Source organism: Sorex fumeus, unplaced genomic scaffold, assembly GCF_029834395.1.
Source record: "Sorex fumeus unplaced genomic scaffold, SorFum_2.1 ptg000072l, whole genome shotgun sequence".
NCBI lineage: Eukaryota > Metazoa > Chordata > Mammalia > Eulipotyphla > Soricidae > Sorex > Sorex fumeus.
This window is the reverse complement of record NW_026606129.1, coordinates 45,680,202-45,968,559: the sequence shown is the minus strand read 5'-3', so window position 1 is coordinate 45,968,559 and position 288,358 is coordinate 45,680,202. Positions and strand designations below refer to the sequence as shown.

The 288,358-nt window shown below is 44.7% G+C and overlaps 1 long non-coding RNA gene across 1 annotated transcript; it reads right to left on the bottom strand.

Annotated features, from left to right (window-relative positions):
- Positions 1-79,348: 79,348 nt before the first annotated feature.
- LOC130037806 (uncharacterized) lies at positions 79,349-195,690 on the bottom strand. The gene is made up of 4 exons (XR_008794496.1): positions 195,627-195,690; positions 191,534-191,591; positions 102,731-102,852; positions 79,349-79,420 (listed from the first exon to the last, which is right to left on the bottom strand). It is a non-coding gene; the product is annotated as an uncharacterized LOC130037806 (long non-coding RNA).
- Between the last annotated feature and the right edge of the window lie 92,668 nt (positions 195,691-288,358).

Genomic DNA, 288,358 nt, shown 5'->3' with positions numbered 1-288,358 from the left:
ATACTGCTTAGGTTTCTGCACTAATAAGTAAAAGACATTAATAAAAATCCAGGCCTGGAGAGATAGTACCACTTGCCTTGTACATAGTTGATGCAGCTTGGATCCCTGATACCCCATATGGTTCCCCAAGCCTGCCAGGAGTGATCCCTGAGTACAAGCCCTGAGCACAGCTAGATGTTTAACTCTCTCCTCCCCACCCCCAAATGAAAATCCCAACCACTGTGGTCTTAAACAACAACAACAACAAACTGATCAGACATAGAACATTTAGAAATATAAATGAAATCTTAATTTGTTACTGAGAATGTATAAAATCTCTTACCCAGCATGGCAGAGCCTGGCAAGCTACCCATGGCATATTCGATATGCCAAAAACAGTCACAATCATGGGCCTCATTCCCCTGACTCTGAAAGAGCCCCCAATATGCTATTGAGCTAAGTTAGCACCCGACAGGGATGAATGGAGTCGTTACTGGTGCTCGCTTGAGCAAATCAATGATCAACGGGATGACAAGTGGTAAGACAAGTGAATTGCCCAACAAGTTGGGCTGAACTGAATATAAGTAGAAGTTAAAAATCCTGCCATCTTCATTTTAAAAATTAGGCTACTGTGGCTGTCATTTACAAATCTCTGTAAGTCAAATCGATAATGTGTTATATCTTAATTGTATTGTGTTGTATGTCACTAAATCTCAGTCAAATTGGAAAAACACTTTTTCTCCCTAAAAATTAACTTCGAGATATCAAAAATATAAATGAGTGGTGCCATACTGAACATTAGGCTGTGAACTAGTTTCACTGAGTCCAAGGACTGAGAAACAGGTGGTTAGACAACTGCCAGTTCATAGCAACTTCCTTTGATAGTTTTTATTCCTCTTGCATCTAAATTAAATTTTTTGTTATTTCTTTTTCTATGAAATTGATGTAGCATTGCATTGTAGCACAAGTTTCAGATGTGGATTATTATAAACCAGTGTCTATAGTTATATATGATATTGTTTACCACTAAAATGTAATTCTTTTCTTCACAGTGCAATCGATGTATTTTCTTCAATTTAGCCATCTCCTTTCTCCCTCACCTTTTGGTGAACAATAATTGGCTCCAAAGATCTAGAAGTTTATTTTTGTTGCATTTAGTGTATTTGTTTGTTTTCTCTATAAACAACACAAGAATGAAATGATGCATTCTTCTCTGACTTGTTTCACTAAATTCAATACTTTCTAGGTATATATATGTTGCTACAAGTGGCAGAATTTTATGGTCATTTTTCCTATAGTTAGTAGTATTTGATTATGTGTACATATATGACACCTTTTTATTATTTTCCCTATCAATGGACACTTATTATTCATTGGCTTTTGTAAATACCACTGTAATAAATACAGAGTGCATGCACGCCTTTAAATAAGTGCTTTTGTAGCTTTGAGGTAAGTTCTCTGTCGTGACATAAATGGATCATGTGAAATTCCTATTTTTAATTCTTTTAAAAGACTTATACATTTCTTTGTTAAAATTTTTTAATTGAAGTACTGTGAATTACAAAGTTAAAAAATTATTCATGGTAGAGTTTCAGGCGGGCTGGAGCGATAGCACGGCAGGTAGGGCGTTTGCCTTGCTCAAGGCCAACCCGGGCTCGATTCCTCCACCCCTCTTGGAGAGCCCCGCAAGCTAGGAGAGTATCCCACCACCACGGCAAAGCCTTGCAAACTCCCCGTGAGGTATTCCATATGCCAAAAAACAGTAACAAGTCTCACAATGGAAATGTTACTTGTGCTCGCTCAAGCAAATCCATGAACAACGGAGGACAGTGCTACAGTGCAGAGTTTCAGGCATATGATGTTCTAACACCAATCCCTTCACCAGTGTTCACTTCCCTCTACCAATGTCCCCAATTTCTTTCCTTCCATTGCAGGCACTTCCCTACACTGCCCCTCCAACCCCCCACCCCACCACTTAGGCACTGTGGTTTACAATATTGTTGCTGATAGGGTATTATGCACATCATTTTACCTCCTTTCAGCCTCTCAGCACACAGTCCTTGTCCTGAGTGACCACTTTCTTCTAACATTGTCATTGTGGCCACTTTCCTGATCTATCTCCCCCAATACCCCACTGTGGCCTATTTTTAACGTTTGGAGGACTCTCCACACAGTTTTTCATAGGGACTGCACCAACTTTCATTCCCAACAGCAGGATGCTAGGATTCCTATGTCTTCACGTCTCCTACACTAATCATTTCTTGTCCTTTGTATGCTAGTTTTCCTGACAGGTGTATGGTGATCTCCTGTTGATTGATGCTTTCTTAATAAGAAACAAAGAACATATTTTTGTGTGCTTATTGGCTTTTGTATGTCTTCTTTGGAGCAGTGTCTTTAAAGGTCCTATTTTTTTTAACATTTTTTTAAAACATTTTTATTGAATCACTGTGAGATAGACCATTACAAAGCTGTTCATGATTGAATTCCAGTCATACAGTATTATGACTCCCAATCCTCCACCAGTGTACGTTTCCTAGCACCAGTGTCCCCAGGTTCCCTCCCATCATCCTCCACCTTCCACCCCCTGCCTGCCTCTATGGCAGGCATCTCTCTCTCTCTCTCTCTCTCTCTCTCTCTCTCTCTCTCTCTCTCTCCTCTTCCTCTCTCTCCCTTCCTTTTTCTCTCTCTTTCTCTCTCTCTCCCCCATCCCCCCTCTGGGCATTGTGGAAAAAACATTTTTTAATTGATTGAGATTCTGTGATTTACAATACTGTTGATGATGGCTTCCCATGTAGATAATTTCAACACCACACCTATCACCAGTGTACTTGCCTCCCTGCCCCCGAGAATCCCAATGCCCCTGCCTTTCAGTTGTGTGGGTCAATAGTGTGGATTAGTTCTCCAGCTGTGTTTCCTTTGACCCTTTGTTGTTACCTTGTTGTGTATCATTAAGTCCTATATATTAGAGAAATCATTCTGTGCCTATCCATTTCTTTCTGATCCACTTTATTCAGCATGATATCTTCTAGTTCCATCTATGTTGTTGCTTGACTTTGTTCTTTCTTACACCTGCATAGTGTGTGTATATATAAATATATACACACACACCACAATATATATATATATATATATATATATATATATATATATACCATTTGTGTGTACCACAATCTTTTGTTCTATATATACATTGCTGGGCATTGGGTTCATTTTTCAATTAGCTGTTTTTTTGTTTTATATATATATTATTTTCATAAAAGTAGTTCACAATAGTTCATTACAGATAATATTCAAACATCAATCCCACCACCAATAAAAGGGAAGTGTGTGAATATTGTTGTATTTCATTCTGGAGCCATTTAAGCCCGAATATAAGAGAATGCAAGCAAGCATATTAAAAACAAACAAATGTGTGCTACTTTTGATAAGTAGGTGAGATAGAGTATAAGAGGTCATGTGGCCATGAGTGCTTCAGGATATCCTGTGTCGTTCTCTTCCAGGAGCTTTAGTTTATAGTCTCTGGGTCTTGGCCGATGATGAGATTACATGGTGCTGGGGCAGTTTGTGGGTGTGATTGCCAAGCTATTGGAAAACTGGGGAACGGAACTGGGGGGGGGAGGCCCAACAATTAGTTGATTTTATATTTTGTTTTTCATTGACCTTCTGAGTTGTCATATATGTTGAATGTTAACCCCTTTTCTGATGTATGATGTACAGATTTATTCCCCATTTAGTTGTCTTTCATTTTTATGGAAATTTATACCACTGTGTAAAAGTTTTTGTTTGATGTTCCATTTGCTTATTTTTGCTTTTGTTTTTCTTGTGATTGGAGCTGAGTTCTCAAACCACCTCTAAGGCTGATGTCAAGGAGTGTCTTGCTTATGTTTTCCTCCATATATTCTCTGGTTTCAAATCTTCTATCCAATTCTTTAATTCATTTTGAATCAATTTAATTCTTTTTATTTTAGTTTTATGGAGTGCAATCGACATACAGCGCTAGATAACTTTAAAGTGTATGGCATAATGACTTACATATGCTGTGAAATGATTAGCACAGTAAGTTTAGTTAGCATCCACCATCCCCATATAGATATAAAAAAAAGTGACTTTCCTTGAAATGAGAACTTTCAGGATTTATTCTTAGCAACTTTCAAATATACCATACAGCAATGGCATGCTAGTTTGTCTTTATATATTCATCTTGTAAAGCTTGCAGTAGGGGCTGAAGAGATTCTTATTAGTTGAAAATCCATGTTATTTCTATTGGAAATCTATTAATTCTCCAGTACTGATCTGATGATTTAGGGAAGTCAGCGCAGAGGCCCCGAAAAAAGAGTGTGTGTGTAGGACAAAGAAGAGTGTAAATGGCAGATGAGGGAACAAGTGACAGGAGATCAAATAGAGAGAGCAGGAGACTGTAAAATCATAACAGCAAGTGGTCAAATTATGGGTTTGTCACAGGATTGCTATTTGCTCTGGCTCAATCTAAATGAGCTTGACTTCCTTCCAGCCTATTCTGCACATTGGAACTGCATAAGACTCAAAGCTCACCTTTGAGAATCTTTGATCCAGCAACCCCCTTCACCCCCCCTTTTTTTTTCTTTTTTGGGATAGCACAGCGGTAGAGTGTTTGCCTTGCGCACAACCGACCCGACCAACCTGGGTTCAATTCCTCCACACCCCTCTCAGAGAGCCCAGCAAGCTACTGAGATTATCTCACCCGCGGCAAGCCCTGGCAAGCTAGCCGTGATGTATTCAATATGCCAAACACAGTAACAACAAGTCTCACAATGGAGATGTTATTGGGCCCACTCGAGCACATTGATACACAACGGGAGGATAGTGACAGTGATAATGCTTTTTTGGGTTACACCTGGCGATGCACAGGGGTTACTTCTGGCTCTGCACTCAGGAATTATTCCTGGCAGTGCTCAGGGGACCCTATGGGATGCTGGGAGTCGAACCCAGGCTGGAGCAATAGCACAGTGGGTAGGGCATTTGCCTTGCACGCGGTCAACCTGGGTTCGTTTCCCAGCATCCCATAGGGTCCCCTGAGCACTGCCAGGAGTAATTCCTGAGTGCAGAGCCAGTAGTAACCCCTGTGCATTGCCAGGTGTTACCCAAAAAAAGAAAAAAATAAAAGAGAATCTTTGATCCCCAGCAGGGCCTCTGATTGGAGGCCACAGGAAGCTCAGCAAGTAGTTCAAGGTCATAGCCAGCAGCAGTCCGGACCTCAATCTCCAGGCACAGAACTCCATCTCAACTCTCTAGGGATGACCTTTGCCTCACCGACTATCAACCTTCCTAGGGAAGACCAGAGCCTCCAGAATGGAGGGGGCTTTCCCCTGGCCCTTGCTGGCTTTATCAAAGCAAGCCCCCACTTGTTAACAACCAATTTTCTTGATTCTTAAACCCTAAGCTTCCTTCTGCTTGGGTTTCTGTGCCTTCTGGCTTCTGCTCACGACTTCCCTCTCTGTCTAGAATGGCTTTAGTACAGAGCCAGTTTGACTTTGGGAGCTGTTTTGCAGAATTAAGAGCCTGCTTTGACATGCCGTCAAGGAACACCCCACGAGCCTCAGAGCCAGCAGTCGCTTCATTCAATCCCGGGATACAACAAATGCTTCAAATTGAGCCGGGCACACGCCTAGCATGGCAGCCCTTCCTCACAGCCACCCAGCAAGTGGCCATTTAATCTCAATTGCTCCCTACTGTGTGGGCCAATTAAAGAGGGAGCCAGCAGGGCAGGGATCACTGGTGAATCTTTTGAGGGAAGGAGACCCAGGACTGCCCTGCCAGAGGCGCTCCCCCTGCATTCACACTCTGTGTAAGAATGCAAATCGTGGGGCTGCCCCAGAAACCCGAGCTGCTGGGACTCGTACAGATGGCAGGGAGAGTGGCAGCAACACAGAATAGTATCCCCAGAGCTCAAAACTTCCAAAATGAGATTTACAGTCCTGGCCCGCCCTCTTTCGGGAGGAAACACCTGCTCCAGCAGCTTTGGGAAGGGCCTCTTATTATCAACTTCTGTGCAGGGATCAGATTTCTGCAGCTAACTAGCGCCTGGTGTGAAAGAAAAGCTATTTTGAGGTGGGAGGAGTTCTCAACCTTTTCCTCTCTGCATTTTTTGTTTCCCCGATTAATTTCTTTCACCCTTTATTTTCAAGTCTCCTTTCTTCCTTCTCTAGCTTCCTCTCTTTCTTTCCCTCTCAGTTTTCACAATCAGTGCTTGGAAAATCATCTCAGCTTTCTCTCTGCCCATCAGAGTCACCTGGAACCCCAAAATAGAGTCCCCTAGGCCACTTTCCAGACCATTTGAACCAGAATCTCTTGGATGTATAGAAATGTAAATTCCCCAGCTGATTCTAACTTGCTGCCAAGGTTGCTGGCCTTACAAAAGGTGCTAAGAAATAAGGCAAATTTGACCTTGTCCTCTTCTGCCCACATGTGAGTCCCTAGAAACAGGATTCATTTCCAAAGATAAGCTTTAATGAATCCTTATTTTTTTCATGGCTCTTCTAAGTATACATTTTTAGGAGAGAAAATTTATAAATTAGAGATCAAATATATACAAAACTCAGAGCCACCATTATTATTTTTATATGCAAGTGTATATTTCTTTCAATGTATATGTACAGATAATTTATTGAATAAAAATAGACTATACTCTTGAATAAAAATAAAAAATGTAGCCTACTTCTACTATTAATACTTCTACTACTAATAAACTCCATGTCAGCAAGTACATTATAGAAGAAAAATTTAATCAATGGCATCATATTATTTAGTTAATCTATTAATAGATTTCAGGATACTTTGGAAGGGGGTATTGGAAATACATGCAATGGTGCTTAGGACTTACTCCTGGCTAGGAGCTCAAGGACCACTCCTGGTGATGCTGGAGGATCACTCGAAGTGCTGGCACTCAAACCAGGGCCAACCATGGTCAAAGCAAGTCCTCTGACTTGCTTTGTACTATCTCTCTGCCCCTATTTTTTTTAATTTAAAACACCATTTCATTCTTGTAACCAAATCTTTGCCCATATCTGTGGTATTTTTTTCATATTCATTCAGTGGGTCTTATCTAGGCACATACCTTTTAATTATGCCTCAATACTAATACTCCTAAACTTGCATACACTTCAAGTCACAGTTTTGTTTTTTCTTTTTAAAGGAGCTCTTATAATACTGCTCTGGTTGCCCAAACCTCATTTCCTATCCACCCACCTCTTGAATGATTTTTCTTCAAGCCAAATCCACTCTCTGTGTTTCCCTTGCTATAGGCATAGAGCCATTCCCACCAATCCATATGCAAGACTTGGTTCAAATCCATGTTGTCTAGAATCTACCTACATCTTTCTATCTTCCTTTTGCCTTCTAATCAATCTGTCTTCACCTCTCATTTGAACTAAACTTTTCACTCTTGGCTTCCTTTCTTTTTCTTTCCACAGTACAGTCAGGACAATTTTCAGGTATAAAGCAGATTTATAGCATTTCCTGTCTTCAAGAATGAAACACAGACCTTCTTACCATGATCTACAAACCCTGAAAATCTGATCTGTGTTTACCTTGCTAATCCCTTCAGTATGCTTCTTCTCTCCAGCCATACAGATTTATTCTTGTTTATTCTTGTCATTCTTGTTTGCATACATATGCAAATGCATTTCCCATTTCTCATCCTGAGAGTTTGATCTGGCAGTGCAGTATTCACCTGGTTGGGGGGGCATGCAATCCAGGAACTTGTGTTTCTTGTTAGTCCCCGATTAATGAACCATTTTGTTCTAAGAGTCTTGTGCTTCACAGGCTATTTCTTATGTTAATCTTGCAAATTAGGACAAAATCTCAGACCCTTTGCAATGACTTGCATTTTACCATTTCAATGTTTTTGGGACGAAAATCAACCTCAAGAGAGATCAAATGTGCTTGGTCACTTATTAGACACATCGCAATTAGAGTGGGCAGACCTAGCCATTCACTTCGTGTACTTTCCATTCTTACTGCCCACCATACGCACATTAAACTGAATATTAAAGGATACTGCATCATGGGAAGTCATTAAATAATTTCAGCTTTAATAATTGGAAGAGCAGAAATGATCATCTCTCTGTCAAAAAATAGTTCTTTTCAGGCTGAGAAGTGAAGCAAGAAGCTCCTGGAGAATAAACATTAACTATCATGGCTATTAACTGAGGTAGACATAGTGAAACCTATTCAGGGAGACCCCATATATATATATTTTTTTAAATTTTTATTAGTGAAACACCATGAGGTACAGTTGTAGACTTACAAATTTTTCTGCTTGGATTTGTTATACAATGACGAGTATCCATTCCTCCATCAGTGCCCATTTTCCACCATCAGTGATCCCAGTATCCCTCCCACCCCTGTCATCCCTCCCTATCCCACCCTGCTCCTGTGGCAGGGCATTCCCTTTTGTTCTCTCTCTCCTTTTGGTTGCTATGGTTTGCAAAAGAGGCATTGAGTGGCAATCATGTTTGGTCTATAGTCTACTTTCAGCATGCGTCTCCCATCCTGGGAGGATCCTCCCAACACCCTTTGCTTGGTGCTCCATTCTCTATCTGAGTTGCCTTTTCCCCTAGCACGTGCGACTGGTCTCCAAGCCACGGAGTGAACCTCCTGGTACTTATCTCGGCTATTCTTGGTGTTAGTCTCCTATTTTGTTACTTTATATTCCCTAGATGAATGCAATCTTTCTGTGTCTGTCCCTCTCTTTCTGACTCATTTCACTTAGCATGATATTTTCCATGTAGTACCACTTGTATGTAAATTTTATGACTTCATCTTTTCTAACAGCTGCATAGTACTCCATTGTGTAGATGTACCAAAGTTTCTTCAACCAGTCATCTGTTCTTGGGCACTTGGGCTTTTTCCAGATTTTGGCTATTGTGAACAGTGCAGCGATAGCACAGCGGTAGGGCGTTTGCCTTTCAGGCAGCCAACATGGCCGACCCGAGTTCGATTCCTCCACCCCTCTCAGAGAGCCCGGCAAGCTACCAAGAGTATCTCATCTGCACGGCAGAGCCTGGCAAGCTATCCGTGATGTATTCGATATGCCAAACACAGTAACAAGTGTCACAATGGAGACATTACTGGGCCCGCTCGAGCAAATCGATGAACAACGGGAGGACTGTGACCGTGAACAGTGCAGCAATGAACATAGAAGTACAGATGTCATTTTGACTGTACTTTCTTGCCTTTTTTGGGATATATTCCCAGGAGTAGTATTGCTGGGTCAAATGGGAGCTCAATTTCTAGTTTTTTGAGAATCGTCCATACTGTTTTCCAAAAAGGCTGAACCAGTTGGCATTCCCATCAGCAATTAAGGAAGGTTCCTTAAAAAAATTGTTCCGGCAAAACTGGACAGCTACATGCAAAAAAATGGGCTCAGATCTCTACCTAACACCATGTACAAAAGTAAAATCAAAATGGATTAAAGACCTCAACATCAGACTGGAATCCATAAGTTTGGCAAAACCCTCCACGACATTCAAGGTATCTTCAAAGATGATATGCCACTGGCTAAGCAAGTGAATACAGATATAGACAAATGGGACTATCTTAAACTAAGTAGCTTCTGCACCTCAAAAGAAACAGTGACCAAAATACAAAGACAGTCTACAGAATGGGAAAGGATATTCACCCAATATCCATCTGACAAAGTGTTGATATCAAGGATATTAAAAGGATTGGTTGAACTTCACATCCAACCCCATCAAAAAATGGGGTGACAAAATGAACAGAAACTTTCTCAAAGAAGAAATCCGAATGACAAAAAGGCACAAGAGAAAATACTCTACATCATTAATCATCAGGGAGATGCAGATCAAAACAACAATGAGATATCATCTCACACCACAGAGATTGGCCCACATCCAAAAGAACAAAAGAGACCCCATATTTTTAAACATTTGACAGACTTAGCTAAGACTTATTCTTTTCTATATGAATTTTGGTTCATTTTCTTATGGGAGGGATGAAGGTATTCACTCTCTCAAGAGTGTTCATTATATATGCTCACAGTCTGGTGAAAAGGGATTTGGATGGAAGACCATAAAAAGGACTTGTTTTTTCATATCACTGATATTAGGATGGTTTCCTTTTCAGAAAAAGCAGCCAGAGATTAGAGAACTCCAACAATGGCCAATTCACCTGACTAAAATGTAGGGCCCAACAAGGACAGAGATGAAGTAGAGTGGGCAGGACGCTTGCTTTTGCATACAACCAGCCTGGGTTCTATCTCGTGTACCTCATAAAGTCCCCGAAACACTTCTAGGAATGATCCCCAAGTATTGGGACAGGAATAAGTCCTGACCACCATCAAATATGATCCCCAACTGAAAACCAAATTAAACCAAACCAAAAACTGCACGATTTGATAAGTTCAGTTTTTGGGAATAACTTTGATCAAGACTATGGATTCAAGAGACAGTGATTGTCTTGGAATTTGTGCTTTTGTTCTCTAAAGGTAGCAAGTACTGGGTAGTGACTGAATTTCATGTCTATTCTAGTACTGAATTTCAATGATGCAGTTAACTGTTGATTCTTTTATTTTTCTTTGTTTTTTTAATTGCAGGAGAGACATCATTATTTCAATAGTGTTTATATTCACACTTGTGGTATACAAAATTACTGCCTCTCCATACCTCAGATTGCCTAGGATCCTTTACTTCTGTTCTGGTTTTACTTCCAGATCTTGACTATTGTTAATAGCCCAACAATGAACATAGGTGCGCATATATCTTTTTAGAATCAATGTTTTTGTGTCTTGTAATAAAGGCCAAGGATTGGGACTGCTGGATTATATGAAAGTAGTATTTTTAATTTTTTGAGAAGTTTCCATAGAGGCTGAACCAGTTCACATTCCCATCACTAGTGAATGAGGATTTCCTTTTCATTGTACTTCTGCCAACACTGCCTATTTCTAGCCTTTATTATATAGGCTAGTCTCACTTTTGTGAGCTGTTTATCTAATTTACATTCCCCTGATAATAAATGACAGTGAACAGTTTTTATATGTCTATTGAAAATAAGAAAATTCCTTTAATGTGTATGAAGGTTGTTTTTGTTTTTGGGCCACACTCATCAGTGCTTGGGGCTAATTCCTGGCTGTGCACCCAGGGATCACTTCTGCTGGGTTTCCAGAGGACCATGTTGGGTGCTGAGGATTGAACTCAGGTCAGTCACATGCAAGGCAAAGTGCCATAACCATTGTACTAGTTCTTTGGCCCCATATGAAGGAGGTTTTAGTAAATTTAGAGATGTGAATTAAAAGCAAGGACTTAGTGTTTTGTTTTCTCTAGCATCATTGATATCTTAAGATTTGGTTCTTGGTTTTACCTCTTTGCAACATAATTTTTTGGTTTGATTTTGGGGCCGTACCTGTTGGTGCTTAAGGGTTACTTCTGGCTCTGCACTCAGGAATTACTCCTGGTGGTGCTCAGGGGGACCATATGGGACCTTGGGGATTGAACTTGGGTTGACTACATGCAAGGCAACCACCTTACCCACTGTACTATCTCTCCCATCCATAACATAATTTTTTTTAAAGTCAGGATCAGAACCCACTAATTAAACAGTAGTCAGTTGAGAATTATATAAAGTTACTAAATCTTATAAACATTGTCAAAACTGGTTATTGAGTAATGAGTAATTGACTTTGGTGAGATGCAGTTGCTCTGAAGAATGAGGGGGTCATTTGCATGTCTTCAAGGTTACTTGGTTAACTGGCATAGTGTTGTAGGGGACTTAGAGATGTTGGATTTCTGGGTCAGAGGTCAGCTGCCAATAGTGAGTCTCTTTTGACAACACATATGCCAAAGGAAGAATGATGGTGCCCAGGAGTAACAGCACTGCTCTGTATGCTAGGATATTGCATGCTTTCTAGTAAACTTTGTGCTAAGTGAATTCTCTTGTGTCATGTAAATCTATTGTCTATTTGAACCTAAGCCCACTGTGGTTAGTAGAACAGACTAGTCAATTACCTTAACCATTATATATTTTATTATTTTTAAAACTAATTTATTTTTTGATCATTACATATTTTAAATTGCTTTTTAAAGTCATAGAGTTTAATTTATAGCCATAATGAACATTTAATGGAAGGTAGAAAATCTGAAGAACTTTGATATTGAAATATACATCTAAGAAAACAAATTCTTCAAATATTCCTCAAACTGTTCTGTAAGTTAAAAGATCCATAAGTCACATTTATCTGAGTGAGATCTTTATATAGCAGATCAATATGTCTCTCTTAAGCAGTTCTAAAGACAAAATATGATGAAATTACTCCAATTTGGCTTTCTCTGTATTGGGAATAAGTACTATCCACATCTGTAATGTGTTATTTGTAGAGAAAGCTTGCAAAAGGCAGCCTAAAACTTTCTCTTTAAATTTATTTTTAAAAGCCTCATGATTAAGTCACTGACTTTTCACTTCAAAATACAAAAATTCTAAATATCCAAGATATTGCCTTCTATTTGTCACCAGTTAAGACCATTCAAATGCACTTGGAAAATTCAATGTAAGTTAGGAAACATTTTGCTATAGCAAAAGTGATTTTATTCAAGTTTGGCTCAGTTGAAACCTCCATGGGTCCTGCTTAACTACTGTCTTCCCCTTTGGAATGCTGTACCCTGCTCAGGTTTTCTGTTACTCTCTCTCTCTCTCTCTCTCTCTTTTTTTTTTTTTTGCATGCTACCATATTCTCCCTTAGAATGTGAGCTCCATCTGGGCAAAGTCTGTCAGTCTTGTTTTACCACTGTGTCCCTCAGACCCTGCGAACATTGCTTGGAACATATCAGCAACTCATTTTTAACATATTAAAGATAGTTTGATTTTCCCTCTAGATTAGCAAAAATGGAGCTTAGTATGCAATTTTCCTAAAACATGATACCAAGACAAATGCACAATGTCAAGTGCTTAAGAGTCAGAGTACTCCTACCATACCTTGCAGTGGTTCTGCTCCAGTGATTTAAATATATATTAAAATTTAAAGGCACTGGAGAGATACAACAACAGGCAGGGTGCATGCCTCTCATGTGGCTGACCTTGGTTTAATTGATTGCCAGTAGCTCATATAGTCCCCCTGAGCATGGCCAGGAGTGATCTCTGAGGGCAGAGATCAAGAGTAAGTTATGAGCATAACTGGTCCACAAATTTAAAAACAAAACAAAACAGAATCCCCAAACAAACAAAAAACAAATGATAGGAGAAAGGAAGAAGGAAGGAAGGAAGGAAGGAAGGAAGGAAGGAAGGAAGGAAGGAAGGAAGTTTAACCGCCAAGGTAGTGACTATGGAAATGCACTGCTCAGCTCCCCTGCAGAGGGGAATATAGTTGACTGACAGCTCCAGCTGCTGCTTCTCTGGATTCACTACCATGTTTGCATTGAAATGATGCTTCCCCTGGGTTGCTTCCAGCCAATGATCAAGCAAGCAAGGTATGATCCTAATGGAAAGTGAGACTCCTAACTGACAGCTTTTGCTTGAGGATTCCTCATCACTGGGTTGAACATTTCTTGGAACCAAACTGCAATCTTCTTAGATTTTTAAAAATTTAATCTTCCTTTCTTCTTGAGTCAATGGGAGGCTTTGACAAGAGACTAGAGAAAGAGTGAAAGTGAAAGCCCAGGTTCTTTGATTCCTCTCTTTGCTTCCTGTGGCACCACTAAGCAACATGTATCTGTGCCTTTAAGTCTCCATATCCCTTCACATAATATACGCCTTCGTCTGGGTGTCCAGGCTATCCCACTGGGCCTCTAATCCCATCCAGTGACCATTAAAATTATTTCTATTATTTTAGGAATTGACAAATGCACAAATTCTCTCTGTTCCAGAAGAGAATTTGGAAAGAATCTGATTTTTCAAACAAACAAACAAAAAACTGATTCAATATTTTGTTTGTTTGTTTTTTGGGTCACACCGGCAATGCTCAGGGGTTACTCCTGGCTCTGCACTCAGAAATTACTCCTGGCAGTGCTCGGGGAACCATACGGGATGTTGAGAATCTGGGTCAGTCACATGCAAGGCAAATGCCTTACCCGCTGTGCTATCACTCCAGCCCCTAAAGCAGTTTATATGGGGGTTGAGGGCTGGCCCAGTGGCTGAAGAACCTGCTTTGTAACAATAGTGTGACCTGGGGTTCCATTCCCAGTGCTGCCACCCACGCCACATGCAGTTCTGGAAGATCTGCTGTGTGTGCCTAACAGCCCTGCTGTCTGTGATCCCTGATGTTTTCTAATAGCACAAAAGCCAGGTTTGTGTGAATATGGCAACTGAAAGGTGTTGCAGTGGCTGTGACCCCTGGTTAGCGCCAAAACAAAAATAAAGATGTGTGAGTACTGTGTTCAGGAGTAAGAACCCCAGCAAACTCATGTGGGAGCATTGGAGTGACCTCTGGAACTCATTATAGCTAGACTGTGTGAGAGCAGCACAGGTAAAGACTATGACCCCCTGCAATCAGGGGCATGAGCACTACAATGGAAGAATTTGGGTACAAGCACCACAACCTGATGTGCCACCCCCCCACCCCCCGCACCCAGTGAACACTACCACTACCATATGTGCTACCCATGGCTCCTACACTTTGTTTTCCACTAAGGTACTACGAACCAGCAAAATAATTCCTTGGGTAGCTGAGTCATCAATATTCCCCACTTATGAAACATAGGACCCACCTGAAATTATAAAAACAAAAACACATGGGGAAGAGGTGCTTTCCTTGCATCCTTGGCCAACATGGCTGGCCAAGATGATCCCTGGCACCACAAAGGTTCTCCAAGCTTTGGTACTGGATATCAAACTCTGGGCCTCATATATGTGAACCATGTTATTTTCCAACGAGCTAACTCCCTGATTCAGAAGGTGATACAGTAAAATTGTTTCTTTTCATGGAAGAAGTGAAGTTATAGGGCACCATGAAGGAAACTTCTAAAGTGGAAGGAGGCAGTGGAGATAGGGGATACAAACTTGAGATGGTGACTCTTGTGTATATGTGTGATGCCAGAGATTAAATGCAGGGCTTCATACCTGTGAGACAGATATTATACTACTGTGTCATAATCCTGGCCTATGATGGTGATCTATGAGCTAAGACTTGAAGTAAGTATATGAGATGATTGGAATTACAGTATTATAGAAAGGAAAGAGTACCATTCTGGCTGCTCCTTTTAGAAAGATAGCAGGCCTAGAGCACACTGCAGTGTGAAGGACCAGTCATGTGGCTTGAGAGGATTGGTGCCAGCTTACACTGGCATTTAAGAAGTGTGACTTTTACTCTAAGTAAAATCAGGAGACCTTGCATGGTTTAAATCAGAAGAGGAATATTTGAATATGTGGTTTAAATGTAGACTTTTCTAAGCATATAGATTTAAAGCATACCACCCACAGACTGTTTCTGAAAAGACAACTAGAGGCTGTAATTCAGCTAGAAGAAAAATTAGTTCAGGAGGAAATGGAAAGAGGCAATGGTGAGTAAAACCTAGAGCTGTCTAAGTAAGTGCTAATTGAGGAAGTGTTTTAAAAGAATAATCTGAAATTAGAATTCCAGATGATTTCAAATTGGAGGTGGGATAGCAGGTAGAGTGCAGAGTAGAAAGGTATAAAAACACATTTTGCTTCTTTCCCTGTCTTGGGGGATAATACAGAGAGAGTAAGCTTACTAGAAAAATGAGTGCAAATTAAACATTTAAAGCTTAAAATGAAAGATTCAAAGTTTAAGGGTAAATTATTTAAAGAACTCGACTATAGTTTTCTAATAAAAGAAAAACAGGAATTTAGGAGACATAACTCAGTAAAAAGCAAGCAAAAACATATGGGTTGCAGCCGCGTGACATCTCATACTTTATGCCACTGATGTACCAAGTGTAGCACACCACATTTGATGGGGTGTTAAAGTAGAAGGCAACTAATCTTTTTAAGTATATATATATATAATATATATTTATAAAGTTTAGCACACAAGGCTCAACCTGTAACATGTTAGTAACGTCTTATACAAGGGTTTAATGACCCAAAGGGTGACGTACAACAATTTTCACACACTTTCCTCTAAGGAAACCTTTTGAATCATTTTTAACGGATTATTCATAGCAAGCAATACAAAATAAATTATTTAGGATCTGCCTTTGGGGAAGGCTTGGGTGGTAGTGGGAAAATTTGAAATAATGGTGATGAGAAGGTATAATAGTGGTGGGATTGGTGTTGGAATATTGAATGTGATAAATTATTTTGAAAAACTTTATAAAAATAAAATTTAAAAAATGTATGGGAGGTAGTACTATATAAGAAACAGCTTTTGAAAGACTAAAAATTAGTAGGAGTAGGTTTTTTATTTTTATTTATTTCTTAAAATAAATAAAATACCGTATTTTGGTCCTGAACTCCAAACCCTGTACCCAAAGCAGAACCAAAATAATTTATTTTGTATGCTTGTTGTGAATAATCCACTAAATATAAGATAAAGATTTCTTACAGAAAAGTGTGTGAAGATTGTTGTATTTCACTCAGGAGCCATTAAGCCCTTCTATAAGAGTTTAGTAACATATTGTTAAAGGTTGAGCCTTGTGTGCTTATTATGTCTGTAGCACTGTAGCGCTGTCCTCCTATGTTCATCAATTTGCTCGAGCGGGTACCAGTAACGTTTCACAACAAATTGTGAGACTTGTAACTGCTTTTGGTATGTCGAATACATCATGCGTAGCTTGCCAGGCTTTGCTGTGTGGGCGAGATACTCCCAGTAGCTTACCGGGCTCTCCAAGAGGGGGAGAGGAATTGAATCTGGGTCAGCCACATGCAAGGCAAATGCCCTATTCGCTGTGCTATCGTTCCAGTTCATCTATCTATCTATCTATCTATCTATCTATCTATCTATCTATCTATGCTTATATCTATATCTGCGTAAATATATTTCCCCCTAAGATTAGTTGCTTTCCCAATCAAATGCAGTGTGCTACTCTTGGTATATTTGTGGTGTAAAGTATGAGATGTCCAGGAATGGATTCACTCATAGGTGATGCTCATCTGAGCATGGCAATGGTTGAGTTCTGGAGGTTTTCAGCTGTTGGGGCTGGCTCCATTGTGTCAGGATGAGGGGGGGAAGTCCCCCCTCCATGTTTGCCCTGAATGAAACAGCCTGCCATGGGGTCTGGAAGTATGGCTATGGCGTATTGTAGCAGGACTATGTTAAAGATGACCAGTAGATAAAAACATTATTGACACATAAACAGTTAATCTAGAAGTTTTGGGTCAAGATATTTACCTTGAACTGAAAACAAATGTCTACAGAAAGCTGTACAAAAATATTTATTCATAATAATCAGGAAATTAAAAAAAACAAATATCCAAAAGATAAATTGATAAACAAAATTTTTTGCATCTATGTTTTGGATTATTATTTGGCCATAAAAAGAGATAGCATTTAGATACACTATAACATGAATGAAACTTGAACACAGTGATATGTTAAAGAAGGCAGTCACAAGGGATAGGATATTACTTGATCCATTTATATTGAAATTCAGAAAAGGCAAATATATACAGAAAACCAATTTGTGGTTGCTTGGGGGAGTAGATGAGGAATGATATGGAAGTGATATCTAAAGGGAATAATTAGAGAGAAACAAAAAATCCACAGTAGTGAAGGAATGGTTAATTTCTCTGTAAACTTCTCTTACTGGATATGGTGGATCCTCTGAGTTCTTCATAAGACCTGAAAGAGTAATGGGCAATTGCTAAGTGCTCAAATATTGATAGAGTACCAAGAAGTTCTGAGCACCAGTGATGATGCAGTGAATGTGAGGAACCCAGGTCTGTTCTCATGGAACAGTGGATTGGCAAATGTTCACTGACTGAACCCAAAGGGAAATGTGAAATCAGAATAGCCCTCCCATGCATAAAGAAAATCAGGTTTTTACCTCAACACTGGTGAGCAGGTACAAATTATCTTCATTATCTGTAGCAATACTGCAGTGCAATTCTGTCTTTTGTTTTACATTTCTTGAAATATAGCCATTTCCACAATTACTTTGAAAATGCTTTTTTTGGTGTGGTGCTCAGGGCTGACTCCTTGTTCTGGGGTCACTCTTGGTGAGGTTTGGGGGACCATATGAGGTGCCAGGGATTGAACCTGGGTTGGTCTTGTACAAGGCAAGTGCCCCACTTACTGTACTATCTCTCCAGCCCTTATTGCAAAATGTTTATGAACAAGGGTTACAATGTACTGGAGAGACAAAGACAATGAAGATTTTCCAAGTTGGATTAGGACTATACTTGACCAATGTTTGGTTTTGTCTAGTTATCTATGCTTTTAGTTTCACCTCAAATTTATACAAATATTAATACATAACATATAGTTTAAAGTGTGCAGTGGATAATTAGATTCCCATATATCTTATAAAATTATAATTTGATTTTTATTTGAAAGGTGAATTCAAGTGTCTGCAGATTTAGTATTTATTCTGTCTCTGATTTAATTTGTTACTTTGCAAAGGTGAATTAATCATCCCTGGGTGTTTAAGGCTATGTCAGCTGCCAGCATCTTTCATAGTAAGCTGGCATCCCTTCAAAAGGAGAAAATGTAAAACAACCCCACATTTTATATAAAAAAGTCAACAGATTACTTTTCATTATGCCTAGTCCAAAGTTCATAACTTGACCATGAAAATGCATCTAGGTCAAACCATTTTTTTTTAGCAAATTTGCTGAGTGCTGATTGTTTTTTGCAGAGATATGTATCCATGTGGGTTTGGGGGTCTTTCTTTCCCTCCTGCTATGGAAGAGAAGATCACTATAACCGCTGAGGGGGTAAATGGGCATCTGTCATATTTGTATCCTCTGATCTTTGTTCCCTTTGACCTTACATCTCAGGCCATGGCTGTCAATATAATGAGTGAAATGTCTTCCCAAGGGGAAGTCCAACATACATTAGTCATTATTCAAGTGGCCTGATCTGAAAGCATTCATAATGCCAATCAGATTTCTTTTAAGGAATGCATAATTAGCCAGCAGAAACCTAGCAGACCGGAGGAGGAAGAAAGAAGCGAGAAAATGCTATCAAGCTGAATAGGGGTCATGAGGAGCCCTTGGCAAGAAAGTGGAGCAAAGGAGGCATTAAAGCAAAGTGTGAGAAGATGCCAGTCACCAACCTGAGTCAGTCTGGTGAAGGTCAAGGTGTGTGGGGGTGACACTGTCACACTTGGCAGGCTTACTGCTTCCTTGGTCCCCAACCAGATTTGACCAAGAGGACCGACTGTGCTAACAGATGTCGCCCAGCCTATCTGGAGTGGGAAGAAGTTGTGGTTTGCTCTCTCTCTTGCTTTCTCCTGGCAGGTCTACCAGCATTTACATGAAAGGAACTCTCCCAAGCAGATGGGACATCTTAAGGTTGGGAGGCGGCAGTACTTTTCTTTACACAAAGAAACCCCAGGGGAAAGTCTGCTATACACCAAGATGATCCTGGAGGCATAGGCAGTAGTTCATTCTGATTTTAAGCGCTTTTATCATGCAAGAGTGGAAGTGTCTCATGGATTCCTTTAAATCTGTCACCTTTAAAACACTGCCATTTCACAGCTGGAATAGAGAAGGGATCACTAAATCAATGATGGTGGAAAGAATCGTTTGGGATGGGAGATGTGTGCTGAAAGATAAAGGATAAAAGACCAAACCTGATAACTTCTCAGTATTTGTATTGCAAACCATAATGCCCAAAGCTAGAGGGAGAGTATGGGGGAAATTATCTGCCATAGAGGCAGGGGGAGGGGTAGGATGGGGGGGGTACTGGGGACATTGGTGGTGGAAAATGTACACTGATGGAGGAATAGGTGTTCTATCATTGTATGACTGAAACTCAAACATGAAAGTTTGTAACTGTATCTCACAGTGATTCGATTAAAAAAAAAACACTGCCATTCCAGTTAGAATAGAGAAAGGACCAGTATGACAATAGCTGGAAATGATGACTTTGGACAGGAACTGAATGTTGAAAGTAGGTAAAGGGATATACCTGATAACCTTTCAGTATCACAAAGCATAATACCCAAAAGGAGAGAGAGACAGAGAGAGGAAGTATGGGGGAGAAGAAAAGTGCATGCCACAGAGGCAGGCAGGGGTGGGGGTGAGGGAAACTGGGGATATTGGTGGTGGGAATGTACATTGGTGAAGGGACGGATGTTAGAACAATATATGACTGAAACCCAATCATGAAAAATTTTGTAACTGTATATCTCCCTGTGATCCTATTAAAAATTTAATTAAAATATAAACACTACCAATCAAAACCACTCCTATTGGCTTATTAATAAGGCCAAACCTAGTGTGTAAATAAAGATGAGGATGAATTTGGTTATAAGCACTTCACAATTATATTGCTTTTACATTGTAAAGTCACTGTCACAGGCACAAGAACCCTTGCAGGAAGGTCATTTCAGAGTGATGTTATATTCATATAGTCAGGGAGAATCTGAAATGCTGCTCCTCATGACCTTTTTTAGTGTCTGAGTTAGGTGTTAGAGAGATGTTGTACACATTAGCTCTGATGACAAATATCTGTGCATTTGGTCTCTTATCCCAACCTCATCATTATGGAGGAAGGCAGAGTTTGGAGGACATGTTTAATAAAGTTCCTTCATAATTTATGGAACTGGTGTGGAAGTCAAGGGCTACTGTAATGGGGATTCAGAAATCACTTATCAAATACGAGAGAGAGCTTCCAGGTGTTGGGTGATTTCTAGGGCTCCGTATACAGCAGTGAAGAAGACACATGAAGTGTACATTCACACAAATCCTTCCTACAGAAAGACAGTGAATGTGTAACCAAGCATGAGTGAAATACTTTCCTTGTTGTTGAAGTCAGTTGAGTTAGTTTTCTATTACCTACAGTTTTGGGTGTCCTGCTTGGAAAAGTGGGGGTGAGGGTGAATCCTGGAATTTTGGAGATTTTGGGTAACTGAAAGCTTTAAAATGCAAAGGACTGGCTGAGGAGATAACTTGAGTGGCAGAGCACATGGCTGGTATGCAAGATCCTGAGTTTGACCCCCCAACCCTGGGTCTCCTGCCCCAACACTGGAAGTGGTTCTGCTGACCCAGAAGCACAAATGGGCCTAGAAGTACTGTTGTCAATATCCAACTGTCAGACTTACACTGTCAAACCAGGCATCATTGGGAGTGACCCTATTTAAAAGGTAAACAGTAAAATTCAGTGAAATAAACATAGTGCGGAGGACTCAATCCTACTGAGAAATAATTTCATACAAAACTAGTGCATTTGGAGCTGGAGCAATATCATGCCATATGATCCCTTGAGATCTGTTCCTGCAGTGATCCCTAAGCACAGAGTCAGGAATAAGCACCACCAGACACTCCCATACCCTTCCCACCCAACAGAATTAGTGAATTTTTGTGTCTGCTTTCTTTTCCATTTCACAAGCAACTTCTAGGGCACCCTGGAAGCACTGGACTCTGTTCAGTGGTACTGTCATGAAGGGTCCTGAAAGTTCTTCCACAGAACACTGTCTTCTAAAACTCACTGTTTATTGGTGGCTTTTGTTTTCTGATTGCATAAGCTTTACACATTAGTAGTAGAGAACAGCAGAAAGTAATAAAAATGATTTCTTATCCCAGCATTGAACTATTTTGGTTAATACATGAGGTTTATGTGTTTAATTTTTTTCTCTTTCAAAAATGTGCTTATTATTTTGTATAAATTGTTTTCTATATCATTATTTGAACTCAAAACTATAACTTGAGATTATTTTCTATATCTCAAGTATATATTTAAAACTTTTAATGATTGCACATTAATTTATTGCATGCATATGTGATAAGTTATAAATTGGTTTTATTTTACATAAAGGATGCATTTATGACAATCTTGCATAATTCAGCTTTGCATAATTCAGGACTCTTTTTTTATAAATTGAAACACTCAAGTGACTTAATTCTGTATTAATAATAAATGCCACTGCCACTCAGCTCACCAGCTTTGTACTATGATTTTCTTTTTCCAGTTGAGATATAGTTGGCATATAACATTAGTTTCAGGTTAAATGTAATGATTCAGTAATTTTAAGGGCTTTTTTTGGTATTTTTGTTTTGTGTTTTGTTAGATCATATGATAGTTATTCAAAAAAATATATGTATACATTTTTGCTTTTTGGGTCACGCCTTGGTGATGCACAGGGGTTACTCCTGGCTCATGCACTCAGGAGTTACTACTGGTGGTGCTCAGGGGACCATATGGGATGCTGGGAATCGAATTCGGGTCGGCCACGTGCAAGGCAAACGCCCTACCCGCTATGCTATCTCTCCAGCCCCTATTTAAAAATATTTTTAAGGAACCTCTGTAATGTTTTCCATAGCCACTCCAAACAACAGCATATATGAGTTTTTTTTAAAATATAACTACCCCCTCAAATTAGCACTAGCTATTTCTTGACTTATTGATAATAGTTTCGGAGAGCCCGGCAAGCTACCGAGAGTATTTGATATGCCAAACACAGTAACAACAAAGTCTCCAATGGAGACATTACTGGGCCCGCTCGAGCAAATTGACGATCAACGGGAGGGAAAAAAAAATTGATAATAGTTATTTTAACAGGTATTAAGTGACGTATATTAAATTATAGCTTTAGGGTTTTTTTATAGTTTTGGTTTTTAGTTCCCTGATAGTGAGTGATTTTTGAGCATGTTTTCATGTACATGTTGACCATCTGTATGTCATCTTTGAAAAAGTATCTATTCAGATCCTTGCCCATTAAAAATGTCAGATAGTTTGGTTGTTTTGCTATTGTTTGAGTTCTTTGTATATTTATTTATATAAACATTTTATATAAATGGGGATTAGGTATTTTTCCTTATCAGATGTAGGATTTCCAAATATCTTCTCAACCATCTGGTAGGTTGCCTTTTCTTTTTTCTTTTGTTTGTTTTTTATTTGCTTATTATTTAGGACACACCTGGCTGTTCTCAGGGTTAACTCTTGACTCTGCACTCAAGGATCACTCCTGGTGATGCTCAGGGGTTTTTATGTGGTGCTGGGGATCTGACCCAGGTTGGCCATGTGCAAGATAATAGCTGTACCTGTTATACTATCTTTCTGATCCACCTTTTAACTTTGTTGACTTTTTACTATATGGAAAATGCAGAAGACTTTCAGTTTGTAGTTCTCTTGTTTTGGGCTTATGTTGTGCTCACTTTTGGTTCTAGATAAAAAAAAATCTTTACCAATATCCTTGTCCAAGAACTTACTATATTTTAGGAGTTTTATTATTTCAAATATTTAATTAATTTTAAATTAGATTTTATATGCAATAGTAAAGTAAAGTAAAGGCCCTCCCGTTGATCATTGATTTGCTCGAGCAGGCCCAGTAACGTCTCCATTGGAGACTTTGTTGTTACTGTGTCTGGCATATCGAATACTCTCGGTAGCTTTTTTATGTTGCTGACCAGCTTTTCCAGAATCCTTTATTTGGAAGACTATTATTTCCCCATTGTGTGTGCTTTACTTCTTTGCTGTAAATCAACTATATATGTGTGATTTTATTTCTGGGCTCTCTATTACATCCCACTGATATTTGTATCTGTTCCTATGCCAATGTCACACTGTTTTTATTACCATAGCTTTTTGTTTGTTTTGGACCACACCCAGCGATACTCAGGGCTTACTTCTGGCCGTGTTCAGACATCACTCCTGGTGGTCTTGGTGGACCATATGGGGTTTCAGGGATTGATCCAGGGTTGGCTACATACAAAGCAAATTTCCTACCTGTTGTAATCAGAGGTCCATCTCTGATTACCATAATTTTATAAATAGTTTTTATTTGGGGGACTCATCCAGCAGTGCTCAGTGCTTAATACTGGCTTTGTACTCAGGGATCATTCCTGGTGGTGCTCATGGTTCCATATGGGATGCTGGGGTCAAACCTGGGTCAGTCACACCTTGTCCTCGGTACTATATCCTTGGCTTTGTAATACAATTTTAAATAAGAAAGAGTAATACCTTCTGCTCTTTTCATCTTTTTTTTCAAGTTGTTTTGGCTATTTATGCCATTTGTCATTCTATAAAAATTGGGAATTGTTCTATTCCAAAGAAGCCTTGAAATTTTGATAGGTATTGTTTGTATATATAGATTTCTTTGGATCATGTGGCTATTTTATCAATGTTAATTTTTGCAACCCACAAGTATGGGCTACCTTTCCATTTCTGTCTTAGTTCTTAGGATTTGTGTATGCGAATCTATACTCAGAAATACATACAAAATAAAATGTCACCTTGCACGTGTTAGAATGCCTGTTATCAAAAAGAGAAGAAACAGCAAGTGTTAAGAAGGTGGATAAAAGATAATCCTGTATATTACTAGTGAGAATATGAATTTCAACCACTATGCATAATAGCATGGAGCTTTCTTTAAATATTAAAATGTAGCTACTGTATGATCCAACACTTCCATTTCTTAAGTATATATATATATATAGTATATATATATACATAGATCAATTAACAAATGATAAAATACATGAACTCATAGCTCACAAAAAGATAATAGGATGGCAAATAAATGCATGAATAAAAGATGTTAAACATTATCAGTTATTAGGTAAATGAAAATTTGATCCAAAATGAGATATCACCACACACCTATCAGAATTGCTAAAATTAAAATAACTAGTGAAATGTAAAACTTGAAACAAGAAAACTAGATCACTCAAATTTCTGATGGGAATGAAATAAAGGTAGATATATTTAGCAGCTTTTTGATCGACAGTTTTTTATGAAGTTAAACATGCAGTTACCATATAGCCTATGAATTGTACTAGTGAGGATTTTTAAAATTGATTTTAGGGGGGTTATTTTTATTTTATTTATTTATTTATTTATTTGCTTTTTGGGTCACACCCGGCAATGCACAGGGGTTACTCCTGGCTCTGTGCTCAGGAATTACCCCTGGCAGTCGTGCTCAGGGGACCATATGGGATGCTGGGAATTGAAGCCGGGTTGGCCGCGTGCAAGGCAAACGCCCTACCCGCTGTGCTATTGCTCCAGCCCCAGGGGGGGTTATTTTTAAAATGAAGACTATGTTTACACAAAATATGTACTTAAATGTTCATTTAGGTGTATCTGTAATAGCTAAAAGATAAAAATTATCCGAATGTGATTTAGGTGAGCAATTAATCAAAATGTAATCACATTATACCATAGACAACTATTTAGCAGTGAAAAGGAATGCACTATTAATACCAGTAACAATTTGGATGAATCTCAAGGACACTATTCTGAGGAGGGGAATGTCAATCTCAAAAAGTTGATTAGTGTATGTTTGCATCTATGTGGCATTCTTGAAATAATGTTACAAAATGGAAAAGAGAATAGAGATTGCCAAGGTGTAGCTGAGAGAAAGGTATGCATGTAGCTATTGAGGGACTGCATAAGAGGTTATATAAGGGAACACTGGGGTGATGGAATTTTAAAAATTAATTAAAACTAAACATAAATATATAAAAAAACTACTCAAATATGAGTAAACTCTATACATTTTTATCAAAGTCAATATACTTATTTTGGTATTGTGCTACATTTATGTTTTTATTTATTGGAAATTGGGTGAATGATACCTAAAATTCCTTTCTTTTCTTTTTTCTTTTCTAGTTTTCTGGGAATATATTTCAAAATAAGAGCTAACAGACAATAATAAGAACTATAGACAGGATCATAGATCTCTTATGTTTATAATGCATTTAGGGTTTTTCACTGCTCTCAAAAATAAGTTCACTGTGCCACACAAGGTCTGCTGCCTCCTGTCTCTAGCTTACCATTCTTCTAATGACAAAGCCATTTGTGAAATCCTTGAATTTTCCAATTACAGGACCATGTCTGTTTACTAACACCTTTGCATCATCTTTCACATGGTTTCTTTTTTTTTTTTCAGATGAACTTCAACCTAATTATCTCCTCATAGAGTCCTTCCTTGTCATTATATTTCTTATGGCACATGATGTTGATTTCATTCATTATGCTTATTACTATTTGAGTTATGTATCTTTTTATTGACTTTTTGTCTTTTACTAAACCAGATTGTAAATTTCTCAAGAGCTGGAAACTTCTTTGTCATGTCCTTTGTGTTCTCCAACATCTGATACTCTGCCCAGCATATGGTTCCAGCTGAATGAATCAACAAATTAATGACTAAGTTGAAATAAACAAACTGGTTTTCTATCTCTTAATGAATACACTAGCTGCAGTCCCCCTTGTTTCACTTCTCGCTATGTAGAGACGTTGGCAGCATCATTTAGTTCTCATAAACTTAGTGACTCGGAACAACACAAATACGTTACCTTACCAGTTGTAGAATTCAGCAATCAGAAAATGTCAATATGCTAAAAATCTATGTGAGAACAGGACTGTTCCTTTCTCCAGAGTCCACGGAGAATCCACTCTATCAACTTTTGTGATGTTTGCAGGCTGCTGTATTTCTTGCTCACAGCCCCTTTCTACCATCAAAACCAACAATGACTGGTTGTACTTTTCCCACATTATATCATTCTAACACTTTTTCAGATTTAGAGAGATGGCGGTGGTTACCTTGGTTCAGGACCATTTTAAATATTTTAACATGCCTTGATTCCACATGACATTTTAATTCTCCTTTTACACAAAACATATTCATTGTGTGGATTAGGCTGTGAGCACATAGCACTGTAGCACTGTCCTCCTGTTGTTCGTTGATTTGCTCGAGCGGGCACCAGTAACGTCTTCATTGTGAGACTTGTTGTTACTGTTTTTGGCATATCGAATATGTCATGGGTAGCTTGCCAGGCTTTGCCGTGCAGGCGGGATACTCTTGGTAGCTTGCCGGGCTCTCTGAGAGGGGTGGAGGAATCGAACCCGGGTCGGCCATGTGCAAGGCAAGCGCCCTACCCGCTGTACTATTGCTCCAGCACATAAAGACACTATTATTCTATCACACCACTATATTATAATTTCCGAAAAGAAAGTGACTCTAATGTTTCTAATTGGATCTCCAGGGCCCAGTATGTGGTACTTTTCCCAGTATGTGTACTTTCCCCACGTTATGTCATTGAAATATCATTGAAATTCAGCAATCACTGAATAGATTGCTGAAACAAAGTTAACTAAACATAACTCTTGGAGAGTATGGTACCTAGCACATGGCAGACACCTTTACCTTTACCATATCAGTTGCATACAACACAGGCAGCGTGCTCTTCAAAGTTTGGCTTAAAGCATTGAACCAGTTTTTCTTTTTTCCTATGAACAAAATTATGGGTTCCCTTGCAAACATCTCTTATTAAAGAGTTACTAAAGTATTTTTCCTTTAGTAGGTTTTGGATGACCTAATAATCTCTTCTATTTCTCAGTTCTTTACTATTTCTAGTTTGTGGAGAGCACTTGACTAGTTAAGAGAGAGTGAAAATCTAGAGCAGGAAAGCAGATGGGAGTGCAAGAATTGATGAGACTACCCCTCTTTGAGTCTTCCATTTCCTCTGACCGAAGATGGCCAGAGTGCTGACTCTAGTGAACAAATTTGTGGTAAAAATTGTAGACACCCTTTTCCTTAGATATCATCCCCTCAGAACCTCACGATCCGACATCCATCCCTTTACTAAGAATGATTATTCTGCTTTAGATTTGATCTCATGCTGATGACTCTGCCTTCTCAGTTGGCCACTTATTCTATGATCTCTACAGTGTTTGAGGGAATCTATCATTTTCCTTTGCTGCCCTGTTGCCTTTACCATCCAACTGATATACAGAGTACTGCCCCTTGCCTGTTTTGAAGGTTGTACCCAAAAGTCTATAACTTGGCTGAATATTTTTTCCTTTCCAGAAAAAGAAGAAGGTGGCTTCCATGTAGTTATAAAAGATGGATGTGCTTTTATTTTCCTTTTTTCTTCAAAGACACTTTAAACTCTTTGGTCAACATTTTTTCATCATTTCCCTTTTAGTTACCCAAGGTCAAGTACTATTTTTAGCCATTGTTCTCCTCAATGGGGTTCTCCTTAGAGCATCCTGGCTACTGGGGCTGCACTTTTATAAGCTTCTTCAAGGGATAATACACAGGTAGATACATCTCATTTCTCCCTCTTTTAAGTGGGTTAAATTTTCCACAGATCATTTGCCTATTCCATGTTTAGGTATTCTTAAATAACTTGGATTACTACTTGCCTGGTTATAATTAAATAAAAATGATGATTTTGGTAAGAATCAATTACTAGAAGTGTAAAAAGCGAAATACATCACTGTGTTTTCTCTGAGAGAGAATATTCTTTTCTAGAGAACACTGAATGCCTTTGAAAGAAGTACTGTTAGGACATTAGGAAACAAGTAAGAACCTTAGAGGTTGAGTAATAATAGAATGATCTGTGAAAGAATAGACAAATGATTTGTGGGATGACTTGGATAGGGAAGAAGGGAGTAGAAGTGAATGGAGGAGAGAGAACAAAGGAGAATCTCCAGGAAGAAAGGTGAAGGTCAGATGTTCTCAGATATAACCTTTCAGATGGCTCTTCTAATCCTTGGTGAAGTTTTTATTAAATCACCAAATTCTTGATATAAACTAGTTCTGGTGGGAATTGGTAAAGCCAGGTTGATGCAATAGAAACTTGGGACAACTCAGGTTTCCAGATTGAACTGTGAGAAACGGGGAAATGTAAGTAATAGTAACTCATAGACACTGTGGAGAAAGCAAACTAAAATTGAAAATCACCTTCATTGGCACCAAGCCCACAGTGAGAAATATTATTTCAGAAATATTGTTATACCTCAGTTGTACAACAATAGTTGACTTGTACAATCCTCCCACTGAGATCTTACATGAAGACCCAGCTCTGTCCACATTCTCAGAAGAGCCTTCTCTCAAAAATCCAAGTTGTCAATGGTACTCTCTCCTTCTAAATTGTATTGCTTTGGACTGGGAATGTGGTAGTACAATACTGAGTTTACATGAGGCACTGATTTTGACCTCTGGCACTACCACATGGATAGCAAGTATTGCCCTTGGGGTCCTGGAGCTCTATTTCGTGTGAGCCTATGAAAAGAAAGTAGAAAAATTCTATTGCCTTTATTATGGTTGCTATGTGACTTGGTGCTTAAAATTAAAACCTTGTATTCGTAAAAAGAAATTTGAAAACACAAAGGCTTCAGTGCTCTTGTAGGAATATTTTAGAGGAGTCTATCAATGTGCCAGAAGGTCGCTTTCAAGGGGAAACTTCAGAGAGCTGTCCTGAGCTAAAATGAGAGAGGCAGAAAGAACAACTTTCTGGAGGCAGCAATGGCAACAGCTAGAATGGTTAAAAGTGATCAGAGTCCTGTGCAAAGTTGGGTAGTGTAAGGCCTCATTACAAATAGTTTGAGCATTGTTCTGAGTAACATAAATTCTCAGGAGAATTTTCCATCTTTCCTGAAATATAAAATATTTTATTTAAAAACCATGATTGTATTACAAAGCTATTGATAGTCAAGTTTCAGGCATATAATATTTCAACCCTCACCCCATCACCAGTGTCAACTTCTCTCCATCAGTGTCCCAATTTTCCACCCTCCAACTCTATTTCCCTCCCCACATCCTGCCCCATCTGTCACCCTTACAGGCATATTACAAAGTACGTGGTGGCTGCAGCGTAAGTCTCATGTTTTCAGTTCTGTTGAGTCTGTGCTTTGGATATATAGCTATGAGTCGTATGCTTACTCCATCTCACACAGAACCTAAAAACCAGATTGATGGGGGATCCTGGGGAAATAATCAAAGGTGTGAGCAGAGAATGTATATAGGTATGAACATAGAATCCCCTGAATTCTCTCCTTTTCTGTCCTTCTCCCTATAGGCTGGGCTAGACACCTCACTTTTTATTTTCTTTTGGGTCACACCCAGCAAGGCACAGGGGTTACTCCTGGCTCTGCACTCAGGAATTACTACTGGCGGTGCTCAGGGGACCATATGGGATGCTGGGAATCGAAACTGGGTTGGCCGTGTGCAAGGCAAAAACGCCCTAAATGCTGTGCTATAGCTCCAGCCCCAAGACAACTCACTTTACTACAGTTCATTTCCTCATTTTTCTGGCATCTTAAAAGTCACTCAAAATCCCTTTGAAATGCAATTTCTGCTTAAATGGGCCAGATTTAATCAAAACAACTATGTCTTGTTGCTTGGAGAAAAGAAACAGTCTACATACACTCTGACCACTGCTGCTATGAAGATCCTTGAATACACATTCTCTGCTCACACCTTTGATTATTTTCCCAGGATCCCCCGGCAATCTGGTTTTCAGGTTCTGTTGTTAGGGCGCGGATTGTGATCTCCCTTTAACGACAAAGAGACTCCAGAGACTGCAAACAGCAAGCAAGGTTTATTGTAAGACTGGCTAGCCAGGGTCAAGACGCCTACACAGACACGCAGGTCAGTTAGGTGAGGCAACACCCCAAACTTCTTCAAACGGGATCTTATATAGGCCTTCACTGGCCGTTACAGCAAAGCCCGCGTATTTCATAGCCAATAGATTTGTAACAACATATACTTTCTTAACCAATCCATTTAAAAGTACATCACTCCTTAGCCTATAGATTCAAAGGTCAGCATTTATGTACATAGGCATTGTGGCTAGTGGGCATCTGGTAACTCGGACATTTGGTTATCACCTGGCTTCCTTTGATTCTCAGCCCTGCATTCCGGAGGTGGATAAGGGAAGAGTTCCTAAGGGAGGTAACAGATAAGGAGGGACCAACAAATGGTTCCCGAATTTACATCCCAACAGGGAAGAGTTTCACTCTAAAGCTCTGCTAGGGAGAGGGCAGGAAAGGGAGAGTTACTAATTTATAGAGTTTTAACTCTGGAATCTCCCTCAGGGTCCCTAGGGACCTAACACTGTGTGTGAGATGGAGTAAGCATAGGACTCATCATTCTCAAAGAATATGACTCTAAAACTCGGAGAGAGAGAAGAGAACAACTATTAAAAATATTTGAAAAGTAAGTGATAACTGACAGTTTGGGGAAGAATATACACCAGACTCCAGAAATCCTCAGGGACTGAATCTTGTTTCTTGTTCTCTCATATCCCAGATCTCTGGCAATTCTAAAGTAAAGTTGATCTTAAAATCAGGATCGTGAGACCAACCCTGATAGATTTTTTTTTCCTCTGTCTACCTCCACTTGAGACCAGTTGTAGTTACTGGTTTTGGCATATCGAATACACAGCGGATAGCTTGCCAGGCTCTTCCGTGCGGGCGGAATACTCTCGGTAGCTTGCCAGTCTTTCCGAGAGGGATAGAGGCTTTTGGGGCGACCTCTAATCACCCTTGTAGGTGTTACCATATTTGAACCCTATCAAATATGGTACGACAAATCCGGAAGATGGGTATTTAGTGTCTTATGATCAGGATCCTCCGTGAGCTGTATTGCGGATTCACTACCAGGATCTCACCATTCTACAAAGAAGTGATCGTTGATGTCAAGAGAGGGGTGCGGCAGGGTGATCCCATTTCACCGAAACTCTTCAGTGCCACCCTCGAGAACATCATGCGACGACTGGAATGGGAAGGAATGGGAGTGAAGATAGATGGTCGGCAACTACACCACCTCCACTTTGCTGATGACATTGTTTTAATAACACCAAACATCAGCCAAGCGGCACAAATGCTGGCCGACTTTGACCGTGAGTGTGGAAAGGTAGGACTACAGCTGAATCTTACGAAGACAATGTTTATGAGAAACAGCCTCGTTCCTGATGCCCCATTTGCTCTCAATGGAATTACCATCTCCGAATGCAACAGCTATGTGTACCTAGGTCGAGAGGTCAACATGACAAATGACCTGGCACCTGAGCTGCGCAGGAGGAAGAGAGCGGCTTGGAACGCCTTCAAGAACGTCGAAGCAATAGCTAAGAGGACGAAGAACCTCCGGCTCCGGGCACATCTCTTTGATTCCACTGTTCTTCCTGCATTAACATATGCCTCAGAGACCTGGGCCCTATGCAAACAAGATGAGAACGCTATTCAGGTCTCCCAAAGAAGAATAGAAAGAGCTATGCTTGGAATATCACGTTTCACTCAAATGAGAGAAAGAATCCGGAGTTCTGACATCCATCGACGATCAAGAATCAGGGACGCTGTCTCGTTTGCCAAGGTGTCGAAAATCAGATGGGCTGGTCACGTAATGAGATTTAAAGATAACCGCTGGACTAGAGCTGTTACCGACTGGATTCCATGGGATGTCAAAAGACCGCGTGGCCGCCCACCTACCAGATGGTCAGACTTCTTCGTGAAGATCATGAACGATCGGTTTGAGGCTCTTCATGATCCCAGAGCGAAGAGATGCCATTGGGCTACACTAGCACGCGACAGGGACAAATGGAGACGTTACTGGCGCCCGCTCGAGCAAATCGCCGACTAACGGGAAGTTAAGTGATTAAGTGATTAAGTGTGACCTCCATTTGACCTGAATGAAAATCTAGTCATGGAAGGGCAGATCTAAGAAATCAGAAAGTACCAGGGAAACTGCAGAGGTTCAGAAAAGTGTTTGGACACTGAGCTGTAAGGAATAGTGGTTTATAGGCCCGAGGATTTCTAAGCCATGGAATGTGTGTATCAGTTATCACATCAAAGACTTTCAGAGAGCTGATGGCTAGACTGTATTACTGATGTCAGTGGGCCCCACGGGTGACTTATGTGAAATGGGGAGGAGAAAGACGGTCACTTTCTCCCCACCCGCCCCTGCCACCCGGGACCCAGGGTTTCTGGGTTCTTGTCTTGCCTCGCAGAAAGGAATTTCAGGAGTAGACAAGCAGTGAAGTAAATAGATTTTATTTGGAGGATTTTTAGGTATGGAGGGAGATAGAGTGAGAGAGTAATGTACTCAAGAGAGAACACGGGCTTCTCCAAGGGCACAGAGAGCCCCTACACACATCCTAGCATTAGACACGAAAGCATGAAAGTACACATCTCAAGAGGGGAGATGTGGGCGACACATGTGCTCGGCCACGTGGGCGCAAGCAGCACATGGGCTCGGGCAGCATATGCGCGCCCTTCCTTTGTTCAAGGTGGTTTTTATAGGGTTTCTCCCACCTGCCCCCATGTGGGACTTCTTCCCAGGTAAAAGTCCATTGCTAAGGAGGTTACCAGGGAGGATGGGAGTGGTGATGGTCTTCTTTGAAATTCCTTTCCTGGCCTTTTGTTCCTGCTGGAGCTTCTTTGGGTCTGTTGCTGTAGCCAGGTGAGGTGCTTATTAAGCCTTAGTTCCTGTTTTCCTATTTTCTGCAAGGCTGGCCTTTGTCATTGCTTCGGAGGGGGCCTTCCCTGTATACCTGCCTACATCATTACTGTCAAAACTCTGAGTTCTAGATTAAGTGGATACATATTCATAATATTAGCGCCTGGTAAGACTTTCACCTGGTGCAAGTTATGGGGGCTTGAAAGATAGTACAGTGAGCAGGGCTCTTGTCTTGTATGAAAGATCAAACCTAGATTTGATCTCCAGCACCACATATGGTCCTTTGTGCACTGCCAGGAATAATTTCTGAGTGCAGTACCAGGAATAATTCTTGAGCATCTATGGGTTTTGCCCAAAATAAAACAAAAACAAAAATAGTATTTCAAGTTTTAATAGTTGAACTAACATTAGAAACAATATCCTAGTTGAAGCTATCAGCTTGGGTGAGTGAGTTCTCAAACAAAAAATATTCATACTCTCAGTAAAGTCTAAACAAGATCCAGAGCCTCTTAACATAATACTTAGGATGTCATAATCGCTGTAGCACTGTCCTCCCCTAGTTCATCAATTTGCTCGAGCGGGCCCAGTAACATCTCCATTGTGAGACTTGTTGTTACTGTGTTTGGCATATCCAATACATCACGGGTAGCTTGCCACGCTTTGCCGTGGGGCGAATTACTCTCGGTAGCTTGCCGGGCTCTCCGAGAGGGGCGGAGAAATTGAACCTGGCTCGGCCAGGCCTGTTGCGCGCAAGGCAAATGCCCTACCGATGTCATAATAAAATTCCAAATTACTCAACATATGAAGAACCACAAAAATTTCAACATGCATCGGAAAGGACAATCTATAGATTTCAACACGGTTAACAGCACAGATGACAGAATTACCTGATGAGTCAGTTATTATAGAATGTTCAAGCAAGCAATTATTAACCCTCAAGAAAACACTAAAGACTCAGCAAAGAATAGGTGATCCAAAAATGACCCACGTGTAAGTTTTAGAACTGAAAAGCAAAATAACCAACATGAAAAATTCACTGGATAGACTCATTAGGAAACAGAAAAAAGGGTCAGTGAATTTTGATTCAGATAGAAAGAACTTACTCAATTTGAGAACAAAAAGATTGGGGAAAAAGGTAAACAGAATCCTAGTAATCCTGTAGATTCAGGTAAATAGAAAAGGGCCCCTCATGGCAATGCTATTTTTAGGGAATAGTAAAACCACCTAGCCCTAAGGCCTGATAAGACTTTTAGCTGATGCTAAGAGACCCAGAGAAGGCTGGAGCCCCCCTCTGAGAGAAGCTGTAGCAGGAACAAAGGTCAGGAAAGAAATTTCAAAGACGATAATGGACCACTCACAACTCTTCCCCTTTGACAACTACCCTAGCAATGGATTAGGTAGAAGCCCCTCCTGAGGGCACGGTGAAGTTGGAGAAACCCTATAAAAGTCACCTTGAACAAAGGAAGGGTGCACCTGTGCTGATTGTGCCCATGTGGCCAAGCACAGGTGGTGCCCGAGCATCTATGTCAAATGTACTTCCCCCTCTTGAGATGTGTACTGTTCTCTCCATCTTTGGTGAAGCCCACATTCTCCTCTGATTGTTTCTCTCTCTCTCTCTCTCTCTCTCTCTCTCTCTCTCTCTCTCTCTTTCACTAGCTCTCCCTCTTACTTTCTCTCTCTCCTTCTCTCACTTCCTCTCCCTCTTTCCCTTTTCTAAAAGCCTCCAAGTAAAATCCGTTTTTTCCTTCATTGCTCATTTCTTACTGAAATTTTTTTCTGTGAGATAGGACAAAATACCTGGAAACCCTGGGTAAGGCCTGGGACTGGCGCTCCTTTTCTGCAAAGAGGAATTCATTGTTCTAGTCTGAGTCAGTCTGTGACTCCTGGAGAAATCATGTGGTGGAAATTAACTCCCATGCCAAGAAGACTAAGCAGAAGACAAGTGCAGCTTGACAGCCACCTTGTGGGACTGGTGGGACTCGGAGTCCATGTTGTGCAGAGGCTTATCACAGACTTTGTCAGTCCTAGCCTTCCCAGCTGGTCCCTGGGTTGCAGAGGTGGATTGGGAGAAAGTAACCTTCTCGCTCCTCCCAGTCTCACATAAGCCACCTGTGGGGGCCCACTGACTTCACCTGTATTGTTCTACAACTATGAAAGAAATTAATCTTGCAGTTAAATTCCTTTCAAAGCTATCTTCAGGAGATGGTTGTGTTATCACAAAACTGGCTCCCTCCCTGGTGGGTCCTTGAATTTTTGTGTAAAATTAGCACATCAAACTCCAGGTGTTTATGCAGTTATAGTTATTTAACAGCTTTTACAAGGTAGTTTGGATTCCCTGAAGTACTATGTGCAGGCCTCATGCTGGTTTTTCTCTGGTTTCCATATAAATTATTCGTGGTCCATGCTGATATCTCTCTGATTTTGTCCCTTGAAATTATATGATGGTCTCCTGGTATATACTTAGACTTTGTGGCCTGCCTCTCCTTGCAGGTGCCTGCTTCTCTTTGTCTCTGACATTCCTTGATTCTCCAAACACATGCTGCCTTCCCTGGAGTTCACCCAAGAATGACTGTCCATCTGGGTCAAAGAGAGGGTCAAGAGAGAATTTCAACCCTGTAAATGTTCTTGTTCCTGCTTCTTAGCTAGTACCATTATTTTCCTGACTATCACTCAGCTTGGAGAGATTTAAAATGACTAATTTAAAATGCTTTCATCTGGCACCCCTTTTCATCTCCATCAAAACAGTTTTATGGGCAAATTCTACCAAATACTGGTTCTAAAAGGATATATTTTCTAATTCATTCCATGAGTCCAGCATTGCCATGAAACCAAAACCGAGGTAATACCAAAAATAAAGTACATACCAATATTATTAATGAATTTAGCTATAAAATGCTTAAGAAAATATCAAATTTAAAAAGTAATACATAAAAATGATAATAGACTGTGACCAAATGGGGTTTTGGGACTATAAGGTAGATTCAATATTCAGAAATTGATCCATGTATCTCACTGTATTAAGAGTCTAAAGAAAAAAGCCCTCACATATTAATAGAAGCAGAGAGAACATTTGACAAATTTCAACATCAATTCCTGATAAAAATTTTTTAACAAAGAATAGAAGGTGTTTTGTTGCAATTTATAATAAGAAAGACTTATTTGGTCTTGGCACAGAACTCCTGAAACCCTTAAATTTTTTTGTGATGAGAATAATAAGGGTGTCTTTGTTATGTTAATGAGGCAACATTTAGAAAGCACCTGAGGGGTTGGGGGGTGGGTGGGTGGATGCATGGAGAACCAACTTTTGATTAAAGTATTGCAAATTTCTTTGGGGGAGTGGAAGGTCTAGAAATAGGGTTCAGTCATCAATGGTCAATAATTTGATAATCATGGCTATGTAATGAAATCTCTAAAAAATCTCCAAAAGGGTGGATAGGTATTCAGAAATATTCTGGGTTGGTAAACAGGAGATGATCCATCACAAACAACAAGGCCATTTCCACACACCTTACCTTATTTATCCTTTTTGCATCTGTTTCTGAGTTGTGCTCTTTCATAACAAACCGGTAGCTAGTAAGTCAAACATTTTCCTGAATTCTGTGAGCTATGCTAGCAAATTAACTGAACCCAAGGAAATGACCTTTGAAACTTCCATCTGTTGGTTGTTTGGTCATTCAGAAGCACAAGAGACAACAGGGGCTTGCAGCTGATATCTGAATGGCGGTGGGGGTGGGGAGGACTGTTTTGTTAAACTTAATCTGTGGGATCTATCTCCAGGTAGTATGAAAATTGTGGGGAGTTATTGGACACCCAGCTAGTGTCAGAGAATTGCCTGGTGGTGTAGAAAGAACACACAGCAGAACTGGATGCAAAATTGTAGAAGTGAGGTTGGCATCCAGCTAGGGGCTCCTTTGGCAGTAAATTTCAGGGAGAGATGAAAAGCATAAAATAATAAATGTTTGAAGATACAAGATATACTATGAAAAGGGGGCACCTTCCACGGGGCCCAAGTGATAGTACAACGGGAAAGGCATTTGACTTACATGTGACTAATCTGGCCTTGATCTCTGACACCCCATAAAAACCCCTGAGTTTACCAAGAGTGATATCTGAGCACAGAGCCAGGAGTAAGCACTGAGCACTGCCAAATGTGCCTCCTAACACTACTTCAGAAGGGACATCCTTCTGCCAGCTCAAGATCCTCCCTGGAGATCATGGATGGCCAGTCATTTAACCCCAACCCATCACCAGTTTTTCTTAAGGATTTTTTTCTAATCAAAAGGCACCATGACAACTTAGATATTTTGATTGAAATCTACCCTGAGATTGTCTCTTTTCTCTTTATCCCAACACAGGAATTTATGGTCCTATTGTACTCTAAGTATCTGCATTATTTAGAATCTTGGTTTGATTTTTTTAAACCTCAAATAACTTGTTTCACATATACAGACAGATCTTTCTATTCATGAAATAGTCTGAAAAATTCCTTAATGTTGAGAACCTGGATTCTCAACAATAATAATGTTGTTTTCCCTCTATTCCTCAGGTGTGGTTTTCATCTACATAATCTAGAATGACTTCCATCATATCCACACAGGGGAAAGAGGTGTTGTGAAAATCACTTGTGTTCTAACACTATTTGGTTAAAACTGTTACAGAATCACATGGAACTGGAATGGAGGCTGGTATCCAGATTACAAATGGGGCTCCATGATTATGAGGGAGAAGGGAGAATTCACTTTGAAATAGCTCATGGCTTTTGTCATGGGTGTAATGATGTGTTATCTATGTCTACCTGTGTGAATCATGTTCTCTACTTCTTTTGTTTCATCTCCATATAGATCCACATGGCAAGCAATGAGGTCATCTGTAAAGCATTTGCTTTTTTTTAAAAAAAAAATAATTTGGTCCTTTTCAGAAAATTAGAGTTGACCTAATTTTATTATTACCTAAAACTATAAGACATACCTTTCTTGAGATAGCATAACCAGGGCACACTGGTATTAGTTGGTTTTACACAGAAGTGGTGATTATTGGTTTACATTCTTTTAAAATTTATTTTTATAAAGTTGTTCATGATGATTTATTACATTCACTACTCCAATACCAATCCCACCATCATTACATCTTCCCACCACCATTATTTCCAAGTTCCCCAACCACCACTCGAACCTGCCCCACAGTAGGCCCTAAATAATTTATTTTGTGTTGTTTGTGGATGAATAATTTTCTAAAAATGTTCAAAAATTTTTCCTTGGAAGAAATTGTGTGAAGATTGCAGTATCTCATCCTGGAGCAATTAAGCCCGTGTATAAAAGAGTAGTAACATGTTGCTATAGGCTAAGCCTTCATGGTCATGGTCCTCCCGTTGTTCATTGATTTGCTGGAGCGGGCCCAGTAACTTCTTCATTTTGAGACTTGTTGTTACTGAGTTTGGCATATTGAATACGTCAAGGGTGGCTTGCCAGGCTTTGCCGTGTGGACAAGATACTCTCGGTAGCTTGCCAGGCTCTCCGAGTGGGGCAGAGGAATCAAACCTGGCTTGACCGGGCTGGCTGCATGCAAGGCAAATGCCCTACCACTGTGCTATCGCTCCAGCCCAAATTATATGTATATATAATAAATATTTCTCTCACTCCTCTCTGCTTTGCCCTCTTGGTCACTTAACTTCATAGGAGACATCCAACATCAGCACATAGATGTCTGTATTCTTTCTTAAAATCAGCATAGCATTGCTGTCTGTGCAGCCTATCCCTTTCCAGAAGTTCATCATAATTTCATCTTATCACCTGGACATACATTTAGGGAATTTTATTTCTTTCTTCCCCTTAAAAAAAAGTTACATTATATGCCTGTATGTGGACTTTTGTCAGTTGGATGAATATCGGTCACAGTCACGGTCTTCCCGTTGTTCATTGCTTTGCTCGAGCGGGCCCAGTAACGTTTCCATCATGAGACTTGTTGTTACTGTTTTTGGCATATCGAGTACATCACAGGTAGCTTGCCAGGCTCTGCCGTGCGGGTGAGATACTCTCGGTAGCTTGCCGGGCTCTCCAAGAGGGGCAGAGGAATCGAACTCGGATGGGCCATGTTGGCTGCGTGCAAGGCAAACGCTTTTCCGCTGTGCTATCACTCCAGCCCTATGAATATCAATCCCTACAAAAGAGAGTTGATTTTTACTTCTGAAACTGAGAAGCATTAATAACTCAGGTGTTAACTCATCCGACAACTGGGGAAATAAATCTCCCTTACTGGTCCTGTTCCCTACCCCGGACCTCCCTTTTATTGCCATCTTTTGACAGCAGACCACGTGGTGCAGGGGCTGGAACCCTTGGCTCTTACATACAAAGCAAATGCTCTATCCCTTTAAACTGTCTCCCCAGCCCCAAACTATATAGACTTTGGTTTTCATTTTTTCACTTTGATTTTTTGTTTATTGATTGAGATTCTGTGATTTATAGTACTGTCACTAATGGTTTCTTATGCACTTAATTCCAACACCACACCCATGAAACTAGATGAATTTTTAGAAGATACAATTTAACTTGTAAAACTTTTTTTTTTTTTTTTTGCTTTTTGGGTCACACCCGGTATGCTCAGGGGTTATTCCTGCCTCTGCACTCAGGAATTACTCCTGGCAGTGCTTGGGGAACCATATGGGATGCTGGGACTCACACCCACATTGACCGTGAGCAAGGCAAACACCCTACCTGCTGTGCTATTGCTCCAACCCCCAACTTGTAAAATAATTTTTAAAAGTACGATTTAAAACACAGTTTAAGTGTAGTGTAGTCAGAGGGGGTGGTTTGCCAAGTTGTTTGGGTCAAGTGAATAATTGCTGAAATTCTAAAATTGTACTTGATTTTCCCCCCTCTTTTTCAGTTTTGTAGTTCCCCTCTCTCCTTTTGCTGTTGCTGCGAAGACTGGGGGTTGCACATAAGCTTCTCTGTGTTGTTTGCGCACTCGGCTGAGGTGCTCACGGAGGTTGAACACATTGAGCTGTAGTGCTCGCGTGGCTGCAGAGAGCCTATGTATTTTCAGTTGTGGCATCTGCCAGGGGTCACACATTCTTGCTGCCATGCTTGCACAGTCTGTATGCTGGAGATCACTCTGTTGTGACCCTGGGGATCTTCCACAGTGTAGATTGGGTTCTCAACTGGCACAGGTGGAGGGCACCCGGGATCAAACATGAGGCCTCATCATACTGTTGTGGCACTGGGGATCTTACACAGCAGAGCCTCTGGGTCCACAGTTGGCATCTGTGGAGGTCACCAGGGATCCAGCGTGAGGCCCACTGCAAAGCAGGCACTCTCTTCACTGAGCCATCTCTGGGCCCCGTTCTTTGTTTTTAGCGTCTGTGTGGTGAGGGATCTGATCCACTCATCCTGTCAGGCTAAGACTTATGTATTAATATTTTCTTAATAGATATTGGTTGCCTTCTACTTAACATCCCAATATAATGTGTTACTCCTTGTATATCAGTAGTATAGAGTATGAGATGTCATGTGGCTGTAAATGTGGTCACATGCTTCAGAATTCTAAAATTTTGAATGGGGTGCTAAAACCGGAGTTAAATTTTTAACTGGATCGTGACTTTGGGGTCCAAACTGCAACAATTTCTGCAGCTTGTGGATCTCTTTTGAGATCTATTTGTGAGGCCTGGATCATGGCTGGTTAATGAGATTATATAGTGCTGGAGGCATTTCATGGGTATGACTGCCAGCCACCCCCCAAAACAGGAAGATGCAGGGAGATTGTCCATCCCCCACTCCCACTCCGTGAGAGCCTCTAGATTTTGGTCACAAAACACGCATATCTGAGCTTTTTAATAGATTCATTCCTGGGTGAAGATTGTCCTGAGTCTGGCTATGAGCATGGCAGCAGTTGGAGTACGAAGGGTTTAAGCTGTGTGGGGTCTGTTTTGGAGGTGTTGTGTTGGATAATATTGGGTTGCCCTTGTTCCTCCCACAGGGAGCTTAGGTTTATTGAGCTACTCCCACAACAGTGCCCCTGAGGTACACTCTATTCCATCATGCACTAATAATCCTATATTGCTCTTCTCTTTCCCTTATGTCCTCTGCATGGTTTATTTAGCAGTGTCCTTTTTGTACAGACACAGGAAGATAGTTGATGCTATGCTTTTGTAGCATGGGAGTTAATTAACTCCAAATAATATTTAATCCTGAGCATCAATCATACTTACTTGACTTAAGCCTCAGTTGCCCTTACTTACTAACACTCGTAAAAGGAGGGTCCTGATGAACGGACTGGATAGATCAAGAACAAACTATAAGATACTCTGGCATTGGAAGGGAACAAGATAAGCACCATAAGTATAAAAAGTTAAGAGCATGGTTATGGGACAAACTCTATCATGACCCAAAAAGAAGTAACTGAATACGGATCCTGCTGGGGTTAGGAAAGACTAACCTGGACTGAGGATTGTAGTCTGGGATATATAGCAAGATGTCCTCAGAAAAAGTCAACCTTTTAAGCTTAAATATATATATTACTGTGTTCATACAAAATGACTAGAAATATTATAAGAAGTAAATTTACTATGGTGGTTTACGAGCTGAGGAAAGGATAAAGCAATACACTCTGGATGGAATCCCATCCTTGAGCAGATCTCCTAGTAATCTGGAGTGCTGAACCCTCAGATGAGATATTATCCTTGAGTAATCTCCTAGAACTTCCCCTGGAGTACTTTACCTCTGTTTGTTGTTATGACATAGTTTGACCCCACCTATATGTACCCCTTCATAATTTCTATATGCTGTAAGGGGAAAGAGGAAACTAGAAAGATGATGACTACAATAAATATAAGGATTAAACAAGAAAGATAAAACTAGACAAGGACTAGAAAGAGGAGGACTAAGAGGACGAGGATGAGGGAACTATGGTGACTGGGACTATGACCAAAACTATGACTACGATTGTGCTGTAAGGGAGAGATCAAACCATGCTGGGGATGAGAGAAATAAACTATCAACCAGCCCAGGCCTTGTTTCTCCATTCCCCCGGTCCTTCGTCTGTCCATCGCCATGGGCCATCCAGAGGAATGGTTCTCAACCATCAAATGCTTGAGTCACGCACCTCCGCAGATTTTCACTTGAAACTCACAGTGTGGGGCTCACTCACCCCCCTCCAGGTTACCCCAGATATGAGACTCAGCTGGACACGGGACTCTGGAGGCATCTCTCAGTCGTGATTATTTTAGAGGATGGATTTCCAGAGAAATCAGTAAGAAAATAGCGGAAATTATTGACAAAGGAGAAAAGGCTGCTGAGAAGGGGGCAACTTGAGGCAAAGTCATAGACTTGACTGGATTCCAGAAGAGTGCAGCAGCCTCAATATGCTTGCTTCGGATTCTTCCTTTGACCCGGCTCTGACTCCAGGCTGCACAGAGGACTAACTCTCAGTGTCTGTAGATAAAGTCTTAACACAATTTTTCCAAGAGAGTTATGGGAGCAGACACGAAGAAGCTCAGGAAGACACACAGAACCACTCAAAGGAGCTGGGTTGAGGGCTCTGACATCCCCTGCAGTTGAGCCATGAGCCCAGCTGCTGGCTGCATTTTTAGGATTATTGCCTTGAAAGGGAAGTTTTCCAAGTTACCTGGGCATGGAACTCAGACTTTGTGTTGTCTACATCAGTGTTTTTCAACTTTTTTATACCTACAGTCTGGCCCTTGTCCAGCATACCAGTCTACAAAATGGAAGTTAGAATAAAAATGGCAGACAAATGGTTTTCAACCCTTGTACACATGTGGCCTGTCGCTAGTCTGTGGACTAGTTGTGGTTGAAGACCACTGACCTAGACAGACCTACTTTTTTCAGCCCCAGATGAGTGTCAACTTTTGGGTCCCTCTTGCTCATTTGGGGGTGGGGCACAAAAGTAATTGATATGAATTCATAACAATCAGAGCCGTGCAGGTTCCATGCGATGGCTGACTTCTTTTTCTACTTACATGGAAAAAGCAAATGTCATGACATTGGGGCTCCCACCCCAGGCAAAGCCCATCAAAACAAGGCGGGTGGTTGATACTTAAGTGATTCTCCCATCTAGCAGTTTCTAGGTACATCTTTTAAAATTAGTTGTGCTTAAATTAGCAGTGCTTTACTTTTAATATTCCTCTCTTGAAGCAGCTACCACAGTTTCAATCAGGAAGCTGATTAATATGCAAAAAATGATTTGTTTTGATTTCAGTCTAGTGGGTTTTTCTTTGCCAGGCAACTTCTTTATCAAATTTCTCTGCTTTTAAGGAATGAGAACAAATGTATTTCCATAGAGTCAGAGGGCACTGTTTCCTTGAAATTGGAGGTAGAAAGTGTCTCTGGGAATAGGCCTGAAATCTTCAGTGTAATTTTGCCAGTGGCAAAACCTTTCTTCGTAATTTTTGGTTTGCCTTCAGGTGTCTGCAATCCCCTGCCATGCAAAGTCTTGTCCATGGGTAGTATAAATCAATAGACTTGTTTTATCAAAGCGTATAATATTCTGTTACTTATTATGTGACCTTAGGCAAGATATTTAACATCTCTAACTCTGTCTTATATCCTTGAAATGAAGAAAATACCCTTTGGGATTTTGTGCAATATAAATCTGTAAAAAACTCTTCTATATTTCTGAATTCAGAATTTGGGGAGTTCTTTTTTTTTAAGGAAGGTAATCCAGCACATAATCCTATTATTTACACCCCCAGTGAAGTGTAGGGAAGCACCCTGTAATCAAACACATTAATATTTCTGTAGCCAAATCTATGAATATTCACACTGTGTAGCATAAAGACTAAAAATAAACCCTCATCAGTCCAGGGCAAGATCTGTAACTGAGATATAAATAAATCTTTCTGTTTTCAGCAGAACCTTTATATTGGGGATTGGGGAGCAGAGGCTGTGGTTGTGTTATGAAACAATCTCTCTCCATCTACCCATTTCTCCACTGGTTCCAAGACAGAAAGCAGTGCAGCGAGGCATGTGTGAACATTGGCTCTGGAACAGCTCCGGGTCTCTGCCTGTGATGTGGGTGGGCTCTGGTGAGTCTTCTTTGACATTTTTAAGACTAATTTGCTTCTCCCTGGGGTGTGATTTCAGGCATAACTCTATTCTTTTGACATGAATAAAAGAGGATGTGCTTTTAAAAAAAGATTTGAGAGAGGGAAAAACAACAATGCAAACACTTAATTAGTAGGCTCATTAAGCAATAAATCAAATTGTCTAAAAATTGATAGAAAGTTCTAAAAAGATTTTCCAGGTGACAAACTTCAGGAAGGTCAGAACTAAGTAGTTTTGTTTGTTTGTTTGTTTGTGCCACACCCAGTTAAACAAAGGGTTTACTCCTGGCTAGTCTCAGGGAATATAATCTGGGTCAGACATGTGCAAGGCCAGTACCATACCCACTGTACTTTTGCTTAAGCCCATCAGAATAGAATGAACAGAGAATTTGTCAGTATACACAAAAGCCAAGACCCTGTCACAAACCCTCAAAAGTACCATGGTACCCTCTGCTCTAACTGTGCTGTGACAATGTTTAATTTTTTACTTGTGATGTAAAAATATATAATTATGATAATAAACTTAATGTGTCACATCTACAAAATGTATTTTCACCATATACATGCCTAGAATTTTCTGGCAAACATTTAAGTGGGGTAGAATTTTTGCCAAAGAGATCTTAAATCAGCAGCTTTGATTACTTTAGGAATTTTTCTTCTTTTACTATACTTGTATTTCTCATAATATAAAATATTAATAGTTCACATTTATTGAGCAGTTACTATATGTTAGGGATCAGCATTGGTTTTAGAAGGGTAATGATTTCTACTAAGCCTTTCATTGGTAGACAATGATTTCAATTATTAACATCCAACCAGGGTGGTTTATGGCATCATCATCCAAATAACACAGTAATACCTCCAAATAAAAATAAATAAAGGACCAAGGAGCTAGCTCAATGGGATGGAGCACATGCTTTGTCTGCAGAAGGCTGGGCTTGATCTTTAGCACCACATAGTCCCCTAAGTACTATCAAAGCGCAATCCCTAAGTACACAGCTCAGTACTATCATCATCATATTTGGCCTCCAAACAAGCAAAATTCCACTGAGATTTTAGAAAAACATAAAGAAAGCCTCATTTAAATTTTTACTTCATTAAACTCATGAGAAAATTTCAGCTTTCAGAGCATTCATTGTTTGGAATTGCATAGGCAGGATGGTAAAATTGGGTAATTTCATTTAATTCTCATAACAAGCCCATGAAATACATGCTATTACTATCCCCTGTGCAGTGAAGAATTAACCTTACCCCAAAGAGCGGTTTGCCTTTTGTTCTTGGCTAGAAGCTGATCTGTAAGCTCCTAGAATGTCTTTGCCTATAGAATGTGTCTTTATCTGGGGGCATAGTCTCCGGATCGTCTAACACTGTGATCCATGATGGAGCTTGGGGCCACACATGATCAGTTATGACTTCTGGAGGATCCAGAGACCAGAGGCTTCAGCTGTCCTCTGGAAGAGACTGGAACTGAAAGCCAGCCCCCTGGGCAGTGTGTGATTCATCCCAGTAAATACTATGGACACCAATGGCCTGAGTGACCTCTTCTGGCAGTCAGTCTTTTGCTTATTGTCACACATTGTAGCTGAGAGTGGGTACCATCACTCAGAACACCATGGGAGAGGACTGTTAGAGACTCTGCATTTGGGCCCTCTAAGCTCTTCCCACTGAGTCTCTTTCTTTGGCTAATTTTCACCTGTATTTCTTCTGTAATAAACTGCTGTGACTTGCATGAGAACTTCAGTGAATGATTGACTCTGAGTGGTCAAGGGTATTCCTCTAACTTGCAGTTAGGTTCGTTATCGGTGAGGGAAGTTTTGTGTGGAGATCTGTTTCCTCAGACTGTGCAGCTAATTTTACTCATTGCTTCTCCATTTATTTGGTATGTGAATAAACTGAGGCCAAGAAGATAAGTAACTTCCTCCAGACCACAAGGCTCAAATCCAGGCCATTTAACTCCTGACTCAAGCCTGTCCTTAGCTATAGTGTGACACTTTACACAAGCAAAGTGACTGAGGTGGAAGACAGGACCAGTATACTAGAAGAGGCATAAACTCTTGTGGAAAAAAAGGATGGACAAAAGATTGTAAATTCTATCAGAGTAGTTAGAAATGAGAGAAATTTTATCATGATGCGACACTCTGGTAGGGAGTTAGTTTCACTCAGGCAAAAGTAATTCTGACTCTAAAACAGACTAGCAAATTCTTATACTTACACCACGATTTGCATTTTTGTAAACTATTTTTGTATCTATGGTTTCATTTCTTCCTTATATTGCTCTAAAATTGGCAGGCAGAGGCTTAAAAAAAGATATTTGAATATGATGGATAGCAAGACAGTTGCAGGCTGAGTGATGTGTGTCGCTTAGCTTTGAACTTCAGCTTCCTCAGCTACAAAGTTGGGTTTTGAAGTGGCCTTCTGTTGGAGTACACGGAGCTTAGGTTTATCAGATTGTACCCATCACAGTGCTCCTGAGCCACTCCCATTACTTTGTCTGTCTGTAACCTCTTCTATGCTCTCTTCCCCAACCAATTTGTAAGGTCTCATCCTTCTTAGACACTGAAGCTGTACTGTAAGTTAATATTGTCTTTCTCCTCTCCTTATGTCTTTTGAGCAGTTTACTTTAATGCAATGTCCTTTTGTATAGATACAGGAAGACAATTAATTAATATGCTCCGTAACTTAGGAATTGATTGGCTTTGAATATTATTCACTCCTGGGCATCTGCCTTCTCAACTTAAGCCTCAGTTGCCCTCACTTCCTAGCACCCCAAGGGCAGGGTCCCGACGTGGGACTGGATGGAACCAGGGCAAGCCGGTAAGTTAGGTGCTACCCTGGCATCGCAATGGGCCAGGCCAAGGTGCCACGATTCTTAACTATAAGTTAAGAGGTTGATCATAGGCATTATGTCATGATCCAAAAGTAACGACAAGACTAGCGCCCTGCTGCTAGGAATAGGAAAGATATCTGGCCTGAGCACTGCAGTCTGAGATCGAGATGGCCCTAGGAGAGCAATTCTATAAGCTCAAAGTATTTCTTACTGTGTCCATACGAAATGATTAATATTATGTATGCTTATATGTTGGTTGGACAAGGAGAGGAGAAACACGTCCTAGAAGCAGTTTCCTGTGTGTCCTGACTAGCTTGGATGAGACTGCTTTTTTGGAGATGTAGATTCCAAGCTCTAGAAGACTGGTCTTTGTTGTGCTAATCTAAGTGCTTGTAGCTTGTGAAAAGGTGAGGCCAGGATTACTGGCCTGCGGATGTAAGGAAACAATGTATGTTTGCCGCCTCAATGTTCTTTCTGTAACTCCTTTCGATGACATCATTATATTGCGCCCTTTAGAGATACTATGATCTATATAAGGGAGATTTCAGGGCTCTCTGGGGGGACACGTGCATCAGAGAATCTGGGAAGATGGGGCTGAGGACAGAAGCTGAGAGAACAAAGGTGCACATGCTCGAGGATTCCTGAGGCCTCCATGACATACATCTCTTCCATGTAATAAACGGCTGCTAAGACTAACCAGCTTGGCCTCGTTTCCTTCCTTCGCCTGACCATCGCCATCGACCTCCCTGGAGTGGGGAAACGGCCAGACTGCCGGCCGTTTTATTTTTCGTGTGTTTACACAGCCTTCTTGAGGGATGCAGTGGAGTAGGTGTAGAGACCACTGGACACATCAGAAGTCTTCATTTACTAATGAATTCACTATTTTATGGATATGAAAAAGAGGGTCTGAGATATCAGGTGGCTTCTGAAAGTCTCACACTTCTTATGTTGCAGGACGCAAATTTTGATTGAGTACCTACAGACTTATTAATAATAAGGATAGGAAAGATTTTAAAGATTATTTATGGGCATCAGACAATAAAATGTTTATTTTTGGCTTTAGATAAAATTTCTAAAGTGAGATAAAAGGTAAGGTTAGGGTTACTTTAATCCAGTGGGACCCGGCCTTCTCTCCCCTCTGAAATTACTGTGTTACCCTACCCTGAGAGACTGTGGTACCTGGGTTTCCATTGAGCTATGTGCTGGTAACATATCAACTTTTTACAGGAGGATTTTTTCATGATTGGGTTTCAGTCACATACGTTACAACATCCATCCTTTCTTTCACCAGTTCACATTTCCCACCGCCAACGTCTCCAGTTTCCCTACCACTTCCTACCTCCTGCCTGCCTCTCTGTCTCTCTCTCTCTGTCTCTCTCTCTCTTTATCTTACTCTCAGAAACTTGCCTAATGTCACACTGCAGGTCTTGACTAGGGTGGGGCCTTACTGATAGAATGCATAATTGGTGCTTCTTCTTCGTTTCACTCCCCCTGTGTGGCTAAGATGTGACAAAGACATCAATGATACTAAGGACAAGATGTTCCCTTTCTATGAATTGTCCGAGTCCTCAGTTCATTCGTATCTCCAGAACTTTTCTTTTTGTACCACTCTGTGAGAGCTGAGTGTGTAGAGCTGGATTTCTAGTGAATCTTGCCTATTGGGTTCCTGTCAGACTTTGCTAATGTGTAAGGCATTTTCAAGAGATTGAAAAGCAGTAGATCACAAGTAACCCTACACTTGGTTGTAGAGCTGTGAACAATTAAGGGTGATTTTTGTCAGCTTTTTATTTCCAGGAGCAGCACCTATCGAAACTACTTTTATAGGCTTGGAGCAATCTCATCTGCCCCTTGCCCATATCACCCCTTCCCTCCAGATATAATTTATAGATGTCTTTTAAAAGCACCACTACTTGGGCCGGAGAGATATCACAGTGGGTAGGGCATTTGCCTTGCATGTGGCCGACCCGGGTTCAATCCCCGGCATCCCATATGGTCCCCCCAAGCACCGCCAGGAGTAATTCCTGAGTGCAAAGCCAGGAGTAACCCCTGAGCATTGCTGGGTGTGACCCAAAAAGAAAAAAAAGCAACACTACTTATCCTGACCGAGGAGAACCAAAGGAAAATTGAGCACGACTTAATAGTTAATCAGGAAGGGAGACTACAGGCAGATTCTATTCCTGCATTACATTTCCATAGCCTATTTCTGATTTCAGCACCAAAATGTTGGACAGTTCCGTATTAGCAGTTAGTGTCCAGCAAGCTTTGACTACTTCAAATATTCCTAGAGGCAGATGGATAAAATAAACAAGTGACTTCTTAGGGGGGATTTCTGCAAAGGAGAAAGAGGTGAAGGAGAAAAAGTAGGTGGGGAGAGCCTCAGACAATAAATGTTCTTATTTTTTAAAAAATAAATTTAATTCTTGGGTCACACTGGGCAGGGCTTAGGTATTAACTCCTAGCTTTGTGCTCAGGAATTACTCCTGGAAAGGCTCAAGGGGACATATGGGGTACCAGGATCGAACCCAGGTTGGCCACAGGCAAAGCATGCACCTTTCTCTGCTCTCCAGTCCCCATATAATCTGGTTTTTAAAATGTAAAAAAAGGTAAAGGTAAAGGCCCTCCCGTTGATCGTCGATTTGCTCGAGCGGGCCCAGTAACATCTCCATTGGAGACTTTGTTGTTACTGTGTCTGGCATATCAAATACTCTCGGTAGCTTGCCGGGCTCTCCGATAGGGGCGGAGGAATCGAACTCGGGTTGGCCATGTTGGCCGCTTGTAAGGCGAATGCCCTACCCGCTGTGCTATCGCTCCAGCCTTTAAAATGTAATTACTTTTTATAAAGGATACACCCAGAACTGATCAAGGACTCTGGGTCACCCAAGGCAATGCTTGACCCAGACGTGCTGGCCTGAGATTTGTTATTTAGATCAGTGATACATGGCACCAGGGGCACCTCAGGGGACCATGTGGTGCTGGGGATTGAACTCAGAGCCTCAGACATGCTAGGCATGTGCTCTACCACTTGAGCTATCTCCCTGGCCTGCATTCTACTTTGTTGTCATTTTGTCCACTTACTGTTCCATTGCTCTTTCATCAGGAGATCATTCTAAAAATAAATGACCTTTACATAAAGTAAGCCCTTCCTTATCACAGAATCTGCTTTGAGGGAAGCCTATGATAGTGTGTCTGAGAAGCTGTGCCATCCTAGGGGGTGGTCAGTGATTATGATCAGAATGAGAGCACCTAAGAGCACTGGCTTTCTAGGGCTGAGGTTCCCTCCAGGGGGAAACTTGAATGGTACTAGGCTGGTTTTAAAGGAAGCTGGTTTGCTCCATTCATTTGATTTTAAAGTATCTCAACATTTTAATGACAAATTGGCTCCCATTCTCTTCCCTTGCTCCTACCCACATAATGTTTAACCTCCTGGGTTCACTCATGCTGACAGTGTTTCCCAACCATTTCAAACCCATGCTCTTCCACCCAACTTCTCAGGACCTGCCACCAGTCCTAGGAGGCTATTGACTGACTTAGGGCTGGGGATAGCAAATGGAATATTTTCTTAAACTTATTTTTTCTTACTTAAAAAAAGACCATAGGGATCAGAGAGTGGGTTCAAAGGGCGGGAGCACATGTTTTTTGTATGTAGAAACTCCAGGTTCTATCTCTTAGCTCTGGCAGATAGCAACTTTCCTCACCCACCACAGCAGTGATCCAGGAATGGTCCCCAAACCAGAATGAAATAAGAATAAAAGGACGTCTTTCTCTGCCCTGGTGAAATTACGTCACAATATTTCATGCCAGTGTCTTCTTCTAAAAATCATCCCCTTTCTTCGACTTGAGAATTTCTTCCTTAGAATTCAACTTGAGAATGTCTTAGAATTCAGGAGATGAGAATGAGTTATTTGCCTCTCACTTCCTTCTTTCCGATAGTCTCACTACTGACAGAAAGTTGTCTTTGGTGAGATGGTAAAGAGGCAGAGCAGAGCATTCTTTGCCTAATTCTCAGGTCCCTTTGCTAGAACCCACATTCTATCTTCACTCCTGGCCTTACCACTGTCAGACTTTCTGGTGCCTGCACCTGCATTTTGTCATGTCAGTATTGGTTCTGGCAACAGAAGACATTTTCCCCAACCATGGACATTAACCAGTCTCCAGGGAATTTACAACCCCCAGGGATAGACATCAGCTAACAAATACCCCACTTCCTTGAGGTGTTTTTTTCTCTACTAACTCCCAGAATATTCCTCTGGGTAGGTGGTATTAAACTCTAGTGGCTCCCGGGGATAACTGACTTAAAAGTAAAAGTCCTTCTCATCTCATGTTTTCATTCCCCAATAATATTTCCCAGGAAATGTCTGAATGTTTCCAGAAGTTTTCCAAATAAAATTTCTTACACTCAATAATATATGCTTCATCCAAGCTCTGCTCTGAAGGGAGTTGAGTCATTTGGAGGGAATAGCTTTTTATTACCCAGAACTGGAACTTCCTGCAGTGTCATGCTCTGTTTCCAGGTAGAGTGAGGACCAGGAGAGAAAAAAAAAACAATGGGGGCTGTGGAAGTTGAGACAGGGAGTAAGGGGGCTAGTGGAGACTTGGTGACAAATTACTCCTGGAAAGCCAGGTGATGGGAACTGAGGGAGATGTGATTTACAAGTAATGTGATGCACTCAAGTCTTCTAACTATAGGAGTGACCCTGAGCTCGGAGATGGCTGAAAGCACTTGCTTGGCAAACACAGGTGGTGAGTTCAAAGCCCACACGGGCTGAAATGATCAGGACAGTCCCACAGATTGTGATCCACAGTGAGAAAATTCTCAAAATAGCTTAGTAATTTAGGAAGTGCCCGGGGCAAGCAGTATGCCATGAACTTAATCTCTGGTCCTAGCTCTGGTTGGGGAAATAACCTTCTTCCCAGTAATGGTTTAATGTGAGCTTATCCTCAGCGCCTGTGGATGGGTCTCTGCTCCCTTCACAACTCTGACTGCGGCTCTTTATTCAACTGGAATTTCAATGCTTGCTGCCTCCAGGCCCATCTTTTCCATTTTGGATAAATCAGAAACATAGTATAAAACAAGTGTAAGGGGGCTGGGAAGGGAGCCAAGAGGCCTGGAGGGCATGCCTTGCATGCTTGAGGCTCTTGAATTAAAACCCTGGCACTGGATGCCTTGCCTAAGCACTCCCTGCATGTGGCCCTGAACATTGCCAGACCCAAGCTCTGTACCATCTGACCTGCACTGCCAGGCCAAATATTGCCAGGAGTAGCCCCTGGGTCCTTGTGTTCCACTGGGGGGGGGGGGGGGGGTCTAATGGAAACTAAAACGAAGACGACAAGAACCCAGAAGAGGAAAATTTTATGTCCTGGAGACCCCACCTTGATCCGGTGTGAACAGGTGAGCTTTGGCTCAGATGCCCCCTTGGGAGCTGGTAGAACAGCCTGTCTGTGGGGGTGGTGCTGGGCTCGGGTACACTGGAAGGTGATCCACTGCTGCATCTCTCTCAGCAGAGTGAACCTCACTGTATCTGAATATCTCTGATATCTCTTTTAGCACTTGATGTTGTTCAAGGGAGGGGGCATGCCTTGCTGTGGTGGGAGGGGGCATACAGAATGGCCTTGAAACATGAGCTCAACCACTCAAACCACATCATTGGTCCCTGGAGCTATTTTTTTTCTTTCCTGAATCTTGTTTAAAATTGAGATGACTGTGTATCAAACAAGAAGTCTATGCCATGGGCAGGTGGACTGCTCCTGAGAAAAATTAATAGAGAATATGGAATGGAGATGGAGCGGCTGGATGTCAGGGAACTCTGACGACTCACTGCAGGCATGTCCCTGCCAGAGTCTTGCCTATCCCTCCCAGGGTGTATTTTCTGTTACTCTTAGAAATTATCAGTGCCTATTTTAGGGGGCTGTCCATTATAGTTAGCTCATAGTTTGGCTACATCTAAACAATAGTCACGTATAAAAAAAATCTATCTATGCAATAGAATAGATTAGAAATGAATCAACTGATTTATTTACAGACTTTTCATCTTTGAGGTCTGAGTCTTTGTGAAGATTTTCAAACTGTTTGTTCATCATTTCCAGGAAAAGCAGCAGCATTTTCTGATCTGCTTACATGTCTGAGAGCTTAGGTGGGCATGGGGGTGTCCTGGGGACGCTTCTCTTAGAGAAACACTGACTTAAAGGAACAAAGATGACCTGTCTTGGAAGGACCAGCATCCCCATTTAGAAAAGAATCTCAAACTTTCAGTCAGCCTCCTGGAGCGGGGCTAAGGAGCAGCCTTTATAAAGCTGTTTCCTTTCCCCTTCCTTTCTTGCCTAAACGTAAGTCTGAGCCTCTGGGCTCTAAACAGGAGAGGAGGGGGCTGTAGGTGGGGAAGGTATACTCTCTTTGAGTTTTTTTTTATTTCAATATCCTATTACATGTGTTCTGATTTCTTGACTGAGTAAAACACAAAGCAGCCCGTGGAATTAGACACAAAAGCCAGCAGATTAAACAAAATCAAGAGGCTTCATTTTCGGGGTCAGAAAGTGTGACTCATATTCAACAGGTTGGGCAGGTATGTAGCCCTGATTCTATTATTTAAAGCTATGGATCCATTATGGAGTAGAGTTCAAAAAGCACATGAAAGCTTCAGCTGAAACAAGCTATTCAAGAAAATGCTAGAGGGGGGGGGGGGAGGAGCAGGTCGGGGCGGGGGCAAGGGTCCATGTTCCTCAATCTGTGGTCCCTCGGTTTGGGGTTCCAGACCTGCCTTAGCACCTCTATTCACAGAAGAGCCTTATTTCCAGTAGCAAAGGTGGTGGGAATCTGTGGACATTGAGGAGGTGGTCAGATCTGTGGGCACCAAGGTTCTGCCAAGGACAGGGCAGAACTTCTTAAACTTTCCTACTCGTTACCCATTTTCACATGTGAAACGTAGCACAGATCTGTGTTGCCACACCTCAGCAATGACATGGCATTGTGGGCCTGAAGGTGTAGAGTGCAGCAATTGGGGGACACCAGGGCCACACCTCTGATTTATGATGAGGCTGGTTTTGAGTTTATTTTTGGTCGTCACATGTTCAGAAACCTTTCGCTGTGGCCAAGTTTTTCACCACCTGCACATTCAGTTCTGTGACCCCCAATGGAGCTGTGGCCTTCAGTTTAAGAATCAAAGGTTTCTTTCTCTTTTTCTCTGTACTGAAAGAGGCCCTGGGAGCCTGGGGGTGAAGGAAAAGGAACGCTGACTGCACTCTGGTGTCAGAATCTGCCCTGCACAGTGCAACCTCTTCTGGACTGTAGAGCAATGCTATGGGAAAAGCCCAATCAGAGTCCAGCTTCTCAATTGTGCTTATGACCCCACATAGGGTTGTGTGACTAGATGGCAGGGTTAGAAAAGATTTCCTTTCTTTCTTTCTTTCTTTCTTTCTTTCTTCCTTCCTTCCTTCCTTCCTTCCTTCCTTCCTTCCTTCCTTCCTTCCTTCCTTCCTTCCTTCCTTTTGCCACAATCAGCTTGCTCAGGGCTTATTCCTGGCTCTGTGCTCAGTGATCACTCCTGGCAGGGTTCAGAGGACCATATGGATTGCTGGGGATCGAACCCAGGTCAGCCATGTGTAAGGAAAATAACCTACTTTCTCCAGCCCCCATGAAAGATTTATTTTAAAATAAATTTCTGCCTTGCTATCAGTAAAATGTTTGATTTGTATGCTGATTTTATATATCCAGGGTCAAAAATAAATGTCTTGGGTGAGAAGGAATTGTGAATGGAGAAGACCAAAAACTCCCAATCTAGAAAATAGCCCTTCTTAATGATCTATGTGAAGAACAAGAAATTGATAGGTTGGGTTAGGGAGATGGTGACTCAAGTGGTGGAATATACACGTAGCATGTGTGATGGCCTGAGTGCCACCCCCAGAACAATATGAACTCCCTCCTTAGGACTGCCAAATGTGACTCTGGTGTCCCCAGCAGCTGCACTATACATTCAGGCCTGTGCTGCCAGTTCAGCAGAGATGCTTGGCTCCATTCCCACAACCCCCAGCCCTGCTTGGTATGGCACCTACAAAAAAAAAAAAAGGATTGGTTGGATGATCATTCAGAGCCATAGTTAAGCCCAGATTAGAGGCTTTCTAGCTCAGGGAAGGCAGAGTCCCACAATGACCGGAGTAAGCGCACAGCTAAATTCCACTCCATCCTCCAGTTTGAAGTGTGTGCAATGAGAGAGTCTGAATCACAGAGAGCTTGACATGCTTCCTCATTCATTGCCCCCCATCCTTATCGGGTGGTTTTCGAGGTTGAGGTGTCTCCTAACCAGCCTAGAGACAAAGACTCAGGTTTGTTGACTCAGGTTAGTTTGGGAGGTGAACCCAGGAACCTTGGGAGAGCAAGTAAGAGGGAGAGGAAGGGTGCAGTGGTACAAGGTCCAGTTCCACAGTGGGCACCATCTTCCGGGGGCCTTCTGAAAGAGCTGATGGGGTACATTTGAGAATCACCTTACCTAGGAACATGGGAGCTAGAGTTTCTTCCCTGACCCCCAACCACACTGCTTGAAGCTTGTTTTATAGTGTCTACACTGGGGTGCTGTGACTAGAGGAACTTGTGAGGCAGGAAGCTCTGAACTGTCTGTGACATTTTTAGCAAACCTCTTCAGGAAGTAATACATCTATGGTGGGCTCTAACAGCTACTGCTATGGAAGTTAGGGCATCATTTCCATTTGAAACATGAGAAAACATATTTGAAGATATTACTAAAGTCAAAGACTTCCCATCTGCCCAGATCTACTGGACCGAGATATGGTTTTCATCTCCTGGAAGGGATTACACTCAGAAGAAGTGATCTTGGATCTCTGCACTCTTGAATTCATGTCCACCTTCAAGGTGATACCAATGGCTCTCAGAGCAAGGAAGAGCAGCCATGACTGCCATGGTTCTGCTGTGGTTCTGGACCTCCTCACCTCTGGATCATTCCTGGTCATGGTACCCATAGACAGCAGTCATTCCATACAGTCCTCCCTGCCCCACAGGTTCTGGAGCTTAGATGGACACTCACTATTTGGACTCCATTTCTGATGCAGTCAAAGGTCTTGGCCATATTGTAGGGTGCATCTTTTAAGTTGTACCCATTCCTCTCTCTCGGGTTTTAGCAGAACTAGGGAAGAGGGTTGTAGCACTGTAGCACTGTCCTCCCATTGTTCATCGATTTGCTTGAGTGGGCACCAGTATTGTCTCCATTGTGAGACTTGTTACTGTGTTTGGCATATCGAATACATCACAGGTAGCTTGCCAGGCTTTGTCGTGCAGGTGAGAGACTCTCAGTAGCTTGCTGGGTTATGTCTACCAAATCTAGCCTGGGGGATGATGACGAAGAGACAATGAAAGTCAAGAAAAGATTTGTGACTAATAGATTCCTCCTCTACTACCTGCAAAGACAGAACTGCACATAGCACCCACTCTCCCTCTAACCCAGCTTCTGTGTGCACCACCACCAGAACACCCCCCTTACCCCGACCCAGGTGACCACTTCCATAGTGTGACATCTAAAACCACAAATCCAGAGTCAAGACATATCTGTGTCAAGGTCCCAGCTCTACAGTGTGCCGGCTGCTTGGGTGGGTCACTCCATCCAGTGCTGAGGAAACCAGAGTCTCTTGAGATGCAGTTCCTCCCAGGGTCATTGAGAGACTCAGAACAAGTTAGCTGTCCCATTCAAGAAGTGTTCAGTCGATGAAGCGATTATTATTATTGTAACCATTAGGGTTCCATGGAGTCTTTGGGGAATGATGAGGGGCAGTATGAATCATCCATTTAGGTCCACACCCACTCCCCAGGTATAAAGTTCTCAGCAGCTAATTATTAATTATGCTGAGTCACACTGTACATGACCTCTGCCCATCTCCTTGTGGGTCTCTTGGGGACACACAGGGATCCTTCAAGTCACTGAATGCCTCATGTGAAGAATCAGCCCTGTGCTTTATGCTTACTAGGAAGTGTCAGAGCCACAGTTGAGGGGCAGATACTGAATCCCAACACAGGTTTGGAGAATGAGTGCTGGGTGGGTGGAAATTGCTAGGAGGACTTCATTTGCTGTGAAATCCAACTCCTTTTCAATGTTTTCTTTTCCTGTTCAGAGATGCTGTTCAGGTGGCTTGTTCCAGTTCACCTTCCCTGGTTTCTGCAGCAGGTCCAGGGTCGTGGGCCTGGGACCTGGGGCCTGGGCTTTGCACAGCCTGTGGTATAAAGTAGAAAAGGGCTTCCTATTGCCCTCAACACTCCTCACCACCCTATCTATGTTGGAGCTAAACTCTTGATTCAGGGAGGAGACACTCCCCAGGAAACTTCTGGCCTCTCAGTGGTCAGTGGTCGCTTGCAAGACCACCGGAGCAGAGAGCATATCACCTCTCACACAGCCTAAGGACACCTCTGAGTCTTCCTCTGCATGTAAATTAAAAGCCCTGGAAGGCTTCGGCAGGTGTGGGTAGCAGTGCAGACACCCGCGGCGTGAGACTTCTCTTCCAGGAGTAGCTGAGCTTGCGGCTGGATTCCCAGGACTGAACTCTCGTGGGATTTCTCTCTATCCCTTCCCAAGGGTATTTTCTGTTCGACTTAGAATAAGTGGATATTACCATGGCAACCGGTATTTTAAATAAAAATAGTCCTACACCCCCGGTAGCCTGTCAGTGTGAAATGCGCCTATAGGCAGTGAAAGGCTGTTGGCATCTGCATCCCAGCAGCTCCCAGCAGCCTCCTGGCACCCGCAGGCCCAGAGGGCAGAACCTGCAGCTCCTAGTGTACAGGGGCAGGACTCCTGGGGAGGTTTGGAAGAAGGTGGGTAACTTGCAATGGGCTGCTCACCCCGCTGGCTGGCCAGGGCACTCTGCCTGTACCTTGCCTGCAGCAGAGGGATGCTGCTGTTTTCAAAGTCTCTCTGGCAAGGAACTTAAACTGGATCAAGATGGGCTTTCTCTTGAGGTCTAGTTCTGAGGGACACAGTGGCAACAAGGATTTGTGTACAAGTAATTGAGGCAGGAGATGAAATAAGCAGAGTAGAAAATGCTCTGGAAAGGCATGGACTTCCTAAAGTGGTGCTGCGGGCAAAGGATGTTCCCAAGGAGCAAGAAAGAAGGTGTGTTGCACTGGAAATCTTCCCCTCTTTGGGTTTTGGTGCCTCTGGGTGGCTTTAACGCTGTACTCCCAGTTGAACTTGTAAGCAATCAGAACAAAACCAACAAACCCTGAGCAAGTGCTGGGGCAGTCACAGGAAAGCTCTCTGCATGGAAAGGGGAATGAATGAATGAATGAATGAATGAAAGCAGGCATGCGCACAGCTTTCTGCATGGGAAGGGGAATGAATTCCTGCCAGGAGCTGTGCACAGGCATGGCCTTGCCTGCCGCGCCCTGCCCCTCTCTCAGCCTACTCTCAGCCTTCCGTGTCAGGGAATTGCCCCAACTCTTGAAATGACTCTCAGGATTAGTTGCTTCCTAAGAAGACTTAAAATGAGAAGCAGTTTTAAGGATGTCAATTAATCTGGAGGCTTCTGAAATAAATGTCTCCTAAATCCCAGAGGGGCCTGATGATGCCTTGGGAAGGGGCAGGTGCATCATCCTCCTTCACAGTGGCAAGCAGAGAGCTGCTCCTCATTGGAGGAAAGAAGGGCAAGATTTTGGTTTTGTTTTGGGGCCACATCCAGTGGTGTGCAGGAGTTACTCCTGGCAGGGCTGGGGGAACCATATGAGTGTCGGGAAATTGAATGCAGGTGGGACAGGTGCAAGGCAAACACCCGACCTGCTGTACCATCTCTCAAACCTTGCAAGCAAGAATTTTGGAGGGAATTTGAGTTTGTCCATCTTGGTTCCATGTCAGAGACTTTGGGGGACTAAAACCATTCAGATTAGACGTCATGATATTGTACAAGGGACAACCACCTGGGAAGGGGTTGGTGGCTGGTGGTTTAGGTGGAGAGCCGGGGAACACAGACTGGGCATATGGTGCTTTGAGTTCCTGGCACAAACTGGGACAGGGCGGGAAGCTTTCCTTCTGCTTGTGCTAGTTCCTATTGAATTTCACAGCCATCCAGCTGCTCCCTCCTGTCTGATGACCTCAATGTTCTTTGGATGAAGAACTGGTGAGTCCAACGGAAGGAAGAATTGCTTCCCAAAGGGCCCCACCACCTCCTGGGCCAATTAGACACCCTCTGGTTTAGAATTTGATCCCTGAGTGTTCTAAGGAATAAAATTGGACTGAGGCTTATTGATGTCTAGAGTGATGGTTTAAAAAGAGCGCAGTGAATTTTAGAAGATTGTGAGCTCTTAGTTCCTTAACCTTTAGGAGTCAAGTGCTTGAGCTTGCCCTTCAATTCTGAGAATTCCACAGTGTTCCAGTAAATCCTTGCTCCTTTTCCCATGAGTACATCAAAAACCAGCACTGCACTTTGTGTTAATTAAGCCACATTCAAGTGTGAGCCATGGGTGGTACATATTGGAGTCAGTATGGTTAAATCAACCAGAGTCTATTTCTATTGCTTGCAGTGGAAGGGCATGGACTGATTCCTTGGAAGAATCCCAGTGGGATTAGGTGTCAGATGCCCTCAGATGCAGCCTGGTGACAGCCTCTCTCTGGTGCTGTCTTGTAGCTCAGCAGGTCTATTCAGAAAGAGGGGGAAGGAGGGAAGGATGGCTTTGCCTCATCTTTCCAGAGGACCCACCCAAGAAGAAAGTGGGAGTGGGAGAGGTTTGCTTTGTTGGGGGCTGGGGAGCAGAGGAGCAGCCTGTTGGAAAGAACAGAGGAGAGGAAGTAGGGCAGGGTGCAGGATGATCCTCAGAAGTCATGTTGGTCTGTGGGAGAGTTGGCCCATTCTGTGGGGGCTTCCCACATGACAGTTTCCCATCCCAGAAGCTCTCCTCCAGAGCACAGTGCTCGGTCATCAGCTGGGCTGCTCCCAGAGGACATGGTGCATATGAGGCTTCTGCATTAGGGTTTGATAGGTCGTAGACCTCACCTGGTGCAGACAGAGACGAGTTGAGTAAATTGAGGAAATAGAAGGTCATAGTACTTCTGGGCAGGACCCCAGTAACCTCTGGCAAGGTGGGGGCAAGGTTGTGCCCTGGGAAAGACTAAGGAGGCTTTTAAGTTGTCTTGGGCTGGAAAAGGGAATAGAGAAAAGAGAGCAATGGGATGGTATGTTTGGCTTGGCCTTCTGTTATCTGTAGGGGGTCGATATGAGGAAGCACTGAATGCAGACTGGTGGCTTCAGGGCCCTAGGTGGGCCATAAGTCCTGACCTCCTCCCTGCAGGGGGCGGGGGTGGGGCAGGGTGCTCTTTGATCTGCTGCCTTTTAGTCTTGAGCAAACCTTACAGGGTGGGGGTGCTGTCAACTTAACCATGTGCAGCTGAATCATCAGTTCTTTCCTGAAGGGAAATCTTAGTGGCTTAGCTTTCAGGGCTGCCTCAGAAAGGGCAATTAGGGGGCCTTTCGGCTAGACCCCCACTGTGCTGGGCACTCTCCAATTTCTCTTCCTCAGACCCCTCCTGGCTTCCTCAGGAAAGTGTTATTTTCATTCCCATAGTGCATGAAGCAGAGACCTGACAAGTTATTTGTTGCGCCTGGGAGTGACCCATAGTGATCAGCAATCCTGGGTTTTGAGCTCCTGCTTGGGTGTCCTGTGGCCACAGCCAAGACTTTAGCAAGCCCTGGCCCTGGCCCCGTGATAAGGCCCCTCGTGACTGCTCATTGTCCTGAAAGCACATGCTCTGCTGGGGTGGGAGGTGGTGTTTCGTAGACCCACAGGATCTGTTGTGGGTTCACACCATGGCTCCCTTCTCCATGAGCCTTTGAGCTTCCTCAAAGACAGTGTCAGGATGCAGGAGTTGGGTGGGAGTGGGAATCAGAATCAGGAGGAGCGGGAGCACCTACAGTGCGATTGGTGAGCCACTCAGCTTGGGCCTGGGGCCCTGGAGCTGCTTCTCAGTTTCTGTGCAGGACATCGGGATGGTTTCAGCTTCCTTTGTACCTGTGGAAGGTGCCCCCGGGGAGTGCTGGTCCCCTGCATCCCCTGGTAGGTGTGGCCTGCACCAGGCTGAGAGGAGGGTGATGGGGAGCAGCAGCGCCAGATTCCCATCGCCCTGCAGGGAGCAGACTGCAAAGCGCATGGCAAGCGTTCACTTCTTGTTTTGGGGGTAGGTGCTGCCAATGGTTCAGGATGGAGGAGCAGCAGAGATGGCCCCACAGTAGCTAAGGCATCACGTTGCCCCGAACTGTCATAGTGACATAACCACTGTCAGCGGGGGCTCAGGAAACAGACATTTGCCCTCTCCCTGTTCTGGAGATCAATGTCACTCAAGACACTGTTGACACGTTCCCTTGCTTGCAGAAGCCTCTCTCCCTGGCCCGTAAAAGGCTGCCTTCTCAGCAGCTGGAATAGAGAGGGGATCACTAAGTCAATGATGGTTGGAGGAATTGTTCGGGATGGGAGATGTGTGCTGAAAGCAGATAAAGGTCAAACGTGATAGCCTCTCAGTATCTACTTTGCAAACCATAATGCCCAAAAGTAGAGAGAGAGTATGGGGGAAATAGTATGCCATAGAAGCAGGGGGAGGGTTGGAAAAGGGGGAATATTGGGGACACTGGTGGTGGAGAATGTGCACTGGTGGAGGGATCAATCATTGTATGACTGAAACTCAAACACGTATGTTTTGTAACTGTATCTCATGGTGATTCAATAAAAAAAATAAGTGGAAAAATAAAATAAAGGCTGCCTTCCCGTCTCCACAGGCAGCGGCCCTTTCCTTATGCTTGCAATACCACCAGCCTGCCGATGGCAGCTCAGACTTTTTGTTTGGGGGCCACAGGTGGCAGTGCTCAGGGCTTACTCCTGACTTTATGCTCAGGGATTATGAGTGGCAGAGCTCTGGGGGTCCATATGGGATGTCAGGGATCGAACCTAGATTGGTTGCATGCTAGGTCAGTGCCCCTACCTGCTGTACTTTTTTTTATTTGCTTTTTGGGAGTTACTCCTGGCTCCACACTCAGGAATCACCCTTGGTGATGCTCAGGGGACCATATGGGATGCTGGGAATGGAACCCGGGTCTGCCGTGTGCAAGACAAACGCCTTACCCACTGTGCTATTGCTCCAGCCCTTGTACTATCCTTTCAGCCCAGACTTTGGCCTTACTGATCATCAATCACCTTTTTTTTTTTTTTTTTTTTGCTTTTTGGGTCACACCTGGAAATGCTCAGGGGTTACTCCTGGCTTTGCACTTAGGAATTACTCCTGGCGGTGCTCAGGGGACCATATGGGATGCTGGAACTTGAACCCGGGTTGGCCGCGTGCAAGGCAAACGCCCTACCTGCTGTGCTATCACTCCAGCTCCATTATCAATCACCTCTTTAAAGATGAAGTCACCCCTCTAAATTCAGTCTCATTCTAGGCTATTGGAAATCGGGGCTTCCACATGAACTTCAGGGCACGCAGTTCAGTTCATAACAAGTCTCAATGGTCAGAGGGCCTGGATCTGAGCCTTGTTTACTGCTGCCTAGAATGGTGGGATGCAGGACCCTGTAACTGTGAGTCAGAGACAAACCTTCCCTGAGTGGCTCCCAGATGGGGAAGTAGGGCCCTTTTCCAGGACACACAGGAGCATCATGCCTCCAAGATCTTGTGACCTTGTCCTCTCTCCATAGAAGCCCTGATACTTCTCTCTACCCTACTGCTGCCTGATATGGTACCCAGGGATCTGGCCTGTGGTCCTGGGGTCTGTGTTTCATAGCTGACCAGGTGCGAGTGCCCCTCACCTTTGAAAGGTGGGTACTGTTTTGTGCCCCCGACCTAGCTTCTCTGCAGTGCTGGTGAACACCCTGGCACATGTATCTGCCATAGGGATTGCCTGTTGGAACTGCCGAGCCAGAGCTGTGAGGTGATTCACTCTGTGCTGGGCTCATGTCACTCTTACACACATGGAAATGCCCAATTGCAGGGGACTGAGCCAGCAACTCGGCTCCCTAATCCAGGGACACATGCAGGCACAGAGGCGAAACACAGTGTTGGAAAGAACATTTAATGACTTAGAAATATTTTTCACCAGACCCAGGAAAAAATGCAAAATGCTAACAGCAGAGCAATTTTATAGCTGCTTTATCTATGCTAAAGAATACAAATATCTGAAATAATAAAGAAAAAGTATTTTCTGATGGGATTGTAGAGACTTTTCTTTTTCTCAAGCGACCGTGTATAGTCACTGCTTTTGTGATAAGAAAACCCACAAAAGCAAGTGATATTAAAAAAGAATCAGAAAAAAAAAAGAATCAGCATCCTTTGGGCAGGTACCACTTGCTGGCTGTTCACACTGCTGCCCTCCCGGTCCCAGCCTCCTCATTGTGTCAGCATTTATGCTCTCTTCAAATTGAGTCTTTACCTTTCCAGTCAGGATGACCAATAGATGGTGTATGTGGGTGAGATGTGAATAGAGGCTGGTTGACTGGAGGCGGAAAGGTTGCTGGGAAAATTGTTAGCTATTTAAAGAAGGGGATTAACACAGGTCCCTCTACCTCTTTCTTTTTCCCTGGAACACAGAAGTGATGCCTGGAACAGCAGCAACCCTCTGTAACCATCAGGCAACAAAGGTGGTGGGGCGGAGTGGCAATGCCTGTGATTTTGGTGGTATCTTTGAATGAATGCAGTCACCCTGAACTGCCCACTTGCAGGTGTCATATTGTGGATGATAACTGATATATCTCTGGCAACGGGAGTTACGGATGCTCTGGGGCCCAAGTCACAGAGCTTAGGTCTCTCCTTTTGGTCTTGAGCGCTTATACCCCATTTGCCCTGACTCCATGGAAGAAAGCAAGATATTCTCACCAAGGGACTTGTAGTAGACATAAGTCTTTGGTTTTATTTGATGGCTCTGGGAGGAGTAGGGCACTAAAGTCTTTTGTAGGAGGGGCGCGGGGTACAGTGATGTGCTTTTGTGTACCAAAACAGAGCAAGACACTGGATGATGTCAACTCCCCTCAAAGCACCTACAATGTGCTGGGCATTGTGCCAGGTACTGGGGAGGCCAAGACCCAACCTGTGCTTTTGGAAAAACAGGATATTGCAAAGTCTTAACCTATCATACTCATGAAGTACATGAGCTGCCATGAATGGGGGTGAGAGAGGCGGACCTGGACCGGGGCTCCAGGAAGGCAGCGTACAAGCATTTCCTGTGTCCTTAAACTCAGCAAGGTGTATGCAAAATTCCTTGGCCCTCCCCTACCAACCCCCTCCTCCCATCAGAGTACCCCACAGGGGCCCTCCATGTGTCAAGAGGGGGTGACACAGAAACTGGAGGTTGTTCAATTCCCAATTATGACACCGTGGACCCCACGATCCACAATTCTCTGTGCTAAGCAGCATCTAGGTGCCTGGAACAGAGCAATGAACAAAGCAGCCTATAATGCCTGCTTTCTGGAGTCACCATCCTTTGCAGGACAGGGAGATGGTGGCACAGAGGAGGAGGGGGAGGAAGTGTTGGGGGAACCAAGTTTCTCCCTGGGGGAGAGACTGGAGAAGAAGTCTCTGCAAGAGGAGACATGGCAAGGCCTGAGGGATAGCAGGAAGTGAGGCCAGTGAGACAGGGCTGGGGGATTCTGGGTGACAAGGAACAATGAAGTCAGGACCCTGGGATCTGGCACCTATTTCCCGAGGTTTCCAGGCCAGCCTGTGTTCCTTGCATTTGAGTTCAGAATCTTGGGGCAAAGCATTGGAGACCTGGTCTGCCACGTGCTGGACTGCTCTGATGCATGTGGTTTCAGAACCTGCTCCTGCCAATGGGGCACTGGCTTCCTTTGAAGCTGCTGGCAGGTATCTTTAAATGAGCACAGCTCTGTAAGAAAAAACTGACTCATTACAAAGAGAAAATACACAAAAACAAGATAGCAGGTATCTGCAGGGATAGAAACATAAGGACTTTCATATTCTATTCTGCACATCCACAAGCTCTGTGCTTTTTGAATAGCTCTGGACCAGTATTTCTAGAAACCCCTCCCCATCCCCCATCTCACTGATTTGTTTTGTATCTCTTAAGGTTGATGGGTATTCCTCTAGGCAGTAAAACAGTATTGGCAAAGACAGAAGAGAATAAAGTTTCTGTTGTACACACACACACACACACACTCACACACACACACACACACACACACACACACACACTACCTACTATCTCTACCACTTGAATCAGATCCCAGAAACAACTTTGGGGTTCACCCCAGGGTGACATGAATTCGAGCTGAAGGGAGAGAATTTTGAAGGTGGCTGGTTGTTTTTTTGACTTTCCCTCAAACTTTGGAACGATGTTGCTGCCCCTTCAAGGTTGCTCCATGCCTGGCTGAGATGACCCAGGCCTAATGCCCATTGGGTGGTGAAAAACAGCAGGGTAGCAAATGGGGCCACTGTCTTCATTCTAGAGCAGCGACCTGCTTCTTCAGGTCAGAAATAAAGAGTCAAACTGGATGGCTAAATGCAGGTGACTTGGCCTTTCTTGAGCTTCCTATTCCCCAACTGGAATATGGATTTGTCCTGGGGACAGGCCTGCGGTGGCCTTTCTATGCCAGTGGCAGCTCCCTCACAGCCCCAAGAGCATCTCTGCTGTTCCTGGTGGCCCTGCCTCAATTGCATTTAGCTGACACAGTGACGGAAGAAGTGCTGGCAGGTGTCTAGCCTTGGGCTTTCCCTGAACCCCGAATCTGGTTTGCCAGGTTGGAGCATTCAAGCTTCTCAAGCTGGAGGCTCTGTCAGTCTAAGGCCTTACTGCTTACTTACTTTGATCCATTTTTCCTGGTGAAATCTTATTTACTGTTTGTGTTGCTGTTGTTTGCTTTTTTTAAAATAGGAGCCTCAGCCGACAGTGGGCCTGAGGTGACTCCTAGCAATGCTGAGGGACTGAACGCAGTCATCTGATGTGCCCAGCCTGTGTTCCATCACTGGGACCACATCCCTGACCCCATTATCTTTATTATTCATTTATTTTAATGAATCACCATGAGATACAGTAACATACTTACAAATTTTCGTGATTACATTTCAATCAACAATGTTCGAGTACCCATCCACCAGTGCCCATTCTCCACCACCAATGTTCCCAGTGTCCCTCCTGCCACCCCTATCCCTTACCTCCCCCTGCCTCTGTTGCAGACACATTCCCTCTCACTCTCTTTCTCCTTTTGGGTGTTACAGTTTGCAATGTAGGCACTAAGCAGCCATCGTGTTTGTTCATAGTTTACTTTAGGCATGCATTTACCATCACGAGCGATCGCTCCAATCATCATTTAGTTAGTGATCTCTTCTCCCTCTCACTCCCCTTTACCCCAGCACATGAGATCTGCTTCGAACTCGTGGGGTGATCCTCCTGGCCCTTATCTCTACTATCCTTAGGTGTTATTCTCCTATTATGTTACTTTATATTCCACAAATGAGACCCCATTATCTTTAAAAGTTGCAATTTTCAACTCGTATGCAGTGTTTCACGAGTGTTTATTTTGTAGGGGACACAAGGAATGACAGAATAGGTTTTTGCTACCCTTTAAACATTCACTGAAAAATCAGCACTAAGGGGACATTCTTGCCTTCAGCTATGTCTGGGAGGCCACAATTGTCCTGACTTTTAGCCAAGTGTAAGTGCAGAGCTCTCTAAAGTGTCACTGCAGGAGGCCACATGGAGTGCTTGGAAACCACAAGATGAAAAGAAAGTCTCAAATTACTGTGCTTTCATTTTTGTTTGTTTTTGGGCCACACTTGGTAGTGCTCTGAGATCACTCCTGGTGGTGTTTGGGGGACCACATGTGGCGCCAGGAATTGGGTTGGCCACATGTAAGGCAAATCCCTTATTCCCATACTAACTCTCTGGTCTCTTATTATACTGTCTTTAAAAAATAGAGGAACCACTTCCTGGGGCCGGTATCTACCAAGAGACAGGAGAGTGGGAAATGAAAATTCCCATCTTGTGGTGTGCACAAGGAATGCATGAAAAGATCATTTATAAGTTTTAAGGTGAATTGTCATGAGGATCACAAGCAAAATGAAACAAGAAAATCAACCTTTCTCCTAATTATCAAAAAGGAAATCCAATTCAAGACAGAAAAGCGACATTTTTCAAATGTTTAGTTTTTATGGCATTCCATTTGAGAATCAGGGTTTCTTCAGGTTAGCTACCAATCAGGAATGGCTTTCTCAGTGCTTAGAAGTACTCCGAGCTGGTTGGTGAACCCCTTCACTCATGGGGGCCCGTGACTGAACCTCCTGTTTGTTGCTTTGGATGGAACAGGATTCACATAAGAAAAGATATGCTCTACCATTGAGCCACATCCCTGGCCCCTTAACAAAAAATTTTTAATCTCTATTATTATTTTTCAATGGGGATTGTAAGATTGAACAGATATTACAGTGAGTAGGCACTTGTCTTGTATGTGGCTGACCCGGGTTTGATCCCCAACATCCCATATGATTCTCTGAGCACTGCTAGGAGTAATTTCTGAGTACAGAGCCAGTAGTAATCCCTGAGCATCGCCAGGTGTGTCCCCAAAGCAAATCACTGTCACCACCACCACTAAAATAAAATGGGGATGTAGTGAACTCAGATGAAAAAAATACCATGTCCTGAAATGTAACAGGGTTTGGGCAGGGGGAGAGGGGAGGGCACTGTGTTCATTTAACCTGATGCAAAATAACTTACCTTTCAGTGTTCCTGTTAGGAGAGAGAAAAGGATGCTCTGGTATATTTATTCAAGTAAGGAAGGAAGTATCAGGATGCCACAACCCAGAACTGCAGGGGATTTACTTTTAAAATTTAGAAAGCGAGTCTTAAGTTAAGTTAAGCCCTAAACTTTCTATACTTGCTGTAAAAAGCCAGCAAGGGGCCCCTTGATCAGCTGGTTCTAAAGGTATCTTTCTCCCACTAGTCTATTTTGATTCTTGTTTAGTGGTTCTCAACTTGAGGCATCTCCAGGATCAAATTGAGGCATCTTAACATCCCCTGGAGAGCTGATTAATGCAGCATCCTGTGCCTCACCCTGGAGTGTCCAATTCAGCAGAGCTGGGAGAGGAGACCTGGAGGCTTTGGATGTCTAACAAGTTCCAAGAAGTCACACGTGGAGAACTACCTCTCATTCTGATATTAAATACAGGTTTCCCTGCTCTTGGGAAAGCAGAGAATTGCTGTAAAAGAGTCTGCTTGTGTGAAGGGCATAAAGCAAAGAATGAATCACTATGAATTTATGTGGAAACATTCTGGAGCTATCACAGACCCCTCAAGTAACCTAGCAAATCATACCACACCCTCCACCCCATACACACAATAATACACAGTCAAAATAGGTAGTGACAATGAAGACACAGTACATGAAAAGCAGTTCCTGGGAAGGGACTTGGTTGGGTTTTGTTCATGGTGTAGACTGCCTTGAAAACAGCTGCTGCAAAAACAAACTCTGGATGCAAAATTCACTTCTGTTATTCACAAGGGCAATCCTCTTTGGATTTCTTTCAGTTAGCAGAAAAAACAGGCACTAGTGTAGGTCTACCATAAGAGCAATGACGCACAAACAGTGCTTCCGAAAAGGGAGAGATATCCACTCTCACTCAGGAAGCTGTTTCTAAACCCAGCCTGTGGTGATGAGTTTGAGAGGACAAGATGGCCCATGTTAAGAGTGTGTGTCTGGCAAGACCCTTGCAGCATAAAGACTTTTGAGAGAACCCCACAATTTAGAATTGAGTCAGGTATAAATGTAGAGGCCCCAAGGTACTTATAATAGATGCAATATAGATTCTGAAAGCTCAGGGTTTCAGATAGATAGATAAGCTCACCAAAGTTCTAGAAAGGGGCTGGGGGTGGATAGTGGGGTTTCTCTCAGATGAGGGGGTACTAAGGCTACCTAAGAGGAGCATTTGGAATGCTAGGATGATCTGGAGGAGGGCAGTTGTTCTTAGTGTGGCAGGATACATGTGGGGAATGTCATCTCCAAACCCTGGGAAGGTGTGCGGGCCAGGTCTGGTGGGGCTGAGACCCAGGTCAGCAGGCCCGAGGTAGTGCTTCCCCAGGCTGGTCCTCAGAAGTGACTCAGTTCTAGGGGCCTCCACTGCCTTTGCAGACTCTGACCTCTGAAGATAGTACAAACCTCCAATAAATTCATCAGCTTAACAGCAGAATTAGGTAGAGTGTCCTCTGGCTCTGAAACCCCCCTTCTCTCTCTCTCTCTCTGGACTTGACCCCATTTCACATTTCATTAGGATTTTAATCAGGTTCCATTATGTAGTGCTTTAAACAAGGTTAGACACATCCCTTTCAGAAAGGTGCCCAGGGTATTTACCTGGTCTACCTGTTTCGAGAAACCAGGCTGAGGCCATCAAGAATAGAAGCTCCAGAGACCTACAGATTCAGTCCTGTCACCTCTACGTCCCCTAGGAAGTACACAGTAGCAACTCGGGGCATGGACTCTGGGGCCAGATGGCCCAGGTTTGAAAAGCTGTGCCACCATCGACCTGTCCCCGTCCTGTGTGGGGGCATGTATCAGAGAGCTGCAGGCTCTCCCATCCAAAGGCCCTTGCATCCCAGGACGGTCTGGAGGTACAGACAGCTCCAAGGTGACAGAGGGCTGTCCTCTTTCTAGGAACATACCCAAAGCCACCGGTCCTAAACCCTATATCCCATCCCCTGCACCTGGCTTTGTCTGAAGCTACAACAAAGGCCTTGGCTCTGGCATGCTGCGGTGTGTCGCTGGGACGTAGGAGGACATACTGGGTTTGGGGGATGCTTTAACCCTCCGGTGGCCCAGGCTTCTGTTCTACAGCTGGAGGTCGGCACTGCCAGGAGCACTTGCAAGCGCTGGTGTGTGGGATCCAGCAGAACAGGCTGCTTGGGAGCAGACGTGGAAAGCCACAGATCCCAAGTTCTGGAGGTCCTTGGTGGTGTCCAGCGTGGACCCGATGGACGTGGGGAGCTGGCGGAGCTGCTGCCCGGGGTGCTGCATGTGGTGGGGTGCGACCCTGGTGTTGTGAAGTAGCCGTTCTCTGACGGGCAACGGCCTGATTCACAACACCAGCTGCCCCGCCCCACCCTTTGGGTCAGGTACTCTCCAGGCGGCCAAGGGTCATGGGGTCACGCTGCTTCTGCATGAGGAAAAGGTAGGGGGGCTGGAGACAGCAAACAGTCACAGGTTAGAAGCCAAAGTAAAGCAGAGTCTACACTTGATCTCCCCTCTCTCCCTCCCTTTGTTTTGACTTTTCTGAGGTTCTTTTGCCCACCCTCCAAGACCCTTGGGTGGGCTGGAGTGTCAGTGGATCCAGGAGCCCTCTGCAGTGCGCCTCACTGTTTTCAACTAAACTTCAAAGGAAAACATAACCCGGCAAAGTTTGCAGGCTAATGACCTGGAAAGTATGATGGTTCCCAAACATTTTATATTTTAGGTGTGTTTGTATGTGTGTGTGAGGGGGGATTGGGGTGAACTCCTAAATAGTGCTCAGGAAGCCTGGGGCCCTCCTGGCGGCTCTCAGCCTACAGATGTGGTACTTCTCGAGCCCTGCAGTGCTAGAGACACCCAGACAACCCAGTAGGTCACAATGGTCCTGGGTATTGAATCTGGCTCAGTTACATGCAAGGCATGTGCCTTAACCTGTATATGATCTCTCTGCCCCCACAAACATTTCAAGGCCCACATCAGTCCAGGGACAACTAGGGTCAGAATGGACTCACTCCTTAAAGGATGGGGTGCAATTCTCTAATTCAGTCCTCCCAAGGCAGTGGGGAGAACGTTCCAAACACAAATGTCAGGGTGATGCCTGAGAGTCTGGTCCCGTCATGCATACCAGCCGGAGCAGAGGGTGGCTGAAAGGGACTTGAGCTGTCACTGTTCCCTGCCTGGGCCAGAGAAAGTTGTGGGAGCACCACCTAGAAGCTCCTCTTTGGGGAGCTGCCTAGATTCTATGGCCGCTATAAAATCATGACACATACACTAACACAAATAAATGCACATGTGAAGCTTAATCCCATTTCCAGGTGCTGATAAATGCTGGAAATGAAGGACTCTTGAGTCCCACAAGGCGCCTGCCTGCTGCGGGGTTCAGCGACCCAATAGGAAAAGACGCATTCTCCACTCTCCGCCATATCTCAGGGAATTGGCCGCGAAGTTGGCAAATTTTTCATATTGGATGTGGCACAGGAGTTCTGCCAAAGTTCTCGCTTTTGGAGCAAATGGTGGGGGAGGCAGAAGTTTGGAGTAATTCGTTAATCATAGGTCAGTGCCGTGGCGCAGTGCCCCGTGGCCGTGGAGTTCAGAGATGGCTGCATTCTCCTGCCTGCTGGGATGTGGGATCATCCTCTCCACTGCCAAGTGGGGTGCTGCCACCACATGTGCGCGGCTCACGCCTGGCAGCTCTCTCTGTGCCAGGGCAGGAGGATGTGGACACCGGTTTCGAGACTGAGACACGCCCCAGGCTGAGCCTTGAATCCTCGGCGCATCCTGGTGAGCATCTTGGTCTGTCATTTCCTGCTCGGTCAGGAATGACTGGGAAGAGCGTGAAGGGATGAATGAAGCAACTGTGGCTGGGGAGCAGCTAGGTGAGTCAGGGTAAAGGGGTATCTGCTCCAGCTCAGCAGCCAGCTTCCCAGGATAGTCTTGGCAGAGGCTGGGTGCTTCTCCCTGTTTAGATGCCTCGTCTGTTGAAGGGGCTGGGGGCAAAGCAGAGGATCGTTAGGTGCCGCAGCTCTGCAGGTGGGGTGTCAGTTCTCTGGAATGTGGTATGGAGTAGGATGTGTCTGTGTGGTACTGGTGGAACCCTAGGGCTTCGCAAACAGGTTGGATGGGGGTACACTGTGCCTCTGTCTCTTGCTGCCATTGTTCCCGGGGCAAGATCTTTTCTTTTCTTTTTTTTTTTTTTGGTGTGTGTGAAGCATGAAAGCATTTACTGAAACTTATTTAGAATGATGTGAAAGGAGAGGAAGGGAGAAGTTTGTATTCAAGAGAGAACACAGGCTTCTCTAGAGTGGAAATAAGCAAGCAAAGAAAAGAGAGATAAGAAAGCAAGACATGTGTTCAAGGGAGAACGCGGGATTGAGATACTGTTTAAGGGAGAACATGGGATTGAAGAGCAAGCCTCCAGGGCAAGTCATTGAACCGTCTGCGTCTTTGTTTCAGTATCTGCAAAACAAAGTCGTACAAAAATGGGAAGGCTCACAGGCGCAGGCGGCATAGCCTGCTGTGTGTGTCTCTGCAGTGGGAGCTGGGTTTTCCTGGTTGGCTCTCTGGGCGTGGCAGAGACCTCAACCTTTCACTTTCCTGTGTGGCTGAAACTACTGCAAACTTGCCAAGTTCCAGAAAATGGCACTTAGCTCCTGGTAAAGAAAGTGGGGTGCCTCAATGACCACAGGCGAGGGCTCAGGTGTGTGGCAAAGTTAGGAACTCTGGGGTCCCAGGCTGGGAAGGTGGTGCAAGTGAAACACAAACCAACTCAGAAAGTCACGGCCTATGGACTGGCACTGCCTGTATGCCCCAAGCCCTCATCAGGGTGTCCATGCATCTGACCTGTGTCTCTGGGATCCAGTCTTCACATTGCAAGGTGCATGAGCCTTTCCAAACAGGAGTATGGGCCAGTCACAGGCTGACTCCAAGCACACATTCAACCCCTCTCCTTCCCAAATAAAAAAAAAACCCAGTACACGCTGCAAAAACCTGGCCCAGTGGTCCACCCGGCTCTGCGTGGTCTTAGCGACCCTACTTTTCACACCGGGAAACTCAGGGCTAGACTCTAGGTTTAGACTCTAGCGTTTATTGAACCCTAGGTGCTGCTGGCAATGTTCAAGGTCAGGCCTTTCCTATAGGAGCAGTCTCCTGTAAAGTCCCGAAGGTGCTCTTCCCTGGGGTCATATGTCCCTATCCCAGCAGGCATGAGCTGGAGAGTGGGCTCTGGCTGGATTAAATCCTCAACCTGATCCCAAGTGGGCGCCTGCATTATTCTTCCACCTGAATGACTTTGCTGGAACCCACCTCATTCCCTCCCACCTCAGGCTGTTGCCCCCGAGGCCCTCAGCGACTCCAGAGGCAATTTCTAGAAGAAAGTTAGATTCCTGAGCCCATTCTTGCAGGAGCTGGACTGAAAGTGAATTTCCTCCTGAAATTCTGTGTCTTGGGCATCTGGCTTGCTCACCCTGGTGCCACCCTGTCTTCTGGGGATTCAGAAGACATAAATCAGACTAAATAACCCATTCCATGTAGTGAGTTATACCTGTGCTTCTTCAGTGCTTCTTTAATGCTATTTCATGGATAATCACCTGCTCAATGGATGACCTCATGGCACCTACGCCCTGCAGGGATGCATGCCATTCTGCTTGGTTGTGGTCACACGAGCTGTGACAGTCATTCGGGACCACGTGTGTACTCTGAGATGATGGGCACAAACAATAACCGCAAAGGCAACCTGGGAGGCCTGCTTGCTTTAGACCGTCTTGACCGATACCTTCTAAGCAGCCTTTAAAATGAGACCCCCCTGGTTCAAAGATGCCTGCCTCGTCTGTTGAGGCTGGCCCGGAGTTTACTGGCACAGTTAATATCGCATGCAAATAGATTTCTCTGCTTCGGTCATGCCAGTCCATTAATTCAGCCTCTTGTCTGCTACATCTTTATCTTTGGCAGGTTAATCCTGCCAAATGCCTTTGCTGTAGCACATGTCACGCTGTGCCTATGCCCAACAAGGCAATTTTGCTAATCCTGTTGTATCAGCTTTGTGGTCCTGTCTGGTCAAGCCAATGAGGGAGAAAGTACATAGAAGGCTTGTGCCACTCCTATTCTGGCACCCTCCCCTCCCCACTCTTAAAAAAAAAAGGTTCAATTAGATGGCTTGAAAGTCCACCACAGTGTTTGGACAGCTGCCAGTGCCAATGTCTTTGAGTCCAACGAGCCTTCCAACGCTGTCCAGCAGCTTGGCCCAGCCCTCAGATGAATAGACAAAACGAGAAGGGCTGAAACCGGACAAGCCGCACAGCATCTCTTTATTTCAGCCATTATCTTTGATCCCATCCTCTTTGGAATTTATGGAATCATTAAGGGGCAACTAGTAAAAGCGCATCCCCAGGGCTGGAGAGGTACTCCAGGGGGGTAAGGCACTTGCCTTGATGCTGCTGGTCTGGATTCAATCTGGAACTGCAGGTGGTCCCCTGGGAACCACTGCCAGGTCTGAGCTTCAAGCACAGAGCCTGGAGTAGCCCCTGAGTACCATCAGGTGGGACCCCACTACACACCCCACCATCCCCTCTGCCTTTAAGAATACATCCCTTTCTGTAGAAGAATCTTCAAGTTCCTACCTGAGAAGCATCTTTGGGCCCTCCAGGGGATGTGTATTGCTCCTCTAGCCTGTGGCCCAGCAAGGGGCAGAGCATAGACCCTGTAGCCAGGTTTGCCCAGGTTCAGGTCTCAGCTGGATCACCCTATGGCCTCTCAGGCAAGTTCTCTATACCTCTCTGGCCTCACTTTAACTCATCGGCAGAATGGGCATGCAACCACCATGCCAGCCACAGACGTAACAGCTTCAAGGATTCATGAGTTGGTACACGAGTTACCATGAGTTAGTACAGAGTAAGCATGCAGATGTGGTGAGGTGGTGACATGCAGAGCTACCCTGGGTCAGTGAAAGCTAGTATTCGCACACAATGTAAAATTTATCAGAACTGTCAGTTGAGACTTGCAGTAGCACAAATGCAAAGTGTGTGGTCAGATTCCCCAATGGTGGGTCTTTTAGGGGCTTTATCTGTGAACGGCAATTTCTCGCCTGCTGAGTCAAGAAATGGGGCTCTGAGGACCCTGTTCTAGTTTTCCCACCACAGGTCTCTGGCATCCTTTGGAGGACTAGAGGAGGTGTTCCAGGGCAGATGAGCATGGGGAACTGTGTTTAGATCAGCCCTAGAGATTGTGTCCTGGGCCTGCTACTGTGTGGCTCTGGGCAAGAGGCACCACTTCTGAGACCCTGACAATCCCCACGTCAGACTTGGCTCTATGTGGTGGGGTTGTTATGACGATTAAGTGAAAAGGCACACGTGAGGTGCTTGGCTCACAGCTGAGAACTCAGTAATTGCCCCATAAATAAGGGCTATTATGGTTATGGAGTTTCCTGCAAGGCACCAGGGCTTCCCTCTCCAATCCTCCATCCATCTGCCTCCTAATCTTTCCGCAGTCTTCCTGGAGGTGTTATGAGAGCTACGTGGGATCCTGTGGGTAAAGCTGCCAGCACCTGGCCTGACCTCCGGTGCAGGCTCGGGAGATGCGGGCTCGCTTACCCGCTGCCATAAAGCCACTTCACCCCTGCAGGCTCTTTGCTCCTCAGAGTCTGTGCATGCCTCTGAGCCCAGCCCAGACCCATGTGCGGCTCTTAAGGTGTGTGTGCACAGATCTGAAACTGCCCCAAGCTGGTGCGGACAGCTGAGTTACATTCTGCTGCAAGCATATAGGCACTTTCACAATAACTACAAGGACGAAATCTGTTTGGTATTCAAGATGTCAGAGCAGGATTTTGCCCTCCACACGAGAGACCATCTTGTTCCTGGAAAGGGCCGTGTGCCTCCTTGGCAATCCAGCCACCACCTATCCCTCATTCCTCTCAGGTCCTTCTAGATCTCCTAATAACCCAAGCCCTTCTGTTAGTAGGGAACCTTCCATATCTTCCTTGGCCGGCTATACACTTGACATTTGTTATCTCACTGATGAGAGTTGATGAGTTATAACTGATGAGTTATCTCACCGTTGAGGCGAGAGAGTATTGCTCTATCTAAATTCCCACTTTCAGAGAAATAAAAATGTAAAAGTTAAGTGGAAAAAGAAAAAAAAAACTAGTTGCAGCTGGAAAGTGGCTATAATGCAGTGGGGTGAGGCCAAGCCTCTGGTTTTCTGGCCACCAGGCTATATTGTTGATATTTGGTTCTGCCTGGCATCAGAATCAGGGGTGAGCCTCCAGAACTAGCTCTCCCTTCAGCATTTATTCGTTCCAAGTTACAGCTCTGCCAAATACAATATTTTCATTTTCCTTAACACACACACACACACACACACACACACACACACACACACACACACCCCCCTAGCACTTACTCTGCTTGCCTGCCTGCCTTCCTTTTATTCATTTGTTTTGTTTGTTTGTTTTATGAACTATACCTGGCAACGTTCAGGGGTTACTCTTGGCTCCGCACTCAAAGATCATTCCTGATGGGCTCGGGGGGAAGGGGGACACATGGGATGCCAGGGATTGGATCCGAGTCAGTTGCAGGCAAGGCAAAAGCCTCCCTGCTGTACTATTTCTCCGGCTCCGCACTTTGCTCTTCTTGAAAGAGGAAGGCAATAGAGCAACCCCTGCACAAATTCACCAACCCAATACTTCTTTTTCTGTAAAAGTTAAGAAATTCTAGCATGTAGCCTTCTCCATAAATGAGAAAAACTCCGGAAAACCCACGTCTACTGCCCGCTCTTAATCTAGTTTGCCTCTGCCAAGCTCTTGGCTAGAATGGGTTTGCGATGCTTCTGTGCTAATTAACACAGGATGGAACCAAGTGCGTAGCAAACTGAGCAGCAGTTCGGTGCTCTGGCCTCCTTTTGCAGACCTGTGCACGGAGTCACCCCCTTGTATGGCCTCAGCCAGAATCCCTGCCGAGAGCTGGTCCAACTGGCATGAGGCTGGTGAGAGCCGTGCTTCCCTGGCAGAATGAAAACGTCTCTGAACTGTGCTTGCAGGGAAAGTGGCAACCTTAGCTTCCCATCGCCCTCCCCGTGGCAGGCAGGATTCTGCAGGAGAGGCGGCACCCCTCCTCCATGTGGATTGCTGGATCTGCCTGCAGCCTTCTGGGGCGAGGGGTGGGCGGAAAATAAAGGCTGGGAACGGAGTAATAAGCACCCCTGCAGACAGCCTTTTTGAACGGTTGATTCACTGTCAGAAATTCTGTTTTCACTTTGGAGGCCCTGGAACTTCTTGGAGGGGTTTACTTTCTTCTTTTCTATAGAGGTGAGTGTGGTGCTTTAGTTTGTTCTCATTGTGTTGTTCTTCAGCCACACCAGATCTAGACAAATCCTTTTCTGGTGGCTTGACAGACATGCTCAGTGCTCAAGTCCCTTCAGAGGGATAGAAGGTGCTAAGAGTTCCTCTTCACAGAAGGGCTAAATGGGACTAGTTTCATACAATTGGACGAGACACACTTTTGACTTCGCTCTCAGAGTTCTGCTTTCTGAAGTCTTCAGTGAATTTGAAAAACCGCTCGAAGGTCGTTGAATTTTCTTTCTTTCTAAAAAATTGCAGTCATGGCAGCCACTCCACTTTTGGGAGGCGCAGAGAAGGGGGAGTGAGCGCAGGGAAGTAACAATCCCACAAGCATTTATCAGAAGTGGCTGAGCCTGGAGGTGCTAAGAGCTTTTAAAAGGGCTGTTGGGCTCCTTGCTTTTCCTCCCCTTAAAGCTGTTGGGGCTATTTTAGGAACCACGCAAAATGCAGTGAAACCTTGTTTTAAAGAAACCCACCATACGTAAGCCTTGGTTTGTACAAAAGGCCTCAAGGGATCGAGGATGGCATGAAAACCAAGGTTTCTTTGGTACACTGACCTTCATGGACAAGAGGGGAAGTACCTGTCAGGGGGACAGAGTTGTAGAAAGAGGGCATATGTGCACCGATGTCTGAAAAGGGATTTCTTCTGAAAGAGCCTCTGCCTCCCCTGCCAGCCCGGATCCATATTGACAACAGGAGGATTAAGACTTGTTGACAATGGGAGGATTACTTCCTACCGAGGTGTGTGACAGGAGCCTATTACTAAGGAACAGACAGTTCCCCTGGGCGGTTTCTCTCCAACATCAAGCCCCCTCACACACATGCCCAGAGCAATTCATGGCATTCCTGATCTAGCTGACCTGAGGGCATATGCAGCTGGGGTTCTGGGCAGAGCCCCACTTTTCCTCAGCGATGGATGTCTTTCGCTTTCCCCCAGAGCTGGGCTACAGTCATGAGCAGCTCTCAGCTGCCTCTCCTCAGTGCTGTTCACAAGAACTGGTTTTAAAGACGGTGATGACAGGTCGTTCGTCCAGGGGGGGAGAGAGAGAGAGCCTTGGAGCTTCTATGGAGGTCACTGCCTGTCAGGCTCAGAGAAGGACGGTGAGGGGCCGACATCAGGGAGAGGGTGAGTCCCACCCTCTGCTGCTGGCTTTCTGAATATGGGAGCTGCCTCCTTGCACCCGGGATCCTGACTGACCGCTGCATCTCCCTGCAGGGCCCTGTGGAGCAGAATAAGCCAGAGTCTCCCAACGTGGATGATGACAGCACCTCAGGGGGTGGGGTAGCCTTTGACAGTCCCCTAATTTGGCCCATTGCCTCCTTTTGCTCCTCCCAAATCAAAGCACCCCTCCATCTACCTCTTTAAGTGAACAAACAGCATCCCTCCGACTGCACCTGAGGTCACTACCCTAATCCCCCTCGGGTCATTTCAGGCCTCCCAAGAATGGGGGTGACAGAGCCCACTTTGGGAAACACTGATTTAGGGAAATGAGTAGGAAGATCACAAGTCAGAATCCTTGGGTGGTTTTTAAAGAGCTTTTTGGGGGCTTTGAGCAGAAGCCTCCTGTTGTGGGGGGTCTCTCCCCATACTCTAGACTCCTGTCCCCCCTCATTACAGCAGCTCAGGAACCCAGCTCTATCAACTGCTATAGGAGATGCGGGTTAGCAGGGACTGTGAACTTCTCCGGGTCATAGACCTCGAGCTGGGGGTTGCTATCCTGCAAAAGGAGGTGCCGTCCAGCCATGGGGAAGGGGTGGCTAGTTATTCAGAGGACTGGGAGGTGGTGTTCCTGCAGGTTCCTTAGTACTCCTATTTCAAAAATGTCTGTGCAATTGTTGACTGATAAAATGGAATAAGGAAGACTTCAACAAGGATCCCCCTGTGCTTTTGCTCAGAGTTTGGCTCAATGTTGGAAGATTGTGTTTTCCAACAAGCGTTTAAAGCCAGCACTGTGAGAAGTCCACAACGAGAAAAGGTCAAGACCCTCTCACCCATGTCACTGTGTGGGAGGGTGTGGATCAGCGTGCGTGCCACGACACAGGTGCTCTCTGACCTGTGGGTATATTCGAGCCGGCTGCCTTGGGAAGCCTGATAATGCTGTCTCCATGCTCCAGCTTCAGTTTTCTTATTGATTAAAAAAAACACCCTTGAACCTCCAAACTAGATTATGTCATGTTAGGCCCACAGCCACAGCAGCAGGCAACTAACTCAGCACCCCATTATAAGGCTCAGAAAAAGACCACTGACCTGTAGGTATGACTAGACTCGTTCTGACCTTGTCCTGGACACAAAAGAGGATATTCTGTTTCGTTCTTCATTCTATAAAAAAATTTCCAGAAAACACTCATTAGTCATGGTCACTCTAGTTTCAGACACAGCTGATCAGCAGGGAGGTAATATGCCCCTTGGATGCCCCCCACCCTTTCCCAGTGCCCTACTGTCTTAAACCTGGTGGGAATATGGCAGGTGTGCTCAGGTGGGGTGGGCACAATGAGAGGTTGGTGACTCTGGGTGTTGCTCCATCTTCTCCGGCACTTGCATATTTTAATAGCCAAAATGACAGAGCACAGTTAACATGAGCACCACACTTTTATGGGCTTCTTAGCTCTTAGTTGACTCGATGCTTCTGAGTGGCGTGCTTTCAGAGGTCTAAGTGTAGGCAGAGGGACAAGCAAGAGCTTCCTGTTTGGGCGCTGAGGTGTTCTCAGTCTTCCTCCCACCCTCCCCTCCGGTCCACACCCTTAGAAAGAAAAAGCAGATGGAACAATGGTGCGGGACTCTTGACAAAGCATCAAGTCCTCAGTCTCCCCTGTATCATTCTTGCATCCCTCACTCCTGCTGATTCAGGGTGTGAAGTTCGGGAAAGAGGGCAGAGGAGAAAGAGGGCGTGAGAAAGCTTGTCTTCAACTGAAGATGCTCTGGACTAATTTCTCCCCCTTGTCCTTGAGAGGCACGATAAAAGGACATGAGAAGATGGGGAAACGCACCACAGTTTTGTCTCCATTTTGAACAGGGGGTGAGAAACTGAGGCCACCAGGCTTATGCGTTTCTGACGGGCAATCTCTGAGATTTTCTATCAATCACAGATTGAGAGGGTTCAGGCAGGTTTTGTAAATGTTTTTAACTTCACTTTGATATTTTGTTTTATTTATTTCAGGGTGCTTTTCATCATTTGAGTGGTTTTATTTTTAAAATTTTTTAAAAAGTTTTTAATTGAATCACCTCGAGATAGAGCATTACAAAGCTGTTTATGATTGCATTTCAGTCACACAATTTTCCAATACCCATCCCTCCACCAGTATAATTTCCTAGCACTAGTGTCCCCAGTTTTCCTCTTATTGCTTCAAGCCACCCCCACCCCTGCCTGCCTCTATGGCAGGCACCTCTCTTCTCTCTCTCCCTCTCATTTTAGGCAGTGTGGTTTGCAAGATAGAAGCTACAAGGTTATCATGTATATTCCTTTACCTACGTTCAACACTCAGTTCTTGTCCAGAGTGATAATTTCCAACTAATAGTTAAGATGGACTCTCCTTTATCTTAACTACCATCCATCCCCCACACCCTGTGGTAATTCCCAGTCATTGACCAGTCCTCCTGGCCCCATTTTACCTAGCCTTGGATATTAGTTTTGTACTTTTTTTTTTTTGTATTTGGTCCACCCAGCAGTGTTCAGAGTTCACTTCTGGCTTTGTGCTCAGGGATCACCTCTAGTGGGGTTCAGGGACCTTAACTCCAATACTCTCTCTCTGACACCTTAAATAAGTTTTATTCCATAGTTAATGCTTTTCATTTTCTTGACTCCTTTGAAGGGCTCAGACCAGTCAAGTGAAAGGTGATGCAGTAGGTGGCTGTTCATAGCACTGAGCTGGGGGTGGCAGGAGTGTGGAGATCAGGTGAGTGGGCTTAGAACAGAGAGCAGAGAAGGAAGGTTCCTTCCCATGATACCAGAGGCAGCCAGAGCCTTTTATAGGCTGAATGACTGAATGACAGGTGGTTTGAAACCAGGAAGTCAGCGTCTCAATGAGTGGGGTGGGGCTCTGCATGGGGAAAACAGCAAATGCTTCTCCCTGCTGGACCCCAAACACAGAATTCTAACCCACTGCTCCTTTTGGGTCTGATTTGGAATTTATGACCACCCTGTCCTCCTCAGGTGGAGGTCACTGTGATGAAAGGTCTGAGGGACTCCCGTGGTGATGGTGGAAGAGTCATGTCAGTGAGACAGACTGCTGATAAATGGTGGACAGAGGCTTCTATATGTCAGGTGGGGACACAAACAAGCACCTCTTCTCCTGGGCTGTCAGAGGGAAGAAAAAGAGATCAGTTGTGGGCTCAAGTCATAGCTTGCTATCACCATTGCTTTCATCCTTGGGACTCGCCAACAGAAGTTCCTGTAACCACAGAAATAAGCTCAATAACTGCACGGGGGTATTCTCAGAGCTCACTGTGTCTTGGTGAAGGAGGTTGCCACCATTTGGAACATTCTTTCCAAATAATGCCTCTGAGATGGGTTCATTATCCTTAAAAAGATGATATGGTCATAGAGGTTCTTAGGTGCATTTTTTTCTAATATGTAAAGATTAGAAAGAGTTTTTCTTGAAGGATAAAACTAGAGGCATCTGGGACCTGAGAGATAATACAACAGGTAGGGCATTTGCTCTATTTGTTTTGTAGGTGGTTGATGCTGCTGGTTTGATCTTCAGCACCCAATATGGTCCTCTGAGTCTGCTAGGAATGATCCCTGAGCACAGAGCCAGAAGTAAGCCCCAAGTACAGCCAGGTGTGGCCCATCCCCACCCCACCCACTCCAATAGAGGCATCTGGTTGATTTGTAGCCAGGGATTGGGGGAAGATACTGTTTAGGCATGGATGGTAAGAGCAAAGGAAAATAACAGAGAAAGGATGCAACAGAATTCCTGTTGGTAGGAAAGTTAGACTGCAATGGACGGTATCCCCATTATTCCAAAGCAGAAGCTTCCGAAATGGTCGGAGTTGGGTAGTTATCTTAGGGAGTCTGGGAAAGATATTTACCATGAATTTACATGGAAAATATTTTGAGCATCCTCAGCCCTCGGACCTAATCAGTCATAGCAGATAGTGAGGAAAGACTGTAGTGAGAAAACCTTTTGATGATTATTTAGGACCTAGACTCACCTTGTCCCTGGAGGGGAAGTGCTCTAGGTTTCAGCCTAGAGGAGAGCTTCCCACCTTTCAAACTGTGATTCCTGGGGCCAAGGATATGGCTCAAGTGGCAGAGCACATGCCTTATGTGAGGCTCCAGACAGTAGGTCAAATGTTTGCTATGGCCCCATAGCAATAAAATAAAAGTCAGGGACAAGTGGGACTGTCCAGTCAAAGCCAACCTCCAGTTCCTGAGCCAGGGTGAAGGAAGGTCACAGGAGTCCTGAGCCATGTGACAAAGCAAGTGGGGCAGGAACCACAGAGCCATGAAAGAGCTCGGTGATGGCTTGTAGGTAGGTTGGCAGCTGCAGCGGGTCTGGTCATCCCCCATCCCCAACTCAACATCAGACCCCCTGGCTTCCTTATCCTACTGGCCATAGGTCAAGTTTGGCTGCAGGGTGAGTCCCTGACCTCAGCCATGCAGGGACCCTCTCTCCCTGATGAAATCAGAGTCCACTGGATACCCCTATGCCCACTCTTGACACTCAGACACCCAGAGCTCTCTCAGGCAGCAGATGTGGACTCATGGATATTTTTCTCAGGATGTTAGCAGGGGGGAGGGTCCTCAGAGGCTGCTCAGGGACAGACACACTGAGCATCCATGGGAAATCCACTCCCTTTGAACATGCCACCCTCACCCTGTCTTCCACATTGTTCAGAGGGAAGGTCAAAATGCTCACGGAACGCAGAACCTGAGTGCAACTTGCAACCAACCAACAGAGCTATTGCTCAGAGCCACTTCCATCAGTCTGAGCTAACTCATGAGATCCAGGGCTCTCTCTATGAGATCCCTGCTAGGCCACTCTCCCAAAGCTCTATTCCCTCCACATTTGTCAGGTTTTACTAAGAAAAAAATGGCAAAACTTGCCATCCTTTGGGATCAAGTTTCCTTTGCAGTTCTCTCCACTCCTGTCCCCCGAGTCCTATGGCCTGGAGATCTGACACGACCTGTTCACCCTAAGGGGCCAGGGATAGAGGCTGAGGCTGGGCTCCTGGATCGTTCTGCTCCCCTAGTTAACATCTGTTTCTTCCTGTGCCGACTGTTCCCAGAGAGATGAAATCTGCTGACAGAGATACTCAGCTCTATTGGGGTGTGTTGCTCAAGATTTTCCTTTGATTTAAAAATGGAAGAATCCTTCTGATCACAAAAGTGTCCCTGAGGAATGAGCATGAGGAAATGCCCCGGCATGGCCTGACCCAGAAGTGTCCTGACTTGCAGAAATGCTTCTCAAATAGGCTTTGTAGGCAGTGCTCAACACTTCCCTGCTGGAGCCGGGGGAAAGCCTCAAATGACTTGGGTGCCTCCTTTGCCTGCTGGAACCCAGAGTTACATCCCTGGCACCTTATGAACCCTGAACACTAATGGGTAAGATCCCCTAAGTCAAAACATTTACCTATTTAAAAAGGAAAAGAGTCACTTCCCCAGCATAGCAGACAGCCAGCTTCCCACTCCCTTCAAGTGCCAGAAGCGCCTGCAAAAGAACAAAAGTAGCCTATGAACTCAGAGACCCTTGGGTGCCACAGAGATGTCTGGTAGCATCTGGGGTGCACCCATGGCAGGAACTTCCCTTTGATTCCTGGGAGCCTGAAAGGAACTAAGGAAAGAACACCTGTGTATAAGGCAATGGAAATTCAGTTTATCCCAGGGATAGCAATGACAAGGAGGCTGATCCTGCGTCTCCAGATGCTCACTAAGTGTGTCCCTGGATTATGGAGGTAAGGGCAGGAAGAGTGGGCTCAGGGGCAGCCTGAGGCAGGGGGTGACTTGGACTAGGTCACTGTCTTCTAGTTCCCAGAGAAGGCCAGGAAGTTGGCAAGTTGCCAGGTCTCCGCTGTCTTCCCAAAGTACCAGACTCAGAAAAAAGGATGAGCTCAAAGATATTCTATTTTACTCCTGCTACAAAGCACCTCCTTAGCCACTGGCTTTTAAAAACGCCTGGAATTGGTAGCAAAATGAACTGCTCTAATTATCTAGGAATTTGATAAACTCGTCTCACATTTATCTGAAAGAATTTAAGTTGCTTCTGAAATGCACATGAGCCTATATATGGATCCTACATGCCAAACAAGCCTCAGTCGGGTTGATGCTGCTCTCAGAAGCCTTGTCAGAGACTAAGTATTGATTCAAAGGAATCAAAGCTCAAAAATTTAAGATAGTGCAACACCAGCTAGGAAGATAATGAGAACTACCTGTCCCAACCATTTTTTTTAAAGCAAGTAGGCTCAATTCATGGATTATAATTGGTAAATTTCTTTTTCTCTCCCCTCCCCTGGTTTTGTTTTTAGCCCACACCTGGCTATGCACAGGGGAAACAGATGGGTGCTTTAGGGATTGAACCCGGCTAGGCTGTGTTCAAGGCAGGTGCCTTACCTGTACTATCTCTCCAGTCTAGAGTTGGAAAATCTCTGAAAGCTAAAGCTTTGGTGAGAAAATTGGGGTTTAGTCAAACATAACCCTAAGGCTGATTCCTCACTCAGTGGGTTTCTGGGAAGATGGGGATGGTGGCCCCTCTGAGGGAGTCCAATCAGACAAGCGCAGGACATAAATGCTGGTAATTAGTGGTGAGAACAGTTGGGCCCAGCATAGCTCACTTGTATCTTACTGATGCTTGATACCCATTTTGGTCACCAGGAGATTAATTTTTTCACATGCCCCAATAATTCCTGCCAAAGTTTCTTTCTGCTTCAACATCTAAGAAAACTGGGCTGGTAACTACAAAATGGAACCAAGAATTCAAGAAGCCAACATGATGCTTGGAAGTGCTGAGATCTAATTCATAGGTGGGTACATGCTGCCCTGAAGGGGAGGCCAGTTTAATTCACTGGGCTTTATACAGAGTCTCTCTGCAGAGGAGGGCTGGATGGAAACAAGCGTTATCACCTACACTACCATCACATTAACCAGAAACACCCAGTTAAAGTTTTGGTCCAGGGCCTAGAGAGAGTGTATAGGGGATAAGTTGCAGGCCTTGAATGTACCCAACCCTGGCTCTGTCCCTGACACATGTCCTTTGAGCAGTTCTGGATGCTGTGGAGGTCCTTGAACACTACGGAGGTGACCTGGGCAATCTCTAGTGCCACAGGTCCCAGGCACCACTCCACCTTTGCACCCTAGAACTGAACCACTGGCCCGATTGGCCAAGAAACATGAGGAGTGTCCCCTGGGTCTCCTGATCAATTTGTGGGAGACTCCCTACTCTTTGCAAAACCAAAAACAAAGCTCTTGCTCCAAACAATGAGCTTCCCAACAGACTAAAGAAGAGGAAGAGAGAAAGGAGTCTATTACATCTGCTTATGCTGAGGAAGTGAAGATTTAAATCCTTGGGCAAACAAACTCTGCTAGCATATCCTATTCTTCAAATGCACCCCACAAAGGGACTTCAAAATGCCAAGTTGCTAAAGTGGGGGGTAAGAGAAAGAAAGAGAGAGAGAGAGAGAGAGGTGCATGTGTGAGCACGTGCATGCGAGTGTGTGTGGGGTGTGTGTATGTATGTGTGTGTGTTTCGAGGGTAGATGAGATAACTGGCTCAGCCTGGGGTCTTTTCAGGGCGCACTTTCTGTTGGGATGGAAAGAAGGGAAGAGTAGGCAGGGCACAATTGTTCAGAGACTTGCAGCAAATATCCCTGAGCATTGAAAGCTCAGATCCCAGCCATGCAGCTGGGCCTCTTTCCTTCCACGGAAATAGAATCTGCCTGACAAAGCATACTGAGCCCAGAGAAATCCTCCTACAAGTGGACTCAGCTCTTGGAAATCACAGTTTATGCTTAGAGCTTAATGAACAACAAAGGGTCATCTTGTCTTGGCATCCTGATTTTGTCTTTGGTTCACTTCCAATCTGGGTGATGAGGAATGGATGGGTTGGAAAGGGATTATGGAGCAATCCGTGCCCTCCCCTGCCCCTCAGGAAGAAAGCCCCCTCCACTCTTCCCCCACGCCTCAGTCCTGGCTGTGGGACTGAAACTACAAGCCTGCAAGTGCCATTAACTGACATTCATCAAAACATTCGCCATTGTTCGCAGACATGAGCAGCCAAGAGGTGGAAATTACTTGGCATTTCATTTTAATCTGTATTGAAGACTTGCCTGACAAAACATATTAGGTCTAAGAATTGTTGGCTAGGGAGTAAAGCTATGTTTATGGCTTGCCCCGTATTTTTCTGTGCTATAGGAAAGGAAATGACACTTTTGCTCGCCTTCCCACCCTCTGCCCCTTCCCAGTCCCATCTCACGGTCTCCTTACATGCCACCACACTGAATTTTCCCTCATGAGCGAAGCATTGGTTTCACAGGGTCTATACAAATGATAATAAACATTCTGTGTCTGTGCACCAGCATCTGAGATTGAAACAACAAAGCCAACCACCAACAAAACCCTGACAAGGTCTGCCTTTAATAGGGTGTTCTCACCCTGATCTTCCTGGGGCAGCACTTGGCATCTAACTGCAGGCCCACAGGAACTGTGTGCTTCTCTGGAGAGAGACCAAGGGAGAATGCCATGCTAATGGATGCACATAATTACCAGGCTCCATTGCTGCTCCCTGCTGAATTCTGACAGTGGCTTAGTAGATCCTGCACAGGAAGAACTTGCCATTACACTTTTTTTCTTTGGCTTCCCAAGAGTGCACTTTTATCTTTCAGGACACTTTCAGAGTATAAAAAAGTAATATATAAAAAAGTAATAATACGGGCCTGCTGTAATAATACAGCAGGTACGGTGCTTGCTTTGCATGGGGACAAACCAGGTTTGAGACCTGGTACCCCATATGGTCCCCCAAGCCACCAGAAGTGATGTCTGGCATAGTGAGGAGGAAGCCCTGAGCTCCACTGGGGACTCCAACACCAATAATAATAATAATAATAATAATAATAATAATAATAATAACAACAATAATGTAAAAAAGTAATTGCAGGTCAGCACAGAGAGAAAATGGTTTATTCTTCTTTTCTTGGTTCTCTCTAGGTTAGGAGGGGGTGCTGAAGGTAGGGCATGAGGATTGTGGTCCTTTAGGGTGTTGCAACTGCCCAACTGGGGAGCAGAGTTGCAGGAGAAATGGTGGTGGGCCTGGAGTAGGGTATCAGCAAGTACTTGCAGGGACACCTGGGTTTTGCCAAGTTTATGATTGTGGGCGTTGCACACTGTTGCTGTCATAGAAGGCAGAAGAGACGGGGTCAAATCTGTGCACTGAGCCATTCAAGGGTCTGGTTATTTAATTAACTTTAGTTTTTGAAGGTCTCCCACTCCCACGTGGTACTCAGGAGGCGCAGGGGCCCTTCCTAAAGATTCTTTTTAACTGGCTTGTGGTTTATTGTGAATATGGGAGAGGTGTTACTTGGGCACTTTGGTACCAGGGATAACCCAGCCACCCAAGCAGTGTTTGGGGGTCTATAGAGCAGCACCTAAAGTTGCTTGGGGAACCATGTGGTACCAGGGATTGAATAAGGCTCTGCCACATGCAAGGATGACCCCAACCTCTTATCCAATAAACTTTATTTCTAAGCTCTGAGGCATTGCAAAGCAGGAAGGTTGACAGTCACATGACCAGTCTTTCCACAGAAGCCTCTGCAGTCCCCGCTTAGAAGTACCAAAGCAGGGCTTATTCCAGTACTTTCACCAGGCCTTTGTCATCTGTCTGATTTCTGGAATCAAGTGTTGAGAGGAAAGAAAAGAACAAAGGTGCTTGGTATAGGTTCCTATGGAAGGTTCCAGCCCAGAGGGAAGCTTCCAACCTTTCAAACTGTGATTCCCGGGGCCAAGGATACGGCTCAAGTGGCAGAGCACATGCCTTATGTGAGGCCTCAGACAGTAGGTCAAATGACTGCTATGGCCCCATGTCAATAAAATAAAAGTCAGGGACAAGTGGGACTGTCCAGTCAAAGCCAACCTCCAGTTCTTGAGCCAGAGTGAAGGAAGGCCACAGGAGTCCTGAGCCATGTGACAAAGCAAGTGGGGAAGGAACCACAGAACCATGAAAGAGCTCGGTGATAGTAGGTTGGTGGCTTCAGTGGGTCTGACCTCCCTCCTCCCCCCTTGCTTCCTTACCCTACTGGCCTTAGGTCAAGTTTGGCTGAAGGCCTGGGAGTGTGCTGAAGAGTGTGTGGGAGCTGCTCTGTAGCAGAGACAATAAATAATCTACATCATAAAGCAGCCTCAACAGGCTGGTCCCTGAGGAAAATAATCCATGGGGGTGGGTTTGGGGGTGGGAGGGGTGTCTGAGGTCATTAGTCAAGTCCTGGACAGGTGCAGAGCTCCTTTCTCAGTGTCTCAGTGTCTCAGTGCCCTGATGTATTCAAAGCTCACAACTTCTTAGCCTCAGGACATGACGTTTTGATGAGAGGAAAACTAACACCTACACTGTTTTCAGTCATCATTTCAGTGTTACCTTTTGACTTGAAAGATAAGGGATATGAAGAGAAACTTACATATGGCCTGATTTTAGGAGCAGATGTGAAGGGAATGGTAATCACTTGCTAAAAGTTACAATCACTTGTGTTAAGTACACGGCACAGTTACATCTTGTCTAGAAAGCATAAGCATGGCTACACCCATTCTAAATTTGTAGATAATGTTGATTCTTTTTCATAAAAATTTTTGATTAAACAGATAATCAGGCTCTATTAGCTTTCCCTTGAATGAAGTGTCCCACTACCCCTATCTACACCAGAAATTAATTTCTGATTATCAAATGAAATTATTCTTCAGTTTCAGTCTCCAAGTTGAGAAGGCAAGATGTAAGTGACTTGTCACCAAGAAATCCCAAATAACATTTCCTTTATATCTTCAGTACAGGTCCAGGTAGCCAACTGGTCTCTCCCACATACCCCTCCTGAGTCAAAGGGAAAAAACAGAAACACCAGAGTCAGAGAGGGCATCTCCTCCCCCCAGAGGACAGTCCGGGGTAGTGGGGTGAAACCAGAATCTTTTCCCATTTTCTTTCCTACAAGCCCCTTAGTTTCTCACAGGCACGTTCCCATTTGTATTCTTCCTGTCTTCACTCACGGAGTATCACAGGATTCTCCACTGGTGAAGCCTGTGATAGTGGGAATCGGATCTGACTTCCTCAGCTCAGTATCGCTAGCTCTATGAGACAGAGAGTAGATACTCAAGATGTGCTTGGCAGGAAGGAAGGAAGGAAGGAAGGAATGAGAAGCAATATCTTTGTTCTACAGAACTGCTCTTCCTCACCTTCCTCTTGACAATTCCTTGGCTTTGCACAGAACAGGAGCATGAGAAAGCTCCTTGTGGAAGTCCAAGGAGAGCAAGACAGAATGTAGCTCAGAATTACAGCCGAATTATTTATCAGAAGGATGTCCTACATTTCATGGCAAAAAGGCTGAGGACCGCAGCATCATAGCCTAGAATAATTTCTGTGATGTTTCTGGACTGCATTTTTGTGAGAATAACTTATGAAAAAAACTGTAAGTAACTGCAGAAAGATAGGAAAGGGAGAGGAGAAAGTATGACTTGTAGAAATGCATGCGATCGGGCACTAAGAACAGGCTTGCAAAAGACAGGCCAAGCGGAACTGCATTTTGCTGTCCAGAATTCTAATGTGTGTGTGCCTGTGAGTCAAGCAGCAGAAAAATCAGCCGGAGAAGGCTTAGACATGAACCTCCTCAATTCCAAGGACAGGGGACAGTTCTGTGAATATTTCTTCCCAATTCAACCAAGCGTAAACATAAATTCTGTCTTAGAATTACACTGTTCCCACCCAAACATTTTCCTAACCCAACTCATCAATGAAAACCTATGTGTGGAGTAAGAATTCACTTGAAGCTGAGCCGGCAATAAATTTAATTCATTGACTAAAAAGTGAACTTCCCTTTTCAAAGTTTTGCTTACTAATTTATTTGCATTCCCAGGGAGCTGACTCATAATTCTCAGTCCTTAGCCTTTCAAGCATTTAAGTCAGCCTTTCCTTAGTCAAGAGCTAAAGTTGGTATCAGTCAATATACTCAACTTGCTGAATATTATAATAAAGGTAGATTATTTAAAATGTTATAATACAATTTTGCTAAAGTCTGTGGCCTTTTCTGAGTTTTGCATCTCTTATATTAAAAAAATAGAGGAGATGGGGGGTGGGAGGGATACTGGGATCCGTGGTGGTGGGAAATGGGCACTGGTGGAGGGATGGGTATTTGATCATTGTATAATTGAAACCCAAGCACAAAATTTGTAAGTCTACAATTGTACCTCATGGTGTCTCACTAATAAAATAAAATAAAATAAAATAAAAATAGAGGAGAAAAACATGGGTTTCAGACTCAAGTATTGGCTTTATGATTTGGGTGTGAGTTGCCAGACACTGTGATAGAAAATGCCTACTATGTGCTGGATGGTGACGTGATAGGGGGTTGAGGGTTCCTTGGAACAGAGTACTTGGGGTGGCAGACTTCCCCTGCTCCCAAGAGCTACACATGATGCTACCATATTTTGAGGTGACTGCACTTTGGAGTTTGCTGTCTTCTAATGGATGAGACTCTTTCGCTCTAGATTATCCAAAAGAATGTTGCATTTAATGATTAAAAGTTGTTTTCATGTGAGAACCTGAGTGATAGTACAGTGGGTAGGGCACTTGCCTTGTACTCAGCTGACCTGAATTCACTACCTGGCACTCTGTACAGTCCCCTGAAGCCTTCAGGAGTGATGCCTGAGCACTGCTGGGTATGGCCCAACACTGCCCTCACCTCCCAAACTGTCTTCATGTAATCATGAGGAAACATCAGAAAAACCCAGATGAGAGAGATTCTTTGTTCCTTAAGAACTATCAATTTACTGAAAAGAAAAAAGGTTGGGGAATTTAATGATCCCACTATTGGGACAAATGACAAAATAAAATTATTGATCATGATGCTGCACCAATACAATAAATAAAACTAATAAAATTCATCAATACAATGATTTTTTAAAAATATGCCATTACATTGTTGTCTGCTTTGGATAAATGTATATACTTGGTTATGTTTTCAGGAAATATAGTTTAGGAAGAATGTGTACATATGAATATATATTTGCCTACATATACACACATATATGCATGTGTTTATTTTATATTTTGTATTATTGTATTTGGGGGGGTGATTTTATATTTTTGTTCTTCATTTTAGAAATATGCCACCTGAAATGTATAAAATTGTGCTTCTTTTTTCCAAGGAGAACATAGAGTAATATTTGAGGTAACTGACAACATATTTAATGACCACTTACCAAAGTATTTCTTGAAACTCTAGTATTACATGATACTAGTAATCACATTGTGTGGTTCATAGTTGTGAACCATTTCATATTTGTCAGTTTTTTTTTCTGAAAAGCCTCATTGGTGATTATTTTATAATCACTTTTATAAAACACATTTCATAAGAAAATGAGTAAAAACCGATGATTTATACATTTCTTCCACGAGTACAATATGGGTACATTTTTCATTTACTTACATAATGCCCTTTGTCTTTTTAATCAAGTCAGAAAAATTAATTCTTGGTTGTTAACAGACATTCCTCATATTCCTGCTCCTACTGGCAATTTTGGAGGCTTCTGAGACTTAAGTACTTGGGCAGCCTACCTATCACTTATATCTGGTCAGTCATCTAGAGGTTCGCACTCTTAGCAAGCACTGTCAACACAAATATTGTCTATTTGACAGGAAAACACTCTCTTCCATTCAAGTGGCAGATGATCAAAAGGATGCAAGCAAGAATATTTTGCTTGGCATGTGGCCTAAAAGTTCTAAATTTATGTATTCTATTTCTGCTTCTTTCTCAGATTGGATGAGTTACTAGGCAACTGAAGTATTTAATTTCATTTGCTAATAGTTACATTTTCATAGAAGCATCTAGTGTGTATGACCAGAGCTGCCAATACGAGCGCTCAGCCTCTGGGGGCCTGCAGGCCTCACTACTTCTGTCTTGTTACAAACAAGTTAATACTCACCCTCTTGTACTTGATTTACTTGGTGGAAAATGAATGTTTCCTTTGGAGTCATTTTCAGAGAAAAGTGGTTTAAAAAATTTTTTTATAAATACATTTTTATTTAGTTTTTTTAATCCAAATTACCAAATACGGCTTATTTACAGGAGGTAAAAGAATTCTTGCATTCTATTGTTCAGTGAAAAACACTGTAAACTGTTGACTCTCACAGGCACACGGAGGAGTGAGAGGAGAGAGCTGGCAAACAACCCTTGGCTTGCCCATCTCGACAGAGAAAATATTTTTGTTCTTTGTTTTCCTTACTCAAAAAAATAAAAAAAAGACTTGTTAGAACATCCTCAACCTAGATCCTAAAGCCAGACTTCTGGTGGGAGGTAGAGGACTAAGCACATACATTTTTTCTCTCTCTCACTAAGAAAAAAAAGAAATGCTTAGCAGTCCTGGAAAGGCACTTTCAGTGCTCCAGATAGACTCTAATGAATGCTTTGGAGACCAATACAGGTAGGTCAAGGGGTAGAAAAAGTAGAAAAGTGGAAACAGCTACTCAAAATAAGACCAGAACTCTACGTGGCATCAGTCTGCATTTTTCAAATGGTGTGCCCTAAAACCTCCGTATTTATACGGAGAAACGACAGGTCCTGGGCACTCACAGGGGACTCAGTTACAAGGTTTATTCCATACACTTGACCAGACCTGTCCACGCCTCTCCCAGGACACAGGCCAGTTGCTCTGTGCAGGCTTGACCCTGTGTATGGGGTGGAATGGGCTGTCCTCTGGGCTGGCTGAGTTAAAAGTGCACAAGCTCCCTCAGCAGACAGAGCTAAGGCAAGAAGAGGAAAAGAAAAACAACACCTCTCAGAAATGAGCTGTGGGAGCTGCTTCCACCTGGGCCCTGGGGAGCCCCTGAAGGTCCCTGTTGGTCCGTGGCTTTCTTCCCAGGAAACCTGCTGCCACACACCCACTGGACACATGGTTCTTAGGGCCCCTTTCCCATTTGGAAGGGATATCTGCAGGGGACCCTGCTGAGGACTGCTGAGCAGACATGTGGTAGTTAAGAGACATGTGTGGAACTATCTGACACGATAAAGAGGAAAGAACCCAAACTGGAATCCAATGTGGAGAACAGAACATGCACCCAGGCATACCCATGATCCCTATCTTCAATGAGAGAGTGAATCTATCAACCCTAAAAGTGCAGTGACCGCAGAGCCAGAGTCTCTGAAAGTCAAAACACGTTACCACATGCCAACAAGTTTGTCTAGCTGCAAGTTACATGTTAACCTAGTTAAAATTTTATTTAAAATATAATTTAAACTTTAATATATACTTATATATTATATCATATAATTCATATAGATATCCACTATTATATATTTATAATGGATATAAATTATATCACCTATTATTGTACTTTGGGCTGGAGCAATAGCACAGCAGGTATGGCATTTGCCTTGCACGCAGCTGACCCGGGTTTGATTCCTCCACCCCTCTCAGAAAGCCCAGCAAGCTACCGAGAGTATCTCGTCCGCATGGCAAAGCCTGGCAAGCTACCCGTGATGAGTTCGATATGCCAAAAACAGTAACAACAAGTCTCACAATTTGTTGTGAGATGTTACTGGTGCCCGCTTGAGCAAATCAATGAACGACGAGAGGACAGTGCTACAGTGCTATTATTATACTTTAATTCTCATTGTATACTCTGCTTTAAACAACTTAATAGGAACAGGGAACAACCCAATATTACTGACCCCAAGGCCCCATAGGAAGTCTGAATTTCCAGCAATACCCAATAATAAGGACTCCCATTTCTTCCTTTACATTGGGGTAGTGTGTGGGGAGGTCACCTGGAGAGTTAGGAATCTCAACAGTTGTAATGAGGCAAGACACATCCTCACATTTAGGTGTGGGCATAGAGTGTGTAGAGAGCTGTGCCAAGTACTCGAAACTTTGCAGCAGGCAGCATCAGGCTCAGTGGGGAGCTGGAACCCACTTATATGCTGCAATAATAACTGCCCCAAGGCATACATAGAGATTGAATGGGCAACCTGGACTTCTATATTCATTTGACTACATCAAGTCAGTGCCATCTTTTTTCCTACTAGAGCAACACTAGAGAAAGCTGCCTTTCATATCCCTAAGTACCCAGGTTTCAGTCAAGTCTCTTACCCAGAAGTAGAAAAATCTTCAATCAAGGCAACCAATCTATGCCAGCTCTAAGATGTCTGACACCAATTTTAAGGCTGCCATTCTAGAAGCTACCACTGCTTCAATAAACAATCAGAAACATCTTTGAAACAAATGAAGACACACAAAGTCTCAGCAAAGTAATAAAAACAAATTGAACCCAAGAGAAAGTTAAGGACTCTATTATATATTTACAGAGATGACAAAAGTCAATGGGTTCAGCTGAAGAGTAGGACAGAAGAAAGAAACTTGTAGACAGAACAACAGAAATGACCCTAGCTGAAGGACAGAGAGTACAGATGGGGATAAAAAGAAATGGAAAGGGACTTGTGGGGTCGTGACAAAAGTCTCAACAGTCAGGTCTGTGGAGTCAGAGAATGAAAGGAGAAAAGGCAGAGTGGAAATGTACCCAGAGAAATAAAAAAAATGAGAACTACCATCGTTTGATGAAACAAATAAAATACATTTACTGAGACAAAAAAAGAGTAAATCTCAAATGGGATAAATCCAAATAAATTTAGAGACTGGAGAGATAGTATAGAGGTAAAAGCATTTGATTCCTAGCACCCCAGATGGTCTCCAGCACAGCCAAGAGTGATGGTTGAGTACAGAGCCAGGAGTAAGTTCGGAGCCCTGCCAGGTGCGGTCCTCAAAACAAAAAAACAAAAACACAAAAACAGCCAAATAAGACAGCATAGTTAAACTTCTGGAAATGAGAGATTTAAAAATCTTGAATGCACTGATGTTGAAATAGCACTTTTTTGGGGGTAATTTCCAAGAGCTCAGGGGGGCTGGGAGTGAACTCATGGTGACACTCAGCCTGGTTATATGGTTCAGAGATTTAGTGCTTAGGCACAGCAATGTGGTTTTGCTCAGATTAAGTGGTGCTAAGGGTCACCGGAACCATCCCAGTGGTCCGGAGGGGCCACGTTGACTATACCTGGTGGTGCTCAGGGGATCTTTCAGTGACGGAGATCAAACCTGGGGCCATGTGCATGCTAGGTATTTGTGTCCACCCTTTGAGCCACCTCTCCAACCCCTAACACATTATTTTATAAGGGAAAATGATGGGAAGGAAAGCAGGTTGCATACTGGAACCATGGAGGTCAAATTAAAACATATTCTGATGAAAGAAAACTAAGAGAATTTGTTACCAAGACCAATCCTACAAGAATGGGTATAAAAAGTTCTAAATGTACAAAGGAAACAGGAAAAAAAATGAAGGACCTTGGAACAGCAGAGGAAGTACAATGAACAGCAAGTTAGAAGGCTCTGGGGAAGGTTCAGTGGCAGAGTGTCAGGCCTTGCAAGCATGAGACCATGAATTCTACCCCAACTGCGGAGTACAATCCTGCTGGCACCGGTGCTTGGCATCTCCAGCACACAGCAATCAAGTGCGTACAAGCAATAAAGTGTGCCACCTGCTGAGCACTACACCAAGTGTGGAAGCTCTGCCACCCTTGTGTGCGACTCCTCACCTCCCTCAGTCAATGCAACAGTAAAAACAAATGGAAGGAAAGAGAGAGTAGAAGATCGAATGAAAATAAGGGTATCCTCTGAAAACTATCATTATGAATTCAAACATTTTTGGGTTTTTTTTTTTTCAAGCACACATTCACCCTGTTGTGCATGGTAAGCCTAGGCCAATCCAGTGAAAGATGGATCTGGGATGTAAAGAGTCCTCACATGCTGCGGGAAAAGGCAGCTCAGATAGACTACCAAGTAAAGGGTGCTAGGAGGACTAACTCGGGATGGGAGATGTGGGCTGAAAGTAGACTACAGACCAAACATGATCGCCACTTAATACCTCTATTGCAAACCACAACACCCAAAAGGAGAGAGAGAGAGAGCAAAGGGGAATGTCTTGCCACAGAGGCGGAGTAGGGTGGAGGGGATGGGGTGGGGGTGGTGGGAGGGATGCTGGGACCATTGGTGATAGAAAATGGGCACTGGAGGAAGGATGGGTACTTGATCATTGTATGACTGAATCACAAGCATGAAAGTCTGTAAGCCTGTAACTGTATCTCACGCTGATTCACTAATAAAAAAATAAGAAATTAAAAAAAGAAAATAAGGGTATACTGGGCCAGAGAGAAAACTGAATGGGCCGGGCAAAGTTTTGCATGTGGGAGGCCCAGGTTCAATTCTTGGCACCACACAGACCCTGGAGCACATTGAGGGTGGAGCCCTGAGCACTGAGCTGGGAGTAGCTCTAAAGTACTGCTCTGTGTGAGCCAAAGACCTCCTCCAGGTGTTGGGGGGGGGAATCCCTCTCTTTTTAAGTTTCCTATATTGTATTTTATCATTGAAATAAAATAACATTTTCTGATGTGGTTCTAAATGCAAAGAGAGAAAAGAATTAAGATAATTATAACTTATGGGAGGTATAACAACAAAAAGAGAAGTATGTTTTTTTATAAATGCAAGCATGTAGAATGTTATACCAATAAAATTATGAATTATGGAATTATGCATACATGTTTACAAAAAGGAACATTCAAAAACACTGGATAAAATGGAATTCTAAAACACTGGGTAAAATGGAATTCTAAAACAATGGAAAGAAGAAAAAGAAAGCTTTTTTTTAAGAGCACACAAACAGGAAGGACAAAGAAAATAGGCAACTTAAGGTTTGACCAGTCCGAAAGTAGTGAGTGGTCGCAAGGTCAACCTAAAGTCAACCTGCAGCAAACTATCAATAATTTCATTAAGTATATATTAAGTATACCAATTAAGAGACCAATTAATATGCCAATTAAAAGAATTGACTGGACTAGGGAGACAGTTCAAATGGTAAAGCAGAAGCCTCACATGGGTAAGATCCTGAGCTTGACCACTGGAGTTTGATGCCCTGCCCACCACTGGCACACCAGGAGCGACTCTTAGGCCCCTGAGCACTGCTGAGTGTGATCTCTATTAAAACATTGTCACAGCAGAGATAAAGATATGACCCAAGTATAATCTGTCTATAAGAAACTCACTTCAAGTATGTTAAAGACCGATTAAAATTAAATGGATGGGAAAAGGCATGTCACGGTCAAGGTCCTCCCGTTGTTCATCGATTTGCTCGAGCGGGCCCAGTAACGTCTCCATCGTGAGACTTGTTGTTACTGTGTTTGGCATATTAAATACGTCACGGGTAGCTTGTCAGGTTTTGCTGTGCGGGCGAGATACTCTTGGTAGCTTGCCAGGCTCTCCGAGAGGGGCAGAGCAATTGAACCCGGCTCGGCGGGGCTGGCTGCGCACAAGGCAAACGCCTTATCACTGTGCTAAAGGCATATTTGAAGCAAAACAGAGAGTACAGCAAGTACACTTGCTTGCACACAACAGATCCCATTTCAATCTCTGGCATCACATATGGTCCTCTGAACACTTCCAGGAGTGACCTCAGAGCTCTGAACCAGAGTAAGCTCTGAGCATAGTTGGGTGTGGTACCCCCCCAAAAATGTGATTATTACTCAAATGCTTGTATGAATGATTATATTGATATCAGATAAAGTAGTCACCAGCAAGTTACCAGATACAAGGATATTACACAGTGATGGAAAAGTCAACCAATTAAGAAAGTACAGCAGATCCTAAATGTGTGGACACCACCAGCAAAACAACAAATGGGAACAAAAAACCTGATGAAACTGAAAGAACAGATAAATCCATGATTATAGTTGGGAGACTTTAACATAGCTCTCTCACAAGTTTGCAGAAAAATGACAGAAAATCAACAGAAGTAAAGCTTCAGTATCATCCACTTGAGAATCTAATCACCATTTATAGAAAATTTCACTTGACTTATGAGAATATACATTCTTTTCAAATACCTATGAAATGTATGCCAAAAAATAAGAATGAAAAACGAAAATGAATTAAAAAAGAAAGCATGAAGAATCCAAAGGAAAAGATAAAGTTGCCTGTTTCTGGATGACATGAGATTACACAGAAAACCGCAAGAATCTAAAACAAAGCGAAAATGAACAATTAGAGTTTGTAAGGAAGTTCAGGAAGTTTCATAATACTAGAGAAAAATAATAAACACGGAACGATCAATCAAGAAACATGCAGCACTTGGGTGCTAAAAGCTACAAACTGCTAAAAAATGTAAATCAAAGCTCCAAATAATGGAGAGACAAACTATTGATGTAAAAATTCTATACAGAAAAGATGTCACTCTATCCAAACTGGCAGTTTTGATGGAATTTTTGTTTGGGGTCACAGATGATGGGTGCTCAGGAGCTACCTCTGGCTTGGTGCCTGGGAGTTACTCTTCGTGGTATTCAAAGAACCATGCCAGAATGAAGGTCATACCCGGGCCTTCCACATGACAAACAGTGCTAAGTCCTTTGGGCCATCTCCCAGGCCCTTTCATGCAATTAAAATAATTTAAATTTCATTTTAGGCATCACGATTTACAAAACTATTATTAGCAAAGTTTCATACATGAAACATTCCAACAACACATCCTCTATCAAAGTGTCCACTTCCCTCCACCATTCTCTAGTGTCCCTGCCCCATGCTTTAAGCTTCCTAGTGAAGACCAGTAATTGGTTTCTATTGCCTTTGGTATTAGTGCCTACCCTATGACTGTTTATGTTTCACATAGGAGAGAGATCATTTTGTATCTGTTCCTTTCTTTCTAACCAACACCAGTAGGCATGATACTCTCCAGATTCATCCACGCAGCAGCAAATTGCATGATTTCATTTTCTCTCACCACTGAGTAGTATTTCACTGTGTATAACATATATTCCATGTGTTTATGTACCAGTTTCTTTATCCAGACATCTGTCTTGGACATTTGAATTGTTTCCAGATCTTGGGTTATCGTGAATAGTGCTAATGAACGTAGAAGGTAGAATTCCAATGTCTTTTCTGAATAGAGTTTTTGGGCCCTTGGAATAGATGCTTTAGCTTTAGGTGGCTTTAGGCCCTCCCGTTGATCATCGATTTGCTCGAGCGGGCCCAGTAACGTCTCCATTGGAGACTTTGTTGTTACTGTGTTTGGCATATTGAATACGTCACGGGGAGCTTGCCAGGTTCTTCCGTGCGGGCTAGATAGATGCTAAGAAGTGGAATTGCTGGGTCATGTGGAAGCTCAATTCCTAGCTTTTTGAGAAGTGTTTAGATTTGATTCAAATTTTAACAACAATTCACTTATTTTATAAATTCAGACAAGATCATTCTAAAAGATTCATCTGAAAATAAAAATATTAGAAATCTAAAATAATTCTGAAAAAAGAAATAAAAACAGAGGAATTCATCTTTTGGATTTCAAGACTTATTATAGAGCCCTAGTAACCAAGAGTGAGTGGTACTGGTGGAAGAAGAGACACGGATCAATAAAAAGAATAGAAAACTCAGAAATAATTTCACATTATTGCTCAACTGATCTTCCACAAAGGTGCAAAAAGATAATTTAGTGGAAGAAAGATTGTCTTTCTGATAAATGGTGGTGCTGGAACAACTGGACAGACATAGATCAGATTCTCTCCCACCAGATTCCAATTTAATCCTCACACACTTTGAAATAATTAAATGTAGGGCTGGAGCAATAGCACAGTGCATAGGGCACTTGCCTTGCACGCAGTCGACCTGGGTTCGATTCCCAGCATCTCATATGGTCCCCTGAGCACCGCTAGGGGTAATACCTGAGTGCAGAGCCAGGAGTAACCCCCGTGCATCACCAGGTGTGGCCCAAAAACCAAAAAAAAAATTAAATGTAAAACTAGAAAACACAAGAGGGTATATGGAGCAAGCCAAGGAATTCTTAGCTGTTGCTATCAAAGAAAAAAAAATCTGTTCATTGTGCTTTAATAAAATTAAAACCTTTGTTTCAGAGGCTAATAAAAATATCTGGAAGCTCCATGTCCCACAAAGGTTTATTATCTAAAATATACAAAGGGCTATCTAAACTCAATATTATAACAATAATCCAATTAGAAAATGGGCAAAAGATATGAACAGACGACCCTTTCAGTGAAGAGGACTTAGGGACAGCAAATGCATACATGAGCCATTGTTTAGCACAACTATCCATTAGGGAGGTGCTCCACTGAGACCATGAGGAGCACCAACTACATACCTATTAGCACTGATAGACTGAATGTCACAGACTGAGACAGTATAGCATGTGGAAAAACACATGTGGTGAAATCTCTCTGATGATGCCCACGGGAATGCAGGAGGGCAAGGCCACTCTGGAAGAAAACTTGGAAGCTTCTTTAAAAAATAAACATATGTTCCACAACTAATCTCAAAAAGAAGCCAAGATGATAAATTGTCCCAGATAGATGGATCTTCAACTGAAAAAACTCTGAGATCTTCTCAGAGTGGGGATGGGCAAATCTCTCTCTTCCACAGAGGCCCAACAGCCACCACATCTGGCCTCCTCTGACACAGACAAGACCCACAGCTCCTGGAGCATGTGGCCTCATATGTAGCCATGTGACACCTCATCCATTTACAGTAGGGGAAGGAGAAGCCAACTGACAGCCCAGTGGGAGCACAGCAAATTTGATGGGGAAGTTGCAGTAGGATCCCACCAAACTCAGGGAGTGATAACATTAACACAAAAGGCTCAACCAGTACCAACTTGTCAGTTAATCCTCCATGATTTTAGTAATACCACTGTGAGATAGAACAATGATCACAAATTGACTTTTACTGATCATTTTCTGATAATTTCATTTGCCATTTTGTTGTAATAAGCAATCTGAAGTAAATTTGTTTGTGCTTAATAAAGGGGCAAGCTTGGAGGGTAGATGGGACACTGGGGACATTGGTGAGGGGAAGGCCACATTGGTGTTGGGACTGGTGTTGAAATATTGAATGCCTGAACTCCTGAAACAACTTTATTATGAACAGATTTGTAAATCATGGTGTTTAAATTAAAAAAAAAAAAAGAACAACATATACTTATTTGATGACTCAGCAATTGTACTCCTGGGCATTTGTCCCAGAAAAAATGAAAACTTATGCTCATAAGCAAACCTGCAGACAGTTGCTCACAAAAACTTTACTTATAGGAATTCCAAACTGCTGGCAACAACCAAATGACCCCCCATATGCGAATGATGAAACACATCTTGGGCCATGACTACCACGGAATACAACTCAACAATAAAAGGAATAAACAATTGTTACAATAACTTGCATATATATATATATATATATATATATATATCAGAAAAGGAACGAGAAAAAAGGAACCAGAAAAATATGGTACCATTCCCTTTATATAGCTTTCTCAAAATGCCAAGAGTTTAGAGGTGAATGGGAGACTAAGGTCAAGGGTTAGCGTTCGTGAGGGAATGTTCATCATTATAGAGGGCTAACATAAAGATTGCTGTGATGAGAAGTACTTCTGCATTCTGACTGTGGTAACAGTTATACAATCTATACAGCTGATATTACAGAATTGGTTTTGAAAATGGACTACAGTGACATGTTTTCATCCAGGGAACTGAATAACGGCAGATAGGACCCCTCTGTAGTCTCTCTGCAATTTCCTGGGAATCTATCTTTATTCTGAAATGAAAGGGGTTTTTAAAAGGTCACTAAAAGTTCTAATATCAGCTATCTAAAACCCTGAAGGGACATTATTGATTCTTCCATGTTCCCATCATGGCACCGAAACAATGCCTTAGCTCTCGTAGTAGGTATTTAATATTTAGGAACTAGATGAACATGTGACAGGATTTGGGGTTTTTGATTCTAAAAGTCCCAGGATTATTAATGGCAAATACCTGGAAACAAACACTGCATGGTGATCAGTAGTTATTTCCAATGATGGGACAGAGATGGGGATGGAAAAGGTTGGGAGGAGAGGAGGAAAAGCAAAAATATATACAATGCAGAAGTGCAGAGTAAAAATCACTGTCACTGTCCTCCCATTGTTCATCGATTTGCTCGAGCGGGCCCAGTAATGTCTCCATTGGAGACTTTGTTGTTTTTGTGTTTGGCATATTGAATACATCACGGGTAGCTTGCCAGGCTCTGCCGTGCGGGCGAGATACGCCCGGCAGCTTGCCGGGCTCTCCGAGAGCAGCGGAGGAATCGAACTCGTGTTGGCCATGTTGGCTGCGTGCAAGGCAAATGCCCTACCGCTGTGTTATTGCTCTAGCAGAGTAAAAAAGCTATTTTCTTTCACACATTGATAACTGTGCATCCCCAAAGAGTCTCATTTTTCCATAAGCATGATTTTAAAACACTGTATTATGTGTTTATCCTTAAGAAAGCAAGTAGATAGACAATGAAGGGAATGCTACTTCCCGTGTGTTTATTCCACTGCCCTGAAAGAACTTTAGGCAGAGAAGGAAGGCAGGAAGATGTCTTCAGAGGAATCATACCTGAGACCTTCCCAGTCCTGCTTGCTCCTCCTTTTGAGGTCGCCTCTGAGTAGATACAAATCCGTCTCCAGTTGGAAAATGCATCTTATTATGTGAAGCAAGTCCACATGACTTTAAACATTCTGAAAATAATTCATAAAAATTATATTATGTACTATCTGCCTGAGAGTCCCTTTTTCTTCCCAACTCCCCTTGCCTTGCTGTCATGCTGCACAGTGTGAGACATTTTTAAAGCATCTCCTTGAATAATAGTGGTGTTTCAGCCAATTAATTGCCCTCTGCAGGTGGCGTTGTAAATTTCCTTTGCCATTAGGGGAAAAGCACTGAAAAGTCCTCTGTTATATTATTAATCTTCTTGTTCATTTCTGCTCTGCTCGATCATGTCTTCAAGGTACCTATTTTAAGGCAGACTTCAACTCGTGGACCAAAAGGCCACATCAGACAGTGAAACCTTAATTAATAACATTTTAATTTTACATGATATCAGATGGTGCTTGAGGCTTTTCAGGGTGCTTTTCCCTGTATCTTTTCAAAACCACATAATGGCCCTGCGAGGTAGGTCATAAAAACCATCTCAAGGAATGAAATATTAAGCCTATCATTTCATGTTTATGAAGCAGATGAGTCAGACACGGAACCAAGACGTCTGCTGCCCATGGTATTGGCCATGTATGTGTTGTAGAAGATGGGGAAACAGACATGATTTCCTTATAGGAAAGAAGCCTAACTGCAGGAGGCCTGTTCCCTCTGTTCTTCCTGCTGCACAAAATGCCTCAACTGTGTACCTTTTTTTCTCCTTAAAAGTAAACGAAAGAACTTGGCAGATGTCTAGAAAGCACCACTGTAATAGTTTAGAGACCCAACAATTCAGTGGTAGGAGGGCTTTACTCACTTTCTAAAGAAATTCTGCTGAGGTATTTCTAGAATAAAGGAATCTTTTGGCTCCTCAAACACCTATGATTGAATATACATATATTTGAATATATATCATTAAAAATATATATTATATATGTGAAATGTGAAACCCAAACACATCCTTGCTTTTAGGGAAAAAAATACCTGGAGAAGTACAACAAAATTACTATATTTTACCACCATTGTAAAAAACCAGCCAAGAAGCTAGAGAGATAATACATAATACAGTGGGTAGGGCACTTGCCTTGCATGTGACTGACTGGGTTCAGTCCTTTACCCTAAATGATTCCCCTGAGCCTGCCAGGATGAGCCCTGATCACTGCCTAGTGTGACCCTCCTCTCCTCCTCCCAAAATAAAAGCCAGAAGATTTACTAAGTTGGACAAAGGTTTTAAAAACCCACATAGCTTTGTGTTATTTATACCAGCTTCTTGGTGGGAAACATGACTACTGACAGGTGTGCTGGCTGGGGATGAAAATGGAACTATAAAATGAAATGTGTCACACACACACACACACACACACACACACACACACACACACACACATACATCCCTCCTTTAAAAAAAAAGAGCCAAAAGGAAAGGAATAAGTCATGAGAAAAAGTATGAAAAACATGGAGATTTTATCAAATAAATGGGGACTAAGACACAGATAAGTGTTATTCGGAATGAGACCTTCCCCAGAACTGTTTCAGGGGCCCACCTGAGTTCTGTGGTTCTCCAGTGTGGCTGCATTGTGCTCTCTTGTGGGCTTCCGCAAAGAATGACCTGCAGTTGCCCCCAGGAAGGCATTTAACTGGTGCAGGGAAGCCTGGGAAGAGAGTTTCTTGAGGACCCCCCTCCCTGGCAATCCCCATGAGCAGCAAGGTTAGAGACATCCCGCTGCCCTGCAGACTTCAAGAACAGCGTTCCTCACCCTTTCTATACTAAGGCCCCTGTCCCACATACCCATCTATAAAAAAGGCAGCTACAACTAAAGAAGGAGAGAAGTGGTCTTCAACCTTTCTACTCCTGCAGACTGGCACTGGGTCCACAGGCCAGTGGTTGAAGACCACCACTATAGATTAAAAAAAAAAACTCAGGGTGCTCTCTGTGCCCAGTCCCCAGATCACCGCAAATTTGGAACCTGGAGAGTTGGTAAGGTAGGAGATGAAAGGCCAGTACGTAAACTACACGTGGAATATGTAAAACACATGTGCACTGGACTCCACATTGGTGGCCCTGAGACCAAGTGAAGACAGGAAGGAGTCTTCCATGTGTTGGAGAAGATGAGGGTCGGCAAATGTGCCCAAGGCATCCTTTCAGTCTGGGAAACACATCTTTTATTTTAAGGAAAAATGATAGCCTTGAGGAAATGTGGGCCAACAGGGTCACACCCTCAGAGCTTGGGGGGCCACAAGCTGCGAGAAATCAAGTCAGGGTCAGGTGTATGCCCAGCATGCACCTTAGTCCTGTACTATCTCCTGGGTCCCTGCTTCAAATGTTTTAGGCCCTGCCCAATGGGAGCAAGAGATGCAGGTAAAGACAGAAGGCAAGAGTTTTATCCTAGGGATCAACATCATCAAACTGAATTATCCAAGGAGGAGAAATTCAACTTCTAGTGATCTTAAAAAAATATTTTTCTTTTTTGGCCTTTTGGGTCACACCCAGCGACGCTCAGGGATTACTCTTGGCACTGCACTCAGGAATTACTATTGGAAATGCTTGGGGACCATATGGGATGCATGGGATCAAACCCAGGTCAGCCACGTGCAAGGCAAATGTACCTGCTATACTATTGCTCTGGCCCGATCTTTAAATATTATGGAAAAATCCAAGTTTTCATCACTCTCAAACCCCTCCCCCCATTATTTGCATACTCATAAAAATAAAAAACCAAGAAACAGCTGGCACCTAAGATCACGACTGTACTTATTTCACAGGGTCACAGAGAGCACCCTCGGTTCCACTTGTGTCAGTTCCAAGGGGCGTCCTGACACTTGCTTTGCTTTTTCAAAGGTAACTATGTACTTTGCTGCCATGGATTTTACCTTTTCCAGTTATGACTATTGTCACGTCTTCTGTGCTGCATTATTCATGGAGCATTAATCTCCTTAAAAATGGATCTTTGTGGGAAGACTTTACTTTTTAAAAACTGGTATGTATTTTATAAAGGGACTTTGGTCCCGGTGTGGCTGAAGGGCAAGTGGCTTCATCAAGGCAAAGCCGGGGCCAGCCCCTGCCCTCCTGCCACTTGGTGAAATCCATTTTCTGCTTCTCTTTGCTAATAGACTCTCTTCAAAAATGGAACTTAATCCTTGGGCAATGCAACATTAAAGCGTCCAAGGAAGAATTAAATATTTCAAGAGAGAACACGGTGAAAAATGGAACTGCTATTTTAGATTCTTTGAAAATTTAAGTACAAGAGTGGAAAAATAGTCAGTCGGACTTGATAAAATGGGTCTAAGTTCACTCTGAGGAAAAGATTCATGTGCAGGGAACCAATGCACACCTGATGTCTGAACACAGAGCCTTGGGCTGCCAGCCCACCAAGGCAGAACCTCATCCCCCTCTAGACAGAGGGAACCAATGTTTGAGTTTTTGGGGTCCACGGACTGTTTAAATCTCAAAGGTGTGACAAGAACATGTTATAGAAAAAATGAAAATTGACCCCTTTTTCCTTCCCCACACATTAACACAACAGGAAGCAAATTCTCCTTGGAGGAAGAGATAGTACAGTGGGTAGGGAGCTTGCTTTGTATGTGGTCAACCTGGGTTCCCCAGAGCCAGGATGATACCTGAGGACAGAGCCAGGAGTAAGGCCTGAGCACCTCTGGGTATGGCCCCAAAACTGAGAGAGAGAGAGAGAGAGAGAGAGAGAGAGAGAGAGAGAGAGAGAGAAGGAGAGAGAGAGAGAGTGAGAGAGAGAGAGAGCGAGCCAACGAGACAAAAAAACTTTTCTCCAGGGGTACGAGCAGGCTGTGGAGCTGGGTGCTTCAGATGGGGGTCCACAGCTCCCACAGCACTCAGTCCTAGGATGGATGAGGTTCCCTCAGCCTTGCTGTCCCTTAGTTGCCTGAGGGTAGGGGAGGGCAGTGTGAGAGGGGAGGGGACAGAGTTCAGTTCCATCCATGGTCAGTAATGCTCCCATCAATTTGGGCCATATGATGATATAATCGTGAGATAAAATTAACCTGAGCCCCCCCCCTTTTTTTTATCGCCAAAACCTGAGGTAAAAGTGCGCTCTTTCCTCTGTGGGTCAGAGAAAATCAGGTTATTGTAAAAATGCTGCAATCACATTTCTAGCCTGTGCTTTTACCGTCCAATTTATTGCTCAGCTCCTCACAGCTGCTTTCCAGAGACCACAGAAGGTGGTTACAACAGATTAGCTCAGTCCCAATAACAGGTCTAAGTATTTACATATTTATGGCTCGCCTCCAAGAGGCAGGAGATGGGAGTGTTGGGATTCCGATTGTTTTAATTTGCTGGGCCTTGTCTTCCTCTGCCTGGGTGCCCTGAGAGCCAGGCTCTCCATCTCCGGGGAACAAAAGAGACTGTGGCAAGAATGACTTGTCCCCAAGATACCTCTATCTCTGAAACACCCGAGTTTATATTGGCCTGGGCAGGTCTCAGCACTCCCAACCCTGCAGCTGGGGCAAGGGGAAATGTTTCTAATTCCTGAGGACAGGGTTCCCTGAGAGGGGTATAGGGGTATGGGACAAGTGAGGGAAGGGACACCCAGGAAGGAGGCTGCTTCAGGTTCTTGCCTTGAGCAGGTGCCTCAGACTCTATGGGTCGCAGTTTTTTTTCATCTGTGAAATGAGCTAATACACATCTCTCCATTGGTAAGAGGGAAAATGGAAGAAGGATGGCTCTGAGGGGCTAGGAGGTTTAAGATTCAAAGTCTTCCTCCTGGTAGAGAGCTTAGATGTTCTCTTCAAGCCACATGATAATACAGCTCATGACCCTGAAATGCCAGCCCTGTAGAAGGAAGCTTCAAAGTCGGACGGGAGACCCGTCTGCTTCCATCGACAATATCTCACCTCTCATCAGAACCCTGCTGCTCCCTTCCAGCCTGCCTCATTGGATGCCGTCTCCAGCAACCTTCCTCTCCTTCCCTGACCTCATGCTGCTGAGCACAAGAAAGCCACAAGGCCCACCCTGTGGATTGGCATGGTCTAACACTGCTGGCCCCAGGATGAGTGTGTGGTATGTGTCTGAGTATGAGTGTGTGTGTGTGTGTGTGAGTGTATGTGGTGTGTATGAGTGTGTGTGTGTGTTGTGTGTTGAGTGTATATGGTGTGTGAGAGTGTGTGAGTATATGTGGTGAGTGTGTGTAGTGTGCGAGTGTATGTGGTGTGTGTGATGTGTGTGGTGTGTGAGTGTGTGTGATGTGTGTGACTGTATGTGTGTGGTGTGTGGTGTGTGTAGTGTGTGTGATGTGTGTGAGTGTATGTGTGTGGTGTGTGTGTAGTGTGTGGGGTGTGTGTGAGTGTATGTGTGTGTGAGTGTGTGTGTGGTGTGTGTGTGTTTATGCTGTGTGTTATTATGTTATTATCCCTCTATCTGGCCTCGATATGATTCTGTATTTGTGGTTTGCACTCGGAAAATATCAACATCCTGGCTGAACCTCTAGCTTGTTCACCCACACTGAATAGCCCTGTTTTTAGAGATTCCTGGGTGTGGCCTCAAACAGGCTCCACAAAGTTCTACTGCGAGGGTACTGGGGAAGGGTCCCCAGCCTTGTCCAGGCAAGGTGGTGACTCTTCATTGAAGGATGGTATCCTAACAAAAGCTCATGGGAAAGGCCACACGATCTCCAATTCTGCGTCAGCCTCTGTTAGATGATAAGACTCTAGTCCTCATCACAGACTCTGCACATGAGTTTATCTCCCCACAGCTCCCCCTATGCCCCACGTCACCCCAACACATAAACACAAAGGTGTCTGGGCATGGCAGACAGCCACACCAAAGATCCAGGGGAAGCCCCTGGTATGAGCCCCCCATCAGGCTCACTCCAACTAGAATTCGGCAGTTGTGCCTGCATCCCTGAGCTGAGGGCATGATTCTGTTGGGAGAGAGTGCCGGCTCTGTTATCCAGCACGAACAGGGAATGTGTTTTGCTGGGTAAACTTAAGTGGAGAGGAGAAAACAATTTGGAAAGAGGAATGGGAATGAGCATGGGAACAAGGATATTTGGATGAGTGTTTCTCAGTCTTTTGGTATTTCCCCTACATTCTTTGAGCCTGCACCCTAGTCTCATGTTATAGATCCCCATGTATGCATGCAATATTCACGTGTGGCTCCCTTAGCAGCTGTATGGCCCTGGCTGACAAATAATGATCTAGACCAAGTATGCTGACAAATAATTTTTTTTAAAAAATAAAGAAGATGCAGCAGAAAAACGCAGGGATTGAAAATGGAATCAGAGAGAGGACTCCAAATGGAATTTTTTTACATCATGACCTTAATTTTCAGCTCATCACCCAAAGATTAGCACTAGCTGGGCTGGAGCGATAGTACGATAGTAGCAAGGTAGAGCATTTACCTTGCATGTGGCCAGCCCTGATTCGATCTGCAGCATCCCATATGGCCCCCGGAGCCCTGCCAGGAGTGATACCTGAGTGCAGAGCCAGGGATAACCCTTGAGCATCACCAGGTGTGACCCAAGAGCAAAAAAAAAAAAAAGAAGAAGAAGAACTAAGAAGAACCAAGAACTAAGTAGCAGGTAAAGGGCACAGCTTAGAACTATCAGGAGCTGAAAAGCCAGAAAGACAAGAACTGGATTTTTTTTTTGTGTGTGGACTTTTAGTGAGGGGGTGGGGCGGGAGAGGTGGATAAGATAGGGATCTGGAAAATCTCCAGAGCCCTGGGCTTTTCAGATCTAGGAGAACTACAAATGCCCACATGGTTAAGGAATGAAACCTACACAGATCTGCTTTTTCTGAAACTGTGGGGCCATCAGAAGGGCAGGAAGTGATATTACAGAGGCCGTGAAAGGAGCTCAGGAACCCTCAGCCTCCATTCTTTGGACTCAAGTGACTCCGGGAGAAGCTGAAGAGGAAGAAGAAAATAAGTACTCCAATGTGTGCAGGGGACAGGGTGAAAAAGAAAAAGGATGAGATGAGAGGAGAGAGAATCATTTTAAGAAGGAAATCAGCAAACCACTGGGACCATCTATTTCCAGTGCCCCTGCTATTTACAGGTAATTTACAATGTAAAGGAGGGGTTCTTCCTCCAAAAGCATCTTTGGAGGAGGGGTTCTTCCTCCAAAAGCATCTGCTTTTAAGTAGCACCGGGAGTGTGCTGGTAAAGAATATCTCCTGAAGAGGCAGGGCTTTCAGGATTCAGAAAGGATGTCAAAGGCTGGGGTAGGAGTGAGTGCATCGCTTTGAAATGTAACCTTAGTTTCTTTTTTGGTGTAGAAGTTCACCTTGGGTTCTCATATCTCTGATCTTCCAGCCGCAGTTGCTGCTTCTTCCCCCATCCTACCCTCGTCATCACTGGAGAAGGTCCCTGAGACCTCATCCCTCACAGTGGCTGCAGAGACAAGCAGCACCTCGGCAGGGAGCTGATGGAGCACAGATCCTTGAGCAGCCCCTGGACCTGCTGGGTTAGACTCTGCACTTAACAAGCTCCCTGTATGTGTGCGTACAAGAAAGCGTGAGGAGTCCAGATCTGGGGTAAACCTTGCTGACATGCAGATTCTGGTATCCTGAAGAGGTATGGGAACCCCGCTGCTTTCCCTTTCAAGAATATTGTTTACAAGCACCATTTTCGTCAGACTTCCAGGGAAAGTAAATGAAGACTGGGTCGAGTTTGTACAAATTCCAAAGGAAAAAAGAAGCAGATTCGAGTACAGAAAGACTCACAGATTCCTGGGTGCTCATGTCCTTCATTCTTGCCCCACCTTTGTGGATTATGAAACCACTCTTTTCTTGTTAACGATGCTTCTTTTTCTGGAGAGCGAATTGATCTGTGACATAGCCATGTCCCTGATTACAGGGTGACGAGGTTCACACTCACCCAGCTCGCATCCTAGTTGCCCTCTGGCTGTCTCTCATCTCTTCCCTTGATCACAAATATCCAGATTTGCTTCTAAACAATGGCCATGGTGGGCTCAGTCTGCCCAGGGCTGTGGGTGTGTAATGTCTCTTGCCTGCCTGTCTGGCCGTCACCCAACATGGGGATTCCAGAAGCTTGCACATGGGAAGGTCTTCACCCAGGTTCCCTTCTGCAGTGAGCTCACTGTCTGCAGACCTCTCAACACTCACACTAGCCCTTCAGCCTTGGTCCTGGTGACAGTTTTCTCTGGTCCCTCATGCCAGCTGCCACCCTTGGGGACCATGCCAACTTCCTGGCCCCCAACTGCCACCTCTGTCCTTTGATACAATGCTTCCCAAATTACCCAAAATGAGTATGCCATCTGTCTCCTGCTGGGCTCTGACTACTGACGCTGAGTTCTGGGTGGACCTCATGACCTTCTCAAGGAGACCTCCATTGGTGCTCACTTTCTCTTTCATCCTCATTCTTCTGCAACTGATAGTTCCTCTTGGTAAATGCATCCCAATGCATCCCATCCAGAATGTCTGAAATGGCTTATTTTGCTCCCCGAATTTTCCTTCCCGCCACCTTCCGGGGGCATCTTCCCACGGTAAATTCCCTGCTGCTCTTCCTCCAGAATCACCACCCTGGCCAGAGGTCTCAGGGCTGTCAAGAAGCTGGGGATGGCCTGGGACGTCCAGGTTCAATGCTATGAGGACACTGAAGCTGGCAAACCATCTGTTCATGGTCCCTCAGGTGCCCTAAGACAAAGGTCCTCTGATGAAAGGATCAGGGTCCTTCCACCCTTCATTCATGCCCTGGGTGTTTCTGAGTGGTACGGACCCCAGACTGGTGATACACTCAGTCCATCTCAGGTCTGGATACCTCCACACCCACCCCCCATTAAGTACATGCATGCATGTGCATGTGTGCGCGCACGCGCGCGCGCACACACACACACACACACAGTCTCACTGGCTCCCTGAGGGAACCTTTATTTCACGGAGCTATTCACTCACCAGGACAACTTGGCTCCAAAATGTCATTGTGAGCCCAGCACTCACCAGTGCAAGCTGTTGCTGGCTTGTGCTCTCCCATAAGCCTCTTGCCTGGACATAGATTCTAGTGTCCTCAACTTTTCCAGCTCTAGGTCAAGCCCTATCTCACTCGTGGAAATTCTGTCATGCCCCCTTGTTGCTTTGGCACTGGTGCCTGGGCAGATTTCTTCTACAGTTCACATCTAGCTTGGGAAACCCTGGAGAGCTCTCCCTAGCCCCCACAGTCTATCCCATTTCTCACTGAATCATGAATCACATCGTACCTGGGGTTGCCTTGACTGGCTACAAAACACATGTTTAACTTTTCAGCTGCCCAGACATGTCCTTGCAGATGTGACTGCCTGCATTTCTCTTAGCCTCTAGCAGAGGGTGATAGTCAGGGAAGGTTCCAGAAAGAAAGAGCACAGTCCTCCATTTTGTGATATTTTCAGATAAATACAAAGTGGTAAAGGTACGCGCGCGCATGTGTGTGTGTGTGTGTGTGTGTGTGTGTGTGTGTGTGTGTGTTGGGGGGTGGGGGAGATCTGAGTGCCCTGTGAGCCAGAGGCAATGCACTGACACGCCAAATTCTCGTCTTCCAAATAGCCTAAAGTGGGCTTTTCAATTTCTAGTTTCTATATAAATCTGGCCTCATTGCAACTGATGAATTACATTGCAAATACAACTGGAATATAGGTTATGATTTACAGGGTATTTTTCTCCAGAGAGGCTGAAATGTCTCCTTCTGATGCTTGTGTAAGGCTGGTGATACCACCCTACCCCAGTCTAATCCCTGCTCTCCAGAGCAGTGAAAGAATGGCAAGAAAATATCAAAGAAATCATGTCTTTCCCTACCTCTTCAACCTCACACTTGCTCCCAGGCTGTCCCCGAGAGTCTGCTTAATCCTTCCTCCGTCTACTAGCACTTTTGAATTCAGCCGATGCATTTTCTGCTCCACCATGTCGCTCAATCTCCCCCCAAAAACAGACGATGAGGACAAGAGCTGTTCTTCTCCTCAGCAGCTGGTAATGCCCACTCATAGTCAGTCCTCAAAGGGTCACCTCTGTTTTCCTTCAGGGAAAACTAACCCCTGGAATACAGAGTGACACGTGGCATCCCAAGGATTCATCCCTCGACAAGCCAAAAGATTCATTCTTGTCTCAAAGTCCTCGGAGTTATGACATCCAAGAGAGACCTCTGTCCCCACCCTGGGCAGACTGCTGAGGAACAGACCTGCTCTGCCTTCCCCGCCAGGCAGGCTGCTGAGAGCTCTGATACTGGCAGTGTCTGCAGATGTGTCTCGGGCTACCCATGGGGTCCCCGGAGATTGCTGACCACAGGGAAGTAACACTGATGTTGGAACTGGGTTTACCTTCTTTGAAAAAAATAAATACGGATAAGGGCTGGCACTACAGAACAGTGGGTAAGGCACTTGCCTTGCACACAGCCGACCCAAATTTAATCCCCAGATCCCCTGAGCCTGTCAGGAATAAGCCCTTAGCACTGCTGAGTGTGGCCCCATTTTTTTTTTTACAAAGTAAAAAATAGAGGTAATACTGGAGTTAAGGTACTTGGCTGACATGCAGTTGATCTCAATTTGATGCCTGACATTGGATAGTCCCCCAGGCCCGATCAGGAGAGGTCCCTGACCACAGTGCCAAAAGTAGCTCCTGTATATTGCTAGGTATGGTTCAACACCTACCATTCCAAAATAGCAGTATAACATGCACAATATAAAAACTGCGATTAAATTTTTTTTTGGGGGGGCACACAGTGGTAGGGCGTTTGCCTTGCACACAGCCAACATGGCCGACCCGAGTTCGATTCCTCCACCCCTCTTGGAGAGCCCGGCAAGCTACCGAGAGTATCTCGCCCGCACAGCAGAGCCTGGCAAGCTCCCCGTGACGTATTCAATATGCCAGACACAGTAACAACAAAGTCTCCAATGGAGACATTACTGGGCCCGCTCGAGCAAATCGACGATCAACGGGAGGGCCTTTACCTTTACCTTTGGGGGGGGGGGGGGCACATCCAGCAGTGCTCAGGGCTTACTCCTGGCTTTGTGTCAGGGATCACTCCTGGTGTGCCCCTCGGAATCATATGTGGTGCCTAGGATCCAACTCAGGTTGGATGCAAGTGAAGTGCCCTATCCACTGTACTGTTTCTCTGGTCTCTGACCATTAACCACTTTTTAAGTGTGAGTCCTATCACTCTCAAGTACCATACCCTGGATGAGGCTCACACTACCATCCGTCTCTGGAACTTTTTTCATTTCCTCAAAGAAAAACTCCCTGTCTCTAAACCCCTCAGCCCCATTCTCCATTCTGTGCCTAGGATTCAGGAACCCTCTTAGGAGGAATCATTTCCCTTTATCTTCTGTGACGAGCCTCAATCAGGTTGTAACGTTGTCAAGACTCATTCATGTGGTGGTGGGGATCAGAAGTTCCTTTTACTTGGAGGAGGAGATTCCAGAGCAGTTCTTGGAGGCCCTGGGGGCTCCTCTGTGTAGGTGATTCTTGGCCAACCTGGTGGAAGGTTCAATGTGAGGGCCTGAGGATGGGCTGCTGCTCGGGGCCTGGGTTGCCAGGGGCCACTTGGACCACCCCAGTGATGGTGGGGGCTGGAGGGCATATGGTGCTGGGGACTAAACCAGGTTCAGGCACCCCAATGTCTGTACAATCTTCCCGGCCCCAGAAAGTTCTTCTAAAGGCAGAGTCCATGTGTACTGTGCAGTCCCATCTCGTTCTGTTTGTCTGTCCATCTGCCCTGGGAACGTGACTTGCTTCTGCCTTTGGTTTTTCTGTCTGGTTAATTTACTCTGCCTCAGTGACAATACAAATCGCCCTGCTGCAGCAGCCTAGACCCCAGAGGCGGCCAGGCCCCTTCACACATCTCATTTTTCTTATCTTTCCTTTTTTTTTTTGCTTTTTGGGTCACATCCGGCGATGCACAGGGGTTACTCCTGGCTCCTGCACCCAGGAATTACTCCTGGCGGTGCTCAGGGGACCATATGGGATGTTGGGAATTGAACCCAGGCCGGCCGCATGCAAGGCAAACACCCTATCCACTGTGCTATTGCTCCAGCGCCTTGCAAAAGGGCTCTGTTGGCCCTGTGTCAGTACCCGAAGAGGCACCCCATCTCTCTATGTCTGGGGAGCCAGTGGAGACACATGGGCGCAGAAGGTTGGGTCCTGCCCATGCTGCCACAATGGCCAGGTGACCCCCATAGCACCCTGCCCTCCCAGCCCTATTCCTACCTTCCCCAAAGAGAGGGCCCAAAATCAAGCTCCACACCTGGGCATCCAAATGTAGGTCTCTCCCCACTGCCAGCCGTTCTCCTCCTAGTGCCAAGGGGCTTCCTGTCACCTCCCCTGCAATGTGTGACCATCCCCGTATTAGACACAGGCACGGCTCTGTAGCAGCACAAAGACGGGCCGGAGTGAGCTCCTCAACAGGAAGGGCTGGTGTCATGCCAGCCTATCGCCCTCCTTGTTCTCAGTGACTAATGAACTGTGGGTCATCTTCCCCATCCCTCTGCCATGGTAGGCACAAGCCCCCCTTCCAGCTGCAGCTCCTTCCCTTGCTGAGTGAGACCTACTGTGGCCACTGGGCTGGCAGTTGTTAGGCAGTTTGGCTTGTGTGTGTGTGTGTCTCCCAAGTATTGCTCTGGGAACCGGAGGTCACCCGTAGTGATTCTTGGTCAACTGGGCAGGGGGTGGGGTTCAATGTGAAGGCTCTGGATGCAGCGCTGCTTAGCCCTGCTGATTGATTACATGCACCCATTGGTGCTCTGGGTACCATGGGGTGCTGGAGATCCAACCTGGGTCAGGTACATGCAAGCTGTATCCCTTAGCCTCCCTTGAAGGAACCATTCCTGACCAGACAGCAGCACTCATTTGATTGCATGAAGACAAAGCGCACCTCTACTTCATCTGCTGACAGCGAGTTCCAGCTGCCCCCTGAGGCTTCATGGTCACTTACTGAATGGCCTGTGAGGATCTGTGCTGGGGTCTGGGAGCACCCAGAGAGGGTTGAGTCCTGGGAGACCTGCACTCTGGAAGCCTCTAGTCTTGCAATGACCCAGAGGCAGTGAGCACTGACGAAAGATGTATTGTGACATTCACACCCAAACATTGCTCTGCTCCAAATACCTCGCCTTCTAAAATCTGGTTCATCCTCTTGCAGGGCCAAGGTGAAGGAACAATTGGATCGCATTGCTTCAGTTTGCAAAGTCACCTGGTTATCAAGAGGCAAGCTGGGCTTCTGTCCTCCTCCCTTGAGAGCTGGACTCAGCAGTCAACGCGCCTCATTACCTACCACACAACACTGAGTTCTGAGGGACAGGGCACTGGGCTGGCACCTGAAGCCCCCTGGTTGGACGTGCTCCTGTCTCCCACTGTCACAGGAAGCCACTTGGAAATATGAATGTCTCACCTCTCCTTATATGCTGCGCTCTGCTGAGCCCCATTCAGACCAGTTTCATGTGAATGATGACTTCTGTCGGGATTTTGATAGAAAGACACAAATCCACGGGCATCTTAGGAAACGTGAATCAGGGAATGGGAGGCTCTGAGTTTTGATGGAGGCTTTCCCTGCCACTGACTAGAGGCAGCCCCCACCCCAATAGCCTTGACCCCTTTGCAAAGTTACAAATGTTTTAAGGTGGGATCATAAAGAATATGGCATATGTGTGGAGAAACAACCACACACGTGGGCACCTCCCCTTGGCATCATTCTAAAGTGAATGCCACACATCTCAGGTATTAGCCAGGATACAGAGGTCTCTGACCTGACATTCTCAGAGTCTAATGAGGAAGACAGATGCTGGCGAACAAATTCGCTTTGAGACACTGTAAGAGGTGGTTATATAAAGAAAGGGGCCACTGAGCTTTCATCAAGGCGGGGCGATCTAGAATCAGGGCCAGACTCCAGAAGGAAGGGAAAGGCAACAAGGAAAGACTGGGGCATCAACTGGGTATCATTAGCAGATTTACAGGAAAAGTACTCAAGGCAAAGGGCTGAAGGGAAAAGGGAACTGTGTGTTAATGCAAAGGCTTCAGATTGCTGCTTAGGACTGCTGATTACCTGCTCACCCGAAAGTTAGAAATGTGAGACAGGAGCTCAGATGGTAAGTGAGGGAGGAAGAGGCCTGACTATGAACCCTTAACCCCACTTGCTGGGCCCAGGACCTTGCACAATTACTTTCTTTGTCTCCTTACTCACAGGACACTGAATGCAAACTCTTAACAGTGCAAACTCATACCTGTCGGATAGTGAGTGCTCATATCATCCTCAGGACATGAAGCTTAGCCTACAGGTACCTGTTTAAGAAAATGCTTTTTAAAGGGCAAGAGATGATGCTACGCACATGTGATTACCGCATGATACTCTGGAACACTGTTGGGGGGCTGGCTCAAAACCAAACTAAAAATTAAAAAGAAAGAAGGAAAAGAAAGGAAAATGTCTCGTGGACGGACTGAGCAGACACTGCAGACTTATTTATCATGCCTTTGGTCAAGGGAAGATTGGGAAGATCTCCTAAGCCACTATCTGAGTTCTGCAGAGTCTCTGGCACCCCAAACAGACCTTGAGGTATGAAGACAAGGTGACCCTTTGTTTTTTATACCCTAAACTGCCCACACAGCGGGTAGGGCGTCTGCCTTGCACGCAGCCAACACGGCCGACCCGAGTTCGATTCCTCCGCCCCTCTCGGAGAGCCCGGCAAGCTACCGAGAGTATTCGATATGCCAGACACAGTAACAACAAAGTCTCCAATGGAGACGTTACTGGGCCCGCTCGAGCAAATCGACGATCAACGGGAGGGCCTTTACTTTACTTTACTAAACTGCCCACACTCCCTGGCCAAAGATGATATATGAGGATGCATAATTGCTGACAGGCTATCTGCAGAAAGCAGTTATGGTAAGTCTAGCAGGCTGCATGCTGGGCAGGACAAGCTTGTTCTCTGAGCTTTGGGGCCCATGATTTACATGCAGGCATAGAGTGCCGGAATGGGTTGGGGAGCAAGACTTGAGGAAATGGGTCATTGTTACCAAACCACTATGACTGATTGCAGAGAGTAGCAGAGAAGCAAGAAGAGAAATCGGTTTCCAAAAACAATTCACAAATAAACTACCAACTGCCGCAGCTCCTCCTCTACAGCAAAGGAAAAGAGCTCGGGAAATACAGCATCTCTTTTCCTGGGCACACATCAGGCTAGATTTTTGACAAGCACTAATGGAAAATAGGTTTCCCACATGCTTCCATTTCTCCTTGCTGTTGATTCTCAATTGTACCTTTTGCTCCTTGCTGCTCTCCAAATGTTCAATCTAGTTTGTGATCCTGACATGTCTAGTGACCCAGACCGGCATGCAGCCAGCTCAGAACTTTAACCACTGTTCTCTTCTGGACTCTTCATGGCTCATGAGCTTCTTGGGTTTTGCTGGCCTTTGGTCCTTGGCACAAAGAACCAGGAAGTTCTTAGACTATGGTCCTGGTAGTGAGCAGTAGGCATGACTGGCAAGACCAGGGGCCAGAACTGTCTTCAAGATAGGCTTCCACAAAAGGAACTGGGGGTGGGGGGTCAATCATGGGAAAGTTATAACAGAATAACACTTGTTTCAAAAGGACTCAATTTGAGGTGCTTAGGAGGTCCTTTGATAAAACATTAGTTTCTATTAAGAAAAAAAGAAAAAAACATTAGAAAAAAATTAGTTTCTAGTAAGAAAAAACATTAGTTTCTAGTAAGAAAAAAACATTAGTTTCTATTAAGAAAAAAATGCAATGTCAGAGAGCCCAGCCTCTCCCAATCAATAGTTAAGATCAATAGGCAGATATACAGGAACAAAAACAGCTCTGAGAGAAAAACTCTAAAGGCTACATAAGAAACAACAGCTAGTAGGAGAGAGACAAAAACCAGCCAACCAACCAACCAACCAAACAACCAAACAAACAAACAAAAACCCCCAAAAAACAAAAACCCCAAGAACAAAGCCTTGCATGATAAGAGAAGGAAGACATGGTTTTGCCTGCACTGTCCAATCATCCAATTCCCCAAGCCAGCACTGCCCACAACCCAGGGAACTTCCCAGCTACAACTGCAGGAAGAGCGGATGACATGGCCAACTTCTCCAGCCTTTGAGCCAACACCTGAAGGTCCTGCATCACTGTCACCCTACAGAGAACTTCACAGAACAGTGCTTTTCATATGCTGATGAAATAGCTACAGATTCTGATTCAGCAGGGGCTGGAGTCTCAAATTCTGTATTTCTTAGCAGATGCTCATGGACCATGCACTGTGTGCAGGGCTCTAGAGAACCTTTCAAAATCATCTCAATCTCAGATGAAGACTGAGGTGCCAAGGGAAGAGAGGGTGCAAAGGAGGATGACTAGGTCAGAGTACAAAATGAGTTCCGGGGTCAGAGCAATAACACCACAGGTAGGGTGCTTGCTTTAGACGCAGCCATCCCGGGTTCAACCCTCAGCATTCCACATGTTCCCCCGAATATGTGGAATAATTCCTGAGTGTACCAACATGAGTAGATGCTGAGCATCACCAGGTGTGGCTTCAAAACAAAAACAAAAGAACAACAACAACAACAACAAAGAAATGAGTTCAAATTTGGATCTTTGAGTCATGACCCTGGGCCCTTCCAAGAGAATCATATAATTAGTCATAGAATAGGCAAGGTGCTCCCCCCTCCTCATTGTTGTCCTGGGTAGGACTTTACTTGGAAATAAGGACCAGTCCTGAACAGAAGTATATATGTAAAAAACCTAAAGCAGGTAATAGAAATTTGGAAAAACAAATTTTCCAAATCAAACTTCTTTTTCTTGGGGAAGGAGGGCATGTAGGTAGGAGGGTAGGGGTTCTTGAATAAATAAAAGAACAGATTTTACAAGCCAACACTCTTAAGGCCACAGAAAGAGAATGATTCCTGTTTTTCATACTCACACAGGGACTCGAGGATTCAGATTTCGTAGGCATGCAAGCGACCTGTATTCATAAGATGATGTTTGATGATGCTCTAAGCACTCCCTAATGTCATTGTGCCTGCCTGATCAGGGTCACTAGTCATCAGAGGAATAGCAAGCATCAGTTTCTGGACCAGTCTGATGGGACACCAAGTGGAGGTGGGACAGTAAATGGGGTGACAAATCAGAGCTTTCCAAAGGACTTCATCTGTACCCTCTGCATCCTCCCCCCTCATCTAGTCCCAGGTTCCCAGTGCAACTCCCCTGCTGGTTCAAACAACCAACTGCCTTCAGGCACCAATAGATTAAATAGATCACTCCCTGTTCTCGTCCCCCAAACTCCCTTTCAGCAGGAGACCAGCTGGTCTTCCATAGGTGATCACAAAGTGAGGAGGGAGGTGTCATTTAAACAACAACAACAACTACAACTTTTAAACTGTTTTGGGGAATCATACTAAAAATGTCTGATAGGAGACGGGTTTTTTCTAATGGTTCACCCCGCAAGGAGGCTTGGCGCTGGATGAGAGCATGGCTTAGAGGAGAGGGTTTTGGGGAGGTGGGGGTAGAAAGTGGTGGTGGACATCGTGCCCCAACCACCAGGATGAAAGGCCGTGGAAGGGATGCTGTTAACCCTGATTCTTATCCTCCATGCCTACTGTTGCCTCTGAGGAGTGAGGGGGCTCTACTCTGTGACCCCTGCTCTTGGAGGTTTGTGGCGACTTGCTTTGGTCTGTGGAAAGCAATCAGAGGGAACGTATATTCAATGCTTGGACAGTAAAGGGCCTGATGATGCTTGCCCCTGGCCTCAGGCTGCTCTACCACCACCTTAGGCAGAAATGGCTGGTGATACTGTCAGTCTATCCAGAAAGAGAAACTTGAAGAGAAGAGCACGGCTCCCCAGCAGCCTCAGCCTAAAGCACCCACAGACTCACCCAGCCTGCACTGCATGAGGGCCCCTGAACCCCGACCCCAGCAGCCCAGTACACACTGGAGAACATGTGAATACTGCTGGTGCCATTGGCACCTCACCAGGATGGGGTGATGGGATGGGGCTCATTGGGTCTGGGAGGCTGATCTCTGTATATGGGTGAGGAGGATCAGGCAACCTTAGGAAGGGGTCGTGGTAGGTTCACCTCTGTACTGCATCCTTTTGCTCCTAATTCCTATACATCATGAAAAGAGAAACCAGACTTGTAATCCCAGAGGTTGGCAAGGAAGAGGGAGACTTAGGCTAATGAAACACAAGTGATCATTACCACTTTCCTATGTCACGTGCCTTTCGCTCAGGTCTCCTGGGGCTTCAGATCCTCTTACTCATTCATCATTTGGAGGCTGGAGGCTTCTGCTCATTCCCATAGCAAACACGGGTTGCCCCTTCCTGGCTGCGGGGACTTTCCCTGGATTCTGAGTTAATAGGTTTCTTTGGGGGAAGCAACACAAGGAATTACCTGTGGCCTTGTTACCAAAGCAAGGCACTGAGATAAGTAATTTCCCGTTCACAGAACTGCCTGCCATGTTAGAGACTGGCTGGAGTCTTAATCTGCTTCAGGTGACTGTTATTTGGGGGAATCACATTTTCCCTGCCTCCCATTTACCAGGGAACATAATGTGTGGCTGTTAGGGTTCCAGATCATTATGTAATGAAGTGGCTCCAATGGTAAATCCTCTTAGATCTCCCCTTTACCCTCACCCCCACCCCTGCACCACTCAAGCCTTCCCAGAACCTCAGGGTGTTACCCCAAGCTCTTCTACTGCCACCAAGATCTCACCTGACACATACTACTCACAGAGGTCCTTGGGGTTAGTTTAAAATTTTTTCATTTTCTAACCTAAGCACACCCTAGGCTCTACAGTCCAAGTCATGTCTCCTGTGTGGCCTATTGCTGTCCAGAAGGTGGAAATCCGTCTTCTAATTTTCAAAAAGGGTCTGTGGTTGCTCTGAGGGAAAGCCTAGGGCCCTGAAAGTTGAAGAAATATTTGTGCTGACCCTTCTCTAAAAGAAAGCAAAAAAAATCCCAACATTTAATTGAATGACTTGCAAATAATGATACAGCTTTAGCAGGAGAAAAAAATAAATAAAGAGGGAATACGGCAGTTTTCCCCTTCATTCTGGAGAACTGGGTTCAGTCCTTGTGGGAAGAGGTGGAGTTTCTCTCTCTCTCTCTCTCTCTCTCTCTCTCTCTCTCTCTCTCTCTCACACACACACACACACACACACACACACACACACACTGAAGGACCACTAGGAAGCTTCCTTGACCCAGGTCTGGACTCCAAATGTCGGTGAGACAAGTAAACACACAGGAAACAATCTCAGGTACTGAAATCTCAGGGTCAAAAGTCTAGGGAGAAGCCGTGTCTTGTTAACAGGCATTTTAGTGAGCTAAGGCCTCCCAGCGGCTGAGGGAGGAGGGGGACGCCGGGCAGGGAGTGGGCCAGGGGCACAGCGTGGGAGGTGGCCTGGGCTCTGACAAGCAGCCTCTGATGCCGTAATGATAGGAGGGAGCTTGGCCACTGCAGGCAATTACAGAGGATGAGACATCACACAAGCCAGTGAGTCGGGGGAATCAGGGGGATCTTATTATCTCTCTGTCTTGCTTAATAGGAGCTAATAGTTGGAAGGGAATAAAAGAATGGTGTGTGAAGTTCAGTGCCAATACAGTCTAATATGCATGCTATGTTTTTATTTCAAAGAGGATAAAGGCTCAAATTTTATACTGAAAACAAATGTTAAAAATTAATTATAAAGAAGACACCAGAGGGCCTCGAGCGTTATTCCCCGGGTGACTGATTAAATGCCTGCCTCGTTTAGACTGGTATAAACCCAATCTTTTGGAAGAAGGCCAAAACTATTTGCCAACGTCCACAGAGACTCTCCAAGAAAATGGTCCTGGTGCCAGGAAAGAGAAAAACAGTCACCACCACCATCCCGAGCCCTCTTCTGCCACCGGATGGCACTCAGACATGGTAAGAGTGTGGTATGGTTGGGCCTGGCTACCAGGACCACACACTTCCTCAGCCCTTGGAATGGATCATTCCTGTCGATGACCTAAACATACAGGAGGTCACAGCCCCTGGGAGGACAGCATCCGGGGGGAGGGGGGACCCCATCCTCTGCATGCTTGGAGCTGGAAGGGGCTTATGTTTCTCTTTCATTCCTGAATCTTGCTTGATTTCAGAGAATATCTTTCCAGTGCTCTGAATGTGCAAGCTCCATGTAAAAATTTTAGAGCTAAAAAGACAAGGATCCCTGACCATAATCTTTTTGAATTTTAAAATTGGGCTTTAATAACAAGATATAATTGTCCTTGTTAAAATAAAACCAAAAGCTTACCCCAAATGCCCGAGTCTCTCTTCAGCACTCTCCATACACCTCCACACCCTACACATCTGCCCCCCCACCCCCAACCATGGATCTTTTTCATTTTTTGCCCCGAAGACTATTAGCAAGCAGTCCGGTGTGTTCCTTCCAGATCCCAGTAGAGTTGTTGGGTCTAGTATTTTTCCACTGGTGATATCATGCTGAGTCTATTCGTCTGCACTCTGCATTTCTCCTTGAACAACAGGTCTCGGAAATTGATTCACATTGGTACATATGCTAACTGCGGCGTATTATCCCAATATGCGGATACAATTACTCATCTTACGGAGGCTGGTGTCTGTTCTTAATAAGGCCCCAACCTACATTTCCTGTTCTATTTCTCACAGGTCTCCGGCCTTATTCTCTTCAAGAAAGCCCCATACAAACCAGATGAAGCATTTGCAGCTCCCCACAAGAGAGGGGTGGCATTTCAATGGAGATGGCCAGCCAGTGTGAACAGTTTCCAGCAGATGGCCCTGGGCCTCCCGCAAGGACATCTAGCCAAGTCTCTGTAGCCTTTAGTATGGCTCTAGCACTCTCTGGGCAGTCCAAAACCTCTCATCGTCTCTTCAGTAGTGAATTCTAGATAGCAGACATTGAGTACATTTGGATTGAACTTCTAAAAAAAGAGTACATCTTGGCTGCATTTTAAATAAAAATTAAAAAATAAACTTAGAAGTCTTATTGATGATCTGCCTGGAGGGAGGAGCAGAATCTCAGCTGGAAGTTGGATTGCAGAGACAGTATTTTCTTGCCTTTGTCATAATACCTTCCTTCCTTCCTTCCTTTCTTTTTTTTTCTTCCTTCCTTTCTTACCTCGAGCTCCACATCTACCCTTTGGGGGCACATGCACCCAGGCCCCTCAGACCTGGGCTGACCTGCACAGGGCAGCAGAGCTGGGCCAATCCATGTAAAGCAGAGACGGTGCCCACTGAGAAGGGGGGTGTTCAACACACCCCTGTATGGTATGACTGTGGTAACAATCAGAGCTGGTGTGTCTGGGGGTTCCTACTTGGGCTATACCCCAAGAAAGCCCATTTTCCAACTTCTCATTCAGGAAGGTCTGATATACCAATTCATCCTAAGCACTCTGGGAGATGCTGCACGTTTTCTCTTCTAAGCTAGTTTTCTTGACTTATATTCTGTGATGTACAATACTGCTAATGATGATTCCTCAGGCACATACTTCCGGGATGCTGCTGTTTCAAACTAGATGATGCTACTCAGGAAAGATGGGCTCCCACCCTCCTCTGAAGTCTTAGATTCTGAGCTGTCAGCGTGTCCTTGGCCTCTTTTCCATTTTAGCCAAGTGCTTATGGCCACAGGTCTGATCCGGGCTAAGAGATAATGGGGTACAATCTCCTTCTCATCTCATTGTCAACAGTGTTTCTTGACGAGGAAAGTGAGATGATACCTCAATCTTTGCCTTCAGTCACCCCAGGTGTCCCCTCCCTTATATCTGAATGTAGCTCCCTCTTCCTCCTTCCCTTCTGGCCTGTCTCCTAGAGGAAAGAGAAGCTCCCATGGTCCGTAGGCAGGCGGAGCACCATCATAAAGGGGATGCAAGACAATGTGTCTGATGCCCACTGGGAAGTTGGGCTGCAAGTTGCTAAGAAGCAGATGGACTGAAGAACAAGGCACCCTCTCTGGCACACTACACCCCCACTTCCACGCTCAGACAGAAGCAACCACCCGCAGTATCTGCTGACCCCTCGGGTTGTCGGATGCCTGTTGCTCAGGTTTCTTCCATGTCTGCTTTTGGGAAAAGTGTTGAAATGAATTCCTGTTCATCAGCACCCATCAGCCCCATTTCTGGCTGGCTGCTTCCTGCTTTTCTAGTTCCATTCCTTTTTCTGTGTCAGAGACTCTATCACCAGGACTGCGGAGTCCTCTGGTGTATCACCTCTGTTCCTTCTAAGTCTCTCGTTGTCATCTCTGCACTTTCTTGGTTTCAGACTTTTATTCATTCCTGGGGGAGGGGTGCCCAAGCAGTTTTCAGGGGGCTCAGGGGCCATCTCTAGCATCTCTTGGTCAACTGGGCATGTGGTTCAATGCAGAGACCCAAGCATGTGATGCTGTGCAGGCCCTGTGGTGCTGGGGATCACCCAGTCCACTCCTGTGTTGCTTGGGAGGCCTCCAAGGCCCCACCTGGTGATGCTAGGGGACATGTGCAATGCTGGGGGGGGGGGCAGAATGGAACTGGGTCAGCTACATGCAGGGCATGAGTCTCAACCCCTGTATATATGATACCTCTGTACATTAGACTTTTACTCTTAATTCTTCTCAGTGACCAGGCCCTGGGGTCAGTGCACTGCTGCCTGTCCAGGTGTCCACGCTGTTGGGGTCCCTTTCATTATGAACTGGCTCCAGATCTGCCTGAGCATCAAAGCGTATCCCAGGCAGTTCTGAGCTTTGTCAGTTTCCCGGCTGCACTTGGCATATTTTGGTGAACAAGAGCCTGAGAGCCAGCTTGAGAGTTATTGGGCAGGAACCAGCAGTTTGGAAGGACTGAAACGAACACAAACGAGATCTACCCCGAGAGCTGTAGTGAGTGAATTGGCAAATGAAGGGATGGGGTCTGGGGGAGGGTAAGAAGAAACCATTTTCATGAAGTTTGTTTTTTCACACGCTAACAGATGAACAAACGGGTAAGGGCCATAGTGTGAACAACGATACAAAATAAATGAAAGTCAAAGTGATAAAGTCAGAAGCATAGGGGCCTAGAGTGGGTAGGACACTTGCCTTACATGCAGGCAACCTGGATTCGATCCCAGGCACCTTCATATTTCCCTATCTCCAAGAGTGATCCCTGAGCATAGAGCCAGGAGTATAGCCCACCAGGTATAGCCCACCTCACCCCAAAGTCAGAAGTATATTAAATATCTAGAATTTAGCATTGAAGAGAAAATCTGAAAGTAAATAGTCCTCTGTGATGCTTTCTGAAAGAAAAAGGCAAAAAGAACCATATATATGTGTACATATATATATATATATATGATATGCCAAACACAGTAATAAGTCTCACAATGTTACTGGGCCCGCTCGAGCAAATCGATGAACAACATCACTGTATCACTGTCACTGTCCTCCCGTTGTTCATCGATTTGCTCCAGCAGGCGCCAGTTATGTCTCAATTCATCCCAGCCCTGAGATTTTAGCAGCATCTCCTTACACTGCCATATTGGAGGCTCTTTCAGGGTCAGGGGAATGAGACTTGTTATTACTGTTTTTGGCATATCGAATACGCCACAGGTAGCTTGCCAGGCTCTGCCGTGCAATATATACCTATATATCTATATGTATATATTTAAAATTCCCTGAATTCTAGTTACCTAATACAAAACAGAATATTAACTATTTTAATTAATATCCAAAGAATATTTTCAATTTCAATAGTAATATAATGTTCACCTTTCTATTTTTTATTTCAAAATGTAAAGAAACATAAAATAGTTATTCTGATCTTGAGGTGGCAAAAGAAAGAGATTATGTTGATTTTGGCTTGTTTTCCGTATTTGTTTTGTAATGAAGCAAGATAATAAAATTTATTTAGGAAGACATGAGGATAGAAAAATAGAGAAAACACACATTCAAGACAGAACATGGAGCACTACTGAGTGGGGGTAGGAAGGGGAAGAGAGAGAGAGAGAGAGAGAGAGACAGAGACAGAGAGAGACAGGGATACAGAGATACAGAGAGAGACAGAGACAGCAAGAGAGAGACACAGAGAGAGAGAGAGAGAGCAGGGAGAACATGGACTTGAAGAGCAAGCCTGCTTTGCCTTTCAGATCACTGCAGAAGTCCATCAATAATGTGGGCTGTGCGGTGCAGCCCTCCTTCACACTCACTCCCATCCCCACCTCTGATTTTATTCTGCGCTGAGGAGACTAAGACATCACAGAATCCCCGGAGGAAGAGAAGATGACAGCTACATTTGCCCTTGCCCTTCCATCATTATCATTCCAAAGTGACTGCATTTCAAATGAGACTTGCCCTGTCAGTGGAGTAGGAATCCCGACTTCTCCTACCCGGTGAGAAGATTATACTGGAGCAACTCCAAAGTATGTTCTAGAAGCCTCTTGCACAGAACCTTGGCTGAGTGGGATCTAGCAAATACCCGTCTTTTCACTTTACAGACAAAACCAAACTGGTTATCCTTGAAACATGTCAAGTCTGCTGATAATTAATCTGGCAAGTTCGAACACCCCGCCTCTCAGAGAGACAGAGAGAAGAAAAGTGTCTGCCATAGAGACAGGCTGGGGGTGGGGGGTGAGATATGTGGTGGGAGGGAAACTGGGGACATTGGTGGTGGGAAATGTGCAGTGGTGAACGGATGGGTGCTGGAACACAGTATGACTGAAACCCCATCATGAAAAACTATGTAACTGTGTATCTCACACTGATTCAATTTGAAAAATTAAAAAAATAAAAAAGGACACCCCCTTCTCCCAGGCTGCCAACTATTAGGGCAGTCCACTCTCTTCCTTCCATTAAGTGACGTCCCACCAAAGGGCTGGTGATTTTAATAGTGTGTTTCATGGGGAGAGACACCCCCCGCCCCATCGCCACTTTCCCTAGGACTGTGTGCTATGAACCTCTCAAAAAAGGGGTGCCAGACTCCCCTGTTCATGCTAGAAAGTCAGGGCTTTCAGGATGCACAAACCTTAGCTCCTGTGTACCTCTTTCAGGCCACATGGGTTTTCAGGGCTGAAATGATAACCATGGTACTGCACATGAAGGGAGCCCCAGTGCCATCTCGGGCGTACACTGAATCACCTTCGATGCAGGTCTCTAATCGTGTTATCTCTGCGTTCCCTGTTCCAGGCATCTATAATTTAACCTGAGCGCTTTTCCCCAAAGTATGAATCAGGTCCCTCCACTATCTCTCTCAACTTCCTTTGTGCTTCTAAATTAGAAAACCTGCACATCACTTTTCTCAGATATGAAACAGGCTCAAGGTCAATGTAAAAGAAGAAGGCAATTAACTTCCTTGGTAAATTTCAGTACAGTGGGGAGGCAAACAGCAGACCCCCCAAAAGTGGTTAAAGATGAAAACCCTTTCTACCATGGCCTTGCTTGTTTAAGACCAAAATGATGAATGCAGCTCCCGAGGTGCCTGTCAAATGAACAAGGTCCTGAGGAGCTGGCTTGCCCCTCTGCTGCCAGCCAGCTCCAGGAAGGGGCTGTTTTTATGCTGCTGGGCACACTGATTGGCTGTTTGATGAGGCTGATCCGTGCTGGTTCCTTTGCTTTCATTCCCCCCACCCCCCACCCCGACCTCCTCTTTGATACCGTCTTTCAAGTTTTCTAATACCACAAGTTCCACTTGTGAATTTCCAGTGGGGCCATTATGGTCTGCAAATAACGTGAACCCTGGGCACGGACTAAATTCACAGCATTCTGTGAGTAAATCTAGTAATTAAGAAGGAACAGCCCTATTACTGAAACGAAACGATGGAGGAAAGACTCCAAAGCAGTTGCCCAAGCCTTAATGCATTCCCCACATGAATCAAATGGGGGTCTAAAACATGCTGACTCCTGCTTCTGCAGAAATGGAGAATGTGCTTCTCCCACCCCCCCCCCCATCCCGCACATTTTCTTACCAATAGACAAATTGTACCTTGGGAGGATCGAGGTGATCTGCTTCTTATGTTGTTGTGAATTTCCAATCACAGTCTGGTGGGTGCTGGGCTGAGCCCAGGACAGGTGGGGGGTGGGATGGAAAACTTTGCATCCATCTCTTTTAACTCAATTTACTAAAACCTGAGCAAGGATCCACACTTTTCCAGAGGACTTTGATGTCACACACAAGACAGCTGGGGAGCCCAGCTGCACCTGGCACACCCGGTGCCCTCCATGCCGGCAGATCCCCCCACCCCCCAAGCTGTTTCTATCAAGGCACTGACGGGGGTCGGATTGCTGGAACACCACAGAGATGACTTCAGATCTCCCCAGATCTCCCCTCCCTGTGCCATTTCTTCTCATGCCACCATCATTCTCATTAGACTTTGGGGGAAGGAGAAAACTGTGCTTCAGAATCTCCACAAGGAGAACAACAAAGGCCCTTGAAAAGCTGCTGATGGCCCCATGCAGGGGAGCCATGGGCACCACCCCCTGGCTTTGTGTCAGCATCCAGGGGGGTTCCAAGAGCTCACAGCTGGTTCCTACCCTCTCCAGAGTTTCCTCACCTGTTCTCATTCCTCTCTGAACTGCTCCTCCCCTGCCCCAAAGATCTAGGTATGCTCCCACAAACAATACTTGCATCCTTGCATTCCAATTTCCCTGGGGAGCCCTTCATTTCCCAAGTTATCTTTTTTTTTTTCTTGTTGGGCCACACCCGGTGATGCACAGGGACTACTCCTGGCTCTGCACTCAGGAATTACTCCTGGCGGTGCTCGGGGGACCATATGGGATGCTAGGAATCAAACCTGGGTCAGCCGCGTGCAAGGCAAATGCCCTACCTGCTGTGCGATCTCTCCAGCCCCTCATTTCCCAAGTTATCTTGAAGCATCGCCGAAAGACTTCCAACATCCTCCCCGATCCTGCCGCTGCAACGCCCTCATCCCCAGCCCCACCAAGGCCTGTGCTGGGGTCTGCTTCCGGTTCCCCCTAGGGGCAAGAGGACTTTGGAGACACTGCAGTAAGGGAGGTGTGGCCGTAAGAGGTGGCTACCTGGTGCCAAGGACAAGGGGCACTGGCTATGGGGTCTAATCATAGGCAGAGGTGCTACCTGGCAGGCTGGTCCCCTGAGTTCCCCCTTTCCTGAGTACCCCAGGTACTGGCCATGTGGCAGGCGCTTTTGCCACCCCTCCAACCTGGGCAGCCTGCAGCTTTCCTGGGCTGTGATGAGCCCTGAGCAGACTCATCATTTCTCTCCTGCCTCCTTCTCAGACGGTGGAGCAAAGCAGCCCAGGGCCAAATCAAACCTTGGGGATTCAGAGGCACCCAGCGGGGCCTGCAGTGCAGCGGGCCAGCCCCCACTGAGTGTGGTGGGGAAGGTGTGTGTGTGTGTGTGTGTGTGTGTGTGTAGCTGATGAGGGAGGGGGATGATCACACCCGCCCTGCGTGCGAGGTACAAGAAAACGAGGACAAAGATGCAGGCGTGGAGCGCTGCGCCCGCTGTTCTCAGAGGTTCTGGCAAGCTGGGTCTCCTGTGAGTCATCCTGCTTCACTCTCAGGACTTCCTAATGCCTTTTATCTGCCACAAATGTTCTCCTGGTTGGGGAGCTGGTAGGTGTTAAGATACTCAGGCAGGCTCAGCGGTGTGAGTGCACATAGACACGTGGCATCTTTTGAAAAGCACATTCGTCTCACTTGGAAAACAAGGACCACACACCTGCCTGCCTTAATGCACATCTCTGGGAATGAGCCAGCGGCCCATGACGCCGGTGCCCCCATTCTGCTACAGAAAGGGGCTGAGGCCCTTCGCCTCCCAAGGCAGGTCCTTAGCCTAGCGACTCTGGCCTTCAGCCCTGCTGCTGCAGCAGCCCACTGGAAACGGGGGGAATCACACCTGACTCAGGGCCCCGAGGAATGGGGAACTACCAGAACTTTCTTCAGAGAGGGTGAAACTTTTGTGATGACCAAACCCGTCAAGAGGATGCGCTGAGTTCCAAGTCGCATCAACAAACTCTGTGAAGTCCCTGACCAAAAAAGGCCCCACGTCATAGGCCTTTCCCATGTCATAGGCGTTCCCCACGCAGAAGCGAGAAGCCAGCCGCAAAGGGCAGATGCGGAGAGAGCGGAAAAGGCTGCTCCCTTTAGGGAACCGGGAGCTGCAGGCAGGCAAATGTGGGAGAGCACAGACTAAGGGGCTAAAGAAAACAGGAACACAGGGGGACTTTCTCACAGCAGAACCCACGGGGAGCCTGACAGTACCAAAGCAGCAGGGGGGGGGGGAGAAGGAGGGGGAGGGTGGGGGCGGGGAGCAAGAGGAACCTGTTGGGGAGGGCAGGCAGAGAGCTGGGCTGGCCAGTGCGGGTCAGCTCCAGGCAGGTGGGGGTGGGGGAGGCAAAGTGGAGACCCTCCAGTAGCTGACAGGGCAGTCAGAGGATGCTGGGCCCATGCGGGTATCTGCAGTGGGGCAGTGCTAGTGGGTTCCCTGGGACCCGCTTTGGAGGAACTAACTGGTCACTTCCAGAGGTGTTCTAAGGAAGGGGAGGCTGACCAGTGGGGGGCGGAGTAGGGCACTTGGGGTGAAGGAGTAGGAGTTGGAAAGGAATAGTGAAAGCTGAGGGATAATACAAAGGCAGAATTGATGAGCGAGGGATGCCAGGGAAGTACGCGAGAGGAAAGACCTATTTGCTGAGAAAGGCTGAGAATCGGTGCTCAGACTCAGGGTCTGAGGAACTGTGGGAGACAGGGGTGAAACTAGGGCAGGAAATGCGAAGGCAAGAGAAGCATCATGGGGAAAAAAATCAAACTGTCCTAATTTCAGTCCCCTGGAGAGCAAGCAGGCCACGTGCTTTTCGGGCTGGAGCGGTAGCACAGCAGGTAGGGAATTTGCTTTACACGCGGCTGACCTGGGTTCGATTCCTCCACCCCTCTCGAAGTGCCCGGCAAGCTACTGAGAGTATCTCGCCCTCACGGCAAAGCCTGGCAAGCTACCTGTGATATATTCGATATGCCAAAAACAGTAATAACAAGTTTCACAATTTGTTGTGAGGCATTACTGGGCCCACTCGAGCAAATCGATGAATAATGGGAGGACAGTGCTACAGTGCTACCCTACACCCCTCAGTGCTGTGTCAAGGGCCCAGGAGGTGTGAGAGCCAGCTTGTGGCCATTACAGACACCCTAGCACCATGCAGTGGGAAAACACAGGAGGAAAAGGAGACTGCACACCAGGACCTGGCAATGGGTGAAATGAAAACAAGGTCTCAAGATGTACCTCTGAAGGACAGAGTGAGCCGGGACTCTGCCAGCTTCCTGCCTCAGGTTGGGCATTTCCAGCCACCTTCAGGAGAGGCGGTCACAGCACAGAACAGAGCTGCAGCTTGTGGCTCTGGTCCTGGCAAGACCAGAGAGCCATAAGGAAACAGACTCAGTCTCCAGGAAGTAGCCGGTCCTATGCAGATCTTAGTTTTAGACAAATGTCCTGATGCTATTATGAGCACTGGATTCCAAGCAAGAAGGGGCTACGGACAGAGGAGCACCTGCAGTCTGCTGGTTCCCGTTAGCCTGGGATCCCTAACCCTGGCTGCCTCTCACTGGGCCTCATGCCTTTGGTTTACAGCCTCATCGCCACCAATCATCCAGACCCAGGGTCTCGGGCCCACCCCTCAGCTCCCTACCCTCCTCTAGTATATGACCCTGAATTTCATACACATTTTGGTGGAATTCTGTGGTCAGGTGATTGTTAAATGACCGCCCTTCTGACCTCATGTTGCAAATAGTACTTAAAAACGGGGAAAAGTCAAGAAAAAGCCCACGAACACTAGTCACCGTGTGGCCTGGGCTTCTGGTGGACTCATTCTGTTTGTCCTCTTTCTGCAGAATGAAGAAGCAAAAGTGAGGGAAGACCACACTCTTGCTTCATAAAGACAATGAGTCTTCTTACACACACACACACACACACAACACATCACACACTGATTTCCCTCTGGATTTTTAGCTCATCACATCAGTGCCACTACTAAAGGATCTCAGGTTCCTGCAGTGAGGTAAATACCACTAGTTTGAAGACACTAAAAGATGAAAGCGAGTAGAGTCAATCCCCAATTTTGCAGGATACTGCTGTCTCCACCCAAGCCAGAAGTTTCAGAAAACATCCATGTAGTATTCTAGAGGTGTCATCAAAATTCTAGATATTAAATTTTTTGTTGACCCTTTAAGAGCTTTTCTTACCTTGCTTATGCAGAAACATGGCTTTCTGAGGGAAAAAGTCTTTTTAACAAAACCAAAGCAAACAAAGAAGACCTATAAACTATCAGGTTTTCAATGAAGAATAGCTACAAGATCAAGACACCCAAATTCCACATTTGTTTCCCTTTAGGTCGACTGGTATTGTCTTGGTATTATAATCAGTGGCTGCTTGTTTTGTAATCAATTATACTTTTGTTCCATCTCTGTAGCTACAAGGGGAGGAACATGAAGTTCCTTTTCTCCAAGAAAGGTGCTGCCAGGCATCTTCTCTTTTTCCCTTCAGTTCATGGGGATTGAACCAAGGAGTTTGCACATGCAAGGCCTGTGCTCTACTGCTGAGTCACAGCCCCAGCCCACACCCAGAGTCTCTTACACAAGCAATAACTTTCCCAACAAACAACAAATGATGAAATACCTGAGTAAGCCAGCTTAGTGCAATTCAGTATGTTCTCCTTTTCCTACATTTATTGAAAACCTTCTCAGGAGGGGGGGAGAAAGTGGATGGGAGGTTTCGGGAAAGAGTGGTCAGGAGAGATGGGAAATGGCTGGCACTGAAGTCCATTCTCCTTCCTGTGCCCTTGGCAGACATTAATAATCAATCACAGGACTCTTGCTGAGTGTTGATTAGGTCTCAGATTTCATCTCAGATGCCAAGTCTAATCAATTGGCAGTACCACCCTAAGTGTTATGGAGAGAAGAATCTATTTGCCTGCTCTGTGTTTGATCCAGATTTTTAAAAGCAACTCTTTACTAAAAAGAAAAAAAAAGACAGGGTTACTTCTCTGGTTTTAATGTCACCTCTTTATTTTTAAACCCCTCCTTCCTTCCTGCACCACTTTTTTCCCTCTTGATATTCTACCTCATCCTGTTTGGTTAGAATCATGTATGATAATTCAGATGACTTTCCTTGCAGATATTCTTTAGCCTAATACCAGTGCCTCTTACATATGGGTCTCATTATATCCTTAGTATCCCCTATACTGGTGGAACCCCATCAGTGGGAGCTGGGTTTTAACAACAAAAACACCAGATCATTTTCCTCAATCTATAAATGACCATATTTGCCCTAAGCTCTCATTCTAGTGCCCCAGGTGAGATCCTCCACACAAAAGATATTCCCTTCATTTATTAGAGTTTAGGGCTGGAGCGATAGCACAGCGGGTAGAGCGTCTGCCTTGCACGCAGCCAACATGGCCGACCCGAGTTCGATTCCTCCGCCCCTCTCGGAGAGCCCGGCAAGCTACTGAGAGTATTCGATATGCCAGACACAGTAACAACAAAGTCTCCAATGGAGACGTTACTGGGCCCGCTCGAGCAAATCAATGATCAACAGGAGGGCCTTACTTATTAGAGTTTGGGGAGCCACATACTCCTCAGTTGAACCCTTCATCAGTGCCACTTTGAAAGTTGAGCCCCGACTGCCACCAACTGTCTACCTTTAGCCAGGGGTCAGGATGCCTCATCAGGCAATTGGAAGTTGTTTGTGATAGGGACATACCAGAAGATTCCTGCACATAAGTGGATGCAGACAATGGGGTCTCTCAGCCAGGGATGCTAGGAGATATGCAGGTGAGTTGAAGGAACTAAAATAAGATACTGTGGAGCCAATGAGGCAAACTGTGTCATGGGAAGACTGAACTAAAGCATTAACAGAATCACCTTCTCTGCCAGCTAAAGATCAGAAAAGTATGAGCGATTGGGGGGTCCTGACTTTGCTCATGGGAACTAGCTAGCTGGGAAGAAGATCTGAGGTTTCTTTGGTATCTGGAAGAAATTAAAAGGGTTTATAAAGAGGTTTTCTGATTAGTATGATTTTCAAAACCAAGACAGAAAATGCTCGGTGGGAGGGTGGTGGACTTCCAAAGGCCCGAATGCACCACAGAGAGGCTGAGAGAAGGGTTCAATAGTTGGCAGGGACAAGTTGCCAGTGAGGACTCCTGGGTGGCAGTGGACGGGCTGCTGGAGATCCCAGGGCTGCTTCTCTGGGGGTTGAAGGCCAGGTTGTCTTCAGCTATGACCTACCAGCTTCTGTGGTTCAGCTCACATAAAAGATTAAGTGAAACAGGACTATTCCCCCACGTCCTGCTATTCAAGTATGGGGCTGGACTGCTCTGAGGAGGCCCATGTCTGCCCTGGCCGCAGCCTTTCCTCTCCCATTGCATTCATGCCCACTGGTAGCCATATGTCCCCCAGTCATAGGAAAGGAGCTGAGGGGAAACTGGACTCCAGAACACGAAGGCACATGGCATGTGCTCAGCTGTGTAGCTGGGACTCGCTGAATCTGGCTCCAGGATGTGGCTTCTTTTCCACCTCACAGGAATGCTTCCGGCTTCTAAGTGGTGTCAAGGGTAAATGTTCACGGGAGGATCTTGGAGGAAATCTCCTTATCTAGATAAGCACCTGGCCAGACAGGGTGGAGGGCTCACAGCGATGTGTGAGGCAGGTTCAAGTCTGGCCACATCTCCTACTTGCCATGTGACAGATTGTGGTTTCTTAAACTGAGGCTCATGACTCCAGTGTGTGTGTGTGTGTGGGGGGGGGGGGTAATGTAACTTAAAAAAATTGTTTGAAAAGAAAGTTCTTTAGACTTTATTATTAGTAACTGTTTGACTGTGTAGACCTATTTTATGTTCCTACAGACCTGGGGCTGCACAAAACTTTCTTGGGTGAAAAGGAGTCAAGATTAAAAAAATACTTAAGAATCCCCGTGCTAGAGGTTTCTAGAACTGGAGCATAGTTCTTGGCAGTAAGGCAGGGGGAGGCTGGTTCTTAGAGCTTGTAGTCGGCTCAGGAACCAGAACTGTGCTCATGAAGAACAGGCAGCAGGAACTGGCAGTATTTGTGCTGGTATCAAAAGCAATGAGGACCATCACACCTGTCTTTCTGTTAGCTGAAGATCTGGGTGGCAGGTGGAGTGGCATTTCTGCTTCCTTTGCCAAGCCTGACCTGAGGCTGCCTCCCAGAACACGGGTGCCAGCCAGCTCGGGCGGGGAGACTGCTGTGCTTGCAGATACTCCAAAGGACTGGGGAAGGACAGCTAACCAAGGCCCGGGCTGACCAACGGCACCTCTTGGGAGTCCTGGACTTCAGGCTTTGCTTGCAAATTTGCTGCTCTCCTGGGTCGGATGGCCAACCGACCTGGCTTCAGAATTACTCCAGCCCTTTGAGACTTCAGGACCCTGAGCTGGGGAGGAGTGGAAAGTGATGGGAGTTTTCGGGCTCAAAGGTCCTTCCAAGAGCCAAGTGTTGTGGTGCACCTACCTGGTGAGGACAAGAGGTGAGGCGAGCCTGCTGTCAGGAAAGGGGGTTCACGGAGCAGGTGTTCACCTCACACCAGCAGAGTGGGGAGCAGGAAGTGAAGCCTCAAAAGGGGAAGCCCTTGGATTGGGGTCTGGCTCCCCTTTCTGTGACGGGCCACTCAACCGCTAAGCTGGGTTGCAGGGCCCAGGGCAGGCTAACTTCAGCTGTGATCCCAGAAAGGGGGTGAAGGGTTGGGAGGAGGCTGTGTTCCCACTCCCCAGGCCTGTAGGATCAGGCTGGGCGTGGCAGCAGACCCAGGCAGCACAGGCACCGGAGATGCCTTAGTGCTTCCTCTCAGCCCTGTGTTTCAGAGCCACCCGGCTGGAATAGTGGAGAATGGGGAGTCTTTGAAGATATGAGCTCTTGGTTGTTCCCCAGGCTGGCAGGATGCTCGGAGCAATTACTCGTTACAACTGCTGCCCATTTCCAGCACTTGTGGGCACAAGAGACTCTGGGATCTGATATCTAACAGAGGAGGAGAAGCCCACCCTAAACTGGGGGCTCTCCCGATCCCCCACATGCCCCAGGCACCCTGAACCACAAATGCAAACATCTTGGCCTGAGAACACTTAATCGCAGACTAAACTCATTTGGCTAAACCAAAGTCTCCAGTTTCTCCCTCTGTGGGTGTTCTGTGGTCACTGTTTCCTCGCCTCTCCCTGGTGGTGGGACTGTGTGGGGCGGGGAAACCCACTAGTCCATTAACCTAGGCCTCCTTGTCCCAACACTCCAGAGCTTGGCCCTGCCTGGGGGAGGTCGCAGTTTCTTGGTGGGCCACTCTCCAGCCCCTCCACCTTATGATGACCCAAGATCACCTTCCTCTGCATTTGAAAAAATAGGCCTGGTCTACCCCCCCCCCCCCTCCCAACTATAAAGCTCCCAGTCTTCTCTCTGCCTGGCTTCCCTACAGGGCAGGGGTAAACCCAATAAAGGATTCCAGAAAGTGCTATCCTGGGGAGCGAGTTGCCTTGGTTTGGTTTCTTTGAAAGTCAGAAAGCAGAGTCTTTATCCTTTAAACCAAATCTAATTTCATTTCGGATCATGCTTCTGTTTGCTTCTCTGTTGAGCAAGGATTCAGGAAAGTCGAGGAGAGAGCCGACAGTTCTGAAACTGCTTTCATAACCCACACGCCGCTGAGGCTGATGAAAAAATAAAAGAAGAGGGAGCCTGAACTAAACGTGCTTCTGCAGATGCACGGGGTTCATGCCACAGCCGCAGCAAGCACACAGCAGCGGTTTGTTGGGCAAAGTTCTGTCAGACTCTGACCAGGGCCCCCCGGCCACCCCATCCCCTGCTCTGTCCTTTGTGCCAGCCACGGGTGCAGATGTGCTCCCTGGCGAGGGGTGGGGTAAGCAGTCACAGCAATGCTGGAGATGTCTGAGGAGGTGCTAAGGACCGATTCAGAGCCATCAATGGCCCCATGTCCTCTTTGTGCCAGCCCTACCCAGGGGCAGGGCTCTCCAGGAGCAGGGATGAAGGACTTATTTCAACGCAACAAAAATGCACTGAGGTCCCACCCCAGGTGCAAGGCACTGTGAGAGGCTGGCAGCGAGGGACAGAGACAGATGGCCGTGTCAGAGCCACAGCACCACACAGCTAAGTCAGCCGAGCCCCTGGCATCGCGCTGCACCGATTCAACAGCAGAACTCTTTGCTTCCATTGTTCACCCACATACTCAGAGTTGGGGGTGGGGAGGGGGGAGCTGTGCACTTTGACAGTCACGGAGAAACAGATGGGCTCACTTTGGTTCTCTGTCCAGGGTGGCCCACTCTCACTCAGTATCTGAGGGGATGGTCCACCCCTCTGCAGGTGGCAACTGCATGTCATGAAAATCTGAAGCCACGTGCTCTCCTCGACACACATGGGCAGTCTTCACACCGGAAGGGGCTGCAGAGGGGTTTTCTGGATGCCCTCATCCCACCCACCCTTATATTTCCACACACAGAGCTCAGCAGTTTAACGATATATTGATATCTGAAGGACCAAAAGTTGATTTTTGAAATTGGATTAAGCATTTCAACCCTCTATAGAGTGAAATCATCCTTGAAATGTGAAGGCTGAGAAATGATATCTCAGGATTCTGGAAATGAAATTCTACTTGAAAGTAGGAACAAACTTTCTGCTCTCTGCCCAAGCAGACTCTTTTACACAGGTGCATTCAAATACCCAGGGTGAGAAAATAAAATTTTAAAAATATCTATTTAGGTGTTTGGAATCATATGCAGAAATGGACTGAAATCTAAGTTTTATCCCCAAATTCTCTTACAAAGACTGTTAGAAGATCTCTGTTTAGCATCACTGAAGCCCAACCAATATTTTGATGACATCATGTTCAAGTATAAGAAACGGCCACTGATGATGGTCTCTTGGAAGTTAGGTGCTATGCAATTTAATCTGTATTAAAAATTCTAATCTCTGATCAGGAGATTTGTGCAGGAAGCCTGACCAAATCAGACAATTTTGCCTACGGAAGAGCAATCAACTCTTGTGTTGAAGGCAAATTCACAGAATCAGTCTTTCTCTGCTGAAAAGACCATGGAAATGCAGTATAAACAGACTTCAGGTAGAAATTTGCTTTTCTCTTGGAAGAGTACTGCTTTGATCAGAGAGTGCTCAGAGTCAAGAGGTTGAGCTTGGGCCTTTCAGGGAAATTCTATGCACTGAAAGGACCCCTTTCCTAGGATTGTGAAACTGAGGCGGGGGGGTTAGGACCATATACTGTAGGTTCACTCTGGGGCCACCATGAGAGCAGGTTCCTCACCTGTGCCAGAAAAGACAGTTTGAATCAACCACAGACAAACTTGAACTTCATCACCGAATTCCTGTCTGCATACCTCAGTAAAAGTCTCTGGATAGTAACCAAAAAACACCCCCCCACCCCCTTCCAAATCCAGAGTACAAGTCCAGGGTCACTGCTAAGAAAATGAGTTGCAAACACTTTGTGTTTAAAGATAGTATTCAGATGTCTACCAGCAGGCATGTTTAGAATTCCAAGAATGGATGGGTATGAAAGGAGCTGGCTCAACAAACTTGGTGGAAAAAAAAAGAAAACTAAAGCCAATACAACGACCCTTTGTTTATCTGGACTGTTCACAGAGAAGTGTCCCAATTCAGAAGTATTTACAAAGAGCTGAAATGACCATTCACCAAAGACCTCTTGGGTTGCTGTGTACTGCTTAGCTATGGAGAGCCGGCCACTAGAGAGAACTGATAACACCTGAATTTATTTTGAAGCCAGAACCTGCCTGTCAAACTGCATTCCAAAGATAAGGAAGGAAGTAACACAGGCTATGAAATTATCTTAGTATTGACTGGATCAAGTCCTCACCTTCCAACACAGCCTCCCTCATAGGTTACTGAAGGTGGAATCCAGAGACCACTTAAAAATGGTGCAAAGACTCCTGCTTCTTTGGTGCTGGGGCCAAGGTGCTCAACAGAGGCCCAGGAATCCATGACTTTTCACAAACATGCCCACGCTATTAACATAAAGGTGTGGAAGCAATATTGACGCTGTGGTTGTAGGTGTGGTTTAAGTGGTAGCACATGTAATTCAATTGTGAGCACCACTGGAAGTGGCCTCCACAACAATAAAACAGACAAACAAAAAAAGAAATGTGTATTCTTTTAAGACACTCTGGGACCTTGGTTAGGCTGAGACCACTGAGGTCCCTCCAGTTCCTAAGTTGCCCCATTACAGAGGTGGAGGGGGTTTCACTAGACATCAGCAGTGGAAATTGGTGACCGGAAGAAAGCTCGCCATACCCATGATTTAAGGGGCTGTATCACAGTGTCCTGAAATTAATGAGTTCATTAAGTTTTAATGGGCTGGAGCAATAGCACTGTGGGTAGGGTGTTTACCTTGCATGCAGCCGACCCAGGTTCGATTCCTCCGCCCCTCTCAGAGAGCCTGGCAAGCTACAAAGAGTATCTTGCCACCATGGCAAAGCCTGGCAAACAACCCATGACATATTCAATATGCCAAAAACAGTAACAATAAGTTTCACAATTTGTTGTGAGACGTTACTGGTGCCCGCTCGAGCAAACTAATGGTCAGCGGGAGGACAGTGCTACAGATTAAAAGGTAAAGGTAAAGGCCCTCCCGTAGATCGTCGATTTGCTCGCGCGGGCCCAGTAACGTCTCCATTGGAGACTTTGTTGTTACTGTGTTTGGCATATTGAATACTCTTGGTAGCTTGCCGGGCTCTCCAAGAGGGGCGGAGGAATCGAACTCGGGTCGACCATGCTGGCCGCTTGTAAGGCGAACGCCCTACCGCTGTGCTACAGATTAAGTATTAAAATTGGAAGTCTAAGATTAGTTATTTGAAAGAACCTTTTTGAGAGCTCTATCTCTATAATCACATCCTTTGTATTTCACTGAGCCGCTGACATGGGAAGAGGGGGGGTGACTTTTGGTGACTGAGGATCCACTTATGGCTGCAGATGGCACTGTCTCTGCTGTCAACCTCAGCAAGCACTTGCTCATCTCATCCTGTGGGTTGTGGTGGCAATTACCAATACTTTGGTGCTTTCTTTCCCAGCTGGGGATGTTTAGAGTCTGAGGATATCGCAGAAGGAGAGTTCACACATCCCTAATTACCTAATGTCCGTGTTACAGGCAGGGAGAAAGGATGAAAATGTTCTCTGAAATGATCAGAAATCTTTTTCCTTTAGTTTTTATTTTGGACCACATCTGGCTGTACTCAGGGCTTACTCCTGGTTCTGTGAAGAGAAATCATACCTAGCAGGGCCTGAGGCACCATACAGGGTGCTGGGGTTGAAGCAGGGTGGCAAGGCACACTCTCTACTCCCCTACCGTATCTCTTCAGTCACAGAAATCAGGGATCTTTTGACAGAGAACTTGAAACTGGACACAGAAGGTTGCTGCTTGCAGTGGAGACTATAGCTCAGTATAGGAGTCTCAGGTCCTGCATGGCTGGAAGGGATTTCAGGTTCAGGTGAGTGTAAGCATCTGGCAAAGCCATCTTAGTGCAATGTGGCTTTCTGAAGTGCTTCTAAGGGGTTGGGAAGAGAAGGCACACCCTCATGTACCTGAATAGTACATACATAAGAAGGCTGTTCTTTACTGCAAAGTCCTGGATAGTTTGTTTTGTTTTTCATTTTTGGACCACACTCGTGCTCAAGAATCAGTCCTGATTCTGTGCTCAAGGATCACTCCTGGCGGTGTGTGAGGACCATATGCAGTGCTGGGGATCTAACCCAGGTTAGCTGCATGCGAGGCAAGCACCTTACCACTGTACTATCTCTTTAATTCATGAGGGTGGGTTATTTAATTTATAAGGAAAGTATAAGCCACAAGGGCGGATTTTTCAGATCCTGAGAATCAAGAAATCAAATGACCTTCCCTGTCATTATGCCACCCCAAGTAGTCTTATTATGTTTCCCCTTTCCCCCGATATAACACATTAAGTGAAAAATTTGGGTCATCAAACATTGTTTGACATAATCATAATTAGGTATGCTGAAATGTATGCATATACTTATAGGAAAAATAACACTGAAACATGCATCAAAACCATCTGCTGCTGTCATTCTCCGCCATCTATCACGCAGAACAAGAGCCCTGTCTGTGCTTGCCCGTTCTAGAAAGTTCTCCATTCTATTATGCACACTCAGAAGCTAGCAATATATCTGACTTGACACCTCACACATTGAAATCTCTATTGGAAACAACCCAAGTGCACACCAACACAACATAAGGTGCTGTGAGAGAAATGGCCACACATGATTTCCATAATCGACGCTTCATTTGAAATCTCTTAACATGCACCCATTTAATGGAAAACTGCCCCTCTCTAGGCTAGATTAATGGTCATAAGCTCACATAGTAGTATCCAACTTTTCTGAGCACACAGCCTTTTAGTCAAAGAAAATGTGATCATGCCTCTCATAATTGTATATTTATATATAAAGTAGGATCATAAATTTTGGCCATACCTGGGGTGCTCAGGGGCTACACCTGACTGCTTTCAGAGGTCACTCCTGGCAGTGCTTAGGAGGGGACTCTTGTGGTGCCAGGGATCCAACTGGGGTTGCCATGTGCAGAGCAAGCACCTTGACCCCTCTACTGTCTCTCTGGCTCCTAGAACACACACCTTCCACTAACTCACCAGGCCCACAGTCAAACACATGAAAAGGGATCTGTTCTAGTGCAACGTGCAGACCCACAGATTGTGTGTACCACACTTAACAGAACTCAGGCTTCCACACTGAGAACAGAAAACGGTCAGTGAGACAAAGCAGATGTTAGTTTGCTACCTCAAGACTTCCAGGGTAGGGGTTCTAGCAAGCCCTTCTTATGTGCAGCTGGGTTCTGCTGGCCACCCTGGGAAAACTCCTGGCCAGATAAAGAGTGACTTCAGCCACATGGGTAAGACACCAGCAGGACTCCCCCTCTGGGGCTGAAAGTCCCTTCCCACAGGGGGGGCTCTGGCTAGGGACCTCTGTGCAGCTGGCTGAGATCTGGGGAACCTCTGAGAATAAAACACTTCCTTTTTTTTTTTAAGATGACTTGTCTAAAAGATGATTAAATAACAAAGCTTCCATGACTTTTGCCGCTCAGAGATCCAAAAATATAAGTAGAAAGCTGTCAGCAGAGTGCTATCAGAGGTCTCTAAATGTTTTGATAAAACCTGATGTCAATTAGGACATTAAGGAAGGTCAAAACACTTTTGTACAAGACTGCATCCAGATTTGTGTTTAAAATAGTCAATAATATGGGGCTGCAGCAATAGCACAGCTGGTAGGGCGTTTGCTTTTCACGCAGCCAGCCCAGGTTCGATTCCCATCATCCCATATGGTCCCCTGATCACTTCCAGGAATAATTGCCGAGTGCAGAGCCAGGAGTAATCCCTGTGCAATGCCGAGTATGACCCAAAAAGCAAATAAAATAAAATAAAATAGTCAATAAGAAATGCTGAGAATAGGCCTAGTTTTCCATTTCCTCCCAACACCTACTGAATGGAAGAACTCTCTGAAGTCCAAGTCGTGGGTGGGAAGGTTTGATGGAGATTAAAAATTATAAAGAATTTTTCCTCAAGGTCTCAAACCAATGTTTGTTAATATCCAGGATGCAACAGGAAGTCAGGATTCAGCACTTCTGCTGGGGCATGCAGAAAGGAACGAAGTCTCCCTTAGCATCCTAGCACCTCTATGTCCTCTGCTGAGATGGAACTAGGGGCCTGTGTGTGTGTGCTCTGATTTGGTTTACACTGATTAGTCAGATGCCAGAAGGCAGAGAGATGTAAGGAAAGGCTCCTGGGACCCCTTAGATCAGGGAAGATGCGAGAGGAGGTCAATTTCAGGGATTCTCCTGGGATTCTTCAGGGGGTCTCAACCAGCTCAAGGAGGTTGTAAAGGAGAAAAGCAGAAAGGCTTCAGGGAGGAGCTGGCCTCCAGGCCAGAAGGTGTGAAGCCAGGGTAGGAGTGGGGGTTCCCAGCACAGAGACACCACAAGGAGTGGGCCTGTGCACCTGGGGACCATGTTTAAAATGCTTAGGCCTGGAGAAGTTCCACGACAGCCTGAGAAGTGCCTTACAGACAAAGAAGGTGCTTTCATGTCATCTGGAAGACAATGTAGACACAGCTTGGTTTCACAAAGTACACGCATTTCCTGTAGAGTTTGCAAATTTTACCAGCCTTGAAAGAAAGGAAGAGAATTCTAATACTCTGAAAAGGAAAAAAATAGTCAAGAATGGTGTATCAACTTAGGTATGTTTAAGTATTGTTTCTACTCTTCTCTATTAAGATCTCAAGTTCCAGGTCATGGATGAGACACAGCCTCCTTTGCATGGGGGGGGGGGGGGGGGGGCGGAGGGGCAGGAGACCTGTCTGGTGTGGTGCATGTCATATGAGTGCCTGTAGAATGAACAACGTGAGGTTAAGGTTCAGAAAGAACCAAACCTAAGGGGCCCCAACTTGAGAAATTTATCACCTAAAAAAACATGATCTGAATGATGGTTTTGGGGGCTAGGAGGGGATTTCAAGCAGTGCTCAGGAGTCTGTCAACTATTCAAAGATACTTGGCATGGATATAGGGGGTGAGGGGCAAAGGATTTCACGTTTGAGTCCAACAGTGCTAGCGGCCACAAGGGTCACACAAGAGTGCTTGGGGGTCATGTGGTACTGGGGATCAAAATTAGGCTATGTATGCAGAGCATGTGCTCCAGTCTTTTGAGCATCTCCCTGGCCCCCTGAATGATATTTTAATGGCAACAACTACTAGCTAAGTATGACTTCACTTTTCCAAGAAGGATAAAGAATCGATATGACACGTCTTTTTTTTTGTCAAAAAAGAGAAAACTATCAACACATCCATGAAACATCACAAAAATGACTTCTCTGCCTCAATCCTTCTGAGCCACCAAAGGAAAGGCAGCAAGTTCCTGAGGAGGGAGGGATGTACAGAAATGCTGCTGCCCGTGGGCTGGAAAAATGCCACCGAGCCTGGGTGGCACTGGGGATACTGGTGTACAGCCTGTAGGGCTGGCAGATACTGGAATTCATGGACTGGGTGGTACTGGAATTCTCCACAAGCTCCAGTCTGGAGGATGGGGGCAGGGGGCAGCTTGAAGGAGCTATGTTCACATTATCAAGAGGTGGGACTGTGTCTGGGAGCTTCGAGGAGGTTGGCAGCAGAGGCTGCCCCGGGTGGGATTAGGCCATCAGTGAATACTCTGTGGGGACTCAACCAAGGGCACCGAGTGAGTGCCTGAGCTCTGCTGCTCTCTGCTTTTGCACGCTCAGAAGGGTCAAGGTTGCCTTCTCCTCCTCACTCCTACCCCTCAGAACTCTCACCCGGCTGACTTTCACAGCCCACATGTTCACTGTGCAGATGTTAACAAGAAAAATGCCAAGTGATTTTTTTTTTAATCCTCATATGCTATCAGACTTCTTCCAAAATCTGGGAGTCAACACAAGTAAACCAGTGAAAGCTTGTTATTAAACAAACAAATAAACAAATCAGGAAGGACATAGGTGTCCCAATGGGCCACCATTTCGTCTGACAGATCTCAGAGACATTTGAGAGGTGGTCCATTCCCTCCCATCATGAGAACGCAGGCAGACGCCCACGCTACTGAACCACTGCTGTGTGGTGGCCATGGCGGAATGGAACATGGAGCCTCTCTGTGCATGAGGTCACCTGGCAAGGCTAGGTACTACTCATCACTCCCTATTCTCTGGGCTCACCAGAGGAGCACCAGCACCATAGGGTAGAGGACAGTACCCCCTTAGCTTTATGTCAAGGGCTGCTCTCCACAGCAAAGATTCAAGAGCCTACTTGTAATTGAGGTCGAGCCCACTGGCCTGGATCCTGAACATTTCCATTGTAACTACCCTGCCAATGTTCCTTAGGAAAAGGCGCACTTTGGATAAGTCATTTTGATTTGAATGAACAGAAAGACACATGGCTGAGAATCACCTGCTTCCATTTGTTTTGGGGTGACACCTGTGGCCTTTCCCCACCTCTCCTACATAGGTGTGAAACTGAAGTCTTGCTGTTCTACCATCCAACAATGGTCCTGCTGTCAGGCATTGCTTTTTGATAGGGCTGCTTTGAAAAGAAATCAAGGCCTGGTTTGTTTCCACAAGTTCCCACCTGTACCCGGGCAGAAGCAACTCAGAACAGAATGGGAGAATTGGAACATGCTGAGGAATCCAGGATGGGACTATAACCCAACAGAATGAACTGTAATTGAATTTCCCCCAAAGCCTGGAAAAGGTAGCTTTCAGTCGCAGATGTGGCCTTATGCAGTGAGGAAATCATTGCAAAGCAGGAGAGGTGGGCAGAGGAGACTTGACCTCCTGGTGAGTCAAGAGAAGACACAGGTTCTCCAATTCTTTCCCTCTATATGTAGGCATGCATACTTTTATATAAATGTGGCCCTTTCATATCATCTATAGGTAAGCTACCTTTCCTTCTCTGGGTCTCAGTTTCCCTAATGAGAACCCACAGACAAGTTACTGGGATAGAGTGGCCAAAAATCTTGCTTGTTGAGCAATTTTTATTACTAACCCACCAAAGCAAGTTATTTCCAAAAATTATAATCACTTCCGTTTGCTCAGAGAATGCCCTGAAACAGTAAAATCCTTTTCAGTCTAAAAGCTTGGTGATATCAAACTTGATTTTGGCAAATAAGAAGAATAAACAGTTCACAGAAGAGCACATTCAATCCGTCAGTAAACACAAGGAAGATGTCCAACCTCAGGAATGGTCAGAAATGCAAATCACAGCGACAATCCATTATTGCTTATCACTCTTTTTAAATGCTACCAATTAGATAGGTGAGAAATCCTTGTGCTTGGTGGGGCAGATAGGGGATGGTTCAGTACCACTGGTGGAAAAGTAAATTCATTCATATTAGAAAGAAATATGACAATCTAACTTTCAGCTTAAAGTACATATTCCCTTATACTTATACTCCAACCTCACTCCTGGCCATCTTTTCTTTGGAACAAAAACTTGGAATGGGTCCTTATTTAGAATCTATTTCTTCCTCCTCTTTCTCCTCTTCCTTTTTAAAAAACAGAATGACAGGTTTCCTCCAATATGTACTTCTGTCTTTCTGTCCCCACACAACTCAACTAATCTTTCCAACACTTCCTTCAAGGACCTATTAGGTTTAATGCAATCCTGTGTTCCTTTCTCCGGACCGGCTCAGCAACCTAAACCGACACATCCTTGGTTCAGGATTGGACATGCCTCCTACACTGGATCAGTGGAACTGAAACAGAAGTTCTTGAGGGACTCCTGGGAAAGCTGGTTTCTCACTCTTAGGACTGTCTTTCTAACCTTTGGCTGTTGTCACCTGCAGTGGCCTGGCCAGAAATAACCTCAGTCATCTTGTTTTGGGTCTGAGAAGCAGGTGCAAACATGGGAGGAAGAACACTGTGCTTGAACTGCACCTGCCCCTGACTTTCTGCCAATGAACCCTTTTTGTTCGATGATGGTCTTTGTACTTTACGAAAGATTTCATAAGCACAGAGAGAGGTACTGAGAATAAGGTGGAAAACAGCTAAGTACCCACAACCTAGTTTTCACAAATGTTCACAGTATTCCATATGCTTCATTTAAGTATAAGCTTAAAGTAGACTGACACAACCAAAGCTCCCCTTCTAGGTCTTCTGCCTGTTTCTCCTCCTCTCCAAACACAATCACAACCATGAAGCTGACAGGTAACTTTCCCTCCATCTCTGATATTGACACTATGTATGCATTAAACTATGTGAATTAGTATCAACCATCTTCTGCTTACAACTGTTTTGCATCATTCAATCTAATATGTATGTGTGTACATATACACATATATTTATAAATGTCAAGACCATATGTAGTTTAGCATCTCCTGACACCAATATACTTTTGAGGTTTATCCACATCAACCCCTGAAACTTTAACTGCCACTCAAATTGCACTAACTGAATGTGCCAGAAAGTAATTTTCCACCTCCCATAAAGAGATAAAACCATTTACCATTTTTTTTCTCTCACAGGAGCTGCATCTCCTGTGCCCATGAGGAATCTTTCCAGATAGGACACGGAAGTGGTTTGCTGGCTAGGAGCTCAGCTTGAGATTTACGAGGTATTCTACAATGACAATCCCACTATCTACTTGTATGACCAACTCAACTTCACTGCTAGGTCTTATCAGACTTCAACTTTCAACCTCATTTTTGGCTATGAAACAGCGACTTCTTAAAGGTCTAATGCGTATTTTCTTAATTACTAACTAATATCTTTTCATATGGTTAGACTGTTCTTTGCTGGCAAACAAATCTTTCCAATACTGTGACTATCTATAAGCCTGCAATATTTCTTTTCATCGACTTCTAAGAGTTTCTCGGATAGTCTCAGTTTATTGTTCCCCAAAAGATTGCAAAGATCTTCTCCCACAAGAGGGGCTTGTTTTGTTACCTTCTAAAAGTGGTTTCTATTTTCATTCATCAGTTTGATTATCTGTGTCTTGAAATCATCAATCTTCTTTTATAGTTTGTGTTTTTTTTTTCTTGTCTAAGAAATCTTTCCCTCCCTGAGGTCATAAACTTACTTGCCTATTTTTCTTCTAAATATTTTTTTAAAAACTTTGTTTCACATTTAGGCCTTCGTCCATCTGGAATTTATTTTTATGTGAGATGTGAGAAATCTATGTTCATAGTTCCTGATACAAAAAAAGCAGGCATTCAAGCACAATTTAGTGACTTGACTTCCTTTTCCCACTGATTGATAATGTCATCTCTGAAATATAACTGACAAACACCCAGGTTAAAGAGGCAGGTTAGAGAATCCAAATATAACATCTCTGCAATATCACTGCCTTAAACAATACAATAAGGGCCACATGAAGGCATTTATGTGAAACCCCATATCATGGAACTGAGAATGAAGTATACTTTGACTCTCCAAGAAATGGAATTTTAAACCAGTCAATTAGGAATCACTTGATTAGAACCAGCTGCCTGATAGAGTCATCATTCCCTAAGGAAAGTAACCCTGAAATAACCAATTGCTTTTCAACCAGGTATAGCTTCCTTGTTTCAGCTTCCCCTGTGGTTAAAAAAAAATTAGTTCATGTAGCTCTTTAGAGTTCCTTTCTATATGCTATATTAGAGACTGCCCAATTTGAATCAACTCATAAAGTTTTTAGTATTTCTCGGTTTATCTTTTAATACATTATCTTAACTATTTTCACACTTAATCCTATTTCATCAGGCAAGATTACTTTTGATTATCTATCTTGGTTTTCTTAACACCTCTTCACATGAATTTTAGGGTCTGTTCATTAAAATCTGAGAAGAGTTTTATCAGAGATTTCATTAAAATTACACTTACTATTAATCTGGAGAAATCTGCTGACTTTACCAGTTTGTTTTATGCCTCCTTTTCATATTTCTTTCTTCTTCAACAAAGTTTTATTTAAATATTTAAAGACACATTTCATGCTTTTGTCATTAATTTCTGAATTAGTTTCTGTAGTTAATAGAATCTTTCCCATTTCATTTTCTACTTAGAAGTTGTGTGTGATTAGGAATAATTTTGAAATGTATTCCAGCAAGTTTTCCAAACGCATGGAACTGTTCTAACCACACACTGTATTTTGGTTTTCTAAGTAAATTATCAAGTGGGTTTCAAAATATGGTAAAGTTCTCCCCCTTTTGGAGAGGTAAGGCACCCCCAAGTTATACTTCTGATTCTGTATTCAGAAAGCACTTCTGGTGGTCTCAGGGGACCTTATGGATTGCTGGGGATTGAACCTGGGTTGGCTGCATGCAAGGCAAGCACCTAACCCAATGCATCATCATTCCGGCCCCAAAGTTCTTCCTTTTCAATTCTTTTAGACATACTTTCTTTTTTCTTTTGTGTTTTAGTGGTTACGATTGCCAGTCCAAATGGTAAAGAAAAATGGTGGGGTTAGGAGTCTTTTGTGCATATCTTCACTTTGCTGTACTTCATTTTGTAATAGTAAATTTAACTATTTAATATTCACTACAGAGTTTTGATAGATGCTCTTGATCAAGACTTCTACTCACAATATTCATCAATTAAAACTTTTTATAAGCTACCTTTTATGTGGGGCTAGAGAGATAGCACAGTGGGTAGGGCGTTTTGCCTTGCACGTAGTTGACACAGCCGACCCGAGTTTGATTCCTCTGCTCCTCTCAGAGAGCCCGGCAAGCTACCAAGAGTATCTCGCCCGCACGGCAAAGCCTGGCAAGCTACCCATGACGTATTCAATATGCCAAACACAGTAACAAGTCTCACAATGTTACTGGGCCAGCTCAAGCAAACTGATGAACAACGGGAGAACAGTGACAGTGACAGTGACCTTTTATGTGTTTATTGAGATGACTGAATATTTTATTCCTCCTCTAATCTGTGACTGTGGTCAATTCTGTGAACAGATATTCATAGAGCATTTCCTTGGCATGATGTACTGGTAGATTTATTTCATTAAGATTTGTGTAACACTTTCAGTGTTTATTAGTCCCTTATTTTTATTTATTTGCGGGAGGAGGGTAACATGGGTTCTACTAGGTGCCATAGATTGAACCCAGGGCTCTCACATGCAAAACCTGTACTCTTACCTTCTCAACCATCTCCCCAGTGCTAAGCCCTGACTTTTTATAGCTAGCTGGAGGCAAGTCTTCTTCCACTTTACAGCAGAAAAGGTTCTAGCTGGCATTATCTCACAGAAATAAAGCAGGTGGCACTTCCTGGTGCTCATGCATGTCCATTCTAGTGGTCTTTGGGAGATGAAAGGAAGGCCCTCATGGAGACATGCTGATTGCATTGTGGTATGTCCATTCTGCAGGATCTGCTGCCCCTGACAAGGCCAGGTAGGGGTGCTTGCAGCAGCTGATGCGTAGGAACTGGTCCCATTCAATCAGTGGAAGGCAAAATGCAGAGAAGCACATGGACTATGATATTACTTGTACAGTAAACGCCTAAAATATGTTTTATCTGTGATACACACGTGAACATACGTCCATGGAGAAAAGTCCAGAAGGAGACTCCTGGGGTATTAAAACCAATTGCCTTTGTGAAAGTGGTGGAAATAAACATGGCAAAAGGAAGTTCTAAAAAAAGGTCTTTGGGTTTGTTTGGCTCTGCATTCAGGGATCACTCCTGCAGGAGATGGAGGACAATATGCGCTGTCAGTGACTGAACCTGGGTGGGCTCTGTGTAAGGCCAAGTGCCTTATCTTACTATCTCTCTAGTCCTTAAAAAAAAAAAACACTGTACTCTATCCTCCCGCTGTTCATCAATTTGCTCAAGCGGGCCCAGTAATGTCTCCATTGTGAAACTTGTCGTTACTGTGTTTGGCATATCGAATATGTCACGGGTTGCTTGCCAGGGTTTGCCGTGCAGGCAAGATACTCTCAGTAGCTTGCCGGGCTCTCGGAGAGGGGCAGAGGAATCAACCCTGGGTCAGCTGCGTGCAAGGAAAATGCCCTACCCTTGCAATTAAAAAGATAACAGCATGTAAGATAGGATTTTTTTAAATAAAAAAACTCCACAACCAACAATGCTCAGGAATGAAACTCAGGGCCTTGTGTATGCTAGGCCCATGCTCTATCACAAGTCATATCTCAGTTCCTGATATGAATCCTTTTATATAACATTGGCTTAGGCTTTTTTAAGGAGCATCAGAAATTTTTACAGAGGATATTATTTGTGCAATGAAGAAATGCATTTAAACTGTTTTCATAAAGTTTTAAAAATCTATATAAAAAGATAATCCTAGAAAGAAGCATTTCTTTGCTTCTGTCTGAAAATACCATTTGGGTGTGACTGACCACTGATCCTCTGCCTTCCGGGATTCTCACACTAATCAGTCCAGCCAACACAACCGCATTTCAGTCACCGCTGCCCACTCAAGGGCCAAGGTGACAGGAGGTGGTGAGAGCTGTCCGGGACTTCTGTGGACGTGGGCCTGACCCTCATTCTAAGCAGCCAGGTCCAGGTCAACAAACAAGAACTCCCGAATAGTCCTTCCGTTTCTTGGGGATGCCACAAAGCAGAAGGGAAAAAAAACCCAAGTGGGTGTTTCACACCTCCAGGGCCTAGGCAGGAAACAGGAACCAGAAGCTCTCCTGGACCACACTGCTCCCAGCACCCTCTCCTCACCTTGCCTTTAAAGCAAAGGACCAGAGGCAATGGATGAGGAACCATGTCCAAGACCGTGATTCTTTCTACTTTCTCCAGAGGTCAGTCCCTTCTGTTGAGAATAGGACCCAAGCAAGCAGGCAAGGCCAAGCAGAGAAGGCTGCACTCCACAACTCTGTGCATGACCTAGTGGAAGTCCTTGGCCAGTTCTGCCTCTTAATGGCTTCTCTGCATAGCAGCCCCTGCCTGCCAGGAGCTCAGAGCTGACCGTGAGACTCAACAATGACACCAATCACAGAAAACTGTGGGGTACTGTGGGAAACAACACACAGAAAGGAACATGGCTTATTCCTAATTGAGGTAAGTCAAAACAAATATTACCCAGCAGCATGCTTGAAGTCTTCTGTCAAGAATACTGGAGCAGGGTCTACTACTCTGGAAGGTGTCGGAGAGAGAAAGGAAAGGGAAAAAAATGTTGAAGAGACGGTAGAGACAGGAAGAGGAAGATGAAACCCTTTCGCTGTCCTCTCTGGGCTAGGCTGACAGCGATGCTGCATGTCTCTCTTCATTAGTTGGGTGTCTACTCGAACCCTGTGATGGTTTTAGTCTTATTATCTTCAGCCCACCAAGAAGATAAGCACCTGCTGAGAGGCACGAGAGGTCCAGCCTCTTAACACCAGCTCTGCTTCCCCAAGAAAAAGCAACACTCTCCTGCAGTTGCCTTGTTAAAATGAGGGGCTGGAGATGAGGCATGTCAGTGAGCCTGGGCGAGCTGATAAATTCTCACCTGCATATATCAAGTATTAGGTATTATTTAGGTATTAGTTGACGTTTTCCTTAAATGTCTTTCAGCAAAGAAACCTGCTATCTCAAGGGCATTTTGCAGAGGATGCAAACCCCCAAGGGAGCAGTAGCATTACCTTCCTCATCGCTGTCACCAGTACCACCACCACCACCACCCCATCAGTAGTGATCCAGATATGGACCGCTCATTTCCACTGTGCCAAATGCCACTTTCAAGCATTTCCCTCATCATCCTTGCATGTGAATTACTGTTATCCTTTCTCGTTTACTGATACGCCCCTCAAGGAGAAATTAATCACCCAGGCTTATGACCAGGATTCAAGCCCACCTACTCAGTGAATTACTAGGTATAAATGACCCCTCATGAGGTACAGACAGTTCCTTTCTAGGTGCAAACAAAAGTGTACAACCCACACAGCAAACCATAGCCCCGGAGATTAACTGCCTTGCCCACTTTGGACCACAGTTCATCAATTATCTATCATTATTCTTGCCTGCTCTTTGAGAGTGCTAGAGGTCCTTATTTAACCTACCCCAAATGACTTTCTGAATTGCTCTCTCTGTCTTTCTGTCTGTCTCTGACTCTCTGTCTTTCTCTCTCTCTCTCTCTCTCTCTCTCTCTCTCTCTCTCTCTCTCTCTCTCTCTCTCTCTTTATCTCTATCTCTCTCCAAATTTTTCCATCTTGTAAAACTCCTGTATGAGGGAAACCTTGGAGTCCTGTTGACCCCCCCCCCCCCCCTTAACCTGGCCTTATCATAGGCTCGAACTGCTGTTGTGCCTCCCCAAACATGTGCCCACCCACCCCATGAGGTGCATGTACCCTATGCTTGAGGTGCCCGGGCCACCCTTCGCAGGCTAGCTGCCTAGGAAGACGACTCTAAGCTCAGTGACATCTTCAAAACCTGGACAGGTCGAACGAGAAGGAATGGAAATTCCTCTCACCACCCAAATGTAAAATGTGCCTTAAGCGAGGCTCCAACTCTCCATGCTTTGGCAACCACGCCTGAGCAAATGTGTTAACTGTCTCCTCTAAACGCCTGTCCTCAGAGTTGCTCCTCTTCTTGGTTACAGAACTGGGGAAAGCCTGAGCTGCGGGGAGGGGGGTGCGTGGGCGCGTTATGGCTTGTAGCTGGATGAAAGCCACCGGCACTTTCCAGCCCAGAGCAAAATGTACGAACAAAACGCGACCCAAATAGAGAACAGGGAAGGCAGTTCTGTGCCAATCTGAAATGAGAGGCACAACCAAGAGAATGAGTATGGTCACTAATTCCCTGCTGCACCCACTTTTGCTTGAAAGAGAAAAACGCAATCCAACTGATCATTCCTGTCCTTGCAAAGGTTGTTGGCTTTTTACTTATCTGAGAGAAAATATCAGAGGTTGCTCATGCTCTGGGCGCAGTCAAGTGGGGTATCCAGTTCTACCTCCATCCACCCTCACTTGCTCTGAGACCTGGGGCAACCTCCTTAGTGGAGTCTCTGTTTTCTCAACCTGAAAACCAGAATAGCAGCTTCTCCCTCACACAGCGGCCGAGGGCGGTCAATGAAATCATATGTGAAAAGTCCTTGGGAACTGTCAGTGTTTGAATACTTGCAAATACACCAGCCAAATGCAGAATTAAGGTCTAGAGAAACACAAAAGGTGTTTTAAAATGTGACATCACACCGGTGTATCCACAATTAAAAATGTTCACCAAGGAGCTGTGTTTTCGCGTCTCTTCAATATATGCCAATTACAAACATTTCAGGAGCAGAAGTGCAGGGCCGAGATGTGCGTGAAGATTTATTAATAATGAGCTTTAAAGAGTCACTGTTCATTCTAGAGGGAAAAAAAGAAAAACACACAAAACAACAGAAACCCCCAGTAGCAGGTGAACAATGAAATAAAAGCAAATACTTCCACATGGCAGACTATTGTTTATCTATGAAAATTATGTTTCTAGAGAACACTTAATGTCATGAGAAGATGCGCAACATAAAATGAAAAGTGGGACAAAAACAGGATATGAAGCTGTGTGTCTAGGTGGATTCCAATTTCTAGCCGGTAGCAGGCGCAGACCACGACAAGGAGAGGCACTGGATACTGATGTTATCAGCTGTCAGCCCTCGGGGTACAACCATGGGTGGTATTTGCTTTGCTTTTATACTTTGCTGCATTTTCTAAATAGCCTCAACTGAACATATATTATTTTAGAGTCACAGAAAAAGCATAATAAGAAATGAATGTGTGCCATATAGCATTTATAAGCAGCAGTGGTCTTATGGAAATAAGGCATCCACTAAGGTACTGCACTTCCCCAAAGGGGGTGGGGGTGATCGGAGAGAGGAACAATTCCTTGCATCTCATCACTGGACAAAACAGAGCCCCTGATTCCAATCCTTCAGTGGAAAAGCTCGGGAAAAAACAGGGTTCTTGAGAGGGTCAAAACCATGAACTGCTGGGGGTGGGGGCGATATTATCCATGGTGGTGGAAAATGGGCACTGGTGGAGGGATGGGTATCTGATCATTGTATAATTGAAACCAAAGCACAAAAAATTGTAAATCTACAACTGTACCTCATGGTGTTTCACTAATAAAAAAAAATTTAAAAAAATTAAAACAACAACAACAACAACAAAAAAAAAAACCATGAACTGCAAGTCTATTGTGTTGCTTCAAACACTGATCAGGAAAGAGGGAAAACCTTTCAGGATTATTCTAGAATATTAATCCTCAAGGCACAAGAGAAGTTTCTCAATAAGCTTATTGCTAAATAATAATAATAATAATAATTTTAATAGGGGCTACTCCCAGGAATGCTTAGTACTGGTGAAGTGTGCAATAGCATGAGGCAGATGGGTATAAAGCTTCACCCATCAGTGCACAGGGGCCCATGGTGCCAAGGATCAAACTCAGGCTTGTTAGGATTGTGTTCTACCACTTGAGCCATATCCCTGGCCCTGAAACAATTACTTTTATGTGACATACTTAAGAGACACACTCAGGGATTGCCTTGTTATTGTTTTATTATCACAATCCTGACTATAACATTATTCTGTAGTTCTGTAAGGTGTCCAAAATGTGAGGAGGACCTTAGGTTATTTTTAATTTAAATGATGAGATTCTGGAGTTCATCGCCAAAGAAAGAAAATATTAAACCCTCTCAGCAATGAGTTCCTTTTACAGTGTAAGACTGTATACTCACAACCTTTCTCTTCTAGAAAATTAAAAAAAAAAAAGGTTGAAAATAAAACGTCATCTTAGATTTTTTGTTTTTATCTCAAGCTGTCTAATATTTATGAAGGGGCAACATGAAAGAAGGCCCCAGTGTGAGTCTCCTCTTATCCCAGCAGCAGCACCACGTGATACCTGTGGGAGGACTAGTGAACGACTGAGGAGGTGTGAGATTAGAACCAGAATCACTGCCAGGGACCATGTGCCTTACAGTTCCCAAGCCCCTGAGCCCACTGGGCAAGGCTCCCCAGGCTGCCCACAACTACCGAGTGCCGACCAGCCCTTCTCATAGGACTCTGCAGGTGCTGCGCTCAGGGCGGGAACTTACTCCCAGGGAGGAGGGCAGTGCTCGCTGGATGAGGATGGAAAAGCAGGAACAACTGGGCAGCAGGGGCCTAGAATTCCAAGGAAGGGGAAGGGCAGGGACAGCAGTAGAAGGGGCCAATGTGCAAGATGATGCCCTGGGGATAACCATCTGTGCAGGTAACAGAAGGAGGTCTGAAGAAGGGGCGTAGGTGAGATGAGGACTTGAATGTTGAAACGGTTAGAGCAAGTGGGAAGGACAAGGTAAAAGGCATGGTGGAAATTTCCTGGCATCTTACTTTGGAATTACTGACATGACACAAAATGGTCATCTGAATCTAACTGATTCAGATTGACTGGTTATGTTTCCTGCTCCCTCCCTTCCTTCATTCCTCCCAGTTATCATATACTGAGCATGTCACACTGATAGTACTATATGTGGGGCAATGCTGAGGATTCCTGGGTGGAAAGAAAGTATCTTGCCTTTATGGAACATTGTCTTTCACCAGACTATTTTAAATGGTGACACAAAGAAGGCGTTCTTAAAGAAGTGCCTTTTCTCTGATCAGAAAGACCTGAGATTACCAGTGCTGGCAAGGTGTGGGTATAAGGGAGCCCTTAGGTACTGCAAGATATAAACTGGTGCAACAATGATGAAAAACATTGTGGTAGTTCCTCAAAAATTAAAACTAGAGGGGCTGGAAAGATAGTGCAGGGGTTAAGGGGCTTGTCTGGCACACAGCCAACTCTGATTCGATCCCCAGCATTGCATATGGTTCTCTGAGCACCACCAAGAGTGATCCTTGAGCACAGAGTCAGGAGAAATCCCTGAGCACCACTGGGTGTGACCCAACCACCCACCCTAATTAAAAACAGAACTACCAGATGATCTAGCAATTCCACTTCTGGGTATACATCTGATATATATATATATATGTATATATACATCTGATATATATGTGTATATATATGTGTGTATGTGTGTGTGTATATATATATATATATATATATATATATATATATATCTGGGCTGGAGAAATAGCACAGTGATAGGGCATTTGCCTTACAAGCGGCCAACATGGCCGACCCAAGTTCCATTCCTTCGCCCCTCTCGGAGAACCCGGCTAGCTACCGAGAGTATCTCACCCGCACGGCAGAGCCTGGCAAGCTACCCGTGACGTCTTCGATATGCCAAAAACAGTAACAACATGTCTCATGATGGAGACGTTACTGGGCCCACTCAAACAAATCGATGAACAACAGGAGGACCGTGACTGTGACCGTATATATATATCTGGGTATATATTTTGAATCCTCTCGGAGAGCCTGGCAAGCTACCGAGAGTATTCGATATGCCAAACACAGTAACAACAAAGTCTCCAATGGAGACGTTACTGGGCCCGCTCGAGCAAATCGACGATCAACGGGAGGGCCTTATATTTTGAATCACTGTCTATACCTCAATGATCACTGCAGCATTACTCATAATACCGAAACAGAAAAACAATTTACATGTTCATTGATGAAGGGGGCAAAGATGTGTGTGTGTGTGTGTGTGTGTGTGTGTATGTGTAATGGAAATCTGTCCAGCCATTGAATGTGACAATATGAATGGTCCTTGAGGGCATTATACTAAGTGAAAATCAGCCAGCTGAGAAGGAAAGATGCTGAGTGCTCTCACTTATATATGAGATTTTATAAAGTTGAACTCATAGAAATAAAATGGTGGTTGCCAGAGCTCCGGGTGCAGGCTGGGGGAAAGGGTTAAGATGTTTATCAAAGAATAACAATGTCTAGCTATAAGCTGAATGAGTTCTGGCGTCTAAAATACAGCACAATGACTATATTTAACAATGCTGTATTTTTGGTTTGGTTTCAGTTTTGGACCACATCTGCTTGTACTTAGGGTTTACTCTTGGCTCTGGGCTCAGAGCTCAGAGCTCCGGTGGGGCGTGGGGACCCTATGTGGTGCTGGGGAATTGAACCAGTCAGTCTGAATACAGGGCAAGTGCCTTAACCACTGAACTATATTTCCAGTTCTCCAAAGAAGTATTTTTTTTTAAATCTAAGATATGAAGGAGGAAAGAAAGGATGGGAGGGTTTAAGGTAAGAGCACCTGATTGTGGGAAGCAAGGCTCGTTCAAGAAAATGAAGATAGGCGCATATGCTGCCCGAAACCATGTGCTGCTTGTGCCCACGTGGCTGAGCACATGTGGCGCCCGAGCACATGTGGCGCCTATATCTCCCCTCTTGAGATGTGTATTTTCATGCTTCCACGTCTAAATGCTATAGGATGTGTGTAGGGACTCTCTCCGCCCTTGGAGAAGCCTGGGCTCTCTCTTTAGTGCATTACTCACTCTCTCTCTCTCTCTCTCTCTCTCTCTCTCTCTCACTCACTCTCTTCCCCTCCACACTTTAAAAATCCTCCAAATAAAATCTATTTATTTAAAAAAAATAGAAAAAGAAAATGAAGACAGACCAGGGTCCTAGGAGGTAAGTTCCCCTAGAGCAGTGGGGCTTCCTTTTAAAGGCAATGGAAAGTTTTGATATTGGGAACTGTTTTTCTCAGTTCTCTCAAAAATGGTTCTTGATGGGTACCAGCTTGGATGCACAGGTGAATGAGTAATTCATTTCATGACAGATGCGTTAAAGAAACTAAGAAAAGCTGGAACAGACTGTGTTTTAGCAAACCCCTTTGGTTTTACTGTGTGGCAACTCCACCCTTCATTCCAGGGGATCTAGGGCACTATCTGCTAAACACAAAGTTTCACTATCTGTTTTGGTGAACACAGAGGAAGCAGAGGAGTTTAATACACTCAGGCTGCAATCCCACCTCTACCACTTGTAAGCCCCAGCACCCAGGGCACACTTCTCAGCTCCCTCACTAATTTTCAGTCCTCCCAACAATCCTTACGGGTTGCTTGCCATCAAAAACTTGGCATATGCATTCTTCTGTTGACTACGCATCTATCGAGATTACAACCAAGTATGTGCAAAAGAGCTTGTTCAGGTCATGTGAGATGAACTACACTCCAGTCTTCCACAATGGTTGAGAAGTCAATTAATATCATTCCTGGGTTCTTCTTGGTTATCCTAGCTGCAGTTTCTTGGAAGTTAAAACATCTTAGGCTTCTTCCTCAAGGATTATTGGTAACCTTAAAGTTTTCTCTGCATTCTGATGGAGGAGACGTGAGGAGGTTTCCAACTCTGAAAGCAGCAGTGGATGGCCCAGACCAGGAGTCTCAGGGCTATCTAGGAAGCAACTTAGGAAGATACTGTTTCACATCCAGGGACAGTGCTGGTAGACAAGTTCTAAGGCTTGTATTATCTCATAAGAAATATTTTTGGAAATAATGGCAGATATGTTTATTACTTCTTAGGGGGGGAGAGTGAGAGCCACACCCAGCAGTGGTCAGGCTTTACTCCTGGCTCTGTTCTCAGCGATCACTCCTGGCAGGGTTCAGGGGACCATATGTAGTCCCCAGGGATCAAACTGTGTACAAGGCAAGCACCCCACCTGCTATTAATATATCTCTAGTCCAAAATCAATACTATCTTAAGGGTGATCTGAAAAAACAGTCAAAATCAGACATTCTTTTCTTCACGAACCAAATCACAATGCATCAAAGTCTACCCTGGGTCAAAAGGGACAGGAAAACATGCGTGTATTATTTTCAATAGGTGTTCAATACATGTCGGTTAAGTGAGTTAACCCTAGAAGGCCTTGCCTGGGCCTCTGATACAGAACAATGAAGACTGAAAATGGGCTTTTCCTGGGAACAGAATACTTTGCTACACTCTGGGATCTGTGGGCCAGGCCAACCTCTTGGCTGGAGAGTACAAACTCCTTTCCCAGAGGTTGAGAGTTAGATCCACCGATTTGGTAAGTCTTCCTCTTCTCACTTCATGGTTCCCAGGGTCTTTCCCCACACACTCTTTCAGTTCCTGTCAGCAATTTAGTGAAATAAATGTTATTACTCTCTTCTGAGGCATGTGGAAAGTGAAGTTAAGAGAAGTACCCCAATGAGATTGCTACAGTAACTTGTTAAGATGCAGAATTCCAAGACTCAGCCTCAAATCCACCGAATCAGAACCTCAGGTTTGAGGTATTCAGATCCCTTTTCCAGAAATCTGAACGATCCTTTAGTACTTTGGGTGGTGGTGTCAGGGGTGGAGGGCTACCAAGCAGTGCTCAGGGGGCCACTTGTAGTGATACTTGCCAATGGGGTCAGGCAGCTAAATGCAGGATCTGGATGAGGTGGTGCTGCTTAGGCCCGGTGTTGCAGCAGGAAGAAGGGGCGGGGAGTACATGTGGGGTCAGGAATCAAACTTGGGGTCTTGCCCATGCAGGTATATTCCCTTGACCCATGAGTTACAGCCCCAGCCCTTAGTTATTTTAAATAATCATCTTTACTTCAGTAACACTTCGGTGTCCCTGAGTGATCACAGTGCTGGGAAGTTCATCTGATTCTCTGTCCATACGTCTCTGTATATCCTAGCACCCTTTTCTGGACCGATCATAAACTACCCTTCTCTGGTAACTGGATTGGGACCAAATTTAAACTGCTGTGCTGGCAACTGAGTTAGCAGATGTGTATTCATGGAGTTCGTGTGAGGCACCTACAGCCAGATTGCTTTATTTCTTCCATTCCACTGCAAATTTGTGTGGTATTTACTTCATTCACATTATTCTGATGTTGTTATGCATCTTAAAATCAATAACCAAGAGGAACCAATGGATTTTTAGAGTGGTATTGTGCACAAATCAAATGGAAAAAGACAAGAAAGTCAACCACGTCACATGCAAAGTGCCTTCCAGTTGAAGGCACAGGGAATAATGAAGAAAGCATTTGAATCAATTATGTATGGCCCAATTATGTAAGGCTGCATAACAGTTGCTCTATATGTTTACACTGTCTTACGTTCTTGGTAACTTTACACTTCTAATCTGATGGCCAGTTAATAATTTCACCTTTCCAATTCCTGCTGCTTCTTATTTGTAGGTTTTTAGAGATAAGCAAAAGATGGTTTGCAAAAAAAAAAAAAACAACCAAATGAGGCTGAAAAATGCAAATATCTGACATAGCTCTCCCATGGGGCTTGAAAACACAGGGACATTTCCAAATATAAGATAGATGATAAAATAACATTTTAAAAAAAAACCCTAGAACTATAAAATCTAGAAAAAAAAATATGGCGCTGGCCTGATCTGCAAAAGCTCTTTCATCTACATGCATATTTTCACTGAGTAAGATGGTGAGGGTTTTACCTCCTAGCTGTCAACAAAAACATACAGTGTTGTGAATGACACACGGGCCTGGCAGAAGAAATTGGGGGATAAGATTTGCCTTTGAAAAACACAACTAGATGTGTTTTAATAAGAAAAACCATGAATGCAAGATCTTTAAGGACAGGAATGAAAGGAAAAAACATGAAAGGAAAAAAAGCTCAGAAAATAGTGAACTGGGGGCTGGAGCAATAGCACAGCAGGTAGGGCGTTTGCCTTGCACATGGCTGACCCAGGTTCAATTCCCAGCATCCCATATGGTCCCCCGAGTACCGCCAGGAGTAATTCCTGAGTGCAAAGCCAGGAGTAACCCCTGAGCATTGCCGGGTGTGACCCAAAAAGCAAAAAAAAAAAAAAAGAGTAGTGAACAGAGCTGGAGCAATAGTGAAGCAGTTAGGGCACTTGCCTTGCAGGAGGCCAAACTGGATTTGGCCTCCAGAATCTCATATGGTCCCCTGAACCCTTGCCAGGAGTGATCCCTGAGTGTAAGCCAGAAGTAAGCCCTGAGCACCACCGGGAACGGCCCAAAAATGAAGGAAGGAAGGAAGGAAGGAAGGAAGGAAGGAAGGAAGGAAGGGAGGGAGGGAGGAAGGGAGGAAGGGAGGAAGGGAGGGCGGGCGGGCAAACAAAGAAAAAAGAAAGAGCAAGAGAAAGAGAGAAAGAACAAAAGAAAAAAGAAAGAAAAAAGCAAAAAAAAGGAAAAGAAAGGAGGAAAGAAAGAAGAACAAAGGAAGGAAGGAAGGAAGGAAGGAAGGAAGGAAGGAAGGAAGGAAGGAAGGAAAGAAGGCCAGCCAACAAACAGGCTACCACTGGGTCATGGACCAGTTAGTTCTGGAGGATTTGCAGAGACCCTGGTGGAAAAGGTGGAAAGCTATGGATGGGGACTCTTATTTGAGAACGATTAAAAAAAAAAAAAGTCCACTCTGGTTCCCTGTGCTCAATAGCCACTCTAGTTCTATTTCTCACAGTTTGAGGACAAAGATTTGAAGATTCATTTTTCAAAGCGCAACTGGGTTTTGCATATAAAATCCAAAGTAGTAAGAGTGACAAAGACGATTTATTCCAGGCCTATTCAAAGGTTCAGATTCTTCCCACGGGAAGATAAGACAAGAAAAGCAGCCTACTTTTCCACCTCAATTCCGCCTCAGGGTGGATGGCTGCAGTGTGTAAATATCATCCACCGCCTAGAACTTAGAGCCACATCTGAAATTGCTCTGCGCTTCCACACACTCCTGCCTGCGTGTGTGGACAGGAAGTGCTGTCTCCGTCAAGCTGAGTGCATGGAGGGAATCTGCAGGTGCGATCCTTGCCAACGATGCAAAAGTGGGCACCCCCAAGGGCGCCATCTGTCAAAGTCACCCGCTCCTGTGTGCTTACCCATTACGGGGTGTGCCCGGGGAAAGGAGACAGCTTTTGCAACTTCGAAAATCTAACAGGCAGTCTCTGCAATTCTGGGTGGGCGACACTCTCAGCATAAAATCCAGCATCACCTCTCATAAAGAAACATGCGGCAAGCCTCCAACCGCGCAGATGCTGAGTGGGAAGGGGAAAGTTAGGTGTTCTGGGTTTCCCCTTCATGGGTGCGGGAGGTGAGCCTGACTACCCAGAGAGGATGGACTGCCTACGGGGGATCAGGGTGACCCAGAGTGTGGGAGTCTGCCCCCACAGGCAGCAGGGAAGGGGCTCTGGAAGTACTCCCGAGACCGTGCATACAGCAACAGGGAATGACTCCTGGTCTTGCTGGCCAAATCCGTGTACAGTTGGCGACTGGACCAGGCAGTAACTCCCCAAGCCAAAGCCAAGGCACTGCAGATGGGCAGTATTTGAGCTTTCTGCTCCATGAGCAGAAGCAGCACCTCTTTGCCAGCTGGGCGGAGGACTGTGGGATGAGAGTGGCCAGTGCCTAGGGTTCTGGAGTGAAAGGAAATTCATAGCAGGCACAGGTAGGGCTGTGGGCGGGTATTTGGGCCAGGCGGTAGCAGTTCCAGCCTTTGGGACTCCTTGTGAGGTAAGAGAAGGTGAAAGGCATTTCCTCCATCCTAAGGGACTTAGAGGCGGCCATTTTCCTCCATCCGAAGAGACGGCCCTTCCTTGGATCTGCTTCACCCCACTTCCCGGTTCACCTCCTAGCAACTACCATAAATAGGGCCCTCACACCTGACACCTTTCAGGAGCTTCCTGGGTCAAGAGAGGTGTTCTTGGCACATTGCAAACACTATCTCATTTAATTCTTAGAATAACCTTGGGGGCCGGCACTGTGATGTCAGCGCAGGAACCACAGGGCTGCAGGGGACCCTGGCATTTGCCCCGTCCCCAGGACTGCCAGGGAAGTTCCAACCACTTGCACTGACTTGAGCAGTGACCACAGAGGCAGAATCCCAAGGAAGGTGAGTGAGTCCACCAGCTTCTCCGAATTCAAGGGCTTTACGGGGGCTCCTACTTGCCCCTTTATAAAGAACATGGCTGGCATCAGGGCTACATGGTGGTCTGCCAGCCCCACTCAGGGCCCATGCCACTGAGAGACTTGAGAATTCAGGGAGGGTGAGAGAGAGAGAATTCAGGGACTTAGCAGGATGTGGATGGGCTGGCAAAAGTCAATGGCAGCAGGAGAAATGGGAGAGTGTGACTGTGTGGGGAGGGACAGAGCCAGTCCTGGGTGGGGTACACTGCTACTGCCTGCTGTGCGCCCCCAAGTCAGGGCCTCTGTGTCACTGTGTCCCTGTCTCATGCTCACGGCAACCACCACCCAGGGCTGCCACAAGGATTCACCATTTGAGACTCTCAGCAGTCGTTCCTGTTTACTCTTTCCAAATCCACCACATAACACAACTTACAGGAGGAGGTTTACTTAAAACAAACAAACAAAAAACCTCAATCTAATTTCTGATAATTCCATTTACCTTTTTTCGTGATGAGCAATATGAAGTAAGTTTAGTCATGCCTGCAAAGGAGACATGTTTGTGGGGAGAGGGGTGGTGAGTGGGAAACTGGGGGAAACAGGGCGGGGGGGGAGGAGGTCGTGCTGACGGTGGGACTGGTGTTGGAACACTGAATGCCAGAAACAACTGTCTTTGAACAACTTTATAAATCAACTTTTAAAACTTATCGCAAGACCCGCTGCACTGTCAGAAGCTAAGTCCCCTCTACGAGCACAGCTGGCGACAAGGCATTGCAGGTAGCTAGCTCGGCAGTGGGGACAGGGAGCAGGTGGCAGGGCAACAAACATAGTAACCTGTCTGGGCAGTTCCAGAAGCTCAAGAAGCAAATGGAGGTCTGCGGTGGAGCCAGAGTCGAGGGAGCACTGGAGAAGGCAGTGCCCTGGGCAGCCTCCCACCATGCCCTGCCGGCTGTGCCTGCACTGGCAGTGACACCCCCAAGGTGTCTCCTTCCGTCCCCACACGGCTCTTGCCATATGCCAGGGAGGCACAGCAGAGATCACTGAGGAACAAGCCAGACTGGCACCATCCTTCACTGGCATGAAGGAATAAGCAGAAGCAAGTCAGGAAGTTTTAGAAAGGGATCAAGTACTTGGAAGAAAATGAAATGGGTTAATGGGGTGAGCAGGGGATAACTTCCTCCAGACATAAGGATGGAGACAGCCTCTACTAGGGGGTGAAGTCTGAAGGACAAGGGCTACAAGGGGCTGCTGCAAAGACCCTCTCGACCCTGCAGGACCTGAGAATCCTAGGAACTGGGCACAGGGACGGGGTTTGGTGGGGAGGGCGGTGGCAGGGCAGCAGATACAGGCTGGGTCCTGGAGGATCTCAGAGCAGGCCGAGGTAAAGAGGTTGGTTTATTCTGGGCGCTCCAAAGAAGCTGTGGGACACTTGCAGGCAGGGGAATTACATGATCTGGTTGCTTGTACAAAAGTAGAGCAAGATTAGAAAGAGGAAAATGAGGAACCGCTCTTTTTATAGGTCAGAAATGGCCGAAAAACCAACAACTTCATGAGGTTCAACCTGATTCCTATCCCGTGAGACTGTCATTGAGAAAGAGATGAGATTGGAATAGGATTATAAACCTTCGGCTATGGTCATAATCTCTTCAGAGAGAGCCCTGGGAGAAGCCTCCTGAACCAGGAGGCACCTGTGCAGGTGAGGGGGGCTCCCCATTCTCCCCCATCCCCTTACTATTCCCTCTACCCCATAGGAAATGATTTCTCAGCTCATTTCCCCTTGAACAGCTTCCTCAGTGTTAGGTTACTCATGTTCTATCAACACATAGCAAATTCCCCACCCAAGTCTCTGACATTGCTCTTATCTGCTTAATCGGAGACACTAGCAGGGAAGAAGAGCCACTGCAACCGTTTCCTTCTCCTGTTTCTCCTACTGCCGCTTGCTAGCTTGGAGGAAGAAGTATTCTGTGCTGGAAGTGACCGTGGCATCTGAGCAGCACTGCTTTGGACAGCGAATACCTGCCTCCGTGTGCACCATGATGGGTCCCTGTCTCAAAAATCCTGTGCTGCAGGAGTTCAGACCGGTATACTGCCAAGCCCGATTTTGTATCTGGACTTGGGTTACACACATGCCTGATTTTCTGCCATCAGCATTTTCCTTAGGTGCACATGACACTGGTTTCCACAATGATGTGATGGGACACTTCAAAATATGTGTGATAATATGTAACAAAACTGTACCTTTGGGTTGTGCGGCTGTATCTTGGGTCCAGTATTTGCCATGTGTGTTTGGATTTTTCATAACTTTCTTCCTTCTCTTAGCTTCAGAAAACCACAACTTCCTTAGTAATTAACCAATACCTCAATACCATCAGACACTTCAATGTTCACATCGTTAACCCTGAAATACAGAGGGGAAACTCTTGTGTGAGGACTCAGTCACCTGGATTACCATTCTGGAGGAATCCTTGAGTTAAACCGAAACTTCAATGTAAATCAAATTTCACATGAATCATTACCAGCCAATAGGGCACAGCACAAATTTGAAGACAGGGCCAGAATCTTTTTCTCTTTGAATCTATTAGAAACTAGTTACTGAAAGCCTTGAGGGCTGCCCATAGTCATTCTTAGTTTATTTTTACGAAGATACAATGGCTGTGTTAACATTGGCCAAATCATTGAGAGGAACAAAATAGGCCACCGACCTGAAATAAAGAGCTTAAAATATGTAAATTACATAAAGACAAAACCACTAAGGTATTTTACTGTCTCCTTGGAACTAGGTTCTACAAAACAATCTCAGATCAAGTCCTTTTCAAGTTCACAGAAAGTGTAGTTCCTTGGGGGAGGAGGAATTACTATGACCCCAAAATGATAATGATAAAGTGAGCCTAAAGACAGCTTGACAAAAAGGAAGCTAGAAGTCAAACATTGGTCACTGGAGGCCTCGATACCCTGGAGAAGGGCTACCCCACTCCGTCTCCTTGCTCTGGGGATTAGAGACAGACATCCTTGTGGGCAAATGGAATGCCCCCGAGCCTGAGGCCACCACAATAGTCACTCCAAAATTCCATCCCACTATTAGCCACATTTGAAACTACAGAAGACTATAAAGGACAGAGAAGACAATGCTGGTAAACATTTGCACAAATAATCTTGAATACATCCGAGAAATGTCCTACCGACCATCATGGTTGAGAAAACAAAGCAAATCAACAGTATCTTCCCTGGTTCTGGATTCAAACACATTAAACCATGATACAAAATCATTCTGCCTAGGTACTAACATTTATATTTCAACAATTTATCAAAATGACTACATTAGCGAATATATATATCAATGAAATATATATATATATATATATATATATATATACACCTCCATGAATTACATCAAATAGGATATTTGCCTTGGCAGAGCGATAGCACAACGGGTAGGGCGTTTGCCTTGCATGCGGCCGACCTAGGTTCGATTCCTCTGTTCCTCTCAGAGAGCCCGGCAAGCTACCGAGAGTATCCCGCCTGCACAGCAAAGCCTGGCAAGCTACCTGTGGCATATTTGACATGCTAAAAACAGTAACAATAAGTCTCACAATGGAGACGTTACTGGTACCCACTCGAGCAAATTGATGAACAATGGAGGACAGTGCTACAGACAGTGCTACAGGATACTGGTCTCAAATATTTCTGCTACTGAGTGATAATCCACTTGCAATTTCTTCTTAGGACAGAATCCTAAACAATTACTCAAACTAATAAATAAAAACTCTTTTGAATGACAATGAATTTCTGGTAAATAAATTTCCTAGGTTAACGCGCGCGCACACACACACACACACACACACACACACACACACAACTAGAAGGGCAATAGAGTGGAGTTTAAAAAAAATTCTTCAAAGCCTTGGAAAAGAATTTAAGGAGGTTTGCATAAATACACATATGTAGAGATGACTAATGAATTTGAACTTGCGTGTATCAATTTTGGAGGAGCGTGATGAACTCAGATCATCAGTAAAAACAATATACACCATAAATCCTCCCTGTGGACTTAGTGCCACCTCTGCCTAGAATAAACAGAAAGCCACAAAGAGATAGTGGCATTTAAGGGGTCAGGGAGGGGCTTTCACTGCCTGCTCACCTGGATACCCAGCTCACAAGAGACAATCCTCAGTGGCTCAGAGGGAGTCAGGCCGGCTCCCTTCAAATCTGTCTTTCCTCACATTCTCTGTGCTAAGTTTCTGCTCTACCTAAGACCTCCAAAAGAGCCATGTACTGCTTACTCCGCTAAACGTATTATCACTGTGCTAAGTGGTTGCACATTCATGCCGTGTCCCTTGCCTTGGCGCTGCAGCTCAGACACCGTGAATGTGTGTCCTGAGAACAGGCACAAAGATATACCAAACACGCCCCGTGTCCACATGCCAGATTCTTCCCCTTTCGCCCAACCAGCCCAACCCAACTGCTCTCTGCTGGCGCTTGTGCCAACGCGGCCTCGCGTGGTTGTCAGAATATCAATTCTGTGATTATTTTCAGCAGACAATAAAAGGCATTCCCCAAACTCTATAGTAAATATATAAAATAAAAATAACATATTGCTTAGCAAGCATTCTGCCTTCCTTTTTTAAGGAAACCCCTCCAATATGAATCTGATGCTGCCGGGATAAGCTTCTTCAAGAACTGAAGTGAAAAGAAAAGCTTTTCTGGCCCCCTTTCATGATTACTTAGAAGATATTGATCTGGGGTGATTTCTCTCATCCTTCTCAGGCAGACACTTCATTATTCTCTCCCTGATAGCTATGTCGTTTCTACACATGGATTAAATAATATATCCCTATATGCACAATGTATTCATCTGTTTTAGGCATTATACAAATTATCAGTATATTGAATTTTATTAGTGATATAAGCATACAAAAATGGACAAACAGCTTATATAAAGCCCAAAAAATGTGCCTATGCTTTGGTTATTCATGAGTACATGATCCTTAACCCTTAAAAATATAATAAATACATCCTTTTCCCAGAGTTCAAAATCAGAGCAATATTTTGTGTGGTGAAATTTCTATTGTTAGATCAGATACTTCCGCAAAGGAAACTTATAATTATTTTGCCATTAACCATAAAAACATTTCTTTTGTTAGAAGCACATTTTGCATTGATTCAAACTGTTTGAGTTACACAATCTTTTAAAGTACTGAATCTGAACACTGGTCTAGCAGGATCTGTAAAGACCTTTGTGCTAAGTGTTCACCAGTTTAAAAATATTTTTTAAAAACAATTTAGATAACAGGGGCGAAGGGTTTCAAATGCACATACCTACCCATAGGTTGTTAGTTCCTGTATAACAGAATAACCCCCCTAACTTAGTGACACAATCTAGGTCAAGTTTAGAAGCATAACAGAGTTCCTAGAAAACATAACCTATCCCTGGGGACAATTTATTTTTTCAAACTCTGGATTGTGGATCAGGATGAGAGGCGGATGCACAGAGAGATGAAAACCAACTTTGAGTAATAAAATCAGGACATAGGAAATACAGTCGAGGCCATTTCTCCCTGCAGTTTCCTTTGTAATGAGATGCATCACTTATTTCCATGTACCTGGGTGGGAAGGTTCAGCTCGCCAGCAGAACAGCAAAGGCTTACAACATACCACACAATCCAATCTTCACCACACACCCCAGAAGTAGTTACTTATCCAGTGCTTTAAAAATAAACAAAATAAAATAAAACCTGCCTGCTTTACTCTAGAAACGCTACCATGCAATTCAGCAGCGCAGCCTCTGGAAAACATCCCTGCCATTCCTAGCTGGCTTTCCAGAAAACAACAAAAGTCGATGGTCACTAAGTATCGGCAGAGGCAGAGGCTGAGGGAGGCGGGACCACCACCTTTGTCTTTCCAGCCTAGCAATGAGCGTGCACGGGACGTGCGGGCGGTGCGGAGAATGCAGGATCGCCTAATTACTGCCGGGAGACACACTTGATACATTCATCTATAAATCAGCCCGGAACGCGCGAGCGGGCGGCGGGTTCCTAGACGAAATAAATATGCATGGGCCCCACCTCCGAGGACAGCTTCTGCGGCGGGGCAGGGGCACACAGCCCAGAGGACTGGTCCTGCCTGGGAGGCTGGCAGCCAGGTCCCGGGAGAAATGACATGCAACTCACCAGGCGGAGCAAATGCCCCCCCCAACCCCCCCCCCCCAAGACGGCTGGGGGAGGGGGCACGTTCCCTGCAGGGGGGCTCTGGTGAGTGTGAGCACGACCCTTACCTTGGGGCAGGGGAGGAGCAGGCTGGCAGCAGCTTTCTGCGTGCGCAGGGGCGGCCCCCGGCATCCCTCACCAGAGACCAGTGACTCTGCCACTTACTCCATCGGCAGCGACGGCGTTAATAACAGAGGCGAATGGCTCCGTGAGATCGAGGCGAAACCTTTCTTTTTTGTCAGATGGAAATTCCAAGTTTAAAAAAAAAAAATCCCCCCCGCCCCCCTTCGCAGCAGCAGTGGGTTCCGGGTTCCGCGCGCGGCGCGCTCAGTGTATGCCAGTCCGCACCCCGCCCCCAGCCGCCTGCACACTCCTTGCCAACCCCCAACTTGCTGCAGCGGGGGCCAAAAATCAATCCCAAGCCGGAGCGATGGGGCAGGCGTGCAGGCAGACAAAGACTCACTCCAGGCAGGGCCCGAGTCTGGCTTTGCTGTGCACGCTTGTAACCTGCGAGTGTTTTTGCAGAAAGGAGGTCCAGACTATCGTTGTTTCTCCAGAGCATTCTCTTAGGACATCCTGGAACAAGAAAAGTCCCAAACACGGCCCCAGGATTCTCTACTCACCCCTTTGTGCCAGAGCAGAACATACTGGTCCCCTTGCTGCAGGAACCCAGGTTCTTTCCTTATATGCACAACCCCTACCCCCCAATATCACCTCATCCCACAAGACTTATCTCAGTTATGCACAGATGGGCTTTCAAAGGTCCCTTGGCTTTGAGGATGAAGGCATGAGGGAGGGAAAGCAGAGAGGGAGGAAAGAAGGAAGGGGGGAGGGAGGAAAAGAAGGGAAGGGAAGGAAGAGAAAGAGAAGGGAAGGAAGAGAGAGGGGAGGGAAGGAAGAGAGAAGGAAGCGAGGAGAAGGAAAGGAGGGGAAGGAAGAGAGAAAAGAAGGAAGCAAGGCAGGGGATGGACGGGCAGGAGAGACTAAGTAGGGAGGAAGTAGGTTGAACCCATTTGAGGTGCCAAAGGTAATATCAATTCTCTATTGTGGCTTTTAGTTCTAAGACAAAGTTGTTTTGTTAAATGGGTGGGTAAAATTTATTTTAGACTTGGATCAGATTTGGTCTGAACACTCCACAGCAGGAAAAATATAGAATGGTGCTTGCTGTATGGGGCTCCTTGGCTGGGCTTCTCTACCATCCTGTAGCTAGTACTTGCTGTAAAAGGATGTAGCTCATCTCAATTAATAATGCACTGATTTTGAAATTTGTGTGCTTGGGGAATTGTTGATTTCTGATTTTGACAGTCAAGATTCACATTGTGTGTGTGTGTGTGTGTGTGTGTGTGTGTGTTAGGAGGGTAATGGGGGCATCTAAAGGGCCTTTGTTGGGGCTGGAGCGTTTGCCTTGCACACGGCCGGCCCAGATTCGATCACCAGCATCCCATAAGATCCCTCGAGCACCGCCAGGAGTAATTCCTGAGTGCAGAGCCAGGAGTAACCCCTGAGCATTCCTGGGTATGACCCAAAAAGCAAAAAAATAAAAAAAAAAATAAAGGGCCTTTGTTTCCTCAATGTCTTCTAGTTCTTAGTCCAGAAATGTTAAAGGACCTCTGTAATCAATACATAATCATATTAAACATGCCTGTTGTGCATTTTAATTATTTTAATTAAGTTACCTATGTCTTAGGATTCATTCATGACTATGTGTTATTCTCAAAAGTAATAAGACTCCTTTACTACAAATACTTTATTTCAATAAATCAGATTGGCCTTCTCACCACGATTCTCAATCAATTGTGAGAATTAATGACATAATAACTACAGATATTCTAACTGATGATACAAGAGAAAAAAAATGGGAATTTCATTAAAACCTCGGACTCATTCTTCTAGTTTTTTAGTCTTTTTGCTCTTTATCCTTAAGCACCCCACCAAAGGTGAGGTTAAAATATAATACATTTCAGAATAATGAATATTTATAGAGGTAAACATGTATTCATGTATTTCCCGACAACCAATTTTTCTTTTTTTCTTAATTGATTTTTAATGACCAGCTACAAAAGTTTGACCATAAGCTATTAGTAACTACAGGGCCTACTTTATGAGAAATGGGATCTGTCTGCACAATCCAGAGCCCTACAAATCCCAGAAAACTCAGGAGAATATGATTTCTAAAATGAATCAACACACCTGACAACTTTGAGTCCTGAGGGGAGGCAAGGCTCGTGGAGAGAGGAAGGTGAGTTGTGAAGCACCTTCTCATATGCAGATAAAGAATGGAAGCAGTTGTTTTCCAGGTTTTACCAAAAGAAGAAAAGATGAAGTCTTTCAAGACAAATGCAGGCAACTGGCTTTGTTGCTGTTTCTCCCTCCTTCCCTCCCTCCCTCTCTCCCTCCCTCCCTCTCTCCCTCCCTTCCCCCCACCCCCTTTTTTCTCTCTCTGCTGCGGTAGAGAAAGGCGGCAGGAAGCCTGTAGTAGCAATGGAATCACAGGCACAGGGCTTGGTTATATTAGCAGAATCAGGACAGAACTAGGGTGATGCCTTCGCTCTCCAGCTCTCTAATTATTTACCCAGATCAAGCCTGACTGCTGGAAAATCAGCTCTCTCCAGGAGGTAAACCGAGCTGAAAGGTTCTTTTCACTGAGAAATGATGGGCTGGTGGCTGGCATCCAACCTGCAGGCCAGTGCGCCCTTGTGGGCAGTGTCAAGAAATAAATACCCAGGAGCACACCATTTTCCTCCTCCATTCCCAAGAAAGTATGGGTCCGCTTAAGAAAATTAGGTAAGAAGTGCCTATCTGTGGTGCAGAAAACACACAATGATTGACTCCCGAGAAGACACTCTACTTAACATTAATTTTGTGAAACAAGGAAGGGAATCGTGCTGAGATTGTTGGTATTTGATAGCTGCTGGTCCCTTTAAAGTCCCTATATGCAGACAAAGCAGATTGCTTCATTGTTCTCACTTACTGGTGCTGTTTTCTCCTGCAGGTCTCCTGAAAACAGTGTTCAGAAGGCAACATTTATGTTCTAATTTGCTTGGCTCCTCTGAAAGCACAGAAAGCCCTTGGTCAGCTCACAAGATCCCCCCAAGCTTTGGGATACTCACTTGAATGCACAGAACTCCACCCCCACCCCCCAAAAGGTTGAAAAAAATCTATTTGAACTAATCCATGTTATTTATTTTATCTTTATCTCAAAGCTTTGTTCAAAACATGCCTTCATGTAAATGCTTTACCACTTGCTTATTCGCTTTCCAAGGACTGCAAAACTATTGTCACACATACAATTTTTTAACTGATCAGGCCCACTACGGGGACAAATCACCTTCTTCAGATTCCTTTATTTTTCACCACTCAGACGAACATGGCTGCCAGCGAGATCTGTGGGGAGTGTGGACTAACTGAGAGCCAGACACTGGCATTCCACCACTCACCTACCCCCTCGAAAGGCACCACCATGGCTCAGCCAACAAAGATGCCAAAGATTTGGGGAGACAGTCTATGTATTTTTGACTGGCATTTCAAATTCAAGCTGCATTTAGTCTGACATTAAAATCAATTTGTATTTTCCACATATACAGCCGCCTCTTAATAGCACATTTGAGGATTCTTTTGCCTGCTTCCCAGTCAAGACTGAAATTCGAAATCTGCCGTGGCTGATTAGCTTGCTAATTTTTAAAAGCTCATTTCCCTTTTTAAAAATCCCTCTCTTTGGGGGAAACTGACATCCTAACTCAGAGCTTGCGAAGAGGTGGCATTTTTCTTCCTGTGTTCAAGATCTAAGAGAAACTACTTCCTTCAGTTTCTGCAGGGATTTCTCCAGTCTTCCTCACATTTTCCACATGCACCATTTGCATCTGTATTCGAGCTTCCGTGTTCCAGAGACGGGACTCAATGCATTCATTTTTCAGAAAGTTATGAGAACGGCTTTGCTAATAGCCTGCCTCAAGCTCGTACTCTTGACTCTGTGGCAGCACATGAAGTATTCCACAGAGCAATGCATTAAAAGAATTTTCAAGAGGCGATTAATTTCACCAGGTGGGAAAATAGGGTCCTTCTTATTTCCTGCATAAAAATTACTGCCTCTGGTGTCTTGTGATACAATTTAAAAATAGAAAAATCATTCTAGAGGAGGAAAGTGGAATAAGATCTCACTCTTCTTCAAATCATTTAATAGGGGGAGAGGGATTAGGCTCATCCTGTATCATTCATCACAAGTGTAAATAATAACTCTAAACAATTTTCACCTTGGCATTTAATAATATTTTTCGAAGGAATGTAGAGGAATTCCCTCTAATCCTCAAGGGAAACAAAAACCTCATAATTCTCCCAACCATCTCACTGAATATTGACTAAGTATTTAAATACAGTGCTTGCTATCTTCTATAGAAAAATGTTTGTTGAAATGACTAGAGTTACACACAAAGAAGATCTTTTTCAAAAATAAAATCTTAGGGTACTGAGGATAGCCACCTTGCTTAAAAAAGGCTTGCAACAACTTCAACATTTTGAGTTTGGGGGGCAGGTATTGGGGAAGTCTCAAATACATTTGACCCTAATTAGACTAAAATCGCAGTTTGTACACTGCACTGCAAACCAGGTTCCAGTTTTTCTTCTTGGGGCTTGTTCATGATCCCAGAGCTAGACTTTCCCTCTTTTACATCCAACACTATCAGGTATATAGTTACTGGAAATGAAGGACTGAGGCAGGAGCAGCCCAGCCTGAAGAAAAGCCAGTTGAATTTCTTTATGGCCAAGTGATGCAGGATCAAAAGGAGACAGGCATTGGGGTGGGAGATTTCTGCTACTGTCAATTTGGGGCGTGCCAGGAAGAATGGGACAGCTGTCACAGCTTGTATGCTGGTTGAGGGTCCCTCAGCTGTTCCTTACCTTGGTATTAGCTGTGTGTGATTTGCTTGTTTGCACAGCCACAGTCCGGGTGGCCTGCAAGTGCTCTGAGTTACTCCAGAGAACTCACAAGCTAGTAATTATCAAAACCAACACTACCCTATACAGGGTTACAGGGTCAGAGTAGCTGGAGCTATTAAAGCATTTGAGCTGGAAAGGAAAATACAGGAGACTAAAGGGAGGTTCGCATTTATACAAAGTTGACATTTGCAGCAGTAGGGCCTGCTGCAGGGGACAGGTGGTGGTTCTCTTTTGCAGAAGAGGCAAAGTGGAATAAGAGGACACACCAGACGAATGTCCCAATCCAGGGTTCTGTCTCTTGATTTCAGGCTGTTCTCCCTCAGGAGCCTGGCTGATATTGGGATGGGCTTGTCCAGGCTTCCTTCTGGAAAGCAAGTCAGCTCATTGCTAGGGTCTCTCATTACTCTTGACCTCCACTTGGGGGTGTGGGGGTCACCAGGGTGGAAAGTCAGGCCTCACACATGCAGGGCATGCAGTCTACCATTGAATGACACACCCTGTCCCTCCCCCCCCGCCCCCCCCCCCCGCCCCAGCCCCTTATCTTCACTGTCTTTCAGACCCAGTGCTACACACTTTCGCCCTAATGGCCATTCATTCCCAACTTTAGTAAGGGATGATGCTGAGCCACTTTATCTAAAACACAAGTGAAGGTGACCCCTGGGTAATGCCATTACTCCCTGGACTCCACCTGTGTAGAAAACGGCCCTTGCATCTGTCTGACCCACCTCTGGAATAGGAGTCTACCATGAGCAAGGGCCGAGACAGGTGAGTGGATGATCTCGGACTGAGGGAAAAGCCTGGAACCACCTCTAATGTCTTCTCCGTTCGTTGTTTGGGTTTTCTCCTCTGAATGTGTTTCCATTGGCCCCTGTCTGAGCCCTATCCTCATGGCCAGCTTACCCCACCTGTCCCGGCAGAAACACTGTTTCCTCCCACCCACTCCCTGTTCAGCTCTCTCAAAATCCGCAGCTGCTGAGAAGGCCCCAAGCTGAGCCGGATGGTTTATCCTGCCTCCCCTCCCACTTCCACCACTCTTGGTTTTCCTGACCTACTTATGCACCACCTGGAGGTTGGCAACACCCTCCCTTGTCTGAGCGCCAGAGTTCCAAACGAAGTATGTCTTTATCCCAGTTATATGCACTGACAAAAATCGAACAATTCCTTCCTGGACAGACTCAGACAGCACTCAGATTCTGTGGTTAAAAACTGTCCCGCCCAGGAACTGTAGAGACAGCTCAAGACCAGGCAGGATTGCACAGTCTGAGTTCAAATCCCAAAAAGTGAGGTAGGAGTAGCACCCGAGCACTGCCAGGTGTTTCTCTCCCCACAAAAACAAACAAACAACAACAAAAAACCCACACATGCACACACACACACACACACACACACACACATACAAAACCACCAAAATCCCACTGTCCGCATGGCTTACTAGACCATCATCATCAGCTCTGAGTCTTCCTGTGTGGCCTCATCTTGGCTGATTCCTGGAGAGAAAGTGATTTGGTCTGATTCAGGCAGACCCAAGAGTTCGAGCACTGGCTTCTCTCTAGTCATGGATCCCGCTCGAGTTTGGCTGAGAGACCAGGAGAAGGGAGGACAGCCACTAACTCAATGTCCTCCATCTGTTCAATGAGAAGTTAGACGAGCAATCTCCCAGAGTGGGTAGAGATAATGTGTCAGAAATCTGGCACCAAAAGTTCTCAGTCAATCTTCATTCATCTTCTCTAACCTATTCAGCCTTTCACTCACCAGGTCCCCACCTTTTCCCGCAGTGAGAGAGAACCCCTCCTCCAGGATCTCAGCAGCCACCAGACTGAGGGAGCAGGAGCCCCAGGATGCTGTCAGAGGTAGGAGAGGCAGGTGGGAGAGGGCGTGTGGGATGGGGGTAGTTTTTAACACCACCTGCCAGCACCAGTCCCGTTACCGACAATAGGTCCTCCCGAATTCTCAGCAGATGGGTTTCCAGACATTTCTGTCCTCTCTTGCTTGTCTTTCTCCACCTCAAAGTCATAACTGACAGGCCATGCTAGATGCTGGTAGATAGAGATGAGATGCACACACGAGTCTGTCCCATAATCCTTACCTTCGATGGGGGACAAGAAGAATAAAGCCACGGCTCCCCTCCAGAGTATCTACGACTGAGATGGCAACTACAGTGATTTGAACTGACAAAGCGCAAGTCCATGGCGGGGAAGAGTGGGAATGGAGGCATGAGAGAATCAGATAGATGTTTCCAAAGATTATTCTGGGGGCTGGAGTCAGGAATACCAGAGGGCTATCGGGGTGGGGGCTTCCAAGAAGGCAATCATGGCAGCTCCAGAGATGCGGTCACTGTGGGCATGAGTCAGAAGAAGGTGCCAAGGATGCCAGCATAGCTGGGGCTTGTACAGATGGTTTGCTGAGCTTCCTCATGCCTGGCCCCTAAGGGGGAGATTTTTGTTCCCATGAAATGCCATGAGGTGAAGAATATCCCATAAGGAGGGCTGCAGTGGCAGTAGAAGAGTTTGGGTGCTTGCCCTGACCATGGCCGACTGGGGTTCAATCCCTGATGCCACGCAGAGAAATCCCTGAACACTGAGTCAGGAGTAAGCCCTGATTAGAGTTGGTGTGACACCCCTCTCAAAAAAAAAAAAAACAACCAAAACAGTCCCAAAAGGGAACAACCAAGACAGAATAGGCTGGACAGGGTCCCTGAAGCACATTCACTGTAAAAGTGGTCTGAACCCTCAACTATCCTCTATGTATCTGCTTCGTGCCTGGCATTTGCTGTAGCAGAAATCTCTGTGGTACCCAACTGCCACCAGCTGCCCCTCAGAGGACTGCATTGCTGGAGGGGCCGCAGTGAAGCTTTCTGAAGCAAGAGACGGAGGAGCTGATTTGCCGAGGAGCCCTGCACTGCCCCACTCCGCCAGGAAGGCCAAGGCAATGAATCAAGTGTGGACACAACAGAGGCGGGAGATGCAGAGAGGACCCGAGCGGCTTCCAGAACGGGGCCCAATTCCTGGCCTAATCTCATCACCGTGAAACAGCAGCCCATACGGACAGAAGACAGCTCAGACAGCGGCATGGAACTAAGCCTGGCTCTCTCAATGAAATAAACCACACATCACAACATCTCCCAGAGTCCTGGAGGCGGCTGGTGCAGCCGCTTCTGACCTCAGGTGATGAGGGAGTCTTGGTCTGGGCTCGCTGACAAATGTTCAGAGTCATTCTCTCGGAGCGGCTGCTGCCAGGAACCAGTCTGATCTCAAGCCATGACACGAACACCCCCTCCTAGCCTTGCAGGAGACATTCGGCTGAGCCACTCGGCCCTCAATTACTATTCCTTCTCAAACTCGGAAACCAGGGCACAGAGAAGCAACCAGTTTGGAGTCACCTGGAAAGCACAGCATAGCAAGTAAGTGGCTTAGCCAGGCTGGGCCTGCTCTACTGCTGTCCAAGGGTGAGCCTGTGCTCTAAGGATAGGCTTAGGCTGACTGTCCATGGTGGCCCTTCAGTCCTTCAGCCTGCTCACATAGCCCCAGCCCCTTCAAGCCAGTATTCTCCACCTCTGTTTCCCTTCTTGCCAAGCTATATATACACTGGGGCATTAGGGGTGACAGATAACAGGCACCCCTGAACAGGAACCCAGATTTCATTCTCTCAGCTCTTCTAGTGCCCTGAGACAGAACGTTTCATTATTATCTGTGATAAAAAAAATCAATTTTTAAGGGGGATGCTCTATGGCACTTGGTTATCTATTTTGTAGGAACTGAAAGTTTTAATATTTACGTAAAGGGAATTCTGAGTGTTTGGGACAAGGCAAGGCAAGGCAAGGCAAGAAAAGAAAAGAAAAGAAAAGAAAAGAAAAGAAAAGAAAAGAAAGGAAAGGAAAGGAAGATAGATCTGTCCAGACAGCTATGTATCAGGAGAGAAATGTTTTCTCTTGCAACCAGAATTAAAACTCTGAGAAAAATGAGCCAAGGAACATCTTCACTGATGTACATGGGGGCGACGGAGAGTGGGTCCAGGGTCCAGGGTCTAGGGCGAGAGGGACCCTGAACCCCAGAGGCCCAACCGGGAGGAAGAACTGGGGAAGGAGGTAATGGAGCTGCTCACTTCTTATTCAGCTTGCGCAGTTTGTGACTCAAACCCTTGGGCTCGGTGGGGAGCTAGGTCCACCAACCTGGGCTGAGGCAGCTCCAAGACCCAGGCTGCAACACAGCCCACATCCATGTCTTTCTAGCTGTATGACCTTGCACACTGGTCAACCTTTGCCAGCTAATCTGCACATCTATTAGATGGTGACAATGCTATCAGCTACCCAGTTGGTGAAAAAGATAAAATAAAAATATCCACAGCAGGTGCTTCAGAGAGAGGCAACCAAAAGGGCTGGTTAGTGATGGCTGCAATAGGGGTGATCGGGTGGGGTATGGGGAGTCTGGCTCTGTGACAGAGCACATGCCTTGCAAATGGGAGGTCCTGGGTTCAATCCCCAGCAGCATAAACAAAGGAAGTCATGAAAATGGGGCAGGTGGAGAACATGACATGTTCCTCTGCATCTGGGTGGGTCATGCCTCCCTCGGGGCTGGTCCCAGAGCAGTGGTGTCCATGCCAGAATGTTCCAATTTGAATGATGTCCCCAGAGCTGATGCGAGAGCTCCTGACCTCTGCCAGCACCTCCACCCCATCCAGCAGGGCTGGAACTGTCAATCCAGGAGGCCAAGAAGAGGGGGCCCCACTTGCCGGTGGGCTGTAGTTGAAGATACCAGGTGAAGGCTTCCAGGATACCCTGAATCCTCCTTCAGAAAACTGCCCCAGGCTCTCAGTCAATCTCTTGCCAGATAATCTGAGGGCCAGAATGTGATGGCATAACTCTCCTTGCCAGCCATTGGTATGTTTATGCCCAATGCCAGGATGACAAGCAGCCAGTGTTCCGCCCACCCAGGGCACTAGTTTCCAAAACTAGAATTTATCTTCAACCATCAACAAAAACCCACACTGGTGGGCCCTGTGCCCTTCTGTAGAATGTTCCAGGCCAGGCAGGACCTGTCCTAGGCCTGTCTCCAGAAGGCAGTGTGCCCCCTTTACCCCAACCCACAAACTCGATGGTCAGGGTCCTGCAGTATGACCCTACCCCCAGCCATAGCCTGCATTCATCACCCACTCAACAAACTCTGCCCAAATGCCCACCTGTCCCTGGCTACCATGGACAATGAGCCCTCTCAGATGAGTCTTGACCCCATGGATGGAAGCAAGGCTTCATCAGAGCAAGGCTCTTGGCCAACCTTGGGTCCAGTAACTCCTTATAAATAGACATTAATGGTGCAAATGTAGACGGTGGCACTATTCTCAGGGAAAAAAAGGACTCCTTTTCATGGGAATTCATGTCCTCTTCCAGTGGTCTCACATCAGCAGAGGGGTGCAGAGGCATGCTGGGGGTGCTGCTCGCAGAAGCAACAGGGGTGGGAGTAGCTGCCATCCAGAACTGGGTGGGGCTGTGACAGAAGGAAACTAGAGACTCTTTGCCCCCTACACTGCCCAAGGGCTTTTGACTCTCGTGGGACAAGTTTGGAATGTGCCACCTGCCCTCTTGAGGGGCTCATTAGAGTTCTTCTGCCATACCTCTTAGAATTAGCACTCCTCCCGCACTGGGGGATAAGATGGGAAAATTTGCCAGGATGTCCACCCCTGTCCACAGAAAGTGGAAAGATAGCCACAGAGCAAAGCTCTTAGCCATCCTTGGGTCCAGTAACTCCTTATAAATAAATCTTCAATCATCAACAAAAACCCACACTGGTGGGCACTTTGCCCTTCTGTAGAATGTTCCAGGACAGGCAGGACCTGTCCTAGGCCTGTCTCCAGAAGGCAGTGTGACCCCTTTACCCCAACCCACAAACTCAATGCCTTCACCTGGTCTCTTCAACTACAGCCTGGGGGTGGGCTCCTCCCATACCCTCATCTGTCCATTGCCCTCACAGAAGAGGGTCTTCAAGAGGGGGGCTACGCATTCCGATTCCAAGCATCTTTTATGGTCCCCCCTGAGCATCGCCAGGCATGATTCATCAGTGCAGAGCCACGAATAAGCTCTGAGTACTACTGGGTGTGGCCCCCAAATATGCACTGTATGCACTGTCCTCCCGTTGTTCATCGATTTGCTTTAGCAGGCCCAGTAACGTCTAACGTCTCCATCGTGAGACTTGTTGTTACTGTTATTGGCATATCAAATAAGTCACAGGGAGCTTGCCAGTCTCTGCCGTGCAGGCGAGATACTCTCGGTAGTTGGCCAGGCTCTCTGAGAGGGGCGGAGGAATCGAACTTAGGTCGGCCACATGGGCCTCCTGCAAGGCAAACGCCCTGCCCTCCAGCCAGGCTCCCAAATAAAAGAAGTAAAATAATTTTTTTAAAAGGGGGAGAAGCCTGAGGGGAGCCAGATGAGGCCCAGTCAGCCTGGAATGCCAGTGTGGAGGCACTGAGGGGGGAAGTTCCCAGGCCGAGGCAGAATGAAAGAGAAGACCCTGGAGGTGCCCCATGATGTGAGGGACCCCGTTGCCCCTAGATGAAATTTTCACGTCTGTACAAGGGAAGGCTGGTCTCTGGTCTCTGCTGTCCCCTCCACACCCCCACCCTGTGCCGCGTGTCTGCCCTCCACTGAGATGCTTCACATACTTGCCGTTCCTCAGCCGGCCCACCCTCTCTCAGGCCCCTGCACTCATCCAAGGAGGGAGTCCATAGCCTCTCCATGACTTCACCTTCCCTCCTCAAACTTCTCCAGAACTGCCCCACCACCCCCTCTTCTGGGATCAACAGCTCCCCCTGTTTCTCCTTCTCCGGGGGTGCTGGCACCCCTTCACTGCAAAGAACTATGCACTTGTGGGGCAAGGCCCTGGCCAGCCCCGGGTGCCCAAAGCTTCCCTAGAGGATATCTTCAAGGATGGGCCCAGCTGTGTGAGGGTGACCTCAAAGGAAGAGCCCAAGAACGGGTTCTCTGGGTTCCAACAAGGGCCAGTCCACGATGGAGGTGCGGTTCCCTCTGGACCCAGCCAGTCTGCCAGAGAGCAAAGCTGGAGCCAGGGGTTCTGGGGAGAGGGCAATAGGGAATGGTTTCCAGTCCCCTTACTTGGGATGGTGTGTGTGTGTGTGTGTGTGTGTGTGTGTGTGTGTGTATGTGTGTGTGTGTGTGCGTGTGCACGCGCGCGCATGCACACGTGTGCGCACACACGTGCCTGCATGAGTATGTATCCTGGTGGTGCAGTGAGAGGAGCAGAAGCAGCAGACCGAGTGACCTATTCATGGCAGACAGCACATCCACGCATGCACAGAGGAGTATTAAAGACACTTGATCACTGCCCACTCAAGGGCACTTAAGATGTGATTCCCAGGCCTGCATAGAGGTGCAGGCAGTGGGGCCGAGAGATGAGAGCATGCAGGGCTCCTGCCTATAGGGCAGGGAGGGGCAGCTGACGGTGAGGGCTGTGAGCACCTGGATATGAGTCAGTGTAGATGAGCCAAGGACTGGAGGTTCAGGCGAAGGTGTGGGGGTCTTGGCGATGAGGGCTTTGGGGAAGCTGGCAGGCTAGACTGAGAGTCAGGCTTGCAGAGTTATAGCTCAGTGACACACGAGGATGGCAGAAGGGCAGGCAGGTCCCACACCCAAGCCTGGGTCCAGGCTGGGGTGCTGAGGATCCCAGGCAGATGGCTGAGACGTGGTGAGGCCTCACTGAGAAGCCTGTCCAAGCCTTAGTATTGAGAGTTCTGTGAACAAACTTCCCTTCAGCTGCCAGGTAGGGGGGAAAAAAATCAACCCAAAGAGACAGGGGACCACTCAAAGCCCTTTTCATCAGTCAAGTCACCAGACACACACAGGCCTGAACTTGGTCAACGGCAGAGTGACTACAGAAAGGGGGCACGGTGGGCAACCATGAGGCTGGGGGTAGGGTAGAACTCAGGGACCACACTGGAGGGTGAGCAGTGAAGGCCACACCTTGATTCCCAAGGGCAGGGCAGTGTGTGTGTGTGGGGGGGGGGATGGAGAGGGGATTCCAAGCCTGGACAAGTCACTACTAATACATAGGCCGAGGGGGCATTTGCTCAGTGTAGCGAAGGAGATATGAAAGACAGATGAGGCCAGGGCATAGAAGCCTGTCATTGGGCAAGGAGGGCCAGGAATGACGTGAAGCCCCGCTGAGCTGGGGGGTATGAGTGCATCCCTGAGAAATGCTTAGTTCACAGCCTCACACTCTCTGTGGGTGAAGACTCAGAAGTGCCTTGGGGCTTGTTTGTCAAGGATCCTAACTCCCTCTGGTGTGAGGAGTCTGGGATCAGCTGGTTCTGAAAACCCTTTAATCCTGCAGACAGAGGTGAAAGAACAGAGAATGTTCTCCTGCACGCAGGCAGAGCTGGGGTCAGGAATGCGTGTTTTACATTTCCCCCACTGAAATCTCCTGAGGGAGCTTGGATGGTCTGGGTGCAGGCTGCAAACCCCACCCAGCACCTATCTCTGCTTACACAACTCAAAGTCTTGGGGGTGCATGCTGGCTGGCACCCGGTGCGCCTGGGTAGGCACCAGCCCCCGTCCCCCTGTCTCCATCTCCAGCTGTAAGGCCTGAGGATGATGAGAGGGGAAGGAATCCAGCTCCTCTGGGAGTGAATCCAACTCCCTCCAGGATGCAGAGCAGGCTCCATAAACGTCCCAGTTCATTTGGGTCAGGAAGCGTGCAGGGGAGGGTGCGGGCACCACAGGGTCCAGGGTTTGAGTCTGTGGGACAAGCCCTTTCTCACAGCTTCATCGTCTTACTGGAGACTGCAGAGGTCCTTGAGGGCAGGACACTCCTGGGGGAAATCCTACCAACACGGGTGCTGATACGAGTCACAAGGCAAAGCCTCAACCATTCACACAGGGTGAGGTGACCAGAAAGAAGTCAAGGAACTTTCTTAGAAGGGAAAATCCACACTTGTGTCCTTCTCTCTAAACCAGAATTTTCTTTTGGGGCAGTGTGCGGTACGAGGAGGTAGGGCACACTGGGCAGTGCTCAGGGGTGACTCCTGGTTTGGGATCAGAAGTGACCTCTGGTAGTGCTTGGGGGTGGGGGGAGACTGTCCACAGTGCCAGGGGATCCAAACCTGAATCAGCTGTTTGCAAGACAAGTGCCTGAACCCCTGTACTATCTCTTTGGTACTCCCAAAGTCAGAATTTCCCCGAAAATCACCTCAAATGCATTCTCAAAGCCCAACCAGTCAGGATCCAGAGAGAATCTGGGATAACCAAGGCTGCCCTATTGGAGGTTGAATCTCAGAAGAGCAACCCACAGCCAAACTCACGGAAGCCAAGAATGGTGGTAGCCAGGACTCTGGGGGTGGGAGGAGGTATACAGGGGAGTGTACAGAGGGTTGGTATATGTGAAAAGCTGATCAACGGGTAGAGAATCTGTCATGCAGGATGGATACTTCAAGAGATCTGCTGCATCATCCATGGAGATGACAGTCCTGTGTGGGATGCACAACATCTCCTAGGAGGGTAGGTCACACTTGAAAGGTTCTTTATTTAAAAAAAATTTTTTTAACCTAGTAACAATATCATTTCTGGGTTCCAAAAGGGAGGACTCAGTCCTATGTAAAACTGTGAGAATGAGGATGTAACCAGCACTGCTAGGGATTTGCAAGACTGCACATCATCCCCCCAACACACGCACACCTGGGTCAGCACTGACCAGTCTCCAGTTTCTGCACATGCTGACACTCCGCTCACATGTCCCCAAGGACGAGAGGAGAGCAAGTCTGACTCCCACCCCAGAGCTCGCCGGTAATTCTGTCCAATACGTAGACTGACCATGTATAACTTGTTATGCTTCACAATTTTAAATTTTATTTATTTATTTTTTGGTTTGGGGGCCACAAATGACAGTATACTCGGGGTTTACTCCTGGCTCTGTGCTCAAGGACCACTCCTGGAGGTGCTTGGGAGACCCTATGCCGTGCTTGGGATAGAATCCAGGTCAGCCATGTGCAAGGTAAATGCCTTAACCCCTGTACTATCTCAACAGTCTCCACTTGTTATGTTTAGATGAAAACCAAAATTTAAAACTTTTTTTAAAAAGTGGCTTCTCCCCCCACCCACCCCCACCCAACGCCACTAACTCCACTCCAAGTCGGTGATGTTGACAGTTTCTTGCATCATGGAAGGTGCCCATTGAGCAGCGCTGCTCAAGGAACCTGCTCTACAGAGAACTCCATTAGCCTCCCACTCAGATCTAGAAAAATTAAGGTGGTTTAGTCCTTGTGATCATGGGCAGTATTGTCCCTGGTTTATTCCAAAAGGGAAAACAAACAAGCAAACAAACAAATCATAAGACAACCCTGAATTGTGCAGGTTTTCCTGCATCTGTAAAAACTGCCAAAGAAAGAGCTGCAATTTTTCTCTCTGAGAGTGCTGCCCGGTGTGATTATGATTTGCAGTTAACCGTCCATTTACATCTAGGCCTTAGAGAGTATGGATCTGTTTACTGGAACTCAGCATCTCAGCTCCTCTCAGTGTCCAGTTAAGCTCTCTCTCTCCTAAAGTGTGCTTAGGATGGTCACAAATTCACGTCCCTTCTTGTCACCCGGTTATTTCTAGAGACTCAATGAGACAGGAAGAGTCTGCCAAGGTGGATATAAATGGGTTTCCTATCTCTAAACGCTGTATCTTGAAACCCAACCTTTCATATTTCATGAGAAGAGAAAAAGTTTTGTGTTGTTTGGTTTTGTTTTTTACGGGCTGGAAAGGTCCTTGCAGGAGCACAGAAGCACCAGAGCAGCACTCAGTTCACTGGAGAATACCACTGACCGGGACATGGGCCTCTGTCAGTTCTTAGTTTGGGGACGAAGTTCACAGACAGAGCAGACCCTGTGCTTGGCTGAGACAAGATGAAGTCTGTCAGAGGAAGGGCTTGTGCATCCACACCTGTCAGTGACCAGACCAGTAAGAAGGGGACCCAGATCACAGCAGGATAAAGGAATTTGACCAACGATGATGGCTACACTTGAGCTGGGAGTTTTTTCAAACAATACTTTCACTCCTGAAAGCACCCCTTCCCCGCACTCTTCCCCCCACTTTTTCCCAGTGCCCTTACACACACTCCAAAACCAAAATAAGCCCCCAAACTGCCGCACATTACCCCTGCACTAAATTCCTGCATAAATATGACAGAACTGTCTACCAAGATAATAACTTTTGCTATAGTATGTATCTCAAACAGAAATGAAGCTTGGAAATAGTTAAACCTATTTCCTTTACTGTTAACAGGACACTTGATTATGTCTATTTCTCAGTATTGGGCTTTGAATTAAACTGGAATGGTTTAGGCATATTTGAAATGGAATATACACTTACCAATTAATAAGTGTAATATAATACACTCATAGTAAGAATATGACATACAAAATAAATAAAATATATGAAGTCATCTGGCTGACTGTGACCCCCAAGTAACTCCCTTCTTAAATGGGGTATATAGAGGTACATGAGGATTTAATTAAAAAAATTAATAAAGGAGTCCTCTGTATTACAGTAGTTCTCTTAGTGAAACCAACTTAGATAAAAAACTCAGCAGTTATATGTCCTAAGCAAATTGTCTACTGACTTTCTCTTAAGCAATTAAACTAGAAAATAATATTTTTATTAAGTATAAAGCTAGATTTATTAAAAGTAATATGTACTAAACCACTACTTCACTGATAATTAAATTAGTACAATGTAATTTTTCTTTACTTTGCCTCAATGTGTTTTTTATTAAAGTGAAAAACTAGTAATTTATTAAAAGTATATTAGCCTAAATCCATTACATCAAACTAACTACTTGTTATTTAAATAATTGTTGGAAAGAAAAGTGGTCCCACTGCTTTCTTTTATTAAGTGAATATACTTTAAATATCCTGCATCAAATAGAAGCAAGTTCTTTTTATTCCTTTTTTTTCTTTTTGGGTCACACCCAGTGATGCACAGAGGTTACTCCTGACTCTGCACTCATGAATCACCCCTGGCAGTGCTCAGGGGACCATATAGGATGCTGGGAATCGAATCCGGGTTGGCCATGTGCAAGGCAAATGCCCTACCCGCTGTGCTATTGCTCCAGACCCTAGAAGTGAGTTCTTATTCTTCAGTTTTTGCAAATGTAGTCATTGCAAGTAAAAAAAAAAAAAAAAAAACAGGATCACTAGTTCCTTCCTAATCCTCATTATTTGGCATTGATAAAAATTAAAATTAAAGAAACAAACCTCAAAAATTATAAAGTCCATTTCTGTGCAATAACTTATTCAACTGCTTTCAAATTTTGCCTTGCAGCTATTTTTTTTTTTTTGGTGGTGGGGTGAATGGGAGACAATGGGCCACAGCCTACTGTGCTCAGGGCTTACTCCTGAGTCTGTGCTCAGGGATCACTCCTGGAGGTACTTGGGGAACCATATGTGGTGCTGGAGATCAAATGTTGGTCAGCCCCATGCAAAGTCAGTGACTGTATTATCTGTAAGCCTATTATTATCTCTTCAGGCCTTCTGCGTAAAGGATTTTCAATAAACAATTTAAAAACTTTACCAAGAACCTAACAAGTATGCTGAATTTTTTTGTTCTACTGACAAGATCAATTTAAAAATATATGCTTAGGCTGGAGCAATAGCACAGTGGGTAAGGTGCTTGCTTCACACATGCCTGATCCATTTTGATCCCCAGCATCACATCAGTCCTTCCAGGAGTGATTCCCGAGCACAGAGCCAAAAGTGTGTGCCCTGAGCACCACTGGATGTGGCCCAAATAACCAAAACAAACAAACAAACAAAACTTAAAAACCATCCCAAACATATGTGCTTGAATTTGTTTCATCTTTAAATATTCTCAATGTAAGATGTTAAGAACTGGAATGAAAACAATCTATTAAAACTGGGTAACTACTATTATATTACCAAATTGGGTATTATATTCCCAAAATATAATAATCTTTAATAATTTTCATCATAAAGTAGTTCATGTAATTTCTGCTTATACTGTTCATATTAAATATTTTCTTTCACGTATTATTAAAACAAATTAGTGAAAATTATTTACTAGTGTAAAACAACAAGGTTTGTAAATACAGGTTTCAAACTCAGATTTGGGAGGATGAGGATGAGGATGAAATTTTGCTAAAGGACTTAATTTTTCCTTTTTATTTATAAAACCCAATAAACCTCACTTTAAAAATTTGCAGACATATGCTTCTTGGTAGGTTAAAATTAATGAAATGCGTTCAAATGGTAAACTCCAAAGCTTTAAGTTCCTTTTTTTTTCTTTTTTGGGTCACACCCAGCGATGCACAAGGGTTTCTCCTGGCTTTGCACTCAAGAATTACTCCTAGCGGTGCTCGAGGGACTATATGAGATGGTAGGAATCGAACCCAGGTTTGCCGGGTACAAGGCAAACACCCTACCCGCTGTACTATTATGCCAGCCCAGAGTTTTAAGTTCGTATGCTATTGAGATTTTTAGCAAAATCTAGGTTTTTAATATAATAATTCCTCAAACTTACAATATCAAATTTGAATTCTTCTCTACATGTATAAGCTACACGTACAGCAAACAGTTTCTAATCACAGTCATTCATGGATTTGCTCGACAGGCCCAGTAACGTCTCCATTGTGACACTTGTTACTGTGTTTGTCATATCAAACACTTCACGGGTAGCTTGCCAGGCTTTGCCGTGCGGGTGAGATACTCTCGGTAGCTTGCCGGGCTCTCCGAGAGGGGTGGAGGAATCAAACTTGGGTCAGCCATATTGGCTGCATGCAAGGCAGATGCCCTACCGCTGTGCTATCGTTCCAGCCCTTCTAATTATTATAAAACTGAAATTTTAAGCACTGATTTGATCCCAGTTCAAGCTACCGCATTGTGTATAATCTCCTGAGACCTGCCAGGGGTGATCCCTGAGTACAGAGTAACGAATAAAACCTGACCACTGGCAGGTGTGACCCAAAAAAAAAACCAAAATGCAAACCAAAAATCCCTGAAATGATAGAAAAATTTAAAATTTACTTATAGAAAATAACGAAAACAAATGCATAGTTCTCCATCGTCACAAACTGGTGGACTTTGTTACTGACTCACTCTCACATAATTTATTTTTCTCAGCAATCTTTGTTAAAATGCTTCTGATATTGTTTCTTAGGTTTCTGATTAACAATAAGAATGCAAGTAAATGAAAACAGACAAAAGTTCTCAAAACCCTATGACTAAACAATATAGTCATCACTGGGGCCTGAGGTCACATCTTAAGTAACTGCATTGCCTCACTTGTCTTATATTTCAAACACTCTCTGTGATAAGTAGATTCATCATTTTTTTGCACATGACCTGAGATTTAGAAAGTGAAAATTCTGTCATAATATACTTTTAAATAATCTTAGAAGGTGAGCTAGAAAGAGAGCTCCCTAGCTGAGTGCAGACAAGCTTTGCAAGCAAACACCCCAAAAGGAACCCCATGGTTCCCCAGAGCCTCACCAGAATGATCCCAAGCACAGAGCTGAAAGAAATCCCTGGGTGTGACCCCAAAACAAAACAAAATAAAAACTGATTACCGCACAGCAACTTAGAAGAGGCATTTGTCTGGACTGTGTGATATATATGCCACAAAAGGTAAATGAAAACCTGATTAGTAGAGTCCGCTGGTTTAATTTCTTACAGAAAACAAAGAACTCATGATGAAATCCCCCACCCACCAGTCTAATGTAACCCATAGTGTCCTAGGGTAAGGCAGCATTACTGCGACTATAGTAGCTCATGTTCCTTCATAGTCAGATTCAATCTAGACAACAAGCCATGACAGAGTTAGCTCACAAGTCAGCTAAGAAGGCAAGCAGACATATTACTTTCCTGCAATACTACCATCATTATCACTGTTCTTTCAGGAAAATAGATTTTAAAATATATACAAAATGTGAACACTGAGATTTTTCTACTTACCACTGAATGGGAAATTTTAAAAGAAAAATAAGATTCAGCTTAACGCACGGCTACTCCTCTGCTCGGGAGTTCTTAAAAATAATTTATGTAAAGCAGCCTTTTCTCTAAATTTACTGTTCTCTCCCGTATACACATTGAAAATGGTATTTGCATACAGCGAGTGTATGCACTGATACACACATGGCAAAAAGTTAAAAAATATGGACTGCATAAATCAGTAGCTGATTTTAAATACATACCAACTTAAACAGATTTGTTTGCAATTTTTGAATTCCTCAGGTAGAAGAGATCTTTCTTGCTGGCTGTGACTCTAGAAGATGTTTATACTTCATAGCAAGTGCAAAAATGCCTCCCCATATAAACAAAGAAAGAAATGTTCCAGGGTCTTGGTATTCTAACCTTGCCTTTGCTATTAAATATCCACCCCAAGAATGTGATGGAGATCAGCAAAATCAGTCTGTCATGCTACAGTAAACACGGTATTTTGTGCGCTGCCCAAGACATTTCTCCTCATGAATATAAGTTGCCTGCCATTTATTATGAGATTTTTCCCCCGATTGACACCCCATTATGTATATTCAGTCAAGCTCAAACAAGATTTGAAGTGATCAATATACTATTTGTGCTGAAAGTCTATTAGCAGTTCTAGCAATAAACTCTGCAGAGGAACAAAACAGAGATATTTAGTGAACCGAATTACATAGAAATCCATTTTGGGAAAGGAGATAGAGGCAGGAAGGCTGAAAAACCAGGGGGAGAGAAGGTAAGACAGATGTGTCTTCTAATTAACACTTTTTTCTTGCATTCTGAAGTCTGACCGCTGATGAGATGTATTCAATGCTTAAACATTTTAAACATAACTCTCTTAAATTACAGGTCTCTAGAAGAGTAAGGAGGAGTCTAAACCAGCACAGGGTCCTTTTCTGAAACTAGAAATTCCCTCTCTAAAGAGCTATACATGGAAGTACTGGATATCTAGAAACTGAAGCTATTCCCCAGGAAAGTTGAGAAATCAATCCCAGCTTGCTTTGGGAGAAATAGCAATGGCCTCCTGCATATTTTAACACTTTTCCATTTTATAACTGAATGTACCTGATCCCTTGCAGCATGACCTTCATCAGCTGAGCTAAGGAAGCATTTGGGTGTGTGAATGTGGTCACAAAGTAGCTCAAGAGATAGCAGCCACAGGATTTCAGATAGTGTGAAAGAACTTTGCTCTGCAAGCTGGCTGTGTCTACATATTGGAATCTGTTTGATCTGGGGTATTAGGGTAGGCAGAGCTGCCCAGAAAAATGTGACATCTGCAGAAGTGTCAATTCAGCATTACCCAACGCCCAAGGATTCATATTTACTGCCGTGGAAAAGAATGTGGTAGAGAGGGGTAGAGAATAATCCAGCCAATCCAGGCTGTGATGGCGACCTTGGGGCTTAACACTTCGCAGTCATAAGCACTGGTCCAGTTAGACAGCCAGTCCCTCCAACCCAAAGGGCTGTATTTTGAACCTCCTTCCAGACTCATTTCTGAGGCTTGAGTCTCAGCTGGGGAAAACTGGGAGGAACTGCTGTGCATAAGCTCTCGAATGATCAATATCTGATTATTTGGTTTGCTGAACTTACATTTTGAACCACTCTCAGGCAGAAGAGCGAAGTCACCATGCGTTGATCAGAGGAATACCTGCAATGCCAAAATATTTAAATTATGAACACTCCAGGTAGTTTCCAAATTCCATGAGTTAGCAAAGAAGATGTCCGGTGGTTTGACCAAAGGAGATGCCGCCTGAGTCACTTATAAACAAAGGCTCTGTCTCCTGATATTTTTTGTCCTAAGACCTACAGTACGAGTACTTTTACACTGACATCACGGAATATATGCTTATAATATGAACAACGGTATTTGTTCACTGCCTCTTCTTGTTGTTCCTAAAGACAAAGACAGCCGCACACAGTGGAATCAGAGCCCAGCGCCCACCAGGAAAGAAAGAAGAACCCTCCCATTATCCCCACTTGCCTCCAAATAACAGAATAGCCCCAAAATAGCAATCTAGTTTGTGTAGGACGCATGTGTATGTGGCAAAATGAACACACCAAGTAGATTCTTAACTCTGTAGAGAGATAAATATGCAAACATTAAATTTTAACAGAGCAGCAATTTCCAAATGGTTTTTAAATGCAATTTCATACTTTCCCAACCCAATAATCATATCCCACAATATATGCACAGATTATTCTTAAATTCTAAAAGTAAATGATATCATCAATATCACTGATCTTACAATTCCCTGTAATTTAGTGGATTAGCAAAATGTCAGGTTTTTTTTAAAAAAATCAATTTTCTTGCAAAATACAAAATCTGGCATCCAAAAAGGAAAAAAAAATTAGAGATTCTTAGCGGTCAACCAACTCTAAAAGAAGTCAGAAATCAGGGATTCTCCATATTGAAAGGCTTGTGAGTGTCCCCCAAATTTCCAGGATTCATAAATACCACCTCCCAAGGTGAAAAAAAATTTTTTTCTTTCTTTCTTTCTTTCTTTCTTTCTTTCTTTCTTTCTTTCTTTCTTTCTTTCTTTTGACAGACCAATGCAGCCCAGGTGTTTATTTACCCAGCACATTCACTTCACCAGGAGGTGGTTGTTCTGGAATGCTCCTCATATAATGATGTGTACATATTTACTTGTTCAACTCAAGGAGGTACTGTTCTGGAACCTTCTTACATTATAATTAATGGTGCAAGGGGGCAGAGCTTGCACTTTTGCCTGACTAGAATCACAGCAAATCTTCAGGAAAGACCATCTTTGAAATCAGGCTGCTAGAGCTCCACCATCTAAGCAAAACGCCAGAGATAGTGGAGGCCTGAAGAAACCCCAGAAATCTATTTCAATTTAGAATAGCCTGCAATTGCAGGTAATTTACCTGATTGTATTCCTGGCTCAAATCTCAAAGGCTCCTAAAATGCTAGGATTTATAGGTATAGATTACAGATTTAAAAGAAAGCAAAGGTGGTAAAAGGATAAAAAGATTTAAAAAAGCAGAAAGGTTTGAACCTATAGTTCATGCCTCACTTCAGATTGTAATAACTGTTGCACCTCGATGACCGGGTCACCACACCCAGATTTAGAAATGCTTTCATTCCCTCTGGCCATTAGAGGAAAGTATCATTGTCTCTTTAAATGATTTATTTTGCCTTATGAAATGAATGGTAATATCAAGTGCTTGTCCTTCTGTAACATTTGGTTGTGTACTTAAAAAATTAAGTACCTTGGGTATCCCATGGGCAGACCCACTGTCTGCAGGAGACGATGCGGCAAAGCATGGTTCCAATAATAATGAACTGGGAGTTTATAGAGAGTGCCCCTACTGAGCAGATCGAGACCATTCCTTCCCCACAGGTTTGCAATGAGATCAGAAATCTCCTTGCCTGTGGCAGAAATGACCTTCCTCCAATTTGAGGTGGCATGATGGGGTTCTGATGGAAGGACCAAGCAGTGCAAGGCAAACTCATTCATCTGTTTCCTGCTCCGCTGAGCCATCTCTGTTCTGAGACACCGGCACTCGCCTATTCCGCAAGAAGGTTTATTGCCTGAAAATAAACTCCTTCTTTCTAAAAAACTTACTTTTATAAAGAAAGAATTTTATTCAGAATACCAAAGTAAAAATAGATAAATAAATAATAAAACAACCCACAACATAAAATCCAAACTCCTTGGTTTGCTTCATTGTATGCTCTGATATTTATCCTCCCGATCCTTGTCTTTTAGCCCCAGGATCTTAAAATATGGAAGCAAGTCCCACTTCATTTCCCCTTTCTATCAACATCAACCTCTCAAAGTTAAATCGCCATTTTAACAAGCTGACAGGTAAAGCGGACGAGTATTGTGCTGCTTAAGACCTACCTACAGATGAAAGCTTATCTTCCAATAATTTAGTCATGATTTAAATAATCATAAACCCAAGCCTAGAAATGGCCTCGCTCTGCACCACTGCAATTGTCGAATTCCTGGCCTTTCATGCAGATGCTCAGAAACAGGGTGGGGCTCCCGGTCTGGGTCTTGCATGCAATGTAAGTCCATGCTGCAAAGGAAACTCAATGACTCCTTCATTTTCCAGCTTCTCAGTCTCCTTCACAAACACCTTTGAAATAATGGTGTTGTTCCAAGGGCCTCTATTTCTAATGCTCAGATTTCGATGCCAATCTTTGTGTCAGACCAAATGCTCTGTGCACAAGCATGGATGACAGGTATTGAAATGAAGGTGACAAGTCAAGGAACCAGTGGAGGAAAATTCCCTGTAGAAGAACTGTGAGGAGAAAACCTTCTCTGTTTTATGGATGTCTCTGGTGAAGCTTTTTTTTCTGTGTCTCTCTCTTACTCTGGTTTTTTTTTTTTTTATTTCTCAACAGATTCAGTTCTCTGAGTCCACAAGTAAAACCCAACCCTGGTAAGCCATGCCGGCTGCCTTATGAGTCAGCAGAGGCAGCTGAACTGTTCAGACAGTGCAGAGCAGAGTAAATGGGCAGGAGCTGCTGATGGACACACCCATCTTACTAACCCTGACTGATTAAAAAAAAAAAAACCATCTCTAAGCTACTTCACATCTGATCTCCAGTTTTGCATCAAAAACTGCAGCCCTCCACTTCCCCCACCTACTCCTGTAGCTCCAATATACTCCCCTCCATCCCTCAGAGTGCAATTGGATTAAGGCTCCTTTCTTCAACGGGGCAACTCCTGTTTCTTTTTCTCCCCAGTCTGCGTGTTATCAGCTTGACATTCCCTTTACTGGCATATGACAAATCAAATTGGCTGTCATTGCACTCATCAAATGAGGATGCTCTATTTCCGAGGACGTTTCCTCCACTCCCTTTACAATCATGGACACAGAAAACAAATGTCTTAGGGGCTTTTCTTTTTCTTTTTAAAGGGGGAAGACTCTTTAAAATGATATAATGGATACAACAGCCAGGAAAGAAAATCATCCAAGTGCCAGTAAGGCAACTGCACAACTCAAAATATGATATTAAATAACTGGTGGCTACTTCTTAAACGTAAAGCATCCATATTCCCAAAAACTTTATAAAAAAAATTATTTCCCACATTTTTTCGCATGATTCAGCACTTTTAAATAGTAATTTCTAACAAGAAGTTAAAAGACAAAAGGAATATTTTCTGGATGCCTTGAACCCACACACACACTTTTAGTGAGCCACTGCAGGCTCTATCGGAAACGGGGCTGCGGGTGTCACTGGTTTGCTGCTGCAACAATCAGTAGCCCCCCACCCCCAAGCAGCGCATTTTCCCTCTCTGGCGGCATCTAAGTAGCTTTGGGGGACGGAATCACCACTTGCCGCAGAAGGCTTTGCTGGGGTACACGTACGTACACACACACACACGCACACACACACACACACATACACACACACACACACACACACTGGGTTATACGCTCCCACTTGAAGTGTCTTTTCAACCTTTGTCAAAATATCCCAAGACCAAAATTTTCCGCCCCCCCCATCCCCAATCGAGGCTTACGTGGGAACCCCCTAAACTGCACGACCAGCAGTAAATAAATAAAAGCAGCCGAGCTGGTGCAGCCGCCCCTGGGCACGCTCTGAAAACTTAACCTGCGCTTCGCACGGACCCGCGTCCGCATCCCAGGACCCGTAGGTGCCGGGCACTGTCCCCGCGGCATCCCATGCCCGCACTGTCCGTCCACTTACCTGCGGGCCGGCGCGCGCCCGCGCTCCAGCCTCGCACCGGCACCTGGCCGGGGAGCCACCGCGCCGGAGCGCCTTCGGGGGCGGCGGGGACCGCGGCTGCCCGGCTCGGGGCCGGGCGGCGGGACGCCGGGACGAGGAGCAGGAGGAGGTGGAGCAGGAGGAGCGCGCCCGGGCGGGTCCGCGCCGAGCCCGAGCGAGCGGGCGAGCCGGGCGGGAGGGGCCATTTGTAAGCGAGCAGACGCTACCACCGCCCCTTACTCGCGGGGGCCGGGGGGGCGGGCAGGTGACGCGGCCCACCCTCCGCCGCCGAGCCGGGTGGTTCCTGCCCGGGAGGAGCCCCCTGGCGCGCTCTGATTGGAACTCCCGCCGCAGTGGCGGGGGAGGGGGGCACGTGACAGCCGGGCCCAGCTGCCCGGCGCGCCCCACCCCCGCTGGGCACCCCATCTTCCTCCCGGAAAAGCCGGGGGACACAGGGAAGGCGGGGGGTGTGGGGAGTGCGGGGAGGAGCACTCGGGGTGCAGAAGAGCTTTACCAGCGCCTTTAGCCGCTGCAGCGGGTGCTCCTGGCGCTGCAGCTGGCAAGGCCGGGTTCCCTGCGGCCATCGGCCTGCACTGTCCTCCCGCCCTGCCCTTGGCCGCAAGACACCCCCTCCGCTCGTCCCGGCACCCCCAGGCAGGGGCGCTCTCAGTGTAGAGCGCCGCCGCAGCTGCTTAGATTCCAGAAGCACGTGTGTGTGTGTGTGTGTGTGTGTGTGTGTGTGTGTGTGTGTGTACGTGCATATGTGTGTGTGAGTGTACGTTTGAGTGTGTATTCCCACCGCAACACAGTGCCAGAGAGAACCTGCGACGGAGCATTGCAGAGACACCGCCCAGCTGGAGGCAGGGGAGCCCCCGACCACACCCCCGGGTGTCTCCTGGCTCTCAGGTCCTTGTCAGAGCGATGGCTAAGGCCTGCTCCGGGGGTACAGCGCCACGGGGGTGGGGGTGGGGGTCTGCAAAACTCTCAGCTCTCCCCGCCAAGCCGGTCGGGTGGAGGGGGCCGATTGCGGTCAGGGTGCAAAAGCAGTTTTCACCTCGCAGCCTCTGCGTTGCTAATAATAAAGGTCTCGTGAAAACAGCTAAGCTAGCACTGCGGGGCCGGGACGCGCCACATGGCCGTGGGAAGCCGGGGATCAATCTTCTCCAAGGAGCCCCGGTTTTCTGGGGTAGGAGAAGAGGGCTGGGAGAGAGCCCTCCCGCCCCCAACGTGGCAAGGTTCTAACGCCCAGTGCTGGCGCGGACGGAGCAAAGGATTCCGCAGCTTCTCCCCTCCTCACCCCCCGCCCCCCCCCCCACCCCCGGTGGCCCTCTCTCGCGGCTGCACCACCGAAAAGCAGGAATTGGGAGAAAATGCGGTGTCACGTTCGCCTCTGTGCCCGCGGACGCGTCTGCGCCAACTCCAGCAACACGTGGGGGGCGAATCTGGGCTGGGGCGGCTGCTGTCTCTCGGCGGGCGGGGGTGCGGGGGTGCTATCTATAGGAGGTTCTAGTAGAACCGCCCCGAAGGGCAGGTCTGGTTCGACCTTGGAGTCTTCAGAACTTTTGCCCCTGGGAATTTGGTCCTGGGTTTGGGCAGAGACCGTTTCCAATCGAGGTCGCCGCGAGGCACTTAGCTCAGGCCAAGGCGCTTTAGAAGTTAAAAGGGGCCCCGGGTGTTCAGTATCTGTCCCCCACTTCGACCAGGCGGTCAACGCGTCTTTCGCCTTCTCCAACAGAGTTTTCCTCCCGGAGTTGACTCTTAGCATTGAACTTGGGGAAATGTGACCGGCTGGTACCTGGGTTTCGGCTGGGCGTGGGGCAGATGAAGGCGAATCTACCCCTAAAAGGGCGTTACCCGTGAAGTGTCTGGTTCAAACGCTACTTCCTTCGAGGATCTAACCCTGGTAAATTGAAGGAGGGAGGGGGAGCAGTATTGGATATAAAAACAAAAGCCTCGCTTCTTCCATATCTCCACCCTTCCCTCTCTCCAAACCGCATAGGTTGGAGAAATGGCAGAGATGAAGTGTAGGTCCGACGGGGGGGGGGGGGGGGGGGGGGGAAATGCTCACTTAAAATAAAGAAAACATAAAACCTCTTTAATAAGAAGGTGGGTTTATCGTCTATTTCCAAGTGTTAATCTTGATATTGGGACGTCAAAATTGGAAGTCAATTGTGACAAGAGGTTCACAGCATACGGCGCACACAGAATTTTCACAATTAAAAATAATGGAATAAACTTCCTTTCCCCTTTGTCTCTCTCTCACACACAGACACATACACACACACACACACACACACACACACACACACCGGAAAGCCACTACATTGACAAGAACTGGGGGTCAGGACGCTGTAAACCACCCCCCCCCCACACACACACCCGCAGGTGTGAGGCTACTTGTTGCTGCTTCACCCCCAGGAGGTCATTTGCCACAGAATCTAGTGCAAACTCAGTAACCACCGCCCTTTTTCAGGAGGTGGGCGCTCCCCCGAGGAGCCCTGGAGGGGCAGGAACACTACTAACTCAATTTCTGGAGAAGAGACATTCATTTTTTTCAAATTGAACTCGGGACCATATTTGCTTGACATGCTTTGTCTTGCACTGGCGTGGCGATTTCTCTGTGCAGTGAAATGCGGCGGCCAGCGCGCGCGCACGCACACGCACGACGGGTCACCTCGGCCCGGCGTAGGGGGTGGGGTGGTGGAGGTGAGTGACAGGTGCTTCGGACTTTCGGTGAGTTCTTTACTCCGAGAAGCAGAACGAGGGTGGGGAGTGGGGGCGGGGGACTCCTCGGAGCTGAATGAGACAGGTAACTCAGAAAGCCCCTCCAGTCACTGTTTTGGAGAGGGAAGAAGGGACCTGAAGTCCCGGCCCCGTCCCTGGGCGCGCCAACAACGCGGGCCAGAGGACTGGCGGGGTTGGAGGGCAGCATATACCCGACAAGGGTGGGCGGGTTCCCAGGATTCCGAGTTCATTGTCTCCCGGGCACGCTCTGTGGGGATTTTCGCCACCCCGAGAGGGCCAGAAAGACACTCTGTATCGGTGCAGGCCCTAGCCCCTCGCCGGAGAGGGAACCGGGAAGGCGAGGTTCGGTCTCAGCCGCGCTCGGTGGCCGCGGAATCCTACACCCCTTTGCCTTCAGCGTCCTCCCGCGGCTCGGTCCCGGCTTTGCGGAGCCGAATCGAGCCAGGAGCAACTCACTGTGGGTCTGGAGCTACCAGCAGGTTCTTCGGCGGCGACGAGCTTCCTGGGCTGGGGGCTCAGGGGAGGGAGCGGTAAAAAGAGTGAAGAATTTGTGCATTTTAAACCAACCAAACCATCCAGTGCAGCTGGCAGTGTCGGGTGCTTTCACAGCGGTAGGGATGCTGAGACGTGTGGGCGTGGGCGGGGGCAGGGGTTCATGACGGGGTCCACTACCACAACGCGGGTTAGACCCATTGCAAAGACTCCCCTGCCTCGGGTCGCGATCCCCGGGGCTGGAGCGGGACGAAGGCGTCGCCGCCGCGTTCACGGCCACTTGCCCGCATTATGACACCTGCGGTGGCCCTGCCACTCCCGTGTCCCCTAGGCCAGCCCCCTCCGCTGCTGCAGCGGGGAAGCTGCCCATGTCCATGTCCACCCTCGCCCCTGATCACCGACCCCCTTTCACACCCGGGACCGACAGAGCGCGTTGCTAGAACCGCAGTGCGCCTAGATGCCACCTCGCCGCGCCCCGCCACCGCCTCGGCGCGCCTCTGCGGCAGCCGGGCCACAGCCTTCCCGCGTCCCCCGCCCCGCCCGCGCGGCCACGCCTCGGCCGCGTCCCCCTCCCCGCACCCACACCACCGCCTCCGCCGCGCACACCGCACACACCGCACACACAGCAGCCTGCCTTCCCCCGCGCTTGCCGCGCCAACCCCGCGGGAGCCGGTAGAGGCTGGGATTCGTGCGCCCGCGTGGGTGTGCGGGCGTCGGGGAGCGTCCACGACGGCCACTTGTCATCCCGCTGCTCGGGGTCCACGCGTGTGCCTCCCCCCGCCCCCCACTGCCTCGCAGGTCCCCGGCGCCCATCTGTCTCCGGAGCTCGTCTGCCAGAGCAAGCGCTCCCAGCCCTGCGGAGGTCCCAACGGTGTCTCTTGGTCCGGGTCCTTAACCGCTCCCGGGTCAGGGCTGGACCAGGAGGAAAACCCCTAGGCGCCCCCGCCCCTCCCGCACCTCAGCCTTCCCGGGACAGAGCCACGGGACTTCCCGCAAGAGTGGGAAAGAGACCGAGGCCCAGCCCCGGGCGGACGCGCGCGTGAAGAGCGCCTCCAGGCGCCTGGCCTCGGCTGGTTCTCTGTCGCTGTGCGGCCCGCTGGGGGCAGAGCTGGGCCTACGGGGCGCGGCCCTGACGGTGCAGGCCCCCCACCCGCTGTTTCCCCAGTGCAGAAACCCGGCACAGCACTGCGGGAAGGAGGCCGCGGCGCGGGTGTCTCCACGTCCACGTGCCCTGTGTGTGCGCGCCCCGGGCCTGCAGATGCTCCCCAGCTGGTACCCTGAGGAATCCCTGGGTCGCCTCGCTGCACTCGGGGGTCTGCTAGGCTTCTCTGCCGCAGCAGCAGCCAAGACAGGAGCCGCCTCTGCCAGCCTGACTTCCCCGCTACTGGCAGCTACCCAGAGGCCGCATCCCCGCCCCCATCCCGCACTCACCGCATCCCCTGCTCCGTGGGTTCATTCACTGCACCAGACTTTTCCGCCGCTGCCCCACATCTCCTGGAGGCGCAGCAGGAGGGCGTTCCCCAAGACGCCGGCACCCTTGTTCCATCCTTCCCTGACTCTCTTCAGCAGCCTGCCACCCTTCCTGACAGTAGGGAAGACAGGGCTCTTGCTCCCCCAGTGTTACACGTCTGTTACCCTAGTACCATCCCCCACCGCTCTCCCATACACACACCTGAGCCTGGCCACCACCACGGTCTGCCTTTCTGGAACTCCTAATTCCAACACTAAGCAGCGCACACCACGTCGCTGACAGCAAGGTGAGGGAGTGGCACTCAGTAACTGGAGGGTGGTTTCTCAAATGGTATAAAATAGCTCGTCTGCCCCATGGCCATTGCTTTTAAAAGAGTATTCTGCATTATTTTGAAACACATAAAAGTGTCCTAGGAGGATTCATATTTTAAAACGTGAAAGTATTTTGAGCTGCTTATAGATTCCCATGCAATTGTTAAGAAATCATAGATCTTGGGCAGGCTTTGTCCAATGCCCACGATGGTTACCAGCCCCTCAACCGCCACCTCCCCGCTGTACAGAACACTTGCACACCCAGGATTTGGGCATGGATACAATCCATTAATCTATTTAAATTTTCAAGTTTTCGCTTGTTCACCTGTGTGTGTGTGTGTGTGTAAAGAATTCATTGTACTATGTGGTGTGTGTAGGTTCATATCTACCACACACACCACAGTCAAGATACATAAAGACTGGTTCATCAATCACCTAGATCCCTCTGTTATGCCTTTTATAATCACACTTACCCAGAGAGGCAAGGACCTGACAATCACTAACCTGTTTTGCATAATTTTATCATTTGAAGAATATTATATTACTGGGATTATACAGTAATGTGGTCTTTGGGGATTGTCTTTATTCCCTCTGCATATTTCCTTTGACAGTATCAATAGCTGATACTGTGTGTATTAACCATCTTTTTTATTACTGGATAGTATTCCAGGCTAGAGAGATACCACATAGGAAAGTGATTTGTTTTACCACTCTGTCGGAGGACTTTTGGGTTCTTTTCAGATTTGGAAATGAATTTGCTGTGAACAGTGATGTTTTGCAATACAAACCTAAATTTTCAGTTCTCGGGGGAGTAACCCAGGGAAATTCTTGGGTCACATGGCAAGCACATTTTCAGTTTTATAAGTAATTGCCTACTTTTCCCCAGATTGCCTCTATCATGTTACCTTTCCAGTATCAATGTGTAAATGACTTAGTTTCTCCTCATTCTAGACCGCATTGGGTATGATCACTATTTCTTACATAAGTGATTTTGATAGGCACATAATATCTGATGGTGGTTTTAATATGCATTTCCTTAATGATTGATAATGTTGACTATCATTTTATATGATTTGCCATCTCTGTACCCTTTATGTGGGGAACTATTTGTTCACAATGAGCAAGTGTTATCTGCCAAATTTCTGATTTTCTCATTATTTTTTACTGTTAGGTCTTGAGGGTTTTTTTTTGTTGTTGTTGTTTTAAGAAAAAAATCTATTTACGGGGTTCTTTTGAGGACAATTCATTAATGTTTTCTTTTTTGTTTGTTTGTTTGGGGACCACACTGGTGGTGCTCAGGGTTTACTCCTAGCTCAGAGCTCAGGAATCACTTCTGGCAAAATCAGGGGATAATATGGGGTGTCAGGGGTCCAACCAAGGTTGGCCACGTGCAAGGTAAACTCCCTACCTATTTACTATTGCTCCAGCTCTCTGTTGTCTAGTTTCCAATTGAGTTCATTTTAGTTTTGCTTTTGAGTTGTAGGAATTCTTTTTATATTTGAGAAATTAATTTTTCCCCAGATAATATGATCTGAAAATATCTTCTCACATTTTATAACTTGCATTTTAATTTTGTGTATTGTTTTCTTTGCTGCACAAGAAGCTGCTTGGTTTGATTTAGTTACATGGGTTTAGTTTTTAAATTTTACCTGTGTTCTCATAGTCATACTCAAAAGTCATTGCCAAGACAGATGTCAATAAGGTTTCCCCAGTTTTCTTTTTCAACTTTTGGTGAGTTCTAGTCTTAAGAACTTGTATTTGATTTATAGATTTCTTTGGGTTATATGGATAATTAAATAATATCAGTTCTTCCCATCCATAAACATAGAATGTCTTTTACATTGTGTCTGATTTAATTTTTTATAGTTTGTTTTTTTATAGATTTCATATAAATTTTCATCTATTAAGTTTAGTTATTTCTAAATATTTTATTCTTTTTGATTCCATTGGAAGTAGAATTATCTTCTTATTTTACTTTCAGATAGTTTGTTGATAGCATATGGAAATGCAACTGACTTTTACATATTGATTTTATGAGCTAAAAATTTACTATGTGATTATATTATAACAAACATTTTTTGTTGTGATGTCTTTAGGGCTACATGAATATGTGTATATATATATATATATATATATATAAAATGACTTAATTCTCAGCAGAGATGATTTTACTTCTTTCATCCCTTTGGATGTCTTTGATTTCTTTTTTCTTGTCTAATTGCTTTGACTAGTATTTCTAGTACTATGTTGAATAGAATTGATGAAAGTGTATATTATTACCCTGTTCCAGATTTTAGAAAAGATTTTCTGTTTTTCACTAGTAAGTATGGTGTTAGTATTTTATAATATATACAAATATCACATAATTTGCATAGACTTGAAAAATAATACATTTCAACTATATTATATATTTTTTAAAAGGCATGACATTAGGTATATGTTTTTTATATATAATCTTTATTTTTTTCTTATGCCTAAGAAATATGTCTGATTTCTTGAAGGATTTTTGTTTTCTTTGTTTTGTTTTGTTTGTTTGGGGCCAGTTCCATCGATGTTTGGGAGTTGCTCCTGGTAGTGCTTGGGGCAGTGCTCAGGTTTGAACCCAGGCCTTATTTAGGCAAAGAATACAAAATTTATTGAATGAATGAATTTTAAGCTACTTCCTGGATCCTTTTGTTGAGAGTTTTTTTCTTTGTAGTCATGAAAGGGTGTTGAATCTGTTAAAAGCTTTTTTTGCACCTATTGAGATAATTAAATAATTTTTATTCATCATCCTTTTAACGTGAAGACGTTAATTCTGTTAAGGTCTTCATATGTCAAATCGTCTTTGTATCCCTTCAATAAATCCAACTTGATCCCATGTGATATTTTCAATGTTTGGCTTAATTCAATTTGTTAATATTTTCTTGAGGATATTTGCATTTATGTTTACTGGAGATATAGCCTGAGATTTTCTTTTCTTGTGGTGTTTTGTCTGTCCTTATGAGTAAGCATCACCCTCAAACCAGTAAGTTTGGAAGAATTTGAAAAGGATTTGTACTAATTATGCTTTAAATATTTGCTAGAATACACCTGTGAAATCATCTGGCCCTGGATTTTCCTTTGTTGAGAGATTTTACTTTATTGCAGACTCAATCTATTTGTTGCTACTCTGTTCAGGTTTTTATTTATTCTCAATTTAGTCTTAGTAGGGTGTATGTTTCTATAAAGGTATCAATTTCTTCTAGTTTGTAGCATCTAATTGTTTTAATAGTTCTTTCTTCTTATTTTACTTTTGTGGAAGAATTGTAGTATTTTCTCTTTCATATATTATTTTGTACATTTGAATTATCTTGTAGTCTAGTGAGGGATTGTCAATTTTGTGTTTTTTAAAAAATCAAATCATTGTTTCCTTCCAGCAGAAACTGTATTTCTGCTGTAGTTGTTACATTGGACCTGTGGATAATGGGAGGGTATGTAAAATGATACAGATGCTGTGGAAAGAGTTCAGTAGCTCCTCAAAGAGTTAACTATACAATAAATAGACTGAAAATAATTAAAATCAAGGACTCAGAAAGATACTTGTACGTCAGTCTTCATAGCAGTATTTACAACAAGCAAAAGATGAAACAACTCAAGTGCCCATCAACATGTGAAAGTAATATATACCACTTGAATATTAGTCAGTCATAAAAAGGAATAAAGTTCTGATACATGTCATAATATGAATGCATCTTGAAATCATTATCCTAAATGAAAGAAGTGATACACAAAAGCAGAGATATTTTATAATGCCCCTTATATTAGAATTTACAATTAGGCAAAAGTGAAAGTTCAATAGAGGCTAGCATGAATGGAGAACGAGGCGGGAATAGGGGATTACTGTTCAATGAGTAAAGAGTTTCTGTTTGGGTTAAAGAAAAAGTTCTGGAGCTGGATGATGATATTGGTTGCACAATACTGGGAATGTACTTAATGCCACTAAATATCTAAAACTGGTTGAAATGAAACATTTTATGTTAATTATATTTTTCCACAATAAAAATTACATGAAAGGTTTATAGTTTTACTTGTCAGAAATACTCACACTACACTACAAAAGTGGTTCTGTACAGCTTGCAATAGCTCACTGTTAAGGGTTCTCTCATTCCTATCTTTATTTCATTGCTGTTTGGTGACCTCAATTTACTTTACTCAAGTTCCCGATCCAACAATTAGGGGGTATTTTTCCTCACCATATGATAATAGGAATGAAAATAGCCAAGGCATCTATTAATGCTTCTGACTCAGGAAGTATCTCCCACTTATGTGGTCACCGAAGACACTATTGACCTTGGCAAATCGTCATCTTGCCATGTTTGTTGACTTGCCTCTTCAAAGACAAATATGAAGACTAAGTGAGACACTTGTCTCATATTTCCTTCTAGGTCTTGCTTTATATTTTTTTCAAGTCTGTTTTTAACTACCACTATCATCATGGTAGTATCAACACAACACAGTTATTAAAATATCTAGTTTATTCCTAGACTTTCCAAAAGGCAGGTGGCATATTTATTCTTTAAATTTTTTTAAATTAAAGCACATGATTTACGTAGGATTCCATATTTTTGACCTGCCAATTTCTAATGCTGAGACTATGAGTGAGGTTATTGAATTTGCCTACTCTGAGCTTATTGAAGCAATTCTCATGGTGGAGTATCTGTAATCTGAGCAGGTGGAATAAGAGGATCCCCAGAGTTTCCTCCACATTAAAAATGAGAAGACAAATTTCTTTCTTACCATGGAGAAGACACTGCATTCTGTAACAAAGATATTTTTTGTAGCATTTGAAAATCTTAGTTGTTTAAGTATCACTAATATTGAAAGACAATATTTTAGAGATCAATTTTTTCTTTGTCCTCTATATATGATCCTGTGAAAAGTGAAAGTGCAGGTCCTTGTTTTGAAATTTTGAAGAATTTATGAGTGGAGAGAGAAATGGCATCAAACAAATGGACCCCCCTGTGGGCATAATTATATTGGGTGTCCACTGTCTATTTATAAAAGCCATTGTCCATTTATAAAAGCCACACCCCCTTCTCCTGCCTGACTCCAGAGAAAATATTTAAGCTGATGGAGCACAATAAGAAATTATGTATGTACTTGCATTCTTATACACAATACAAACAGGAGACAAGGCGTCCAGCCTGTCATGTAGTTAGCCTATCATAGGCAGGATCTATTTATGAGCTGTCCCTAAAGGGAGAGAGACCACACAATGAAGTGAAGAGATGACAAAAGTAGCCAATCAAAAGACACAATCTTCACCTGAAAAATACTTATCAAGCCCCAATTAATGAACTTAAACTTGGGCTAAGTGTTTTGTGGTGGGCAGGTAAGTCTGTCACCCAGAGTACTTTGTCAATTCAATACCTTGGTTCCCTGAGTTGTTGCATGGGAATAAAAGTATTGCTCACCAGGGCTGGAGCAATAGCACAGCGGGTAGGGCGTTTGCCTTGCATGCGGCTGACCCAGGTTTGATTCCCAGCATCCCATATGGTCCCCTGAGCACTGCCAGGAGTAATTCCTGAGTGCAGAGCCAGGAGTAACCCCTGTGCATCGCTGGGTGTGACCCAAAAAGAAAAAAAGGTATTGCTCACCTGGAAACCTTGAGAAAGTATGACTCCAGAAGTTCAAGTTAAAGAACCAGTGATAATTTTTGCTTTACAAAACTATAATGATAATGCTTTTAAAATGATATATAGAAAAAAAACAGATAATGAGTGTAGTTTACAGGGTCTCAGATTGAGAATTTCATTATAGAGATATTCTTTGAGATTTCTCTAACAGAATCCTAGAAAATTGTTTCTTCTGAAAAGTTCAGTGGGAGATCCATTTCTAGAAATCACAATCAGGCCCTTCAATAGTTACTATGAAATTTATAGAATTTTATCCTTGAGCTTCAAAAACAAACAAACAAAAACCTACAACAACCCAGTAACGAGGAACTTTTGGGCATACCTGGTTTTATATAATTGGTGTATTTCTTTTAAAAAGTCAAAATCGAATTGTTGACAACTGAATTATATTTTAAATGCACTAGAGAACTTGAATATTTTTTTTAAAAAAACCTGCTTTGAATCCTTTCTTACAACAAAGAAAAATTTTATAAAGCAAAAATTACCCCTAATTTTCTTGATGTGAAAACTCAGGCTGAAGCACAGAGAGTTTTGTGACTGCACAAATGGGAGCCCTTTTAAATTGCATAATGGCTCCTCTTCCTTTTCTCAGCCCTAGGGTGTGCAGGTGGAAGGAAGAGGTAGAAAGGGTGGGTGGATGTCTGCATTCTTTGTAATATTCAGAATCTATTTCTACTTGAATGAAAAGTGTTTTCCTAAGTAGAGGAAAACAATAGGACCCAGAACCTTTGATGGGATCAACAGGGATATGACAATGGATACATTTCTTGGGAAGCACACTGTAAAGAAAAACAACAAAACATTAAGTAAATTCAGTATTTTTGTGAAGTGGTGTAGTATGAGTAGCCCATGTTTTTAAACTGGACCATGATGAGTAAGAATCAAACAGGCAGTTACTAAGAGACTTAAAGACTAAACCCGGGGGATCTCAGAGACAGTTGATCCTTCCTACTCTGTTCCTAATGGAATCATTGATTTACAGGCTCACCCACAAATAGGGAGCTGGGAGAAGGGACTTTTCTAGTTGTGGCATTTCTCTTACATAATGTTAACACCTCGCCAGTATATGTTGTTTGCATATGTCTGATAGAGTCCTGCTTTATCCTTTATCCTCTTTTGCTCCTGCCTTCTTCCCACAATCTCTTGGTATCTGGGATTCCCCCTATTTCTTTCTATTTGTACATGTTATCTTTATTCCTTGATCTAATGCTTAAGAGCTGATATAAATACATTATCTGCATTAGTGAAGGATTCTGTGAACACTGATTCTCAGGACTAGGAGAATGATAACATGGATGAGAACTAAAGGAATTTAGAAAATGCTTACAAGCAAAAGAGTCATTGTCTTGCAAAAAATTCAATTCTTGATATTTTTGTGTTTCTTTTCATTCTGTTGTTTTTTTTTCCAAAGTTGAAAACATAAAGCTTTATTTTCAGTAAACTTATCATTGAAGTAACTTACTTTTGGGGGGATGGAGGCCACACTTAGCAGTGCTTAGGGCTTACTTTTGGTTTTGTGTTAAAGGATCACTCCTGGTAGTGTTTGGGGGGATCATATGCAATGCCAGGTATTAAACCTGGGGTTGGCTACATGCAAGGCATCACCTTAATCTCTGTACTATATTTCTAGCCCCAACTTATTTATTTTTTATTGTAGTTTATGTAACATGTTTACAATAATGTTAATACATGCTTACTATATCCCACCACCACAAAAGTGCCAAGATTTACCATCATTATCCCTACATCTCTTTTAATGATCTTCATTTCTCTATCTTTTCCCTCCACTTATTTATGAGTTTTGTAACATAAGGCCAAGTTTTGTCATTCTTTGATGCTTTCTGTTATCTTGTTTTGTCTCTCTATGTTCAACAAATGAGGGAGGTAATCTAGTATATATACTTCTCTCTCAACTTATTTTGTTTAACATGACACTCTCCAGTTACATCCATGTTGAAGTGAACTGCATGATCTCATCTATTCTTAGAGCTGCATAGTATTCCACTGTGTATATGTATATAGTGTAACTTCTTTATCCATTCATCTGCCATTGAACTTTTGGGTTCCTTCCATATCCTGTTTATTGTACTTAGTACTACAATGGACATAACTGTGCATATATCTTTTAATGGTATCACCCTGCCCAACCCCTCTCTTGACATCAACGATCACTTCTTTGTAGAATGGTGAGATCCTGGTAGTGAATCTGCAATACAGCTCACGGAGGATCTTGATGTATTGGGCTTGAATGCCCTGATTGGCTAGGGCTTCAATGACCGCTTCTGTCTCAACAGAATCAAAGGCCTTCTTTAAATCAATGAACGTTAAACAGAGCGGTATCTTGAACTCCCGAGAAACCTCAATGAGTTTGGTTATTGTGTGGATGTGGTTGATGGTGCTGAATCCTTTGCGGAACCCGGCTTGCTCGCATGGTTGTCCTTCATCTAGTGTTCTGCCAATCCTATTTAGGATGACTCGAGTGAACAACTTGTAGATGACAGACAATAGGCAGATAGGGCGATAGTTGCCAATGTCATGGAGGGTGATACCATTTCACCGAAACTCTTCAGTGCCACCCTCGAGAACATCATGTGATGACTGGAATGGGAAGGAATGGGAGTGAAGATAAATGGTAGGCAATTACACCACCTCCGCTTTGCTGATGACATTTTTTTTTTTTTTAGTGCATGATTTTTTTTTATTAGTGAAACACCATGAGGTACAGTTGTAGATTTACAATTTTTTGTGCTTGGGTTTGATTATACAATGATCAGATACCCATCCCTCCACCAGTGCCCATTTTCCACCACCATGGATAATATCCCCCCCACCCCCAACCCCCCATCCCCCCTTGCCTCTGTGGCAGGGCAATCCCCTGTGTTCTCTCTCTCCTTTTGGGTGTTGTGGTCTGCAAAAGAGGCATTGAGTGGCAAACATGTTCAGTCCATAGTCTACTTTTGACATGCATCTCCCCTCCTGGGAGGATCCTCCAAACACCCTTTATTTGGTGTTCCCTTCTCTATCTGAGCTGCCCTTTCCTCTAGAATGCCTGACTGGCCACAAAGCTATGGAGTAATCCTCCTGGTGCTGATCTCAGCTATTCTTGGGTATTAATCTCATATTTTGTTACTTTATATCCCCCAGATGAATGCAATCTTTCTATGTCTATCCCTCTCTTTCTGACTCATGTCGCTTAGCATGATACTTTCCATATTGTACCACTTGTATGTAAATTTCATGACTTCATCTTTTCTAACAGCTACATAGTACTCCATTGTGTATATGTACCAAAGTTTCTTTAACCAGTCATCTGTTTTTGGGCATTCAGGTTTCTTCCAGTTTCTGGCTATTGTAAAGAGTGCTGCAATGAACAAACAAGTGCAGATGTCACTTCAACTATACATTTTTGCCTCTCTGGGATATATTCCCAGGAGTGGTATTGCTGGGTCAAATGGGAGCTCAATTTCTAATTTTTTGAGAATCGTCCATACTGTTTTCCAGAAGGGCTGAACCAGTCGACATTCCCACCAACAGTGAAGGAGTGTCCCTTTCTCGCCACATCCGCGCCAGCATCGGTTGCTTTTGTTCTTTTGAATGTGGGTCAGTCTCTGAGGTGTGAGATGGTATCTCATTGTGGTTTTGGTCTGCATCTCCCTGATGATTAATGATGTAGAGCATTTTCTCATGTGCTTTTTTGCCATTCGGATTTCTTCTTTGAGAAAGTTTCTGTTCATTTCATTGCCCCATTTTTGGATGGGGTTGGGTGTTTTCTTCTTGTGGAGTTTAACCAGTATTTTGTATATCCTGGATATCAACCCCTTGTCAGATGTGTATTCGGCGAATATCCTTTCCCATTCTGTAGACTGTCTTTGTATTTTGGTCACTGTTTCTTTGGAGGTGCAGAAGCTTCTTAGTTTAAGATAGTCCCATTTATCTATCTCTGTTTTCACTTGCTCAGTCAGTGTCGTGGCATCGTTGAAGATACCATTAGCTTCAATGTCATGGAGGGTTTTGCCAACTTTGTCTTCAATGTACCTTATGGTTTCTGGTCTGATGTTGAGGTCGTTAATCCATTTTGATCTTACTTTTGTACATGGTGTTAGGCAGAGTTCTGAGCCCATTTTTTTTGCATGTAGCCGTCCAGTGATGCCAGTACAATTTGTTAAAGAGGCTTTCCTTACTCCACTTCACATTACTTGCACCTTTATCAAAGATTAGATGATCATATGATTGAGGGGAGATGTCAGTGTATTCAACTCTGTTCCATTGGTCTGCAGTTCTGCCTTTGTTCCAGTACCATGCTGTTTTAATTATTACTGCTTTGTAGTACAGTTTGAAGTTCGGGAGGTTGATTTCTCCCATTTTCTTTTCCCCAAGAATTGCTTTAGCTATTCGTGGGGGCTTATTGTTCCATATAAATTTCAGGAGTGTTTGCTCCATTTCTTTGAAGAATGTCATGGGTATCCTTATAGGGATTGCATTGAATTTATACAATGCTTTTGGTAGTATTGCCATTTTGACAATGTTAAGTCTCCCGACCCGTAAGCAGGGGATATCTTTCCATTTCCTCATGTCCTCTTTTATTTCCTGAAGTAGCGTTTTGTAGTTTTCTTTGTACAGGTCCTTTACTTCCTTAGTTAAGCTGATTCCTAAGTATTTGGTTTTCTGGGGCACAATTGTGAACGGGATTGTTTTTTTCATGTTGCTTTCTTCTCTCTCACTGTTTGCATATAGGAAAGCCATGGACTTTTGGGTATTGATATTATAGCCTGCAACTTGACTATATGAGTCTATTGTTTCTAGGAGTTTTTTGGTGGAGGTTATTGGGTTCTCTAAGTATAGCATCATATCATCTGCGAATAGTGAGAGCTTGATTTCTTCCTTTCCTACCTGAATGCCCTTAATATCTTTTTCTTGCCTAATCGCTATTGCAAGTACTTCCAGTACTATATTGAACAGCAGTGGAGATACTGGGCATCCTTGTCTCATCCCTGATCTTAGAGGGAAGGCTCTCAGTTTTTCCCCATTGAGGATGATGCTTGCTGTAGGCTTGTGGTAGATGGCTTTAATTATGTTGAGGAAGGTCCCCTCTATACCCATTTTGGCTAGGGTTTTCATCATAAAGGGGTGCTGGATCTTGTCAAATGCTTTCTCTGCATCTATTGATATAATCATATGCTTTTTATCTTTTCTTTTGTTGATATGATGGATTATGTTGATTGATTTCCGAATGTTGAACCATCCTTGCATCCCTGGGATGAATCCTACTTGATCATGGTGTATGATCTTTTTGATGAGTAGTTGGATTCTATTTGCTAGTAGTTTGTTGAGGATCTTTGCATCTGTGTTCATCAGGGATATCGGTCTGTAATTCTCTTTCTTTGTGGTATCTCTGTCTGCTTTTGGTATCAGTGTGATATTTGCTTCGTAGAAACTGTTCGGAAGTGTTTTTGATATTTCAATTTCGTGGAAAAGCTTAAAGAGGATTGGGAGTAAGTCCTCTTTAAAGATTTGGAAGAATTCACTAGTGAATCCATCCGGACCAGGACTTTTGTGCTTGGGGAGACTTTTTATTATCATTTCAATTTCCTTGATGGTGATAGGTCTGTTCAGGTATTCCAGGTCTTCTTGGTTCAGCCTTGGGAGTCTGTAGGAGTCTAGGAATTTATCCATTTCCTCGAGGTTTTGATGTTCCGTGTCATAAAGTTTCTCAAAGTACTCCCTGAGGATCCTTTGAATTTCTGTAGTTTCTGTTGTAATGACCCCCTTTTCATTTCTGATTCGGTTTATTAGGGTTTTCTCTCTCCCTTTCTTTGTGAGTTTTGCTAGAGGCTTATCCATCTTGTTAATTTTCTCGAAGAACCAGCTCTTGGTTTCATTGATCTTTCGGATTGTTTTTTGGGTTTCCATCTCGTTAATCTCTGCTCTGAGTTTTATTATTTCCTTTCTCCTGTTCGGGTTGTGCTCCTTTTTTTGGTCCTTCTCCAAGCTCTTAAGCTGTGAGGTTAGGTTACTTACGTGTGCTCGCTCCTCCTTCCTGAGGAATGCTTGTAGAGCTATAAACTTTCCTCTTAACACAGCTTTTGCTGTGTCCCATAAGTTTTGGTAACTCGTGTTCTCATTTTCATTCGTTTCTAGGAATCTTTTGATTTCCTCTTTGATTTCCTGTCTAAGCCACTCGTTGTTCAATAGAGCACTGTTTAATTTCAAGGTGTTTGATTTAGTTTTCTGTTTTTGTGTGTGATTTACTTCTAATTTCAGCGCATTATGGTCTGAGAAGATTGTTGATACAATCTCTATCTTCTTAATTTTATGGAGGCATGTTTTGTGGCTCAGCATGTGGTCTATCTTGGAGAATGTTCCATGTACGCTTGAGAAGAATGTGTATTCAGCTTTTTGTGGATGAAGTGTCCTGTATATATCTACTAAGTCCGTTTCTTCCATTGTTTCCCTCAGATGAAGTATGTCCTTGCTAAGCTTGAGTCTGGTTGATCTATCAAGAGGTGACAAAGCAGTGTTGAAGTCTCCCGCTAGTATTGTGTTGCTATTGATGTCTTTTTCCAAATCTATGAGTAGTTGTTTTAAGTACTTTGCTGGTCTCTCATTAGGTGCATATACATTTATTATTGTAAGTTCTTCCTGTTGTACAGATCCTTTGATCAATAAGAAATGGCCTTCACTGTCTCTTATGACCTTCCTCACTCTGAAATCGATGTGGTCTGATATTAGGATGGCTACCCCAGCTTTTTTCTGGGAGCTGTTTGCCTGTAGGATTGTTTTCCAGCCTTTGACTCTGAGTCTGTGTTTGCTTTGACTATTGAGATGTGTTTCTTGCAGGCAGCAGAATGTTGGGTTCAATTTTTGAATCCATCCTGCCACTCTATGTCTTTTAATGGGTGCGTTTAGCCCATTGACATTGAGAGAGATTATTGTTATGGGATTTTGTCCCATTGTTCCGTTGAAATTTGGTGTATTTGGGGGGCCTTTCTTGCCTTAAAGTAGCCCATTTAGTTGTTCTTGTAACCACGGTTTTGAGTCTATGAAGTTCCTGAACTGTTGTTTGTCTGTGAAACTGTGTGTTGTTCCTTCTATTATGAATGAGAGTCTCTCTGGGTAAAGTATTTTGGGGGAGGCATTTATTTCATTGAGATTTTTCACTATGTCCCACCACTGTTTTCGGGCCATGAGGGTTTCATCAGAAAAATCAGCTGTGAGTTTTAAGTATGCTCCTTTGTAAGAGATTTCTTTCTTCGATCTTGCTGCTTTCAGAATTTTGTCTCTGTCTAAGTTTTTGGTCATTTTCATCAGAATGTGTCTTGGGGTATTTTTATTCGGATTTCTTCTAGCTGGTACCCTTCGGGCCTCCTGAATATGGTCACAAGTTTTCTTCAGCTCTGGAAACGTTTTAGCAATGATGTCTTTGACAGTTTCTTCCTGTACCTCTGGGACTCCAATAATTCTTATGTTACCCCTCTTGGCTTCATCACGATCTTCTCTTGCCATCTGTTCCCGAATTGTTAGTCTCTTTTCCATTTTCTGCTCTTTTCTGGAGAGTCTCTGAACTTCATCTTCGAGCTCACTGATTCTGTTCTCAGCAGCTGTTACTCTGCTGCTGAGGCCTTCCACTGAGATTTTCAATTCGTCTACGAGATTTTTCAGGTCTGACATTTCCGATTGCATTTTCCTCATTTCTGCCTTCAAATCCTCTTGTCTTCTATTGGCATTGCTTTCCATTGTTTCTTTTAGTTCCCTAAGCATCCTAAGTAGCTCCCTTCTGAATTCCTTGTCAGAGAGGTTGTCTAGCACTACAGTACTGTTGGTGTCATCTGGGCTAGACTCTTCAATAAGAAAGTTTGGTGGGCTTTTGCGTTGCTTTACCATTGTGAGAAGTGTGGTTTAGTCCTTCACGTTCACTGTTACTATTCTGCTTGATATGCAGTGTGAGTTAAGATAGGCTTATGAGTTATTGGCTACTGTGTTTCTAGTGACTGAGCTAAACTAGAGAAGTTTCCATCTAAGAAGGTAGCTTATGGTTCCTATGGCATATGTAGTGGGAAAATATTTCACGGCCGCGTTAGCAGCCGCGGCTCCGGAAAGAGTCCCTGGCACTGAGCGAGGAGTTGGGAACGTCTACAGTTGGAATGAGGAGCCGTTCAGCTTGGTTGTCCAGAGCTGGGCCTCCGTGCCCGTCCCGCGCAGATCAGGGGAGAAAACCGGCTTTCTAGGAGATGGAGCTAGCTGTGCATGCACAGAGAGGGTCCCAGGTCCTTGGGGGCAGGCTGTACCTGGTTGGAATAGGAGCCGTTCAGCTTGGTTGCCCAGAGCTGGGCCTCTGTGCCTGTCCTGCGCAGATCTGACATTGTTTTAATAACACCAAACATCAGCCAAGCGGCACAAATGCTGGCCGACTTTGACCATGAGTGTGGAAAGGTAGGACTACAGCTGAATCTTACAAAGACAATGTTTATGAGAAACAGCCTCGTTCCTGATGCCCTATTCGCTCTCAATGGAACGACCATCTCCAAATGCAACAGCTATGTGTACCTAGGTCGAGAAGTCAACATGACAAATGACCTGGCACCCGAGCTGCGCAGGAGGAAGAGAGCGGCTTGGAACGCCTTCAAGAACGTCGAAGAAATAACTAAGAGGACGAAGAACCTCCTGCTCTGGGCACGTCTCTTTGATTCCACTGTTCTTCCTGCATTAACATATGCCTCAAAGATCTGGGCCCTACGCAAACAGGATGAGAACACTATTCAGGTCTCCCAAAGAAGAATAGAAAGAGCTATGCTTGGAATATCACGTTTCACTCAAATGAGAGAAAAAATCGGGAGTTCCGACATCCGTCGACGATCAAGAATCAGGGACGCTGTCTCATTTGCCAACGTGTCAAAAATCAGATGAGCTGGTCATGTAATGAGATTTAAAGACGACCGCTGGACTAGAGCTGTTACTGACTGGATTCCACGGGATGTCAAAAGACCACGTGGCCGCCCACCTACCAGATAGTCAGACTTCTTCGTGAAGATCATGAATGATCGGTTTGAGGCTCCTCATGTTTCCAGAGCGAACAGATGCCATTGGGCTACACTAGCACGCGACAGGGACAAATGGAGACGTTACTGGCGCCCGCTCGAGCAAATCGACGACTAACGGGAAGTTAAGTGATTAAGCGATTAAGTGATATCTTTTAAAAATTATTTTTGTGTGTGTTTGTGGGTAGTAGATGCCAACCAAGAACTGGAATCACTGAGTGATATGAGAATACTATTCTAACTCAAAAAGCATTTTTAATTGAGTTATCAGGATTTATACTGTTAATTAGTTAATTATACTTTTCATACATATATCATTCCAACACCACAGCCATCACCATACTTCCCTCTACCGGTCCCAAGGAAGGGCCCTCCCAGCCACCTTCCTTTCATGTAAGCTCAGTTTATTTCTTTTTGACGAATCTCCATTTTGTGTTTCTTTTGTACCATTTTGTTTTCTTGTGGTTCTGCAAGAAGCACACCACAAGACAAGGGTTCTGTTGTAGTTTATTACCATCCTTTCTTCCCCACACATATTAATCATCCCATATTAGTGTTTTCTGGGCTTTTCCCCCAAATAAAGAGTACATGATAACTGTCTAGTATGAGCAGCTAGAGTTTAGTCCGTTGGGGAACTCTCAAGCCCATGTAGAATACTGTGTAGTGGAGTATTAAGCTTTTCTAAAAATAAGTCTACTAGCCTTTGGCTAGTAGAAGGTGATATTTTGGCTCTTGGAATATTATACCTGAGAGAATTCTCTTTGATTTATAATGGATGTTTACACTGGATGTCCTTATTTTACCATGGATGTTATAATGAAAGCACAGTAAAGAAAGAATCATAATTAGCTACTATGAATAGATAAATACTACAAATTAGAAAACTTAGAAGAAATGGATACATTTCTAAAAACACACCACATTCTACCAATACTGAACTATGAACTATAAATAGACTAATTCATCATAAGGCAATGCCTAACAACCCAAATCAGACAATTACACTTGAATAGATGTGGCTCACTGCTGGCAGTTTCTATCTTTGTTGTCTATGCACCAACATCCAATTATCATGAAGAAGAAATTGAGAAGTTCTACATGGAGCTGGAGAAGTTCTTTAAAGAAGATCACACCTTCTACAAGATCATTGTCAGTGATTTTAATGTCAAGATAGGACCAAGAAGACTGACTGAAGAACTCCACATTGGGACCCATGGCCTAGAATGTAACGAACAGGGTGAGAGACTTTCTGAGTTCATCATGTTGACCAAGACCATCCATAGTAACTCACAATTCCAGAAGGCCGAATCTAAACATTGGACATGGGAGTCTCCCGGTGGATGGTTCCACAATGAAATTGACCACATCATATTCAATCAACGGTTTTGCCGGACCAATATCATTGTTCTCCCAAAATTCCAAACGGGATCAGATCACCATTGCCTTCATGCAAAATTCTACTTTACAGAGTGGGGAGAAAGGGCTGCAAAGTTTAAGAAGAGAACTCCCAGGATGACCACCTACTGGGAGCTCTTTGGCACTATTGCGGCAACATGGAAAGATGCCGTCGTTGACAACATTGATGAAGAATATGGTCAACTGGTTCAGCACCTCAATGATTGTGTGAGCAATGCCGAGGTAGAGAAAGCCATAAAAAGATGTCTGTCTTTGAAAACTCTTGAGCTCATTAGCTAACGTGGCTGGGCACGAGCCTCAGGCAATCACAAGCTAATGTCTGAGCCTGCAAAGCAGTGCAGAGAAGCGATAAAGGAAGACCTCAAAGAGAGAAAAGCAGCAGTACTGGCAGATGTGGCAGAAGCTGGGAAAAAAATTCACAATGCTCGCCTGTTCTTCGCAAACTGCAAGACCAAAATGACTGCCCTCTGATGATGTCCTGATGGATCTATCACATCTTCCAGAAGGGCAATGGATAAGATTATTCATGACTTCTACTTGGATCACTTTGATAGCCACATCCACCTGTCCACATACCAAATTCCGCAGGATGGATATGTCATTCCCAATGTTTTCTTTTCTGAAATCTGACACCCATTTTTTCAGTAAAGAAGCGAACAGAACCCAGCCCAGACAAGGTCAGACCCAAACACCTGAAGAATCTGCCATCAGAACTCATCAATACACTAGCTTGGCTCTTCACACACTACCTGTCTGAATGCAAGGTTCTGTCCCAATGGAAAACCAGCAGGACCGTTCTACTGTATAAGATGGAGATATCCCATGACATTGGCAACTATCGCCCAATCTGCCTGTTGTCTGTCGTCTACAAGCTGTTCACTTGAGTCATCCTGAATAGGATTGGCAGAACACTAGATGAAGGACAACCATGCAAGCAAGTCGGGTTCTGAAAAGGATTCAGCATGATTGACCACATCCACATGGTAACCAAGCTCATTGAGGTTTCTCGGGAGTTTAAGATACTGCTCTGTCTAACGTTCATTGATTTAAAGAAGGCTTTTGATTCTGTTGAGATTAAAGTGGTCATCAAATCGCTAGCCAAACAGGGCATTCAAACTCAATACATCAGGATCCTCTGTGAGCTGAATTACGGATTCACTACCAGGATCTCACCAATCTATGAGGAAGTGATCATTGATGCAAAGAGAGGGGTTTATCAGGGTGATACCATTTCACTGAAACTCTTCAGTGCCACCCTTGAGAAGGTCATGCAACAACTGGAATGGGAAGGAATGGGAATGAAAATAGACTGTCGGCAATTACACCACCTCTGCTTCACTGATGACATCGTTTTAATACACCAAACATTAGCCAAGCGGCACAAATGATGGCCGACTTCGACCATGAGTGTGGAAAGGTCAGACTGCAGCTGAATCTCACGAAGACAATGTTCATGAGAAACGAACTCGTTCTTTATGTTCCATTCGCTCTCAACGGAATGAACATCTCAGAATGCAGCAGTTATGTGTACCTAGGTCGAGAATTCAACATGACAACTCACACCTGAGTTGCATAGGAGGAAGAGAGCGGCATGGAATGCTTTCAAGAGCATCGAAGAAATAACTAAGAGAATTAAGAACCTCTGGCTCCGGGCACATCTCTTCAACTCCACTGCTCTTCCTGCATTAACATATACTTCAGAGACCTGGGCTCTATGAAAACAGGATGAGAACTCTATTCGGGTCTCCCAAAGAGGAATCAAAAGAGCTATGCTTGGAGTATCACTCTTTACTCAAGTGAGAGAAAGAATTCAGAGTTCTGACCTCCATCGACGATCGAGAATCAGGGATGTTGTCTCATTTGCCAAAGCGTCGAAAATCAGATGGGCTGGACACGTAATGTGATTTGGAGATGACCCCTGGACTAGAGCCATAACTGACTAGATTCCACAGGACGTCAAAAGATCTCTTGGCTGCCTACCTAAGAGATGGTCAGACTTCTTCCTCAATACCCTGAATGAATGGTTGGAGGCTCTTCGTGTTCCTGGAATGAGCAGAAGCCATTGGGCTACACTAGCACGAGACAGGGACGAATGGAGACTTTACTGGTGCCCATTCAAGCAAATCGATGAGTAGTGGGATGTCAAATGTAATCAAGTGATCAAGAGAAATATACTACACATGTGTGCTAAAAGGCATGTATAAGATTAGTCACTGCAACACATCGTAATAGAAGAAAATAAAAAATAAAAGGTATGAACTGGTGATATGAGTTTCCTTAGGTAAGTATACTATGGTATATCCATACCACACAAAACTATGAAAAAACTTTAATGCAGGAGGTAGATCTATTTTTAATGACATAGAAAGAACTCCAATATTTTAAAGTAGAAAAAGTAATATTTGGAATTATATATATTTCCCCTTCATATAAAACTTAAAATATTATGGTTGACATGCTAGATGTATAAATGTGTATTATAGAAAAGACTAGAAAAGGATCTGGAGCAAGAACTGATCTGTTTTCCTATAACAGTCTAGATTTAAAATGTATTCGGCACTTAATCGTTTCTTTTGCAGCTCTTTTACTCCGCCACTGTCTTGTGGAAGTAGCCATAGATAATTCATAAATGACTGAGCATGGATGTGTTCCAATAAAATCTGATATAAAATTAGGCGGTGAACCAGATTCCACCTATGGTCTGTGATTTGCCAACCCCTGATGGAGTAGGTTGTCCCAATTCTCTCCTTCTGGTATCTTTATCCTATTAGTTATCTTTGTTTCAGCCCTGCTGCCTGATTCTGTGCTCTGCCCTGTGATCTGCTTTGTTTCAAGTGGGTGCTTGTAAGTTTGATGCAAACAGAAGCTTAAAGGACACTGGAGCAAGGAATTTGCTTTGTCATGTTTAGGAGTTCTAGTATGGGCCAGAACACCTGCTGGAGAAGAGAGGGCTTTCTCTAAAATAGTCCCAAATAAGACCACTCTAGACTGATGAATAGTCAGCTAACCCTCCAGTCTGTGAGCAAATCTGATTTAAGTAAGTAGGATTGCTAAATTTACCACCCCCACCCCCCATCCCCACATGAAACACTGTCTGTTGTTGGGTGCCATTAAAATACTGTTATAAAGCAATGGCTAACTGGTACAGAAACAAAACACACCTACCTGATAACACTGGTTAGCTTTAAGCAAGGTCAATAAATGGGTGAAACTGTTGCAACTGAAAATAAATTTTGTGCAGTAGAGATCACTCAAAGGATTGGAGTGCATGCATGGTGCCCGAAGTTTCATCCAAGCAGGGCCAACATGCCCCTTCCATTCCAAAGAATAAAACTTAACAAAGAAACATTGTGAAGGGATTTTCTGGGATTCGGAACACGTAAATTCTGGTTCAGGTTCATTGGAAGGTCGGGCAGAGGCACAAATGCAAGTAAAGGACCAAGGTCTACATACTCCCCCCCTTTTTTCTTCAATCTTTAACATCTTGCTGTTGTTCCTTTAATGTCTGCCTATAAATATGTCCAAGTCTTTTGTATTCTTAAAATATATGCTCTTGCCTTTGTAAACTTGTTCAGCTTTAACCTTGCTGTCTTTTCCCTTTTTCTAAGCTTACTGTGATAAATAGCAAAGGAATTAATGCATGCACATGGCAACAAAAATTGCAACAGTACAAATAATGCTACATAAAAATAATCCTTCTTTCTCACTGACTTCCACTCATGTTGCTTTCCTGAAACAAGGAACTTTAAAAATTATTTGGCTGCTATTTTTATAATTATCTACATTTTCTTTAAAAAAGAAAAATAATCAAAGCATTTCTTACATCTGTTTCTGACCTATATAGACCTTTATCTGACCTTAGCTAATGGAGTATACCCCTCTCCCCTCATCTTGCCTTCAGCCAAATTGAGCACTTTAAAATGCTCAGTTCTTCTGTCTTTTTTCTTCTTCTTATAACTTGAAATCACACTCTTAGCATCAATTTCCTTTAGGGACAGTGCCTTTCGCATTTTACCAAAGGGATTTGTTCTTCCAGCTAGAAGAGACAGTCGTATCCTTTCTACCTTACCATTCTTGCCTCAACCCGCTTCCCAGAGGCAAATGCTTCTGAATTCTAGGCATGTTCCAGAAAATCCCCAGAGAAACAACTGGACTCAACAAGCTGCAATTGCTAACCCGGTTATAAATCTGCAGGTGCGGGAGAATCTACACCTCTAACAAGGTGCTCTGATCCTGGCTGACTGCTGTCACACTTTGAGTAGGGACAGTAGGGGTACACAGGAACTGACAAATGGTTTCTCATTCTGAGGCACCAAGTTTAATTCCATAGCCAACTGGGTTTCAGGCCAGAGCCAGGAAGTCCAAGTCCTGGTGTGAGGACCGGGTCAGCCCAACAGGGAATGAAGCTGGGAAACTTCCGTCTTTCCCAAACCAGTTTTTCCTTCCACTGGACCTGACAGTCCCAAAGCCTTTATTTCCCCACCCCCACCCCCATCCTCTCCAGGTCCCACAGGAGTAAGATCAAACTAGAGGTCCTTTGATGCTGAATAAGGCCCAAGCTCGCCCTTGCAACCCAGGGAAAACATGAAAAAGCTGCTTCGAGCCAGATACTGTTCCAGCACACCCCCAAGTCCCTCTCCTCTCCATCTGCCTGGCTCCCGGCTTAGATCCTTAGATCATCAGGGCAGATCTACAACTTATACTTGGTTTTCGTCTGTATTCCATAAGAATAAGTGAATCAGAACTCAAGAGAGCCTCAGTAGAAGCCATACATTTGTCTTAATTTGTCTTTGTGAGGGCATGGGGGCAAGTGCCTCCTCCCCTCTGGATTTTTCCTGGTCTACGTGGGCAAACAAGTGAATTTCAGACAGATTTGTAGGTGAAAGAGACCAAACGGAGAACTTAAGTGGCTGTGAATTCTTAAGTGAAATAGGACAAACTTGGGGTTCAGATTCTGTACAGAGGAATGGGATAGAGGTCTGGGGTCTGGCACTACCCCTAAATCTAGGTGATCTGCATTCTTTATAGTTATGGTCTCAGTTCCTCCCCCAGTTAATTCCACATGCCAAGGAGACATGCACCTGGAAATAAACCCTTCTCTGGAAATCTTGGGGAAGGAGGGAGATACTGTCTGAATATTCAAGGGAGGGGGGCATTCTTACAGGTTCCTATCCCAAGCAGACCCTAAGACAAGGAATTAGCTACAGATTGTTTTTTTGAAGGCGAACCAGGAAGCCCCTGGGAGGGCTGTCGTGAGTCAGGGAAGGGAAGGCAGTCCCTATGGAGATGGACTCAATAAGCTGTCTCATTTGTCTCTGGCTCTCCATCCCACTCAGCCTTTCCAGAACCCAGATCAGCTCCCTGGAAGGAAGAGGGGGCTGGGTATTGGTGCAACACCTCCTAGAGTGGACTGCCTGGCTCCCAGCCTGCTGCAAAGATAACAGAGTAGGTGGGTTCACCCAGCAAGAGCTAGTCCCCAAGAAAGCTGTGTGGACACAGGAGGCTGGAAGTCTGACCACAACCTCCAGCTTTCAAAGCGCAACCTCAGAAACGTGGGTGCTCAGAGCAGTGCCGAAACCCGCTGATTCCCCCAGGGACTCCAACCGCCCAGCCGATGCAGCATGTGAATAGCTTAAGGTAGGATGGCTGCAAGCCTGCACCTGATGTGAGTACAAGTGAGCAGGGTCCAGAGCCCAGAGGCTGGAGATCAAGTCTCTTTGGGGCCTTCTGGACTGGGCTCTGTGGGTTTAACATCGTAGAACAATAAGTATTGGTCTGTTCTCCCTCTCTAGAATCTGCCTGACACTGATTCTTGGCTTTCTTTCTGCAGGAATATATGTCAAGGAGATAGATCGGTGGAGAAAAGGCATCCGGAGGGGCTCGTTTCAAAGGAACTATTTTAAGGTCGTCCTTCCCGTCCACCACATCCTGACATTTGGTATATTTAGCATCATCCATAGAGAGGACTAATGGATTTTTACTTGCAAATCGTTATGATTCAAACCACTGCCGTCTTTATTTTCTTTTAATTGTGACAAAGTCACGCACATATACACACGACACATACACACACATTAATAGCTGCTTTATATTTGTACACAGAAAATGCTTCCAATAAAAGCAATTCTGGTTAAACTTTCAAGCCTGAGGGTGGTGGTGGTGGGGTGGGGCTAATGGCGCAGGTTAGCCTGCATTGCCTTCACACTGTGCGTGAAATGCACTTGTATTTGGTCAAAGAAAAGAATGCACAAAAGGTGTTTTAAATTGACAGCCCAAGACAGGAGTAATTGAACATGCCATTCTTCACCGTCCACTCCTGTAGAAGCAGAGCACTGCTGATTTCCCTCACTGAATACAAATTCATATCGTCCCTGCCATTAATATGACTTCTTTTCATCCCCTGAATTAATCTCCTTTTGCCAGCACAATAAAGAATGTAAAGTAACAGATTCCAATGTTAGGAATCAAAATTCCAGTAGGTTCAGGATTTCTGGGAGAGCTTCATTTCTATACATCCCACAGACTGTATTAATTAGTGGCAGATAAAACAGGAACCACATATATAAGGTTATTTCCACGGTTCACCTCTGCCCTGTGGCCACCAGGCCATGGATTCCCCTATCCTGGGATGGCTGATGTGGTGAGTTGCTGGATGTTGACCTCTCCATAATGAGATACTAATTTAAGGGTCAAACTCTGCAATGTTTGAAAAATCAGCTTTTTGGTATCAGTGCTTGGGCCCCATTTTGAATGCTTCACCAGACGTTGTACACACACTCTTCCACACTGGACATTTGGTTTTATGCATTTCTGTGTCCCTGAAGTATTTTGCACAATGAAACCTAAACTGCATTGTGGATACTCAAAATACAGTGGCCAGAGTGCATATATAGTATATGTCAGTATGGTGAATTTAGCAGGAGGTTATGTGAGTATGCTACAGCATGTAATAGAAGTGTGTGTAAGTATACTAGAGGATATAGCAGAATTATGTGAATACTGGGCCCGCTCAAGCAAATAAATGAACAACGGGAAGACAGTGCTACTGTGCAGTGCTACTTAGAGTATAACAGGAATGACAGGGGTATGCCACAGAATAAAGCAGGAGTGTATGTGTGACTATGCTACAGAGCATGACGGGATTATGTATGCCTATGTTCCAGAGTATAACAAGAATATGTGTTATTGTGCTGAAGAGTGTGATAGGAGTATGTGTGCCTATGCTGCAGAGTATAGCAGTAGAATGTGTGACTATGTTAGAGAGTATGGCAGGAATATGTGTGACAAGACTTCAGAATATGGCTGGAGTAGCTATGAGTACACTGCATAGTAGTCACAGTAGGCCCTCCTGTGGTGGGCAACCTACAGTTTTGGTAAGACAGATACACTCTAACAAACATCCTCAACAGCATGATGATGGCCCGGATTACTGAGCACTGAGTCCTGTGCCAGGGGATTTGGAATTAAGTGCGGTGTTTGGACTAGCAATAACGTGACTGGAAATTGATTGTAGGAGCAATGTAGGAGGAGGAGAGCAGCAATCTGGGTTTGAACACACCCTCTGGGGCATTGTTTGAGGAACCTCATCAGAAATTAGAACTCAGGGGCTGGAGCAATAGTACAGGGGTAGGATGTTTGCCTTGCACATGACTAACCTGGGTAAGTTCTCCAGTATTCCATATGGTTCCCCCAAGCACCACCAGGAGTAATTCCTGAGTGCAAAGCCAGGAGTAGCCCCTGAGCATTGCTGAGTGTGGCCCAAAATTTGAAAAAAAAAGGAAGGAAGGAAGGAAGGAAGGAAGGAAGGAAGGAAGGAAGGAAGGAGGGAGGGAGGGAAGAAAGTCAGTTTAGAACTCAGGCTCTGGAGCCAGGCTGCCTACACCACTGTCACAGCTGCTTGCGTCTGTTTTTTGTTTGTTCTGTTTTTTTTAATTGTTTTTGTTTTGGGGTCATACCCAGTGATGCTCAGGACTTACTCCTGACTCTATACTCAGGAATCACTCCTGGCGGCACTCAGGGTCTACAGTTCTTTGCTCTTGAATAGATTCCTTAATGTCTCATTTTTTTCCTGGCATCTGAAAAATGGAGGACCTGTATCTTGCTTTATATTTCCCTGAAAGCAGACATAGAGTCCAAAATGGGGCCAAAGTTATTGAACTGGGAGCTGATCCCAGGAAGAGGGAGTGAGGAGAGCAAAAAAGGGGAAAGAACAGAGCAGATTCTGAGAGGCAGGGACAGCCAGCCCAGAACCTCCTGCTATCCCCACCCATCAGCAGGGTGAGGTTTTCACCAAGCACCTTCTTCCGTGGTGAAGGGGCACTCCTGGTTGTAAACACCTTGCCCCTGACAGGAGACAACAGTAAACTTCACAGGGGGGAGCTTCCTTCAAACCTTATTAACAGGTGTATGTGGGCAGCAGGGCATGGGAAACAGGCCTCAGAGAAGTGACCCAGTGTCCCACCAAGTCCTCAGATCCACCCCTGCGCCCTGACTGTGCAATGACTCAATCCTACTGAGGGTCTCAGAGCAGCAGCACAACACACGTCAGAGCAGCTGATGAAGAAATGGGTACTGGCATCCAAGTCCCTACTTATCCTCGGTGGGGGAGGAGGGAAGTTGCTGGCCAGCCCACAGATCCAGTCTTCCCTGTGCATGTATGGGAAAGTGTCCACAAAGAGAGATCCCAAACATAGAACGAGACCAGCTCCCCCAGCACCCCTCATTAAAAAAATCAGAGATTTCACATGAAGTGTTGAATGGCTCATTGCTTGCAGAGAAAGTACTTTACAGCAGCCTGGGCCATGCTTTTCGGCACAGTCAACTTTGTTCCCTTCACTCAGAATTGGCTTGATTGGCCCAGGTCCCACCCATAGCCACTCACTCACTAGCTCACGTGCCTGTGTGGTGCAATGAACGGCTGGCACTGTCCTGGGGACACTCAGGGTCTCCCGGAGTAGCTAGGATGTCACTGAGCACATCCTTTATCTGTGAAATAACTGGCTCTCTGACTGGAGCTTGAACTTTCCAAGTTTGCTTGATTTTGAGTCAAAGAGCTCATCTTTGTCCTAGACTGGAGGGAGTTTTGTGCCCTACATGTGTGCAATGAGCATCGGTCCTTGTGCCTGGATTCCTGCCAGGTAAGGATGCTGCCACTTGGCTCCCACCTCTTCCCAACCTTCCTGAGGGCTCCCAAGCTCATTCCTGGGGGTTGAATTTTTGGGTTTCCCTCCTCTCTCTTCTCTCTCTCCCTCTCTGGCTCTGATTCTCTCTCTTTCTCTCTTAGCAAAATGAGTACAGCAAAAGACCTGTGCGGCAGATTATCTCATTAGCAGAGCCCTCGCAGGAGCAGAGTCGATGGATGCTAAGCATGTCGATAATTACGTCCTTGGTTCGGGGCCAGAGCCCCTTCTCTCCAGCTCCAGGAAGGGCCCGAAGGCTTCCGCAGCCCCGCCCACCCTGAGAGCCTGGAGCTGCAGCCTGCACTCCGGAGGAGAAGCAAGCTATTTCTGAGCGTGTATGTGGGAAGGGTGGGAAGATGGAAAGAAAAGTGAGAAAGTGTATGTAAGCAAATATTTCAAAGAAAAGAGGGGGAAGCTCGTCTTTAAACAGCTTTATAAAATAATCAACGAGATCCTGCCAGACCCCCAAATGAACAGCAGGTCTGGGTCCCTTGGTAGCCAGGGAGACTCTTAACTCTTGTCAGTTTCCATCCCAGGGCTGCCTAGAAGTCCTCAGGAAGATGCAGCCAGTTAGCTCTTGTCTCACCTGCTTGGATGTACTTGGGGCAGGGGAGAAGGGTGCTCAAGGTGCACCACAGCACAAGTGGCAGAAGATGACTGAGCTTTTTTTCATGCCAGACATTTTACACGGGATGACAATGCCAGAATAATCCCAGGATGATGCACTTACAGGAATAAAGGATGCTGAGAAAAGAGGTGGGGAGGAAAATCATCAAGCTGGGATTGGATTTGGATCTCTTGCAGAGAGAGGGCAGAACATCAGACTATCAGAATATTTTGCAGTTCAGCAAGACTCTTCCCAGCCACTCTGCTCCAGTACCCATGTGCAGCATTTTCTCACATGAACCGCCTGACCCTTCTTCTTCATCTTGGTAGAAAAGGTAGAATTAGAGATTGGGATTGGATTGGAAATGAATGGGATAGAGATGACAGTCACCAAAGAACTGAACTGGTCACCAGGAGCTCAAAGCAAATGAAACTGCACTGTAATTGCTGAATTTTGGGACTATTTTAATAGGCAAATTTTGCACTAGTAATTATGGAAAACATATACATTTGCTCCTATTCCTGTTCTAGTGGAAAGCACTGGGATTTGGTTTCACTTGGATTCAGAAAATGAACTTTTTTTGCGGGGTGGGAACTCCTCTGGGTTTGGTTCTCAATTGGCTTAAGTTTAAGACCCAGGCATAAACACACATTTCAACATGAAGAGCTCAATGGAGCCAAAGAGCCTTGTTATTGATTAGAATGATTAATATATTCAAATCGAATGGATGGGAAAGATCTAGAGGAGTTTATATTTACCCTGAAGGAAGTGCGCTAAGGCAGTTAATGAACCCATCGCTGTGACAAGCTGGGAGCTGGTGGTATTAATGACAAGAATCTTACAGCAGCTCTTTCATCTCGAGGATATAAGAGGTATTCGTTGGCATCGGCAGTTCAATGAATGAAGTCGGTTTGTTCAGGCTGGTATTCAGAGGCGGATGTTGATGGAACACTCTCAAATCCCTTCCCGTACAAGCTCAGAGCCCTCCAGCACCATGAGGGTTAGGAGCTCATAGAGTACAGCTGTCCCATTCCACATGGGCTGCAGTCTAAGGGTCAGAAACCACCTCCCCTTCTGCACTACCTGAGTTGACAAGCCTGCTCAGTGCTGCATGGATTCTCATTACCAAGTCAGCTCTTCACTATAAGACAATGGTGCCACTCCTGCTCTGGAGTGCCCCCTGGGGGCAGGCAGAGGGTAGATTCTGCTGCAATCACATCCAAGTTCAGCGGTTTCCCTCCACCAATCCCCCATCCTGCCTCTCTGAGAGCACCCCCTTCTCAGCATTTGCTCTCTCCCTGTCTGCTTTCTCCTGGGTACTTCGTAGCTCATGTTACATACTCTCCAGGTAGTCTTCTCTAGGACCCATGTGCTTGGTTGACTTTTTAGGTTCAAGATCTCAATGTATATTCCAGTCACCTGAGACATTACTTTAGTTTGTTTTATTTTTGGTTTTGGACCACCACACCTGACTGTGCTTCTGTGCTTAGGGCTTATTCCTGGCTCTGTGTTCAGGAATCGCTCTTGGTGGTGCTTGGGGAATTTCTGTGGTGCCAGGGATCGACTGGGGTCAGCCTCATGCAATGCCAGCACCTCGCCCACTGTGCTATCTCTCCAGCCCTATTATTCTCGCTTAGTGCAAACCATTATAGAAAGATTTTTTTCTTTCATTGCAGCCTCCAGGTGAGTAGACTCTTCCAGTTACTAACAAGAACAATACAGAGTCAGAGTAACACTGAATTTTTTCCAGAGCTCGAAAGAATTCCTTTTCAAATAAGTCTTCCAACCCCGTGGATCCTAAACTGCAATGAAAAACAAAACAATTGAAAATGGCTTCACCCGGCAATTCTTTTATCAGTACTTAGACAGCTTTTCCTCCCTCCCTCCCCCACTCCAATTTACTGTTTATCTCCTCCTGATATATCTTCCACACAGCTGGAAAGACCATTGAATCTAAGAGGAAAATCAGCAAAACCATACAGCTTTGTTGCCACAAAATGGCACTTCCTGTCTGGACATTCCTATTTTAAGGCCTTCCACCATGTGTAAGAGGATGCTTGAGGGCATCATTCCCTACTGGACACCCCATCTTGCTCCTGGTCTAATTTTGTAGGTGGAATAGACCTTGGGAAATGTAGTGGTCCTACTTTCAATTTGCTCATCAGAGCAGAATCCTGTAATAATTCAGCCACCTGGAGCTACCCCAGGGCAGCCTCAGTGACTTAGATCCTCTGGGTGAGAGGGAGAGTCTCACATAGGTCCCTGGGAGAGGGACTGTGTGACTTGACACCTGCCTACTCTAACTGTGCCTTGGGCAGAGTGTAACACTTCAGAGAGCAAATAGAAAATACTTGTTCACCATCTGCCACGAGAACAATGTGCTGGGGCGTGAATGGCCTGGGAAAATCTCTCCACTCCACAGCTCAGTAGTTGATAGCTCCTTCTAACATAATTGCATTTGTAGCAAAAACTGTTGATGCCCTGCCTGCCAGAGGGCTTCCCCCAGCCCACAGGAAGCTGCTCAGCTGCAGGCAGGGTGCAGAGGTACATCAGATCGGGGCTGAGGGTGAAGAGCAGTTACAGTCAACCAAAGCGGGCTGGGAAGAGGTGTGTGAATGTCCAGGTTCCCTTTTCTGCTCTGAGATCCCTGTGGCCATATTTAATAGGGTCCTTGCTAAAAAAGTCAGCTATCGATGGGATTAAGCCTCTGCCCCCTTTTTTCTCGATGAAGGGTAGTTAATGAGCTAGTTGACTGACAGTTCTCCTTCCCTCTCTTACTTTGCCCTCTTATTTGTGTTTCCTGAGATCACTCCTGGAAACACCGCCTGCACCCAAGGCCTCATACGGAAGAATTCAACTAAGATGATATTTGTCCACTCATCTTTTCATTTCCCGGCCAACTGTGGTTTCCTCCTAGGTTCTAGCTAAGGTACTGGACATGTAAAGGGAAAGAGGAAAGAAGCAAAGAGCAAAGCTATTGAATAAGAGTCTTGCTCCTTGGAATGATCCCTCAGCCTAGCTGAAACAGATGCTCCTCTGTTGGAGGGGTGGAGGTAGAAAAGAGAGAGAAAATGTTCTATAGATAGGAGAGGCTCACACAGGCCAGGCCCACTCGGCCTGGACATCCAGTTTTAAGGTGCGGAGGTGATGGTGGGGAGGGGTGGGCATGAAGCAGTGTCTGCTGGTCTTGAAGAATGAGTACAGTGTGGTTTGCAATACGAATACTGAAAGGTTATCAGGAATATCCCTCTGCCTACTTTTAACACTTAGTTCTTGTCCAGCATGATCATTCCCAGCTATTATTGTCATACTGGTCTCTTCTCTATCTTACCTACCCTCTACCCCACACACACTTGTGCTTGATTCCAATCATTGACCACAATGTGGAGGGAGGGAGAGAGAGAGCGAAAGCGAGCAAGCGAGAGAGAGAGAGAGAGAGAGAGAGAGAAGAAAAGTGCCTGCCATAGAGGCAGGCTGGGGAGTGGGAGGTGGAGGGTGATGGGAGGGAAACTGGGGACGTGGATGCTGGGAGAGCTGGGAAATGTACACTGTTGGAGGGATGGGTGTTGGAACATTGTATGACTTTAATCTAAACCTAAACAGCTTTGTAAGGGCTTATCTCACAGTGTTTAAATTAAAAAAATTTTAAATAAATACAGTGACATGAGGGAGGGTTCAGAGTTGCCCTAAAGGGTAAGATTTACCCGTAGTAGAAATGACACATTTGATGTTAGAATTGATTCATGTTCTATGAGTTTGACAGCTACCAAGGTGGCACAGCCCAGGATTATGACTCTAAGTGATCTCTGGAAACATGTAAAGTGTGTTTTTGGTAGAGAATTGATGAATAGATGGACTTATCTGTTTTCTTTTTTGCTGTCAAGCACTCTCCGCCTTTTATTACTTTTATTGGTATATTTAGATTTTTTTTGTATTTGTGCCACACCCAGCAGTGCTCAGTGCTTACTCCTGGCTTTGTGCTTGGGGATCCTCCTGGTGGGCTTGAAAAACCATATGGGATGCTGAGGACCAAACCAGGATTAGCCGTGTACAAGGCAAACACCCTACCTGCTATACTATCACTCCCACCCCTAGACAACTCACATTTAAAGTTATTATTGGCATAGAGCAATAAATTTTATCTTGGGTGCTTTATGAAGACCTTCCTCTCTTTTTCTACTGTTTTGCAATTAATTGAGCATTTTATACGATCCCATTCTCTCTCCTCTCTTAGTATCTCAATGAAATATCTTTTAAGAAAGAATGTTTTGGTGATTGTCCTACGGTTTGAAATATTCTTGTACAACAAATCCAAGTCCACTTTCAAATAACACACTACCAAATCACAGGTAGTTTGTTACCTTCTAACGGAATATTTCCCAGTTCATCACTTCAGTCTCTGGTTACAGTGCGGCCATTTAGAGAGAACTTTAAGATGGAAGTCTGAACCAGGTGGAAGATGGACTGGAGTGAGCATTGAAAACACACACACACACACACACACACACACACACCACATACACCCCTAGGAGGAAGCTGAACTCTTAGAAGCAAGGGCTGGAATTTGGTTGGCTCTTGGCACAATGGTTAAAATAATCCTAGCTGTCCCCAGACTGTACGCCCTTGCCATATGATTTTGCCACTCCTCAGCAAGACAGAGCTGACATTTATTTCTTCACCCTTGAAATATGGGACTTAGCTATGTGACACTTTGACTAATGTGATGCTGGCAAGTGTCCCATCCAGAAACTTGAACAGTACTTATGTACTGGTCTGGGCTCCTGGTAACCCAGGTCTGAAAGCTGAATATCATCGCTATTGAGAACCATGTTGGGTTTTGTCACAAAGAAAGAACTCTTCCCTTTTCTATTCACAGAATTGTGATCTGAGAAGGTCAGGCTTGTTGTTCCTGCAGCAGAGTGCTCTCCCTTGCCCGGTGGCCTGCCCATTGGCCCCCCTCCATCTCAGTACCCGCTGGCTACTCTGTTCGTTTTCTGATTGTGGACACTGCCAGCAGACAGCCCTTTGTCCCCCAGCCTTTTAATAGCATTAGGAAAGGCCTGGCTCCAGTCACGGCTTTGGTCCTTGGTATTCATGGATCCTCAGTACTCTCTATTTCACTGAGAAAGAGCCAAGATGTTGTACTCCATCTACCCTGACCCACTGCAAACACACACACACACACACACACACACGCACGCACGCACGCACGCACGCACACACGCACACACACACACACACACAAGAAAAAAACAGAAAGGGACAGAAGATTTATGACTGATGATTTGGAATGCGGGAGAGAAGCCACAGGAGCACTAAGATGTCCTTGGAGTGGAGACAGGCGGAAGGCAGCAGCCAGACTCCTGTAAGAGGTGGAGGGGCAGGTACTGGCTCCCCCTTCCCTCTCTCTGACTCCCGGGTAGCTGGGATGTACCTCCCTCCCTTGCTGCTTCTCCCCTTCTTCCCTTAAGCCTCTGGCACCAGCACCACTTACTCACCACATTGCCACCGATAAAATGTTAAAGAGTCTGCTGTCTCCAAGAGATGCATCCAGATCCGTTTTTAATATTTCCTCCCCCACTTTTCTTCTTTCTCTCTCCTTTCTCCCTCAACCCTTATTGCACCCAGGTGGCTTATTTCTGGAGTGTTCTGAAGAAAGCTGTAGGCAGAGTGGGGGGAATACTGCATGCACTCCCACACTGAGGCAGTTGTAGCCACCCAGACGTGAAATCTACCTTGTCCTTTGGAGCTGACCGTCTGCCTGAAGCAACTTGGGGGTGCCTTGTCAGGCACTCGGTGTCATGGGCAGGGCTTCCCGTGATTTTCCCCATGAAAGCTATTGGGGCCAGGAACAGAGTTGGTTAGGTGTAGAGAGAAAAGGCTTGGCAGTCTCCTCAGCAATCAGTCACATCTACCACCACAGCATCTCGTGTTGCTTAATCAGTGGCAAGTTAAAGTTTGAAACCACTGCTCAGAGTTACTGTCTCGGTGGGGCTTTGACTTATTTGGGATTGGGGGCTTTGCACAAATGCTGAGGATAAAGCTAATCTGGAATCATCTGTTGGAAACAATGGTGGCCTCAGGTGCACAGACTGGAACTCTGAGTTAAATGACTTTTCTCAAGTTGGTCGACCTTGATGAGTCTCAGTTTCTTGGTTTCTCAAATGGGCTTGTGGTTCAGCTTAAAGAGAATGTTAAATATAAAGCAGGTATCTCTCAAAGACTCAGACAAAGAAAGCAAAGTGGATGCTGTCAATATTGTTGTGTTTGTCATGAAAGTTCCATTATTGGGGTTGCCAGATTTGCAACAAAAGCCAAATGCTAAGGAGAAGGAGAAGCCAGAGGGCCTTCGGGCAGGAGAGAGAGAGGGAGCCTTGCTTAGCTGCCTCTAACTGTCTGATCATTCCCTCTGTTCTTTTCTTCCTCCACAGGAACCCTTTCCCCCAGGTCTCTGGAACATTCTCCATCATTTGCGTCTATTCACCTGCACAGGTGTTTGATAGGAAAGAAGACAGCTCTTGGCTTTGTACCCATCTCTTGTGCTACAGGGTCAGCTGACAAAGGTGGGGTCACAGATGGCCCTGAATGACCCCAGAGCATCTTTCCCTCTCCCTCCTGGTCTTAGCATATACAGTTGCTCTTGTTTGCCTGGGTAGAATGCAACAGCTCCTGCCTTTGCACTCAGTATTCTACTAAAGGGGGAAAAATAAACCCAATCAAACAGCCATTCCCTGAATTGCTGGGACAGAAGGAGGCCCAGACTCCATTTATTAGCAAAGCCAGTCCTGGTTATTATCCTTAATACTTGGAGCGAGTCTCAATTGCATTTTAACCTACTCCATTCATTCTGTGTGTACCCGGGATTTGATTCAGAAATCAGACCAACAATTTCACAATGGCCATTTCTTGACAAAATAATGTGTTTAAGACAATGCTCTGGCATGGTTTTGTTCTGGCATAGTGGAAAGGAAATTGGCCTCGAAGTTTCGAGACCTGAGTTGGAGTTCTGACTCAGTTACTGGTAGATTGGCTGACATCCACATGGGTTTCTGGAATTGTCTTCATATGAGTTCCTCCCAAAATTGGCTCTGAGTGAAGACCTGGGTGCAGGGAGTGCCTCCAGGGCAGGGAACAGGGAGAAGAGACAGGGAAGGAGAGGGAAAATACAGCAGTGCATGTGGTCACTGCAGGTTCTTTCCCGCTGGGGCCTATCTGAGAAGCCAGGAGCCAACAGGACTCATGACAAATCCTCAGACGTCTGTTGGGCCTCCTGGTGCTGCATCTGGGACCCATGGCCTTGGAGAAAGTCACAGGAACAGTGCCTGCCTGGTGACTGTCACTTCCGGTGCTGATAGGCTTCTTTTTCTGCCCCACAGCTATCCAGAGGTGAGGCAGAATCCACAATGCCGTAAGAGAGAGAGAGTGTGTGTGTGTGTGTGTGTGTGTGTGTGTGTGTGTGACAGTTGAATAGCAGTTTGTGCTCAGAACACAGGGGGTGTTTCTTATGTTCTCCAGACCCTTTGTCTGTGCTTCCTTCTGTAAGAGGGGACCAGCAGGTTTGCTGTGGTTCAGGAGGCTGGATGAACCCTTGGGCTCGGGAATAGGATTTCCAGCTGGGCACATGGTCCCACTGACAACAATATTTCTCAGCCTCTCTTGAGGACAGATCAGCATGGGCCCATGGGTGTCACTGGAATGGTGCCACGGCAATTTTGGAGTAGCTGCCTTCAAGCTTCATGTGAACTGTGTTTTCTCTCCCTTTTGTCTTGCCCCCTTCTTTCTTCTGGAAGCTGGAAAAAGTGTGAGGGTCACCAGCTGGGACCATCCTGGGATAGCTCTGCGGGAGGGGACAGAGCAGGCACATTAGGACCCTCCTGGAAAGCCTGGGTTCCTTTACTCTTTTCTTGCTATTTAGTTGCTGTCCCTTATTAAACACTCCTTTATGCAGATAGAGATCCTCACAGTTTTAACTTTTCCTTCCTAAATACAGCGTTCATTTTCCTTAAAAACTAGGGGAAAGGATCAGGGTTCCTCCTGGGATTCTGGGTCCTCTCTGGGGAGCTGACCCCTTCTCCCCGCACTTGGCCAGACTGTGGCATTGCTCCTGCCTGCCTTGAGGGACACACAGAGCCTGTGGGCTCCATCACGGGCTGCAGATTCACCTGGCACTCAGGGCCACTGGCCCTCAGACTCCATCACTTGTAGGGAACCTCATCTTTCTCTCCCTCATGCTGTTAAGACCACTTTCTCGGGGCTGGTGCAATAGCACAGCAGGTACGGCGTTTGCCTTGCACGCGGCTGGCCCGGGTTCAATTCCCAGCATCCCATATGGTCCCCCCTGAGCACCGCCAGGAGTAATTCCTGAATGCATGAACCAGGAGTAACTCCTGTGCATCTCCAGGTATGACCCAAAAAGAAAAAAAAAAGAGACCACCTTCTCTCAGAATTCAAGGTGGGTGGGGGCGGTTGTAGCAGAAGCTGCATGTCATATACACGCACAGGTGCAACTCACACACGTTTACATACATACACGCTATCTCTTACATATATACTCACACACACTCAGACTCCCTTCCTCCACTGGATAGGTGGACAGCAGTTCCCACTGTGACCATTCGCTGCCCGCCACACCTATATCCTGCCTGGGATCAAGGCATCCATAGTCATCTCAGAACCTTGTTTACCTGAGATAAGGCAGCCTGCAAGTTTTGGGGTTTCACTTCCACAGGGAAACTCTCACCTGAACTGGGGGAGCCCTAGATAAAGCCAGCCTTTTGTCCCTCCCAAGCTCTTCAGTGAATCTCAGAGAATCTTCCATGGGAATCCCAGTTGCCCACAGTGGAGCACCACTCATATACTGGTTGGAATGGCTTTCCCACTTGTGTGCCACATGAACTATGTCAGAGGCTCTGTGTGTGTGTGTGTGTGTGTGTGTGTGTATGTGTGTGTGTGTGTGTGTGTTGGGAGGGATGCAAATTCCAATAACTCTGCACAGCTGAGAACTCATCAAAGTCCTCTCCAGCCTTCTTCTCTGGCTCTCCAATCCAGGCTGGCTAAGCCTTAAAGACCTAGAATTGGTTTCCAGGTCTGTGACCACCTCAGCCCTTCTCAAACTTCATGGACTCCTAGAGTCACATGTCCCTCCCTCTTTCTGGATTTCCCTTCCTTTCACACCCACTTCCACTTTCACCCCATCTCTCTGGATTTCCCCAGTTCTCAGTTCCTTCTCCCCACTGCTGACTCTGCACTCAAGGACTGGAGCAGAAGCAAGCCTGTAAAACTGTTGGTAGGACAAAGGGCCACCATCCCTCACCATTGAATGGGACTGCCTTTCCTCGGCAGTGAGTTGGACTGTGTCTTAGATATCCAAAGTTTAGAGATTAGAGAGGGGTTTCCCAACTTCACAGGACTAGGAAGTGGTTGTACTGGATGCAAAGAGGAGCCCATTCCTCAACACTTACCTTCCCACACTAAAGACTGCCTATGGACCCCATCTCCCCAGATATAGAGTTAAGAGTCTCAACTGATGACCAACAGGTATTGGTGGGCATGTACCCTTTGCTGAGAACAACTCTGCACCTCCCTTCCCACAGTCACAACCAGTAGGAAACTCACTCTGCACTTTTGCCCTTCACTCACTTTCCCACCCCGCCCTGGTGTTTCTTGGGGTCAGTTCCCAAATCACCTCCCTGCATCTCCTTTCTCATCTTAGAATCTGAATCTGGGAGGTGTGAAACAAGAAAGCAGGAATTTGAACCCATGTCTCACTGGCTGCCCCCATGAGGCTCTTCCCAACATATCGTCTGTGACTCTGATTGGGTCTTGGAGTATCACTGCATGTGATCTGGTTTCCCGAAGCTTCCAAAGCTTGGAATAAAGTTCAGTTCCTTCCAGGGTTCTCACAAGTTTTCCTGTTACCAGCCTCGTCCAGACTTTGTGGACTTGTTGGGGGACCACACGCTGAGCTGGGAGTTGATTCTGGACCGTGAGAATCATCCCCATCCAGAGACTGTGGGCATGTAATTATTTGCGGCTGTGGTTTGCCTGTGGCCTGGAGTTTTCCAAACTCTTTGTAATCATTTAGATGCAACCTGCCCTGCATTTCTGTGATGTGGCTGTTGGAAATTGCCTCTTTGTTTTCTTGGCTCCCTCCTCAGTGCCTTTGAAATGGGCCACCCCAGCCCAGTTTGTAGTCTGCAAGGCTCATCTTTCTGTGGTTACACAACCTCCTGCCTTCTATTTCCCTACGAGAAAGACAAATCAAAACAAAAACTTCACATTCCTGAGGTGGCAGTGGTAGTGGAACAATCATTTTTTGGGCAGGTCCCATAGGGTTACCAGCCCATCCAATCAATGTTGGAATCAGGGACACTCATACACCAGGCATCACTTCCTTGTCCCTGAGGTACATGTCAGCTGTGTGGACTGTGGGGATCCTCTCATGGGCTGTGTCTGCCACGGGATACTTCTGTTCCCCTTGCTGTCCCTAAATGAATGGAATTCTTTTCCTGGACTCATGGAGCTGTAGGAGGAGGTCTTTTGAGAGTTTTGTGGTGAGGCTACAGAGCACTGGAGAGGAGCCAAGGGTGGATGCTTATATGATTGCATGAAGTAGAGTTCTTGTGTGAACTTTGCTCAGACAACCCATGCAAAGCTTTACGCGGCATGGCACTTCACTGAGCTTTTCTTCCTACTCAGTCCACCCATGGAGGAGAGTCTCTGACCCAAACCAGGAGCACCTGGAGAGCAGGAACTTAGCACTGCCATGTCCACAACCAGAAACAATGAAGAGCCAGGAGGTGAGGGGCAGGAGGAAGCTCTCTGAGGAATATCTGGATACAAAAGGCCACCATGTGGCTTAGCCAGGTGTGCAAGTAAGAGCTTTAAGTTGGGTTATGATTACTGGCTGTACAAATATAATAACCACACAACCCAGTAGAAAATGTCTATGTTTGTCCATGAATAAATGCACTCTGACAAATGAGTGCATTCGTTAAGGGACTCTGGGTGCCCTTAGATTTTACTTGTTGAGAATGAAGTAGTGTTCTTAGTTTCTCTAGAGCTTTCTGAAACCTCACATCATAGTTTCTTTCTTTGGGTTATATTTTTTTCATGATGGAGATGTTCTGCATCGAAGAGAATGCGGCAATTACCTTGGCTCTGGTCTCCTTTTGACCAATCCATTGTCCCCTGATAATCTTGCTAGTGGGTCACATCAGAGTTAATAAGCAGGGAAGTTTAAAAAAGATAACTTTGAAAAGATATTATTCATCATAGCTGGCATGAATGTAATATAGAAAACAGTAGGGTAGTTCCTCAAAAAAAATTAAAAATGGCTCCCAACAGTGTTAGTCTCTATAGCTGCAAAGTAGAAGCAACCCACATATGTATCAAGGACTGTTGGAGGAGTACAACTTAACATCTACCACAGCGAAAGGTCACTCAGCCTAATCAACAATGCTCTGAGTCATCCCTTCATCTTAAATGTCAAAGCAGTAGATAAGTGAAATAAGTTTGTCACAAAAAGGCACAGCCATGACTATGCTTCAAGGAAGAAGAGAGGAAATTCCAAACCTCAGAGGTAGCAAGTAGAATAGTGGATCCCAGAGGCTGGGGTGGGGTGGGAAGGAATGGGGTATGTTTGATAGATACAGAATTGTAGCTGATGATGATGATGACATGTTTCTGGGGACAGCTAGTGATGCTGGTTGCCCAAGGGTGTCACAGCATATGATGCCACAAAATGATGTGCTAGAAAATGGTGAAACTGATAACTTTTTTGTTATGCCTATATTATTCACAAAAAAGATTGTTTTTTTAAAAAGTTGATTTGGTAATAATATGATATATATTTGATTACGTCTACAAAGGTCATTTTAATTTAATCACCCCACTTTCTCTTCCCCCACTACAAAGCACTCATAACACAGTTTTGGGTCCAGAGAGGCCTCTTTGCCAAGTGGGCATGCTCCTTCACCACGTGGCTCCAGGCTTCAGAGCTGATGTTCAGTCATTCCCGGTTGGTGTGGTGGGGAGGGGGTGTGAATGCCTCCGGCTCCTGATGTCTGATCCTTTATTCTGTCAGCTATCCACCTTCCGGGAAGGGAGAAAAAAGGGGTGGGGGTTGAAAGATGCTGACAAAGATTGCCCAAGCATCCCGGGTAGCAAATGGCTCATAAAAGGCAGGTGGGGGGAAGTGTACTTTGATGAGTCAGGTGTACATGAATTAGGCATGTAAGAAAGAAATGCAGCTGAAATCTAGGTAGGTCTGAAAATTAAGGGGAAATGGTGCTTAGCAAAGTTATTTGTGGTTTTTCAAACTCAGATCAAGAACAATGGAAAAATTGTTCCAGATGTTCAGGGCAAGTTGGAACAGAGCCACATCCACCAAGCCTGCACTGTGTGAGAAAGGGAGAGGAAAAGCAAGAGAAAGCAGGGAGAGAGGAGGAAATAAGAGAGTGGAGTTGCTGCTGGTGTGTATATTTAACTGTGAAACGAAATACAAATGATGAGAGAAGCCAAGTTCTCTGAGGCTGCTCTGTGATGGATGCCAGGGCAACCTGAGTTTCTGGATTTAAAATGATAGGATAGAAGTTTAAATAAGCAGTGATGGCGAACAACTTGGGCATCCTTCCTGTGGGGAATTCAGGGTTAGAACAAGTCCTGTAGGGGTTGTTGGAGGCTTCTGGTCTAATTATACTTGGGTTTCTTGATGCAGTTCTTTATGTTTGGCATTGTTTTCTGAATTGAAAATCTTGTCATGTTTATTTATTTATAATCTCACAGAGGCTGAAAAAAGCACAGATTTTTACTGATGAGCCAGCTATTAATCTGCTGTCGAGTATTGGAATTCACAGGAGAAAACAATAGGTGAATTTCTGGTAGCTGCCATCAGATGAGGTTAAATCAGACCCCCACCTTGGGACCCTTCAACCTGGTCCTTTGGACCATATCTCAGTCCAACATTAACAAGGTTGCTATCTGTAAGCTCCTCCCCCCGAAAAATCTAAATTCAAACAAAAAGACTCTAAGAAGCACAAAAAACTCTACCAACTCTGAGACACCAAGATTATAGAGTCATGCTAAGTTTAGAGGAGTGGTTTCTTGGCATGCTCACTGTGCTGGAAAAGAAGGTGTCCCACCTCTAAAGAGTTCAGGATAGGAACCAGAGTGAAAGGTACTTGTCTTCCATGCGGCCAACCCAGGTTCAATCCCCAGCATCTCAGATTGTTCCCTGAGCACAGAGACAGAAATAGCTCCTGAGCATCGTTGCGTGTGATCCAAAGACACACAAAACCCAAAACAAAGAATGCAAAGACCTCAGTTGAGTGGAGCCAACAAACCAGAAACGATAACCACAGAGTTTCTTAAGTGTTAGAGTAGGAGGGCGACAGAGATGGGGAGGGAGTGAGAGACCTGAGGAGGTTCTACAAGGAGACAATTGTCATCTGTATTAAGGAACAACTAGAACTTCAAAAGGTAGGTGTGGAGACAATTCCACAGGCGACTACAGGAATAAAATAGATTGTGATTCAAACCCTGAGACCATGCCTGCGAGAAAATCAGGATGACATTGCATAAATGATTCTTTCCCTCTTCTTTCGGTCCTCTTTTCTTCCCAGGTTTCCCTTCATTTTGGGTATAACCTGTCTTAAATCTGTTTGGGGTAGTTCAGGTGGCATGTGGGGAGCCCTGACAGGGTGGTAGGAGACTGGCAGGAAGTGAGGGAGTCTCTGAGCTTGGAGCCAGGCTTGGGACTCCGCCCCGGCGGTCTAAGGACAGTCGTTTTCAGCACTGGAGGCAGCTTGGCACCAGTCTTGGAATCCAATGAGATGAGAAGAATGCAGAAGCAAGGAGAAGGGGACAAGAGGAGACTCTGGAGTGAGCAAATGAACTTGACCTGTAACTACTGGCCAAGAGCATTTATTCCTTCAACAAAAGTGAACGGAACACACTCCCAGATTCCAGATTCCAGAGTGGAGCAAGAGGTGAACTAGGTGGATAATTTCTAAATTCATGGAGTTTAGGATTACTTGGTGTGTGTGTGTGTGTGTGTGTGTGTATGTGTTGTGTGTGTGTTGGAATGGCATGGGAAATACTCTGTCCAAAATTTACGAAGAAATAAACTAATATTCTTTTGTTTAACCCCCAAATTAATGTCTTTTACAAAAAAAAGTTGATCTTAAAACATGTAAGGAACACACACATACACAAAAGAAAACTGCACTTAATTTGGGGGGCGGGTAATTGTTACACCATCCCCAGTAGTGCTCAGAATTTACTCCTGGCTTTGTGCTCAGGGATCACTCCTGGTGGATCTTGGGGGGTCATATGCCATGTTGGGACTCAAATTGGGATTCACTGCAACAAGGTAAGTGCCTTAACCCCTGTTATTCCTCTCTGGTTATTCAAATTATTATTTAGGAGGAAATAGTAAGGTTCTTATTGCAGGTATGAACAAGGCTGAATAGTTCATTTCCCCAAAGGGATCTCACATAGATTAAGTTTAGAAGCTCTGGCCCAGTTTGCCAGCACTGAGCAAACTTCTTTGCCCCTCAGTTGTTCTCCCATTTCATGACTGTGGATTCAATTTAATTTTCTTTCTAATGTCCATGCTTACTCTGACCTTCCAATATGCATCTAAGATTTTTGCCGGCACTCTTGAGTAATAGTTTAGCACAAGAGAATTTTGGTAGGAGAGTTATTCTTTCTTTAGCATTTGAAAACTATTTCTTCGTCTCTTTGAGGTTACCCCAACTCTATTTTTCTCTCTATCAATTCTCTCCTCCCCTGCATCATCTTGCCCACTGAGTTCAAAGAAAATTAGAGATACAATTTTCTACATGCCATAGACTCATGATATTAAAGTATACAGCCCAGAGGTATTTAGTTTATTGCATGGTTGCATAACCATCATCACTAATTCCAGGACATTTTCATCCCGTTCAAATATTTGCACACCATACATTGTATAAAAGGCTAAAAGCCAGGATACATAAAACACAAAGCTCAACAACAAAAAGCAACAACCTCATAAAAAGTGGGGAGAGGACATGAATACATACTTTTCTGAAGAGATCTGCAGGTAGACATATTAAAAATGTCCATGATCAATTCTAAGCAGGGCAATGCAAATCAAAACAGTGAGATATCGTCTCATACCAGTGAGAGTGGCATATATCCAAAAGTCTGGACCATCCAATGTTGGCAGGGATGTGGTGAAAATGAACCTTCATTTCCTAATTGTGGGTATGTTGTCTGGTCCTCTGTGGAAAACAGTTTTTTTTTTGAAATCACAGTTTTTTATTTGGAGGTTTTGAAGAGAAGGAGGGAGAGAAAATGAGAGAGAGTAGAGCACAACCTACTCAAAAGGGAGCCCGGGCTTCTCCAAGGGTGGAGAGCGCCCCTACATACATCCCAGCATTAGACATGAAAACACAAAAGTACACATCTCAAGAGGGGAGATGTGGGTGACGCATGTGCTCAGGCAGCATATGCGCCTGGAAAACAGTTTTTAAAGAAGCCTTCATACTAGGAATAGAGGGGCTGGAGTGATTGTACAGGGGCCATGCCTTGCACACAGCTGACCCAGATTTGTTCCCCAGCACCACATATGGTTCCATAAGTCTGACAGAACTGGTCCCTGAGTGTACAGCCCCGAGCACAGTCAGATGTGTTCATAACCCCCTGCCCATCCCCAACCCCACCCAAACAAACAAAGAATAGAGTTCCTTTTGACCCTATGATCCAACTTCTTGGCATCTATACCAAGATCACAAAAGCATGAATTCAAAAGGATGTTAGCACATCTCTATTTATTACAATATCCTAGTTCAATATCCTAGTTCAATAGCCAGGATATTGAAACAATCCATATGTCCAACAACAGATGAATAGATCAAGTTGTCATATAAATACACACAGAATACCAGGCAGATTTAAGAAAAGGATGACATATTTTTTTTGGGGGGGGAGTCACACTGGATTCAGGAATTACTCCTGGCAGTGCTCAGGGGATCATATAGGATGCTGGGGATTGAACCCGGGTCGGCTACATGAAAGGCAAACACCCTGCCCACTGTGCTTTCACTCCAGCGCCCCCCCCCCCATGAAATCTTGCTGTTGGCTGTAATTGGGATAAAACTAGAGGGAGTAAAATTAAGAGAATGGGTACTATATAAGAGAATAAATTTTTGGCCTTTGACGTATTATCTAGAGGGGGCCTGGAAGGGGCAGCCAGTCAGTGAACAGAGACAGTGGTGGAGTGGTCAGATTAACAGTAAACAGACAGTGGTTGAAGGTCTTGGGCACTTTGATGATGGCAAAGCTGCAGTAGCTTTCTTCCTCAAAATTGTGCAAAGTAACATGATTGTAAACATTTTACCTAAACAACAATAAAAAATGAAAAAATGCACTTTTTTTCAAAAGGCAGAACAATTTAATTATCACTAAGAAGAAATTGTGTACCCATTATCAATCCTTCCTCATGACTTCCTCTATCATTGGCAATCACTAATTTTTGTCTTTTTATAGTTCTCTACAAACTTGCCTATTTATTCATATAAATGGAATATAATATGTAAACTTCTGTACCTGGCTTCTTTCACTTAGCAAAAAAAAAATTTAATGTTCATCTGTATAGCTTTTCTCTTGCAGGTCAGTCATTATCAGGCATAATACTGTTGTGACTATTTGAATACATGTTGTTTTGTCTTTATTTTGGGATTATACTTGTTGGTTTTTGAGGGCTGTTCCAAGTTCTGTGCTGGGGAGGGGGTCTCGTCCCTGTGGTGCTTGGGGAGCATATGGTGCCAGAGATAGAACTGGCCTCCCACATGCAAAACATGTGCTTAGTCCATTGAGATATTTCTATGTCCCTGTATACATGTTTTTGTGTGAACATGTTTTCAGTCATCATAGGTACTTACCCCAATGTGCCCATCTTTTTTTTAACACCTCTCCTAGTGGTGTGAAGTGGTATCTCACTGTGGTTTGGGTTCAAAAGCCTCAGTGCTAATAACTATTGATATTGAGCATCTTTTCAAGTATTTTTAATTGACCATTTCAATTTCTTCTTCTTCTTCCACACCCAAATGTGCTCAGGGCTTACTCCTGGCTCTGAGCCCAGGGATCACTCCTGGCAGGGCTCAGGGAACCATATGGGGTGCTAGGAATCAAAAAGGCCTTGATTGTGTGCAAGGTTAAGTGCTTTCCTCACTGTACTATCTCCCTGGCCACCTTGACTATCTTCTTTACAAAAATATCCACTCAAATATTTGGTCTAAATTTATTTATTTATTTATTTTACAATACTGCATTTAAAAAATTTTTTTATTAGTGAAACACCATGAGGTACAGTTGTAGACTTACAAATTTTTGTGCTTGGGCTTCAGGGCTTCAGTTATACAATGATCCAGTACCCATACCTCCACCAGTACCCATTCTCCATCATTTACATATTTTTAAAAAATTTTTGTTAGTGAAACTGGTCTACTTTTAGAGGGAGTTATTGTCCTATGATTGTTGAGTTGTAAGCATTTTTATGTATTCTTGGTACAACTCTGTTTTTGATATTTAATTTGCAACAATATTGTTCTATTCTGGGATTATATTTTCAATTTCTCGATGATTTTCTTTGAGACACAGAAGTTTTGAAGTCAAATTAATCTAATTTTTCTTTGGTGCTTATGCTCTGAGTATTTTATCTCAGAAAATCATTGTATAATCTAAAGAGATAAAGATTTACACTTGTATTTTCTTCTTAATATTTGTAGTTTTATCTTTTAGATTCATTCAGGCTTAGATATTATTTGTAGTTTGAGACAAGAGTCCAAATGCATTTATTTGTGTGCAGATATCCAGTTGTTCCAACACTATGTGTGTAAAAGACTATTTATTCTCCCACTTAATTGTCTTGGTATCTTTGTTAAAAAATCAATTAACTCAAGAATTAAAGGATTTATCCCTAGATTCTTAATTCCATTCCATTAGGCTATGTTTGTGCTTCTGTCAATACTACACTGTCTTGTTTACTATAGCACTGTAACAAGTTTTGATATCAGAAAATATTTCAACTAACAGTATTAGCAAAACCAGTAGGATTTTCTTAACCCATCTCTGTCCCAGCAAAGCAAAGGCAAAAGCAAACACACAATCTTGGAAGAACTTTCCCATAAAGTATTTTATTCCTGGAATAAAATAAAACCAGCAGGGAATGAGTTATGCAGTCATTATTTCATCATGATCACTGTCCTGGAGTTAGATACTATTATGCTTACTTCTGTATTACAGATGAAGAAATGGATTATGCTACATAGGCTCCAATGGCCTCTCCAGACTCACACTCTACGCTCTGGGGGTTTGGTTGTTTTGTCCTTGCCTCTCTGGACTCTGTATCCTCTGGTTTCTGAATGTATTTGACAGGGAAAGTCTGAAAATAAAGGAGTAAGGGTGTAAGGGTGTAAGGTCAGGTCTTTTATTCCTTGTCACTTCTCAGGTGACAGTACTTCTAGTTGATCTACACACTTTCTGAAGATCATAGCTCCTGTTCAAATAGCCTGCTGTATACAATTCTTTCCTTCTGGACAATGATGACCTCTCTATGCCCTCTTTTCATAGAGAGGGGTGGCCACAGCTGGGAATTGTGGTTTCAACCCAAGTGGACTGATGAATCTTAGAGCCTTCTGCATGTGGTGGGGTGCACACACTCAGACAGATGCACTCCTGAGGAGGACCTAAGGAAAGACCCACCTCATAGGCCAATTTTCAGGAGCACTTACTCCAAGATCCTTTGCCAAGCTATATAATATTAATGGCAGGAGGAGGTGGAGCAACTCCTAGGAATGAAGCTTTGGGAAGCATAATGGAACTCTCAGATGCAAAGTGCAAGGCCACAAAGCTTGATAGACTGCCCTGAAAGACTACATGGACTCTGCCAAGTTTAGGAAGCCATTTAGATCTCTCAAAGCGAACTGAGAAAGGGGGAAAGCCATAAGTCAAGGTAACTTCTAGTAGATGAGCCCATTAGCAATACTTCTGAGACATGCAAGTTTTCAGAACCTCCTGGGTGATTTTGAGATGATCTGGGAGAGGTCCAAATCTTTGCTTAGATACATGCTTTGTGGAGAAGGGGAGAGGGTCACACCTATGGGAAGCTTGAAAATTATTGCTGCTGCTTCATCCCCAGACTATGGAGGGACCTAGGGTGGCTACTATTAAAATAACATGCTCACGCTAACTCAGAGCTCTTCAACAATCGATCCTTTACTTTAGGAAAAAATGCCAGACCTACTAAAAAGTTGAAAGACTATTTCACTGCACTCCCAAGATATTTCTCATATGAAACACATTGTTCACATTTTTGCTTTGTATTTTGCTCTCTTTTAATTTTTACGATGAATCATATGAAATCCACCTTTTATTTATGCCTATTTTATTTTTGTAAAACACTTTAGAATAAGTTGAAGAGACTAAGAATCTACCACATTAAAGATTCCACATGTACCCCTGAGAAAAAAATACTTTCTTTTACATAACCACAGTTAGGGCTCTAATGTGAGGAATTAACATGGTAACAATTGCTAATTGACCCACTATCATCTTTTATCGTCACATTTATTCCCTACAAATCAGGATCCAATTCAGCACCACTGTGAACCCTTTATTGATTCCCATTCCAAGAGATGCTCAAAGTTCAGGGTCCTCCCAGTGATACTTCCAGTGTCTGCCTGCCGGTGTTGGGGGACCAGTAATAGAGCTACACCTGATATCATGCAGTGCTAGGGATTAAACTCAGGTAGCAGTTTTGAATGAGGCTTCCATTCAATCCTTTCCCACTTTAATGAAGAGCTGGAGTCGATGCTTTTCATGTGTGGCTTAATTTTCATATTCCATGACTTTGTACTCTCTCCTAGGCACAGAGAGTAAAGATCTCTGCTTTTAGATGCTTGGAGCCAAGGAAAGAATGAGAGAGGAAGGAAGAAGGAACGGAAAGAGACATGCAGAGGGAAATGTTAGCAATTTGTCAGGGGTATCAGGACTGAGGAAGGGCAGCAAAATTTATTGTTTTGTGCAGTTGAAATGAGGTGATGGGAATGTGACAGCAAAGCTATTGATGTGATAAGATAGTGGATACTTAGGTGGGATGAATGACATCCAGCCCCCGAGAAAACCATGAGCTCAAGTTTATACTTCCTGTTATTGGTTTTCCTGCACTGGCCAAGAGCATCTCCTGGTGCTTTGCTCAATAACATTCATATTTTGTGTGATTCCCCCCTACTTTTTTCTTTAGCTACACCATCAATTCTCTGCTTCTCAGAAACCAGTCAGATTTCATATCACAGTATTGACTGATTTCATTTGAGGAAAGTAGATTTTTCTTGAGGTCTCTATCTGGCTCCTAACTTTCTACTTACCTTGCTCTTGTGAGATATACAGAGGAAACAAATGACAAAAGTCAGTATGCTCAAGATATCCAAGTAATCACCTGCCATCCACTTTGCTGTCACAGTTGGACACTACTGCCCCTCTGTCCATGGCACTTCTACTCCTAAGGCTCAAAGACTAACTCACATATACCTCAAGGACCAAACACCTGCTTTCCCCACACACCCCAACAATACTGCCACATATTTCCCCAAATGGTGACAACACAGTCTGGACACCTTCCTTATCCTCATTTCTATTTATTGCCGAAGCCCAGTAACTCTTATGACCTAAATATCATTTCCCTCTATCCTCAACAATTCCATGACCCGATAAAATCAAATGAAGACCGCCGTGGAGATTATGGCTTTACATGTATGTGGGATGCTCTTCTCCCATGCCCTCATCACTCCCAGACTTCACCTCTCAGTTTGAAGGTCATTTCTTAGGAATGTCTTCTCAGTTCTCACAAAACACTGGTGGACTCTCTCTTATAGAAGCATGGTGCTTTCCTTTGCAGAACTTTCCACAGTTGGAATGTAATATTCGAGCACTTATTGGATTAGTGTCATCTCACCACCCTAGCTGAAAACTACGTAAGCAAAGGGACTGAGTCTGGTTTTACTCACCAACGGAATCCCAGTGGTACCTAAAACACAATGTGCGGGGCTGGAGCGATACCATAGCAGGTAGGGTGTTTGCCTTGCACACGGTCAACCGGGGTTCAATTCCCAGCGTTCTATATGGTCCCCTGAGCACCGCCAGAGTAATTCCTGAGTGCAGAGCCAGGAGTAACCCCTGTGCATCGCCAGGTGTGACCCAAAAAGAAAAAAAAAAATAAAGCACAATGTGCAGCAATTCTCCCCCATCCTTGCCAAATATGTTATATCAAATACATGTCACTTTCTAGGGAATTTGAGGTATATCTCATTGTGACTTTTGTCATTGGGGAAGTGCAAATCTATGAGGTTAAGCATCTTTTCATGCACCAACCAGTGACTCTGAGAAATGTCTTATCAAATCCTTTGCCCATTTAAAAATCTGTCACTTTTGGGTTGTAAGAGACTAGGTTCCTAGCATATTGGTAATTTGTATAATAATAAAATAAAGATTTAAATTTTTTTCTTTGTTCCCTTCTAAATTACCTCAAAATGATATGAATGGGGAATTTTTTTAATTTTAGACTGAGAGAACAAGATTCTTGAGCAGGAATTCTGCTTTATCACGAGCAGGTCACATGTTTGTAGGTTGAAGGCAGAGAAAGGCAGCTCAAACCCTATCCCTGCTGGGTGAATGTACACACTCTTTAAATCAACCCCCCCAAAATAGAGAATATGAAAGTATTCTTGAAATTTGTGAATATGATTAATTAAAAAATCTAGCACACATAGAAGCTTCAGTTTAGAAACTCCTCCTTGGAATAGAAAAAAATCAAACATATGGGTGATGGGGCAGAAAAAATTAAAATATTACATAATGGACCCAGAATTTCAGAAAGAGACTGAGAGAAAAGAGCAGGAGAGAATTGTTCTGGAACAATTGTGCAGGGACTGGGAAGATAACTCCCAGGGTGAGTGTGTGTCTGCTGTGTGTAAGGTTCCAGTTCAAGCCCCGGCACCATGTGGCACCCTGGGTACTACAACAGACTCCCTGGTGTCACCCAGCACCACTAGCTGAGACAGCTGCACATTAGCTCCTAGAGTTGGAGAGCCTCTGGAAAACGGAGAAAGATAAAGGAACATTATAAGAAGAAAATCTGGAACTTGAAACAGCAAAACCATCATCCAGGAAAGGGGCCAAAGTTACACTAAGAATAAAGTAAAGATTTTGGGGCAGGGAGGCAGCTTAAGTCATAGGGCCAATGCCTCTCAAGACCCAGATTTTGATCCCCACTTGACACCATATTCTGACCCCCTAACACTAGTGATACTTATGGCCCCCAGGTCTAAGCATTAATCTGTCCCCCATCACCAGTCAAAACATCTGAGGGCATTTGGAGTGACCCCTAGCGAGCTTCAACAAAAACAAAACAATAAAGATTCTTAAAATTTCCAGAAGGGAAAAAGAATAGGGTCTACACAAAGAAACAGGCTGTGTAATGGCACAGGTTTCCCTAAAAGCTTAATGGAAACAATAAATTTAGAATTATGTTCAGGAGAAGCCATCATTAGCAGTATTGTCTATCATAGACTCTCAATAAAAATTTCAAAATAAAGTCTGTAGAGCTGTAGTTCAGGGTTAATAACATACTTCACATGGATAATTTCCATGGATGATTTGATTTCCAGTATCTTCTTTCCCTTACACCCTGCAAAAAAAATCGTATGGGAACACTAATTTTGAATCGATGAATCTGTATCCTCAAGCTATCCATCAAATTTGAAAGCAAATATTGTTCCATGGATTCAATCTTAAGAAATGTGCTTTTTAGGCAATTCGACTTAGTATTGGAAGGTCATTTGGACGATGCACATTGACAAAAAAAAATAGGTGAAAACAAAGTGAGTTGTGTAAAGAGGAAAACTTGAGATTCAAGGCAAATTTGAGCATGCCAAGGAGGGAAACAAATCAAAAGAGTCCTGTCCAGAATGTAGAGGTAGTTTGCATCCAGTTCAGAAGAAAAAAGAAATTGATGTAGATGGAAAGTCATAGGACTGACCAGAAAGCATCTTCTGATCTTCTGCTCAGACACATAGGAAATATTCTTTTGCATACACTTTGCAAATTCATTGGAAGATAGTAACAGTTAAAACAGAAAAAGAGAAAAAAAATGAAACAACTGGGGGGAAATGGAAGCAATGATCACGTTCAGAAAAAACAAAAACCTGCACAAGAGATGGATAAAACAAGTGCCTCCTACTTCTGCCGTGATGGATCTCCACAGCAAGGTAATGCTGATATAATGAGCACAGGCAGCAGTTTTCTGCCTGCAAGAGTGTTTCAGAAGAAGGAGTTGCCTAGAGAGGGAGGATGTGATCTGTAAGAGCAAGAAATCCTACGAGGAAGTCAATTGGTCATTTCTAACTTGGATAAATCAAGACACTGCGGCAGAAGCTCTATCTTTAAACATGGGAAAGTGAGTCTCCGAACAAGCAATTTGGACCAAATGGCTGCACGTAAATATGTGTACCTGGGGACCAGTAATGGGGAAGGGAATTATCGACGCTTTTTAATTGTCAGACTGCATTACTATCTCACTGTTTTCTTGTTGGTTTGGGGGCCACACTTGGCAGTGCTCAGGCTTACTCATGCCTCTTTGCTCAGGGATCATTCCTGGCAGGGCTTTGGGGACCATATGTGGTGCCAGGGATTGAAACGGTGTAAGCTGTGTGCAAGGCAAACTATATTCACTGTACTACTGCTACAGCCCCAGTATTATTTCACTTTGGGTGGGGGGAATTGAAAACCAACAACAAACCATAAGGAAGCATCCTTTTGAAATGTGTGCTGCGAAACTCAGACATCTCCACTCCATTTATCTGTGAGAAAAGTGGAATTTTAAGAGTGGGGGGGAGGTGGGGTGGCGGGAGTGTTCTGAAAATTCCCACATTATCCTCTTCCCCTCACCCCCTCCCATCCCACCAGTGAAAACATTTTGTGCTTCAGGGCAGGGGAAAGAAAAGAAGAAACCAAGTGTAGGAACCTCCCAGTACCATAACTGGAAACTTCACAGCCCAAAGCACATATTTATTTGTATCACAGACGAATTCTCAGATTTGGTTGGAGAAACTTAAAAATCATTAGTGTCTACATTAGTGTCAAATGTGTTATCCACAGCATTTTCCAGGGGAACTGCGCGTTTCAGAGATAAGTGGGAGACCAAAGCGAGAGAGCCAGCAAACCAGGAAGTGTGACTCAGACATTTGCTTTTAACTTTAATTAGTTGGCGGTGCCAATTCACTTCTCGGAAGGGGAAGCTCCTCTCGCTCACTAGCTTTTCCTCCTGAAGAGATTTCAAGTCTGTCCTCACCCAAGAAGTGAGCTGCGTCTGATGAGGCCTCCCCACTCGGTACTAGTTAGCATCCGAGCTGCATCGCAGTCAGCAAAAAGATATTGATCCCTGGCTGCCTTCTCTCTCCTCACACCGGTTCCTAGACCTCCCTAATGCTGTGGATTTCTCAGAACTAAACCAAGTCCCGCAAGACTTCTGAAAGAAATGGTCATGCGAAGGCTGATTCAGAAACAAAACTGCAAAGTGTGTTCCAGTCGGTGGACTGCAGAGAGGATGCAAAGGGGGACAGGAGCACGGAAATGCAGACTGACGTGGATTCAATACATATTTATTGGGGGCCCTCCCGATGCTATTCTGGTGGAGTATAAGCAGAGGCTGAAAACTGAAGCCTGGTCTCAAGTATCCCCCAATATTACATCTAAGCTCTTGTGCCAACTTCTCTTTCTCTTTCTCTGTATTGGGGAACCCTGGGCTGTCTCGTGAGCAGGATGGGGAAATAATGGGATTCAGCCAGTCTCTTTTGCTGAGGGGTTTCCTGTATTAGCTGGAAGAGAAATGAAGTGGAGTTCTCCAGAAATCAGTGTAGTGTGTGAGTGTGTGACTGGGGAAAGGGTTTGGGGTTCCCCCTTTAAATGCTGCTTTGCTAGTTTCCTATATCCTAAAGTCAAAATGAGCTCTGGTGGTGTTTTAACAATACCTTTAGGAAGGGTTCTGAGCTAAACTCCTCAAATCCTGCAGACTCGGAGGATAGGTTTAACTCAAGTTACTTCTTGAGGGAGTCGTGCTTGGGGGGTTAAGGGAGATCTGGGGGGATGGGGGCAAGCAAGCTCTTAGACTGTCCCATGTAGATCATACAGGGGCTTCTTCATTTCCAGCCTTACCACGTAAGTCCCTTCAGATGCACCCCTTTCTCCACAAGTCCTCTGTAGCCCTCCCTCAGGCCAGGCTGGCCTGACCCCCTATAAAACTGCCCCTTGCAGCTCCCAACTGTCCTGACATATTCACATTTGCACATCAATGATGTGTCTCCTGGGCTGGAGCGATAGATAGCACAGTGGTAGGGCGTTTGCCTTGCAGCCAGCGAGCCAGGTTCAATTCCTCTGCCCCTCTCTGAGAGCCCGGCAAGCTACTGAGAGTATCTCGCCAGCAAAGCCTGGCAAGCTACCCATGGCGTATTCAATATGCCAAACACAGTAACAACAAGTCTCATGACAGAGACGTTACTGCTCAAGCAAATCGATGAACAACGGGAGGACAGTGCTACAGTGCGACAGATGTGTCTCCTATTCAGTCTTTCTCTGGGTCTTAGTAGAAGACTTAGTAGAAGACTAAGAGTCTCTTGGGGTTCTTCTTACAGAAGCAAGGATGCAGCCCAGATAATAGCTTCTCTCCTTGGCCTGTGGGCCCCAAGGAACAAGCAATTACCATACATGTCTCCCATCTCCAATGCACGGGGTGGGGTTAGGGGAGGGGAATCTCCAACTAGGGTTTCCAGCTTCTTGGAAGGCTGTTACTAGTAGGACATTCATTTCCAAAATATGAAGTTATCCTCATACTGAATTCAGTCATAACATTATTGTGGCCTGATCACTCAAATTCTGCTCAAGAAAATAGAAACGAGCTAGATCTTCATCCAGAGGATCTAATACCAATATTGGTTTGCAGAGGCATTGGAAGGCTGGAAGAGCCATAGGGAGGGGCAAGAATGATCCTCAGAGATCAGACACCACGACTGGGTCAAATGTCTTCCAGACATAGTGAACCCAGTTCCATTCTCACAGTGAGAGAGAACCCAAGGGGGCTCCCCCAAACTCTCCCCAAAACCCTCTAGGTTCTCTCATAAGTAAAAAGTAAGACAAACACACAATCATAGCAGCAGAGCCATACAGAGCAAGAAAGTCATATTTCTGTTCGTTCAAGCAGAAACAGAGAGATGCAAGGGCATACATAGCTCATCAGAAGATGTACCCTTGGGAGGGGGGTGGGGTAATGGGGTCATATTTTAACATCTACAAAATCACTAGGGCTGAACCTCTACCTTTGAAGCCGATTGTTCTTGCGTAATTGTTGAGAGGGCCAATACTTTGCAGGGTTACTGGACACTTGGGTTCTCCTCTCATCACTCCTCAGCACAGAAACCCCAGAGGAGGAACAGTGGCACCAAGTTTATACAGAAGAGGGTACCACAAGAGCCCTTGATGGGAGGCCCATCCCAACTGGGGGACCTGGGGAGAGCTGAACTCGAAAGCAGAGAAGGGGGTCAACCTGGGGCGGGGTTTGGGGGTGTTCAAAGAAGGTCTCAAACCAGGCCATAGCCTAGATGGAGCTGAGATATGAGGAGACTGAGGCCTGCTGAGGGAATAGACAGCTCAGAGCAGGGCTGCATTTGGGGCCAAGAATCTACCTCTCTGTGCTCATCACCACTGTCCGTTTGTGAGGCTTCAGACTGGGAGTCCACAGAATTAAACTTATTTAGGACAAGGGGAAGAGGGAACTTTAGTGAACTGGTATGTGGATACATGGAGGGCTACCAGGTCAATACCCAAGGATGCTAGGAAGCCCATGTGGTGGTGGGGATTGAACCGTGGGCATGCAGATGTATGCTCCAGCCCCTCGAGCTTTCATGCAGCCCTGAGAGTTGGCATTTTAGAGGAGCAGAAGCAATCCGAGGCATGTCCTGGAGAAGGTACAATTGTTGATGCCCAGGATGAGGAACAGAAAGGTAACTTCAGTCCCCTCCCTCAGTTGGTACTTTGTCCCACCCCAGAGAAACCAAGTGGCACTGCAGCCCCTTCTTCCAGCCTCACCCCACACCCCTTTCCTAGAACGGTCATAGACCTGGGGCCAGCAAGCCAGGTTACCAATGTTTGATTTTGCAGGCAGGCCCCAGGGGCTATGGAATGGTGTGCATGACACCCCGAGGCCTTCCACTTTGGATTTTCTGGGGCTTCTTTCAGGGTCTTATCCCATACAGGAGGAGGTACTGTCTCCCTTCAACCCGTAAGAAGCCTGGCATGGTGCTCACCATGGGCCACACCATTGGATTGAAGTCACTTGAACGTTTTCCCGTGGTTACAGTGGTGAGGTACAAATCAGAGTAAATCATTGGTGAATAAAGGGGAGTGATTCCCCAAGGCCCACGGGAGGTCAGGCCTGCAGCCCTGTTGCCTGTGTCTGTGTCATGGTGGAAGAGAGTGCAAAGGAGGCTCTTTGGGGTTCAGTGTGGAGAGCAGGGGCACACAGGAATCTCTGCACAGAACCTTCCACTGATCAGGAGCATGGCCTTGAGACCCTCCTGGAATTCCCCCAGAGCCTCCTCATGACAAAAATAAAAACGATGGTGCTGAGACAGTCACAGATATTATCCCCTCTCTACCTGCCCCCTCTTCATTCTTCATATTTTTTAAGCATATTTTTGTTCTTACCATGGTGACCTGACCTTATTTGGAGACATGCCATAGGGAAGGAAAGCACTTTACTTTTGGCCCCCAGGGGTAAGCATGTGGCCAGTTTCTGCCAATGACAGATGACCAGAAGTTGGTAGGGATACTTGCAGCAAAGCTACTGGTCTTCTTATCAACAGAGAAGCCCTCCCCTTTCCTTTTGCCCAGGATGCAAAGTGCTGGAGAAGGGGCAGCCCCTTGTGACAATGAGGCTAGAAGCAACCTGCAGAGACGGTGGTACAGAAAACTGAGTTCTTGATGCATCCTCTATTAGCTGGCCCAGCCTGGGGCTGCTACTTCTCTGGACTTTCTATAACATGAGCAAAAGGAAAGGAAAACCTAATTTTGATTGCACCACACCACTAGCAATTTCTCTTGACTATCCTGGTGGTCACCTCACAGAGATGCGAGAGGAAAATGCAGCCGTGGTAGGAACAGCCCAGCTCCTCATCAAGGTGATTCCCCGGGGGGAGACGCTCCAATTTACCTTTGAGAGATTGGCAGGTAAATGACACAGATTTGACTAGAACCCAAAGGGCAAATCATTTCCAGGTCAGAGTAAGACCTGCACCAGAATTCCTCACCTCCTGCTCCAGGATCCACTACCTTCTGCTCTATGTTTCCTGTGGGGCCACAGTCAGCATCCCTCAAAACAACCTGGAGGTTCTGCAAAAATAATCTTAATTAGAAGGAGATTTCAAAGAGTGTAATGAGGCAGGTGTTGGGTGGGTTGAGGGGCTTGGGCAGGGGTAGTCATTTGAGGTTAAATTCAAGGGTAAGCCATTAGGACAACTATTTGATGTACACAATAAGTAAGAAGTGTTTAAACGTTTCTCAGAAAATGCATGGTCTGTTGTCTGGGGCTTCCAAGGGTGTATAAGGGGTAAAATGTAAATTAGGTTAGCTTCTGGGGAGGATAGAAAAGGCCCAGCCTCCAAAGGAACTAAAAAGTCCTAACTCCAATCTATCTCTGTTTGTTGCCACTGACAAAAAATAATTGAGCCGGTTCCTGGTCAGGAAGGCAGGACCTGGAGCAGAATTTCATAGCCGAGAGCAGTACTCTGTACTCTGACATATATTCCTGTGGTGTACTGGTGAGAAGGGGCATAGCAGGGCCAGCCCACTAACTGCGAGTCAAGCCAGCTGGTCGGAGCTGAATTTAGCAGCTACTGTTGCTGAAATTTTGAAACAGAAGAATGTATAATAGGAGTGGTTTAGGAGCTAAATATTTAAACCATTTAAAATGCTGCCCAGTTTTTCTGGTCCAGAACATTGTGCGTGATGAGTATGTGTCACTACTTTTAGTTCAAACCCAAGAAAATAGATGTTTATTGATGGCCAATTCGTTTCTCAACTTCTCTACAAATAAAATGTTGAACAGATTTTTTGAAAAATGCTAGTGGACATAGTGCCAAATACTAGCCAAAGTGTCCCCAGAGAACCCATAGGGGAGAAAATTGATAAAAACAAACAAACAAACAAACAAAAAAACCTGGTTGTGGAGCCCTTCCAATGTGCCCTGCGCTGTTCTCAGCCCTTATGCAGGTTGACTCGTCCAAATCCCACACCAATTTATGAGGCACAATTATACCTATTTTATAGAGGAGGTACTCAACTACTGATAAATGCTCTGTCCTTTCATTTTTTAATACAGCCCTTAATGGGAAGTGCACAGTCATAAGACTAAACACGTGTGTGGCCCAGTTAATTTTTTATGATCTCTAGTTAAAAAAAAAAGCCTTGCCTTTTAACCGTGTGTATTTCTTCTACCAGAATACTACTCACTGGAGCACTAGAGACAAATGGCAACTTGGTTACAGAGAAAATGAGGTAGGAAGCAGCAGCAACTTTCCATGGTGCTTGGGGGGATTAATTGTCATGGATATTTAATTTAGGATTAATAATTGTTTTAACCAAGCTATTTAAAAATGTGCCAAACCAACAAGGAAAAGTGGGAAATGAATTCGTGATCTGAAATTTGGGGAATAAAGCTTTTCTCATTAGCAACCGGCTTTCTCTTTGTAATGTGAATAAATCTAATGAGGGTCAATTATACGTTTTATTAAATTTTACAAAACCAGTGTTACTGATCTTCTTCTACCCCATACTCCCTCTGCCTTGCCTCCTGAATTTTATTCTAACTGCCTATGATTTCATCAGCTGAAAAATCAACACTATTCAGTTTGCATCATTTACCTTTTACTAAGGAGAGCCCAGTTTGCATCTTCTATTAACCTTTTCCTTAGGAGACCTCTTAGATTGTCCTGGAAAATCCAGCCCCAAAGCTAATCCTAACAGGCAAATATGGTCTTTAGCAAAAGGCCCGGAGTCAGGATCAGTGATAGAACAGTGGGTGAGGTGGTTTCCTTGTACACAGCAAACCCAGGTTTGATCCCCATATACCATATGGTCCCCCAAGCCCCCCAGGATTGATCCCTGAATACAGACCCAGGAGTAAGCCTTGAGAACTGCCAGTGGCAACAAAATAAAACAAAAAAGTCCCCTGAATCCTTTTCAGGGAGTGAGAAGAGAAGCAGAGGAAGGGGGAGAATTACTAAGGATTTCCCTTTTCTTTAAACCATTAGCCAGTAATTAGAGTGGTTTTTGTGTGAACCACAACTCTCACAGCTGCAGGTCAATTGTCCTCATGCTGCAGAAACTCCCCATCTCATGAAAATTGGCTGTAGGCTCACTTCCTTTATGGGGGAGACTCTGGGAGTAATGGTATTGCTTACTAAACCCATCAAAGCCTCTTCAATTTGGGTAAGTTCGAAAAAAGTGAGCTAAAGGTACTTGGCAGTGACCAGGACACCTTCACAGATTTGTATGCTTCTGCATAATGTAGGGTGTGGGGCGAGGGGAATGGAAGGGGTTGTTCTTAGCACTGAGTACCTGACTGTTAACCCCTAGTACCTGCTTGGTCAGAAGCTTGCACCCTAAACCCTTGGCTGTGAGACATGAACCATTCTAACTCTCACTTTTGCCAAATTGGGTACTTATAAGTCTGCAAAATATCCTTCTCCTGAACTCTTGTAGTTAATTTTCACTGAGAAGAGAAGGAGGAGGTTGAAAAATCTGCTCTGCTTGACCCTGTGCTCATCAAACAGGACTAAGCTTCTACTCGATATTTTGCATGCTCCTCAGTGACTCACCTTGTTGTCCTTAGGAAGAGACCCTTAGTCCCAGTTTCAGTTTGGAATACTCTGGATCTTCAAATCCCAGGATTTTATAAGCACTTATTAGAAAGGAGTCACTGGCTCATCATCAAACTATTACCTTGAATGCAATTCAGTAGTGCCAGAGGTCCTCCTAGAATCGTCTAGGTCCGGCCATCATTTCCACTTTCTTTGCTGCAATTATTTGCTTCATTTTATGATCATCCTTGTATTTTGTTGTTAGTCAGAAAAATTCAAGAATTTTTTTCTTGAATTTCTCCTACACCCTTCACACCCCACCCCTCCATTAAAATTTCTAATCCGCTTTCTTCTTCTCTTCAGTTTCATCTATTGGCATCATTCCTTTCATTCACAAGTTCCTGAATGACCTTTGACGACCTTTCTCCTGACCTCCTCCTGGAGCCACTTGACCTTGTGTAGGGTCCCTTGGGCAGGAGGGAATATAAGCATTTTTGCATCCTCTGATTACTGGCCTCCGCTCCTCTCTACAACTAGGGAGAAAGAGTGCTGGAAGCAGGCCTTTGTCAGTGACAAGGCATTTTTTGTGCTGCACTGGGAGGATAGTGAGCAGAATGTTGATGATTTCCAGCTCTTACTAGAATCTCTGCGGGGAACAGACCTGCAGAGCTGAAGGCACCGACCAGAGTTAATGTTTTTGATTGGCACAAGACCTTTGGGTTCAGTGGCCAGTACTCCCGAGTGTATGTCTGGCCTCCTTATGGTTGTTGTTACTGTATTTTGCAACGTTCCCCTCCCACAAATCACATTTTACCAGGGCACATGGACATGCTCAAAAATAATGATAATGGATGATCACTCAGAGTAAGTTTCAGTGCGGCAGGACCCAGGCGTGATTCATGGTTGATCAGCTCTGAGACAGGTGCTACCAAAGGCCTTTGTATGTTACCTCATTCCCTCTGGCCTTGTCTGCCATCCCCACCCAGGTGAAGAGTCGTGGCAGGCTTCTACTCTCTTACCACTTGGGGCTCAAGCATCCCTGCAAGATAAGTGTGTGGTCTGCTTCCTTCTCTGGGGCTTTCTTTGCCCCACAGGGAGGGGCTGTAGATGTGGCAGGGACATACCTGTAGCAAATCTGGTTCTCTGGAAGCATAGTCTCAAGCTCCAGCACCCTTGGTTAAGTGCCTTTGGACCCCGATATGTGGACACAAGTTGTGCTTCAGTCCCAAGAAGATCTGGCTGATGCCTTAGGATATTTGGGAGTAGGGTGGCCCAGAAAATTTGCCCAACAAGAGGACTGGTTTAGAGCTCCAGGCCCTAGCTTTGACAGTAGGGTGGGGGAGAGTTGCCCTTGCATGAAGTCACCTTGGAAGGGGCAATTTTCTTTCCTGAATGCTGGTGCAGCTCTGCACAGAGGCTTAGCTCTGGGGGAATTCCTGTGCCTGGTTGATTCTTTTCCCATCACCTGAAGCTTCACTGGCCACTATTGAACTCCCTGTGTCTGAAATACCCAGGTAATTTCTCTTTTCTGGTTAGAAGTACAGGAAGAGTGAGTTTCTCATCCAGCAGCCCTGGGTCTGACACAGGTGCTCTAGGCTCTTTCAAAGAAACCCTGAGTTCCTCAGAATTCTTGGGCTCTCACAAACTCCTAAGAGAAATGAGGTCTGGCTACAGAGGGTCCCCATCAGGGGAGCTAGAAGACAGAACTCAGGAGACTGAGTGGTCCTGGAGGGCAATAGCAAGACAACAGGGTGACCTTTAAAATTTTCCAGAAAAGAACAAGCTCTCAGCTTCAACAGCCATCCTCAGTCCTGGTCAATGCCAACAAGACAGGCCATGACAGCTGGACAGAGACACCAGTTAGATAGAGAACAGGGGAATCCAGAGATCAGGCCTCATGTCCTCTTTCTCCTGTCTTCAAAAACTTTCTTCTCTGTTTTTTTTTTTTTGCTTTGCTTTTTTGGGTCACACCCAGCAATTCTCAGGAGTTACTCCTGGTTCTGTACTAAGGAATTACTCCTGGTGGTGCTTGGGAACCATTTGGGATGCCAGAGATTGAACCCAGGTCAGCCACCATGTGCAAGGCAAACACCCTACCTGCTGTACTATCTCTCCAGCCCCCAAAACTCTCTGTACTCTGTTATTCAAGAAGGAAAATTGAGGGAAAGCCAAGATGACTGCTTACACTCTGAGAGACCCTGAAATGACAGGTTTTGCTTTCTTGACAGGTTTTGCTTTCCTTTCTACTTAGAGAAAAGGGGCTCTTGAGGAAGGATACATAATTCCATATCAAATTGAGAAACCCCATTTCCCTCAGAAGAATTATGTGTGTTCATGCTATTATTAGTCAATGACTTATAATTATTGACCTACACTTCTGAGAACAGATGACTAGTTAAATAAAATCTGGTATATCTACACAATGGAATACTATGCAGCTGTTAGGAGAGATGAAGTCATGAAATTTGTTTATAAGTGGATGGACATGGAGAGCATCATGCTAAGTGAAATGAGTCAGAAAGAAAGGGACAGACATAGAATTACTGCGCTCATTTGTGGAATATAAAATAACACAATATAAGACTAACATCCAAGGACAGTAGAAACAAGATCTAGGAGGATCACTCCATGGTTTGGAAGACTGATTCGTGTGCTAGGGGAAAAAGATGTTGGGATGGAGAAGGGACCACTAAGTCAATGATGGTTGAAGGGATAGCTCAGGACAGGAGATGTGGCTGAAAGTAGACTAAAAACCAAACATGATGGTCTTTCAGTATCTTTATTGCAAACCCAGTATCTTTATTGCTAACCATAATTCCCAATGTAGAGAGAGAGTGAGAAGGAAGGTGCCTGCCATAGAGGCAGCAGGTGGGATGGGATGGGGGTAATGGAATCAATACTGGGGACATTGGTGGTGGAAAATGTGCACTGGTGGAGGGATGGGTGTTTGATCATTGTATGACTGAAATTCAATCATGAAAGCTTTGTTATTGTATCTCATGGTGATTCAATAAAAATAAATGAACATAATCAGCCTTGCTACACTTGCCCTACAATCTCCCTCCCATTGTGCTTTCTGTGTTTTGCCACATTTAAGACATGAGACTTAAATCATGTCCTTTAGCCTGGGTGGGTCTCTGTTTTCTTACCTGCAAAGTGGAAGGAGCAGAGATCATCTTTGTCAGCAGAGAATTCTTTATTTGAGTCCTAGAGGAACAGTTTTCTTGGTGAGCTGAGTGAACATAATGATCTGATAGCCACTTCTGAATAATCACTTTGGAAATCGGTGTCCAATGAAATGTCCCTGTCTGTGTCTACAATGCAAATACCATGCAGATCAATTGTAAAGAGAAGTCACAGTATTTGCAGAGATGCAAGTCATATGCAAAATGAACAAAAATGAAAAATATTAGAGTTATACCAGCTAAGAATTCAGAAAAGAAAAGGATGATGCAAAGTGAGAGGGGAAAAGAAATATTTGGTTTATCCTTTATTTTAAGAGTTGGTCTCTCTTTGTTTATTCATTTTATATTTATTAAACACTCACTTATTCTGAGCATAAGATCAGAGTTACATTGAAAATACTATTCTGCAATATGCAAAATGATCTTGGTTTCATTTCCCTCATCCCTTCTTGAAATAATCCATTGGTTCTTTTTTTAAGAGACCCTTTACCCTGTCTTGATTCTTCCTAACTCAGGGGATGTTAGAAAACCAGATGACATTAGGTGACTGTCAACACTTCACATTTTCCAACCAGTATGACAGGGAAAAGTACCTGCCCCCGGGGACCTACTCCCCTGTTGTGGCTTATTGCTAAAGAGCTCTCCCTTTCTTAAACCATTATTTCCATTATTTTAGGTATAAAGAGATCTCAAGTTACAGCATATTAGCATCATTGCTCTCTGTAGGTGTCATCACTCCTGTTCAATTGATTTTCCTTTTTATCCCTCTTCTTTTCTTCTATTCCCTTCTTCTCCTGGGCAGCTGATTCAATGTGTTTAGTAAAAACCCTTGGAGACGTGTACTTCCTTGTAGAATCAACAATTTCATTTTGTGTTTTCATTTGTCTATATGGTATTGGGTAATGGAACTTCCTCTTTTTCTCTTTCGTATTCCCTTAACCCCATGTTTTAAGACACAGCCACATCTCTGGACAGTGCATGTGCTGTTCAAGCCTCAGAACACATCATGGTGTGGGGGGTACTGGATAAAGCAGAGGGCACACAGAGAATGTGCCTGGATTACATCTACCTCTCTCCTAACTTCTACATGCCTTTCATGAGTCTATGTGAGCAGGTCATTGACATATTTACTTAGAAGATGGGTGTTTTGGTTGGAGGGCAGATAAGAGATAGAGGTTTCCCGAATGACAGAACTGGTGTCCCTTCCATCAATAGAGCACAAAATGTCCCATCATCAGCACTATCAGCTCGGACTGTTAATTATGGGTCTAATATTGTTGTGATGGGTGCATTATGTTATATCCATTACTTTAATTGCATTTGTCTGATTATTAATGAACTTAGGAATCTCATCTGCAAATTAACTCTGCATATTCTTTGCCCATTTTCTATTAGGTTTTCTGCTTTTTTCTAGTTAATTACAGAAGTTCTTAGTAGACATGAAAGGATCCTTTTTAATCATAGAAAGCATCTTTTCCTAGAGTTACATAATGTTTAGCTTATATGTCTATTGAATAGAATTTCTTTCAACAGAATGGAACCTTTTTGCTTTTTGAGGTAATAAGGTTGCCATTATTATTTTTTGGGGGGCCCATTTTATTTTTATTTTCATTGATCATCGCTGGGTATGATCCAAAAAGCAAAAAACAAACAAACAAACAAAACCAGATCTTAGTACCACCAAGGGCTGGAGCGATAGCCCAGAAGGTAGGGCATTTGCTTTGCATGTGGCCGACCTGGGTTCGATTTCTCCATCCCTCTCGGAGAGCCTGGCAAGCTACCGAGAGTATCTCGCCTGCAAATCCTGGCAAGCTCCCTGTGACGTATTCAATAAGAAAAACACAGTAACAACAAGTCTCACAATGGAGACGCTAGTGGGCCCTTTCTCGAGAAAATCGACGAACAATGGGAGGACAGTACTACAGTGCTACAGTGCTTTCATTGGATGAGTTACTGTGATTTACAATATTGTTAGTGATGGTTTCCTATGTATGTAATTCATACACCACACTCATCACCACCTCCATTCCTTTTAGTCCCTTCACCCACACAAGCAGTTTTGTGGATCAGTTGTCATGTTGTGCTACCTTTGGCCCTTTGTTGCTACTTTCCTCTGTTTCTTTCACATATGTGTGTTATAGCACAGCGGTACTTGCACGCAGCCAACATGGCCGACCCGAGTTGGATTCCTCTGCCCCTCTCGGAGAGCCCGGCAAGCTACCGAGAGTATCTTGCCTACATGGCAGAGCCTGGCAAGCCACCCGTGATGAATTCGATATGCCAAACACAGTAACAACAAAATCTCTAATGGAGACGTTACTGGGCCGCTCGAGCAAATCAATGAACAATGGGAGGGCCTTTACCTTACCTTTACCTATCCTTTCAAATTAATGTTTTTGTGTTGGGAAATAGATGCCAATGTTTTTGTGTTGGGGTATTGATTGCTGTATCTATGGGAGTTGTATTCCTATTTGTGTGTGTATGAGAGAGAGAGAGAGAGAGAGAGCGAGCTCCATACTGCTTTTCCACAGAGGCTGAATAGATGACATTCTCACGAATAGTGGATGAGAGTTCCTTTTTCTACACAACCCTGCCATCACAGGCTGTTTTCAGACTTTTATATATATACGCCATTCTCATTAGGTTTGTCCATCTTTTAATTATAAAAAACAGTCCTGTGTATTTTCCTGCATTGACTTTATCACCAACTAAACAACCTTTGCATTCCCTGGCTCTGATAATTGGAAACTGGAGTTCAACAAACTCCCAGTATTATTTGTTAAACTCCCAGAATTATTTAACAAATAGTACAAGCATATGTGCAGTAAGGGAAATCTGGACCCTACCTCACACCCTGACACCCTGGTTGCACCTTCACTGTACCCTAGATTACTATATAAAGACAACCCTAGTCCCCTTGGTTTATTGTCGTTTTTATGTTGGACATCTCAATTTTATCCTTAAAAAGTCTTCCAGGTTTTACATTTTCTTAATATCAAATTGGTGGTAATATAAAAATCTTATTTAATCTTGAAGAGATAGCTCTATGCACTGGAACACCTGCATTACATACATACAGATTACCCAGTTTTTATCCCCAGCAACACATGGTCCCCCAAGAACTTCTGGGGATAAGCCCTCAGCATAGAGCAGCAGTAGCCTCTGAGCACTGTGATGCAACCTTGGGCTGGGGATAGAATCCAGGTCCCCAATATATAAATCATATCCTCCAGCCTTGACAACTGATTTTAAACTTTTTACGTTTCTGGAGATCCTGTAAGGAATTGGCTCAAAATTTAAAATAGGCTTCAATTTTAACACAGGTTGTCAAGGCTCTGCACTTCCTGGGCCTCCCAGGAAGAGTTCTTATTCCTGCCTTTTCCAGTTGTTAAAGGTTAGGGTTGAAGAGATAGCTCAGCAGACTGGAGGGCATGCTTTACAAGGCCTGCATTCCATCCCCAGCCTAGCAGTACACACCCTGAGCACTAGGTCAGGTATAGTCCCTAAGCACTGTTTGGTACCACCCCAAATAAAAAATTCAGAAACCAGCTTCTTAAAGGGAGCCCAGATGTTCCTTGTCTGTGGCCTTACCTCACTTGTGACCAGGGAACAGAGCAATCCCTTCTCCCACCCTCCCCCTAGCGGGTCCACTACTTAGTTACAGGCTTGCAATGGGAAGATTATCCTGTGTTGGATAACATTGCATTGTACTTGTTCCTCCTTCAGGGAGCGTAAGGCCCATTGAGCTACTCCCACAATAGTGTCCCTGAGGCACACCCAATTCCACCAAGCACTAATAATCCTATATTGCTCTTCTCTTTCCTTTATGTCATTTGCATGGTCTATTTAACAATGTCCTTTTTGTATAGACACAGGAAGATAGTTCATACTATGCTTTGTAACATGGGAGTTAACTAACTCCAAAACAATATTTCCTCCTGGGCGTACATATTTACTTGACTTAAGCCTCAGTTGCCCTTAGTTCCTAGCACTCCAAAAGCAGGGTCATGACGAAGGGAGTGGGTGGACCTGGGGCAAGCTGTAAAGCTGTAAGCTACCCTGGCATCAGAAGGGGACAAGTCAAGCACCATAAATATAATAAGTTAAGAGCATGGTCATGGAACAAACTCTGTCCTGACCCCCAAAGAAGTTACTGAATAAGGATCCTGCTGGGGTTAGGAAAGATTAACCTGGCCCGAGGACTGTGGTCTGGAATATATAGTGAGATGTCCCCAGAAAGAGCCAACCTTTAAGCTTAATATATCTCTTACTGTGTTCATACAAAATGACTAGAAATATTATAAGAAGTAAATTTACTATGATTGTTTAAATGGATTACTAGCTGAGGAAAAAAAGAAAGCAATATACCCTGGATGGGAATCCTGCCCTTGAGCAGATCTAGTAATCTGGAATAATCTCCTTAAATGAGATTTTGTCCTTGAGTTAATCTCCTGAAGGAGTGGCTTTACCTCTGTTTGTTGTTATGATAATGTTAACCTCACCTTTCTGTATCCCCACCCTTCATGATTTTTTTTTAACTATGCTGTAAGGTCGGCAGAGTCTGGCAAACTCCCTGTGTCGTACCCAATATGCCAAATACCAGTAACAATGATGGGTCTCATTCTCCTGAAGAGCCTTGAATATAATCTCAGGGCTAGGATGAAGGAGACGTTACTGGGGCCTGCTCGAGGCAATCAACGAATAACAGGATGGTCGTGATTCGTCGTGATGCTGTAAGGTGTAAGAGTGGAGGACTAGACTTTGAAGACTAGAGGATGAGAACTGAGACTTTAGAGACTTGCGGACTAGAAGGAGGACTAGATGATGACAATGAGTAGAAGTAGAGGACTATGAGTCTACAACAAGACGAGGAAGAGGATATAACAAAAGAGAGGACTTTGGAGGTCTACAAGGAGACTAGGTTGATGAAGCTATGATAACTGAGACTATGACCAAAACTACAACTATGACTGCAGGATAAGGGGAGAGATTGGACTATGCTGGGAGGAGAGAGAAATAAACTGACTACCAACCAGCCTGGGGCTGGAACGATAGCACAGCATATAGGGCATTTGCCTTGCATGCGGCCGATCCAGGTTCGATTCCTCTGCCCCTCTCAGAGAGTCCAGCAAGCTACCGAGAGTATCCTGCCTGCAAGGCAGAGCCTGGCAAGCTCTGGTGTATTTGATATGCCCAAAACAGTAACAAGTATCACAGTAGAGACGCTACTGGTGCCTGCTCGAGCAAATCGATGAACAATGGGAAGACAGTGCTACAGTGCTACCGACCAGCCTGGGGCCCGGATCCTGTTTCTCCATTCCCCTGGTCCTTCATCCATCTGTTGCCATGGACAACCCTTGGGAGGTGGCCACCGAACACTCTTAAGTACCCCGTGTGCCTGTGTCTTTTTCCACTGGAAACTCACAATCCTGGACTAAATCTCAACTACCATGTCGTTTTGCTTTGCAAGGTGACTTCGCAGGGTGACTGGGACTTAGGACTTATGATCAGTCACAGGTTATGGGACTTTGACATGGACATTGGTGGCTGGGGTGGATGATTCTGCCAATCACACTTAGAATAGGTAAATTAATATATCTGGGTGTCCATTTTTCTTTTCTCTAAATTGGGAATGAAAAGGTAAGTAGATTGTGTTGGGCATTGCTGGGAATAAAGTGAATTATTAATAAATGATGTATAGTTTTATCCTAATTACAGCCCAGACTGGGTACCATGTGCTACAACTAGAGAAATTCCTTGTAGAAGAAGCCTTTTAGAAAGCTAACACTGACTTACTAAAAATAATCATCACATAATCTTTTTAGTTTTGTAATAGTAAAGCAGGTATCTTCTTAAAGTCCAGGGTTTGCCCAGTTGTCACTTTCTCATTATTATTCTGGTGAGTAATGTCAAGGTGATTTACACTGCATTCAAAACACATGACCTCTGATGTCCCCTGAATTCATAGGAAACCAAGATTTTATCACCAGCTTTCTTCTGCTTGAGAGCTGGCATCGCATGGTTTCAATAAAGAAAATCACAGAGGACTGAGATAGTCTGGTGTTCATAAATCAAGGTCTGTGTCTGAGAGGTCTCAGGAGACTTAATTTGGCAAAGGGAAATTCTGAGAATCAAGGCATATTACAATTTGTGTCTAATCAGATTAAGTAGATCAAGGAAGAGGGAGATCATGTCATCCCGTGCACGGCTGTACATTTCCAGAGCAGGAGCTGTCAACGGGAGAAGGGTGGATGTCAAGTGTGGGAGCACAGAGGGAGGGAAATGAGGAAACAACCCAATTCAGACATATAGCAGGACTGCACTGGAAGCATCACCATCAGAAATTTTAGGCTGATGCAAATTTCAGCATTTAGAATCCTGAAAATTTTGTTTCTCTTCCTGGATTTTAGTATCTGTGCTGCCAAAGCAAGCACATGGTCCTGAAATTAAATTGTCCATATTTAAATCTGATCACTTACTAGTTATGGCCTCGGGCAAACTTTTCATCTTTAAGGGCCTCAGTTTCTCACATTTCAAAAAATAAATGGCAATAGTATCACCTACATCCTTGTGCCTATGTAGATTAGCTTTTCACTCAATTACTATTATTGTGATTGCCTGTTTCTCAAATGAAACGGTGATTTTCTGAGGTGTTAGGGATTGAGTGATCCATGTGTAATCCTGATCATTAGGAACAGATACTCTAAGCTTTTTGCCTAAAACTGCTTTCACAGGAGAAAGTTACAGTACATGGGGAATAGAAAAACGTAATGAGATATTTTTGTTGTTGCTTTGTTTTGGTTTGGGGACATACCCAGTAGTGCTCAGAGGCAACTTCTGACTCAGTGTGTGGGGGTTGCTTCCAATGGATGGTACTTGGGGATCATGAAATGCTGGGAATTGAATCCAGACCTCCTGTATGCTGAGCACGTGCTCTACCCTTTGAGCTATCTCCCTGGACTTGTAATGAGATTTTACAGGGAGCATCAAGGGCAATGCCTCCTCACTGTATTATGATTGTAAAAGTCTTCTTTTTCAAAGTGGAGTTCCACTGCTCTTTGCAGTCACATTTCACCTTGGACTTCCTGAATGTAGACCAAGGTTATGGGACCAGTTTGACAGGTCTTTGATATTTATAGCATATTAGCTGTGAAAGATTCTGCTATATAAGCATCTCCTGGCATACCACAATTACTACTATTATTTTATTTATTTTGTTTTTATAAAACACTCAGCAGTGTTCAGGGACTGCTCCTGGCTCTGTTCAGGTGTGGCCACTGGTGGTTCTTGGAGGATTATATGTGGTGCCAGGGATATGAACCCAGATCTGCAGGGTGCAAGGCAAGTACCTTAACCCCTGTACTATCCCTCCAGCCCAGCATAACACAATTAAAGGTTATATGTTTGCCAAATAAATGCCTTAAAAGGACGTTTCTGTTGGGTGAGCAGCTGCCTTCCAAGAGGTCATTTGCAACTCAGAATCCTTTTCTCTTTAGATCTGGAAATTGCATGATCCCACTAGTATTCCATGAGTTACCATTGTCACATAGACATGACAAGAAGCAGGGAATCTGAGAAGTGTGGCCTGCTGTTGTTCTAGAGAGAAGAACGCACAGCATTGACAAAGGGCTAGCTGGCTTTGCTACACAGTGAGACACTATTTTAGAGATGGCACATCAGGCCAGCTATATCTGCCCACATCCTGTCAGGAAAGACTGTGGCACATTTCCCCAAGATTCAGTGAGTTGCTTGACCAGACATGGTCCCAGCTTGCCGTTCATCCAACATCTCTGTGTCTTAACAAGCCACCAAGCACTTGAAGCTGATGGTCCCTTTTGCTTTTCTTGGTGGTGAGGAGAATGAGGTGGTGAAGAGAAGACCAGGAAGGAGAGAGCTTAAAGTAGCAAAATTGGGAGAGGTAAGATAGACAATTTTTTTGAAATAAAAAACATTTTTATTGTGTAAGTATAGAAAAAATGGGAAAAAATCTAATATGGACACGTAAGTTGAAGAGGTAAATCCACATTTAATCATGGAAAATTGTTAAAGCAATAAAGGGAAAATACTCATAATTCCATCATCTATCAGTGATGGCTTTGGTATATTTTTCTTCTACCCCTTCTCTCCCCACTTTGGCATATGTTTTCAGAGCTGTAAATAAGAGATATGGTAATAATCGGGGACTTGGTGGCATGTCCTAAGTATGTCCCTGAGTCAGAGAGAGTAGATTGCTCTATTTTCTTTTTCTCTCTTTTTTTAAATTTTTATTAGTGAAACACCATGAGGTACAGTTGTAGACTTACAAATTTTTGTGCTTAGGTTTCAATTATACAATGATCAAGTATACCCATCCCTCCACCAGTGCCCATTTTCCACCACCACTGATCCCAGTACCCCTCCCACCCCCGCCCTCCCACCCTGCCTCTGTGGCAGGGCATTCCCTTTTGTTCTCTTTTTCCTTTTGAGTGCTGTGGTTTGCAAACGAGGCATTGAGTGGCAATCATGTTCGGTCTATAGTCTACTTTCAGCATGCTTCTCCCATCCTGGGAGGATTCTCCCAATACCCTTTATTTATTTTCTTTACCCAGAAATCTTGCTCTGTATCCCTCAAAGCATTCTGGGAACATTTCACGCTCTACACTCACCTCCCAGTTTCTTACTTGTCAGGAAGAGAGTTTGTTAGCAATGCTGGAGAAAAGCAAGGAGGAGCAGTAGAAATAGTAGAAATGCTTACTTTAAAGCACATTTCAACAATACCTAGCACACTGATACTTAGGTTGAACCAGTGGTCATTTGGTTGCTAGTTTTAGCAGCTATGGAGAGGATTAATGAATCTGCTAGTTTCAATAGAATGATCATTTATTTCCTACCCTCTATACTTTGTTCAGGTTTTGGTGTGTAGGGGGGATGGCACTTGGAGGCTTTCTTTCTTCCCTTGCCTCTTTTCCTACAGCTCTGAGTGTACAAGGAGCCATTCTGGGTGAAATGTAGTTGTGAATATATGGAGCTGTGGAGGGCCAGCTGGGCTGCCCGAGGCATCACTGAGAGCAGCAGCTTCCCAAGAGGTGCTTCCTGAAAAATCTTGCATTCCTGCCTCAGACTTCACTCAAGATCCTTGATGACTCTGCCTGCCTTGCTTAGACTCTTGGCCATCTAAGACACCCCCTAATTCCCACTCCCACCCCATACACACTCTTTCCTTCCCCTCACTTCCCCTCAGAGAAGGGACGGCTTCTCCTACCTAGTCTGGCTTCCTCCCCAATTCCTCTCACATAGATATTTATCTAATACAACACTTGCCTTTTTAATCCAGCACAGCACCCACTTCTCAAAAGAGCCAGCCAGCCAGACCTCCCCCATGCTTCCTGGATTACCCGCTCAAAAACAAAAGGCTTGCACTCAAATCTTTGTGTTAGCATCTTTGTAGGGAAAGAGGGCACCATAGAGGAATGGCAAGCCTGGCTCCCACTCAATGCCCTCAAGCAGAATCTGGTCACAAGGCCACACTGAGCAGCTGAGGCTGACCATGCAGTCTTGTTCATGCCAGGTCATGCGGGGGGAAAAAGGGAGAGAAGGGGGCCTGTCTGCAGCACACCCACACCACACTCCAGTCCCAAAGGCCTATGCAAATCCCTTCAAGGTCAAGGTTCTGAAGCAGGCTTTGTAGAGGCCGAGTTTTTTTTTATAAATATGTGCTGAGATAAATGAATCGACATGAACTCAAGACTGACTTTATATTATACCGATGATTGTGTCTGTGCCCAAGCAGAATTGTCACAAGTAAAGTTTGAGGCCCTGCACCTAGCCCATCTTTTGAGTTAGGGCATCTTCTTTTCTTTTCAGATTTCCTGTAGAATTCCTGCATTCCAGCGTCACATGGCAATGTCTTCTCCCATTGAAACATTAGAACAGGTTTTTTGCCCTCTGTATTTCAAAACATACTTGGTCCCCCAGTTTCTGTCCATGACTAATTTGATCTGTTCATTTGGTTGATACCACAGTTAAACATTTGCCGGCATTGTCTTTATATTAAACACATTTGGATAAAGCATTCCAGGTTCTGGTTGGAAGCCAGAGAATAAAACAGTGGTTTGTTGGTAGTTTACTTGTCAGAAGAGATTCAGGGCTCAGTGTAAATATTTAGATTTTTCCTAAGGTATAGAGCAAAAATGTCAAGGATAAGGCATGAATATGATACCCCACCCAAAGGATTTTGTAACTAGCTAGCTGTGACTCCATAATCTCTGTGATCTCAGTTTCCCTTTGGGCTATTTTTTAGGGCTCTTTTCAATCTATTGTGTTCACAAAAGAAGTATGAGGCTCCTTTGACTCAACAACTTTAAACTGTTCATCCTAGAGAAAGAGACTGCTGGGTGGGCTCAGTAACAGACTTGCCACCACTTTTTAATGTTTTAATGTTTAATGGAGGTTGGATTTTTTTTTTCATATCAAGCATGTCAAGATTTGGCAACTTTCCAAAAAATACGAGTTAATAAGACATTGGCAGTGCCCCTGGGTGGGACGGCCAAGGAAGCTGTACTGTCTTGAGAAGTTCTCCTTGTCCATGTAAGAGATAACAAACCCAACCTTCACCATTTCTGCTTCTGATTTGGAACACTTTTGGATTTTCTCTACTGCCAGCTCTCTCTAACACGATATGCATTATCCCTCATCTCTGGTTTCTGTCTGTCTGGCCCATGAGTCAGCTATTCTGATTTACTTAAATCCCTAATTTTAAGTAAAATTAGAATGAAGACCATGTTTATTTATCTGCAGTGTCTGGGCTCCATGCCTGGCATGAAGTTGATACTTCATAAGTATTTGGAATAATGGCTGAATCCTTGTAGAAGTCATGGTACCAGGTACCTGCCATTCTGGGCTGAGCTCTTTCAATATGGCGGCCACCAGCAGGGACCACTTGAAGGGCTTTACCTAGGACATTGACCCTGACCCCAGCTGGCATTGGGAAGGGGATATGGTAGCCTGAATGTTGGTGAAGGATTAAAAATAGGAGAAATAGTTATAAAAATTGCCATATCCTACTTAACCTAATCTGGTAAAAACATGGAAGTTTTAAAAGGAAAAGGCAATTTGATGTTTCAGACATTAGCAGCAAGTCTAACTAAAAATAATGTTTTGGGTCTTTTTTTTTAAAAAATAATGAATATTTTTTGATTCCTCTGCCCCTCTTGGAGAGCCTGGCAAGCTACCGAAAGTATCCCGCCTGCACAGTAGAGCCTGGCAAGCTCCCCATGGCATATTAGATATGCCAAAAACAGTAACAACAAGTCTCACAATGGAGATGTTACTGGTGCCCGCTCAAGCAAATCAAAGAACAATGGGAGGACAGTGCTACAGTGCTATGCAATGAATATTTGCAAATCCTCACTCCCAGAGATGGCTTCCCAACCCTTATATCCCAAACACATGCTCATCTATTTTTTGTTCTGATGTGATTTCCATAATTCACACCTCTGAACCTTAGACACTTTTTGTTAACAATGTTGTATGTTGTCTCCTCTAGTCATAGCTGGTACTGGTGATAACATATCAAAGTCCTGCCTCTTGTGGTATCAGCTTTTTTATGGGAGTGGGGGACCCTAAGCAATGCTCAGAGCCAATGGTCCTTAGCCAACTAGGCTACTGTTCAGTGCTCTGGCCTGGCAACAACATGTTGCTAGGGTCCAGTGGTGCTGAGAGCCGGCAACCATGGCCGATCAGGGAATACTTAGGGGGCCAAGCAGTTCCAGGAACAGGAAATCAGTGCCTCTTCTGCCCTTCGAGCTCTCCTCAGTCCCTCATCCTTTGCACTTAACAGGCTCAGCCCTAGTTTTCTCATCTGTTAAATGGTCTGAAGAATGATAGCTATTATCATTGTTATCTCATTCCTACTTTGGACAAACTGGCAGGTTACCGAATGTAGCCTGCCCACACGGCAGAGTCTGGCAAACTCCCCGTGGTGTATCCAATATGCCAAATACCAGTAACAATGATGGGTCTCATTCTCCTAAAGAGCCTTGAATATAATCTCAGGGCTAGGATGAAGGAGTCGTTACTGGGGCCTGCTCGAGGCAATCGACGAATAATAGGATGATTTGTGATTTGTGATCATCGTTATCAAAATTTTACCTAACAGGGCCAAAAAGACAAGGAAATGGGCCCAGAAACTCACTTTTAGACTAAACAATACTCTCTGTAGAGTTGTACCATGTCATGTTTCTGGGACCCATTTGTTGATCAAGTGGGGAAGTGGGAAGTCTGAAAAACGAAGTGGGGCAGGGAGCAGGGAGCAGGGAGGCAGAGAGAACCACCAGCCACCTTCAGCCCTCCCTTTTGAGGCATCAAGGCCAGCAGGGAGGAAACAGGATTTCTCAGGCGCTGAGGAGTCCAAGTGCCAGCTCTCTGCTGACATAATTAATGAGGCTGTTGTGCCAAAAATGAGGCATGTTGTTAATATACAGACCTATTGGGAACACAAGGGAAATGCAAATAAAAGCTTTGCCAAAAGGGAAGTGGGGTCAAATCAGCTTCAAAGGGGAGACCACATTATCTTGAGAGACTCTAATGTATGGATTTTTAAAAACCAAAAAGGAAAAGGAATTGATTTCAAGCACAGGCATAGCAGCTACATAATGCATCTGTATTTTTTTGTTTGTTTGTTTTTAAACTTTTTTTGCTCATAATTTTACTTTTTCTTTCCCCGTTTTTCTTTTTTTCCAAACCTTTCCACCATTGATCAAGCTCATGTCATCATAACAAGTATAATTCCCATTAAGTTTTAGAACCCAGGGTTTTAACCTACCGTAAATTGTATCCAGAACACTTTTGTGACTTTTTTTTCCCCTTTAAAGAGCGCTGAGAGAAAGCAATTTTGAATCTTAGTCAAATTTCAGTCTTTGGAAAGTAGGTGGCTGAAGGTAGGGTGGGATCGATGTTAACTCAGCCTTCAAAACTCTTAGTTGAAATATGATCCTTGCTTTTTGTTTTTGTGAGGCTGAGTTTTTGGTTTTTAAAAATGGCGTTCTGGACTGGAGTGATAGTACGGTGGGTAAGATGTTTGCCTTGCACACGGCCGACCTGGGTGCGATTCCTGGCATTCCATATGGTTCCCCAAGCACTGACAGGAGGAATTCCTGTGTCAGAGTGAGGAGTAACCCCTGGCTCTGAGCATCGGTGGGTGTGACCCAAAAAGAAAAAAAAAAGGCCTGGGACCACATAAGTGAGACCTGGACAGAGGCTAGGGCTCCAAACAGGTAGCAGAAGGTTAGGATATGCACGAGGAGCCCACACACTGTGCAGAGGGTCTCCAAGACAGGGGAAGGGGGCGATGGCAATACATGGAGGGTGCCTGACTCTCAGACCCGCAACTCACCCCAGTCTGTGAACCCAGCCCGGCTTCTGGCACCATCTCTTCTGACTATCCCTATGGCAGCCCTACAGAAGGCAGTAAGGTCTGTTTGATCCCGTTAGTTCACTTGTTTTTCTTTTTTTATTCCACCATTGGGTTTGGTGAGAAGGACCTGCTGGTCAGAGGGGTTCCTGCTGATACCTGCCCCCAGCAGGGGTTCAGACACCTGTGCCAGAGCAGGGGAGGCATCAGCTAGCATCTCCTGAGCCTTCTGTGTCCAGGAAGCTTCCTTAAGCAATTTACTAGGATTGACTCAGGTCACCCTCATTGTTGATTTTCAGGTGGAGGGAGGGAGGTTCAGAGGGGTTCTGTGGTCCAGCGACAGAACTGAGACAGACAGACTCCTCTGGGAGCCGTAGCCCCAGGGATTCAACCATGTTTTATGTGCCATAGCACCCCCACCATCCTGTCTAAAAGGCATTGCTTAAGGGACATAGATTTTTTTAAAAAATTAATTTTTTAATTGAATCTCTGTGAGATAGAGCATTACAAAATTGTTCATGATTGCATTTCAGTCATACAATGTTCCAACCCCCATCCCTCCACCAGTGTAATTTCCCAGCACCAGTGTCCCCAATTTCCCTCCCACCTCTTCAAGCTACCTCCACCCCAGCCTGCCTCTAGGGCAGGCACTTCTCTTCTCTCACTCTCTTTCGCTTTATCTCTCTCATTTTAGGCATTATCTTTCACCTCCCTTTATCGAATCATCCTCATCCCTTTCCTTCTAACATCCTGAGGTAGTTTGCAACAAAATCCTGAGAGCAACAAAATCCTTGCCTTCAGTGGAACCTCATCTCTCCATAGTGCTTTATTAAGCAAAAGCCACCTGCTTTTTAAACAGATTCAGAGCAACTTTTACTTTTACTTTTTATTTTGGGGCCACACCCGATGATGCTCAGGGATGGGTGAGTCCTGGCTCTGCAGTCAGGTGTTATCCCTGGGGACCATATGGGATGCAGGAGATCTAACCCAGGTTAGCCATGTGCAAGGCGAACACCCTACCCGCTGTACTATTTCTCCAGCCCCTGGTAGCATATTTAAAATGTAACTACAGGGGATTGCCCTGCCACAGAGACGGGGGGATGGGGGGATGGGGGTGGGAGGGATATTATCCATGGTGGTGGAAAATGGGCACTGGTGGAGGGATGGGTATCTGATCATTGTATAATTGAAACCAAAGCACAAAAAATTGTAAATCTACAACTTTAAAAAAAATAAAATAAAATAAAGGGGAAAAAAAATGTAACTATACATCTATTTTTATAACACATTTAACTCTTGGTTTCTAATATGTTATTTTCTCCAACTGCAAGTGGTGTGTTATGTAAGGAAAACGCAAGAGAACACAACGAAGCTAAAAGTCCTCTGTAAACTCAGCCCTTGCCCCAAAAATATGTTGAAAATCCTTCCAGTTATTTAATGTAAGCATATTGGTTATTAAAATTAATTTTACAGAGATTAAAAGGAGTATTTTAACACATATGCTGTTATGCTTTTTTTTCCAAAATGGAATAAATCCTGACCATTCCCCATGTCATCATATATTCTTGGAAAATTATTTTTGTGACTATACTGTATTTCAGTGTATAAACATCCCATAATTTATTCACTAGTCTTTTTCTTACATTTTGGTAGCTCCCCAATCTTTGATGCATTCTGGTGCTCATCATTTTTAGTGGCAGTCTTTGGTGCACTCTGATACTACTGGACACACTTCCCCCAAAGACCAAATGGCCAGCAACAGAAATGCCAGTTCAAGGACATTTTGATTTTATTAAATTTTATTGTTGGGGGGAGGTTTGCCAACAGTGCTCAGGAGCCCTCCTTGGGCAACTCACTGTTGGACTCTTGACCTGACCCTACACAGTGCTCAGGACACTGGAGCCACAGTTTGTTGTATGAAGGATCCAAGTGGTTCCAGAGGTCAAATTCAAGATCTCATGCATGTGCTCCAGCCTGCTAACACGTTGATGCTGACACTGAAATTTGTGTTAAACCCCTTTCAAATCTGAGCCACCAGTAGTACATGCCACTGTCAATGTGTTAAACTATTCCTCTGGTCCCAGAACATCATGCTTTTAAAAGCCCAACTTCTCCAGAAATGCCAGAGGGACAAAGCCACGAGGTTTCCGGGGCCGAGATCTCCAAGCCTACTCGGACTTGAGTCGAGCATCTTCCACCCAGATCCTCCAAATCCCAGTAGGTGGGGGTCATACCCACCACCTGGCCCCCTGGCGCCGTGTAATCCCATCAACGGCCAAGACTCAGAGACTATAAAATCCAGCTCCCGGAACTGCGCAGCCGCCTTCGCAGCCGCGCGATGTCTTATCAGGACATCCTACTTTGGACAAACTTGCAGACTATCGAATGTAGCCTGCCCACAGGGCAGAGTCTGGCAAACTCCCTGTGGCGTACCAAATATGCCAAATACCAGTAACAATGATGGGTCTCATTCTCCTAAAGAGCCTTGAATACAATCTCAGGGCTAGGATGAAAGAGACGTTACTGGGGCTTGCTCGAGGCAATCGACGAATAACAGGATGATGAAATGAAATGAAAATGAAATGAAACTTCTCCAGAAAGGTGGGCCCAGTTTACCTCCAGGTAGCAAAGAACATGCCCTTTTCTTTCCCAGTCCTGGGTATCACTGGTCAAGAGAGTCTAAGGCACAAATTAAATCCTTAGAGGAAAAAAAAAAACCTTGCTAATGTAATTGGAATATGTTTGAGTTTCGAGAAAAAGACTTGAACTGAACTGCAGGTATTTGAAACAACCAGAAAATTTACTTCATTTGATTTCTTCCTGATGAACAGTGTTGGAAGGATCCTGACAAAAGAGGGACATTTTGGATAAGGAAACTCTGAAAGTTAATTCTCAGACCATTTTTTTCTAAGGCAGGGAGACAGATGCTGTCTGTAAAATGAAAAAAGGAGGTATTAATTGCTTCTTTTGCTGGGCCTTCGCTCCCTGGCAACTTACCCATTGTTAGTTCTGCAAACGCTGACGGAGCTGCCTGCTGCAGAGCTACTGCAGAACGTTCAAAGCAGAAAACCTGGGCAATTAGAGGTTCCTGTTCATTTTCTTCCCCTTTTATTCTACCAGCTCTGCGCAACCCCCCACCCCCCACCCGCAAGTTGAAGTGACAAATATTTAAAGTCAGTCTGTCACGCGGGAGCAGCTGCGTGAATAACTGATTTTCTTGACATTCTGAGCATCTTTGTGTGTGGACCTGGAGACCTGCGGACTGGTGCAGGAGACGCTGCCGTGTGGGATTTGGTACTTGAGGCCGGAGTGGGGCAGGGGATGTTGGGTGAGCCGGAGGTGCACAGCCCTGCACTCTGCGGATTCTGGGAATGTGCGCGAGTTTGTCGCAGTGACCTCTAGGTGGATTTCTGCAGTGACAAAGAGGAGACTTGGCAGGGTGTGGTTTTTTTCGATTGCTTTTCTTTCAGTGCTTCTCGGATCACTTTTGCCTGATGGGCTGGAGACCAGGCCATCCTGGGCGCGTCTGAGAGATGAGCTTGGACTGACTGGCCTCTTCTCTCCCCCCACCACTCGGCGCTGCAGCCACAGGAACAGATGCCTATTTAGGGAAGACATGTTCCCTTTTTATATGCAAACCTTGTTGCTAAAAATTCTCTCTTAGATGAATTATTAAATCCCATTTATAAAATAAGGACAGTACCGATTTCCTCTTGAACTCTTCTTTCTCTTTGATATGTGAGATCCACGGCTGCCGGGGAGAAAAGCAGAGAATATGAGAGGACGGATGGGGGTGGGAGGGAGGTGGTGCAAGAATGTGAAGGTCATTTAAACATCTCGCCTCAGAAATTCTCTGAATACTTGGGCCACCTGGAGTGCATTTGGAATTCTTTAAGCATCATACAGAAATGCACAAAACACTTTTAGTTGTGTCAACTCAGATGTTTCCTGAAGGTCTAATGAAGTAGGAATATTAACATGGTTAAAGTCCTTTAAGGAAAAGCATTGTCTTTGCGAATAAGTGTTGTTCTGTGTTTATGGTATTAACGTAGGTACTTTCAGAGGACAGATTGAGTTTTTCCCTTTTTTGGAGGATTGTGGGTGCTCCCCAAGTGGTGCTCACAAGGCTAGGGGAGGGGGTGCTTCTAGCAATTCCTAGCCAACCAGGCTGGTGGTTCTATATAACCTGAAAATTTGGTGGTGCTCCAGGGACCATGTGGTGGTGATCAGATCTGGGCTGGCCATATGCAAGTCACATACCTTAACCCTTGTAACTTTCTCTCAAGCCCTGGGTTATTCTCTTTTTATTCAAGGGCAGGGATTTTTATGTTGTTCTTTGAGGAGCATCAGCAGCAAAAAGGCTGGAGAAGCTGAGTGGCCCTAAAGCCTAAGAAGTGAAGAGGTGTGTATGTGTGTGTGTGGGGGGGAGGGGTGTGTTGGGAGCAGGGTATGTCCCCTAGATATTCTGAAGTTGAGGAACCTGGGATATTCAGCTGGTTGTTTCAGTTATAGACCTGACATGAAATGTACGCCACTCCCTAGCTCCTCTATGACAAGAGGAGCAGCTACACTTTCTGAAAGCAAAAAAGGCTTCTCTAATTAATATTCTCCTTACAGTGTTTAGCAGCATACAGTTACAGAATTTATCTCCTTTTCTGCGATGCATGAATTTTTATAGTCATTCTGAAAAAAGAGCTAACCATACACTTGAAATTCACACCTTCGTGCAGGCCACGAATGCCGCCTCCTGGATAAAACTTCCTGCCATGGTATCTGCTGAGGGTGCTACCATGTGGGACAGCTTCAGTGTGGGCAATGCATCTTCGGGACCTGGGAGCTGAACTTGCCACGTCAATCAGAAGCCGCGTTCTGAGAAGATACAAGTGACTCGGGGGGTGTGGGTGCGGGAGCTGCAGTTTGCAAAGCTCTGTTTTCTAATCCTGATTTCCAGTTTGACCTCATATAGGAACCATGTGGAGAGCTTTACACACAAACTCCTGGGGGTCCCCCACCACCAGGGAAACCTGATTTAATTGGATTTGAATGGAGGGCCCTGGGCCTCCATCTGGAATTACAAGGTTACCCAGTGCTTACAATGTGTGGTACTTCTGCAAATTGTAGATCTTATGATGCTCCTTTCTTCTAGATGTGCCAAACCCAGACACCATGGGAAGTGCCTAGATGTGGGGAGAGTTATGGTCGTAAGACTCAACAGAAGGCTGAAACAAATGACAAACATCTAGAGGAGGTGGGTTATTTATTTATTTATTTTTTTTTTAATGAATCACCATGAGGTACAGTTACAGACTTACAAACTTTCGTGCTTATGTTTCAGTCATACAATGATCGATGCCCATCCCTCCACCAGTGCCCATTCAGAGGAGTTTTCTGAATTGTTCTTTTCTCCTTCTCTACCCTTGCCCCACATCTGCTGCTTGCGCACCCCTGTCAAGGCAGACTACCATGGTGGTTGAGGCAAGGATTTCAGGGTCAGCCAACTGGGCTTCAGACCAAAGTGATTGTGCCTTCACAAATAAGTACCTATTCTAAGACTCCATCTGCCCTCTCTAAAAGGGGTTAGAAATAGTCTCTAGCCTGCAGTGTCTCGAGAATGAGGTAGAGATGTAATGGTGGAAACTCCTGGTCAGGACTGGTATTCAAATAGAAGTAGGAAATTCAAGGGGGAAGAGGGGAATGGGGCCACTGGCATTGAGTTCTCTGGAAGTAATAAAACTAAGATGGCATTTTGAAGGAGTTATTCTGTCCACAAGTCCTAAAGTAGCAAAGAGTATTATAGCCATATCGGCTTTATGGATATAGGAACTGAGGTCTGATAAGATTCTGAGCCTGTGCTGGGGTCAGTTAGAGAAGGCTGGACCCCACTACAGAAAGAAGTTCCAGGAGGAACAAAGGGCTGTGATAAGGACATGAATGTGGACACCAAAAGTTTTAAGCTCTTCTCCCTCACAACACCATAGCAACAGACTCTTATCTAGGTAGAAAGCCCCATGTGGGCACAATTTGGGAGGAAACTGATAAAAACAACCTGCAAAAGCAAGCAGGATGGGAGACTATGGCCACAGGAGTGGCCGAGATTAGTACCAGGAATTTTGCTCCATAACTTGGAGGCCACCACACGTGCTAGGGGAAAAGGAAGCTCAGATAGAGAAGAGAACACCAAATAAAGGGTGTTGGGAGGATCCTCCCAGGGTGGAAGAAGCATGCTGAAAATAGACTATAGACCAAACATGATTGCCACTCAATGCCTCTCTTGCAAACCATAGGACCCAAAAGAAGAGAGAGAGAGAGAACAAAAGGGAACGCCCTTCCACAAAGGCAGGGTGGGATGGGGGGATGGGGGGTGGGAGGGATGCTGGGACCCGATGTGGTGGAGGATGGGCGCTGGTGGAGGGATGGGTACTTGATCATTGTATAACTGAAACCCAAGCACAAAAATTTGTAAGTCTATAACTGTACCTCATGGTATTTCACTAATAAATAAATAAATAAATAAATAAATAAAAATAAAATGGATTAAAGACCTCAATATCAGACCTGAAAAAAAAAAAAAGCAAGCAGTATGCCTGTGCATTCTTGGGTGTGTGTGGGGACAGACCACATCTTTGGAGAAGCCTGTGTTCTCTCTTGAATGAAATTCTTTCTTTCCTCATAATCTTTAATGAAAACTATTTCACTTCACTATTCATCTCCTCCTGAAATTCTACTCTGTGAAGCAAGGTGAAGCCTGGGTAAGAATTTAGGACATGCATTCCTTTCCTACAGAGAGCAATTCCTCAGTGTAGCCTGGATTCCCGGGATTCTGGAGAAATCCAGTGGCAGGGATCATTACCCACCAGGGCAAAGCAAACAGAACAAGGTAGTGAGGTTTGGTGACCACCTCAGGCCGGGGGCTGGTGAGACATCAGATCTGTCCCATGCAGACTCATCAGTCCTACTTCCCCAGCTGACCAAGGTGGGGAGAGAGGGAAGTAGTAGACCTCTTTTTTTGAGGGGGCCGCTTCTTTCCTACCTGTTTCACATAAACATGCAGTGAAACCATAGCTCAGGTGGCCATCACTGAAGATGAAGATTAAGGAAGGACTGTCTGTTCCTCGCTGTGTTAACACTACGTGGAAGTGAATGCAAACAGGAAACAAGCTCATGGGGGCTGCAGAGAAAGGAATCCATGGCCTTGATCTCTAAGAGTGGGGATAAGTGGGAGGGCAAGTGTGTCTGAAGAGCAGTGAGGTCCCTCCCCCATCCCCCTACTCTCAACACTCCAGCTCTTTCCAGCCCCAGTGGGAACCTTCTAACTCCTGGAGCCAAAGATGCTCTCAGCAACCAGCTGGTGACAAAGGAGGCACTCCTGACAGGATTGAGGTGAGATGACATGAGGGGCTGTCTTCCTTTCAGTGTTCTTTTCCATTTAGGCTCCCATGATTGCCAGGCAGAAACCAGAGAAAAGACCCTGAATCCTGAGTTGTGGAGAATCCTCGGGAAGCACAAAGAGAGAGAGAGAGAGCCTGGCCACCCTCTCTACAATGTGAGCTTCCAGTCACCTCTTGAGGCCTCTTTCTAACAAAAAGGGACATCAAGGTGCAAGAACCACAGGAAAAACTCAACCTGGAAAGCTAATAATATCAGAACCCAAAAGAGCAGCAATGGAACTGAGTAATGAAATAAGGTCTCATCAGTTAGGGGAAAGAAGCACTCTGAACCTATGCAGAGGACTGTAAAGGCATTGAAATGAGTAAACACATCAGCAGAAACCAAAGATAATGAGACAGACAGGATTAAAGTCCTGCCCACATCTCAGAAAAGGTAAGAACACGGGGCAGATAGAAGTGGTGAAATAGGAAATAAACAGTCTTAGGCTGGAGAGGCAACGCAGTGATAAAGGTACTTGCCTTGTACCTGGCTGACCCGGGTTTGATGGGACCCAGGACTCTGACACTCCGTGTTGTTGTCCAAGCACTGCCAGGAGTGATCCCTGAGCACAAAGATAGGAGTAAGCCCTGAGCACCACTGGATATTCACCCCCCCCCCCACAAAAGTAAATAAAATATATGATTCTTTAGGATTAATGGACTCAGAACTATGTCCAACACAGTTTTCTTTCTTTCTTTCTTTCTTTCTTTCTTTCTTTCTTTCTTTCTTTCTTTCTTTCTAAGAAACTTAGAATGCTGGGGCTGGAGCGATAGTACAGTGGGTAGGGAATTTGCCTTGCATGCGGCTGACCCAGGTTCGATTCCCAGTATCCCATATGGTCCCCTGAGCACTGCCAGGAGTAATTTCTGAGTGCAGAGCCAGGAGTAACCCCTGTACATCACTGGGTGTGACCCAAAAATCAATAAATAAACAAATAAATAAACTTGGGGTCCACTCAAAGTCTTTTTTAATCTCACAAAAGTCTTCTTCAATCTCTCTTTCTGACTCAAGGGTCTGAGTATATTTTCTACATACAGGAAATGTGGATTCAATCTCCAGCACCACATGCCCCCCTGATACCACCAGGAGTATCCCCTGAACACTGCTGCATATAGTCCCAAAACAAACACCCTCCAGAAGGGATGGGGAGCAGAAGGACAGATTAAGGGCCATCCAAAAGCTTTACGGGTCAGAGTAACAATCGTTTCAGCCACACTGGAATGTAGACAGCAAGAAAATAAGACTTTCAAAAAGGTAAAGAAGCTAAATTTCTGGCCTCAAACTCTATGCTCAGCCACCAAGGACTGCCCCTGAGATGAGTAGAGAAGTCCCTAATTAAAGGGAATTAACAAAGAAAGAGGAAGTTAGATCTAGAAAATGGAATCAACACACAAGAACACAAAAGGTCAGGCGAGGGGAACCCTCAGAGGGGCACTGGACTCAGGGATAAGGGAGTGAGAAACAAGTGCCAGTGCCTCTGCTCTCTGGAGAGAACTGCTGTCCAGAATGGATGGCTGACTCCCAGAGACAAGGAAAGAGGGTAGAGGGGGACAGTGAACACCATGTCAGATGGCTCCTCTGATGCTTCTGGGGAGGTAAGAGGCAGTCAGGCTCCCAAGTTCACAGTGAGAAGTCATGAATCCCAGATGAAACCTAGTCCCAGGGGAGCAGCTCTAAGATACAGGGACAACTGATTAACTAATCAACAGATTGATCATTTTAAAGAGATGAGGAAAAGCCTACGTATCCTCTGGAGAGTTTGGAGAGAGAATAAATAGCCCATACCTGAAATTATGCAAGTGAAGTCCAGTGATTTATCCCAAGCTAAGCAAAAAGGAATATATGAAAGGAAATGTGATACTTCCCTGGAGTAGCCTACCCCATTGTTGACTCAGAGAAAATAATTTGTTTTTTAAATATTAATTTAACCAAAAAACATGCTGTGATCATATGGGGAGGATGTAGATATAGTGAAGCTAGGTGAATTAAAACCCCCATCACCCAGAGCAGGAAGGCAAGAGATTATGTCTATAATGGAAAAGATCAACATAATAGTATAAGCCATTTTGCTCACAAAAATAAAGTGTAAAAGCAATTACTAGAGAATTCAGACATGGAATAAGAGGTATGAGGTGGGGAGAGCCGTAATTTTTTTTCTTTTGGGGTCACACCCAGCAATGCTCAGGGGTTACTCCTGGCTTTGCACTCAGGAATTACTCCTGGTGGTGCCTGGGGGACCATATGGAATGCCGGGAATTGAAGCCAGGTCAGCCGCGTGCAAGGCAAACGCCCCACCCGCTGTGCTATCGCTCCAGGCCCGGGAGAGCAGTATTTTAAAAACTAGCCTTGTGGTTGTAGCTGACTTTTTGAAATGTCTGCATGTATTACTTTAGTAGAAATAGAATTGTGTTTGTGAAAAAGGATGCTGAGCAACTGTCTGGCCCACAGCAGCTGCAAGCCAGTGCCGGGAAGAGATTCAAAGTTGCACACATTGATTCTTTGAAACTTCCTTCCTCCCTACCCAACACAAGGGTCCCCGCTACAGCATCCATTTTGTTGTTTGTCTTCGTGAGCTTTGACTTTCATGATAAATCACCATAGACCACTAAGTTAATATTTATTTCTCACAATTCTGGAGGCTGAGAAGTACAAGATCAAGGGACTGACTGATTCGGTTCCTGGGAGGGTCGTTGATCATCACCCTACCACAGTGTGCTCACTTGTTGGACAGAGGAAGAACTAGTTCTCACCTGATGAGGAAACTTAGCCTTTGTATGGACTCTATCTTTGGATTTTGTCATTCTGAGCACAATGTGCTTTGGAGTCTATTTTTTGCTGTGACCCTTAAGACATCTTGGATCTCGGTGCCTGTATTTCTCAACTCTGAAAAATTCTTATCTATTATTTCTCTAGGGCTGGAGCGATAGCACAGTAGGTAGGGCGTTTGCCTTACAAGCAGCCGACCAGGGTTCAATTCCTCCGTCCGTCTCGGAGAGCTCGGCAAGCTACCGAGAGTACCCCTTCACATGGCAGAGCCTGGCAATCTCCCTGTGATGTATTCAATATGCCAAAAACAGTAACAACAAGTCTCACAATGGAGATGTTACTGGTATCTGCTCGAGCAAATCGATGAACAACAAGAGGACAGTGCTACAGTGCTATTATTTCTCTATTTTTCCTCCATCAAATTTGCTTTACAGTTCTTCAGGCACACTGATGACTCTTATGTTGTTCCTCTTGAACTCATAGTTCTCTGGTGTGCTGCTTATTTCTTTGCAGACTTTATGCTCCCTTCTTTTGTTTTTTTCACTGGTTTCCTCCATCTCATCTTGGAGTGCCTTAATCTTTCCTCAGTCACTGTTATTCTGCTGCTCAGAGCTTCTGTTGAGTTTTAAAGATAACCTACCATACTCTTTATTTCTGCTTGTAGTGTTCTCATGTTGACTCTGATACTTTCTTGTGCTTTGCTGACTACCTGTGCCATCATTCTTTCGAGCTCATCAAACATCCTCATTACAGTGTCACTAAAGTTGTCTGAGTATTTCCTGGGCTGATTGGTGTCGGTTGAGCTTTGTGTTATTGTTTTTGTTCACTGAACTTGGTGAGCTTTTACATAAGAGTCACATAGAGACAAACAACAATTTAGGTGATTCATTGTCCTGAAAGAGGCGTTAAAGAAGCTTTTTTTAAGAGGCAAGATAAACTCCTCAGCACTTGGCATTGAGTATGATACTCACTCATGACACTTATGTTGTCCTTTAATAGATTAGGAAAGGTTTGTTTACTCCTATCCTGCCAAGGAATTGTATATATTTGCAGTAACAAATTAACACTTTATTTATATTGAATGCTATATGATCAGCTGGTATTTTACATGCATAGATATTTTTATTATTATAGATACTGCTTAAGCACATTATTAAGTAGATAATTATAATTTCAGATATAAATCCAGTACTTCCTTTCTTAGGATAAATCATACTTTTTTTCTTCTATAGACCTATTCATATTTCCTCCTTATATTTTTCCTGACTCTCTCCACTCACTAAATCTCACAATTGTAGGATGTGTTTCATGTAAACCTTAAATTATATTAGTACATATTATGTCATAATATTAATGTTTTAATTTATATACCTGTAAAAAGATATAGTGTTGAAAAAATTTTACTTTCTCCATTTACCATTGATTTACAGTTTTGTGAAATTCCAGGTTAGTTCTATTCACCTATATGTGTTGATATCACCACCTCTACAATAAACAAAAATGATTTATCTCAAATATGAGATAAAAAGAAACAGTAAGGGATAAATAAATGGTAAAAGTCATCAGAATTGAAGATGTTATCTATAAAACTGACTGTTCATGGGGGGTGGAGTGGAAGATGGAAGGGGTCCTTAAGGCTCTGGTAGAGGGTTATATGTGGTGATGTGTGTGGTGTAATGGTGTATGCTCAAAATGTATAATTAACAATATTGTAAATACAAATATCTCAATACAATGGTTTGTATTTAATTTTTTTTTGTTTCTGGGCCACACCAGGTAGTGCTTAAGATTTACTCCTGTTTCTGTGCTCAGGGGACCATATGTTGTGCAGGGTTTTGAACTAGGGTCAGGTCATGTAAGGCAAACACTATTATAACCTCTGTACTATCTCTCTACGCCCCTCAATTGGATGGTTTTTTTAAAAATAAAAATAAAAAGGGGTACTTGGGGCTCCACCCTTGTTTCCTAGTGACTTCCCAAGGATCCAAAGGCTTTACCTCCACATACCTTCATATGAATTTGGGAGATACAAACATTTTCTGTACCATTGTTGTTATAATTGATTTATTTTTGTTCTCTTGCTGTGTTTTGCTCTCAAGGAGAAAGCATTTTAAAGTTGTCCATTATTGGAAAACTCAGGGCATAGGAAACAGATGCTTTTTCTTTTCTTTTTAAATTTTGATCCACACCCTGTGATGCTCAGGTGTTACTCCTGGCTCTGCACTCAGGAATCTCTTCTGGAGGTGCTGGGGGAGCCATATGTGAGGCTGCAGATAGAGCCCAGGTTGGCTACATGCAAAAAGCTGCCCTACCTGCTGTCCTATATCTCTCTTGCCCCAGTTTGGTGCTTCTTTAACCATTGAAATGAATAACTTGTAGTTTAAATAAGAGGTCTATGCTTTTTAACTTATACACAATAAGAAATTTATTTTTATTTATAATTTTATTTATGTGAAAAAATCAGCTTACCATGTTTGAGCAGGGAAATAAAGAGCTGGGCTCTTGTGGCAAAATACGCCTTAGCTTTGTGCCTTATTTGGGGTAAACTGAGGAGCTTTATATGGGAGGGATGTTGTATTTGACAAACTTGGCTTACTTTTTGAAAAGCAAAAATTTTTGAAGAGACTGCTGTTTTGTATCCAGCCTACTGAAGGATGACTCTCTTCTGCCTATATTCCAAAGGCAGAGAGGGCCTTTAGGTTGGGATACATGAGAGTCAAGCATTTGCAGACTTGTGGACATGAAACTTGGTCCCTCACTGTGAAATTGGGCACATGGGGGTCTCCTTACATCCCCTTGAAGGGCCTTAGAACTCCAACCAACATGTACTTCATTGGAGTCCCCCTGGTGCCACATCTCTATGGCTCCTTCATGCCCATGCACATACATGGGCGGCCCTCACTGCAGAGAGAATAGGAGACAGAGAGAGAGAGAGAGAGAGAGAGAGAGAGAGAGTTTGCATGTTCCGTGCTAGAAGGTATTGTGGTGGGTGGAGGAGCGGGGACAGGACAAGGGTACTTCAGGGAATGAACCCGGCTTTGTGAACATTTTCTATTTTTTAGCAAAGTCATCTATTCCATCTCAACTATTCAGCCTCTTGGTATGAAAATCCCAGAAGATTCCACAAAAACTATTTTTTAAATGTTTGCAACTTGGCACATATGCTGCCCGAGTCCATGTGCTGCTTGTGCCCATGTGGCCGAGCACATGTGGCAGCTGAGCACATGTGTCTCCCGCATCTCCCCTCTTGAGATGTGTACTTTCATGCTTTTGTGTCTAATGTTGGGATGTGTGTAGGGTCTCTGTCTGCCCTTAGAGAAGCCCACGTTCTCTCTTGAGTATGTTACTCTATCTTTTTCCCCCTCCACACCTTAAAAACTCTCCAAATAAATATATAAAAAAATAAATAAATGCTTGCAACTTGAAGCTGGTCTGAAGAAAGACTGTGGGGGGTAGGGGAGGAGGGGGTGTGTGGCAGAAGGGTTAGGCCAAAGCATGCAGGTGACAAGAAGAGCTGAGACAGTGGGAAGTGCTCAGCCTTCATTAGTCATGGTCTGATTGGCCCCAGTTTCCCTAGAAAATATAGAAGGGAAATGCCGGACCCCACTGCTGTATGAACTGCATCTGCCAACGTGCGAACTCATGACTGGGTCCCTATGTTAAGGCCAATACTACACTCAGAATATAACGTGTATCCCTGAGGGACTCAGTCTTCCCATAAGAGCCTCCAAGTCCACAGAAGTGGCAGGGGAGAAGAGGGACACAGAGGGTTTTTATTAATTTATGTTGGTACTTTCTCTGAGGCACAATCACTTTTGTGTTAAGAGTCATGTGTTTGTTTGAATATGGATTAGAAAGTCTAAAACTAGTATCTGCAGTCCACAAGGATAGGGTGATATAAAATTTCTGTGAAGCAGTTCATGTGATCTTTTAAAAGAATGTGAGTTGCTCCAAGATAATACAAAGTTAAACAATCCATAAATACACGGCCAGGTGAAAGAGTGCCCCTTGATGACCCAGGAAAAGACCTGGCTTGGGGGTCTCTTGACATCTCTATACAGAAGCCTAAAGAATGCTGA